This window comes from Rhineura floridana, chromosome 7 (assembly GCF_030035675.1).
Source record: "Rhineura floridana isolate rRhiFlo1 chromosome 7, rRhiFlo1.hap2, whole genome shotgun sequence".
Taxonomy (NCBI): Eukaryota; Metazoa; Chordata; class Lepidosauria; order Squamata; family Rhineuridae; genus Rhineura; species Rhineura floridana.
In genome coordinates, this window is record NC_084486.1 from 77,707,624 (window position 1) to 77,951,416 (window position 243,793).

General features: G+C 41.8%; 2 protein-coding genes and 1 pseudogene across 6 annotated transcripts; 1 reads left to right on the plus strand and 2 right to left on the minus strand.

Annotated features, from left to right (window-relative positions):
* Positions 1–41,575: 41,575 nt before the first annotated feature.
* Positions 41,576–75,097, plus strand: SMNDC1 (survival motor neuron domain containing 1). Its single transcript, XM_061636042.1, has 6 exons — positions 41,576–41,710; positions 51,535–51,654; positions 57,464–57,606; positions 70,757–70,918; positions 72,389–72,542; positions 73,445–75,097. The coding sequence occupies exons 2-6, from the start codon at positions 51,535–51,537 to the stop codon at positions 73,580–73,582; spliced, it is 717 nt and encodes a 238-aa protein (XP_061492026.1). The 5' UTR covers positions 41,576–41,710; the 3' UTR covers positions 73,583–75,097.
* Positions 75,098–76,311: 1,214 nt separating this feature from the next.
* On the minus strand, positions 76,312–241,878 carry MXI1 (MAX interactor 1, dimerization protein). 5 transcript variants are annotated; one of them, XM_061636037.1, is made up of 6 exons: positions 241,556–241,878; positions 206,125–206,257; positions 169,710–169,739; positions 95,770–95,884; positions 93,097–93,268; positions 76,312–84,033 (listed from the first exon to the last, which is right to left on the minus strand). In XM_061636037.1, exons 1-6 carry the CDS (start codon positions 241,788–241,790, stop codon positions 83,870–83,872), a joined length of 849 nt encoding a protein of 282 aa, XP_061492021.1. In that variant the 5' UTR covers positions 241,791–241,878; the 3' UTR covers positions 76,312–83,869. The 5 variants fall into 5 exon arrangements, with proteins under 5 accessions (XP_061492021.1, XP_061492025.1, XP_061492023.1 ...); XM_061636041.1 differs by lacking the exon at positions 241,556–241,878 and adding an exon at positions 207,282–207,400; XM_061636039.1 differs by lacking the exon at positions 241,556–241,878 and adding an exon at positions 206,709–207,185.
* LOC133389823 (5S ribosomal RNA) lies at positions 226,186–226,304 on the minus strand (annotated as a pseudogene).
* Positions 241,879–243,793: the final 1,915 nt, after the last annotated feature.

Consider the following 243,793-nt stretch of genomic DNA (forward strand, 5'->3'; position numbering starts at 1 on the left):
AACCAGAACTGTCACTAGAAGCTAAAATGATGAAACTGAGGTTTGGGCACATAATGAGAAAACATGGTTCACTAGAAAAGACAATAATGCTGGGGAAAACAGAAGGGAGTAGAAACAGAGGAAGACCAAACAAGAGATGGATTGATTCCATAAAGGAAGCCACAGTCCTGAACTTACAAGATCTGAACAGGGTGGTTCATGACAGATGCTATTGGAGGTTGCTGATTCATAGTGTCACCATAAGTCATAATCAATTTGAAGGCACATAACAACAACAACAAATATACCAAAATTCATCCATACTAAAACAAGACAGTTGATTATGCAATTACCAGGTTTCACTATACTAGGCTTTTCTACTCCTAACCAGCTACATCACTTAATATTAAAATAATTCTTACCAACGTTGATGTAAGTTTCCTATCAGGAAAATACATCAAGATGCATAAACAGTGTCAAGTATGAGTAAGTACAACAAGACGCACAGGGCAAATGGTTACCAAACCATTTGATGCCGTCATCATTTCACATAGGATCACAGGTTAGGCATAAAACACCATTTAAGGTCTAAATGTAAACAGGACCTCAATCCACTTAGTAACAAAAGCAAAATGCTTTACTACATTTCAGTGTAAACAGTAGCTATAAACATGCAGGCATGACATTATGGCTATCTTCTTTAAACACAAAAACTGGGAGTCCAAGAGAACATGGCCACAGAGTTGTTTGAAAAAAATCCCTTTGTTTAAGGAATACAACCTGGTGAGATAATCACATAAATCAGTGACATACATCTCATACAGTTATCTAAATGGGAAACATAAACCAAAACTGCATAGTGCAGGCCAGTTTAAAGGGAACAAAACAAGTTAGAGCACAGTAGCTCAAAAGATTTTGGGTGTGGGGCAGGGGTGTAGTCATCCAGAGTCTTGGGGGGTCTAAGACACCTTACTTTTTTGGGAGCAGGGTGCCAGCAGGGTCCCTCTGTCTCCAGGATCTTACGAGCCAATCAGCATGAAAGGGGTGCATGTTAGCCTTTGAGAAGAGTCTTCTAACATGCTTCTTTGTCTTTTCCTGCTGATTGGAGCCAATCAGAGTGAAAGGAGGTGAGTTAATTACTAAGGAGACCCTTCTCAATAGCTAACACTCTCCCCTTTCATGCTTATTGGCTCCTAGAGATGCCTGTTGTGGGAGAGGGTACTAACAAGGATCTCCTTCTCAACACAGCAGCAAAAAAAGGAGGGGGCATGGCTGTGAAAGGAACATGAAAGGACCTTGCACTTCTGAATTTGCCAGTGTGTAGGGAATATCAAAAGTGGGTTCTGCGAGCCGTTTTGGTGGCTAAGAGACTTATACTGCAAGGCTGGAAGAACAAACATCCACCAACTATCACTCAGTAGTCTGAAGATCTCACTGCCCTTTCTACACTTAACCCTATTGCTTATAATCGTCAAATTCGTTTAGATACCTGTATGGACATTTTGACTGCTTGTATTAATATATATGTTTGAAAAAGGATTGATGGAATATTCTTATTGTTAATGTCAGCTGGCATGGATTGTTGTTGTTTAATCATTGCATTATATTATTGTTATTTGTCTTTGTTTTTCTTCTTTTGTCTGCTGCAATTGTAAATATATACATAATATTTTAAAAGAGTGCAGGATTGAGTTTGCCAGTGCATTTGCACCACGGTCACCTCCCCACTGCCTCCCCCTCCCCCTTCTCCTTCCCAGTCAGCAGCAGCAACTCAGCTTTCAGGAGGTCAAGTGAGTGCCACTGCTCCACCATGCCGTCTGCAATTGTCCTGCCTTACTGACTTCAGAGCTCCAACACTGCTAGAAGCAGAAAGGATGGGTGGGCTGGGAGCAGAGATGGTTTGGAACTTAAGGATCCAAAGCTTTCCTATTCCCCCAACATGCCACCAAAACAAGGGATGGGGAATACGCACTAGCTCTGGAGCTGGCATAATATACATTATCCGTCCTATGGGAGGACAAGGGGGGGGGAAGTCTGGAAAGAAGGGAGAATGTAAAATGCCACCTTTTCCTTCTATTTACTCCTCCCTCTTAGACTGCTCTGCATATCACAAAAGTATTACCGATGATAGGCTGAAACAGTCTACTCTCTCTCTCTCTCTCTCTCTCTCTCTCTCTCTCTCTCTCTCTCTCTCAATATTCATTAATAGGCAAAAAAATATTGCTGTTTAAGAATGTACTTATAGCCAACAGATATTTCTATCAAACTTTAAAAAGCAGGGAAATTTGACAGAAATATCTGTGGGCTATAGGTACGTTCTTAAACTGCAAGGTTTTTTTGCCTATTAGTGAATTTCCCTGCTTTTTAGTCCGGGAAGTAAGAAATGGGATCCTATGCAGGTTTGCTGAGAATGGATTGATCATTTGCATGCTTATTGAGTTCAGTGGAATTTACTCTTCTGCAATCATGCTTAGGATAAGTGAAACTGACCATAGGGGAGGAGGAGGGGAGGAGGGGGAGGAGGAGGGTAGGTTTGATCATTTGCATGATTACTGAGTTCAGTGGGATTTACTCCTGTGCAATCATGCTTAGGATAGGTAAAACTGACCGGGGGGGGGAGGGAGGCCTGGAGTGGGCAGAGGAGGAAGAAGGAGGAGGAGCGGAGGGGAGGAAGAAGGGAGGAAGAGAGGGGAAGGAGAGGAAAGGCAGGTCTGATCATTTGCATGCTTATTCAGTTGAATGGGATTTACTCCGGTGCAATCATAGCTAGGATAGGTAAAACTGACAATGGCGAAGGAAGAGCGGGGGGGAGAGTAGAGGGAAGGAAGAAGGGGTAGAGGGGAGCAGAAGGAGTGGGAGGGTGAAGGAGGGGTGAAGGAAGGGGAGGGGTGAAGGAAGGGGGAGGGAAGAGGCAAAAGGGAGGTGATGGGAGGGAAAAGGAGGGGAGGGCAGGTTTAATCATTTGCATACTTACTGAGTTCAGTGGAATTTACTCCCATGCAATCATGCTTGAAAATGAAATGGACAGCCTTCAAGTCGATTGAGACTTATGGTGACCCTATGAATAGGGTTTTCGTGGTAAGCAGTATTCAGAGGTGATTTACCATTGTCTTCCTCTGAGGCTGAGAGGCAGTGACTGGCCCAAGGTCACTCAGTGAGCTTCATGGCTGTGTGGGGATTTGAACCCTGGTCTACCAAGTTGTAGTCCTAGGATAGGTAAAACTGACCATGGGGGAGGAGGAGGGGGAGGAGGAGGGTTGAGGGAAGGGGAAGGAGGGGATTGGGGAGGGGAAGGGAGGGGGAAAAGAGGAGAGAGGGAAGGGGCAAGAGGGAGCGGATAGGAGGGAGGAGGGGAGGGCAGGTTTGATCATTTGCATGCTTTTTGAGTTCAGTGGGATTTATTCCTGTGCAGTCATGCTTAGGATAGGTGAAACTGACCTGGGGGAGGGGTGGGGGAGGAGGAAGGAGGAAGGGAGGGGAGGGGAGGCGATTTGGTGGGTGGGCACTGTCAGAAGGGAAGCCCCTTTCCAAAAGGAAAACATTGTGAACAGTATCATTCTTTTTCAGCATTTCCCCCACCTTTTCATTCTACAGCAGGTACATGTAGCCTCTCACCCAAATTTAAACCAAAGCTATCCCTGGCCACATCCACACCAGACTGTTATTTCACTTTAGACAGTCATGGCTTCTCCCAAAGAATCCTGGGAAGTGTAGTTAGTGAATGGTGCTGAGAATTGCTAGGAGATGCCCTGTTCCCCTCACAGAGCTTCAGTCAGAGCGGCTGACTGTTAAACCAGTCTGGCCACTGGAGCTCTGTCAGGGGACTAGGAGTTTCCTCTCAGCCCCCTTCACAAACTACACTTCCCAGGATTCTTTGGGGGAAACCAAGACTTTCTCGGGTGAAATAAAGGTCTGGTGTGGGTGTGGCCCCCTGATTACCCAAGCCAACCAGCTGTGAGTCTAGCTTTTAGAACACTGACAGTTCGTTCTTACTGAGCATGTCCAACATTATCATTGACTTCAATGTTAAATTTCTTAAATTAATTAAAAATCAGCCAGGCATTTTTTTAACCTTTAAACTGCAGAAGATGAAGGTCAGAGTATGGGGCAAGGTCAGTAACAGGATTACAGGTACTCTGTGAACATCTGTGAACATGGCTGATTTTTAATTAATTTCAACAAATTATGAGAACTCAGAGAAAAAAATTCAAAAGGGGTCTGGTTTTTTCTCTCTCTTGAACTCTTTGAACTTTTGAACTTCTTGAACTTTTCATTCTCTCTGACTGTTTTGTGTATCACCATGAAAATTGAGAGGGTTGTTAAGCAAGCGTTTCTGATTTCAGGACTATAAGTTTTGCAAGGTTTTGTTTTAAAATGAGCTTATGGGAAGGATCAGAATGGCATGGAGGGTATTTTCATTTTAACATTGTGGAATGTGAAAAATCCATGCTGACTATAGTATACAGCCATTCTCATGCTGGTATTGATAAGGGTGGACTGGATGCTGCCCCACATGCTATTCTGACCAAAACATTATCAATAATTTGGGCAGGACAAGTCACTGCTCCTATGACTGTTTATGTATATAACATGATATATAACACAACACAGTTATCACAGACTGGCTTGTGTCAGTGTCAGATAGGTTTGCCCACTTGTGTACTTAGGAGAAGCCATCAATTATGAAGATGAGCTGGGCTGCCTGATAGCCCTGAGAATTAAGTTCCTACCTTGAGGATGACTCCCCCTCCCTCCAAAAACATGAATCTCAGTGCCAAAGCCTGAGACCTAGCAACCTCTCTACATGTGAATGGGTCAACCAGCAAATATGCCAAGTGTGTGCATACACAATAGGGCATGTTTCCATGGGGTGTTGCTTTACCTGAGGTCACTGTCATGCCTTTTTCAGTCCTTAGAAATGAACTGTTAAAACTTCATAGATAAATCAATATTTGTGTTCAGAGGTGACAGATCAAGCTTGGAGTTGAGCTACTAACCAAGTCTGTGCTGTGCACTCAAGGACCTAAATGGCCAAGGGAAAGATGGATCTGGAGGAATTCTGCCCATAATTGAGTCAATCCAGCAAAAGTCCATGGTACATAAAGTATCAAAGACTACCTTCATTCCTTGGCATGCATCTGAACTACCTACTATACAATAAAATTGACTCATATCACAAGATGTTTTTGCCTCTGTGCTGCATGAAGGTGCATAATTGTCACATATAGAATCATAGAATCATAGAGTTGGAAGGGGCCTTGTAGGCCATCGAGTCCAACCTCCTGCTCACAGCAGGAAATCCACAGCTAGAGCATCTCCCGCAGATAGCTGTCCAGCCTCTGCTTGAAGACATCCAGTGAAGGGGATCCCACCACCTCCCTAGGCAGTCGGTTCCATTGCCGAACCGCCCTTACTGTCAAGAAGTTCCTTCTAATGTCCAATCTGAATCTACGCTCCTGCAACTTAAAACCATTAGACCTAGTCCTACCCTCTGGGGCAGCAGTGAACAAATCTGTACCCTCCTCTATGTGACAGCCCTTCAGGTACTTAAAGAGTGCAATCATGTCACCCCTCAGCCTTCTCTTCACCAGACTGAACATGCCAAGTTCCTTCAACCTTTCCTCATAAGACTTGTTCTCCATACCGGCTATCATCCTCGTCGCCCTCTTCTGAACCCGCTCTAACTTGTCTATATCTTTCTTAAAATGAGGTGCCCAGAACTGAACGCAGTATTCCAGATGAGGCCTGACTAATGCAGAATATAGTGGGACTATTACTTCCCTCGACCTGGAAACTATAGCTCTGTTTATGCAGCCCAAAACCGTGTTTGCCTTTTTTGCTGCAGCATCACACTGCTGGGTCATGTTCATCTTGCGATCCACTACAATTCCAAGGTCCTTCTCACATGCACTACTGCTAAGCCGGGTATTTCCCATCCTGTACCCGTGCATTTTGTTTTTGTGGCCTAAATGCAGAATCTTGCATTTGTCTTTATTGAATTTCATTTTATTAATTTCAGCCCAATTTTCTAATCTATCCAGGTCCCTTTGGATTTTATTCCTGTCTTCCATTGTGTTAGCTATCCCTCCCAGTTTTGTATCATCCGCAAACTTCATAAGGCTTCCCTCCACCCCATCATCTAAGTCATTGATAAAAATGTTGAAGAGTATCGGCCCCAGGACAGAACCCTGTGGCACTCCACTCAAAACCTCCTTCCAGTCCGAAGCAGAGCCACTGACGACCACTCTTTGAGTACGGTTTTCCAACCAGTTGTGAATCCACCTGACAGTATGTCCATCTAGTCCGCATTTGACCAGTATGGAGAGAGTGGAACCAAAGCTCCTTTCTCATCCATGTTATGGCTCCTTAGTCCCAAGTGATGACACTGGGGAGAACACAGCTAGTGTGTGATAAGTGGTATATATTTAATAAGAGGAATTTTACATGGTTCTTGTGAGATACATTTTGTTTTTCTCAAAAAAAAAAAAAAAGCCAAAGCAAAGGAGGATGAAGCAGCATAGAGCGAGCTTTTAAAATGGTTGAGAAGTGTTGGATGTGTGACTTCAGAAATGTATATAATATGCAAAAGTTCAAGGGCCAGAGATTTCTGAAGGTTACACTTCTGGAAGGAAGTCCAAAAGCTAATTTCAGTGCTACTTGTATAAGGAATTCCTATGGTTGTGATATATTGTACAGTATATTGCATAGGCCACTCACGCATTTGTTGTGATTACTTTTTTATGTCTCATAATGACTAGGGATGTAGATACTGCTTAAAGCTAATCACATATGGCTTAGAAACCTAAGGTGGGAAAGTGCCCCACTACTCTTCCTGCATCTGACAATGTGAACTATAGTCCACAAAAGCTTGCTATAACTCTTGTTTTAGTCTTTAAGGTACCAGAAGACTCTTTCAGAAGCTTATCTTTTAAAAATTGTTGAAGAGAGATAGCGGAGAGAAGAACCTGAAAAACAGAGATTAACTGAACAATTGAGAGCCAGTGTGGTGTAGTGGTTAAGGTGTTGGACTAAGACCTGGAAGACCAGGGTTCGAATCCCCACACAGCCATGAAGCTCACTGGGTGACCTTGGACCAGTCACTGCCTCTCAGCCTCAGAGGAAGGCAATGGTAAACCCCCTCAGAATACCGCTTACCATGAAAACCCTATTCATAAGTTGGAATCAACTTGGAAGGCAGTCCATTTCCATTTTTCAAACGAAAAATTGTTTTTGGGAGGGGGCACTGTGGGAACAGATATTTTGGGAGGCACTCAATCTCTGCAATGACTGTTCTTTCTTAGGTGTTATTTAAATGTTCCCCTGACAGTGGCAAATTTTTTATACACCACTTAGAGGTCATTACATTCAAGTGGTATAAAAGTTTTGTTAAATGATAAATATATTCCACGTGGCTGGGAAAATATCTGGATGAGCCCAAATGAATGGGTCTTTCCCAAGAAATCAGCAATCTGCCAGGAAGGTGCTGATCCCTTGGGAATCACATACATGATCAGCCCCACTCACATGGTCCCTTATGGATCAGCAGCTCTTATTTACATACTGCAATTTCATAGTAAATAAATAAATAAGCATCGGAGCAGAGCACAGCAAACATAAATACAACAAAAACCACATAAAAATATCACTGGCTAAATGTAGCAGATGTATGGGTGGTGGTGGTAATTGTCTGCATAAATCTGGTGGCATAGAAAAGCTGGAGAACATTTAAAGGTTACCTGAGATTCATCAGGATGAGAAATCCAACCACCACATACATGGCTATGCTATCCTTGTCCATCAGAACTCTCTTCCTTTTAGAATGCATCTACTGTATAATGCTACCATTCCTTTCAGCTATAAAACTCTTCCAATTTTCTCTGTCACCAGGTGTTAGAAAAAGAACCCCTTCCCATCATGCCCCTATACTTTCTTGATTTGAACATTTATTATTCTTTTAAAAAGACAAAAAACCAAATTATTTAAAATGCCAATAATTTCTGGAACACCCAGCAACCTAATTACTAACAGCTTTTCATTTATACTACCATTAAATTCACAGCTGCAGTTGAAAGTGACAGGCTGCTATCTCACACACTCAAATAAAAACATACAAGGGAAAAAAACCCTCCCATTTAATGGGAGCCCATTTAATCCCCAAAAGAATGACAGAGAGCTCAGTACAACCAGATGATGTTATTTTTGCTTGACAGTAGTCAGGATATTCAATAGTAAGATTCAGAATCAGATAGTATTTGGAAAGTTCCAACCCAGAGTTTCCCATATTTTCTCTGAAATACAAAGTCAAGAGGTGAGTGCAAAAGTCCAGTTGCTGTCATGCCACATCCAGCCTTGACTTTCAAATTTGTTACACCACAACTTCCCAGTTCACCTGAATTCTTGGGTGGGAAAAATCATAAGAGCGTCAAGTGAGGTTCAGACAAGGGTAGGATTGACAGCTGCTGAGATCTCTTTGTCACCACAAGGCAGAATCCAGCCCTTCTACCATTTTTTCAACCTGAACCAGCAGAGTGGCTCATGGGGTATATACAGAGCTTGGAAAAGTTACTTTTCCATCTCCCATCAGCCAGCATGGCCACTGGATTGGGCTGATGGGAATTGTAGTTAAAAAAAAAAAACTTTTCCAAGCTCTGGGTATATATATATGTGTGTGTGTGTGTGTGTGTGTGTGTGTGTGTGTGTGTGTGTGTGTGTGTGTGTGCGCGTGCGTGCGTGTGTGCATGTGTGTGTGTGTGCGTGTGCATGTGCATGCAGTACACGTGTGCTCCTTGGACTATCAAAAGTAATCAGTCACATCCCAGGTTGCAAATTAAGATCTATTTAGTTCAGGGATGGAGATTTAAGGGAAGGGGGGAAAACCTAGGCAATGTGAACATTGTGAAAATCATCTAAGCTAAACGGTAGCCCCCTTCTTGCAATAATCATGTTAAGGAGTCTTCATGAGAACAAAGGACTGTGACACTGGCTCCAGGCTTGATGTTGCTCAGCTTTTCCACCCGAGCTTCCCGACTCTGTGGAAGCCAATGTGCATAGAGATCTACATATGAACACTTCTCCTAGGGCCCACTAAGCCTCGGGAAGTGGCCTACCAACCTCTGTAGTTTTATCTCCTGATTTGACTGGGAGATAAAATGTCCTGCCTGCTCTTTAAGCATAAAAGGCAACACTTCTCCCCATCGAGTGCATGTGTGTCTTGTGCATGTGTGTGAGAGTGTATGTATGAGTGTGTGACTGTATGTCTATGTAGTGAATACGCATCTGTGGCAAGTATGCATGTATGTGTGTTGTATATCAGGGGTCCCCAAACTGTGGGCCGTGGACCATCAGTGGTCCATGAGCCTCATTCAGATGGTCTGTGGTGTGTCCACATTAAATGTTCATAATGATTTTTAATTATGTTTTTATTGCTTCTTTTATCTCTTATATTGTATTTTATTGTATTACAATTTAATTTTTTTAAATATAAGAAATAAAAGAAGCAAGAAAAATACAGTTAAAACCATGCAGCATCTAGCATAGTGCACTACAATTGCTACAACAGGAAGATAGATGATTGTCCCGCCAAAACCCTCACCAATTTTCGAATGGTCCTCAGGGAAAAATTTTTGGGAATCCGTTGCATGTGTGTGTGCACATGCACATGGGTGAATGAATGCATGCATATACATGCCACTGCTAGCATGTGGCTCTTGGAGGAGTGGGCAACAGTCAGGTTAAAAACAGTTATCCACCCAGCCATAGGCAGATGTCCACAGTACTCACAGAGACTCCTTCATGCAAGTAACACATAGAAGGATCTTAAATCACAAAAGAGTTTTAAACTTGTGGGAAGTAATGATCACACACAATGATCAGAAGATATTTTTTCAAAGAGAATAGTTCCTATTTTGAACCATGTGAAATTAGGGGAAGGGGTTGATTTGGAATCTGGATCCCCAATCAGATAGGACCCTATGGGCCTTGACATACATCTAGTTTTGACATTTGGGACATGGCAGGTTCAACACATATACAAAGGAGCACCTGGCTGGTGGGGCATTGGCACCTTTCAGCAATTCTGGAAGATGGGAGCAACAGATGGGAACTGGGAGACAGTTCTAATATACTTCTTTGAGACAGAGCCTGTGTGCATGGAGGTTATTTGAAACCTGTATTACAGGGGTGGGAACTGGATCCAACCCATGGGCCATATCTTTATCTCCATCCCTTGTGAGGCAAGTTTAACAGGTGGGTGGCAATGATGTCAGGTGACCATTTTTGCTTGCAGAGATCATCAGAAACCCCTTTCAAACCCCTGGGCAATCAGCTGACTGTAAGGTCTTCAGAAGCCCCTTTTAAAGCAATATTTTGTGCAGCACTTTGAAGGGACTTCTGAAGATTCAAAAATTAGCTGACTGTCGGGTCCTCAGAAGCCCCTTTCAAAGTGCTCTCTTGTCCAGCATTTTGCATAGGGCTTTTCAGGCCCTGTTGATCAGTGGTGCCTGCTAATCCCTTTTTGGCTGATCTAGGATTTTACCTGTCCTACAACTGACATGTAGACCAGACACTCTTGGATAAGACTGATTATCTGGATCCATTTCAGTCGGGTTTTAGGCCTGGTTTTGGCACAGAAACAGCCTTGGTCGCCTTGTATGATGACCTCTGTTGGGAGAGAGACGGGGAGTGTGACTCTGTTGATTCTCCTTGATCTGTCAGTGGCTTTCGATACCATCAACCATGGTATTCTTAGAATCATAGAATAGTAGAGTTGGAAGGGGCCTATAATGCCATCGAGTCCAACCCCCTGCTCAATGCAGGAATCCAAATCAAAGTATTACCGACAGATGGCTGTCCAGCTGCCTCTTGAATGCCTCCAATGTCGGAGAGCCCACTACCTCTCTAAGTAATTGGTTCCATTGTTGTATGGCTCTAACAGTTAGGAAGTTTTTTCTGATGTCCAGTCAAAATCTGGCTTCCTGCAACTTGAGCCCATTATTCTGTGTCCTGCACTCTGGGACGATCGAGAAGAGATCCCGGCCCTGCTCTATGTGACAACCTTTCATGTACTCTTCTGGGAAGACTGGCTGTTGGAGTGGGAGGGACTGCATGGCAGTGGTTCTGCTCCTACTTGGCAGATTGCCTCCAGAAGGTGCTTGGGGAACACTGCTCGGTACCCTGGATTCTCCACTGTGGGGTTCCACAGGGGTCAGTTCTGTGCCCCATGCTGTTCAACATCTACATGAAACCGTTGGGTGCGGTCATCTGGAGTTTTGGAGTGCATTGCCATCAGTATGCTGATGACACACAGCTCTAGTTCTCCTTTTCATCTTCTTCAGGTGAGGCTGTCAATGTGCTTAACCAGTGTCTGGCTGCGACAATGGACTGGATGAGGGCTAATAAACTGAGGCTCAACCCAGACAAGACTGAGATGCTGTTAGTGGGTAGTTCTTCTGACCAGATGGTGGATGTCCAACCTGTCCTGGATGGGGTTGCACTCCCCCTGAAGGAGCAGGTTCCTAGCTTGGGGGTTCTCCTACAACCATCTCTGTCACTTGAGGCTCAGGTAGGCTCGGTGGCATGGAGTGCCTTCTACCAACTTTGATTGGTGGCCCAGCTGTGCGCCTATCTGGACAGGGATAACCTGGCTTCAGTTGTCCATGCTCTGGTAACCTCCAAGTTAGATTACTGCAATGCGCTTTACATGGGGCTGCCTTTCAAGAAGGTTTGGAAACTGCAGCTTGTGCAACATGCAGCGGTCAGATTGGCAACAGGGACCAGACGGTTCAAACATATAAAACCGATTCTGGCCCGCTTGCATTGGTTGCCTATATGTTTCCGAGCTCGATTCAAGGTGCTGGTTTTAACCTATGAAGCCTTCCATGGCTTAGGACCACAATACCTGATGGAACACCTCTCCCGACACGAACCCACCCGTACACTCCACTCCACATCCAAGGCCCTCCTCTGGGTGCCTACTCCAAGGGAAGCTTGGAGTCTGGCAACAAGGGAGAGGGCCTTCTCAGTGGTGGCCCTCAAATTATGGAATGATCTGTTTGATGAGGTGTGCCTGGCGCTGACATTGTTATCTTTTCGGCACCAGGTCAAGACTTTTCATAAGAACATAAGAAGAGCCTGCTGGATCAGGCCAGTGGCCCATCTAGTCCAGCATCCTGTTCTCACAGTGGCCAACCAGGTGCCTGGGGGAAGCCCGCAAGCAGGACCCGAGTGCAAGAACACTCTCCCCTCCTGAGGCTTCTGGCAACTGGTTTTCAGAAGCATGCTGCCTCTGACTAGGGTGGCAGAGCACAGCCATCATGGCTAGTGGCCATTGATAGCCCTGTCCTCCATGAATTTGTCTAATCTTCTTTTAAAGCCATCCAAGCTGGTGGCCATTACTGCATTACTTTTCTCTTCTCCCAAGCATTTTAGCATGTGTTTTTAAATTGCTTTTTAAAATGTGTTTTTAAATTTGTATATTTGTTTTTAATGTTTTTAATTGTTGTAAACCGTCCAGAGAGCTTGGGCTATGGGGTGGTATATAAATGCAATAATAATGCAATAAATAATAATAATAATAGTAATAAGTGGGTGTGGCTTTGCCAAAATAGCCTGATGGACCAAATGGGGGGTGGGGGTGGACCTACTTAGGCCTGCAGTTCAGGGGATCCTTATCCCTGCTGTGTTAAATGAAGGGCAGGGGAGCATGAAATGATGTGCCAAGCCTTTACCGACATTTATATCCTACTTTTTTTCCATTGAACTCAAAGCATCATACACACAGTTCCAGGTATCCTCCCAACCAGTCACTGACCAGACCCAGATCTGCATAGCTTTAGCATGATTTCTGTGTCATGTGCTTTCAGACCATATTTCAGGCCTTCATGATCCCAAGGCAATTATTTGAATAATTCATCTTAATGTACCCCATCACAGATGGGATTTTTAATATGGGGTGGACAGTGGTCTGCAAAAATGCAAACTGTGCTTGTAGGGAATGATTTAGACAATCCCATTGGTCAGAAAACCTTTATGCACCAGCACAAGCAAGAGAAAAACATGAGCTGACTATGAACAAACATGAGAAACAGACCACAATTCCTCCTGCACAAGCTTATCATGGAAGAGACTGTAGTAGAGGATAGCATCCCTCTTGCAATTGTGTCTGAGAGGTTCCTTTGCCTAGACACAAACCTAGTACTTTTTCTAAATGTGTCTAGTTCATACCCTAACCTCCTTCCAACAGCAGCTCCAGCCTCAATGGTTATATGAGCGGACCCCCAAAAACAACACAACAGAAAGGGAAGAGTGGAGATCTGTATGCATCCGAAATCCCAAACAAGACTTAAGTGCTTATTGAAATGACACAGTGTTATTTCTAAAATTTATACAGCTGTGATTTCATCCCAACTGTGAAAAAAGCTTAAAAAGAAAGGAACTCCATTTTGCAGCGTTTGTATAGCAGATGTCGTTGCTGGCTTTGACAAGTGTCAAATGAAATCTTTTCCCCCCGAGATCTGTATGCACAATCCCTAAAGCAGTTTAATGTGCCATAATAATAAGGTAGTTTGATAGATGTTTATCATGTTAGTGGCAAAGTGTTTTCAGCAACTTCCCGACAGATATATTTGAAGCAAAGCAATGTGGGTTGAATAACAAAGGCTTGCACAGTATAGGCTTTAAGTGCATACATCCAGAAAAATGTGATTGCCTTGGACTGTTGGAAATACCTAAAGCATTTGCACTAGAGGAAAATTCTAGAAGTTCTGATGAAACTTCAACTTTCTTAGCTGAGATGATAATAACATACTGCCCTATATATCTTGCACGTTAGAATAGTACAAACAATCAGGTTGAATAAAGGCAACTCACATTGTTTCAATGGTGGCAGTCTTCTTTGCAATTGTAACTGGAGTTGTATATCACTTGTAAGGGAATAAGTCTATTAAATATAGTAGGTCTTATGTCTAAGTAAACATGTATATATAAGACCAGATCTCATATCTTCTGCCATGATTCCATCTACAATTGCCCAGAAAAATCACTTAAGTCTGTGCCTACAGGTGGTACAATTCTGAACAGTACTACTTCAGACTGAAGATGAGGTATGGGCGTTATATTTTTGAATGCTCTGATTTCCGCATAAGAATCTCCCTGTATATAGCACATCAGAGAGAAAGGTTTAGAGTAGCCCTCTTCCTAATAAGCTTGTTTACTACATGCTAGCAGTTTTTCCCCATAAAAAACTTATAAACAGATTATTCCTAGTGGTAATCTCTTTTGATATGTATGTTAGGAAAAATTTTATTGCTAGGCCCCAAAAGTTGTTCAGAGATGCTAAGTGTAGTCGTTTTTTCTTCTTGTAGGAAATAACACCCAGAGGCGCCTGTAAGACTGCAATATTTTGGAAATAGAGATAAAGTGTATTCCCTCTTATTTTGTTGCTATTTTTCTCTGTCTACTTCACTAGGCACATCTTGCAACATTTGTAGCAAACTCAGCACAAGAAAGCAGTATTATCAAAACAACGTGTTAGAAATGTATTCATAAGTTTTACGTCACACTGCTAACTTTCAGAAGCACACTAAGACCCATGTTTATCTTTCACCAAGTGTCAAAGTAACTCAAATACTCGCTTTTCCTCAGTTCTTATCTCACATTAAGTTTCTTAGATTGACAAGTGTATAATGAGTAATGTAACAAAGAGATGAAAATGCGCTTGCTTTATCTATGTAACACTGTATTCCCTTCTTGTTATGATTTTGCAACAATACCTTGTTTTGCTTATGAACCCTATTTAATGAACCTGCAATCAATAAACGTTCTCTGACCTGACAGACTTCTGTCTGTGCAGAGCAGAGATCCCTCTTGATCAAGCAGTAATTGTATGTGTGTCTATTTTATGTTTGGTATCTGGCTGGACCACTAACAGGTAAATTAAATTGCTAAAGCTTGCACTCCTATCCTCTTCTTGGGGAGGGGGCTTAAATTTGAACCCAACATGTACAAGAATTGTACCACTCCAGAGACAGGCTATGTTTTACAGTATCTAAATGAAAGTATCAAGGCTTTGATTGCTGAGCATGTAAAGATGCCTTTCAGATAGTCAAGGATAACTTGGGAGGTGTTTGCACTGATAGCATGCTGAGAGAGAGAGAGAGAGAGAGAGAGAGAGAGAGAGAGAGAGAGAGAGAGAGAGAGAGAGAGAGAGAGAGAGAGAGAGAGAGAGAGAGAGAGAGAGAGAGAGAGAGAGAGAGAGAGAAAATACTTTAGGCTTGTGGACTTATCTCTTGTCTCTCATTCAACTAATTTCTCTTAACAATTAAGAAGCAGGAAAAATAAACCGAGTGGGATGCCAACTGATAAAAGCCAGCAGTAGTTCCTTTGCTTTCAGCATGAGATAGGCAGACACCTCTCAAGGTAAACATTTCTATATTTTCCTTCATTATCAACTAACTGGAGGTCACCTTCAAAATGTTTGAGCCTAGTCGCTTTTTGCATGGTAAATGTAATGCGTAGTCTAATAATCTGTTACCTTATTATTCAGTGTAACATGTAGAATAGCTCTGAGATAGATGAGGTTCCATTGTTATAATCAATTGTCTTCAGTAGAGTTTCAGATATTTCTGAAGAATTCCTTGACCTACAGACTTGTTTTCTCCTTACTGTCTTGGACCCCTGGAACCTATCTATCAACAGCTGGGAGCTGCCCAATTATTTATGGCTAGGATGTGTCTGATATGTGATCAGCAATTGCAGCATGGTTGATAAAAGTTAACAGCATGATCTATCATCTTTAGGTTATCATAGACTTTGGCTGAGATAGATTCCCCAAGACTCGGGTTGTATTCAGAGCTTGGAAGTAACTCGTTATTTTTAACGAGTTACTTGTAATTTGTTACAATTTTAAATAATGAGTGGGTAATTCCATTACATTTGGCAAGTAACAGAATGACTAGTAATTTCCCTACTTTTCAGCTGCAACTTTAATGTTTCCACATTAGGTTGCACATTACTTGGGGGGTGGGAACAAGGGGAAGACAGCTCCTGGCTGTGATTGGTTAACACAAGACATGTGCCTCACACTGATTGGACCTCTGCACAGACTCTCTCTTCCCTCGTGATCTGTGTTAGGATGCACGAGGGAAGAGGTGAATAGGCAGGGCCTGCTAGCGTCTGAGAGGACAAAATGGATGCCAGAGGAAAAAGCCAGGGCAAGAACAATGGAGGAGAAGGCAGCAGCAGAATGGCAAAGAGCTGTGGAGGTGAGTGATGATGATTTGTGTGTGTGTGTGTGCCCCCCCTGTGGCACCGTTCTGCCCCCCCCACCCTGCCCCCCGCAGCACCGTTCTCCCCCCCCCACTGCCTCTCCTTGCCTCTGCCCCCCCCTCCATCAATCACAAGGCACTTCTGAAACTTCGGCTACTTCTCTTCCTTCCCCCCCTTTTTGAACTCTCCCCCTTGTTCCCATGCATACTTGTGTGCTGTATTTATCCAGACAGAGCACTCCTGCCTTTTAAAATGCCGGCTAGCTTTTTATTGTATATTTATTTGAACTCCATCTTTCTTTTTATTTGTATTTTTGTCCTGTTTAATCACAAGACTGAATTGTATGTGGGACAAAAACTGTCTCAGTAATAATAATAATAATAAAAAATAATTAGGCATATAATAAATGGCTTAAGGCTGATTTTTTTGTTCTTGGCAGAGATGAGGTGAGAAGTAGGGTCCTTGCAGCTCCTTCTCTCAGTCCCCCAGCTCTCAAACTCATGTTCTGTGAGAAAGAGAGAGATTCCCAGTCCCGGAGAGAGATAGACTGTTGACAATCTCTGCTAATATCTATACAAATTTACATAACATGCATCACCTGAACTCACATGATCTAGAGTTACCTTAGATCTTGCAAGATTTGCAAATGAGAAGCAATAGGGTTTTATATTAGTTCTGATTGTCTATTGGGCTATCATAGGGTATATGTTTTTTTCATTTTCTATGGCAAAAACTCCAACTTCAGTGGAATTTATGTGATGTGTTCTAATCATTTGAATTTGGCTAATGAATGCTTTATTCTTTCATCAGAACTTTAGCAGTAGTACTAAAATATTAATAAAAAAGAAAAGGGAAAGAAAAAATACTTTACATACATCATTCAGCTGTATTGCTAATTATAGATATAGATATAAAAAATAAATGGCATTTTGTCAAAAGTATTTTTGTCTACATTTTATACCTCATCCTTGGTTTTCCAAGCTTGGCATGGAATGCTTCTCATACAGAATTAATTTGAAATGCTGCATATTTATTATCATAATCATCATATTCAAAATAAAAAATATATGTACCGCCTTCAAGTTGATTCCAACTTATGGTGACCCTATGAATAGGGTTTTCATGAGGCTGAGAGGCAGTGACTGGCCCAAGGTCACCCAGTGAGCTTCATGGCTATGTGGGGATTTGAACCCTAGTCTCATTTTGTTCTCACAACAACCCTGTGAGATAGTAGGTTAGACTGGCCCAGGCAGGGTTATTCAGTGAGCAAAAATGATGCAAATAGGATCTCTTTTAATTGTGCTATCGACCTGCTTACTTCCACTCTGACTGGGGGATCTTGCAGCATGGGGAAGAGATGGGGGCACATCACAGCTGAAGTTCACCCATATAGGAGCATTATCTCTTGTTTATTACAGAGACGCCTGTTGCAGGTTTTGCTGCTGAGAGCAGCAGTCAGTTAGTGCGGCCACTTGAGTCACAGCTTGTTGATCCTGAGGAGGCAAAACTAGAAAGTGAGGTTCGGAAAGGAGGCCCTGTGCACGAGGAGGAGGAGGGCATGAAGCAGTGCCAGTTGCCCACAGCCACATCTGCAGAACAGCAAGTACCATGGTTTGGCTTTGAGAAAGCTTGTACATTTGTGAGCCAGAGTGGGGAAAATGTTGTTGTACGATGCAATTACTGCCTTCCAAGGATCAAAAATCTGAGATCAGCTGTTTCCTCCTCATCCAATGTGAAGAAACATTTTGAGGTAAGCCTTTGTCATGCTGGTCCTCAAAGAGTGTCCATTGTCTATTTATGTTTAAATTGTGAAGTTCCTCTTCCATTTTTTCTTGGATTCATGCTTTGTTCTTCTTCCTCAGAGGGCACACCCTGAGAAGCTGAGAGCAATTGAAGAAGCAATAAAGGCAAGGAGACGTGGCCTTCCTGAACCAATGCATGACACCCCTCCTCCCAAAATGCTGAAGCAGCAGCAGACAACGCTTGAGAGGTGGGGATCTGGCAGGGAGCCTGTCACCCTGAGCAATCTCGACAGGAGAATCATTGATTTCATTGTAGAGGAGACATTACCACTTCAGACTGTGGACAAACCATCATTCATTGATCTGGTTCGCATTGGACTCCCCAAGATCTCACCATCATATGTGCCAAGACTCTGAGAGACAGAATTGAGAAGAGAGCATGCCACATGAGAGAAACTCTTGCAAACCGAATGGGTGCTGTGGCATATATAGCAACCACTGCAGATTGTTGGACCAATGGCAAGAAGAGTTACTTTGGGGTAACAGCCCACTGGATCAACCCAACTACCCTGAAACGTGAGGTCGGGGCCTTGGCTTGTAAGCGTCTGAAGGGGCGCCATACATACGATGTCCTTTCAAAAGCACTGCATGATGTACATGTGCAGTACAGGATCCACAACAAAGTTATGTGCACTACTACAGACAATGGCTCCAACTTTGTGAAAGCGTTCAGTTTTCATGGCCAAAGAACCAGTGGAAGCTGCAGGCACCAGTGACGATGATGGTGATAACCAGGAGGAGGAGGAGGAGGCTGAGGTGGAGTTTGTGCCTATCTGTGAGATCCTGGACACAGGACCTGAGGCAGAGGAAGAAGCTGCAGACTCAGGAGAGGATTTTGTTTTACCACCACACCAGAGATGTGCTAGCCACACCCTCAACCTTGTGGCAACACAAGACATAGAGGCCATGCTTTCTGACTCCTCCAAAAGTAGTCTTCTTGGTCCTTTCAAGAAACAGTTTCGTTCCTTGATGGGAAAGTGCAGCAAGTTGTAGTCCAAGCAGAACCAGTCAGCACAGATTGCTGAGTATATCCGTGCGCAATATGGTGTGTATCTGAAGGTACCGAATAAGACCAGGTGGAATTCCACCTTTGATGCATTGAAGCAACTACATGAGCTCCTATCAACTGTGCCACTAAAAATGCATGCCATAATGGATGGCTGCTCCTTGTCCAGGATCACAGCTGCTGAGATTGAAGTGGTACAGGAATACACAGAGATTATGGAGCCACTAGCCCAGTCCCTAGATATCCTGCAACGGGAGAACGGCATGTTCATGGGGTATTTGCTACCAACGCTCTGCAATCTGGACCGCAAGTTAGAAGGACTGGAAAACAAACCTGAGAGGTACACATACTGTTTTCAGCTGCTGAGAGGTGTGCACGAAGCCCTAAGAAAGCGGTTTGCAGCTATCTGGGAGGACAAGAGGCTTCTTCTGGCAGCCTGCCTACACCCTCGCTTCAAACTAGATTGGCTGGAATCGTGTCAGGCCACCACCCATACCAACAAGTAAGAACATTAGGGAAGCCCTTTGGGTGGATTACTCCAAGGGAAATGTTGTCTCAAGGGAGGCATCAGAGGGCTTAAGGTGGTAGGCAGGGGCTGGTCCTTTTCTTCCTGGGGCTCCTCATCACAACCTTGGGTTGCTGCAGGTAATTCTTAAGGGTCTGCTGTGCTGCCCCATGAGTGTGGTGACTTGGTCACCTTCCTACCTTCCATGTCATCATCCACAGGCTCAGGCTGGACCCTGAACCAGGGGACATGACAAGCATCAGGAAATGAAGAGCAGATGATGGTTTCCTAACATATATGTGTTAACATATCCTCTCTCTTTCTTAGATACACAATGGAAGCCTTGTTGAAAGCTGAAATAAAGATGGGTGTACTTAATGAGGACAGTGATCAGTCTTCAGATAAAGACCAGGAAGGAGATGACTTAGAAGATGACTTCTTTAACTTTCTGCCCCAGGGCAAGAAGTCAGCAGTGGACACTGCTGAGGAGGAACTGGTGAGGTACCTGAGGTCTCCCAGCAGGGAAGTGTCATCACTCCATGGCTTTCCACGTGTGCTGCGGTGTTTTTTGCAGCACAACACAGGCATGCCTTCAAGCGCCGCAGTAGAACGCCTGTTCAGTACTGGTGGCAACGTAATGACTGTAAAAAGACATTCCTTGTCTGACATGCTCTTTGAGCATCTTGTTCTTTTGAGACATAACAGAAACATATTATAAAAGCATTTCAAGTGTAAAATTTGATTTCAAGAGTTGGGGTATCATCATTGCTTGGGGGGATGTGAGATTCTGTTATGCCATTATGTTAATCTTACGGATAATTTTTTTTATTCTACTACCCCCTGTGTGTGTGTGTTTATTTTTAATATTGTTTTAGGCTTCTTAGATGTGCAGCAGCCAAGGCCAGCACCTTGTAGGAGTTTTTTAAAAAAAGTAACTGAAATGTAATTGTAGTGATTACTTTTGAGAAAAAGTAAAGCAATCAGTTGCTTTCAGAGCAATTGTAATTGTAACGGTAATTACTACTTTTTGGGCCACGTAATTGTAACTGTAATTAATTACTTTTTAAAAGTAATCTTCCAAGCTCTGGTTGTATTAGTCAAGGCCAGAGGTAGCTAATGTGGTGCCCTCCAGACGTTGCTGGACTACAACTCCTATCATCCTGATCACTGGCCATGCTGGCAAGGGCTGATGGGAGTTTAGTCAAATAACACCTTGAGGGCACCCTGTTCGCGACTTTTGTATTAGATGAATACTTTTTCTCCCAACAAAATATATGTGTATATATAATGAGCCCGAGGAAAGTGGGTTCAGTGATGGATAGGCCAATTCTAAGCATGCTTACTTGGAAGCAAGTCCCACTTTGTTCAATGTACACTAAATAAGCATGGACAGGATTGCAGCCTTAGTTGTTTCGTATTTTTCTATGAATTGCATATCACCGTGGGTACTTTTCAAGCTGAAAGGCTTATATATATGTCTGTTTGTTTTGTTACTAGCACTAAATCTTTGTGAGTGATGCCCATTCAGCATTTATTAGCAGCCCATCAGTGTTGTATTTATCAGGGATTCCTTAGCTTCAAACATTTTCCAAGCCACCTGAGCTACCTGATCATCTTCCCAATGTCTGCAATGAAATTCTGCCATATTCATGCCAGGATTTGTAAACATTCGCTCTTGAGGGTTAAAAGTCAGGTGGGTGAAAGATTTCCATGCAATGTGTATGAATAGGTTCATGTACCAAAGTGATGGTTTCATTTAGTCCAGGGAGGCTGGAAGGCTAATTGAGTAGGGGGCAATAGATTCTGGGACTCAATTAGCTTGAGAAAATTGATTTTTTAAAAAATACTGGTTTGTTAACTGAAATGATAGAAGTTCTGAGAGGTTTCTGATAATGCATCGCAGGGTGAGTCACAGTGCAGCCGATTAGTCATAGCTGTGAGATAAATACCCCCAAGTTTCCTCTAAAGTGACAGATTTACCTGATCTTGTTCAAGAATTTTTGTCATAGAAGTCAGAATTATCTGAAGTCATGTAGCTCCAAAACCTTTTAGCTATATTAATCCAGTGTCAGGCCATGCCACTTGCCCAGGGATTTTATTTAAATACACTTTCCAACACAGGGATCATGCTAGAGTAGCATGCACTATGGAAGACAACAGCTCAAATACCAGCAAGACATTCATCATGATGGCTTGGTACTATTTCAGACACTGATGAGCAAACAAACTACAATGCTTCCAGCTGATCTGTTCCCTGGGTAACAACCATGTAGTCCCATACTATAGGGCTGTCTAGCAGAAAGGTCTATGTACAATGCCAATGAAAGTCTGAACTTGAGTCTGGAGCATATCCGGGTAGCTTATCCACTGGGTCACAGAGATTGTGACACAATTTTTTTCTGTGAGAAATTAAAACTATGTGGAATCTTAACTCCAGATTCCACGTTATGTGGAGTGTTCCTGCAGAATCAGCTTCTCCTCTTCACCCATTTTGAGCACAATCAGAAAATAAGTCAGAGGCATTCCAGTGTTAGAGGTGCCCTTTGCAGCTGCAGTACACTAGAGTATTATTAATTTATTTAAATTTATTTATTTATTTAAAGCATCCATACCCCACTTTTTAATAAAATATTCTCAAGGTGGTTTTGTTGTATAGTTATAATAGTAAATGCAGTAAAAATGGCATTTGCTAGCAACAGCAATCACTTCTGGGGAGGAGCTAAAAGCCAATCTAAAAACCTGGGGTAACAATGGGCCGTAGCTCAATGGCAGAGCATCTGCTTTGCATGCAGAAGGTCCCGGGTTCAATCCCAGGCATCTCCAGGTAGGGCTAGAAAAGAACTGCATAAAGCAACTGCAGAGCTGCTGCCAGTCAGTGTAAATACTTAGCTAGATGGACCAATGGTCTGACTTCGTGCAAGGCACCTTCCCATGTTCCTAAAGCAGTTTAACCTGGCATCTAAAACAGGTGAGATTTGCTACCAGATAAGCTGATAAGACATGATGGCTTGTTTTTAGGGGTTGGTTTAAGAGGCCTGAGGTCCAAGTCTCTTGTGTTGGGCCCCATGTCTCCTGTCCCTTCCCCCATTTTATTTTATTTTTAAAAAAATATTATAGGCCATCTGGGCATGCTGCAAAGCACAGTGCCAGTGACAGCCCAGTCACCCACCACCTTAAGTTGCTCAGATACCTAACAGCACTACATTCCTCCCCCTTTTTTCATTTTATTGACAGTCGTTGGATAACTGTGCTTAAATGAACCAGTGGTTAAACATTAATTACATCATCCATTTTTAAAAAATATCATTCAAGAATTTTTTTTTAAATGGCTGCACAGGTGGACTGGACCTTCCTTGTTTCCACCCAGAGTGGCTATTAAGCCACACCAACTGATACAGACTGAATACAGTGAGCTGTACACGTCAAAGGGGAGAAATACACACAGTGGTGTGGAAAGTCAGTTGTAGTTCTGCTTGTGGCTTACAGTGAAAGAGAAGTCATCAGATTAGTGCCTGGAGCCCAGGAAAGTAAAGTGAACTGGGAATGTTTGTGAGTGGAGGAAGAAGCACATGAATATGTAAGCTGTTCCTAACTATGACCAGGCCCTGTGATGTTTGTCCAGAATCAGAAAGTTGTAAGCTGGAAATAGAGGAAAACTAAAACTACAGAGGCTTTTTGTTTCTGCACTGGGATCTTGAAAACAGAAGGTCAGCTAGCTCTTTGGAAGGGGACAATGCTGTACTCACAGTATGATCTCAAGTGGAATTCCCAAACACAGGGCTGCCTGGAACCAAAGGCTCCTTCCTGCTTGCAGAAAGCCTGTTCTGCTGATGAAAGAAGTAGTTTCCAGCTTAGCTCTTTCCAAAGAGCAGTTAGTGAGAAGTGTCCCCAAATCCAGAGGAGCTCTTCTGGTTGTGTCCTCTGTTTTTGTGGAAGACTGCACAGTTCATTCTCAAGTCCTGTTTATGGCACACTAGAGTTCATACATAACCACTGGTATTTTCTGAATTCACTGCTTCATATATTGTAACTAGGGTTGCCAGGTTCAGGGCCTGAGACTGATCCTGTATCTTTAGGAGAAGAGACAGTCAGCCAATTGCAGGTGTTCTTGCAACACTGTAATGGGAAAAACCACTAAAGATACAGGATCAGTCTCAGGCCTTGAACCTGGCAACCCTAATTGTTACATAACTCCTGATAACACTATGGCACTGTACTATGGGATATATTCAGCTAACTTTTGAACAAAAAATGGCAGAACATTTCCTCCTACATGCATTCTTGCCTATCGTTCACAGCCAGAGTTATATATTCCTCACATTTGGCCACCCACTCTCCATCCAAAATCTAGTTTTGTGCCAGGATTCAGATCAGAAGTTCAAGCAATACAGAAAGGGGAAAAGGCAAACAATGCAAGTTTAAATAGAAACTTAGTTGAATTGTTGAAAATAAATGTTTTTGGAAAATACTACTACCTATTTGGCTTGATTGACAGAATTCATGGCTTCTGGATCCTGGTTGTCAGTTGGCCTATTGGTCTTTTTAAAAATTATTATTCTCATATACATTTATTTTCTCCTTTCCAGTTATGTTATTTTAACTATTGGAGAATACATTTGCACAGGTGCATTCAAGTACCCACACAAGATAGTGGAAATTGTGTCAATTTAAAAAATGTTTTAAAAAAATCACCACAAAGCGGACAATATAAATGCAGGCTTTCCTTACACGCCATTGTCTTTATATAAACAAGAAAGCAGCTCTGACCATTTCCTTCATTTATTGTAAAATATCATGCACAGTCTCTGACTCATTCCTGGGATTTGCTTGCTTTCTGTTGAGCACGACCTGTATTAGCTTTGTTCCTTTTAGCTGTACAAATTGGTCATCAGTAGCACTGTGGGAAGCATCTCGTTTATTAGTCATAGCCAGCTATGCAATATTAATACCTAAAAGCAGAAATTGTCTCTGTTGATCACCCCAGTCTGCATTGTAATTGCCCCATGGATTAGAATGAAAAAATATTTAGAGGAGCGCTCCAGTGTGTTAAGCATTTCCTAACTGATTGTGTGCGTTGTGTTTGGGTCTTGATGTCTTTGGGAAAAGCAATGCTGGAGTAGACCCCCTATGCCAGCTGGATCAGGCTGCTAATCTACGTCAATGTTCACGGGCCAGGGTGCTTCTAATTGTGGTGCTTCTCCCCCCCCCCACTTTTATTTGTTATAAGCAAGATAATATAGATTTTTCACGTATACAAGACCAAAATTTCTGGATGCAACTAAAGTGCTGGCACTTACTTTTGAAACCCAATATGCTTCACCTTGATTGCTGAGGTCTTCTGAGATTTGTTGGTGGTCCCACGTGCCCCAAGGCTCAACTGGACTTAAGCGGGGAATAGGCCTTTAGTGTGGCTGGCTCTGCCCTATAGAACTCCTTGGCAATAGAGGTTCATCAGGAGTTGCCCCTTCTAGCTTTCAGATGTCTTCTGACAGCTGTATCATTCAGACAGGTCTTTTGAAACTGAGAGTCTTTGCCAACCAGTTTTTGCTGATCATCGCAGAGCAAACTAAAACGGAAGGTACCCACCACTAATGCACTGTTGTTGTGTCAAGACCATGTTTCAGAATATACCTGCAATAAAATGCCGGTTTGGAGAGGCCCTTGAACTGGACAGGTCTTCAAACAGAAGTCCTCCGATATCTCTTCAAAGAGAGCACTCTCAATAGCACTTCATTTTGTGACTCTACCATTGCCTTGGACACTTAACAAAGTGTGTCAGAAAGAGGCAGAGGGCCAAACCAGACATGCATGTGTAGTAGTAGTAATAAAATGTATTAGTTGCTTGATACCCAAAAGTCCCCAAGTGACTTACACAATGTTAAACAAAAACAAAACACACTATAAAAACATAACAAACAACAACAAAACAATAGCAATAGCACCCCCATGTACTCATTTGTTTTTAGTTATAAAGTAGAGGGGGAGCAAAACCTGTCCTCCCTGCCTTACCTGGCTCCCCAAACCCCATGGCTTGAAACCTTCCCCCACAGTCTGCTCACTTCTAGTACTGAAGCCAGGCCGGGAGGGGTGGGACACACAAATAAAGTAGCAGAGTGCTGTGCATTAAGCCAGGGTAGGAAAGTGGGCTTCATTCCCATCCCTGCATTCTCCACTTAGGGCTCAAACTAACTTGATTTTGTGCTGGGCAGGGGAGAGTTGGATGAGGCGGTCCCTCGGCTGAGCTGGCAGGCTCCCGGCTCCACTGGGCTCTGCCAACAGAAGCCCCTCCCGCTTCCTGGCTGAGCCATGCTGCCTCCAGGACCCTCCCGATGTGGCCAGGGGTCCGCCAGGGATGGCCAGCCCAGTGCACAGAGAGCTGGTGGTAGCCCCAAAAATGGGGCATTCTAGGGGCGTGGTGGGGGAGGAGCCATGTGTGTGGGGACTTACCTGAGATCAAAGTCCCCCTCAGAGCACTCTCCCGGGTCCTGATCCATGCAAGAATTCCACCAACAAAAAGGCCGGCGAAGTAAAAAAAAATTACAGTAGTCTATGGGGAGTGCTTACTCTCTGGTAGGCCTATTTGTGGGAGCCGGCTCTTCCCATCCAGCTCACTCATGTAAATGTACTGCCTTCAAGTCGATTCCGACTTATGGCAAACCTGTGGATAGGGTTTTCATGAGGCTGAGAGGCAGCGATTGGCCCAAGGTCACCCAGTGAGCTTCATGGCTATGTGGGGATTTGAACCCTGGTCTCCCAGGTTGTAGTCCAACACCTGAACCACTACACCACACTGGCCCTCAGCTCCTAACAGAGCGTGTACTTAGCAGGACCAGCGGTTCCAAAGCGGCAAGTGGATACCACAGAGCTTCCTGCTGACTCCTTCTCCGTCAGCCCCCCTCTCGCCAGCTACCCATAAGTTGGATTGTGTTGCCCATGATTAAAGTAAACCACCACTCCCACTTTATATAGCAAAACCAAAAAGTGTGTGTTTAATCCAGTGGGGCCCAGCGGGGAGTTGCCACTCCATGGATTGCAATCTGGTAGTGTTTTTGCCTTTGGAGGTAAATAGAAGATGTGGTGACCCATGGCAAATACTTGCCAAGGAGGAAGTGTAGGAGCAGTTCATATGTGTGGGTCAAAGGATGGGTATTCTTTGTATGACTAGCCTACACATTTTTGCTCAGATAATGTTTAATCTGTCCAGACATTCTGGCTTGGCAGACAGTCAGTTTTTCAAAGAGTTACTGGTGCTGCAAAAGCAAACTAAGATATGCCCCCCAAATCATACAATCTTATTTTTCCTTGCAATACTTGCTGTTGAGCTTATGCATGATGATGGCTATTCTAGAAAGAAGTCAAAGAAGTAGCATAATGATAGGAAAACAGGAGCTGCTATGCATACCCCAAGTCAACAAGTATCAGCTGCTTTCCCCTTAAAGGATATATTTCCATTAGGTTAGATTATATATACACAAGTCGCAATCAAGGAACCTGTGTGTGTGTGTGTGTGTGTGTATGGGAAACACCAAGCCACTTTCTTGCTAAGACAAATAGGTGCAGAAAACTGAGCTATTTCCACAAATGCAGCAGAGATGCCATCTAGTGCTTAACGCAAACATTTGCAGGGGAATGGACTGTTGCAAAAACTCTCTGGTGGTTTTCACACTGTGATACTTAAAATAGTATATTGTTTTCAATTTCTGACTATAAACCTGAAAGTGTGTATTTGGTTTAAAATGATCACTCTTTCTCTTTCTGCCCAGCATTAGTAACATTCACAAGTGTTGAGTCTCAGATCAGTAAGTATTCTTAGCATTGTCTAAATATCTGTTACCTCATATGAAGGTTCCTTGCTATTTATTGGGCAATTTTTACTGTGTGTTTTCGTTAAGGAAGATGGGTTGCACCTCACAAGGACTGGAAAGAGTGTGTTTGGCCACAGCATAGAGAACTTCATCAGGAAAGCTTTAAACTGAATCCTAAGGGGGAGGGAGACGTAAACTTGGAGGTAATGATTGACAAAGTCTTATGCACAGTAACAGAACAGAGAGAATGGCTCTAATGGAGCCTTATAACAGTCTTCATAAAAATGTAGGAAGGAAGCCATACTGTAAATCACATGGTCTTTGATGTCTGTATACTAAAGCCCAGAGTATGGGAAACAAACAGGATGAACTTGAACTCTTAATACAGGAGGGTAAATACAACTTGATAGGTATAACTGAAACATGGTGGGATGACTCCCATGGCTGCAATACAGCAATTGAAGGATATAACTTATTAAAAAGGAAAAGAAGTAATAGTAAGGGAGGCAGAGTTGCACTATATGTTAAAAATATATGTCCCTGCTCAGAAATACAGGAGGGTACGCTTGGTAGCCCCACTGAGAGTATCTGGATTAAAATTAATGGGGCAAGGAATAAAAGGAACATGGTGGTTGAAGTCTATCACTGACCACCCAATCAAGGAGAAGATGAGGATGAAACATTTGAAAAGTAAATTGCCAATGTTTCGAGGAGGCATAATGTAGTAGTAATGGGAGACTTCAATTACTCCAACATCTGTTGGGAGACAAATTCTGCCAAACATGGCCCTTCCAAGAAATTCCTGGCTTTTGTTGGAGATAACTTTCTCCTACAGAAAGTGGAGGAAGCAACTAGAGGATCAGCTGTCTTTGATTCTAACCAATAGAAATGACTTCGTGGATGAAGTGGTAGTTATGGGAACTCTGGGGGAAAGTGACCACGCTATACTAGAGTTCTTGATTTTAAAGGAAGCAAAAGCTGAGAGCAGCCATATGCATACCCTAGACTTCAGGAAAGCTGATTTTAATAAACTCAGAAAAACATAAGGAAAAACATCCTAACCGTTAAGAATGGTATGACAATGGAACCAATTACCTAGGGAGGTGGTGGGCTCTCCAACACTGGAGCCATTGAAGAGGCAGCTGGACAGCCACCTGTCAAGTATGCTTTAATTTGGATTCCTGCACTGAGCAGGGGGTTGGACTCGATGGCCTTGTAGGCCCCTTCCAACTCTACTATTCTATGATAAAAGGTGAAAGACTTTATTAATTTTTTTCAAGATCCTTATCGATATCTGATCTAGCAAATAAAACTCGGTTTGAGAATAATAACAATAAATTTTGGATCGTAAGTACCAGAAGCAGAAGGAGGCTCATCTTTTCTATCCTTCCTCCCCTTTCCAAAAGCTTCTGTGGTGAGTTGAGGGACCCTCCTGGGATAAGGTGTGAAAGCTGCTGAATAATGGGAGAATTGCTCCAAATCAGAACAAAGGGAGATAGAATTCAGCTACACTCCATGGGCCATTTTGGCAGGTTGGTGGGGTGCCCAAGTGTCAATCATCCAACGTCAGATGGTTCAAAGTTCAAGTCATGGGAGTAGGCAGCAGAGCTTGGAAGATTACTTTAAAAAAGTAATAAATTACAGATACAATTACTTGGCCAAAAAAAGTAGTAATTACAGTTACAATTACAATTGCTCTGAAAGTAACTGATTACTTTACTTTTTCTCAAAAGTAATCGCTACAATTATATTTCAGTTACTTTTTTAAAAAAATGCCTACAAGGTGCTGGCCTTGGCTGCTTCACATCTAAGTAGCCTAAAACAATATTAAAACTAAACACAGACACACAGGAGGTAGTAGAAGGGTTCGAATCCCCACATAGCCATGAAGCTCACTGGGTGACCTTGGGCCAGTCACTGCCTCTCATTAAAACCCTATTCACAGGGTCACCGTAAGTCTGAATCAACTTGAAGGCAGTACATTTATTTTTTGTTTTGAAGATGATTATGATAATGCAGCATTTCAAATTAATTCTGTATGAGAAGCATTCCATGCCAAGCTTGGAAAACCAAGGAGGAGGTATAAAATGTAGACAAAAATACTTTTGACAAAATACCATTTATCCTTTATATCTATAATTAGCAATACAGCTGAATGATGTATGTAAAGTATTTTTTCTCTTTCCCTTTTTTATTAGTATTTTATTTATTTATTTATTTTATTAAATTTCTATACCGCCCCACAGCCGAAGCTCTCTGGGCGGTGTACAAATTAAAACGTCCATCTACAATTAAAACACATATTTAAACAATTTTAAAACTACATCCAAATTTCAAAATTGTAAACATTTTAAGACGGACAAAACCACATATTAAAATACTAAATACTAAAATACTAAAATGCTAAAATGCCTGGGAGAAGAGGAAAGTTTTAACCTGGTGCCGAAAGGATAGTAATGTTGGCGCCAGGCGTGCCTCGTCAGGAAGATCATTCCACAATTCGGGGGCCACCACTGAGAAGGCCCTCTTTCTTGTTGTCATCCTCCGAGCCTCCCTCTGAGGAGGCACCGGAGGAGGGCCTTCGATGTTGAGCGCAGTGTACGGGTAGGTTCATATCAGGAGAGGCGTTCCATCAGGTAGTGTGGTCCCAAGCCGTATAAGGCTTTATAGGTTAAAACCAGCACTTTGAATCGAGCCCGGAAACTTATAGGCAGCCAATGCAAGCGGGCCAGAATTGGTGTTATATGTTCGGACCGCCTTGTCCGTGTCAATAGTCTGGCCGCTGCATTTTGCACGAGCTGCAATTTCCGAACCGTCTTCAAAGGCAGCCCCACGTAGAGCGCATTGCAGCAATCTAATTTGGAGGTTACCAGAGCATGGACAACTGCAGCGAGATTTTCCCTGTCCAGATAGGGGTGCAGCTGAGCCACCAACCGAAGTTGGTAGAAAGCATTCCGGGCCACTGAGGCTACCTGAGCCTCAAGTGACAGGGATGACTCCCAGGCTGCGAACCTTCTCCTTCAGGGAGAGCGCAACCCCATCCAGAACAGGTTGAACATTTATTTATTTATTTATTTATTTATTTAATTTATAAACCGCCCGTAGCTGGTAGCTCTCTGGGCGGTGTACATAACATCCACCATCCGGTCAGAAGAACCTCCTACTAGCAGCATCTCAGTCTTGTCTGGATTAAGCCTCAGTTTATTAGCTCTCATCCAGTCTATTGTCGCAGCCAGGCAACGGTTCAGCACATTGACAACCTCACCTGAAGAAGATGAAAAGGAGAAATAGAGCTGCGTGTCATCAGCATACTGATGGCAACGCACTCCAAAGCTCCTGATGACCATACCCAACGGCTTCATGTAGATGTTGAAAAGCATAGGGGACAGAACTGACCCCTGCGGCACTCCATACTGGAGAACCCAGGGTGCCGAACAATGTTCCCCAAGCACTACCTTCTGGAGGCGACCCGCCAAGTAGGAGCAGAACCACCGCCAAGCAGTGCCTCCTACTCCCAGATCAGCGAGTCTCCCCAGAAGGATACCATGGTCGATGGTATCAAAAGCCGCTGAGAGATCAAGGAGAATCAGCAGAGTCACACTCCCCCTGTCTTTCTCCCGACAAAGGTCATCATACAGGGCGACCAAGGCTGTCTCCGTGCCAAAACCAGGCCTGAAACCCGACTGAAATGGATCCAGATAATCGGTCTCATCCAAGAGTGTCTGGAGCTGGCTAGCAACCACTCGTTCCAGAACCTTGCCCAGGAATGGGACATTTGCCACCGGTCTATAGTTATTAAGATCTTCTGGGTCTAGGGAAGATTTTTTCAGAAGTGGTCTCACTACCGCCTCTTTTAGGCAGCCAGGGACCACTCCCTCTTGCAGTGAGGCATTAATCACCTCCCTGGCCCAACCGGCTGTTCCATCCCTGCTAGCTTTTATTAGCCATGAGGGGCAAGGGTCCAGAGCAGAAGTGGTCGCGCGCACCTGTCCAAGCACCTTGTCAACGTCCTCGAGCTGCACCAACTGAAACTCATCCAAACAATCAGGACAAGGCTGTGCTCTGGATACCTCCTGTGATTCTACTGCTATAACATTGGAGTCCAAGTCCTGGCGGATGCAAATGATCTTTTTCTGGAAGTGCTTAGCAAATTCGTTACAGCGGGCCTCAGATGGTTCTACCGTGTCCCTAGGGCCAGAGTGTAATAGCCCTCGAACAATTCTGAAAAGCTCCGCTGGACGGCAAATGGATGATTTAATAGTGGTAGCAAAGTATTGTTTTTTTGCCACCCTCACAGCTCCTAAATACCGTTTAGTATAAGCACTTACCAGTGTATGATTGCAGCCATCAGGAGTTCGCCTCCATCTGCACTCAAGCCGTCTCCTATATTGTTTCATCGCTCTCAGCTCTGGAGTATACCATGGAGCTGTATGAGCTCTACACAGGAGAGGGCGCGCAGGAGCGATCATGTCAGCTGCCTGGGTCATTTCTGTATTCCACATTTCGACCAGGGTTTCGACAGGAGCGCCAGCCTTATTTTAGTACTACTGCTAAAGTTCTGATGAAAGAATAAAGCATTCATTAGCCAAATTCAAATGATTAGAACACATCACATAAATTCCACTGAAGTTGGAGTTTTTGCTATAGAAAAGGCAAAAAATACATACCCTATGATAGCCCAATAGACAATCAGAACTAATATAAAACCCTATTGCTTCTCATTTGCAAATCTTGCAAGATCTAAGGTAACTCTAGATCATGTGAGTTCAGGTGATGCATGTTATGTAAATTTGTATAGATATTAGCAGAGATTGTCAACAGTCTGAGATGTGTGTGTGCCAATGTGTGCATTTACCTAAGTGCCAGGCTTTTACCCTGCACTGAGATCACTGAGACTTAAGACTTAGTAAAATAAGAAAAGCTATTTTATTTATAGAAATACATAGTAGATAGGAAAGGCATACCTAGTTCTAACTAACTTGGAGGCGCAACACTCAGGTTTGGGAGTTGCCCTCCTGCCTCAGGAGGGAGAGAGCAGAGACAAAGGTGTCTCCTCTCTCTTGGATTACTTTATTGCTTAACTGCATTCTGTGTTTGCCTCTGTAATTCTCACTTTTTTTTACCCACTGTTTGAATGTCTTTTGGGAATGCCTACTGATTATTTGTTATCATTTTGGGCTGATTACCTTCAGCTATTATCTCACCAAAGTTGCATACACATGACAGATTTAAAGCACATTTCTACCACCACCCCAAAAAAGAATCCTGGGAACTGTAGTTTGTTATGGGTGCTGGGAATTGTAGCTCTGTGAGGAGTAAACTACAGTCCCCAAGATTCTTGGGGGAAAGCCATGTGCTTACATGTATGGTGTCTACTGGGAGACTCTTACGGATTGATTCTATACTCCCAGAAGTAAATCCTATTTACTGCTATGGGAATTACTTCCAAGTAAGTATGCTTGGAATTGCAGCTTTTAGGTCATGCTTAATAGCCACCTTGTATCAAATTGAACAGTTTCCAATCAGATTTAAATACCAACCACTTAAACTGGTCAGAGTGTCATTCCCTCTATTTCTGAAGCTCTGGCTGGAAGTGTTGTTGCTTATGTAGCCATGGTATCACCATCCATATCACACATAATAAGGAGTATTAGTGGGCAAGAGGGAACCCCAAGTGTTGCAGAATACAAAAAAGTGAGAGAGAAAACAGAAAGGGGATGACTCCCAAAACAGCCCAAATGAGTACTGAGCATGCTCTGTTATGGAATGCTCAGTGGCTGTGTGAGGTGAGTGAGTGAGTGAGTGAGTGAGTGAGTGAGTGAGTGAGTGAGTGAGAGAGAGAGACAGAGAGAGAGATGTCTCAGCTAACAGAAAATTATAGAACAGTAGAGTTGGAAGGAACCTTTAAGGTCATCGAGTCCACACCCCTGCTCAATGCAGGAATCCAGGTTAAAGCACACCTGACAGGTGGCTGTCCAGCTGCCTCTTGAATGCTTCCAATGTTGGAGAGCCCACCACTTCCCTAGGTAATTGGTTCCATTGTCATACTGCTCTAATGACTGACAGTCCTTTTTAGAGTGTTGAAAGGTGTTTCAAATAAAATTCTAACTTTTATAATAGTCCAGATTTTTTTAATGTCCATATGATTGATGGGCAGGCTGGAAAGAAAAATGACTCACTAAGGCTACATCCACACCAGACATTTATTCCACTTTAAACAGTCATGATCTCAGAATCCTGGGAAGTGTAATTTGTGAAGGGTCCTGAGAGTTGTTAGGAGACCCCAATTCCCCCCACAGAACTCCAGTCACAGAATTGTCTGAGAAGAGGGGCTGACTGTTAAACCACTCTGGACATTGGAGCTCTGTCAGGAGAATAGGAGTCTCCTAATAACACTCAGCACCCGTCACAAACTACACTTGCCAGGATTCTTTGGGGGAAGTCATGACTGTTTAAGGTGGCCTAAATGTCTGGCGTGGGTGTGGCCAGAAGGTCATCCAGCGAGTTCATGGCTGTGGTAAGATATGAACTCAGAACGTCCCAGCTGCACCTAGCATGGAACTACACTTTCAGCAGCAAATACCAGAAAACCAACTAAATGTGTGCTGTCAATGTGCAAAGCATTTGCTGGGGTGCATTTGGGTAGGTGAAGCAGAAGATAGATGGAAGGGGCTGTTTTCCATGCCTGCCACTTTACCAGTGCAATGCCCCATATTTTTTCTTATTGAACTCCATCAGCTAGGGGAAAGTGGCCAGGGAAGGGGTTGCAGATAAAAAGTTTCAGCAGCAAATTACCCCCTCTCATCACTTCTCCCTAACAAAATGCCCCCCACATCAGTAGCAGACACCAGCAGGGAAGTTCTTTTTTGAGTTGTAATTCAGCTCTCATTCTGTTAATTCCCAAACTACACCAGTTGACATTTTGCCCTACATGCATAGGGAGAAAGACAGTGTAAAGGGTGTGCACAAGGGGGAGGGGATGACAAAGGATTTAGGACTTAAAGATTTAATATTCCATGAGTAGAAAAAAATACCCTATGCAAATGTCTATATTATTGCAGAAAAGTTCAGTTCTACATGTTTGCCATCTTTTCCTCAAGCACAACTGTTTTTGAGATAACATTCTCTCTTGCCCTTCACCAAAAAGCCATGTTAGTTGTCCAGTATGTGAAATGACTGCAAGCAGGTGCAGCCCAAGACATTTTGCTACTTGAAGCAGAAGAGCAAATGGTGCCCTGCCCCCAAGTCAAGGTCATAGTACCATAGCTTGAAAAGTTATGTTGGCATTTGAGGCAGAAAATCTCACAAGTACCTCTTCCTGACAGTAAATATACAACAACCAAAAATTAAAATAGCTAATAATTTGTTGCATGGTGCCCCAAATTAGTTGCTTGGGGTAGTCATCTCTTGCTGCCTAGTGAGAGTTGCTCTATGAGAGGCACATAACTGAAGCAAAACACACAAACAGAAGTATGAGACTGCACCTACCTCCTAGTCTCTTGCCAGTTCCCAATTTTCACCCTCTCTGGAGGGGTGCAAGGACAAGCGGAGGGGATGCAAAGAGGGTGCAAGGACAAGCTGAGGGGATGCAGAGAGGGTGTAAGGACAAGCGGAGGGGATGCAAAGAGAGTACAAGGTCAAGCGGAGGGGATGCAAAGAGAGTGCAAGGACAAGCGGAGGGGATGCAAAGAGGGTGCAAGGACAAGCGGAGGGGATGCAGAGAGGGTGCAAGGACAAGCGGAGGGGATGCAGAGAGGGTGCAAGGACAAGCGGAGGGGATGCAAAGAGGGTGCAAGGACAAGTGGAGGAGATGCAAAGAGGGTGCAAGGACAAGCGGAGAGGATGCAAAGAGGGTGCAAGGACAAGCAGAGGGGGTGCAAAGAGGGTGCAAGGACAAGTGGAGGGGGTGCAGAGAGGGTGCAAGGACAAGCGGAGGGGGTGCAAGGACAAGCAGGGGGTGCCACGAAGAGCAGAGGGGGCGGGCAAGCAGGCTGAGGGAGGCAGGACAAGCGGGGGGGCAGGGAGAGTAGGCTGGAAAGGGTAACACATACACTCACCTCCACAGCTCTTCACTTCCATTCTGCTGCTTCTGCCTTCTACTCCTCCTTGCCCTCCAGCGCTGTCTGACTCTCCACTTCCTCCATCGTGCCTCCATAGAGCACGAGGGAAGAGCTAAACAGTGCAGAAGCCCAGTTTGAGGCACATATCTTTCCTCCACCATTCCACCAATCACAGCAGCAGATGATTTCCCCTACTTTCCCCCCCAGTAACATCCAAATATAACACAAAGAAGTTACATTTGCAGCTCAAAAGTAATGAAATTACCACTCGTTCTGTTACGTACAAAATGTAATGAAGTTACCCACTCGTTATGCAAAATAGTAACAAATTACAAGTAACTCGTTATTTCTAACGAGTTACTTCTAAGCTCTGGTAGGCAGAGGCTTATCTGCAATCTCAGCATTGTGCTTCCTAACGCATGAAGATCAGAGATAAGACTCTGCTTGCTCTTTGATAGTAAAAGGCAACAGCAGAAGCTTGTATCCTGTTTAGTACTGTAGCCATTAAGAGTGGCAATGACTGTCCTGCAGCAGCCGCCTGTGAAACATACAACACTGTTCAGGAGGGTTCTTCAACTCTCCAAAGATGCTTTTTGGGGTGGAGTGCACAGGAGGCTGGAAGAGGAGATAGGAAAGTCTCCTAGGCATAACTTCCTTCTGCTTACAGTATTTTATTTTATTTATTTTTAAAACTTATATACCGCCCGACTAGCAATAGCTCTCTGGGCGGTGAACATAAATACAATAAAATACAATAAAATACAAAAACATCACAATCTAAAATCAAATTTCACAATCTAAAAAATTGGATAAGCTAAGATCAAATTACAAACATTACAATCATTAACAACGAATTAAAATGCCTTGGAGAAGAGAAAGGTTTTAACTTGGCGCCGAAAGGATGATAGTGTTGGCGCCAAGCGCACCTCCTCAGGGAGACTATTCCATAGTTAGTACTTAGTATCCAAGCCAACAATATCAATACAAATAATTTGTGATACACACAACACACCTAAAAAAACTAGGCACTATTCAAAACAAAACAAACAAAAGAGTTAGTCTTTCCAATGGACTTAGAATATAATTTAGACAACAAAAGAGCAAAATACCAAAAATAAACTGGAGGACATTTATTTATTTATTAAATTTATATCCCGCCCTTCCTCCCAGTAGGAGCCCAGGGCGGCAAACAAAAACACTAAAAACACTCTAAAACATCATAACAGACTTTAAAATATATTAAAACAAAACATCTTTAAAAACATCTTTTTAAGAAAGCTTTAAAAACATATTTTTATACAGTTTGGGACCAGGATACCTGAAAGACCGTCTCACCCCAGTCGATCACTGTGCTCTGCAGGTGAGGGCCTCCTGCAGATACCATCTTATCAGGAGGTCCGTTCTGCACAACATAGGAAATGGACCTTTAGTGTGGTGGCACCTACCCTGTGGAATTCCCTCCCCTTAAATATTAGTCAGGCGCCATCTCTGTTATCTTTTTGTCACCTATTGAAGACTTCCTCTTTCAACAAGCCTTTTGAGACCTTATCCCAGTCTGTGTTGGAATTGCTTTTTAATATGTTTTTAATCATTTTTTTTAAAAAACAATATGTTTTTAACTTTTTTTAAAGATGTCTTCAAAGCTTTTTAAAAAATGTTTTAAAAGATGTTTTGTTTTAATGTATTTTAAAGTTTGTTTTTATTATGTTATAATTCCAACACAGATGCAGACTGGGATAAGGTCTCTACTTAAAAGGCTGGTTGAAAGAGGAAGGTCTTGAGTAGGTGCTGAAAAGATAACAGAGATGGCGCCTGTCTAATATTTAAGGGGAGGGAATTCGAAAGGTCCACTTCCTATGCTGTGTGGAACGGACCTCCTGATAAGATGATATCTGCAGGAGGCCCTCACCTGCAGAGCATAGTGATCCACTGTGTAATATAAGGGGTAAGACAATCTTTCAGGTGTCCTGGTCCCAAGCTGTATAGGGCCTTGTACACCAAAACCAGAACCTTGAACTTAGCCCTGTAGCTAATGGCAGGCAGTGCGATTCTTTCAGCAACGGGGTGACATGTTGGCGATGCCCTGCCCGGTCAGCAGTCGCTCCACTGCATTTTGCATCAACTGCAGCTTCCAGGCCAACCTCAAGGGCAGCCCCACATAGAGTGCATTACAGCAATTCAGCCTGGAGGTTACTAGTGCATGGACAACAGTGGTCAGGCTATCCTGGTCCAGAAATGGCCACAGCTGTCTTACCAGTTGAAGCTGGTAAAAGGCACTCCTAGCCATGGAGGTCACCTGGGCCTCCAGCGATAAAGATGGATCCAGGAGCACCCCCAAACTACAGATGTGTTCTTTCAGAGGGAGCATGACCCCTTCCAAAGCAGGCAACTGACCAATTATCCAAAGTCAGGAATCACCAACCGACCTCCGTCTTGCTAGAATTCATACTCAGTTTATTGGCCCTCATCCAGCCCACCACCAAGTGCAGGCACCAGTCCAGGGCTTGCACAGACTCTCCCGATTCAGATGTTACAGAGAAATAGAGCTGGGTAGTATGAGCGTACTGCTGACACCTCACCCCAAATCTCCTGATAACCACTCTGGGCTTCTTATAGATGTTAAACAGCATTGGGGACAAGATAGTACCCTGCGGCACCCCATAGTGCAACTGCCAGGGGGCCGAAAGACAATCACCCAATGCTATTATCTGAAAATGACCCTGGAGATAGGATCCGAACCACTGTAAAACAGTGCCTCCAATACCCGTCTCACCAAGTCGGCCCAAAAGGATACCAAGGTCAATGGTATCAAAAGCTGCTGAGAGATCAAGTAAGAATAACAAGGTTGCACTCCTCTGTCTTTGTCCCAATAAAGGTCATCCAAAGACCAAGGCCGATTCAGTCCCATAATCAGGCCTGAACCCAGATTGGAATGGTCAAGATAATCTGGACATGAAAGCCACAAACAATTGGATGTAGGCTAAATAAAACAAATAATTATTTTAAAAACTTAAAAAAGAGAGAGGAAGAGAATCAAGTACCTTAGTATGAGTTGATGAGAAGTTCCATATATAACAAGCAAAAAGAGAAAAAGCACAAATAAACAAAATAGAGGAAAAACATGGAGTTTGCTAAGCAATAAATAGCCAGGAGAATGCAAATACCATAGTAGACAATAAAGAGAAATCAGAGATTAAAGGTAGTGAAGAACTAGAGAATGAATCTTAAATTGAATGCAGAAAGGAAAATGTTTACTACTGAGATCAGAAGTAGAGAAACAAAGTGTGTATGCAGAAAAAGCAAGCTTAGAAGCAGAAGGCAAAACAGAAGCAAGACATTGGGAAGACAGTTTAATAATCACATTAGGACAAAATAAGAGACCAAACCATATGAGCAAAGTCAAGAGAAAGGAAAGAGCAAAGTAAAAGAAGCAGAAGAATCCAGAGGAAATTCTTTCGTTGAAATATTTAACTTCAAAGAGTAAGCAGACAAAAAAGAAACAGGAAAACAAGATGAAACATTTACCAAAAAAATGATAGATTGCAGGCGGAAAAGAACAATATCATTAGCCCACCTTTTCTTTCACCCAATGACTCTCCACATAATAATAATAATAATAATAATAATAATGGTTTTTAGACCTTGCAGTTGTGAAAATAAGCTTAGAATGAGCAGGCACTACCAAGTGAAATATTGGAAGCTTTTTACAGCTGAATAGGATTTCTGGAGTTTATATTATGGAGTTTCTTTCTTCTGCTGCTGGTGTTTAATGGCGGATCGAGGCCAATGGGGTTTCCTTCTCCTGTGATCAGCAGAAATAGAATCAGTTATGTAAATAAGCAAATACAGAAAAATGTGTTTGCATAAAACAGGCCATAGAATTCAGCACTCATTATTACAACAGAAAAAATATAAAATGTAAATGTACTGCCTTCAAGTGGATTCAGAGTTATGGTGACCCTATGAATAGGGTTTTCATAGTAAGTGGTATTCAGAGGGGGTTTACCATTGCCTTCCTCTAAGGCTGAGAGGCAGTGACTGGCCCAAGGTCACCCAGTAAGCTTCATGGCTGTGTGGGGATTTGAATCCTGGTCTCCCAGGTTGTAGTCCATCACTCTAACCTAGAGTTACCAGATCTCGGGTTTTTGGGGGGCCCTCCGGCTCTCCGGCTAGCACCCCTTAATCTCCAGACTCTCAGCTTCAATTTTTTTTAAAAAAAGTTTCTAAGTGGTCTGGTTCCCAAGATATACACCAAAACGTCAGCCGACCCCCGCAACTGTTTAATCTATTTAACTGATACGACGCTGAAGTTGGTTCCTAGTTCCCAGTTTCTTATTTTCTTGAAAGTTCAAAACACTAAAAAAGAAGAAGAGTTGACAACTACAGCAACTTCAAACCAAACTTAACATGTCTCTGAACCCCAAAATATATGTTGGGGTACCCTGTATGATATATCACTGTGATCGGGGGACTCTCCCCATCAAGAATAACAATACATTTATGCAATCAAAATCATCAGGCTTCTGATATCATAAATACATAATGATGTCATAAAATCATAAAAAATAAGTAACTGGGGGTGCCCACCCCAAACTCTGCACTGGGACAGGACAAATCATATCCCCAGGAAAGGGTAGGGTGTCCTCTACGAGATGCCACTGCGTCCCGCCTGGCCCAGAGCTTCTGCTGGGCACAGGGGAAGGATGAGGGCATCTATGCAATATCAAAGCAGACCAAAACATACAGGAAAAAAATTAATAACTGGGGGTGCCCACCCCAAAATCTGCTCTGGGCCAGGACAAATCATATACCCCAGGAAAGGGGAGGGTGCCCTCCACGAGATGCCAGTGCATCCCATCCGGCCCAGAGCTTCTGCTGGGCACCGGGCACGCACGGGTGCATCAATGCAAAATCAAAATGGACAAAAACACATAGAAAAAAATAAGTAACTGGGGGTACCCACCCCAAAATCTGCTCTGGTACAGCACAAATCATATACCCCAGGAAAGGGGAGGGTGTCCTCTACGAGATGCCACTGCGTCCCGCCTGGCCCAGCGCTTCTGCTGGGCACAGAGGAAGGATGAGGGCATCTATGCAGACAGAAAGGGTAGAGAATCTTCTTACTCTTACTCATTTCTCAGACCTCTTTCTGAAGTGAAGGGTCAAATCTGTAAAGCAGTTTGGAGCAGCCACATTAAAAGATAAGGGCAGGGCATTCCAGGCAGGGGGTTGCCAACCCTGCTTGGATATGGATGTCTTTGCAGAGGAACCCTAGTCAAGCTTTACCAACAGCACAATCCAAACTATATCTACTCAGAAGTAAGTCCTGTTGAGTTCTATGGGGCTTAGTCCCTTAGTACGTGTGTTTAGAATTGCAGCCTTCAGGGACATCCATCTTTATTCCTGAATGCTCCCATCTAACATCTCCACAACACTAGGCTCCTTTGTCCCTACAGTGGCCTTCTGGTGCCTGGCCTGGCCTGAAGGCACTTAAACCCTTCTTGCTGAAAGCAAGTAGCTAGATTAAATGTTCCCTACCCAGGCTCCATCTTTTAGCTAAGATGTCTAACTTAATTTCCAGTCAGATTTTTTTTTTAATGGTACACTCCAAGCAACTGTGATTGATGCTTAATGTATCATGCTTAATGACATCACTCGGGCCCGCCTCATGACATCACTCAGGCTCGCCCCATGACATCACTTGAGCCCGCCCCTAAAATCTCAGGTTTTGGGATGCTTCTGACCTGGCAACCCTACTCTAACCACTACACCACACTGGCTCTAACCCCACTTGTAATCTCCCACATGTCACCATTTTATCCTCACAGCAATAAGAGGCAGTTCTCATACATAGTTATAGACTATAGATTCTTTTTTTTTCTGTAGAAAGCCTGATTTATTTTAAACTGCACTGCAACGAAATGTGGGGCTTCTAAAAAAAATACCTCTTGCACATTTGTGTTGTTTCCGCTATTATTACCCCGTTTTCCTTATACTTCTACAACTCTCGCCCCGCACATGGAGGACACTACTAGCCGCAATTGGGAACCGAAAGTATAGTTTTTAATAAACGGAGACAGCAACCTCTTGGTTCGTCCTCCTAGGTCATGTGATCCAGTCCTTTCTTAGGTTCCGTTTCCCTTGCGCGATCCTCTCGCGAGCGTTCATTTCTGCCGAGCGGGTTTTGTGCGTTGTCGCTAGGAGCGGCAGGAAGGGAAATCGCGCGCGCGCAGACACATTTCCTGGGGCCTCACGGGACCGAGAGAGGCCCTCCGCGCTTGAGGTCCAAGGTGAGAGGCACGGTCCTTCCTTGTTTTTGGTTCCTGTTAGGCGAAGGCAAGGCTTCCTCCGGGTCTGAAGGCGGCCCCGGCGCCCGTGAGCCTTCAGGCCTCTTCAGGACCTTTTCTGTTCCATAGTGCTTCGCTTTTCAGGCCTTAACCTCTTTCTCCTTTGCTTGTGCCTGCTCCCTTCCTCCTCGGGCCCTCTTTGGGCGGGAGTTCCCTACAGCATGGGCCCACTCACATTTTCCCCTCCCCTGTGGTTCCTACGCCCTAGTTTTGTTCGGAGCCAGCCATTGACCTAAGTTTTGTGCGGTTCATACACGTGGGTCTGTTTCGTCGGCTTCGAGGATTTGCTTTCTGTATTTTGAGGATTATGATGTTTTTGGTTGGAGGCCAGTTTTCGCTCCTCCTTTATGTCCTGAAACCTCTTCCTGTCTTTTTTGCAGGGTTTCACTTGTACCCCAGAGTCTTACTCTCTGTGGAGGCGTGATGAATTCTCCCATCCAATCCAGTTTATCTTATTCCCAAACGTCTGGCCCTCCTTTCATACTTGTTAGAAGTTAGCAATTCTCTGGAACTGCTTCCTTTTAACTACAGTATCTGCTTTTCTTCTCTTCTCCCACTGTGTGCTTAGTGAAGCTCACGTTTTTGTTGTTTATTGGTCGTAAATGGTTTATGAACGACTCACTGCTTTTTGGTAGTTCAGCCTTGTTCTGTGAACTTCTTTACATTTGGCAAAGTTCTGTATGATGTTTGCAGAACTGACTGTGGCAATGTATAGTTCGTTAGGGATTTTATAATTTATGGCGTTTATTATTTTATTTATTAAATTTATATCCCACCCTTCCTCCCAGAAGGAGCCCAATTTACTCAACAAACCGCCCCGTATTTAGATTAATGATAGATGTGGCAAGTGTTAATAAGTTTAGGTTGGCTATAATTGTCTCTTGAAATCAAATACTAAACAGCTGGGTTTAATATCACAACTCGTGTTGACTTTATTATGTAGCACTGAGTCCTTACACCCTAATCCTGTGCACTTTTAACTGGATTTAAGTCCTATTTTTTTCTGGTGGAACTTGTATCTGGTATATATATGTTCAGAAGGAGGGTATTCTCTCAAGTGAAAGAGCAATAATATTAGCATACCTGGTTCTGTAGGGTTATAGTGTGCTTCCAAAACTAACAGCTTAGAACCTATCCAGGTGTACTTGGAAATAAAGCCAAATACATATGTTATCAGAGCGGTGTGGGCATATTTGGATGAAGTATGTGCTATCTATACTTTCCACTTGCAGAGAAATTAGGCTGTGTCAACTGAGGTATTATCCAGTCCTCTCACCAGTAGGTAAAACTACTAAATTTGGTTTTCATTGATTCTGTACCAATAGTGTTTCCTAAACTTAATCTCCAGCATTGCTAATATAAAGGACTACCACAGTTTTTGTTCTGTTGTTGTGTTTTATAAAGGATCTGAATTTGGATTGCTGTTCAATTTTTATATTTCCACAGGGAGTGGTTTTCCCTGAAGTGTGATGTTCAAAGTTCCGCCATGGCTCTGCTCCATGCCCTGTTCACCCCAAACACATCTCACTTGCTTATTTACCCTCTTATATCTGCCACCTTTACAGAGACTGAAGGAAAGAGACTTGTTCAAGGCTAGATAGCAAGTCTGTGACAGAAAATCCTTAAACACAATAAATCCATGTATTGCTGAATTCCTTTAAGGGGAATGAATGCTAAGAGAGAATGATTTTGTCAAGGTCAGACAGTGAGTCTGGTTGTGCAATACAGTGCTGAAAATGGCTCTGCTGTCTAGAAGAGTTGATTAAGCATATTGCTCAAGGACTCTGTTCTAGAAATTTGAATACAATAGAGAATCTGTGAATGTAGAATTTTATCAATTTATAAACTACCCTTAAGTAACAGGACTACTGACAACGACAATGGAACCAATTACCTAGAGAGGTAGTGGGCTCTCCGACACTGGAGACATTCAAGAGGCAGCTGGACAGCCATCTGTTGGGAATGCTTTGATTTGGATTCCTGCATTGAGCAGAAGGTTGGACTTGATGGCCTTATAGGCTCCTTTCAACTCTACTCTTCTATGATTCTATGGCTATCAGAGGTGGACAGTTTAACGACAAATATAACTGAATAGTAAAATCAATGAAGTCCATTTGCTTTAAATTTATTTCAGTGTGTAAAATCAGGATAGAAACTATTGAAATAGATAGTAAGTAAATAAAAACAAAAAAGTAAACTCTGGTTGGCCACTGTGAGAACAGGATGCTGGACTAGATGGGCCACTGGCCTGATCCAGCAGGCTCTTCTTATGTTCTTATGTTCTAGAAGCTCCAGCAAAACACTAGCAACAGCTATAAAACACGCTGGAGTGCCTAGGCAAATAGAAAACTCTGCATGTCAGCTAAAAGACATCAGAGCTGGCACCAGATAAGCTTCTCTGGGGAGAGCATTTCATATCCAAGGTGCCATATACAAGAAGGCCCTTTGCCTGGTTTCCTGCCTAACCTCAGATAGGCAGTTCAGATGAAAAATTGAGGGTTTGTGTAGGCTCATGTGGGAGAAGTCAGTCCAAGTATTGAGTTCCAAACTGTATAGAGCTTGTCTCACTGTTACTAGTAAGTAACCTCAATCAGCACATATTTGTCTAAAACTAGAGAGAAAGGGTATTCAGTTTGACCTGTGATTTCCAATCTGGTTAAAACCCAGGCTCTAAATGGGTATTAGGACTGGAAGATGACAGTGGAATAAGCAGTTGGAGAGAGCTGAAACAGGATAGAATAGTCTGGGCTAAAAATGAAATGTTTGGGCAGACTGGGAAGAGGGGCAGTGAACTCCTTTTTGTATTTATGTATTGGATCTGAGGATAAATGGGTGATGTTTAGGAACAAAGGAGATGCAGCTTGTGTGAGTGAAAACTGGAACATGATCAGCAAGCTGGGCATAGTTGAGAAAGATTAAGAGAGCCTGGAAAAAATTTTTTGTAAAAGAGGGAGGCTCTCATCCCAGTTGGTCCCATTTACTATGCACTCTCACAAGCTGTTGATGTATGCTGGGGAGTCTGACAATCAAAATGGACTGCCTTCAAGTTGATCCCGACTTATGGCGATCCTATGAAATAGGGTTTTCATGGTAAGCGGTATTCAGAGGGGATTTACCATTGCCTTCCTCTGAGGCTGAGAGGCAGTGACTGACCCAAGGTCACCGAGTGAGCTTCATGGCTGTGTGGGGACTCGAACCTTGGTCTTCCAGGTCGTAGTCCAGCATCTTAACCACTATACCACACTGGTAAAAATCACCTAATGTTACCTGTTCACAGAGTCTTTACTGCAGCTTTGATAGGAAACACAAAAAGAAGCTGTTGTGCTAGCTAACCTATAATCAACAGCAACAAGGTAGTTGATACCATGGAATTCATTGTACTCTCTGTCCTCAATAGTAAAAGGCAGACAAACCAGCGTCTTTCTACAGGGCTAAAGCCAGAAGAAAAGGCTTACGTGACATGTAATGCCCACTGAACCCACCACTCCTTTCTTATTAATGTTCACTGTGCACTAATGTTCCTCTATGAGCACATCAAAGCTTCTGTAAATCACATAAATGGCACCTCTCTTCCCTGAAAGGCAGCCCTGGATACGTTTCTAGGCAAAACATCTGTGTACATAGAAAGTGTTGAACAAGGGTTTTTGCAGATGCACAGCATGAAGGAAAGAGGTGGCTTCTAAGTTTTGTTTCATTGCATTTTGTCAGAACTGGAAGGAAAGATTTTGTGAACCCCTTGAACTGTAATGGGGGCCTCTTCTCTTTCAGTATCTGTACAAGGCATGGGTCTGAGATAATTAAGGCTGTAGAGGGCTTTCTCAAATAGTATCTTGAGACTGAAATAGTATCTTGAGACTGAAATAAGTTACAACATTCCCTCTGCCACAAGACCTCTCCCCAGTTCCCCTACATTATGTTGTTTTAATATTCATCTAGAGAAGAATTCTGTGCAACTTGAAAACTTGCATATCATGTTGTTTTATATGGACCTACATGACAATTCACTAGAAAAGACAATAATGCTGGGAAAAACAGAAAGGAGTAGAAAAAGAGGAAGGCCAACCAAGAGATGGATTGATTCCATAAAGTATGAACTTACAAGGTCTGAACAGGGTGGTTCATGACATGCTCTTGGAGGTCACTGATTCTTAAGGTCACCATAAGTCGTAATCGACTTGAAGGCACATAACAATAATAAGACAATATTTGATTTAGTTTAGATGAAAGAAGGGTAGACATAGTAAGTCAAGAGTGGAGAACTTCCACCCCATGGGCCCATGAGGCTGTTTTGGGCAAGCCATGCCCACCTGCCCTACATATATGATGTCAGGTGTTGGGCGGGTAATGGTGGAGCTTGGCCAAAATGGGCTTTGTAGGCGCTGTCAATTGACAGCACCTGCAAAGTCCCTTTGCACAGTTTGCAGAGTGTTCAACAACCAGTTGGTGTCAGGAGCTCCTGAAGCTTTGTACAAAACAAGATTGTATTCCCACAGGTTAGCTGATATGCAGAGAAGTCAATCCTGCTTAGTAAAGGTATGCAAGAGAGCTCCCTGCCAGGAACCTTTTTGCACCTGAACCCAGCACTAAGCAGGGCTCACTTCACTGACATCAGATGATGTGTGGGGAGGTCAGTCGGGCTTGATATGGTGGCGCAAGTGAACTCCTTGTAGTTCAACTGCAGTTGATGTGCTAACGTCCTGAGTTTGAGACTTCAAAACACCAAATCACTTGTTGTTATTTGTGATGGCAGGTGATTTACAAGGGGGATCTTGTCCATGGAGCTAAAAAAGTTACCCACCCATGTAATAAGTAATCATATCAGTGTTGCACCTCTTCTGGAGGCCATGGGGGCCAGCAATACTGATATGGGAACTTTCCTCATTGGTTGCTTCCAGACATTGGCTATTTTTCAGCACCCAGTCATTGCTGTTAGGTTTAACCTTTCAATGCAATAGCAAATCTGCTTCCAGACTTGTGGAATTCAAGTGAACATACTGTAGACCAGTGGACAGTCTCTTTTTCTCAGCTCCAAGTGTTGGAAAGGGATGGTTTTTATCCACATACAGTGGTGAAAAGGGGTTAAATGCTCCTTCACATTGTGCAGTGATGTGATTTAGAAAATTTTCCAGTGCTTTATTTTTCCACAGAAAATGTTACGTTTCATAATTTCATTAGTAACAGTGAATAGATGCCAGTTGCAAATCAGTATTATGTAAGTTTGGGAGTTTCAAAGTTTTTAGCTTTGTTTACCTAATACAAGTGAAATAAACATGCTAAATTAGATAAGCCTCTAGAGTAGTGATCTGGAATTGGATCCAGCTTGCTGACTGGATACTTACCTCTCCCATTCCCATGGGCTGTTTTGATAGGTGGGTGGGGCTCCCATCTCGCTTATAGTAAGGAGCAGTGTCTTTACCTACCCCACACAGTATGTAACATATGTCAGGTGTAGGGCAGGTGGCATATTTTGGGAAAACAGCTTGCCAGGTGAATTATATATTAGGTCTAATTATCACTCAGATTCTGATGCCACAGTTACAGCAAGTTCAGTGGAGGTGTCCAGAGAACTCTCTGATCCATCTGTACTGGATCAGTTTTGATTATTGAGGCCTGAGGATGTGGACAAGCTGTAATGGTGCGTTCCCTTCTTAAGAAGACCTCCCTGGACCCAGAAGGGTTAAACCATGGTTAATTCCAGTGGTGAATATTCCCTTTTTAGACAAGGTGCTTTAGAAGGTTGCTGTAGTCCAGGTTCAAGCAATCTCAGAGGATGCTGGTTATTTGGATCCATTCCATGCTGATTTCAGGCCTGGTCATGGTACTGAAACTGCATTGTTTGTCCTGGTTGATGACATTTGTCAGGAGAGATATAGGGGGTTACCACCCTGCTTGTTCTCTTTGATCCCTCAGCAGCTTTTGATACTGTTGACCACAGTATCCTTCTGGAATGTGGGGGTTGGGGACACTGTAGTTGAGTGGGTTCTGCTCCTACCTCCAGGACTGAATGCGAGTCAGCAAATTGAGGCTGAATCCTGAAAAGGCAGAGGTGTTATACCTCCCGAGTTCTTGAGTCCAAGAGGTGGGGAGATGGCCTGGACAGAGTTGCACTCCCCTGGAAGGAGCAGGTCCATAGCTTGTTGGTGCTCTTGGATCCAACCTTGTCATTGGAGGCTTAGAAGGCCTTTGTGGCTAGGAGTGTCATTTTCCAGCTCTGACTGGTTCACCAGCTATGTCCCCTTTTGGACAGAGATAACTTGGCTGCTATACTCCATGCTCTGGTTATTGCAATGTGCTTTTTGTGGGGGTGACCTTGAAAATGACTCAAACTTCAACTGGTCCAAATTTCAGCAGCCAGATTACTGGTTGGTGTTCTATTTGGAACGTGTGTAACCCCTGTTTCACCCCTGTTTTAAAACAGCTGATTTGGTTGCTAGTTAATTTCCCAGCTTGATTTAAGGTGCTTATGCACCAAATTGTGTTTGCATTTTGACAAATTTGTAGGGCAGTACAATACCTCAGAAGGGAGATCAGGTTTCCTGCTGCCCTGGTGCATTCACTATAGCTGCCCAATTTCCCTGCTTTTTAAAGTTTGATAGAAATATCTGTTGGCTATAGGTATGTTTTTAAATCGCACAGGTTTTTGCCTATTAGTGAATTTCTCTGCTTTTTAATCTGGGAGGTAAGAATTGGAATCCTGTGCAAATTTGATAAGAATGGATTGATCATTTGCATGCTTATTGAGTTCAATGGGATTTACTCCCATGCAATCATGGCTAGGATAGGTAAAACTGACCGTGGAGGAGGAGGGGAGGGGAGGGAGGAGGGGAGGGAGGGGAGGGGAGGGGAGAGGGGAGGGGAGAGGGGAGGGGAGAGGGGAGGGGAGAGGGGAGGGGAGAGGGGAGGGGAGCAGAAGGAGGGGATTGGGAGGGGTGAAGGAAGGGCAGGGAAGGGGTGTAAAAGGGAGGTGATGGGAGGAGGAGGGGAGGCAGGTTTGATCGTTTGCATGCTTTTTGAGTTCAGTAGGATTTACTCCTGTTCAATAATGCTTAGGATAGGTGAAACTGACCTGGGGGAGGACCGGGGAGGGGAGGGGAGGGGAGGAGATTGGGTGGGTGGCTGGGCGGGCACTGGGCAAAGGGGAAGCCTCTTTCCTTTCCAGAAGGAAAACATTGTGAACAGTATCATTCTTTTTCAGCACTTCCCCCATCTTTTTGTTCTACAGCTGGCACATGAAGTCTTGCACCCAAATTTAAACCAAAGCTATCCCTGGCCACATCCACACCAGACCTTTATTTTACTTTAGATGGTTATGGCTTCTCTCAAAGAATCCTGGGAAGTGTAGTAAGTGAAGGGTGCTGAGAGTTGCTAGGAGATGCCCTGTTCCCCTCACAGAGCTTCATTCAAAGTTAAACTGCTCTGACCACTGGAGCTGTGTCAGGGGAATAGGAGTGTCCTCTCAGCACCCTTCACAAACTACACTTCCCAGGATTCTTTGGGGAAGTCATGACTGTCTAAAGTGAAATAAAGGTCTGGTGTAGGTGTGGTCCCCTGATTAGGCAAGCCAACCAGCTGTGAGTCTGGCTTTTAGAACACTGACAGTTGGTTCTTACTGTGCATGCCTTGCCTTATCATTGAGTTCAGTGCTAAATTTCTTAAATTAATTAAAAATCAGCCAGGCATTTTTTTAAACTTTTAAACTGCAGAATATGAAGGTCAGAGTATGGGGCAAGGTCAATAATAGGATTACAGGTACTCTGTGAATGTGGCTGATTTTTCAACAAATTATGAGAACTCTGACAGAAAAAGTCCAACAGGGGTCTGTTTTTTCCTCTCTTTTTATACTTTGAACTCTCAGTTCTCTCTGTTTTCTATATTGCCATGAAAATTGAGAGGGTTGTTAAACAAGCACTTCTGAGTTCAGGACTGTAAGGTTTTGTTTTGAAATGAGCTTATGGGAAGCATCAGAATAGAATGGGGGTATTTTCATTTTAACATTGCAGAATGTGAAAAATCCATGCTGACTATAGTGTACAGCCACTCTCATGTGCTATTGATAAGGGTGCATTGGATGCTGGTTTGTATTCAGAAACAATTCAAGGTGCTGCTTTTGACTTCTTCCATGTGAGTTTCCCCAGTCGTACAGGGTGATCTGTTAACAGCTTCTAGTAGGAAGGTTTCAAAGAGAGAGAAAGAGGAGGAGGCAGATGAAGATGACCTCAGCATCTGCTCCAGTGCTTGAATTATTCCCATCTTCACCACTGGCTGCCCTGTGGGAAGAATCCTGATGGTTTTCTAGAATGATGAGATGCTGTTGTGGGGTTTTCTTTAAAAAAAATGTAGTTAAGTGATTCTTGTAAGGGCCATGGAGAGATTTCTGTTCTGAAAAAATGGAAACGGACTGCCTTCAAGTAGATTCCGACTTATGGCGACCCTATGAATAGGGTTTTCATGGTAAGCAGTATTCAGAGGGGGTTTCACCATTGCCTTCCTCTGAGGCTGAGAGGCAGTGACTGGCCCAAGGTCACCCAGTGAGCTTCATGGCTGTGTGGGGATTCGAACCCTGGTCTCCCAGGTTGTAGTCCAACACCTTAACCACTACACCACACTGGCTCTGAAAAGTGGGATATAAATCACTGTAATAAATGAAACAAGTCTGAATGAGTTCTTGCTTTGTGTGCCTTTTATATCAAAGGTGGTTGCTTGCATAAAGCATGACTTTGAACTCCCTTTGTAAGACCCACTCAGGCCAGGAGCCTCCTGACTTTTTAGGGAACTACTCAAGGCATTTATACTTTGCCAGCCTTTTAATTGATGATGGAATGTGTAACTAAAATGTAAATGTACTGCCTTCAAGTCAATTCTGACTTACGGCGACCCTATGAATAGAGTTTTCATGAGGCTGAGGCAGTGACTGGCCCAAGGTCACCCAGTGCGCTTCATGGCTGTGTGGGAATTCGAACCCTGGTCTCCCATGTGTAACTAAACCATGGCTTAATGCTACATGTGTAAGCAGGGAGGAGCTGCTGTGAGCCTTGGATTCATGTACTCCCCTTCCTTTCTCCTCTTGCACAGCCAGAGTTTAGTTTCACTTTCCCGAAACCTGGCTTTGCTAAGTATAAACAAGGGATCATAGTTTGAAACCACCGTTAGTAAGTTTCAAAATAACCAGACTTGAAACAATGGATTATGAAACTGGCTTGTTAAACTAACCAAAAAGCTATGGTTCCTGGTTGATTTTGTAGAAAGTGAACCTAAACTCTGCAGAAGTCCTCCTGGGCGTATGGGATGAGGAAAGGGGAGTGTACAAGGTTCATGGTGGCTTTTTCCTGCACATGTTTTAGTGTTACAGGCTGATGTGGCTGTTGAGTTATAACCTATTTTTAAGGTTAGTTAAGGTTAATGAAAAGCAAAGAAGGACAAGTTTCAATAATGTCTGTTCAGAGTGATTGAGATATTAACAGGTTAAATACTAGAGTTGTATATAGTTGACCTCAGTGATACATATATATATATATATATATATATATATATATATAATTTTATGCTTTCAGGGATGCTTTGATGTCATTTGAAGCTCACCAGCCACCTAGATTTATGTCAACTTCTTGATACTATGTTTCATTTTATTAAAGGAACACAGAAGCACTAGAGACTCATGGTAGAATTTCTAACAGATGAATAAGTTAGCAATTTATGTTCTAAATGCCTATTTTACTTCTACAAGACAAATAAAAAACTTTTATTTTGTAATAACTTTTTTCCCTCAGATGTCAGAAGACCTTGCAAAACAGTTAGCTAGCTATAAAGCTCAGCTCCAACAAGTTGAAGCTGCTTTGACAGGAAATGGAGATAATGAAGATTTACTAAAACTCAAGAAAGACTTACAGGTGAGAATTAGAAAAAGCTTTGCAGCTCAAATGCTTTCTCACATAGATCCTCTACATTGTCCTGAGTGGCAAAGTATTTACCCTGGAGTTATTGACTAGGACTGTGCTGAATGCTGGTCCATAAACAAATATGGGGCAATCAATGTACCTTTTAGGGAACTAAAATAGTTCCCAAAGATCTAAGGCTGTCACCTGATTAAAGACATATGAGTTGTATGAGTTTTAGTCTATTAAATAACCTAAAATGCGTATGTGTAAAAACAATAGTTCTGAAGCAAAAAACCTATATTACTTTGTTTTCGGATGACTTGTGTGTGAATTGTAGGAGGTATTACCTTAGAAAAGGCATTCCCTCATATGTGAGAGACAAGAAGGAAGCCTCTTTAAAGATGCTTGCCATCTGCCATTTTTATAAGGGCTAGTATGTATATTTAACAATTTACTGCTCGATCAATTGGGACACCTTTTTAGTTTATTAAAATTTTAATTGATTCATATTGCTGAATATTAAATATTGATTGCAGATCTACAAAGAACCCTGTGTTTTTACCTTTTGTGTTTACGTGCTCTTTGCACATTCTGCAAACATTTGCAGAATTTGTTTTTCTCACCTATTGCATGATCCACCCCACCCCCCATTTCTAAGTGCTTTTTTTTTATTGGTGGTACTACATATTATGCCTGGTACAAGTACCACCAGTTAAGAAGCATTCTTCTGGAGTGACATCAGCTAATAAGGGATCATTTAGTGTATATATCGCTGTGGCAAAATGGAGTAGAGTTAAAGCGAGGGCAATGATTCCTATTCCTAGACTGATCATATGAGTAATCCTAACAATGCAAGAGTGCACTGCCTCTCTTAAGCAGGGCAATTCCATGAAAATGTCAACCTATAGGTCCATTTTTCATTTTCATATATAGTTAACATCTATATCATTTTAAAGACAGTTCCTCAAAGTTTCATTATCTGACAGCAGTTTTTCAAAATGGTATTTTGCAAATGAGTACAACCAAAATCATGGCATCCAAGATGACTCAGGATTTTTGTTTTTTCCCCAAACTTCAGTTATAGACTTCTCCAATAGATTAATGACCCTTTATTGTATTGATAGTTTTGTTTTCTCATTTTGTATATTGAAAATAAGTTTTATGTTAGGAACAAAATCAGATAAGCTTAGGACAATAAAAGTATGTTGGTTGAGTGTGTTACATTGGTCACAGAAACATATATGTTTATTCCTCCTCAGCAAATGAAAAGAAAAATCTATAAGTTTTAATTTTATTCTCTTCTTTGAGTTTGTAAGCATTAGGAAAATTTGATGAGATGTAAACAGAAATGTATTTTACATGCAAAGGTTCTTGTGACCAATGTAACACCACAATGGGCAAACTACATAGCATAAATGTGTTATGTGTGTCATTTCAATCCATGTCATAATTCTTTCCCTAATAATTTAATACTTTTTAGGCATATTATCTTTATCATACAATAGTACAAATTTGTACCATACTAGTAATGTAGGATACCTTACAGAGTTTTAACAAAAAGAGATAGGTGTCTGCCCTCAAGAAGCTTACAATCTAAAAGACAAGTCAGACAAAGGCAAGAAGGATGTACGTTACTGCATTTAGATAATATATGTTAATGTATTTGGTAATTAGAGAACCTTTTAGGTTAATTATTGGTAAGGTTCAACCTAGTTTGGTTTACAGAAATGTAGAACTGATATTTCTCTACTAGACCCCCACTCACTTTCTTGAAGCATGTAGAAGTTTCTACCAGTTTAGTTTCAGATGTATCAAGGAGGCAGGCCTGTTCTGATTGGCTCTCCTTACCTATGTTGCATAGGTGGGACCAGGGGGCACCAACCTTTCTGGACCAGAGGGCACATCTCAAATTTTGAGAGAGTGCTGGGGATACCAATCACAAAATGGCTGCCATGAGGGTGTGGCATAATACAAAATTAGAGAGTAGTCATGCTGAAGCTTTTACCATAAATATATTCCCATATTAGAAAAGGCTTGATCTGTTGAATTTCTGCCTGCCATACAACTGTTAAAAGTCAAAAGAACCCTGTCTTTCCCAAGTGACAACTCTAATCTTTGCAAAGTTTTCACATTTGCCTATTGGGAGGGAGATTCTTTAACATTCACCCATGCATATTGTGTAGTAGTGTTTGTAGAAAATAATTTCTAAGCGTTACCTGATCTCAGATGAACCCAGCACAGGAAAAATGCATTCTGGGTGCTAGGGGAAAAGGAAGGGCAACTATGAAGATTCCAAGGACTTAAAAAAAAAAAAAAGACAGACACAGGACAACTGCACTAAAAGGGAAGGCAAAACAGCAGCTCTTTAGATCCCAGGGATTCCTATTGCCTGGTGTCCAATCAACTCACTTAATCAGTCACAGCTCTGACTTCATTTAGTGGCTTTAGCCAGGAGCAGCCAGCCTGGCTCATTTCACATAAATTAAATAGAAGGGTACATGCACAATTTGCTTCATAACTTTCTTTCTAGGAAGGCTAGAGACTTCCTTTTAAAAAAAAATTAAAGCTCAGATTCTGGGCTGCCTGCTGGGCAGGCTACTGAAGGCCTTTGCGGGTGCCTGGCACATGTGGGCAATGGGTTGGCAACCCCCAGAAGGGGACAACTAAAGATACAAAAATTCACCTCAGTGTCATGGCCCCATCAGAGGACTCATCAGACGAGGATGACTGAGGAGTAACAGCAGCAGACCCAGAAGCAGCAGACCCAGAAGGAGAAATGGAGGAAACTCCTGAGAACCCAGCTCCTTCTCCCCCTCAGCTGCAGAGCACCCCAGACACAGCTGAAGCCCTTCAGCCAGACACAGACAGTGAACAGGATACCCCCCCTCACCTGCAGAACGTACACAACAGAAGGTCAGGCAGAAGAGAGGCAGGCCTGTCCACTTAAGGTCAAAACGCTGATGGCTCACACCTGCTGACAAACCTGCTCCTTAAAAGTCAAACCTTGGCTTCAGCTTGTTGCTGACTACAACGTCAGGCGTGACCACTGTGTGTCTTCCTATCCCCTGAACCTTGACTTGGACTGATCTCTCGGCAAACTAGACCCGGACCTTCACTGACGTCTCTTCTGGATTTCTGGCTTGGCACGTAAGCTTTGAACGGCCTCTGCCCTTATCTTGCTTTCTCCTTGCTAGCCGGGCAGATTTATAGCCAAACTGCCGGCTGAGGACTTACGGCCTGGCAATTACCAAGGAATCTCCAGCCCTGCCTGCACCCCCACCGACACTGCTGTCTCAGTGAAGAGCTGACACTCAGGTGCTGAAGGTCTCTTGACTTGCATTAGAGAACAGTACAACCCTGTAGAAGGTTGAAGGCAAGTCTTGAACACAAATTAATTTTTCACATAATTTAAAATAAACACCACAAATATAAGGAATAATGCCCTTATGCCCTGCAACTTGTGAATGCACAGTAAAGTGACATATGCACAGGGTCTTGCTTTTAGAGGCATTATTTATGGGTGATTGTCATTGAATTGTCACATGTGAAGTTGGTCACAGGTCATTTGCCAGAAAACCTTTTTTCCACAGTTTCCAATAAACATTACCATAGGTTTGACACTTGTCCATGAAACATTAGCTATTTTATTTTTATTTATTTATTTATTATTTGATTTATATCCCGCCCTTCCTCCCAGCAGGAGCCCAAGGTGGCAAATTATGTATGTTGCTGCCAATGGAATTTATTTTTTGATTCATACTTTTAGAGAACTCAATTGTCTAAGTTAAATATATAATCTTTTGCAAAACTGTTACATTGGTCACATCTTTATAACACAATAAAAAGGAAATATGTAAACTACGTGTAGCATACTTTATGACTTACTTCTGTAGGGCAGATCAACCCAGTTAACCAATAGTTTAATTTTAATTGGAGTTCAAGTAATATTAGCTAAAACACAAAATATTATGTAAAGGAACTTACAAATGTTAGATTGGTCACTGGAATTACCCAGCAGACAAAGGTCTTATAAATTCTAAAGGTAAGCATTCACTAGCATCTTGCTGCTGCATTCTGAACCATTTGAAGTTTCTGAAGACTCTTCAAAGTTAGCCCCATGCACAACACATTGCAATAATCTAATACAGATGTTACCGTTTTGCAAGTTCTAACTAGTACAAACTAGTTAGTCCAAGTGCATGACATTACGACTTCTATTTTTAAAAACAGTTGTATCGCTAATACAACCTTGGGGCTGTTTAAAGAAAACATAGAAATCTGGTGGAAATGCATTTAAGTGCTTCATTCTGAACCCTAAATGTGTGTGTTACTTTTAAAAAACGTATCAAACTAGAGTCTTGTAGGAAATGTATTAATTTCAGAGTGCTGCTTGATAATGCAGTATCATCTGTGCTGTTGTCTTCAGAATCTGGTGTGCCTAGCAAACACTTAACAGAAGTCATCAGTAGTTCTAGTTCTTTGTTCTTTAGACTGCAGTTTGCAAATGATTTTGTCATATGCTTTGTTTGCTCATTCATGTTTTCTTTGCTGTTTCTGCACATAAGGGCAGCCTTTTGCAAGCTTATTGTCCGGCTGCCAATATCTGAGGACAAAAGACAAGTCTTAATCTCGTCAGATATGAAAGGTGCATATGTATTAAATTACTTTTTTTCTTGTTAAAATCTATTCTATTTTATGCCACTTTTCAGGCATATATTGGCCCCCAAAGCAGCTCATCTCAATCAAAAATTCAGTGATGGTGGCACGCTCAGTATTGAAATGAAAAGAGGCACAGGCCCTGCCTTTAGGTTTACAAATTAAAGGAACAAGAGAAGCAGACAATGGGGGAGGGAAAAAGCAAATGAGGGAGATCAGTTAGACAATGCCAATAATGTAGTGTGTTAACTTTACCACCTTCTCTCTCTGCATGCCCCTAAAATCTGCTGTGGAGGTTCCCAACCTTCTGGAGCAGATTTTGAGTGTGTACAGGGAAGAGGAGAGGGAGGTTCTGTTGTGCAAGTGGAACGACAGTGGCGGATACAATCCAGTATATTTAAAATCTCAAATACATTATTTTTTTATAAACGGTATTTATAACCTATAAGTAGTATGAGCTATAAATAGCAAAATACAATTGTAGGAAACTGTTGAGCCTTTGCTCATTCATATTTTATAAAGAAAAGTATCCTTTTTTGTATGTGTGCACCCTTTTCTATCTGGCTTGTGTATTTTATACTGGGTTATTCATACATAAGTACAGTTTTCAATATTCAAACAGGAAAACTGGCTTGCTGAGAAATTTGTTTCTTCTGCTAGCCAGTGCATTCTTTGTATATTTCTTTGTCACATAAATAAGTCATAATTTATAAGTTAATAGTAAAATTAATTTTATTTTTAAAAGGCTCAGTAATCCTTGCTTTATAACTGGAAGGAGAGCAAAAAACCTGAGGAATGCCAGCAATTTAGCCACTTTCATGTAGTAGTTGTCTGCCATTTTCTGCTGTCTACATTTTACTTTTTACAAAGCTTAAGACTACACTTTCCCCTTCTGTTGTTGGAATGCAAAAATAAACATTGTAATTAATGTAACAGGTAAAACCCAGCAATTTCCCTGCTGCTCTCCCCCCAAACTATGCTAAACTAGGTATGAGATACCTGCTAAGGAACCAGACAGATTCTTCAAGTTTATAGAAAAATCTTTAGTGAATTATGAGGAAGAGTTTCATGTGCTGTGGCAGCACTGCCACAATCAGTGAATAGTTTCGTGAATGGGCAGGGGGGAGACTTAAACAGCGTTTGAAGACTTTTTTTCCCCACCCAGGAAGTTATAGAATTAACCAAAGACCTTCTTTCAACACAACCTTCAGAAACGCTTGCAAGTTCTGATAGCTCTGCTTCTACTCTTCCAAGTCACACATGGAAAGTTGGAGACAGATGTATGGCAATATGGAGCGAAGATGGACAGTAAGTGTAGAAAACAAACTTCTGTAACAGTTACATGAAATTATACAGTTCTATGGTAAGATATTTCCCTTTGATTTATATTCTGCTCTCCCAATAAGGACCAGTTCAGTAACAATGATAGTTACGGATCTTGTATTTTGCAAATACAAAACATATCTTAAACCCAAAGAATGTTACTTGAGAGCAAGGTCCATTGATTCAGCTGCATAGTTTGACGGGAGCATTGTAGAATACAGTATGGTCTCTTAATAACTTTTAAATTTGCTACCTTCAAAAAATCTCGTGTGCTGTAATTGAAATGTGATGTATTTACAGTTCGTCACAAATTTGGGGAAAAAATAATTTTTATTTTGCAAATTAACATAGGAAAGAAAAAGAAAAAATAATGAAATAAAGTAAAAATAAAATAAATATATTAATACTATTAACAACAATAAACTGCCATCAGTGTACATTACAGATGCAATAATGTACATGCATCTTGAGTTAAGCATATATGTTAATATAAGCTCTCAGATGTCCAAATAGGTATTCACTCAAAATTGATGTCTATATGAAATATGTTCACATGTAGCCAGTGTATTGAGGTCCTCAATCTGCTGCATAATAGACCATGGGTGTTCTTTCAGGATTCGCTGTTAGCAACCATAAAGACTCGCAGAAGCCACTTTTGTTGTCCTGTTGTTAACCCCCATATTACAGGAACATAATTTAAAAGTGAATGAACATCTGCAAATATCAAGGATTTCTCCTATACAAAATATGGATAACAACTTCTGACTAGAAAGAATATATAACTGGACAAGCCCACATCATATATCTCAGTGAGGCATTCTCAGCATTAAACCTCCAACATCTACCTCTATTAAAAAGTATCTTCCTATACAAACATTGTGGAGTCTAATATACTTGAAATATTAATTTTTGCTGAATCAATCTCAATTTCAGGTCTAAGGAAACATTCTGCATATATTCTAAAACAATTTCCCATTGTTCAGGCTTTATAATATTTTAATTCCCTGTTCTCTGACTTCCTGAACTTCTTCTACCTTACAAAGATCCATTAAACATTTATGAACAACTGTTATGGGCTTAACTTTCTGTAAGGATCCAATAATTCTGTCCAACAATTTAGGAGATGCCAAATTACTTAGAGGAGATGGCCCATAAACAGATATTTAGCAAATGTAATTGAAGATATTGCCATTCTGTACTCATTAGTAAGTGATGCTTAAGCTGTAAAATAGGAAATGACAAAAAATCTACATCTGAACCTATCAGCTGATCTAATGTATATCTCCCACATTCAACCCATTTCTTCCACAAAAAATGCTGCCTCTCTTGTCTTCAAATCTGGATTACCCTGTAAAGTTAATTTAGCGTGGGCATATGGGTCAAATTTTAACTCATGAGCCACTATATGCCATGTCTCTTTTGTTGCTAAAATTGAAGGTGGTATTGGTCCTTTATTTTTATTACATGTAGACCCCCAACACTAGCCATCCAAAGAGGGGGTTAAATAACCCATCTCTAAAATTACCCAAGCTGGGGCATTCATAGAAAGAGAAATCTGAGAATCATTTGTATAAGCTAACAAATATGCCTTATGATATAAGTTAATACCTAGAAAATTAAATCCATCTTCCACAAATGGCAGCTGTATTTTCCACAGGAGGACTGCCATCAAGCGGGTAACATAGCTCCACCTATCGTCCAAAGGCAAGAATGTTTTGAAGTCAAGACTAGGGGCATCAGGCCCCTCCCACTCTCCTGTTCATTCTTGCCTTTCGTCCGTGCAAGTTGGAGTATAAGATAGCGTAGATAAGTTTTGTGTATCTGTTAATTAATTTAGTGTGTCTGGGACTGATTGTTCTTTTTCTGTCTTTGTTTTTTATTGTCCTGGGGAATTTCTTTGGTGGGTTGCTCTTCGCCCTTGTTTCCTCAGTCCCTGCCTGAACGGCGACTTACTGGGAGACCGCGGCTGCGGCTCTCCCTTCCTCAGGCGGCGGATGCAGCCTTAATCCAGGAGCTTGCGGCTGCAGCTTCCTGCTCTGCTCCTCCGCTGTCTCGTGTATTTTATAGATTGCCGCCTACTTTCGCGGTGGCTCCCTTGGTCTTTCCTCCCCAGGAGCCTGCGGCTGTGGCTCTTTTTGCCTTTCCAGTGGCCCTTTATTTAGTTGGGCTGCTCCGTCTCCTTCCCTCCCCGGCTCGTTCTGCGGCATTTTAAATCTCGCCGCGACTGACTTCAGGAGGCTGCGGCTCCTTCCCATTTTGCAGCTTTCTTTGCCGATTGCCCCCCCCCCCCGCTAGCTGCGACTGTCTCAACGACTGTAGGGATTTCGCAGGCCGTTCTGCCTCCTCGGCAGTGATTTTCATGGCTGGCCCTTAAAGCTGCGATAGCGTTCTTCAGCCCTACGGCTGTGGAGCTTATTTTGACGCCACTCTGCTGCAGCAGTGTTTTTGGTCGGCCCTGTTTCAGCTCACTGGTGTTCTTCAGTGACCGCCATTGCTTCTTCCTCGTCCCTGTGCTTTTCTGATTGGCTTATTTTCCCGCTCTTTCAGCGGGCGCCATTTTATTTGTTCCCCCTTTTCCCGCCCTTTCTGTTTAACCCTTACAACAGAAAAGGATTCTTTTCAAGGCCTTTTTTGTCAGTTTCTGTGTGTGTGCTGCAGAGTACAATAATAGAGGATTCTTTTCAAGGCCTTTTTTGTCAGTTTCTGTGTGTGTGCTGCAGAGTAGAACACAGGTCTCTCAACTCAAACTGCTGACTGAGGCTGACTACTGAAGCTGTTTGGAACTGTACATTCTGCCCCATCCGTGGCCGTGTACCAAGCCTGTTTGGAACTGTACATTCTGCCCCATCCGTGGCCGTGTACCAAGCCTGTTTGGAACTGTACATTCTGCCCCATCCGTGGCCGTGTACCAAGCCTGTTTGGAACTGTACATTCTGCCCCATCCGTGGCCGTGTACCAAGGCTGTTCGAAATTATACATTCTGCCCCATCCGTGGCCGTGTACTAAGGCTGTTTGGAACTGTATATTCTCCCCCATCCGCGGGCGTATACTTAGCCATCTGAGCCGGTGCATTCTGCCCCATCCGTGGCCGTGTACTGAGCCTGTTGGGTCTGTACATTCTGCCCCATCCGTGGCCGTGTACTGAACCCCCTCGAAAATATATGATGGCGGAACAGCCAGTGACAGCTCAGGCAACCAAGCCTAAACAATCTAAGGCAACCAAGCACAAGCACACCAAAGCAGTTGCCAAAACCAAGCATATATTCAGCCACAGCACAACCAGCGGGCATGCTATGTCTCTGTCCCGGTTTCTGAGGAGGCAGGCCAAGAACCATTAACAAATCTCTTTAATTCTCCGGCCGCATCCTCCGAGGAGGACTTTGCAGGGTTTCCTGACCAGCCAGCAACCAGCTACCCTCCTCCCATATTACCACCTAGGGCTCATTCATCTTCTCAGCCTGCTGAACCGCCCATATCTTTGCCTCTACAAGTGCAACCATCTCCCACACCGGGGCTGCAGCTGTCTCAGGAGTTCATATCGCAACTACAAGACATGCTGTCGTTCTTCTCTCAAACACAGTCACAGTCACAGGTCACTGCCATGCCTCAGTGCAGTGTTTGCAGACAACCCAATGATATGAGCCACTATGCACGCAATGAGGCAGATCCATCATGCTCTCCAAACCCTTTTGACATTGCCAGGGGCAGGTTTGTTGATGACGTTTCTTGTGGGGAGGATCCATCATTTGCTATGCAAGCCGAAGGAGACGAGTGGAGTGATCAGTCGGAACAAGAGGAGGATACATCTTATCGCCTGTTTGATGCCTCCGATTATCAGCCCCTTGCTCGCAGAGTATTGAACACCCTTGGTCTCCAATCTACACAACCTGCAGCTACCACTTCCGCTATTAAAGGGGCCAGGGTCCTGAAATCCCCCACACCAGCAGAGCACTACCTTCCTGTGCCAGATCCTATTGCCAAACTGGCCAAGGACGAGTGGTCTCACCCATTACAAACACGCCATTTTAACGCCCTTGCGGACAAGCTTTACTCTTTGGCTCCGGATTTTACAAGTAGACTGGCCGTCCCCGGCATAGATGAGCCGATTTCCAGTCTAGTCTCTAGACCCCTTTTGCTGAGGGAAGGGGACTCACATTTAAAGGACGCCACTGAGCGGAGGCTGGACTTTGCCTTACGCAAAAACCATGAGGCCACCGCTTTCTCCATGCGAGCCTTGGCATCAGCCTCCATCTTTTCCAGGGCAGTGATGATGTGGTTGGATGACCTCTTAGATGATCCTAATCCCGATCCTGTCTCTCTGAGGAGGTCACTGGTGAAATTACGCAAGACAGCGGCCTTTGTGGCTGATGCCACCTTGGACGCAAATCAGCTGGGAGCAAGAGCTATGGCAGCTCAGGTAGTCGCTCGGCGGACCCTCTGGCTTCGTCACTGGCAAGCGGACTCTACAGCCAGGGTTAACTTATCAAGGGCACCTTATTCGGGCTCATTACTCTTTGGCGAGGAAGCCCTAAAGGCAGTACTTGTTGACCCCAAGGATGCTTGGAAGCCTGTCTTGGCCACTGTCAGGAACGTTGATCGCAGGCCCGTCAGACGTTTCACCTCATACCGCACGACCCAGCCCTTTCGAGGAGCGCGGCCCGGGGGACGAGGCTGCGATTTCTGAACCAATGATTTCCGTTCCTCCAGGCGAGCCTGGAACATTTTTCCCAGGCAGAGGTCAGTACCAGGGATGCAGAGGTACCTCAACGTCCTCATATCAGGGAGGGTCTCACCAGCACAGACAGTACTGATGTGATACCGGTCGGGGGCAGACTGCTTCTGTTTGGGGACCATTGGCTGCGTCTGACTCAGGTTGCCTGGATCAGAGATCTTCTTTGTTATGGCTATACACTAGAGTTTTGGGCAACCCCTCCAGACAGATTTCATCCCTCTCCTTGTCCCAAGGCACCATCCAGGCACTGCATCATGCAGACAGCCATACATCACCTCTTGGACACAGCGGCAGTAGAGCCAGTCCCTACAACAGAGAGGTCGGAAGGGGTGTACTCCCTCCTATTTACTGTGCCCGAACAAGATCTGTCATGGAGGGCGGTGTTGGACCTCAAGTTCATCAACCGTTTTGTAAAGTATCGCAGGTTCAAAATGGAATCCCTCCACTCCATTACAGAAAGCCTCACGAAGGAGACTTCCTGGCTTCTATCGACCTAAAGGAAGCGTATCTCCATGTGCCTATTTGCATAGCCCACAGAAAATTCCTTCGGTTTGCCTTCGGCCCCCAGCATTTTCAATATCGAGCAATGCCGTTCGGTCTCTCGTCTGCCCCGAGAGTATTTACCAAGGTGCTACTCATCCTAGTGGCTTACCTCCGGCTTCAAGGGGTGCATATCTACCCCTACTTGGACGATCTTTTAATACGGGTGAGTTCCAGGGAGCTGGCTCATCGCCATCTAAAGCTCACGCTCCATGTCTTGCAGACCTACGGCTGGCTAGTCAATTTCGACAAAAGCCATCTCCAACCAACCAAACGCCTACAACATCTAGGGGCGATGTTAGACACCCTGCAGGCAACGGTGTTCCTGTCTCCAGACCGCATTACCACTATCATAGACATCACACGGTCTCTGATGCACCACACAACCGCAGACGTCATGCTTCTAGCAAGGGCTCTCGGAATGCTGGTGTCCACCATCCATATTGTGCCATGGGCTCGAGCTCATACTCGCCAACTTCAGTGGGCTTTGTTACTGTTTCAGCAGGACATTGCCAGGTCCAATCATTGAACAATCCCCTTGAACCCCGCACTGCGTCTTTCATTCCGCTGGTGGACGAGGGTCCAACATCTCACCCAGGGCACTCTGTTCAGAGAACCCCGCAGGACTGTTATCACCACAGATGCCAGTCTCCTCGGCTGGGGAGCCCACTGCAACTCCCAGTTTGTTCAGGGGGGTTGGACCGAAGCAGAGCAGACTCAGAGCATCAATTGGCTGGAACTAAAGGCTGTCCACTTAGCTCTGTTCCATTTTCAGTCTCTGTTCCCCTTGGACCATGTTCTCATTCGAACGGACAACACGTGTGCGAAATCTCATTTAAACAGACAAGGGGGAACCAGGTCCCGTTCTCTGCAGAACCTAGCTTACCTCATATTCGACTGGGCAGAACAACATCTACAATCCTTGAAAGCAGAACATCTCAGAGGAATTTGGAATGTGACTGCAGACTGGCTCAGCAGACAAGAGGTTTTTCCAGGAGAATGGAAACTTCATCCGACCATTTTCCATCTTCTCCAGCGTCGGTTCGGCATCTTCTCAGTCGATCTGTTTGCCTCCAGTTGCAATTGCCAGCTACCCAGGTACTTCGCATGATACCTGGACACGACAGCGGAAGCGGTGGATGCTCTGTCGCTACCGTGGCCGGATGGCCTATTGTACGCCTTCCGTCCAATACCACTGTTAGCCAGAACCTTGAGGAAGGCATGACGCGAGAGGTCCAGGCTGGTTTTGTTAGCAGCATTTTGGCCCCGTCGACCGTGGTTCTCGGATCTCCTTGCCATGTCAGTGACGGACCCTTGGACTCTCCCAGTCAGGCCAGACCTCTTATCCCAGGGCCCAATATGGCATCAGGACCCCAATTGGCTCAACCTAACAGCGTGGCTTTTGAACGGGGACATTTGAGGTATGCTGGCCTGTCTGATGCTGTTATTGACGTTACATTGGCCTCGAGACGACCATCTACCACTCGTATATATCAACATACTTGGGTGGCATTCTCCAGGTGGTGTCAGTCCCAGCACCTCGATCCTTCCCAGGCCACAATACAACAGGTGCTGCAGTTCCTTCATAGGGGCCTCATGATGGGGCTTAGACCCAACACCTTACGTTGACATGTGTCCACTCTGTTGTCCATTCTCTCAGTGTCCTCTGCTGGTGCTACTATTGCCTCGCATCCATTCATCAAACGTTTTCTGAGGGGAACCGCTCTACGCTCACTGGCTGTACTCCACCGCTTTCCCTCATGGAGTTTGTCGAAGGTTCTGCAGGCTTTACAACGCCCTCCGTTCGAACCCCTTAGGACTGTGCCTTTACGTCTGTTGTCATTCAACAATGTTCCTGATCGCGATCACCTCTGTGAGACAAGTTTCGGAACTGGGCGCATTGTCTTCTGCCCGCCATCTCTGTGTTTTTCACAAGGACTCTGTTGTGCTGAAGACTGATCCTTCCGTCCCAAGGTCAATTCAGTTTTCCATTGCAACCAGGACATTGTTCTTCCTTCCTTTTGCCTGAATCCTACCCATCCTCTAGAGAAGGCTTGACATTCGTTGGATGTTTGGACCCAGGATATACGACGAACTGAGTCTTTGTATTCTTTCATCCACGTTCTATGGGGCATAAAGTAGCTAATTCCACCTTATCCCGCTGGTTGCGCGCATTTATTACCTTAGCTTATGAGTCCCTTAAGCTTCCTGTTCCATCTAAAATAACGGCTCATTCCACTAGATCAGCGGCCACTACAGCTGCTTTTGCTACCAATGCTCCTGTTGCTGATATTTGCAGAGCTGCTGTTCGGTCTACTCCACATTCGTTTATAAGGCATTACAAAATAGATCGTTATGCCTCTGCCGATGCCTCTTTTGGCAGGCGAGTTTTGCAACAGGTTCTTAATGATGATTAGGATGTGGATGGTCCCTCCCTGTTATGGGCTGCTTTGGTACATCCCGCTTGATGGCAGTCCTCCTGTGGAAAATGGACCATTGGTCTCACCTGAAGGGTGATTTTCATAGGAGGACTGCCATCACGACCCTCCCTGTTGGAGGATACCTAGATATTTTTGTGGGGTTTTTATATATTCCTGTTACGCTATTATATTTAGATTTACTAATGAAGTCAAGACTGCTATTACTGTTATATCGCTATGTTAGAGTCATATTATTATGAATATTGTTATTGTGTTGTGTTCTTGCTGGTAGCCCGTTGGCCTTTGTCCTGCATTTTTAGATATCTCTCTTTGGACTCACTGCGAATGAACTGGAGAGTGGGAGGGGCCTGATGCCCCTAGTCTTGACTTCAAAACATTCTTGCCTTTGGACAATAGGTGGAGCTATGTTACCCGCTTGATGGCAGTCCTCCTATGAAAATCACCCTTCAGGTGAGACCAGTGGTCCATTCTCTTAAGTGAAAAGCGAAGTGGAGAATTATCCTAAATAAGCGTCCTGAGTATCCCATTAATCTTTTGAAAATATATTTGGGGAATATGTAACAAAATACCACAAAGTATATATATCTGTGGGAAAATTCTTTGGAATGCCACTTGCTGCAAAACCTGGAGCTCTGTTGAGATTATATTAGAACAATTGGGAATAGGGTTGCCAGGTCAGAAGCATCTCAAATCCTGAAATGTCGAGGGGGTGTCCCCTAGTGATATCATAGGGGACAGGCCTTAATGATGTCATTAAGCATGATACATTAAGCATCAACCACAGTGGCTTGGAGCATACCACTTAAAAATTTCTCTGATGGGAAATTAAGATAGAAATCTTAGCTAAATTAGGGTGCTTCCAGGTCCAGCTGAAGTGAAGGGATCATTTCTTCTCACCTGCTTAGGCAGCCTGGGTAAGGAACATTTAATCTAGCCTACTTGCTTCTGACAAGAAGGGTTTAAGTGTTCTCAGGCCAGGCCAGTCACCAGAAGGCTGCTGTAGGAAGAAAGCCTAGTGTTGTGGAGATGGGAGCACTCAGGAGTAAAGATGGATGCCCCTGAAGGCTGCAATTCTAAACACATTAAGAATCTAAGCCCCATAGAACAGGACTTACTTCTGAGTACATATGGTTAGGATTATGCTGTTGGTAAGACTTGACTAGGGACCCTCTGCAATGATATCCATATCAAAGAGAGTTGGCAACCCCCTGCCTGGAATGCCATGCCTGCCTTTTAACTTGGCTTTTCCAAATGTCTTTACATACTTAATCCTTCACTGCAGAGAGAGGTATGAGAAATGAGTAAGAGTTAAGAAGATACTCTACTCTTTCCTGCCTACTCTGTGGGCTGCTATAAGCTCACTTTGACAGCCAACCCAATTCCAGTGAGTAATAACTGGCGGAGAACACACATGGTTTGGTCTACTTTCACAGGCAGTAGATTGGGAACAACAGCAATTGAAGACACACTTCCCATCATGTGAACTCTCTTTTAGCACTATTGGGCAAGAAACAAACCATCATGCAAATAACAAGGTGCATCATCAGTGCATCGAACCGTTGTTGCTGATTCTACGGATATAAGGGAGTAAGGTCAGAGGTAAATGAAATGCAAATAGGAAAAAAAAACAAAAGACAGTGATGACTTCCTCATGCAATACCATACCAACCACAAAAAGATTCCTGTGAGTAAGGCAGAAAACTCAGCATCTCACAACCAGTCAGGATTCCTAACCAAAACTAAAAAAATCCTGGCAGCCAGTCAGCCAAGGTCACAGAAATCCCCATGCAGCACAGCCTGAAATTGGGGCTGCAGTTAGTGCAGAATGCTGCAGCACAATTGCTGACATGAGACCCCATCAGCACATAATACCTCTGCTCTGAAATCTGCACTGGTTGCCGATTTGCTGCCAGGCCAAGTTCAAGGTGTGCTTTTCATATTATGAGTTCCAAATAGTACTTGTTCTGCTGTTGTAAGAAATCAGTCCTTTAGTGTGGCAGTACCTAAGCTTTGGAACTCCCTGCCTATTTACATGAGGCAGGTGCCTTCATTGTACTTATTTTGGCACCTGCTAAAAACATTTTTGTTTAGACAAAAGGCATGTAGAAGCTATTATGTTTTTTATCTGTTTTTAACTCATTGTTGGTTCTTTTATCTAGAATGTTTTAAAATACCTGTCTTTAAATGTTTTTGCCAAGAATTTTATTGTTTTAATTCCTTCTATAAACCGCTTGGAGGTTTTTTATGATAAAGCAGTATATAAATGTTGTAGATAAAATGCATAAATAAATTTTGGAGTCACTGGGCCCTTGGGTCTCTTTTCCCTTTTATACTGAGTCAGGCCATCTGGTATCATCTAGCTCAATACTGATGACATGGACTAGCATTGGCTCTCCAGGATTCCAGTCAGTGTTTACTCAGAAGCAAGTCCCAATGTATTCAATGGGGCTTAGTCAGACAAGGAAGGATGCACAGGACTGCAGTTCACTGATAAGGAACTTCACTCACCCAATCCAAAATTCAGAACATGGCACGTTAAGCTGTTTTGCAAATGTTTTATACTTGTTTTAAACAGCTTTATTTCTTGTTGTGAGCTGCCTTGTTTCCAACCCTACTTCACAGGGTTGTTGGAAATATTCCATATACACACACTCTGGAGATGTAAAATACATACAGCCCATATTATTGTCAAAACTAGTTGGTCATTGCAAACTTTCTTTTGAAAAAAATAAGTTTCCTGCCAAATAAAAGCCGTGACACCTAAGTAAGCCCTGGCTAGCTGCTTGGGGGAAAAAAAGGATTGGAGGGGGAGAGAAAGATTTACAACACAATCCTTTTCTATGTTCACTCAAGTCTCATTAATTTTCAGCACAATCCTAACCATGTCTACTCAAAAGTAAGTCTTGCTGAATTTAATGGGGTTACCTCCCAAGTATGTGGAATTAGCATTGCAGCTTCACTCCCAGAAAAGCTTCATATTGGGAAGATTTTCAAAACAGGTTATGAATAACACAAATAAACTGCCCTCTTCAACAGCCCAGTAAAATTTAAACTTGTTTGGCTCCTTAATTAGAAAAGTATAACACTGCAGCATGTACACTTTTTAAAACTTCTGTTCAAAAATTATTTGAAAGATAAAATGTATAATATGCCATTTTTGCAAGTAATTAAAAAACCTGCATGTACACTTTTATGCCTGCCAAGATCCTGCTGTGATCTTCTGCTGTAGTGCAATCCTGTGCATGTTTACTTGGAAGCAAGTCCCAATTCTGTGCAGAGAAAGTATTTTTTATGCTGCTGAAAGCTATATATTTACTGAATTCCTGATGTGAGACAAGCAGGAAAAAACCTGTGGATTTGGTTGTTGCCTGGGTTCAACAAATCTTGTCAATCACAACCCTGACTTCACTTATTGGCTAAAAACCTGAAAGGACATGGATTAGAGCAGCCTGATCTAACAGAAGATTTGTGGGGGGACTCACATTTTGGTTTATATCTTCTGAACCAGACCACCTAGAAACTTATTTTTTTTAAACATGAAAGCTAAGAGTCCGGAGATTAAGGTGACTCACCTGGAGACCTGGAGAGGACCCCTCAAAACCGGTGGCTCCAGGTGAAAACCAGACACCTGGCAACCCTAACTGGGATCCATTGAGCCAGCAGTAAGGAAAGAAGTATAGGGAAGAGGCAAGAGACTTCTGTATTGCTATCTGTTCCTTTCCTATGCAATTTTTTTTCTTAGAAGTGATGCAAGGACTGGGCCCAGGGAAAGCAGAGATCTTTGCTCTCAGTCATGTTTATATAGAAGGCTACTTCTATGTGGGAGGATTTGTGGTTGGTGCTTTGATTCCAACATTAGTGGTGGTAGAGGAACAAAGAGGAATAAAACAGGGTATCTTTCCCCCCAAAATCCTAAAACTATGCATAGTCAATATATTTTAAGAGGAAAAAAGCAACCCCTTTTTAGCTCCCTTCTTCACAAAAAATGATCAGCCAGCAAGGTTGTGTCTTTTTGCACAATTCCAGAGTTATCAGTGAGCATCTTCTGCCAGCAATCCACCCAGGTCTTTAAGCCCCACCCCTTGACATTGAGGTGTTTTTCCCCCTGGATATTCTTGCCCTTCCTGAAGAGGCCCCACTCCACAGCTTGGAAACCACTAACTTAGATCAAGTTTCCTCCTAACCTCAGTCCCTCTCTTTAGGAACAAAGGGGAAGCTGAGTGCTCCCTTTGCCTCTGAAGAAACTGTTGTGGGGAGGGAACTGGGCCATGTGCTTGGGAACTGAATTTCTCTTCTCAGGGTTCTTTTGCAGGTAAAGTAGAGCTCAGTCTTCTTTGTCCTCAAATGCACTGTTGTGAGGAGGGCACTGGACCCTCTGGAAGTGCTATTGTGAGGAGGGGATTGAATTTGGAGGCAATGCACCAAAGGGTTGACCTGGTCTGAGGCCATTTTTTTCCTTTGATCCAAAATGATTGGGGTGGGACACACACTTCAGATCTCAGCCACAGCAGCAACCTCTCCAGACTCATTTTGACTGGCACCTTTTGCTAAATGGATAGAAGTGAGTATGTGAGCAAACACAATTCCTCCAGGGGCCTAGGCCTATTGCCTTTGAGCTGCCTTCTGCTGATAGGGATATTTTGTAACATCATATGGGAAATGTACACATACTTTCTTCATCCTTGGTAGTTTGTGGAGGAGAATGCAATTTTCTGCAAGGTGAGGGTCTTTCTCTCCCCATGGCCTTCCTCTTCTCCATTTAGGCCCCTGAGATACCTGCGCACAGACATTCTACTTCATTTTTAATTGGCTTGTACTCAAGGGCATTTTCAACTACTTTGAGTATCAGATGATTTGATTGAGAAAAACAGATAATTATCTTGATTATCTCCATTAAAATTTACTACCATAAACCACACTTTTCTTAATACAGCTTCTTACTTTTAGAGTGAGAGATTTTATATGAGGGCAGTGGAGTCTGTCAAATTACAATCTAAAATTGTAATCCTATACATCTCTATTCAGTCCTATTGAACAAGTCAGTGGGGATTGCAGCCCAATGCATCTTGTGTTAGTGAAAATTGGTAAAAATGATGAAACATAAATCCTCAGGATTCTGTTAACTATATTAGTCCTCACAAAAACAACCAAAAACCTGGTTAAATGTTTGAAGGTGAAAATATTACATATAAGGTAACGGTTCAGAACCAAATTTCAAACCACTAATTTGTGTGACAAATATGCCAGGCCCCTGACAATTCTTGAACTGGTCAGAATTTGTTTTAGGAGTTTGACTTGAAATGCTAATCCAAAGTGAAACAGAAATGTCCTGAAGCGTAACATTAATTACTGCAAGTGCAAGTTTTGTAGGGTTGAGTTGTAAACCTTTACTCACATGCTTACAGCCATGATATCTTTACAGGTGTTATGAAGCTGAAATTGAAGAGATAGACGAAGAAAATGGCACAGCTGCTGTTACCTTTTCGGGATATGGTAATGCTGAAGTCACACCCTTGCTCAATCTGAAACCTGTGGAAGAGGGAAGGAAAGCAAAGGAAGACAGTGGCAACAAACCCATGTCCAAGTAAGTGGCTGAAATTCTTTTCAGTTGGTTCAGTGTGTGATATAGCAATAAGAAAAGCTGTAAGGTTGCATTGCAAATGAATTATCTCTCCCAAGGGAAAACCTTAGAAGTCAACGCTATTAAATTTAATTACCACAGATTTGGGAAAGAGGTGGTGCATATTGGCTATTTTTTCTTCCAGTTAGACATTGTCTTAGGATATGGGCTAGGCTATCCAGGTTTTAGAGTTCCAACCGAGGGAAACTTGTAAACATGATCAAAAACAGTCTTGGCCATCTTAGGACTGAATTCATACTGAAAACTAGGGATGGGCAAATCAGTCTGTTTCTGGTCTGTGTCATTTTTGTTTGTGTTTATTCATAGGTCCATTTCAATTTCATATTAATCTTTATTTTAAAAAAAATCTGTATAGCAACTGTATTTAAATTTGGATTGAAGTACATTACATATTTTATCAGAAAACACAAACTTAATATTTTATTTTAATATACAGATTTCTAAATATATTTTATCACGAAATAGGCACTTCTTTATGCATTTTGGTTCATTTACTGAGGTGACAACTGTATACAAAATTTGGAGAAGTGGAGAAGGATAATTAAATTCTGACCTCTGTGCCTGAGAGTTTTGAATTAAGTCAGTTGACTTAAAAATGCAGACCAAACTAAATTCTCCTCAATCCCTACTGTGAATATGTAGCAGCTAAATAGTGGGTTGAAATTATGATGAAAGTGTGTACCATGCTTTGTACTGCTAGCTTTAATGCTTGATCAGCATCTTGCTGTGTTAGTGACAGTCACTCCAAAGTGACTGCTCTGGGCCTGTAAAATAGTGTATCTCCGCTGGGACAAATTCTGAGTTCTAGAATAGCTCTGTGTTTAGCAAGCTAGTTTCAACTGATTTCTGAAAGAGAGCCATTATTCTTAGTAGTGCATGAAAGTAGGATTGCTGTGCTTTATTGAAACTTGCAATGCACAGATTGCTTTACAGAAGGAATGACAGCACTCTCTACAGCTGGAGAATGAAATGGGCCTGGACAGCTGAAGCCCCATTGTACTGAGAGTTTGTCTTTACATTCACCTAGCCCAAGGTGAGACTCTCTTAATCAGTGTATCCTTGCTTTTATCTACATGTTCTGAGAACAAAAGTGAAGCTAAAGCAAAGGTGATGCAGGGCTACTAGTTGGTTGCAATGAAGAAGTAACTGCCCATAAAAAGCCATTACTTTGTACTGCGACTTAACTGCCAGTGTTGTAAAAATAAGGCAGTTCAGGTGGATAAAAATGCAAACATAGGGCAGTATTGATAACTCAAAATTAACTACCTCCAGGCTTAATGCCTTCAAGTTGGATGTTACGTGAAAATTTGCCCTCATTGTATAGCAACCTCCTTGCCATGACACATTACTATCCTTAGATTTTATGAAGAGAAAGCTGAGATACATAAGTAACCTCCAATGCCATTTTTTTAGGAAAGAAATGATTGCTCAACAACGAGAATATAAAAAGAAGAAAGCTTTAAAAAAGGCCCAGAGAATCAAAGAATTGGAGCAAGAGCGAGAGGATCAGAAAGTCAAATGGCAGCAGTTCAACAATAGAGCATACTCAAAAAACAAAAAGGGCCAGGTTTGTATATGATGTGGGTTAGTATCTTGCTGAAAAATATTTCTTGCTGTAGAGTAACTGTATGGCACCATGGGAATACCCCCCCCCAAAAAAAATTATAGGCAAAGTGTATAGGCAAATTATAGGCAAAGACATTTGTGTATTCCAGATATTTATTGTATTTTTAACACATTGTTAAATATTAGTTACTTATTGCAGTTTTTCCAAATAGGGTGGGATAAACTAGTGGAGAGATTGGCAAAGTTGAAAGGTCATGCTGGTAGAGCTTGTGGCATGGCATATCTGTACTATGATGCTTTTATGTTGCCAAAATGTACATGATACAAAATAGTATTTGCATGTCTCCTATTCTCAAAAAGTTGGTATTACCATGTATGACAGAGTTTGTGTGATAAAGCAATCCTGTTATTTTGACCTGTTAATCTCTGACTTGCGTGATTTAGCTTCTTAGTGTGTGGCTTTTAATATTAAATTATTCTGAATAGTGGTAGTTAGGAGAAACAAACAGCTGTGTCTTAAGGATATTCTTAATAGAGCATGCAGAAAGGAGTTTTCAGGCAACTGAGGCTGGCAACACTTTATGAAGTGCATAGGTATCAAAATATAAAGGTTTTGTTATGTTTTCCTTTAGCCCTGCATTGTGCTGTGGAAAGAGCCTTCTAGAATTTTAGCTGGCTTGTAGTTGGTTTACTGAGGGGAAATACTACTTGCTGAGTGCCATGGCCACAGGAAGGTGTTTCACTTCCAATTTCAGATTTGTCATTAAAATTACTGTTTAATCAATAAAATATGGCCATATTTTGCTTTTTGAATTATCCATGTAAACATTTGATATGAATGCTTCTTTGTGACTTGTTGAAATTTGAAAATGTTACAAGCAGTGTTTTTAACTTGTTCCACAGGTAAAGCGAAGCATCTTTGCTTCTCCCGAGAGTGTAACAGGGAAGGTTGGAGTTGGGACATGTGGAATTGCAGACAAACCCATGACGCAGTACCAAGATACATCCAAGTACAATGTCAGACATTTGATGCCGCAGTAATTGAGGGAGAAAATGACTTAACATCACCTCTTCAGGGCTTTACATTTACCTTTTTATTATATTTTTCTAAAAGTAAACTATTGGCGCATAGTGGAATGATTGTTGATTGACATCAGTTGGCTTATGCTGGTACAAGCCCTAAGTAAGATAATAGCTGTTCAGATGATCCCTTTACTGTTATAAAACTTAAGTTGTATAAATGTGCATGTATAACACGCTGTGTTGAGAAAATGTCCTTTGCAGTATCCTGAAGCTTCTGATATCTCAAGTGTCCATACTTGATCATTAATAGGGAATACCATCAAACAAATGATGGTGAAATAAAATAGTTCACCTTTCTTGTGCTGAGTTTGGGAAGGAGCAAGACATCTTAGTCTTCCCAAGACTCATCATGAATAATGCAGATTTCCTTCCCCTTTCCAGAATAGAGAGAAAAGTTGGGGGGAATCTTGGTGACTCACACTATCTCTCTCAATTCAGCACAAGGGTGCTATCCACCTAATTCATAGTGTAGATCCATTGAAATCAGTAGACTTAAGTCAATTAAGTCCTTTGATTTCAGTGGGTCTGCTCTGTGTATGACTTAGTTGGATATCATCCAAGGTCTTGATAGTTGGATATCATCCAAGGTCACCATCTTTTCCCCAGCTCTGGAGAAGGGTGGAGGATTTCACAGAATAAAAAATGTATTTGTGAGTTCCAAGCAGGCAAGTGCGTTTGGACCCCTGAGCATAACATTTTGATTTAAAATTCTACAGAATCTAGCCATGGGCTGTGCAAGATGTATTCATTTGCTTCCCATGTAGATGCACACTTTTTAAGTGTTGGGAGAGTCATTTAGAAGTAATTCTTGTTGAGAATTTATGTTGATAAATGTACAGCAGGTCATCGGGCTGAATCAATTTTGTGGCTTACCCAGCTGGTTAACTGCAACAAGATGTTCCTCTCATAAGAGTGCCTAATTTCAGCTACATTAGCATTGCTGGGCCACCTTGATTTTATTTGGGAAAATGTGTAGAAGTCCAGGTCTATCTGTATCTTGTGGATGCAATTGCTTCCCTTTGCCATATGTATTGCTTAGGGTAGTAGTGCTCTCTCTCAATCTTGAAATGTGTCTGATGCAAAAAGTTAATGTATAGCCCTGTATACAGTGTAGATAATTATTTTTGTAAAATATGGTGTTAAGTTAATGAACAAAACTGGATTTAGTTATTTCTTGTACTAAATAATTCAAGAGTAATTCTTACTCATTAATCTGAACTCCATTCACCATGTACATTATGTTGTAGTTCCCTTTTGTAATTTGTTTTATGAATTAAATAAGATCAGGTACCATCAACATTTGTTGATGCACTGATTAGTGTAAATGTCTGTCAGTTTACTTAAAATCTGTATCTGGTAGGCTAGAATCCATCCATAGCGAGAGGTTCTTCCTGTTAACAGAAGGAGGTAATTTTTATGACTGTTGATTTCAGTTTTGTATGTTTAACTTTTATTAAAATAAAGTGTTCAAAACCTCTTGGCTATGTCCCCAAAAAGTTAAAAATGTGAAATATTTTAAAAGTTCTGGTATGAAATTACATAATTCTGTCAAAAAATGGGAGCTGTAGGAAGCAAGAAATACTAGGGTATGGACTTTAAAGTGTTAAGTGCACTGAAAAGATGTACCTTGGTCAAATCTGGCAATAGGGGTATTTAGTTTTTATCTAGACATATCACAGCTTATACAGATGATGACAGTTTAGCTGTCAGGAGAACGTAATATCAAGAATGGATCTTCAGTTGTACTTGAAGTAGATGTGCTGTTTCTTCATCTCTGGACTGATATAAGAAACTGCCAGGATAATCTTTTAATTCTGTTATATTTTGTGACTGAATAGCTAACTTCCTTGTATGGGAAAGCATTTCACTTCCTTTCAAAGCAGGTAAAACCAGAGTTCCTAATGAAGAGCAAACATGGCCTGAATTCAGTAAAAGGGCCAGGATTCAAAGTGTGTTACGAGTTATACATGCCCAGGGAAAGCTTTGAGTTTCTGTTTCTTCAACAGCAGTTCTGTATTCCACATGGGGAAGCCATAGTTGAAAATGAAGCTAAGCTTCAAAAGCAGACTGTTAGAGATTTGATATTCAAACGGGGAAAGTATATTAAAAAAAAGTTTGGGTGCATATAAGCTTTTGGACTTGTCTAAAATTCCCCCTTGGATCCAGTGCATCCTGGCCAAAGTTGTCATGTGTCCATATTTGTTTTAGAGGTGCAACTCACACAATGCAGGAACATAGGAAACTGCTTTCATGGAGTCAGACCATTGGTCCATCTAGTTCAGTTTTGTCTACACTGACTGGCAGTGGCTTTCCAAGATTTCAGTCAGGTTTCCTCCCAGGCCTCCCTGGAGGTGCCGGAGGACTGAACCTGGGATGCATTTGCGCACACAGCAATATGCTCTACCCTGAGCTATGGCCTTACTGTTCTTTTTGCTCCTGTTCTGTCACTGCAGAAGAGCTATGCACCTACATGGATCACTGGATTACTTTTCTCGGTACAGACTCTATAATCAATATAGATGGAGCCATGCTATTGCAGGACTTGACAAGTGAATCGAGGTAACTAGTGTTTTAAAACTTAGCTAATGCACCAATAGTCTTGTCATATTTGTGGCAATGTCTATTAAATGTTTGTTTTTTACATAAGTAATATGGGAAGAGAGGAAGGTAACAAACCTTACTAGAAATAAAATTTGATAAAATTTATTTGTATATTTTAAACAAGTTAATATAGATGCCCACAAACAAAAGAATGTTTTACAATGATGGAAAATGTAACAACTTTGTCAGCACCATCCCTGCGCCATTATAGATAATGCTGTTTCAGTATTATTTTGGAGACTGGCACTGGTCAATCTAAGCACCAATCAGGGATTGGTTGGGATTTGTTTTTGTATTATTCAGTTCCTCAAGTAGCGGTTGGCTACAGCACCACTATAGTAACTGCACCAAAGTTCAGGAAACCTCTGAGGAAGCAAAAATAGTGATAGCAGAAATCTTAAAACTAAGCTTGCACATAAAAATATTTGTCAGAGGATACATAAACATGGAACTGCATTCCTAGCCCAGTGCAGTATTATTATTATAGAAACACAGCACTGTACATGATTCCCCTTTAATACATAAATTACAAAGGAAACTCATAATTCAATAAATGCTAAAACAGACTTGCTGGTATTTTTTAACAGCTGGGAAAAATTATAACAGCATAAACCTAATTTGCACATCAGACATTGGCTAATGTGATAGAAAATGAAATGTACAGGCGGGCCCCGCTTATACGGCAGGTTCTGTTCCGGACCCCTGCCGTAAAGCGGAACCCCATTGAATATAATGGTGCCGTTGTGCGAAAATGTCGCAAAATGGCAAAATCGGCTTTAAAAAAGTGAAATCAAAGCCGCCGCATTAACGGAACGCCGGGAAGCGGGGCCCGCCTATACTTACTGGGTTTGTATTCATTTTACATCAGAATATAATAGCTGCAAACTTAAATCCTATGCAAGATTACACTGCAGTAACATTTCTTTTAAAATAGCAAAGTAATAGACGCTTCAAAAGACTTAAGGAAAACATTTTGGGATTTTCAAAGTGAGATGTCATGCAAGAATTAGAAGTTCCTTTGCATTCTGCTATAGCTAGAGCTTGAACATCAGCAACAGGATTGTTTATATACTGCAAGACTGTGACATTTTAAAATCCAAGAGCTACGCAGCATGGCAGTGTGATTGATGAAAGAAATGCATTTTTTCTTATGCTAGCTGTTGTGATTTTAAAACACAATACATGTACCATGTCAATATGTACTGTATATGGATATCCACCTTATTCCAACAAAAGCACTATCAGAAATATCTGCAGACATACACATTTTTTTCTGTGAAGGAGCCCAGTCTTATTACTTACTTGAGCTAAATTTGATTACTTTTTACAATGTGTAAGGTATTTTATACGTATAAAAGGTTAACTTGTCTCCAGTTAACATGTTCTTCATTCAGACCAAGGATTAATCTGTCCTAGCGTTTTGAAACAGCCACCAAGCTGCTATGCAAGAAACACATCTGGCTGAACACATCCCCTAGTTACTGCCAACTGGAGTTTCATGTGGTACAATATTCTCCCTCCCTAGGGGCTCAGCTGGAGTCAGTATAGGGAAAAGCATATACTGGCATTCAGCTTCCTGACATGCAATACTTTGCTGTGTGTTAGAGCATTAGTGCGTTGCCTATCTTGTAAAATTTCTAGCAGGACTTGCTGATGGCTTTGTTTTGTCTAGCAAATGTCTGCATTGATGTCACTTGCACATTGGATTGAGTAATTGTCTTTACTGCTGTTCAGCTCTTATTCTTACAGATGTCATTACATTTTTCTATAAGTTCATCTTTGTTGCAGAGCATTGGCAGCGTGATTGTTGCTACAGATTTTAGCCACAATACAGAATTAAGCATGCTTGAGCCAATGACCAACATGTTGAACTCTTGAGTGTTGGTCCCTATTGCTTTGTAACAGAAGTTAAGGGAATTGTGCAGCTGAGGAACTGTACAATTCTAATGTAGCTTGCATGTAGGGGTGGGTGAGTAATGTAGCTCTTTCCTTTAGATTAAGAACTTTGCCTGACCACATAGTTGTTAAACATATAGAATATAGGAAAGGAGCTGAAGGCTGATTGACACACACAGAAGTTTCCTGGTGGTAACTTCTTAGGTTCTTATGTTAGCTACTGGCAAATCCTGAACAGTTTGTTTCTCAGTAACTTGTCTTATACATCCTTTGCCACATGCAGCATTCATCTTTTGAGATGCCATGGTAATCACTATTTTTTGAACACGTGAAGTTGAATCTTCTGCCTGGTAATAGGTTGAAAGTTAGACCACTGTAGAATGCTTGTGCAGTTTTTTCTTAAGCCATTTTGTGTCCAGTGATTAAATGAGCTTGGCCCTGAGCTGTTATCTAGTCCTGTTACCATCATGGAGACAGGCTCCTTCCATATACAATGGTAGTTAATAGAGTAATGTACTAAAACTCAGATTGTATTGTGCTACAAGGAGCAAGGAGGAGCAGGGGCTACATAGATGTTAGAGATATCTGAAGTATGAGGGACGTAGTTGTCATTCATAGCTATTTTGGTATCCTTTAAATCCCCTTTCTTATGACCAAATGTATACAACTTTTCTGTATGTTGATTACAAAACAATCTAGCATTTGTATTAGAATAGGGGTTCTGCCTCATATCCCTAGTTTGATTAGCTGAACAGAGAAATGGTAGATCGGATTTAGTACAGTTAGGAAATTTATCTTTGCAACATGGCTACAGAGGAGAAAAATGAAAATAGAGAGATTGGTGATTCTATTTTTAGTGTTCCTAATCTTGTAAACCAAGTTACGATTTGGAACTTTCCACCAGAGTAGTTTAATGTTGACATGTGTAGTACTAGGCCCATACAAGAGGCCAGTGTTACAAGAGTTGTAAAACGTTTTAAGGAATAGGCCATGGGTGAAGAGTGAATGTACTCTTCACCTATTGCTACTTTCAGTTGGCTCTTAAAATTTGCCAGATTCTCTCTAAGGCTTGATCTGATGCAGACCATCAGTTCCCTCCACTGGGCCTGATGTTCTGCTTCTGGAAGCTGCTGTGATAATTGTTTCACAGTTTCCTTTAACTCACAGATGTAGTGAAGTCCCATTTCCACTGTTGTGCTGTATGAGCAATCAGCCATATACAAACAAAACTGAAGTTTCTAGTTCTTCCTTACATAAAGTCTGAAGAGCAAAAGATGAAGTAACAACGAAATAGGGTTCTACGTTTCTGAGAGGCATGAATCTTAATTAACTGCAAGTTGTTATTGGCCATGTTAGCCTTTTCCATTAGCACTTTACTATCCTTGAACTGACGTACCATAGTATGCCATAACTCAGAGTTGTATCACACTGTGTAAATCTAAAGTTAACTGTAGTCAATGGCTTCGCACAGGACAATGTTTAGGAGAAAATAGCCATGGGTGTGTAGTGGCTTCTATTTTCCATCAAATTCAAAAAGGGGGTCAGGCATGGGCACATGATTTGCATGCAAAATGTTCAATTTCCAGTATCCCTAGGCATTTGGCTCTTCCATAGCAAGGTTTGGAAATATCAGTGCCTAATTCCAGTGAGAAACTAGACACAAACAGTCCACCTCAATATCAAGATTCTTTGGCTCCTAATTTCCTCGATGGTAGAGAAGTAGGGTAAAAGCATTCCTGCATAGACACGGAATATAAACAGCTGCTCTTGGTATTACTTGCATAAGCATTAGCAATGACAAATATCTGAAATAAGAGCTTTTACCAAGACAAAGGACAAACCAGCACTGATTTATTTCTCAGAGTGAGCATCATGAATGTCAACAGTCTTAGTTATGATGAAGTCAGATTAGGAGTTTATGTTCCTTAACTTTTTTTGAACAGAATTTCCCAGACAAGGCCTAGTGATGAACTTACAAGATTGTCATTTCCAAAACTGGTTTAGGTAGATGTCTCCTCTTCTCCCCATCCCACCACCAGCTTCTAAGGAAGGATTTTCCTCAGAACTGCAGCAGAGGATAAGACTTTTCTTCTTCCGTGTCTGCTGTAAGTGGGATAATTCTCAACTCCATCCCTTCAAGCTGATACTACCATTTGTAAAACCTGTGTTAAATTTTACCTTACATTGAGTTTGGGCCTGAGCCTGCAAATCTGTGCACACTTGTCTAGAAATAAAACACTGTTAAACACAATGGGATTTACTTCTGAGTAAGCATGCATAGGATTGCACAACTAAGCGTAAATTGGGTGTGTAAGAGAGTACATAGAAATGTGTTTCAAGTGTTGTAAGGAACGAGGAAATTTCAAAATGTGAAGGGCAGTCTACCAAACAACATGATCTCATCAAAGAGACTTTTCTAGCTGTTACGTAATAGTTTGGTCTATTTTCTGGCAATAATTGTGACTAAGTTACACAGATGTACCCTTTTCCATTTTTATAAGACAGAATGGCTAATGTATCTATATCCACACTCATCCCGTTGTGTCTTGTTGCCATTGCATTGACCCTTGCTCTACGGCACTTTAACATAGGAACTGCTGTATGTGAGTCTAGACAAACACTTCAGAGACTAAGTTTAAAGTGTGATGGGTGTAGAATTTGGTGTAGGTTAAACCCTTTTCATAGGTTACTTATACAAAAAGACTGTGTGTTTAGCCCTAACCCAAAGGTCACACATCTCTTCCTGGCGTCTTACTTGTTGAGGAATAACTTCTGAAGTTGTGAACCTTTTCTATCAATGTTGACTCCCTACACACATTCTAAATCATGCAGGGCACCTATGATAATGGAAAAGACTCCCCACATTATCCTTTAACAAGTGAGGGGGTCAGGAACAGCCATATGCCCTTAAGGCAGAGGCTAAATGCGGAGCCCCTTTGTAATCATATTACCCCTTCAGGCAAGTAATATATGAAGAGGGCTGTAGTCACTCCTTATTCCAGCCCCCTCTTATCTAATTACTGTTACGTAATCTTGACACACCATAGAACTTAATCAGACTAATATTCATTATAGCCTAGTTCTACCTGGACAGCAACTCTCCAGCCTTGTTTTTCCAGCTGGAGAGTTTCGGGTTTGAACTCAGGTTCTTTTACGTACAAATCATGTCCTCTGCTACATGAGCTCATCTCCATACACTCCTGGCAAGAGGCTCCGTGTTGACTTGTTTTTGTGATATGTGAAATTATGAACCATGGCTACCTATACATACACTGCAATTTTGCTCATTTGAGTTCTCATCTGTTTTTTTGACAGCCCCATACAATTGTGCTGTGACACCATAGCTTCAACCCATGCAAATTATGGGCCAAATTAACAGACCTCGGTACTATAAAAACTATTGCTACTGGTTCAGCTGAAAGTTTTTCTCCCATTAACTACAACTAATTGGTTCTTATTCCAGCCACTAGAGGGAGAGATTACCACATGCAGTAAACCGGAATGTTATGTAGTCACCTAGAGGAGATTGATGTACAACAATAACTTGATCCAGGCTTTAACAAATAAAAATTAAACTCCCAGCTCTATAAACACACTATAATTTTGTGGGATTATGCTTCTATTTCATGAGACAGGTTCTAAAGTCGTGTCCTGTATTACATGACACAGTAATAGCTCTGGAGTGCATGGATAACATATGTGGGTTTAAATATACACGCACCATATCAGTATTGAGACAAGATCTACATGAAAAGTCATTTGGGGTCACCTAATCACATGGCCAATAGGTTTAAAAAAACAACTTCCAGGCACAAAGAACATGGATATTCTAAAGTATGATATGTGACCAAAATGGCAGAACACAGTGCATTTCAGATACAGAAATGTTTAATGGTGTTAAAGTGCTACTATTAAGCAGAACCATATGTCAACATTTAAACACAATTCCACTGCACTGCTAAATGAGGTTACCTTGTTTTTTTATTTTAATTTTTATTTTTTTGTCGCCCAGCCCTATCTAAAATAATAAAATTCAAAATCTACAGGACTGAAATTAACAACCCAATAATTATAACCAGCAATAAGTTATGAATTTTATAAAGCCTTTTTTCTTTTCTTTTTTTTCTTTTTTCCCTTAGTAATTAGAGGGTAGGCAAATTACTTATTCTTAAACAAGTGTCTTAAATGAGGTCTCTTTAAGAAAAAAGTTTAAACTTGGTAAAAGAACAATAATCAGAATCCTTATAGTTAAAAACTTAAATGTAAAAGCACAGAAGACCTCAAAGTGCAGGTTAGAAAGCTTATCTCAAAAGAAAAACGATTTTAAAAACGGGATACAATCTTACATTGTTAACAGCAAGACAACTAACTGCTCAGGGAGAATTTGAGGCTTCCCTTGGAGACACGTGCCATGTTAACTATGGACACATGACCATGGTGGGATCCAGGTGGCAAAGTTTGCAAACAAGAGTCCAAAAATGAAATCAAAGGAAGAGCCATAAAACCCAAGGAGAGTACCTGTTCCTTTTGTGCATGGCAGCAGAAAAACGGGTCCCTTTCCATTGGTTATTTACAAAAGACATTTGCCAATCATGCCTATGAGTTCTAAAAAGACATTGTTGCATGTAGGCTCTCTCACCTGAACAACTTTTACAAACGTTTATCAAAATAATCTGCAAAAGAAAAAAGACCATTGTGGCTCAGAATGGAGGCTGTGCCTTTCGTGCACATCATCATTTCTTTTACAGGCTTGTCTGTGTCTCGCTCTCTGTATCAGAAGATTCACTCTAGACAAGGAGTTACTGCTGTAGCCATTGAATCCAGAGAGCAGTTGCACTGTGTGCTGGTATGTTACAGCTCAATACTCTAGTGCTAAATCATGCGGTGCAAGCTCTTGCCTTGAAACAATGTCCAGCTGAAAAGTTGAGCTGAATGAGAATTGCTTCCAGATTTGCAGCACCTCTCTTTCACAGGGCATGAGCAGAGCTTCTCCCTATTACTTCCTAGGTAGCAATGATCAAAACTGACTGGAGAAACCCAGTGGGTAGAAAGTGTTGATTGGACTAGCTCTGCTGGTGAGAGTACACAAGAACTGCCCCTAGTTCTCTTGTTCAGGTTGAGGGGGGGGATTAAAATAAGTGGAACTGTAAGGAACCTGAAAAAGGAGTTTTGTAGTTAAGAATGTGCAAACTCATCAGAAGAGGCTGGTCTAAGAAACTATATCTTGTTGGCTACTTTTGTCCCACAATCTGGGTCTAGTACACAGATATTCCCATCCAAGATAGCTTATCTTCATAGATACTGGACAAACTTTCTTATTTATTGTTAGCACCACAAGAGATCTTAACAAGTTAAGGTTGGAAGATGGTAAAACCTATTTCTCAGGAGGTGTGACAAACTGAGAAAGGAACAGGGCCAGAATTAACAAAGATCCCTTGTTCAAATCAAATACTCTCTGAGCAGAGCTATCCACTATACATGAGCAAATATCAGTCCAGCTATCTGCAACTGGAGTCCTGACTCAGATGTCAAAATAGCTAAGGGTTCAGCACTAAGACAGTATGGAGACAGATTAGCTCCCTTGTTAAGCTCCCACCCTCCTGTGGACCCATGGAGATATTTTAGAGTTGCATCTGTCCAAGCTTAGCTGTGGAAGTGTGGGGTTTGGAGAAGAAAAATACTGTCTCTAACAGCTCTGCTGTGTGAACTACCCCAAAGAAATAATCTGCTCTGCCCTAGCACCATGCTCTAGGAAGTGAAGGAAAGCTTGACACTAGCGCTGGAGTAACCCTCATCACTCCCAATGCTCTGCAAGCTGCTGTGGTCATCAATGTCACTGGTACTGGTTGTGCTGATATCATCCACGTCTCCATGGGAGAACCCTGTGCTTTCCACATCCACTTCGATCTCTTCTGCAAAAGAAGAAAGACCTGGAAGTTAGCATCAGAAAGCAATGGTTCATTTAAGAATGGCAAAAGGTGAAGAACCCAATGTGGTTTTTGCCCCATCATGAGATCTGTTATTGCACCATTGAGAAAAGGAATGGCAGAAGGCAGGAAACTGCCTCATGATAATAAATGTTTCACAGGAGTTCTTATTATAGTCCATTTGGTGTCAACTGACCTGGCTCCCGGTTTAACAGTATTTGGATTAAACATTTAATTGGTGAGTGCTCTGGAGCAAGGGGAGGAATTAATTACTGCTCAACTATAAACTGCTTAGTACATTTTCAATCATTTCAATTAGAAAGTTATTGATTAGATTATCACTTTCAGTTGCTAGCTCAAATTGGAACATTCATATGCAGTACCATAGCCTTGGATTAAACAGTTACCAATACAGTATTGTAAATCTGGAATCCTGTTGCTTTAGAAAACAGATTACCCTTTGTTAAATCAACACCAAGGAGCTTTGCTTCAAACCAGAGAAGGTGTGTTAATCATACCACACAAATTATAAATAGACAAGATCACATTCTATGCTTTGAATTAATAACACAAGTAAACTGGCACACCCTTACTTCATTTGCATCATTCATTCTAAATAGTTGAGCTTTCAAAGATTTAAATTTGCAAGGACAAATGATGTTAAGGAAAGCATGAAGTTGGGTCCTTTGTGGGGGAGAGGCAAGAAAATAAACAGTTTCCTCAGCCGTCTTGATCAATGGATGCTTAGGGTAGAGAACTTGCGGAGTCAGAGCAGAGCTGAGAACACTTAGAAAAGCACACAGTAGCACCTGGAACTCTACCATTTCAAAATGCAGGTAGATCACACGTTGGTATGCTCTGACACATAGAAATACAAAAATCTAGCATACAAAACACTAGCATTTCAGGGTGAAAGACAGGCTAGACATTTTTTTTGAATGGTTGAACTGCCTCAGAGACTAGCAGTGCAAGAGTTTCCATTTGCATGCTCTTCTCTGTAACCATGAAGGATGGATTCATTTTTTTAAAGTGAAAGAATATTAATCCAGTTTATATATCAAACTTTGCATGTACAACATGCCATAAAAATACAGATAATGCTTTGGTTTATCGAGCTAACTGGCTCAACGCCCTTAGAAGATATTCACTAATAGGCAAAAAAACCTTGTGGTTATTCTTGCAAGCTACACAGGAAGTGGATTGGGCTATGAAAGACCAAACTAAATTGTGTTTGCATTTTGCCAATTTTGTAGGGCAGTACAATATCTCAGAGAGGAAGTGAGGTCTCCTGCTCCCCTGGTGCATTTACTATAGCTGCCCAATTTTCCTGCTTTTTAAAGTTTGATAAAAATATCTGTGGGCTATAGGTAGGTTCTTAAACCGCAAGGGGTTTTGCCTGTTAGTGAATTTCTCTGCTTTGTAATCTGGGAGGTAAGAAATGGGATCCTGTGCAAGTTTGCTGAGAATGGATTGATCATTTGCATGCTTATTGAGTTCAGTGGGATTTACTCCCCTGCAATCATGCTTAGGATAGGTGAAACTGACCAAAGGGAGGAGGAGGGAGGGAAAGAAGGACAGAGAAGGAGAGGGATGGAAGCAGGCAGGAGGAAGAGGGGAGGAGTATAGGTTTGATCATTTGCATGTTTATTGAGTTGATGGGATTTACTCCCGTACAATCATGCTTAGGATAGGTAAAACTGACCGGGGGGGGGGGTTTGGGAGGGCTGAAGTGGGCTGGGGAGGAGGAAGAAGGAAGAGGGGAAGGAGGGGAAAGGCAGGTCTGATCATTTGCATGCTTATTGAGTTCAATGTGATTTACTCCTATGCAACCATGGTTAGGATAGGTAAAACTGACCATGGGGGGGGGAGGAGGAGGAGGAAGGAGCAGAATGGAGGGGGCAAAGCAAGGGGGAGGGCAGGTTTGATCATTTGCATGCTTATAGAGTTCAATGGTATTTACTCCTGTGCAATCATGCTTAAGATAAGTAAAACTGACCATGTGGAGGAGGAAGGGGAGGGGGAGGTAGAAAGTATTATTAAAGCTAGATTAACTAAGCACATAGAAGAAGAGGCCTTGCTGAAGCAGAGCCAGCATGGCTTCTGCAAGGGAAAGTCCTGTCTCAGTAACCTATTAGAATTCTTTGAGAGTGTCAACAAGCATATAGATAGAGGTGATCCAGTGGACATAGTGTACTTAGACTTTCAAAAAGCGTTTGACAAGGTACCTCACCAAAGGCTTCTGAGGAAGCTTAGCAGTCATGGAATAAGAGGAGAGGTCCTCTTGTGGATAAGGAATTGGTTAAGAAGCAGAAAGCAGAGAGTAGGAATCAACGGACAGTTCTCCCAATGGAGGGCTGTAGAAAGTGGAGTCCCTCAAGGATCGGTATTGGGACCTGTACTTTTCAACTTGTTCATTAATGACCTAGAATTAGGAGTGAGCAGTGAAGTGGCCAAGTTTGCTGACGACACTAAATTGTTCAGGGTTGTTAAAACAAAAAGGGATTGCCAAGAGCTCCAAAAAGACCTCTCCAAACTGAGTGAATGGGCAGGAAAATGGCAAATGCAATTCAATATAAACAAGTGTAAAATTATGCGTATTGGAGCAAAAAATCTTAATTTCACATATACGCTCATGGGGTCTGAACTGGCGGTGACCGACCAGGAGAGAGACCTCGGGGTTGTAGTGGACAGCACGATGAAAATGTCGACCCAGTGTGCGGCAGCTGTGAAAAAGGCAAATTCCATGCTAGCGATAATTAGGAAAGGTATTGAAAATAAAACAGCCGATATCATAATGCCATTGTATAAATCTATGGTGCGGCCGCATTTGGAATACTGTGTACAGTTCTGGTCGCCTCATCTCAAAAAGGATATTATAGAGTTGGAAAAGGTTCAGAAGAGGGCAACCAGAAGGATCAAGGGGATGGAGCGACTCCCTTACGAGGAAAGGTTGCAGCATTTGGGGCTTTATAGTTTAGAGAAAAGGCGGGTCAGAGGAGACATGATAGAAGTGTATAAAATTATGCATGTCATTGAGAAAGTGGATAGCGAAAAGTTCTTCTCCCTCTCTCATAATACTAGAACTCGTGGACATTCAAAGAAGCTGAATGTTGGAAGATTCAGGACAGACAAAAGGAAGTACTTCTTTACTCAGCGCATAGTTAAACTATGGAATTTGCTCCCACAAGATGCAGTAATGGCCACCAGCTTGGACGGCTTTAAAAGAAGATTAGACAAATTCATGGAGGACAGGGCTATCAATGGCTACTAGCCATGATGGCTGTGCTCTGTCACCCTAGTCAGAGGCAACATGCTTCTGAAAACCAGTTGCCGGAAGCCTCAGGAGGGGAGAGTGTTCTTGCACTCGGGTCCTGCTTGTGGGCTTCCCCCAGGCACCTGGTTGGCCACTGTGAGAACAGGATGCTGGACTAGATGGGCCACTGGCCTGATCCAGCAGGCTCTTCTTATGTTCTTATGTTCTTATGTCTTCTGTATCTTTAAACGTTGTGCAGAGGGAAGGGAGAATTCCACCTTGTGGTTTTTCCCATTACAGAGTTGCAAGAACACCTGCACTTGGCTGACTCTCTCTTCTCCTAAAGATATTGGATCAGTCTCAGGCCCTGAACCTGGCAACCCTAGATAGGAGGGAGGAGACGGGAGGGTGGGTTTGATCATTTGGATACTTTTTGAGTTCAATGGGATTTATCTCTGCAGTCATGTATGAAAATGGAAATGGATTGCCTTCAAGTCGATCCTGACTTATGGCGACACTATGAATAGGGTTTTCATGGTAAATAGTATTCAGAGGTCGCTTTAACATTGCCTTCCTCTGAGGCTGAGAGGCAGCGACTGGCCCAAGGTCACCCAGTGAGCTTCATGGCTGTGTGGGGATTTGAACCCTGGTCTCCCAGGTCGTAGTCCAACACAGACCTGGGGGAGGAGCAAGGAGGGTTGGAGGGGGGAGGGGAGGAGATTGGATGGGTGGGCACTAGGCAGAGGGGAAGCCCCTTTCCTTTCCAAAAGGAAAACACTGCGTACAGTATCATTGCTTTTCAGTGCTTCCCCCACCTTTCTATTCTACAGCAGGCACATGTAGCCTCCCACCCAAATTTAAATCAAAGCTGTCCCTGGCCACATCCACACCAGGGCTTTATTTCATTTTGGACAGTCATGGCTTGTCTCAAAGAATCCTGGGACGTGTAGTTAGTGAAGGATGCTGAGAGCTGTTAGGAGACGCCCTGTTCCCCTCACAGACCTTCAATCAGAGTGGATGACTGTTAAACCAGTCTGGCCACTGGAGCTCTGCCAGTGGAATAGGAGTCTCCTCTCAGCACCCTTCACAAACTACACTTCCTAGGATTCTTTGGGGGAAGCGATGACTGTCTCACGTGAAATCAAAGTCTGGTGTGGGTGTGGTCTCCTGATTAGGCAAGCCAAGCAGCTGTGAGTTTGGCTTTTAGAACACTGACAGTTGGTTCTTACTGAGCATGCCCAACACTACCATTCAGTTCAATACACAATTTCTTAAATTAATTAAAAATCAGCCAGGCGTCTTTAACTTTTAAACTGCAGAAGATGAAGGTCAGAGTATGGGACAAGGTCAGTAATAGGATTACAGGTACTCTGTGAACATGGCTGATTTTTAATTAATTTCAACAGATTATGAGAACTCTGCCAGAAAGAAGTCCAAAAAGGTTCTGGTTTTATTTCCCTCTCTTTTTAGAATTTGAACTCTCTATTCTCTCTGACTTTTGTGTATCACCATGAAAATTTAGAGGGTTGTTAAGCAAGCGTTTCTGAGTTCAGGACTATATGTTTTGTGAGGTTTTGTTTTGAAATGAGCTTATGGAAAGCATCAGAATGGCATGGGGTATTTTCAATTTAACATTGCAGAATGTGAAAAATCCATGCTGGCTATAGTATACAGCCACTCTCATGGCTTTATAAAACAGGGACTTCTTGGGGGGAAAAGTGATGAAAATGTTCTCAATTCAGGAGTCATCTTGGAGGAACATAATCAATTACAACAACAATATGTTTTCCTGATGTACAGGTAGAGATGTACAGAAAGTATAAAGTCCAAAGACAAACACCACAAGAATAGCTATAACAGCATCATTCTAAGAACATATTCACATACTATCAGCAATGTAACAAAAGTTTTCAAAATGTCTTCACTTCTGAGAATTTTTGAAGGTTACTAAGGGCCACAGCAATCAGGCAAAAGTAATAGTTACATTAGATGCAATGTTGTTCCAATCTAGAGCAGCAAGCATGAATTAAGGCACTGCTGCTTACTGAATCTGTACAGACCAATGGCTTAGGGTGCAATAATTTTACTATCCTCTTTCTGCTCCATGTCAACATATATTAATCATTCTAGGCAAAGCTTCTTCTCAATGCTATGTATATTGTTATACAACCACGAGAGTTAGAGTCTGAAACATGAGTAAAAAAATCCAGACCCCTGTTGGACTTTTTTGTCAGTAGTCTCATAATTTGTTGAAATTAATTAAAAATCAGTCATGTTCACAGAGTACCTGTAATCCTGTTACTGACTTTGCCTCATACTCTGACCACCTTCTGCAGTTAAAAAGTTAAAAACATGCCTGGCTGATTTTTAATTAGATTAAGAAAATTAACATCGAAGTCTATGATAGCAGATGCATGCTCAGTAAGAACCAACTGACAGTATTCCAAAAGGCAGACTAGCAGCTGTTTGGCCTGGCTAATCAGGGGGCCACAACCATGCCAGACATTTATTCTACTTTAAACAGCCCTGGTTGCCCCCAAAGAATCCTGGGATATGTAGTTTGTGAAGGGTGATTAGAGTTGTTAGGAGGCTCCTATTCCCCTGACAGGGCTCCAGTGGCCAGAGTGGTTTAACAGTCAGCCCCTCTTCTGGGGATTGTAGTTCTGTGAGGGGAATAGGTCATCTCCTAGCAACTCTCAGTACCCTTCACAAACTACACTTGCCAGGATTCTTTAGGGGAAGCCATGACTGTTTAAAATGGAATAAATGTCTGGTGTGGATGTGGGCAGAGACACCTTTGGTTTAAATTTGGGTGGGAGATTACATATGCCTATTGTAGAATAAAAAAGGTGGGGAAACCCTGAAAAATAATGATACTGTTAACAATGTTTTCCATTTGGAAAGCAAAAGGGCTTTTCCTCTGCCCAGTACACACCTACCCAATCTCTTCCCTCTCCCCCTCCCCCCTCACTTTCTTCCCTCTCCCTGCTCTTCCTCGCCTCCCCCAGGTCCGTTTCACCTCCTAAGCATGATTGCACAGGCGTAAATCCTAGTGAACTCAATAGCCATGGAAATGATCAACCTCCCCTCCTACTTCCCACAGCATCCCCCTCCTTTCTCCTGTTCCCGTGCTCCTCTCCCTCTCCTCCCCCAAGTTTCACCTATCTTAAGCATGATTGCAGAGGAATAAATCCCATTGAACTCAAGAGGTATGCAAATGATCAAACCTCTCATCCCCTCTTCCTCCTTTCCTGCCCACTCTAGACCTCCTTTCCTCCCTCTTCCTCCCCCATGGTCAGTTTTACTTATCCTAAACATGATTGCATGGGAGTAAATCCCACTGAACTCAATAAGCATGCAAATGATCAAACCTGCCCTCCTCCTCCCTTTCCACTCTCCTTCCCCCTCCTCCTCTCCCTTCCTGCTTCTCCTCTCCCCTCCCACTGTTCTCCCTCCTCCTCCCCCCTCCCCTGTGGTAAGTTTCACTTATCCTAAGCATGATTGCAGGGGAGTAAATCCCATTGAACTCAATAAGCATGCAAATGATCAATCCATTCTCAGTAAATTTGCACAGGATCCCATTTCTTGCCTCCTGGATTAAAAAGCAGAGGCATTCACTAACAGGCAACCCCCCCCCCCAAAAAAAACAAAAAACCCTTGTGGGTTAAGAACGTAACTATAGGTAACAGATATTTCTATCAAACTTTAAAAAGCAGCGAAACTGGGCAGCTATAGTGAATGCACCAGGGGAGCAGGAGACCAGACCTCTTCTCTGAGATATTGTGCTGCCCTATGAATTTGTAAAAATGCAAACACAATTTGGTTGGTCTTTCACAGTCCAATCCACTTCCTGTGTAGCTTGGAAGAATTTGGTAACGTGCCACTGAGCATATAATGAGTGCTGGCAACACCTGCAGTCAGAACCGCATCTCCAAAGAAAAATTACATTTTTTGTATGTTTGTTGGTGTTCTGCTTACTTTGGTCTGCCTAAGATGCCTGTGTTGAGATTGCTATGCTTAAACCACTCCATTGCCGCCCTGGGCTCATGCTGGGCGGAAGGGCGGTATATAGTGAACATAATTGTGATTGACAAAACAGAGGTTTTTATTGTATTAACAAAACGTTTCAGCTTCCGCCTTCATCAGCTGCTAACATACAAATGCTGTTACCTATATAAAGTAAGGAAGTTCAATTAAAAACAGAGCACACCTATAAATTTGCCAGAATATATTTCACCTCCCACTGTTTTACCTTGTGCAAACGGAGGCACTCCTCATGCCCACTGGAGACTATTCTGCAGAGTAGTCAGTGCCATTATTCCACAATTGTTTTTGAACTTTTAAAATGTAAAATATGCAAACTGTTGCTGTACTTAACATATTCACAGAAACAGAAACAAAAGAAATAACACAGGAAACTTCACTGAAATTGCAAAGGAAACCAAACATTTATAGTGAATACCTGAACTACCATCAACTGTCTTAAGACTGTTGCTTCCTCCTTGCAAAGACAAGATGAGCACAGCACAGCACACGTCCTGCTTCTGTTATATGGGCTGATTGCAGGTGCTGCCACCACTTACTATATGCTCAGAGGCACATTTTAGGAAATTCTTCTACACAGGAAGTGAATTGAACTGTGAAAGACCAATCCTAATCATTTTTGCATTTTTACAAATTTGTAGGGCAGTATAATATCTCAGAAAAGGTCAGGTGTCCTGCTCCTCTGGTGCATTCACTATAGCAACCCAATTTCCCTGCTTTTTAAAGTCTGATAGAAATATCTCTTGGCTATAGGTACATTCTTAAACAGCAAGGGGCTTTTTGCCTATTAGTGAATTTGGATAAAAACCGTAAATCACCTTGTCACATCTTAGAGATGTCATTCATGTATTCATAGTATGTTCTTTTCAAACCCATTTTAATTAGGGAAACAACACTGGGACCACTTGCATCCAAAGAAGTTTCTGCCTCAAATAAATATGTTTTGTGGTCCCTTATGACTACAAGAGGAAAGTGGGAAATGATACATTTTGACAAGGCAATCTGTTTTCCTCAACTACCAGAGGATCCAACACAGAGGATGCACACAAATGCCCTTTTACCAAGAGGCAACTTACCACAGTGTGCATGTAATCACTTGATAAGCTGGATGTCTCTGTTGTCTTAATGAGGAGAATCTTACCACTGTGTTCCTCTAGATTTCTGATGTGCAGAAGTGTCATTACATTCTCCTCGCTACTTGCCAAAGAAGCACAGGTGACTGGCTTACTCAAAGTGGCTATATACACAATGTGGTACCATTTGTAACCTGTCTGCATGGGCCTGACATATGCAGCAAAAACATACGCAAATTTATGTGGGTACAGATCAATGAAAATTAAGTGACTTTTAAGATCTCTTAGTGGAGAGAATTAAGCACGCAACTTTGGAAAACATCAACGGGGTTTAAAAGCCCGTATCTTTGACTGGATTGTGTCTCGTGCTGCCAGATAGTATCTGTGTTGAGCAGGACCAGGTGAAGTGCCAGGGAGGGGAGAATCAAAAGGTAATATTATACAGGAAAGAATGTTCACTCGTGACTGAGAGCTGCATGGAGTAAAACTTATATCTGGAACCACATCTCATCTGACTCAAGTTGTGAACATTGTTAGGGGAAACTAGCAAAGGTGAATCAAAGCCAGGTGAATCAAATTCAAGCTGTTGATGTGATTATGAAGAGATGAATGGAAAATGAACCTCAGAAACTATGCATCCTTCTCTAAATGCAATTATGTCACAGATCAGATACTGACCCCGCTCCGAATCAGAGCGATCTGAGGAAATGGTTGATCCAGTGCTGTCCATTCGTATTCGCTCAATCTCTTGAGAGCCCTGTAGCTGCTCCAATCTTCGCTTTAAGAATCTTTGCTCTCTTTCCAGGTTCTCAAGCTGGTGTTGGCTTCTCCTATCAGCTTCTTCAAGTTTCTGCCATGATAAGGTAATGATAATGATCAGGAGGTACCAAATCAGCTTGCCAGTGACGGCAACAACAAAAACAATTTGCATCTCTGTGAAGAATTTGGTGAGTAATGAATAGGAGAAAATCAAGGAGGAAAGCACAATGCTTAATTAACACTGGATGCATTGCCAGCTCCCTCCATCAGTGGATTTTAGTCTTCTAACCCAGGAACATTCAGCTCCTGTTCATATTATTGAAGAGGAAAAAGCATTAGAAGTAAAGAGGTTGGTGTACCCGTGTCCATTTGGTTTATTAGGTATTTCTTTGAAGCAGTTTGCCATATGAACTGTGGTTTATGTAATCTGCTGCTGACTCCTTTGATCGCAGCTGGGAAATCTTACCAGGCCAATGCACAGGGTTTCCTGATGGCCAGCATGTTGCATAATTCTAAAGTCATCTCAGGCTAATGCCATCCATTTAAGTAAGCAGGGTTCCCCTCCCTTGTTAATACTGAGCTGTTCCAGAGTGTTTAAACACATCCTGATCCCTGTGAGCTTGGCACTACTCTTTGTTAAAGCAAACCATCAGGAAAAGCAGAAAAGCTGAAGACGGGCACCTGCTGTGTTGTATTAAAACAGTCTGGGTCTTTCTTCTTTGTGTTCTTACCGACTATTGTGCTGGTCTTCCCTTTTCAGTTTCCATATATACTAAGGGCATTTTAAAAAATGGTGTAGATTTAAACAGTTAATACAGACATCACCCTTGGCCATTAGCAGCCTTTCCCTGTAGCATGTGGCCTGGCTTACTCATTTAAGTTGCCTGGAGCTATTTGCTCTGAGTATCTGGCTCTCGGTATGGCACACTTTGGTCTAGATTATGTTGATTGATCTTTCACTGGTCCAGCCTTGCTCCTGGGATTGAGGTTGATTCTTTTAATCCCTTCCAACTCAAATTGTATTATTTCCTCTCTTCTGTCTCTGAGGATCTTAAATCCCAACTTGAAACTGCAGGAGAGGAGAAAGCTGTTGCCCTCAGGTCCTGCTTGTGTGCTTCCCACAGGTATCTAGTTGGCCACTGTGAGAACAGGATGCTGGACTACATAGCAACTGGTCCAATCCAGCAGGCTCTTTGTATAACCAACACTTCTGCTACAATTATTACTAATACTTTTTACAGCAAATTTGTTACTTTTTAAGGTGCTATGGGACACTCTACTATTTTTGTTACAGAGTGTGGTACATCCATTTCAAGAGGACTTTTTGCCAAGTAAATATTCTTAGGATTTTAGCCATATATTATTTACTATCCTGCTTTCATTTCAGTATTTCAGTGGTACTGATATACTCAATATATCTCAGAGAGAATTAATTTACAAAGAATATCACCAGCAGGGCACATCATTGCACATGATACTACTCTGATTTAATTCTGTTTAAAAATCTACATTTTAAAACTATGATTAATGAAATAATGAATCACACCAGTTATGTTAGATTCATGTAGTAGTAATGTGTGATAAATTCCTTGCATATAGCCAAACACCTTTTGAAACCATTCCACCATTAATATCACATATTAGTTTTGAACTCATTCAGAACCCTCTTCTGAATGCTATACTTGAATATGCTATATAGGTGAAGGAGTCGCAGAAAACTTTCCACATCTGATTGTGGCCTGTCCTGCACAGAATCCGTTAGATGCTGGCAACTTTCTGCTATGGTTTTTAATGTGAAGATTAGAGCCACGGTAATGTCTGTGCCATGCACTTTGGGTATTATAAAGATTATTGTTGTTGTTGTTATGTGCCTTCAAGTCAATTACGACTTATGGCGACCCTATGAATCAGTGATCTCCAACAGCATCTGTCGTGAACCACCCTGTTCAGATCTTCTAAGTTCAGGTCTGTGGCTTCCTTTATAGAATCAATCCATCTCTTGTTTGGCCTTCCTCTTTTTCTACTCCCTTCTGTTTTTCCCAGCATTATTGTCTTTTCTAGTGAATCATGTCTTCTCATTACAGTCTATTAATGAAATGAATGGTGTTTGCACAAGTAATATTTTTGTTTGATTGAACCCAATGGCTTCCAAACTGCAGTGTCTTGCACAACTCCTATTTATTTCAATGGCATTAGTGCAAAACAAATTCTCGGTGAGTTTTGTGCTTTATGGAACAATACCATTCTGGAATTTAAAAAGAACATGTTAAAATCAAAGGATAGCATTTAAGCAACTGTATTCTATACCAATCTCTAAAGTTCATCAGATTTCTTTATGCTCCAAACTAAGACTGCAATCTCATGCACACTTCCTGGAACTCAGAAAAGTATTGTTGAATTTAGTGGGACCTTTTCAAATCAACCTGTATAAAACTGTGCTGTAAAATCTTACATTATGTTATGGTACTAATCCTCAAAGACAGGGTGTTATCCTTTCTTAGTGTAATTACGGCTCCTGGAGAATTGAAATTCCATTATCAGATTGAGCATGTTGTAAGGTGCTGGTAAAACACCAAGAGATGCGGTTCTTACCTTGATATGTGCTTTGGCTTTGTTAAGCAGTCCGAGGGTCGTGTGTCTGGTACAGTCGGGTCCTAGTGGTATCAGAACTTTTAAACGTTCTAGACACAGGCGGAGGTGAGCTCGTCTGTAAGGAAGAGATGTGGGAGTCAGAGCTGGATTTCCCCAAATAACAGCACCCCAATGCCCTCAGCTATATGGAAAAATCAGACATTGTTTTACCATTGCCTGACATTCAATAGTCTTCATCTTGTGTGGCAGACCTCTGATATCAAGAGAATGACAAGAGAATTGTATGTTTGATAAGACATATCCAAAGGGATTAATCACTTGATCTGTCCCATACATTGTGGATAAAGTCAATCCATCATCTCTCTCATAGTTATAATCTGTCTGACCTAAGATGAAATCCATTCCTAGTCATAAACAATCAGCTGAAACAAGGAGTAGGCAACACCCATCTTGGAATGTTACTGAAATTTTCAGCTCACATTCAGTAGAGAAACTTTGAAATGCAGTGGCCATACGTGCTAAAGAGAACTCACATCAGAAGGCACATTCAATACTGCCACCATTTTTTTCCATCTCATATAATAATTTTGACATCCAGTCATTGTTTTTAGGGAACCAGTTCAAGTTGTTTCCTATTAAGAGATCAACAACGAGCCTGAGTAAGATTATGCGATAACATCATATAGTGAGCACAAGCTGTACATCAGCTGTGGCTTGGCTCTTTCAGTGTGCATGCAAATTATGCTATTAATTTCTTTCCATGTTAATTTCCACAGGTATTTTTTTTCATTCTGGCCATCAGCACTGAATTATGTGCCCACTGAATTATGTGACCATAAGCCTGATTCTGATAATAATCCAAAGAAAATGAACTGCACAGGTTCATTCATGTTTATTATTTATTTATTATTACATTGATGCCCTACCTTTCCTCCAAGGAGCTGAAGGTAGTATTCTCCTCCTCCTTATTTTACCCTCAAAATAACCCTGTGAGGTAGGTTAGGCTGAAAGACTGTGACTGGCCCAAGGTCACCAAGTGATTCACCCTGTGAGTTTCACAGTCGAGTGGGGATCTGAACTCTGGTCTCCCAGGCCCCAGTCCAACACTCTAACAATTATACCACACTGGCTCTCATGCTTGCACTTACACAACTCATTGACAACACTGAGCCATGTCTTGTATATGTGAAACCACTATTACAGAGCAAAACACCACAAGCCAGAGCTTTTATATCACCTTAAAATACAATGCTTTCTAGTGGAAGCAATTCATAAGATTGGCTACCAGTAACTGAATGAGTGATATACATGCATATATAAATTGGCCTTTTTTCTGTATTCCACCTGAGTGTGCAAGCAAGGCTGCTTCTACCACAACTACTAGTATTGTACACATTTCCAACATACTGCAGTGCACAGCCTTTTGTTCAATCACACAACAACCTTGTGAGATACTTAACAGTTTCTCAACTGTAGAACAATCACTTGCCTAAAGTAACAATGTGCCCACAGAAAAGGTGCAACTTGAAAACAGCTCTCCTCCCAAAAATGCAACATTCTATTCCCTGGACAATAACAGATCCACAAGTCAAGCTCCTGATGAATATTCATCAGGACATCAGTTAGGTCTCAAATACAACTGCATATCAGACTGATAACCTATTGCTTATTTACATTCTATTGCAGGACAAGTATTGGGAGCCTAAATCAAAGTAAATACTGAATTCCAATAACAATTACCAAAACTTCTGCCCTTAACTAGTTCAGCCCCAATCAGCAAATGCCAGTGCAAATAAAAAACTTCTTACACTTGCAACAAGATAAGGCTCAGTGGTTTGTAATCTTCCAAGGAAGAGAACAATACAGATGTGGAAAATTCTGCTTCTCTCCAACCTAGGCAGAGTGGCAGATTCAAGAGGGGATTTTGGTTAGCCACAAAGATTTCAAAGGAACACAGGAGTGTGTTAAGCCTAAACATCTGTAGATCAACACACAAAAAACAACCTTGTGATCAGAAGCAAATGGGGAACCACTGCAAGTGCCAAAGCACGAGTGTCACATATTGTTAGTGACCTACTCCCATCAGAAGACAGGCTGGTATATTTTTGTACCAGCTGGAGCTGCTAAACATTCACTCACAGCCAACCCACTCAGCACACATTTATAATTCCAGACTTAAAATTACAATGACACAACGTTGGTTGTCAGGCTGTCCTTGGATAAAAAGGGCAACAGAAGTGAACAGCTACCACCCAACCCAGTTAGGGATCTGATAGCCAAACTGCTCACAATGGGGCAAGCCAGCTATATGCCTGCCCATTCACATAGAAAGATCACATCCACACCATATATTTAAAGCACATGGCTTCCCCAAAATAGTCCCTGTCACTCACCCCTCACATAGGTACAATTCCCAGCACCCTTTACAAACTACAGTGACCAAGATTCTTTGGGGAAAACCAAAGAAAATGTGAGGGGTTGGGGAGGATCTATTATTTAAGTGCAAAGGAGAGTCCAGGGAGGGGAGCGAAACCTGCCACCGTCCCCTGCGTTACTTTGAGCTCTGTTACTTGAATCTCAGCTTTGAAACTGAAAGTGTACTGGGCTGGGCAAAAAAGATTTAAAAGCCAGGGAGGTAAGGCAAGGAAAGGGATAGGGGCAGATGTTACTCCCTTCTTCTATGCTTTACATTTCATGTAAAAAAGGAGGAGAGTCCTCTCCCCTGCTTTACATGTCAATAGGGCCAACAAGTGAATAAGAAAGAACATGGGGTTTCCCTGGCACATCTAGGATGGCCCTCAGGGGAGCCTGAATTCCATCAGTGATGAACTCCAACAGTTTATTCTGCTAAGAGGGCCTGCAAAGCCCTCTTAGCAGGCTAAGCTACTGGATTTTGATTGCAAATCAACTCCCCACACCACTTTCTACCCAAGGCCAGAGACAGAATAAGATACAGGCTTAAACTGAAACAACAATAGTTTTAAACAGTACTTTATGCCTTCTTGCTACCTTTAATGCCTAGCTCTCCCTTGCTTTTCTCTAGGTCTCATCAATGCCTGCCATTTTTTCATGACCCTTTAACAGGATGCCAAGTACAGGGGCAGATGTGTGCGGGGCATTGTATCTATTTTGCCCTAAAGAAGCCCTAGTCTCAACACAGAAGTGGTTCATATGTCATTCATTCATTTCATTCATTCACTGGCGATCACTCGTGGCCAAGTAAGATTGTCTTCCAAGATAAGGTCTTTAACAGTGGGTCCGTAAGTGACTGTGGAGGCCAATTCTGGATCCACACAGCCTCCCACAGTGAGGAGACAGGTTTCCAGATGGAAGATGGTCACGATGAGGATTTGTTTGATGTGCCTTCCGCTTAGCTCATTTGTCCCGTTCGCCCTGTATTTGTGCTTCTTCAAAGTCCATAGCACCTTCGATAATAGCCGACCTCCATTTGGGATGTTCATGGGCCAAGACTCCCCAGTTCTCGATGCTCATGTTACATTTTTTTAGATTTGCTTTAAGAACATCTTTAAACCTCTTTTGCTGTCCACTGATATTCCGTTTCCATCCTTAAATTGGGAGTAAAGTAGCTGCTTTGGAAGACGGTGATCAGGCATTCAAACAACATGGCCAGTCCAGCGAAGTTGATGTTGAAGGAACATTGTTTCAACACTGGTAGTCTTTGCTTCTTCCAAAATGCTAACATTAGTCCGTCTGTCTTCCCAAGTTATTTGCAGAATTTTCCAGAGGCAGTGTTGGTGGAATCTTTCAAGAAGTTGGGAGTGGCGTTTATAAATGGTCTATGTTTCACAGGTCAGTAGTACAATGGCTTTGTAAATAAGCATTTTGGTCTCCCTGTGAATATCCCGATCCTTGAACACTCTACGCTTCATTTGGGAGAATGCGTCATTCGCAGGGCTCAGACGATGTTGAATTTCAGCATCAATGTCAGCATTTACAGAGAGATGGCTGCTGAGATAGGGGAAGTGATCAACGTTCTCCAGCGTCACACCATTAAGCTGAATTGATGGTGCTGCAGAGGGACTAGTTTGCACCAGTTGATGAAGCACTTTGGTTTTTTTAATATTAAGTGAGAGCCCAAGTTTTCCATATGCTTCTGCAAAGACATTTAGGATAGTTTGAAGATCGTTCTCTGAATATGCAGAGACATTCACATGTAACCCAATGTGGCAGTGGCCAATCCCAGTTATATTGCTCCTACGCCACACACTCAGTCATCACAGTGTGGGTGTCTAGGAAGGTGGCAAGAGGCGGGGGGGGGAGAGAACTACTGCCCTCCTGTATGTGTGATCCATAATCCTGATTCCCAGGTTTCATTAAAAAAGGTCTCTAACCCATATTGAACCCATGATGAGGCAAAATGTATAGGGACTATTCTGCTAATTCATTTGGGGTGAAATGAGATGGCTCCCACTGTCTGGAGATGGAATTTCTTACTTCATTTTTAAGTCTTTTCGTTTGGTCTTCTCTGGTGTAAAAAATGGCAGTTGCTCCACAGAAAACAATCCAGATGTCAAGAACTGTAGTTCACCTCTCATTGGGCAGTAGTAAGTCTAACTAAGAACCAAAGGTAGAAACCAAGACAGGAGTTCCTGGTCTTTATAACTCAGGTCTTATTTGATACCATTAAAATGTGATATTCCCCCCATGCCCCTCAGTATATAAGCACTTAAAGTGTCTATGCAGATAAAGTCCATAGTGTAGTGCAGGAGTTCCCAAACTGTGGTCCGCAATAATTCAGGTGGTCTGTGACATGTTCACATTAAATATTCATATTGACTTTTAACTTTATTTTATTGGTTCTTTTGTTTCTTATATTGCATTTTATTGTATTATTTGAATTCCATGAAATGCAAGTTGTAATACATTAAAATGCAATATAAGAAACAAAAGACGCAATAAAAATACAACTAAAAATCATACAGCATCTACCACAGTGCATTACAATTGCTTACAAAAGGCAGAAAAATCATTAAGTGGCCCGCCAAAACTCTCAGCAATTTTCAAGTTGTCCATGGGGGAAAATGTTTGGGAACCACTGGTGTGGTGGCAGTGTGGTCCAATATTGTCATGCTGGCAGGTCTTGGTCCCCCCCATTTAATTAAGTGAAAGTGGTCAAGGAAGCTGGGGGAAAAATTTGGTTAGGGTTACAGATGTGGAGGGAAAGGTGTCTAGATGCCAAGTCAATCACTGAAAAACAATGAAGGGATAGGCCTGGAATACCAGTTTTGTCAGAAGGCAGGTCTACCCAGGCCTCATTGCTGCTCAGTCACAGATCTACCAGCAGTGATAGACCTGTTCTCAGATGCTAGTTAGGCATATGCTTACTTATTCAGAGCCTTTTATTTCCCCCAAAGTCCTTCAGACACCTGTGTACCACATGGCAGCACTGAGCAGGCTACAGACACGCCAATAGCTCATTAAAGTTAGGAAAGATAAACAGTGCACACACCATGAGAATATCTGGGGACAGCTACTATATGCCCCAGATGAGGAGGTGAGTAGTAACAACACAAGGCAATGCTCATGAATTTTTTGCTTCCTATAACAGGACTTCACTTGCAAGGACAGTTGCCTGGACTGGTGAGATCATGCATGCAAGAGCTGACTACATAGGCTTCCTGTGGAAAAGTTCCCTTAACCCTACCAAGCTACCCTGCTCCAACCAGCATTCATTACATCTCCACTTGTGGCTGTCCTCAGTGCCTCAGTACATCTGTATAATAAAAAACATATCTGTACAATCTTAGGTCAAAATAAATACCTTCTTGACCCCAGTAGGACAATAAAGAGGTGCTATGCTGAAGTATAAAAGGCGCTGAACACAAATTAAGCTGTAGCTCATTTTGAATTAAATAAGTTAATTGTTTTATTAAACACTGTCATTAAAATATTTAATACAGTTCCATCAACATGCGTGGTGCTTAGAGTCATGTAAGCAAAACAGCCGTTCGTGTTTTGAGCTTACAATCTGAATTTCAACAGGGGCGGGCTCAAGAAGTAAAATATATATATTTTTCCCCAGAGCACTTGTTAATGTAGCTACTGTTCCTAGGTCTCATTCTGCTCATCTACAATGGCCAAAACCTACCTTCTGAACTAAACTGATTAATCTAAGTTTATATCCATTTGTTTCTGTGTCCCTAGCCTGAACAAATCTCTCCGATGCTCATTCACAACCTGTGACTGAAAGTGAAATCCCCAAATCGGTAACACAATGACGTCATCCTCTCTGTTTATACTGAAGGCCTCCGAGTTCCTGAAAGCCTTCATCAGTCATGTTCACAGACAAAGGGGGAGCATGTGAGCTTGATCTATCTAAATGAAGGCCAAAAAATTAGTCTGGGTGCTTCATTCACATTTTGTATTTTAAATCCACTATTGTTATTCATTTGAAAGGAGTTGGGGGGCAGGGAAGAGCTGATAATCTCACAATTATATCACTGACAAGCAAGGATGATTAAGGGTGGTAGGGTCAGGGGTTTGGCTGATGAACTGTCAAGAGGAAGAGCAGCACCCACTAGAGAGGGCAGCCTGTTAGTGCTTATATTCCGAAACCTCCCTTTACAAAACGCCATAATTCACTTGGAAAAATAGTCCCAAAGCTCTGACTTGGCAAACAAGGCTTTTTGCTAAGAAATGGTTTTGCTAGATTTTTTTAAAAATGCACATTTAAAAAAAAATCCTTTCAAAACTCGGAAAGAGAACAATGCATACAAACCTCTTTCCATTTCCTGCCCCAACTTTAGGATTTTTCATAAATTAAGAGACTTATAGTGCTTAATCCACATTGCCAATCAAGAGACCAACATAACTCAGATAAATTCAAATTGATAACTGTTGAAGTCAGGGAATTTACACAAATTAATGGTGCCTACCCCAGCAACAGGTGCACTTGCAAATGCCTCAGAAAGGACTTTGCTGGGTTTAGAGGATGGCAGCCCTAGTTCAAGTTAGTGGTGGTCCATCTAGGACTATTTACACAAACACACTCTGGATAGTCCAGCCATCCACTGTAGTGATAAGGACATCATATGATTTGAGACCACAGTTTAACTAAGGGTAATCTAGTCACATCATTTTAATGATTATTAAGTTTCCATATCTGGCATCATTGCAGAGAAGTGACATGAAACTGAGGATTATGAAGACATATTGACAGAGGCTATAACCCACATCATAATGGCATCCTGGACTCCTTTTTTGGGGGAAGGGCGGGATATAAAACAAACAAATCTTCAACACCAAAAGGATGCACTCAGTGGGTGCACAATTTTATTTATTTATTGTTTGATTTATATCCCACCCTTCCTCCCAGCAGGAGCCCAGGACGGCATTTTAAAAAATGCCACAGAAATTATAAAAATAGCAGATGACATAGAATATAAAGCACCAGATAAGGTTCACACTGTGGTTTCCAAATATTTAGAAAGGTTTTGAAGAATAAAAGGTCTTTGCATGCTGCTCAAATACCATCAATGTAGGCCCCTTGGCGAAACTCCCTTGGAAAAGAGTTCCAGAGATGACTGTCTCTAGGTAACTGCCTTACCTCCAAAGTCGGGGGCACCCAGAGGAGGGCCTGAAAACAGCAAACTCAGTGACCAGGTAGACTGGTATGGAGAAAGATGGTTTAACACCTGCCTGGGTCCTAGGCCATGTAGAACTTTTTTAAAAAAGGTATGCACTAGCATTTTGAGTTGAGCTTGGAAGCTGTGGATTGCAAGCTAGTAATGTGTAACATATATTCCCAATGTGTGGTCCTGGTTAGTAGCCTAGCATCTGTACTGTGAACTAACGGAGGTTTCCAAACCATCTTCAAAGGCAGTCTCACATACAATGCATTGCAGTAGTCTAACCTGGCAGGAGACGAGGGCAGAGCAGGAAGGAAAGAGGATTGGGGTGTGAGTGTGTGTTTGTGTGAAGAAGGGACAAAAGGGTGGGCAGCAGCTTCTGAGGCTCCCCCACCCTGCCATCACTCTGTCCAACTTTGAATACTACAGCCTTGCTCTCACCTCACACATTCATCGACTTTCACTCCCTCCTGCACATGCCTATGCATTCTGCACGCAGGTAACTGTTGCTAGCCTCCAACCAAAAGACTACTGCATGACTAGGGGGTGGCTGCAGTGCAAAGGCCCACCTGAAAATGGGCCAAGATTCCTGGTGGTCCTCAGCATACTGTTTGAGAAATGGTGGTGTAGAGTGCTTGCTTGAAATAAAGCCCTTGCAAACCCAGGGCTGTATCATATCAAACTGGCCAATGGGTGCACACATATCCAGGGGTCTTTTCTGGTGCCCATGTGGTCTCTTCCCTCCCTCTGCTGAAATTATAATTGGAAAAAAACAATCATTACAGCCAATGATTATAATTACTATAATAATTACTATAGCCAATAGAATAGGTTGTGGTTTGTTCTTGGTTGTGACTACAATGGTTTCTCCATGATAATTTCTCCAGTTTTCAAATGTGCCTATGGAAACCCAAAAAGGTTAGAATGGGGTGATAGATATTAATATAATCTTTTTTTAAAAAAAAAACATACATATCACATCAGCTACAAAACGAAGATGTGGGCATTTGTCACATTTCCCTTTTTAACATGCTTGCCAGCAGGAGTCTGATCTTTTACAGGTAGCTGCTAAACAATATTTTAAAGGGGAAAATCACAATTAATGTATACATATGTTCTTCATACCTGAGATGACATGTGCATATTCTTCATAAATACAAAATGTCTACTCAGAAGCAGTTCTGATTCATGTTCTAGGATGAGGAATGTGTGCAGTTTTTCAGGATTGTAGCTCAGTAGAAGAGTACATGCGTTGCACATCACAGGACCAAGGCTCAATTCCCAACATCTCCAGGAAGTGCTGGGAAAAGCTCTAGAGAGTTTGTGCCAGTCAGCATAGAGCAGGGGTTGCCAAACCTATTGAATCGGAGGGCACATTTCAAATTTTGAGAGAGTGCTGGGAGCACCAGTAAAAAAAATGGCTGCCATGGAGGCATGGCATAACACAAAATTAAAGAATAGTTACAGAGTTTTCCCCATAATTGCATTTCCATACTAGAAAAGGCTTGACCAGTTGAATTTCTGCCTGCCATACAACTGTTAAAGGCACAAGAATCCTGTTTTTCCTCCAGTGCCAACCCTAATCCAAACTCTAGGCTGCCATCCTGTACCTATTTACCTGGAAGGAAGCCCCATTAAACATAAACAGATTTACTTCTCAATAGACATGCATACCATGGTAATTCTTAATGTCCCTGGTTTTTAGCTCCTGTAGAGTAGGAGGCATGCCTAAGCCTCTTAGCAACATTTTCATTTTTGCGAGAGGGATATTCTTTAACATTCATTCACCCACACTTTTTGTGTAGTTGTAGTTGCAGGAAAAAAATTCTGGGCACTACCTGAGCTTAGGTGAACCCAGCACAGGAAAGATGCATCCTTTGCTAGGGGAAAAAGAAGGGCAAGCAATGGACATTCCAAAGACTAGGGAAAAAAAGACAGAAGCAAGAAAACTGCACTGAAGGGAGAGCAAAGCAGCAGCTCTTTTAAGACCCCAGAGATTCCTATTGCCTAGTGTTCAAACAACTCACTTATCAATCACAGCTCTGACTTCACACGTTGGTTAATAATACTGACAGGCAGGAGAAGCTAGGCTGGCTCATTTCACAGAAATCGCTTAGATGGGTACCTGTGCATTTTGCTCCATAACTTACTTTCTATGAGGGCTAGAAACTTACTTTTAAAAAAAATTAAAACTCAGATTCTCCCCTACCCATTGGGGCACCACTGATGGCCTTCACAGATGTCATGACACCCACAGGAAACAGGTTAACAACCCCTCGTGTAGAGTATATTGAGGTAGATGGACTAATGCTTTGACTCCGTATAAGGTAGTTTGCTGTTTTCCTTCAAAGATAACCATCCTTGTGTTTCATTTTGGGTATTAGGTAACAGATTTCATCATATCTCAATATTAGTCATTTTGCTGGGTAATTTACCTGCAGTGTTAGGTAGGAACATTACCAGCTCTGAATACAGGTTACTATGATGTAATGCAAGATCTCACCCAGACATTAAAGGCAAAAATCTTTCCTCATATCTAAAGCAATGCCTTTAGATTCAGAAAAGCTTTCTGTGCATAATAAGAGGTGGGTTCTTACCCCTATTTTTTATCACTTGCAAATTTAGACAATTTGGGCAGCCATTACATTTTAAGCAATTATTTCCAAGTGGCAGATATGGGCAAATCAGCGGGTTGCAGAAGGTGTGTGGATGAATTTTTAAATGGTAAGTAATGTGAGTTGGGAGCAGTACAAAAGACTGGTGAGTTTCATATTCAGGTAGGAGGCTGAAACTGATAGGTTGAGTGAGAATGAAAACACCTTCTGCAGATAATGTCCTCCTTCTTTGCAACATGTTTGAGAATCATTGCCTTGCTGCATCTACACTGTGCAATCTATGTACGTATTTCCTGAAATGTTCCTAAATGGGCATGCAAAGTATACTGAGCAGATTTCAGGCATCCTGGAATCCAGGCAGGATAGGAGTTGATCATGTACTTCTTCATACCACAAAGAAATCTTGCAGAACAGGATGCTTTACAAGCAGATGACCCATCAGGTCAAACTTTTCTATCAAAGTTGTTAGCTTCCCCGCCCATCAAATGTTCTTCATTCAATGAGTACTGACATCCAGAAAGAGCACTTACACCCTTGGAACATAAATCCTTCTCCTTAGTCTATCTGGGTCTCTCTCAGGATGACATAAAGTCTTACTGAATATAGATACGCAACTGCCAGGCAAATATTTGATGCACTGGATAATTCAATTTATGCTATGAAGGAAAGCAGATCTAAGTTAGGGACAGCTTTGTTGACAGCCTCCTGAGAGAGGAAGCAGAAGCTGTAAAGCCCTATTTTTTGTCAAGAGAACCTGGTTTCAGTTTAAAACACATGCACAGGAACAAATTGTCCCACCAGAAGTAGAAGAGAGGAGAAATTTGACAACTTCCCATATTTTCTTTTGAAGTGGGGAGCATCAAAGCAGCCATACTGCTCCCAATGATTACAACTTTCATACATAGTTTACTGTAACATGCTCTATGTGAGGCTGCCCTTCCACTTGGTTCAGAAGCTGCATTTTGCATAGAATGGTGCAGTTAGAGTACTGAGTGGCACGTCTAGCTATGCACATATTACACCAGTGCTCAAGGATCTGTACTGGCAGCCTATTTGCTACTCAGCCAGTTTCAAGGTTTTACTACTGACATAAAAAGCCCTAAACAACTTGAGATCAGAATACCCAGCAGACTGCCTTTCCTACCATAGGCCAAACTGATCTTTACAATCTTTACAGGAGCCCTGCTGGCTGTACCATGGCTGGCAGACTGCCTTCTGGAAACCTTTTCAATTGTAGCTGCATCACTCTTTAATACTTCCTAAAGAGATGCAGGAAGCCCCATATGTTGGATAATTCAAATGTCCCCTAAAACCTCAGTTGCTTTACTCAGGCCTCTTTTTATGCTTGAGAGTGTTATCCTGTTCAGTTGCTGATTGGTTGATTTAATAATGCATTTATTGTACCCTGACATTTATTTATACATTTTACTGTACAGTATTTTGATTTTAAATTCTACAGACTTGTAAACCACCTAGAGAGTTTTACCAAAAATTCTAAGTGGTATACACATTCTGTTAAACAAATCTTCCAGGTCATATTTGTCTGGCAGCAGATTCACACACCTTTTCTACTGGTTTGAACAAACAAGTATCTAGATTTACCTGGCAGCTTATCAACCTCACTCTTGGCCTTTATTAAGCAAGAATGGCTGAGGTAAGGCCCTTTCAGTACAGGTTTGCAGAGACAGGAAGTACCAGTTCCTAAATACACAATTCTTTGTAGCACTGAAATATATTATTATGAAGGAGAACAGTGTGGGAGGAATGCAAGAGGCCTACCTCCATTTTCATATAGTCCTTCTAAAAGAAGCTGCTTTGTACTCCGAAAAGAGGCTGCAAGTAGTTTTAGATGTTAGAACACAGAGAAGACTTCAACAACATGCACCAAACCTTGATGTTAAACCACAGAGGCCACATCTGCACCTTAGGTTTAAAGCTGTATTATACCACTTTCAGAGTGGTTTCACAATAAATCTTCCTTCCCAGGGAACTCTGGGAATTGCGACTCAGTGAGGGGAATAGGGGTCTCCTAACAACTCTCAGCACCCTTAACAAACTACAGCTCCCAGGACTCTTTGGGGGAAGCCATGATTGTTTAAAGTGGTATAATACTGCTTTAAATGTAAGGTGCAGATGTGCCCAAAGTCTAGAGTTCTGCAACTTCTGTATTTCCCAAAAGAAAACTATTCATCACCATACGTTCTCAGTACAATCCTTAAGAGGAAAGAGGGTACAGGTACAAGATCCATTTGCAATGAAAGAGATGAGGGATCCTGGCTGTATTGACTGATCTGGTGCAAAGGTGGATGACATCCTGTACATTTAATAGTTGTGTACAAGACAGAGTTTTGGAAGGCTTACCTTGCTAGGCAAGGATGAGACAAGCTACACCCACTAACATTCCCTATGTGGGTGTACATGGAATGTCATTTTATATTTTCCTTGAACAAAGTGACTTGAGCGTGGCATGTTGAAAGAGAGATTGTTCACCCTGCCAATCTGTTTTCTTCTTTGGTCAAGGTATAAAACCCCACACTGCAATTTGTAACCACAATTGGGCAGGGCTCCTCCTTTTACTTGGCGAGCAGTCACCCAACTGCGGAAGGCTGCAGTGTTGGAGATACTCTCCACAGTAATAAATGACATCACTCCCTCTGATTATATAACGCTCTGGGAGGAAGCCTCTTTTTATGATCATTTACTGCATAGCTCTGTAGTCCTACTGTACCATGCACACTCAGGGCCAGACACAGCTGCCTCTGACTCTTGCGCACAGTGAAGGCAGAACTTTGTTAAAACTCAAAGTTTATGAATGATAACAGTTGATTCCCTGTAGATCAGGACTGGAACATTTGGGTGGCAATTCAGTGAGCACATTTACTGTCAAAAGATTTAAGCAAGGCTACACCTGAATATGTCTTTGTGCTTTGCCAAACATAGGTAGGAATTCTCATATTATAGCTACCACATCAGTGCTGGTGAATACAGTATATTTACTCATGGTGATAGTTACACAAGGAGCCATATCCCACAAGAAGCCGTCACAACATGGTCCCCACCCACACCATATTCCCAGGAGTGGTTGATGCTGGTGTGGAGACTCTACTGATTCAGATTTATTTATTTATTTATTTAGCATATTTAAGGCATTCACATTTCTAAGTAACGTACATTAAAATGAACCATACATAAAATAAAAAAATAAAATCACAATAAAACCAAACACAACCTCAAAATGCCTGCTGGAACAAGAAAATTATACAGCCAAGAGTGCGGCTGTATACTATAGCCAGCATGGATTTTTCACATTCCACCATGTTAAATTGAAAATATCCCCCCATTAGGGTTCCAGGTCAGAAGCATACCAAACCCCGAGATTTCAGGAGTGGGCCCTAGTGATGTCATTAAGCATCAACCACAGTTGCTTGGGGCATACAATTCAAACAAAAGCATTCCTCTGATTGGAAATTAAGATAGCCATCTTAGCTAAAGGATGGTGTTCCTAGGTCCACCTGAAGTGATGGAATAATTCCTTCTCACCTGCTTAGGAAACTTGGGTAGGGAACATTTAATCTAGCCTACTTGCTTCTGGTAAGAAGGGTTTAAGTGCCCTCTGGCCAGGCCAGCCAACAGAAGCCCATTGTAGGAAGAAGGGAGCCTATGGTTGTGGAGGTGTTAGATAGGAACACTCAGGAGTAAAGATGGATGCCCCTGAAGATTGTGATTCTAAACACACTCACTAAGGGGCTAAGCCCCGTAGAACTCAATAAGACTTACTTCTGAGTAGATAGGATTGTGCTGTTGGTAAGGCTTGACTAGGGATCCTCTGCAAAGATATCCATATCCAAGCAGTGTTGGCAACCCCCTCCCTAGAATGCTCTGCCCCTGCCTTTTAACATGGCTGCACCAAACCTCTTTACATACTTGACTGTTCACTTCAGAAAGAGGTTTGAGAAATTAGTAAGAGTAAGAAGATTCTCTACCCTTTTCTGTCTATCCTGTGGACTGTTATAAACTCGCTTTGACAGCCAAATTTGGGTGAGTAATAATTGACAAAGAGAAAACACACATGGTTTGGTCTACCTTCATAGGCTGTAACTTGGGAACAAAAGCAATTGCAGCCACATTTCCCAGTATATGAATTCTCCAGTCAGAGTTCCTAACAAAAAACCAAAACTAAAAAAATCCTGGCAGCCAGTCAGCCAAGGTCACAGAAATCCCCATGCAGCACAACCTGACCCGGGGGCTGCAGTTAGTGCAGAATGCTGTGGAACGATTGCTGACATGAGGGAGACCCTGTTAGCACATCTGCTCTGAAATCTGCACCGGCTGTCGATTTGCTACCAGGCTGTTCAAGGTGTGCTTTCCATGTTACGGGTGCCACATACTACTTGTTCTGGTGTTATAAGAAATTGATCTTTTGGTGTGGCAACATCTACCTTTTGAAACTCCCTGCCTATTGACATTAGGCATGTACTCTTTTTGAGACCTGCTAAAAACATTTTTTGTTTAGATAAGCCTACCCCCCTCTAGGATGCACACCTTAATATGGTGAGGGAGTTTGAGAGTACTGAAGAAGCTGACAGCAATGCTGTCAGGAGTCTAGACCAAGAGGTTAGACTCCTAGCAGGGGCACCCAAGGCAAAATGGTCAAAGCTGAGACACCAGACTAAGATGCATCCAGACTCAGAGGAAGGCAATGGTAAACCACCTCTGAATACCTCTTACCATGAAAACTCTATGAATAGACTATCCAAAATGCAACACAAGATGGTGCTGGAAGATGAGACCCACAGGTCAGATCACACTCATCGAGTTACTGGGGTAGAACAACGGACGACTAATGACACAACTGGGTTAAAGCCGAAAGGAAACCCAGAGGCTGAAGAACACAGATGTGAAAGGAGAGTCCGGAGTTGTACAACATACACAATAGGAACATGGAATGTAAGAAGCATGAACCAGGGAAAGTTAGAAATTGTCAAGAAAGAAATGGAACATACCAATATTACAATACTTGGTGTGAGTGAATTAAAATGGACTGAATGGGACATTTTCAATCAGGCAACTACAAAATATTTTATGCAGGAAATGAGAAATTAAGAAGAAACGGGGTTGCTCTAATAGTAAGAAGTGATATAGCAAAATCAATTAGGAGCTATAACACAAGATCTGAGAGAGTAGTATCAATGAGTCTTAACGGGAAACCTATCAACATAACCATCATCCAAGTCTATGCTCCAACGGTAAACACAGAAGAAGAGAAAATGGAGAGATTTTACACAGAAGTAAAGGAAGGAATTCATCACACACCAAAACAGAATGCTCTGATAATCATGGGGGACTAGAATGTAAAAAGAGGGAACAGAGAAGAACTAGAAATTGTGGGAAAATGGGGCTTAGTTGACAGAAATGAAGCAGGAGAAAGACTTATTGAATTCTATGAAGCCAATAATTTATTTCTTGCAAACACATGTTTTGAGCAACCAAAAAGACGACTATACACGTGGTCAATACAGGAATCAAATCGATTATATAATTGAAAGCAGAAGATGGAGAAGTCCCATACTTTCTGCGAAAACAAGACCAGGAGCAGACTGCGGTACAGATCATGAACTGGTAATTTTGAAAATCAGAGTAAAGCTAAAGAACAACAAAGTGATCATAATGCTAAAATACAATTTAAATAACATAAGAACATAAGAAGAGCCTGCTGGATCAGGCCAGTGGCCCATCTAGTCCAGCATCCTGTTCTCACAGCGGCCAACCAGGTGCCTGGGGGAAGCCCGCAAGCAGGACCCGAGTGCAAGAACACTCTCCCCTCCTGAGGCTTCCGGCAACTGGTTTTCAGAAGCATGCTGCCTCTGACTAGGGTGGCACAGCACAGCCATCATGGCTAGTAGCCATTGATAGCCCTGTCCTCCATGAATTTGTCTAATCTTCTTTTAAAGCCATCCAAGCTGGTGGCCATTACTGCATCTTGTGGGAGCAAATTCCAGAGTTTAACTATGCGCTGAGTAAAGAAGTACTTCCTTTTGTTTGTCCTGAATCTTCCAACATTCAGCTTCTTTGAATGTCCACGAGTTCTAGTATTATGAGAGAGGGAGAAGAACTTTTCTCTATCCACTTTCTCAATGCCATGCATAATTTTATACACTTCTATCATGTCTCCTCTGACCCGCCTTTTCTCTAAACTAAAAAGCCCCAAATGCTGCAACCTTTCCTCGTAAGGGAGTCGCTCCATCCCCTTGATCATTCTGGTTGCCCTCTTCTGAACCTTTTCCAACTCTAGAATATCCTTTTTGAGATGAGGCGACCAGAACTGTACACAGTATTCCAAATGCGGCCGCACCATAGATTTATACAATGGCATTATGATATCGGCTGTTTTATTTTCAATACCTTTCCTAATTATTGCTAGCATGGAATTTGCCTTTTTCACAGCTGCCGCACACTGGGTCGACATTTTCATCGTGCTGTCCACTACAACCCCGAGGTCTCTCTCCTGGTCGGTCACCGCCAGTTCAGACCCCATGAGCGTATATGTGAAATTAAGATCTTTTGCTCCAATATGCATAATTTTACACTTGTTTATATTGAATTGCATTTGCCATTTTTCCGCCCATTCACTCAGTTTGGAGAGGTCTTTTTGGAGTTCTTCGCAATCCCTTTTTGTTTTAACAACCCTGAACAATTTAGTGTCGTCAGCAAACTTGGCCACCTCACTGCTCACTCCTAATTCTAGGTCATTAATGAACAAGTTGAAAAGTACAGGTCCCAATACCGATCCTTGAGGGACTCCACTTTCTACAGCCCTCCATTGGGAGAACTGTCCGTTTATTCCTACTCTCTGCTTTCTGCTTCTTAACCAATTCCTTATCCACAAGAGGACCTCTCCTCTTATTCCATGACTGCTAAGCTTCCTCAGAAGCCTTTGGTGAGGTACCTTGTCAAACGCTTTTTGAAAGTCTAAGTACACTATGTCCACTGGATCACCTCTATCTATATGCTTGTTGACACTCTCAAAGAATTCTAATAGGTTACTGAGACAGGACTTTCCCTTGCAGAAGCCATGCTGGCTCTGCTTCAGCAAGGCTTGTTCTTCTATGTGCTTAGTTAATCTAGCTTTAATCATACTTTCTACCAGTTTTCCAGGGACAGGAGTTAAGCTAACTGGCCTGTAATTTCCGGGATCCCCTCTGGATCCCTTTTTGAAGATTGGCGTTACATTTGCCACTTTCCAGTCCTCAGGCACGGAGGATGGCCCGAGGGACAAGTTACATATTTTAGTTAGCAGATCAGCAATTTCACCTTTGAGTTCTTTGAGAACTCTCGGGTGGATGCCATCCGGGCCCGGTGATTTGTCAGTTTTTATATTGTCCATTAAGCTTAGAACTTCCTCTCTCGTTACCACTATTTGTCTCAGTTCCTCAGAATCCCTTCCTGCAAATGTTAGTTCAGGTTCAGGGATCTGCCCTATATCTTCCACTGTGAAGACAGATGCAAAGAATTCATTTAGCTTCTCTGCAATCTCCTTATCGTTCTTTAGTACACCTTTGACTCCCTTATCATCCAAGGGTCCAATTGTCTCCCTAGATGGTCTCCTGCTTTGAATGTATTTATAGATTTTTTTGTTGTTGGTTTTTATGTTCTTAGCAATGTGCTCCTCAAATTCTTTTTTAGCATCCCTTATTGTCTTCTTGCATTTCTTTTGCCAGAGTTTGTGTTCTTTTTTATTTTCTTCATTCGGACAAGACTTCCATTTTCTGAAGGAAGACTTTTTGCCTTTAAAAGCTTCCTTGACTTTGCTCGTTAACCATGCTGGCATCTTCTTGGCCCTGGCGGTACCTTTTCTGATCTGCGGTATGCACTCCAGTTGAGCTTCTAATATAGTGTTTTTAAACAACTTCCAAGCATTTTCGAGTGATGTGACCCTCTGGACTTTGTTTTCCAGCTTTCTTTTTACCAATCCCCTCATTTTTGTGAAGTTTCCTCTTTTGAAGTCAAATGTGACCGTGTTGGATTTTCTTGGCAATTGGCCAGTTACATGTATGTTTAATTTAATAGCACTGTGGTCACTGCTCCCAATCGGTTCAACAACACTTACATCTTGCACCAGGTCCCAGTCCCCACTGAGGATTAAGTCCAGGGTTGCCGTCCCTCTGGTCGGTTCCATGACCAACTGATCTAGGGAATAGTCATTTAGAATATCTAGAAACTTTACTTCTTTGTCATGACTGGAACACATATGCAGCCAGTCTATGTCCGGGTAGTTGAAGTCACCCATTACTACCACATTTCCTAGTTTGGATGCTTCCTCAATTTCATCTCTCATCTCAAGGTCTCCCTGAGCATTTTGATCAGGGGGACGATAGATCGTTCCCAGTATTAAGTCCCTCCTGGGGCACGGTATCACCACCCACAACGATTCTGTGGAGGAGTCTGCCTCTTTTGGGGTTTCGAGCTTGCTGGATTCAATGCCTTCTTTCACGTATAGAGCGACTCCGCCACCAATACGTCCCCTGTCCTTCCGATACAGTTTATATCCAGGGATAACCGTATCCCACTGGTTTTCTCCATTCCACCAGGTCTCGGTTATGCTCACTATATCAATGCTCTTCTCTAAGACCAAGCACTCCAGTTCTCCCATCTTGGTTCGGAGGCTCCTAGCATTAGCGTACAGGCACTTGTAAGCAGTGTCTCTCTTCAAGTGTCTTTGGCACTTGTGGTTAGGCCTGTGGTAATTTTGCTCTTCTGAATTTATATCCTGTGCCCCTGCTCTCACAATGCCTACTTCTAGGCCTACCACTTTTAAAATTTCATCATTTCTTTGGTTTTTATCCCAGGGGGGAGGTTTATTCCGAACCGGACCTTTCTCAGCTCCTGTCGGGTTTCCCCCCTCAGTCAGTTTAAAAGCTGCTCTGCTACCTTTTTAATTTTAAGTGCCAGCAGTCTGGTTCCATTCTGGTTCAAGTGGAGCCCGTCCCTTTTGTACAGGCCCGGCTTGTCCCAAAATGTTCCCCAGTGCCTAACAAATCCGAACCCTTCCACCCAACACCATCGTCTCATCCACGCATTGAGACTGCGAAGCTGGGCCTGTCTGGCTGGTCCTGCGCGTGGAACTGGTAGCATTTCAGAGAAAGCCACCTTGGAGGTCCTGGCTTTCAGCATCCTACCTAGCAACCTAAATTTTGCTTCCAGGACCTCACGGCTGCATTTCCCCATGTCGTTGGTGCCAACGTGCACCACGACCACTGACTCCTTCCCAGCACTGTCTACCAAACTATCTAAACGATGGGCGATAACATCCCAGAAGAATTTAAAGATCAAATAAGGAACAGATTTGAGGCTTTAAACCTAGCTGATAGAGGATCAGACGAACTATGTAGTGAAGTCAGAGACATCACGGAAGAACACAAAAAGACAATACCTCTAATTAAGAAGAGAGAAAGACCTCAATGGATGACTGATGAAACTCTTAAAATGGTTAAAGACAGAAGGAAAACACAAGCAAAAGGAGAAACATGGTTAGAACCATAAATGCAATAATACAACAACTAGTACGTATGGACAAAGAGAACTATTACAATAATTACTGTACAGAAATAGAACAGGATAATAAAAAAGGTAGAACAAGAACTCTATTCCAAAAGATTAGAGAAATCAAAGGGGAATTTACACCAAGAATAAGGATGTTGAATAATCAACAGGGGAACACACTGACTGACCGAGATAAAATAAAAGGAAGATGGAAGCAATACACTGAAGAACTCTATAAAAGAGATGCAAGGATGACAGATTCCTTCGTGGAGGAACCGTATGAAGAACCACCAGAAATTTTAGAATGTGAGGTGAAAGCTGCACTTAAAATACTTGGAAGAAACAAATCACCAGGAATAGATGGCATACCAATAGAGTTGTTACAAGTTATTGAGACTGAATCTGTCAACAAATATGGACAAAAACCAACAACAATGGCCCACTGAAGTGCTCAATATACATCCCAGTTCAAAAGAAAGGGGATCCAAGGGAATGCAGTAATTATCGAATTATTGCCTTAATATCCCATGCAAGTAAGGCAAAGCTTCAGATTCTACAACAAAGGCTCTTACTATATATGGAGTGAGAAATGCCAGATGTCCAAGCTGGATTTAGAAAGGAAAGAGATCATGTTGCAAACATACATTGGATAATGGACCGAACCAAGGAATTTCAGAAGAAAATCACCCTGTTTTATACATTACAGCAAATCCTTTGAAATATCAATAATTTAAGATATGTAGACAATACCATACTACTAGCAGAAACCAGTAATGATTTGAAACAAATGCAGATGACAGTTAAAGAGGAAAGCACAAAGCAGGACTACAGCGGAATGTCAAAAAAGTAATGACAACAGAAGATTTATATAACTTCAAAGTTGATTCACTAACAGGCAAAAAACCTTGCGGTTTAAGAACATACCTATAGCCAACAAATATTTCTATCCAACTTTAAAAAGCAGGGAAATTGGGCAGCTATAGTGAATGCACCAGGGGAGCAGGAGACCTGACCTCCTCTCTGAGATATTGTACTGCCCTACACATTTGTCAAAATGCAAACACAATTTGGGCTGGTCTTTCACAGTCCAATCCACTTCCTGTGTAGCTTGCAAGAATAACAGCTTCTGACTAACAGCGTGGAGGCTGAGCGGCAATGGTTAGCAGAATTGGGGTTTTCCAGCTCAGTTCTGAATACCCTACTGGCATCACGAAAGGCGTCAACCGATAGAATTTATGGCTGTACCTGGAAGGTATACGTAGACTGATGCTGAGCCCAGGGGCAAGATCCAGCTTCTAGACAGATCGCAGATGTCCTGGGCTTCCTGCATGCTGGGATGGATAAGGGGCTTAGTACAAATACACTTAAGTGCCAGGCATCAGCTATTGGTAGCATTCTGAGCTGTAGGGGTGATCCCTCTTTGTCATCACATCCCTTATGTTGGTGGTTCCTTAAGCGGGTGGGATTATGGAATCCCCAAGTCATCCATCGGTTCCCCACATGGAACTTAAATTGAGTGCTATCAGCCCTTTTGGGTCCGCCTTTTGAACCCCTGGCCACATGCGAGATAAAGCTCTTGACTCTTAAAACAGCGTTTCTGGTAGCTATTACATCAGCTCGAAGGGTATCAGAGTTAGGGGCCCTGTCCTCGGACTTGCAACTTTGCATATTTCATCAGGACAAGGTGGTCCTGAGGCCAGACACATCATTTATTCCTAAAATAAATTCAGTTTTTCACAGATGTCAGGAGGTGATCCTTCCCTCATTTTGCCCCAATCTGTCCTCCTCTAAGGAACGGGCCTGGCACATTCTGGATGTGCATAGGGCACTCAAGTTTTACCTGGAAAGGACTGCTAGCTTTAGGAAGTCAGAGGCGCTATTCATTTCCTTTGGTGGGGTAACAATGGGCAGGAAGGTTTCCCCCTCTTCCATCTCATGGTGGCTTAAGGAGGCTATTATCCAGGCCTATCAGGCTTTGGGGAAACCTCCACCAGGAGGGCTCATGGCCCACTCCTTGCGGGGGGCATCTACCTTGGCTGCTGCTAAAGGAGGCTTCCCAGTCATATAAATCTGTAGACGGCCATGTGGGCATCACTGCATACCTTTGCCAAGCATTGCAAAATTGACTTCTGGGCCTCAGCAGATCCTGCATTTGGGAGGAAGGTTTTCCAAGGGATGGTCCAGGCATGACCTTCCCTCAACCAGAATCCCACCCAGGAGGTTGTTATTGCTCTGTTATACCCCAAGCTGCAGAATGCCCACCAGGAACCACTGGGGAATAAACGGAAATTCTTATTGTGAATTTCTCTTCCCAGGGGTTCCTGGAGGGCATTCCCGCACCTCTTCATTCCGGTGCTGGGGGTTTGAGTCATGCTGGTTTCCAGTGGCTTCTGCCAGCGCAGTACATGAGGGGGAGGTAGTCAGGGACTCCAGGGGATTTCATGGATTACCTTTTTTTCTTCTGTCTGTTGCCCTGGAAGATTTTACATTTTATCTTCCAGGTTTTTTCCTTTCAGAAGTCAGTTTCTTAGCATGCTAGTCTCCACATGTTGCAGTGGGTTCTCATGGATATGACAGGCCAGTTGGGCCAGGAGTACAGTTCCATCGAGGGACCCCTTTAGGGGGTTGAGGGGTCATCCGTGCTCTGCCAGTGGGTCTGGGAGGGAGCGGGATGGCACCTCCCCCTGGGTGAGATAATCTGAAGATTGGATCCTACCTATCGCGCACCAGGGGGAGGTGCCTCCCAAGCTGCAGAATGCCCTCCAGGAACTCCTGGTAAGGGAAATTCACTGTAAGAATTTTCACTTATTTCACACTATGAAGTGTTATTATTTCCTCTACATCTGAAATATGTCCTTCTTGCTTGGAGTGGTCATGGACCCCTCTTTTGTTTTAACCCTGAGGGGCAGATTAGACTGAGAGATGGTGAGTAAACCATGGTCACCCAGTAAACTTTGTAGCTGATTTTCATTTTAAAAATGAATTAAAATGATTTATACACAGGCAAAGTTTATGAAGTAATGCGGATCCACATAATAAATTTAAAGCATACATTTTGCTGCCCTGGTCTCCTACTGGGAGAAAGGGTGGGATATAGTTAGTTAGTTAGTTAGTTAATAAAAAGCACAACCAACTCACATTTAAAGCACATGACTTTCCTCAAAGAATCCTGGGAAGTGTAGTTTCTCTCTCACAGTTATAGTTCCCACCACCCTTAACCAACTACATTTCCCATGATTCTGTGGTGAGATTCATGTGCTTCAAATGTCTGTTGAATGTGCTTTAAATGCATGGTGTGGATCTGCCGTAGGTGTGCTGTGAAAAGAACAATTTTAAAAGATACTATTTTAAACAGGTAAAGGGCTGTGACTCAGTGGTAGGGCACATGCTTCCCATGCAAAGGTTCAGAATTCAATCTCTGGAAAAGACAATTGCCTAGAATCCTGGAGAGCCAATTGCTAGTCCATGTCATCAGTACTGAGCTAGATTGTACCAAATGGCCTGAGTCAGTATAAGGCAGATTCCTTTGTTCCTAAAAGAGGAAAGAGACCTAAGGGCCACAGTGAGTCTGAAATTCATTTATGTATCTTTCTTACAACATCTGTATACCACTATTTTTACTGGCAAAAATAATTTAAAAACAGGTATTTAAAAACATTCAAAATAATAAAACCAACGAGTTAAAAAAGATAAAAAGTATAATAACTTCTACATGACTCTGTGTGTGTGTGTGTTATGTGTCTTCAAATCGATTACGACTTACGGCGACCCTATGAATTTGGAACTGCCAATAGCATCTGTTACAAACCACCCTGTTCAGATATTGCAAGTTCAGGTCTGTGGCTTTCTTTATGGAATCGATCTGTCTCTTGTTTGGTCTTCCTCTTTTTCTACGCCGTTCTGTTTTTCCAGGTATTATTGTCTTTTCTAGTGAATTACGTCTTCTCATTATGTGTCCAAAGTATGATAACCTCAGTTTCATCATTTTAGCTTCTAGTGATAGTTCTGGTTTAATTTGTTTTAACATCCAGTTATTTGTCTTTCTTGCTGTCCATGATATCCACAAAACACTCCTCCAACATCACATTTTAAATAAGCTGATTTTTCTCTTACCCACTTATTTCACTATCCAACTTTCACATCTATACATAGAGATCAGGAACACCATGGTCTGAATGATCCTGACTTTTAGTGCTCAGTGATACATCTTTGCATTTGAGAATCTTTTCTAGTTCTCTTTTTTTTTTTTACAATAATTTTTATTCAAATTTTCATAAAACATACAAAACAAAATCATAAAACATTCAAAGACAAAAAACAAAACAAAACAAAAATGATTAAACAAAAAAATAAAATGTTGACTTCCCATTTGTCGCAGATCAAATCAGTTATAGGTCTACAATATATAACAATCCTGTCTCTTAAATTATATTATAAAATCACTTTCCTCCAGTAGTTATCTTAATTAATCATCAAATCTCATAAACATTACTTTATTCTTTCCACAAAAAGTCAAAGAGAGGTTTCAATTCTTTAAGAAATATATCTATCAATTTTTCTCCAAATAAACATGTCGATTAATCCATCTCGTTAATAATTATAATAATCTTGTTGTCATAGCCATAGTCCAAATAAACATATAGATTCATCCATCTCATCAAACCTGTTAGATCCAATAATTTCAATAGCCATTATTCCATTATCAATATTAATTCCATCTTCCATCTTCAATAGTCCTGTTAAGTCCAGTAATTTCAGTGTCCAATCTTCCATTATCAGTATTCCATAATAATCTTGCTGTCATAGCCATAGTCATATAATAAGAGTCTGATGGGAATTTCCTCTATCCCAAATATTTTCTTGCCATCAATTCTGAATAAATTGCTGAAATATTGTTGTAAAGTCATATCTCTGTTCTTCTTTTTTACAAAATGCACTGGCTCATCTCTTGAGAGTTTTTCCATTGTCACATGGCTGCAGTTAATTCCATAGATTTTCTCTATATCAAGCTCCATCACATCATTCCAGTCCAGAAGATTATCCAAGCCATTGATAACTTTATCTCTAATATCTTCATTAATTTCTTCAGAGATAACGTTAAATTCCAAACAGTAGATTTTATTTCTAATATCCATAAACTCCAGATCTTTTTCCAATTCCACATTTGTTCCAATCTCCAGGGCTTGTATCTTCCCTTTATTTTTTCTTTTCTCATCTCTGATCTCATTCTCCTCTCTCACAGGATCCCCTATTTCTTTAAGCTCCTGCGTCATTTTGCTCAGTTCAATTTTCAGCTCCTTACTGCCCTGTCGCAGGGTTTGTTTCGTTATCTCAATCTCATCCATTATTTTCTGAAACATAATTACTTCCAGATTCTCAGCCACTTTCTTGATTGCCATTTTTAAAACCACGAAAACAAAACAAAACAAAAATAAAGAAGAACCACTTCTTATTTCAGCAACAATTGGGTTAATATTCCAGGCTTGATGACATCACAGTATAAACAGAGCAGCCTGCCTTATCTCTCTATGTTCAAGAATACAAAACAAATTTAGTTCCCAGCATCAAAACAGTTAGTGGCGTCGTGAAGAAGCAGATTCGTCAAAATAAAATAGACCAAAAAGAGAATAGTCCCAGACAATATAATGTTCCTCGGAATAGAAATCCCTCTTCTGTTTATATCTTTAGAATGCACTTCCAGGACAGCTTTTTGCAATAGAAACAGAGATAAGCTGTTAATTTCGTGAATAACAGAGAAGAGTTATAGCTCACCCAGAAGTTCTTTAAAGCTGATTCATTTGACAAATCTCTTTTTGCTGCAACAATTTAAACCAAGTAAAAAAAATAATAGAAAGAAGGGTGCTTGCCTGTTAGTCCGTTTTCTCTTTGAAGAAAAGATAAACATATCGCATTAATCAGATAGAGCTTGTTCGGAAGTCCGTCCGGCATTGCTGGCTGGACCTTTTCTCATAAATTAATGAAATCCAGTCCTCCCAACAAAAACAGGCTTTTGAGGTTGATCTCTACGTTTCTCCCTGCCCGGGAGAAATTTCATCAGTCAAAAAAAAAATGTTCTGACTGATTTATATCTGAATAAGCTTCTTTTGAGGCGGGAGCCCGTCTCAAAAGCAGGCACAAGCGAAGTCACCCTTCCCGGAAGTCGAGAATCTTTTCTAGTTCTCTCATAGCCGCCCTCCCCAGTCCTAGCCTTCTACTGATTTCTTGACTATTGTCTCCATTTTGGTTAATGACTGCTCCAAGCAGGGCTGTGGAGTCGGAGTCGGAGTCGTGGAGTCGGAAGCAATTTTGGGTGGAGTCGGAGTCAGTAGAAATGTACCGACTCTGACTTCAAAATAAACTTTGATTGACAAATTTTTTAAAATATAAATTCAAAATGTCAAAGAAGCTTCCCATGAAGTCAGCTGTAGTTGAGTATTTCACCATAACTCAAGATGGAAAACATTTTGGACTTCCGGGAAGGGTGACTTAGCCTGTGCCTGCTTTTGAGACGGGCTCCTGCCTCAAAAGAAGCTTATTCAGATATATCAGTCAGTTTTTTCTTTTTTTTTGACTGATTAAACTTCTCCCGGGTAGGGAGAAACGAAGAGATTAACCTCAAAGCCTATTTTTGTTGGGACGACCAGATCTCATTAATTTATGGGACGAGGTCCAGCCGACGAAGGTGGGACGGATTTTCAACAGCAAGCTCTATCTGTTAAAGCGAACGTTCATCTTATCTTTTAAGAGAGAACGCACTAACAGGCAAGCACCCTTCTTTCTATATTTTTCTTTTACTTGACTTAAATTGTTGCTGTTTAAAAGAGATTTGCCAGATTGATCGGTTTTTGACATCTCACTGGGGAGCCATAACTTCTCTCTGCTACGCACTAATTAATAGCTTATCTCTGTTTTTGTTGCAAAAAGCTGTCCTGGATTTGCATTCTAAAGATATACACAGAAGAGGGATTTCTATTCCAGATTTTTATTTTGAAGAATATTATATTGTCTGAGACTACTCTCTTTTTGGTCTATTTTATTTTGACGAATCTGTTTTCTGACGACTGCCATTAATTGTTTCGATCCTGGGAACTGCATTTTGTTTACTTAACTATGGAGAGATAAGGCTGTCTGCTCTGTTTATACTGTGATGTCACCAAGTTTGGAGTATTAACCCAATTGTTGCTGAAATAAGAAGTGGTTTTCTTATATTTTTCTTTTAAAATGGCAATTAAGAAAGTGGCTGAGAATCTGGAAATAACTATGTTTCAGAAAATAATGGATGAGATTGAGATAACGAAACAAAACCTGCGACAGGGTTGTAAGGAGCTGAAAATTGAATTGAGTAAAATGACGCAGGAGATTAAAGATATAGGGGTCCCTGTGAGAGAGGTGACCCTGGAAGGGGTCCCTGTGAGAGAGGAGACCCCGGAGATTGGAACAAACGTGGAACAGGAAAAAGATTTGGAGTCTATGGACTTTAGAAATAAAATCTATTGTTTGGAGACACAGGAGATTAAAGACATAGGGGTCCTTGTGAGAGAGGAGACCCTGGAGACTGGAACAGGGGTCCCTGTGAGAGAGGAGACCCTGGAGACTGGAACAGGGGTCCCTGTGAGAGAGGAGACCCCGGAGATTGGAACAAACGTGGAACAGGAAAAAGATTTGGAGTCTATGGACTTTAGAAATAAAATCTATTGTTTGGAACTCAATGTTATCTCTGAAGAAATTAATGAAGATTCTAGAGATAAAGTTATCAATGGCATGGATAATCTTCTGGACTGGAATGATGTGATGGAGCCCAATATAGAGGAAATCTATGGAATTAACTGCAGCCATGTGACAATGGAAAAACTTTCAAGAGATGACCCAGTGTATTTTGAAAAAAAGAACAGAGATATGATTTTACAGCAGTATTTCAGCAACCTATTCAGAATGGATGGCAAGAAAATATTTGGGATAGAGGTAATTCCCATCAGACTCTTACTATATGACTATGGCTTTGACAGCAAGATTATTATGGAATACTGATAATGGAAGATTGGATACTGAAATTACTGGACTTAACAAGACTACTGAAGATGGAAGATGGAAAATGGAACTAATAGGGATAATAGAACAATGGCTACTGAAATTACTGAACCTAACAGATTCTGATGTGATGGATTAATTGAAATGCTTATTTTGACTATGGTTATGACAATAAGATTATCATAATTAGTAATGAGATGGATTAATCGATATGCTTATCTGGAAAAAAAAAATTGATAGATATATTTCTTAAAGAATTGAAACCTCTCTTTGACTTTTTGTGGAAAGAATAAAGTAATGTTTATGAGATTTGATGATTAAGTAAGATAACTATTGGAGGAAAGTGATTTTATAATATGACTTAAGAGACAGGATTGTTATATATTATAGACTTATAACTGATCTGATCTTTGACAAATGGGAAGTCAATATTTTACTCTTTATTTTTTATTTTTATTTTTATTTTTATTTTTTGTTTAACTATTTTTGATTTTGTTTTTTGTCTTTGAATGTTTTATGATTTTGTCTTGTATGTTTTATGAAAATTTGAATAAAAATTATTGAAAAAAAAAAAAAGATGGAAAACATTTTGTGTGTCAGTGTATGACACAGGACCCAGATGAAGACAAATGCTGTGATGCCAAGATCAGCGCATATTCAGGCAGCGATAAAAATGCTCCTATGAGAGCTTCCAATTTAAAAGCACATTTACAGCCCTTTCCAGGGCTGTGGAGGTTGGAAGCAATTTTGGGTGGAGTCATAGTTGGACAGTAGAAAAATAGAGGAGTCGGAGTTGAAGGTTTGGCGTACCGACTCCACAGCCGTGGCTCCAAGGTATTGCTAATCCTTGACAAGTTCAATGTCCTCATTATTATACAGCCACAAGAGTGGCTGTATACTATAGCCAGTGTGGATTTTTCACATTCTGCAATGTTAAATTGAAAATACCCCCCATGCCATCCTGATGCTTCCCATAAGCTCATTTCAAAACAAAACGTATAGAAAACGTATAGTCCTGAACTCAGAAACGCTTGCTTAACAACCCTCTCAATTTTCATATCGATAAACAAGACAGTCAGAAAGAATCGAGAGTTCAAAATCTAAAGAGAGAGAGAGAAAAAACAGACCCCTTTTGGACTTTCTTCTGTCAGAGTTCTCATCATCTGTTGAAATTCATTAAAAATCAGCCATGTTCAAAGAGTACCTGTAATCCTGTTACTGACCTTGCCCCATACTCTGACCTTCATCTTCTGCAGTTTAAAAGTTAAACAAATGCCCGGATGATTTTTAATTGATTAAATAAATTTTGCATTGAACATAATAATAATGTTAGGCATGCTCAGTAAGAACCAACTGTCAGTATTCTAAAAGCCAGACTCATAGCTGCTTGGCTTGGCTAATCAGGGGACCACACCCACACCAGACTTTGATTTCATGTGAGAAAGTCATGGCTTCCCTCAGAGAATCCTGGGAAGTGTAGTTTCTGAAGGGTGCTGAGAGGAGACTCCTATTCCCCTGAGAGCTCCAGTGGCCAGACTGGTCTAACAACCACTCTGATTGAAGGTCTGTGAGGGGAACAGAGCATCTCCTAGCAACTCTCAGCACCCTTCATTAACTATGCTTCCCAGGATACTTTGAGCAAAGCCATGACTGTCCAAAATGAAATAAAGGCCTGCTGTGGATGTGGCCAGTGACAGCTTTGGTTTAAATTTGGGTGGGAACCTACATGTTCCTGCTGTAGAATAAAAAGGTGGGGGAAACGCTGAAAAGCAATGATACTGTTCACAATGTTTTCCTTTTGAAAAGGAAAGGGGCTTCCTCTCTGCCCAATGCCCGCCCACCCACCCAATCTCCTCCCCTCCCCCTCCTCCAACCCTCCCTGCTCCTCCACCAGGTCTGTGTTGGACTACGACCTGGGAGACCAGGGTTCAAATCCCCACACAGCCATGAAGCTCACTGGGTGACCATGGGCCAATCACTGCCTCAGCCTCAGAGGAAGGAAATGGTAAAACGACCTCTGAATACCGTTTGCCATGAAAACCCTTTACCATGAGAACCCTATTCATAGGGTTGCCATAAGTCGGGATCGACTTAAAGGCGGTCCATTTCTATTTTCAAACATGATTGCACAGAAATAAATCCCACTGAACTCAAAAAGTATGGAAATGATCAAATCCGCCCTCCCTTCTCCTCCCTCCTATCCCCTCCCTCTTCCCCTTCCCTCCCCTTTCTTTGTCCCTCCCTACCCATCCCTATCCCCTTCCAATCCCCTCCTCCCCCTCCCCTTCCTCCTCCCCATGGTCTTAAGCACGATTGCATGGCAGTAAATACCATTGAACTCTATAAGCATGCAAATGATCAAACCTGCCCTTCCCCTTCCTTTCCTACCTCCAATCCTCTCCTTCCCCTTACCCCTCCTCCTTCCCTATGGTCAGTTTTACCTATCCTAACCATGATTGCACAGAAGTAAATCTCACTGAACTCAATAAGCATGCAAATGATCAGACTTGCCTCTCCCCTCCTTCCCCTCTCCTCTCTTCCTCCTCCCATCCCCTCTTCCTTCTTCCTCCTCCCCTGCCCACTCCAGCCCTCCGTCCCTCCCCCCCAGTTAGTTTTACCTATCCTAAGCATGATTGCATGGAAGTAAATCCCACTGAACTCAATAAATATGCAAATGATGAAACCTGTCATTCTCCTCCCCTTCCCCTCCTGCCTGCTCCCATCCCCCTCCTCCCCTCTGCCCTTTCTCCCCTACCTCCTCCTCCCCTCCCCATCCCCAGTGGTCAGTTTCACCTATACTAAGAATGATTGCAGGGGAGTAAATCCCACTGAACTCAATTAGCATGGAAATGATCAATCCATTCTCAGCAAACCTGCACAGGATCCCATTTCTTACCTTCCGGATTAAAAAGCAGGGAAATTCACTAACAGGCAAAAAAACCTCTTGCGGTTTAAGAACATACTTATAGCCAACAGATATTTCTATTAAATTTTAAAAAGCAGGGAAATTGGGCAGCTACAGTGAATCCACCAGGGGAGCAGGAGAGCTGAACTCCTCTCTGAGATATTGTAATGCCCTACAAATTTGGCAAAATGCAAACACAATTTAGGTTGGTCTTTCACAGTTCAATCCACTTCCTGTGTAGCTTAGAAGAATTTGGTAACGTGCCTCTGCGCATATGGAGAGTGGTGGCAACACCTGCAATCAGCCCAAATAACAGAATCAAGACATGTGCTGTGCTGGAAGAAGCAACAATATTAAGACACTTGATATAGTTCAGATAGTAACTTTAAATATGTTTGATTTACTTTGCAATTTTAGTGAAGTTTCCTATAGAAAATCATTTTCTTTGGTTCTGTTTCTGTGAATAGGTGAAGTACAGCAACACATTGCAACACTAAAAAAAACTCCAAAAGCATTTGTGGAATAATGGCACTGAGTATTCTGCAGAATAGTCTCCCATGGCTACGAGGAATGTCTGGGTTTGCACAAGATAAAACAGTGGGAGTGGTTTAAGCATAGTAGGCTGAACACATGCATCTTGGGCAGGCCAAGTTTGTTTTTTCCAACAGCTAGATTCATTGCTTAAGTAGTAACATATCGTAATCAGTCTGAATTTACATCAAACTACAGTTTCAGATTCCACTGTTAGTGCACTCAAAAGAGAAATACAACACAATCTCCAGTTTGAAACACCAAAGGCTATCTTCACCATCATATGACATTGACTAATAAAAAGGCTTTGAAATTAATAAAAATAAATTTGACAGAGATTTCTAGGATGAATAATGAGAAAAATATAATTTTCTAGGTTAGATTCTCTGTAGAAACATTAGTAACACAGAAAAGAAGCAAAGTAAGAACAACAACAAACAAAAAATAAAAAAAATTAATTCTCCATCTTTGGAGATGCGGTTCTGATTGCAGGTGTTGCCACCACTCACCAGGTTACCTGAAAGACCATCTTACCCCTTATATACCCAGTCAATCACTGCGCTCTGCAGGTGAGGGCCTCCTGCAGATACCATCTTATCAGGAGGTTCGTTCTGTACAATATAGGAAACGGACCTTTAGTGTGGCAGCACCTACCCTGTGGAATTCCCTCCCTTTGAATATTAGGCAGGCGCCATCTCTGCTATCTTTTCGGCACCTTTTGAGGACTTTCCTCTTTCAACAAGCCTTTTAGGTTGAGACCTATCCCAGTCTGCGTCTGTGTTAGAATTGCTTAATATGTTTTTTAATATTGTTTTAACCCTTTTTTAAAGTTTTTTTTAATGTTTTTAACGCTGTTTTGTTTTAATGTATTTTAAGATCTGTTTTTATGATGTTTTAAAGTGTTTTTAGCGCTTTGTTTGCCGCCCTGGGCTCCTGCTGGGAGGGGCAGGATACAAATTAAATAAATAAATAATAAATAAATAAAATAAAATATGCTCAGAGGCACATGTTACCAAATTCTTTCAAGCTACACAGGAAGTGGATTGGACTGTGAAAGACCAACCCAAATTGTGTTTGCATTTTGACAAATTTGTAGAGCACTACAATATCTCAGAGAGGAGGTCAGGTCTTCTGCGCCACGGTGCATTCACTATACCTGTCCAATTTCCCTGCTTTTTCAAGTTTCATAGAAATATCTGTTGGCTATAGGTAGGCTCTTAAACCACAAAGTTTTTTTGCCTATTAGTGAATATACATAGAAACATAGGAAGTTGCCTTATACTGAGTCAGATCTACTGGTCCATCTAGCTCAGTATTTTCTACACTGAATGGCAACGACTTTCCAGGATTTCAGACACGGAGTCTCTCCCAACCCTATCTGAAGATGCTGCGGATTGAACTTGTGACCTTCTGCATGCTAGGCAGATGTTCTACCACCAAGTTATGTTCCTTCTCCAACCTTTGGAACAATTCAATTAGTGCAAAGTAATGGGGCTCTTTCCAGGATAATTTGCTGCTATTTATTATTATTATTATAATTATTGATAATGATGATAATTATGATTAGTAGTAGTAGTAGCAGCAGCAGCATTTTTTAAAGATAATCCAAAGGCTCAATGACGTATACACAAAAGGTGAAGGGACCCTCTTATACTTTCTTGAAGCTAAAGATATGTCCAGGGCTTTATTGCTAAATTCCACATGCAGGAAGCAGTAGGACCAGAAAAAGTGACATGTTTGGCAGAGTTTAGAACATCCATTGTCCACAGTGACTGGGCCAGCTATGCAGAACACACATTGTCACTGATATGGCATATGGAATCTTAGAAAATCCACTTGCATTATGCAAGGATGCCATGTGGCTCAACACCAGCTGTGTCTTGTGAGGATACATTTAAGTCTTACTCTTTTAGATGGGGAGAAATATCCCTCGAGAGAACAAACTACTTTTTTTCTTCCAATCATGGCCAAGCCTAATTTAATCCTCAAATCATATTGCTTGAATATGGGGAGAGACGAGACAAAGGAAAGAAAAGGGTGGCTGTCTGGATTTGTTACACAATGGTTATGGAATAAAAACAGCAATAACATCATCAACAACACAAATAATCAGTATTAAAAATAAAGAGATAAATTGTACAAAAATGCAAACCAGGGAGGTACTATTTAGGAGAAAATAACATTTGAAGACAAGCAGCCAAGCCTGTATTAATAAATCATTGCAAGAGTATCATTTTGAGGCCAAGTAATAAGAGGCATCTGTATAAATTGTGCATGCTCACAGACAGTGCAGGAAAGCAAGCATGGGCTTCCTTCCATAAACAATTCCCAGATCATATTCTTGTCTTGTAAAGCCATCATAAGACTTGAAGGGTTTGCTTCATCGCTAACCCAAAAGACAATCAAATCTTTCTTTCTCTCTCCCCCACAGCCACCCTTTTATTGGCTGCTGCTGTTTCGATGCAGCATCCTATTGGGTGATTTGTTCTCTAGCAAAGAAAGGATGAAACCCAAGATTTTGCTAAGTAACAAAACCAGAAATGGAAAGCCAATGAAGGGCTGGGGACGGATGAAGTCTGTATTTCCTTTGCTATAGTGTTACGTAAGTGCTCTAAACCCTTGAGCCAGGCACAGTAATTCTGCACATAGGTGAATGCTCTCAAATAGAAACTCACAAAATTGCTGTCCCTGAAACATGACTTTACTCTCAGAAAATACACAGTTGGCAAAGACAATTCAGAAACAGACTCAGCTACCTCAACTGAAAATATGGGTTTTTTAAAAGCCTTTCATACTTTTGCCAAATATTTAGAGCCAAAAGGGAAGCACCATTTTCTTCAAATATACTATCATTTAATTTTCTTCCCCATTCAATAGTTTCAAGGTGATTAATAGATAAGCTGCACTGAAATACTTTATTTGAAAGACTACGCCACCTTTCAGCTAAAGCTTCTAAGGCAACATAAAGCAAGTCAGTAAAATAAAATATGTGAAAATTGAAATACAATAACTAACGCCAACATTTGGTTGAATACCAACGAAGAGTAAAAACAAGCAAAACTGCAGCTAAAAATAGATGCAGCAATAACACCGAAAGGGAAGTCTCTGTCCCATTTTCCTGAGTGACTTACTTGGATTCAAAACGTTTGTACCAATATTGCTACTGGCATAATCAAGAGTTATTTTGAGATGAAGTTTAGTCCTAGAATATATGAAATAAAGAAAGAAATGCCCTCGAGCTCCTGCCCTTTCACTTTCAATCTTTGTGGTGAGAAAACACCCTCAAAATTCTTTTTCCAGAGACTGGCAATATAACCAATACAAGGGCCAAACAAGGGAAGAGCAGGCCTGAGGGAATTCTCTTGCCCTCCAGCGACTAATGTATGAACAGTTTGTATCCCTTTCTCTCTAGACATGTCCAGTCACACCTTTAAAAACAAAGCTGTTTACCCCTTTCCAGTACTTCTCTCCCAATGCACACTCCAAATATACCTACACATCCCAAAACGCAATTGCCAATTCTTAAGATCTGCTGATGCTACACCTGATCATTTGCTGGACACTGCCTTTGCTCCAGCCCTATTACTATGGCTACCATATCCCCCCCCACACTTTTGGTCTTCATTGAGCAGGGTGTTTTGCATTCCACTAGAGTCACAAAAGTAGAAGAGGAGAGAGGGAATTCCATGCTATTTTCCTCATCCTTTTACATGTCTCTCCAGCTGTAACAATTCTGCTGGCTGCGTTATTCTCCTCAAAAAGGGGGGAGAGGGGGGGGATGGATTTCAACAATGCCAGTGAATTGGGCCTTGATGTTCACTGCTTAAAGTGAGTTCAACCCTCCTGCCAAAAGAAATCCCCACAAATGAGAAGATACTTCTTTCATGGTGTCACAGACATTCACTGCCAAACACTTGATTTTTCTGAATGCTGACATCCATTAACACTCAGACTAACATACATTGTTCGATCTACACTGGCTTCCAGTTGTTTTCCGGGCCCAATTCAAGGTGTTGGTATTAACCTTTAAATCCCTACACGGTCTCGGCCCAGTTTATCTAAAGGAGCGCCTACAACGCCGCCAATCATGCCGCCTGACAAGATCGGCCACACAAGGCCTTCTCTCAGTCCCGCCAACCAAAGCAGCTAGGTTGGCGGGCACTAGAGAGAGAGCCTTTTCAGTGGCGGCCCCCACCCTCTGGAACTCCCTCCCACAAGATCTTCGGCACATCTCTTCCCTGAATATGTTCTGCAAGGCCTTAAAGACCTGGCTTTTTCAACAGGCTTTCGGGATTTTTGGGGAGGCTTAATATTCTTCTGTTTAAATGCCTCCTATTATGTATTGTTTGTTCTTATAATTTATATTATTTCACTGTATTTTTGTATTGTTTTTTGCCATATTTATTGTATGTACGTCGCCTAGAGTGGCCATCGGCCAGATAGGCGACACATAAATTAAATTTTATTATTATTATTATTATACTTCTGAGATCAGCCTTAAATTGCTAATGCATGTTGTTAATCATTTGGTGGACATGCGAGATAGCTATTGACAGGTCTATGCCTTGTTTGTATACTGTTGGGCTTCAAAAACACGGAGCAACAAAAGTGCTCAAAATGGATTACACCTAAATACTATGCCGCACTGCCCTTGTAGTACACAGCACTGCTGTGAAAATACAACTTGTCTATTCAGGCATTCCAAGTTGACTGTAGCCCCTGCACGGAGGAGGCAGTAACCACTGGAAAGAAGGTGCTGCTAGTGGCATCAATGCACTCTATCCTAAGGGGCATGAGAGTAGCCCTGTCCATCTACCACCAATGAAGTTATGGGAACTTTGAGGAGAATCAAATGAGGCAAAGCAACATAGGTCTTCATCTGCTTAGAATAACACAAAAGCAGGCTTGTGCTACAGAGGGTAACCACACAATTAGACTGGGATGAGAAATCTGGGGTCCTCCAGAAGTTGCGGAACTAAAGCTCCCATCATTCCTAACCACTGGCTATGCTGATTGGGGCAAATGAGAGTTGGAAGTCCAGCATCTAACAATTACGTATGTTTGCTTAAATAAATAAATTTTACAACTTAAAACTAAAGAGTGATACCCAGCATTGGTCATACTCAGCATAGACCACTCTGCGTTGATCACAGGATTAGATCCAACAGAGCCTCCTCCAATGAAGAAGTTTCTTCTTTCAGTGATGAGGGACACTTCTCTGGATTCAGCTAGCTATTTGTCAGCCTAACCTACTTTCATACAGTTGTTGTGAGATAAAAGTAGGAGAAATCCTTGCACTTCTTGGAGTAACAATGGAAAATAAAATATACACAACACTGATGGTAGTAAGGCCCACAGTTCAGCTGTGTGCTACGTGAAAAGACAGATATTTTGGTTTGCTCTAAAAAGTTTCTGCCTGTTTTTCTCATGGTGTTTTCCATCGCTCCAGTTCTTTGGGAAAATGCACAGCAAGAATTAAAACACGATGTAGAATGCAACCATGCTAATTATAAAGCCAAGATTAATCTAATGAAGTTTTGTCTTAAAGTTAAAAATAAAGTACTGCTCTGGAAATAGTTGACCATATATCCTATGCCCTCATTCTCATTAATCTTATATTTACTCCCTGTTAAAAGCCATTCAACACATGTCATTTTTTAAAGAAAAACCATCTTGGCCTTAAAAATGTATTAGAATTGTTAAAATGTTGACAAAGAGTACTGAATCAAAATTGTGCTTACATTTGGAATTAATTTTCCATTTTAGAAAATGCCAAATTCAGAGATTCTAAAAAACCTCAAAAATTTGCTCACCCTGAATTTCAGCAGCCACAATCTCTTAAATCCTCTAAACGTCACTTCTTTCCCATCCAATGTCAGTTCTTTGAAAATCAGTTCCTGGTAATTACTGGGATTTCTTGGGGCAATTAAATAATGTGCAAGGATGTTATTGCTTTGGATCCTTGAGCTCAGAGGAAAAATTCTACACGCAGTGCTTTGGAGTCACTCTTAAAATGATCAGAACACCCTTTCTAGTGAATCCCTTGATCAACTTGCATAAGGTTACAGAGAACCCTTGCTTAGCCACTGGTATTATACAGCTACTATAGCCAGCGTGGATTTTTCACATTCCGTAATGTTAAATTGAAAATACCCCCCATGCCATTTCTGATGCTTCCCATAAGCTCATTTCAAAATAAAACCTTACCAAACCTACAGTCCTGAACTCAGAAACGCTTGCTTAACAACCCTCTCAATTTTCATGGTGATAAACAAAACAGAGAGAATAGAGGGTTCAAAGTCTAAAAAGAGCGAAAAAAACTCCAGAGCCCTTTTGGACTTTTTTCTCTGAGAGTTCTCATAATCTGTTAAAATTCATTAAAAATCAGCCATGTTCACAGAGTACCTGTAATCCTAATACTGACCTTGCCCCATACTCTGACCTTCATCTTCTACAGTTTAAATGTTAAAAAAATGCCTGGCTGATTTGTAATTAATTTAATAAATTTTGCTTGAAGCCAATGATAAGGGCGGGCATGCTCAGTAAGAACCAACTGTCAGTGTTCTAAAAGCCTCAAAGCTGCTGAGCTTGGCTACTCAGGGGGCCACACCCACACCAGACTTTGATTTCACTTGAGACATTCATGGCTTCCCTCAAAGAATCCTGGGAAGCGTAGTTTGTGAAGGGTGCTGAGAGGAGACTCCCATTCCCCTGAGAGAATGGTTTAACAGTCAGCCACTCTGATTGAAGGTATGTGAGAGGAACAGGGCATCTCCTAGCAACTCTCAGTACTCTTCACTAACTACACTTCCCAGGATTCTTTGAGAGAAGCCATGATTGGCTTTGAGCCATGGCTTTGTGAGAAGCCATGATAAATTGTTTTAAATTGTGTTTTAAAAGATGTGTTTTTAAATTTGTATATTTGCTTTTAATGTTGTTAGTTATTGTAAACCGCCCAGAGAGCTTCGGCTATGGGGCGGTATATAAATACAATAAATGAATAAATAATGATTGTCCAAAGTGTAATAGAGGCCTGTTGTGGATGTGGCCAGGGAAAGCTTTGTTTTAAATTTGGGTGGGAGGTAGGGTTGCCAGGTTCAAGGCCTGAGACTGATCCTGTATCTTTAAGAGAAGAGAAAGTCAGCCAAGTGCAGGTGTTCTTGCAACACTGTAATGGGAAAAACCACAAGGTGGAATTCTCCCTTCCCCCTGCACAACTTTTAAAGATACAGAAGACCTATTGGTTGCCAGGCCCAGCCCTAGTGGGAGGCTACATGTGCCTTCTGTAGAATAAAAAGGTGGGGGAAATGCTGAAAAGCAATGATACTGTTCATAATGTTTTCCTTTTGAAAAGGAAAGGGGCTTCCCTTCTGCCCAGTGCCCACGCACCCAATCTCCTCCCCTCCCCCTCCCTGCCCCTCCCCCAGGTCAGTGTTGGACTACAACCTGGGAGACCAGGGTTTGAATCTCCACACAGCCATGAAGCTCACTGGGTGACCTTGGGCCAGTCACTACCTCTGAGCCCCAGAGGAAGGCAATGGTAAAACCACATTTGAATACCATTTACCATGAAAACCCTATTCAAAGGGTCACAATAAGTCTGGTTGACTTAAAAGCAGTCCATTTCCATTTTCAAACATGATTGCATAGAAATAAATCCAATTGAACTCAAAAAGTATACAAATGACCAAACCCACCCTTCCTTCTCCTCCTTCCTATCCCCTCCCTCTTGTCCCTTCCCTCCCCTTCCTTTGCCCCTTCCCTCCCCTCCCCTCCCCTTCCAATCCCCTCCTCCGCCTTCCCCCTCCTCCCCCTTCCCCCTCCTCCCCCTTCCCCTTCCCTTCCTCCTCCCCAAGTTCAGTTTTACCTATCTTAATCAGGATTGCACGGAAATAAATACCATTGAACTCTATAAGCATGCAAATGATCAGACCTGCCTTTCCCTTCCTTCCCCTCTTCCTTTTTCCTCCTCCCCTGCCCACTTCAGCCCTTCCTCCCTCCCCCCTGGTCAGTTTTACCTATCCTAAGCCTGATTGCACGGGAGTAAATCCCACTGAACTCAATAAACATGAAAATGATCACATCTGTCCTTCTCCCCTCCCCCTCCTACCTGCTCCCATACCAGTCCTCCCCTCTGCCTTTCCACCCCTCCCTCCTCCTCCCTTCCCCATCCCCTGTGGTCAGTTTCACCTATCCTAAGCATGATTGCAGGGGAGTAAATCCCACTGAACTCAATAAGCATGCAAAGGATCACGCCTGTGCTTCTCCCCTCCCCTTTCGGCTTGCTCCTATCCCAGTCCTCTCCTCTGCCTTTCCACACCTCCCTCATCTCCTCCTCCCCTTCCCCATCCCCTGTGGTCAATTTCACCTATTCTAAGCATGATTGCAGGGGAATAAATCCCACTGAACTCAATAAGCATGCAAATGATCAATCCATTCTCAGCAAACTTGCACAGGATCCCATTTCTTACCTCCCAGATTAAAAAGCAGGGAAATTAACTAATAGGCAAAAAACCTTGTGATTTCCTATAGAAAATGTCACTAAAATTGCAAAGTAAATCAGACATATTTAGAGTGACCATCTGAACTATGTAATCTGTCTTAATAATGTTGCTTCCTCCCTGTTAAAACAAGATCAGCACAGCACATGTCTTGTTTCTATTATTTGGGCTCATTGCAGGTGTTGCCACCACTCACCATATGCTCAGAGGCATGTGTTACCAAATTCTTCCAAGCTACACAGGAAGTGGATTGGACTGTGAAAGACCAACCCAAATTGTGTTTGCATTTTGACAAATTTGTAGGGCAGTCCAATATCTCAGAGAGGGGGTCAGGTCTCCTGCTCCCCTGGTGCATTCACTATAGCTGCCCAATTCCCCTGCTTTTTAAAGTTTGATAGAAATATCTGTGGGCTATAGGTACGTTCTTAAACCGCAATGTTTTTTGCCTTTTAGTGAATGATGAAAAGGCTCAAAATTCAGAAAGCAAGGTTAGCTACAGACATCTAAGAGACCAGGTCTTACTGTTAATCACACACTCAGTTGCAAGGAAAGCCTGCAAGGAATGAAAGAATACTCAAAGAGCAAGAAGGGGAAAAGCAGTCTGGAACATAAAGTTCATGCAATAGAAATAAAGTACAAAACAATATCTCCTGGGAGGAAGTCAGAATGTACAGTGACTTGTGAATAAGACCAAAATAATTAAGATTTCACCTGACATCAAACAAATTCTGTTGCCCTATTACATGGTGAAGAACTAAATGCCACAAGGCCACCGAAGGAATTTCAGAAAGAAGGTAGGATAGATGTCTCACCACTTGACAGGGATCCCCCCCCCAAAATATTTGGACCATACTGGAACTCCAGTTAACACAGACTGGTATCAAACTTATTTATAGTCACTAATACGCAAAAAACCTTGCAGTTTAAGAACATACCTATAGCCCACAGATATTTCTATGAAACTTTAAAAAGCAGGGAAATTGGGCAGGTTAGTGAATGCACCTGGGAGCAGGAGACCTGATCTCCTCTCTGAGATATTGTAGTCCAATTCACTTCCAAATATCTGTTGGCTATAGGTTCGTTCTTAAACCACAAGGTTTTTTTTCCCTATGAGTGAATTTCTCTGCTTTTTAATCCGGAAGGTAAGAAATGGGATCCTTGCTGAGAATGGATTGATCGCTTGCATGCTTATTGAGTTCAGTGAGAATTACTCCCCTGCAATCATGCTTAGGTTAGGTGAAAAAGACCACAGGGGATGGGGAGGGGAGGAGGAGGAGGGAGGGGAGGAAGGGCAGAGGGGAGGAGGGGGAGGGGAGCAGGAAGGAGGGGGAGGGGAGGAGAAGGACAAGTTTGATCATTTGCATAGTTATTGAGTTCAGTGGGATTTACTCCTATACTTAGCAAAGGTAAAACTGACTGGGGGGAGGGACGGTTGGAGTGGGCAGGGAAGGAGGAAGGAAGAGGGAAGGGGACGAGGAAGGGAGAGGAGAGGGGAAGGAGGGGAAAGCCAGGTCTGATCATTTGCATGCTTATTGAGTTCAATGGGATTTACTCCTATGTAATCATGGTTAGGACAGGTAAAACTGACCATGGGGGAGGAGCAGGGGGAGGGGACAGGAGAGGGAAGGAGAAAGGAAGGGGAGAGTGGAGCAGAAGGGGGGAGAGTGGAGCAGAAGGGGGGAGAGTGGAGCAGAAGGGGGGAGAGTGGAGCAGAAGGGGGGAGGGGAAGCAGGGGATTGGAGGGGCAAAGGAAGCGGCAAGGGAGGGCAGGTTTGATCATTTGCATGCTTATAGAGTTCAATGGTATTTAATCCCATGCAATCATGGTTAAGATACGTAAAACTGACCATGGGTAGGAGGAGTAGGAGCGGAGGGAAGGATCAAGAGGGAGGGGATAGGAGGGAGGAGAAGGGAGGGTGGGTTTGATCAGTTGCATACTTTTTGAGTTCAACGGGATTTATTTCTGTGCAATCATGTTTGAAAATGGAAATGGATTGCCTTCAAGTGGATCCCGACTTATGGCGACTCTATGAATAGGGTTTTCATGGTAAACGGTATTCAGAGGTCATTTTACCATTTCCTTCCTCTGAGGCTGAGAGGCCATGACTGGCCTACTGTCACCCAGGGAGCTTCATGGCTGTGTGAGGATTTGAACCCTGGTCGCCCAGGTCGTAGTCCAACACTGACCTGGGGGATAGGCAGGGAGGGTGGGAGGGGCAGGGAGGAGAGGAGATTGAGTGGGTGGGCACTGAGCAGAGGGGAAGCCCCTTTCCTTTCCAAAAGGAAAACATTGTGAACAGTATCATTGCTTTTCAGAGTTTAACCGACCTTTTTATTCTACAGCAGACACACGTAGCCTCCCACCCAAATTTAAAACAAAGCTGTCCCTGGCCACATCCACATCAGGCCTTTATTTCACTTTGGCCACTGGAGCTCTCAGGGGAATAGGAGTCTCCTCTCAGCACCCTTCAGAAACTACACTTCCCAGGATTCTCTGAGAGAAGCCATGACTGTCTCATGTGAAATCAAAGTCTGGTGTGGGTGTGGTCCCCTGATTAGCCAAGCTAAGCAGCTGTGAGTCTGGCTTTTAGAATAATGACAGTTGGTTCTTACTGAGCATGCCCAACATTATCGTTCAGTTCAATGCAAAATTTATTTAATCAATTAAAAATCATCCGGGCATTTTTTTAACTTTTAAACTGCAGAAGATGAAGGTCAGAGTATGGGGCAAGGTCACTAACAGGATTACAGGTACTCTTTGAGTATGGCTGATTTTTAATGAATTTCAACAGATGATGAGAACTCTGACAGAAAAAAGTCCAAAAGGGGCCTGTTTTTTTTTTCTCTCTCTCTCTCTTTAGATTTTGAACTCTCAATTCTTTTCTGACTGTTTTGTTTATTGGCATGAAAATTGAGAGGGTTGTTAAGCAAGCATTTCTGAGTTCAGGACTTTTAAGTTTTGTAAGGTTTTGTTTTGAAATGAGTTTATGAGAAGCATCAGGATGGCATGGGGGTATTTCCAATATAATATTGCGGAATGTGAAAAATCCACACTGGCTATAGTATACAGCCACTCGTGGCTGTATAATTAAAGTGGACAAATGGGTCACGGTATGGCAGTGATCATGTGAAACAAGTGATATCTTTCCATGAAGATTGGTGTTAATGCCCTCTTGATATGAATTTCCAAAAAAAACCCACCATCTAATAGATACTAAAAATACTAAGACTGCACAATTCAATCAGTCTGACCCAGTGCATTCCTGAATACAGTTGCATTTTTCTTTCAGCTATCATTCTCATGTTAATCACTGCTATAAAGTACCAGTGCTCCCAGGATGCAGTGGCTGCATCCAGAGATGTGTGGCTCAGGTGTTATTCCTCCACATGGCTCTTTCCTTGGATCAATCTGGCTACTCTATGAATATAATTTTGTAGAACTTCTCAACCAGCCCTTTGAAAACTAAATATAGCTATAAATATCTTAATATGTGCTATTTTTCAGTGTTTCATACAAGCATAGCACACAAACTTAGTAGACTCTGAAGATCAATCAACTTACAAAAGTTAGTTAATTGTATACCAAAGTAAAGAAAACAAAGATTCCAAGGATGCTGACTTCTTTAGCTATGTTTGCATGGTGCAATAGTGGGACTGGAGTATACATATAGCCCAGCCTATAATATGCGACTTGTCTCATTCACTAAACCAGGGGTCATCAACCTTTTTGGACCAAAGGGCACATTTCACATTTTGAGAGAGTACTGGGAGCACCAGTCACAAAATAGCTGCCATGGGGTGTGGCATAACACAAAATGAGAGAGTAGTTATGGAGAAGCTTTTCCCATAATTGTATTTCCATACTAGAAAAGGCTTGACCTGTTGAATTTCTGCCTCCATACAGCTGTTAAAGGGACAAAAATCCTGTTTTTCCCCCAATGGCAACCCTAAACTAAAGCCTATGCTGCCATCCTGTACCTATTTACCTGGAAGTAAGCCCCATTAAACACAAAGACTTACTTCTGAGTAGACATGTATACAATTGTACTGTAAGTTAACTATATAGTGAATTCTTACTGAGTCCCTGATCTTTAGATCCTGTTTCTATATAGGGAGAAGTTTGCCGACTTCTCCATCATTATATTACAGCAGTGACAGAAGCTGCATTTGGCAAAAATGCTTCATTTTTTGCAGCTACGAACGACACAGGAATCCTTTTCCATCTGACAACTTGAACAGTAGATTGGAGTACACTATATCATCATAAATTCAGACGATCTGCTATTATATGAAAGTAGCTTCTGCTTCTTCAAAAAGCTAACACAGAACAACAAAAATAAGAGGCTATTAAAAAATTAGCTTACTGAGAAAATCTGCTGGTCTATCTATACTAGGAGTGTGAAATCTGTGGCCCTCCAGATGTTGTTGGATTACAATTCCCATAATCCCTGAGCACTGGACATGCTGGCTTGGTCTGATGTGAGTTGAAGTAAATTAAGGCCTACAATTATCCCACACCCAGATCTACACAATACATGTTCCCAAATAAAGTCCTATAGGCATCGGCTGAAGACTATGTATTTTTCCTGAAACTTCTCCCTTTGAAAATGTCTGTTTTCAGCTCAAACCCTTCCCCCCATATTTTAATGTTTTTACTCAGATTGCTGGGGGTAAACACACATTCCATCAAAGCAACACACAATTTTTCCCGGAGAAGCATGATTACGAAGGCCGCTATTGCAGCTCTGCTGTGTGGACACATTGCAGCTACTTAAGTTCTTGTCTTTTGGGTCTACTCAGATGTGTCCTCAGATGTGTTTTATTGAGAAAGTGTGTAGCCTATAAACTAATTCATAGAATCATAGAGTTGGAAGGGGCCTTGTAGGCCATCGAGTCCAACCCCCTGCTCACAGCAGGAAATCCACAGCTAGAGCATCTCCCGCAGATAGCTGTCCAGCCTCTGCTTGAAGACATCCAGTGAAGGGGATCCCACCACCTCCCTAGGCAGTCGGTTCCATTGCCGAACCGCCCTTACTGTCAAGAAGTTCCTTCTAATATCCAATCTGAATCTACGCTCCTGCAACTTAAAACCATTAGACCTAGTCCTACCCTCTGGGGCAGCAGTGAACAAATCTGTACCCTCCTCTATGTGACAGCCCTTCAGGTACTTAAAGAGTGCAATCATATCACCCCTCAGCCTTCTCTTCACCAGACTGAACATGCCAAGTTCCTTCAACCTTTCCTCATAAGACTTGTTCTCCATACTGGCTATCATCCTCGTCGCCCTCTTCTGAACCAGCTCTAACTTGTCTATATCTTTCTTAAAATGAGGCGCCCAGAACTGAACGCAGTATTCCAGATGAGGCCTGACCAATGCAGAATATAGTGGGACTATTACTTCCCTTGACCTGGAAACTATAGCTCTGTTTATGCAGCCCAAAACCGCATTTGCCTTTTTTGCCACAGCATCACACTGCTGGGTCATGTTCAACTTGCGATCCACTACAATTCCAAGGTCCTTCTCACACGCACTACTGCTAAGCCGGGTATTTCCCATCCTGTACCCGTGCATTTTGTTTTTGTGGCCTAAATGCAGAATCCTGCATTTGTCTTTATTGAATGTCATTTTTCTAGTCAACAACAGTTTAGAAAGGGTCAGCTAGAGAACACTGCACATTTCCTAAGAGAGTAATATTACCTAGAATATCCTACAGGGATATACTGTTCTTCAGATCTGCTTTCCTACTTCTCCAGGCATCAAGGGAACAAAGTTGTTTGCTTTGGGAGGAGTAGCATGTGTGCGCTCACTTGCCAAAACCAGTGTTTTTGTCTCATTATCATAGACCTAAGCCAGAGCGTTATGCAGTTTTAACAAAGCCTTCTTACTAGAAGCTTTTATCCTATATTATGGTTTTCCAGGGACCTTTAGTTCACCAGCTATTCTGAACCTGTAAACACAGGCTATCTTCCCATGTGCAGTCACCTCTATTGTGTTCAACGGGGCACACTGGAATTAACATAAGAAAGGATGAATATACAGTATTATTCATTACATTTATAGCTCGTTTTTATTCTAAGGAGAAGGTGGTGGCTCCCCATCTCCCTGTCATTTCATCAACACAACAATCTGATGAAACAGGTTAGACTGAGATATAATAACTGGCCCAAGGTCACCTAGTGAGCTTCATGATTAAGTGGAGATTTGAAACTGGGTTTTCCTACTTTAGTTCAATGTTCTAACATCTACACTACTGGGTATCTGTTCAAGCTTCCAGATGGAAAACCAGACCAGTTCAGGATCCATTCCTAGACCTAGATGCCCATGTTTTGGCTGTAGCAAGGAATGCTTTTACTCACCAGGAGCTCATGCACCAAGTATGCCCATTTCTGGTGGTGCTGGATCTGATCACGGTGACACGTGCCTTATAGCACAATCCTATGCATATCTACTAAGAAATAAATCTTATGAAATTCAGTAGGATTTACTCCCTGGTAAGTGTGTACAAAACTGAAACTTGGGTTACAGCTCACGTGGATTATTGCAATGTGCTCTACATGGGGCTGCCTTCCGAGACTGTTTGGAAACTTCAACTAGTTTATAATGCTTCAGGCAGGCTGTTGAATGGGGCCAACTACAGTAAGCATGTGATTCCAATGTTACAACAGCTTCATTGCCCGCTAAGCCATTTCTGGACACAATTCAAAGTGCTTAAAAAAAGAAGACGCAAACCCTACAATGCCCTAAAGAGCTTGAGATTAGTATGAGCCTGCTCAGGTGTTTAAACCTTCCAGATAGGCCCTCCTCTCTGTCAAGCTAACAGTAGTGTAGTGGCAGGTTCAGAAGTTCAGGGTCTCTTTGTGTTAGTCAAAGCCACCCCTCTCCCTTTTTTGCTGCTGGGTTGGGAATGCCTTCTCCCACAATGACATCCCTAGGAGCCAATAAGCATGAAAGGAGAGTTAGCTACTGAGAACTGGCAACAATCAGCAGGAAAGGACAAGTAAGTTAGAAGACTCTTCTCAGAGGCTAACACATTCTCCTTTCATGCTTATTGGCTTGCAGGATGCTGGAGACATAGTGATTCTGCTGGGACCCTGCTCCCAACAAAATTAAAGGGTCTAAGACCCCCTGAGACCCTGGATGACTATAATCCTGCCGCCTAATATCTGATGCATTTTTGGTGGAAACTCTAAAAAGGGAATTCTGATTAGCTGCACTCATGCTTTGGAACACCCTACCAAATTAGGCTCATCTAGCCCCCTTGTTGATGGCCTTCCATTGGCAGGCAAGCCCCCTTTTTAAAAACAAAAAACAAACAGGCTTTATTAAAAATAATTAGGTGAATTTGTTCTTTTTTGCTGATCTTTTCGATCTGTATTTTTAATATTTTTATGTTTTTAACAGGCTGCTCTTCATCTGCTCTTATCGTGATATTGTTTATTATGTTACCTGGCCTGGTTATTTTGTTGTGGATTTTATGGTTGATATCTGTGCTGGGCGTTTTTGATAGAAAGGAAGAGTATAAATGTAACAAAACACAACAAATAGTGATTAGATCCCCTGTGCAGTTCAGAAAGAGCAGAGGTAAGCACACGGCAAGTAACTCCAGCAAGTGAGCCAAACCACGTACTACTTGGACACAAGGGGGAAAAATCGCTTACCTCCTGACAACCTCATCAGGGTAATTGTCTGTCCCATCTCAAATATAATGACTCTCAGGAGCCTGCATATTCTACCAGCAGCCAACTTCTTCCCATGCATTAAGATTATTTTAATTAAGATGATTTTATTTAAGTTGCTGCTGTTTTCAGGGCATCTGGTTTTACTCTTCTGGTGGTTATCTGGATTATTTTGGCTATTTTTATACTAGGCTGTACATTGTTTTAAAGGTTTGATTAATCTGTAGTTATTACTTGCTGGCTGTTGTAATTTGTGTTTTATGTCATACTATTAGAATCGTGTTTTTATTTTTGTATATCACCTTTGCGACACACTTTAGGGACAAAATCATTCAGATTCAGACACAGTTGGATGCCACAGTTACAGCAAGTCCAATAGAGGCGTCCAGAGCACTGTCTGTTCCATCTGTATTGGATCAGTTTCAATTATTGCAGCCTAAAGTTAATGGACAAACTGCTTGAAGAAGTGCAGCCGACCAACCTGCTCCCTTGACCCTTGCCCATCTTGACTTCTTACACTTAGCCTCAGGGGGTTGACTGGGTGGGTCCAGGAAGTGATTAATGCTTCATTGGAGGATTGGGGGGGGGATACCATCTGCCTTGAAGGAGGCGGCATTGTGTCCCCTTCTTAAAAGGATGTCCCTTGACCCAGAAGAGGATAACTATTGCAAATATCCCCTTTTGGGGCAAGGTGTTCAAGAAGGTGGTGGCGGTTCAGCTTCAAGCATGCTTTGAAATTACTTGGATTCATTCCAGTCTGGCTTCAGGCCTGGCTATGGCACTGAAACTGCCTTGGTTGCCATGGTTGATGACATCTTGTTGGGAAAGAGTTAGGGGGAGTACAACCCTACTCATTCTCCTCGATCTCACAGCGGCTTTTGATACTGTGGACCATAGTATCCTTTTGGAGGTGGAGATTGGGGGCACTGTGCTTTAGTGGTTCTGCTCATACCTCCATGGCTACTTCCAAAAAGTAGTTATGGAGAGAGAGGACTAAGGTTCAGCATCATGGGAGATGTTCCTGATTATATTGTAAATATGGTAAGTGCTGTTTATATAGAAGACATATGGTAAGTGGAGTGAAAGAGGAGGGGGGAGTACATGAGCAGTAGAATGCTGGATGATTGGCTGAGTGTTTGAATGGCTGGGAGTATAAATGGAAGAATAACAGTTGAATCAGAGAGGTGGTGTTTAGAGGGTGTTTAGGAGGTGGTGTTTGAGAGGTTGAGAGAGAGGTTGGAGGTTTTGAGGTTTGGTGGTGTGGAGAGTGAGTTGGAGTTCTGAGGCAATTAGTAAGAAGTTAAGTACCTAACAGAATATAGATGAAACCATACACTTGTGAAACATTCCTTAAGTAATCTTGTTATTTCTGATATTAAATAAATACTTGTTTGGTTTACCAAAGGCCTGATCCTTGGCTGGGGGAATATACAGACCAGAAGGCAGGGCAAGGTAATTACCAAGGCTGAACAGAAGCAGTATCTAATGGTGGCAGCGGTGAAGGGAGAGATTGTAACAAGTCACGTATCCAGAGCAACCCAGAGTTGTATGCTTTAAATATAAAGATACAAGGGGGTTGGGAACAGCATAGGCACACAGTCACAAAGTAACAAGCTATAGAGAGACTGAGGCAAAGTCTCTGGGAGTTTGAGTTACAGAAAGTGACTGGTGGTGCTGCCTAGTAGTGGGATCCAGGGAGATCTGTGCTAGAGCTGTAAAGGGTAAGAATAAACCTGACGTTCCTGTCTGCTGTTAGCCCCAAGTGAGAGCTTCACAAGTGGTGCTGGGGAAGGACGTCACAGAGATTTGGGTAACTGTGCTTCAGTGGTTCTGCTCATACCTCCATGGCTACTTCCAAAAAGTAGTTATGGAGAGAGAGGACTAAGGTTCAGCATCATGGGAGCTGTCCAGTGGTGATCTGCAGGGTTCCATCTTGTCCCCAATGCTATTTAACTTCTATATGAGGCCACTGGGAGCTGTCATCAGGAGATTTGGAGTGAGGTGTCATCAATATGCAGATGACACCCAAGTCTATCTTTCTGTTCCATCTAATTCAGAAGAGACAGTTGAGATGCTGGACTGGTATTGGAGGCAGTGATGGGCTGGATATGGGCCAATACATTGAGGCTGAATCCTGAAAAGACAGTGGTGTTATGTGTCCAGAGTTCTTATGTCCGGGTGGTGGACAGACAGCCTGTTCTGGATGGGGTTGCACTCTGCTGGAAAGAGCAGGTCTGCAGCTTGGGGGTACTCCTGTTCCAACATTGTCACTGGAGGCTCAGGTAGCCTCAGAGTCTAGGAGTGCCTTTTTCTGGCTCTGGTTGTTTCGCCATCTTTGCCCCCTTTTGAACAGAGATGACTTGGCCACAGTACTCCATGTTCTGGTAACTTTCAGATCGGATTATTGCAATGTGCTCTACCTGAGGCTGCCCTTGAAGACAACTCAGAAACTTCCTAATCCACAATGCAGCAGCCAGGTTACTGGCTGTAGTTGCTTTTAGATCTCATATAACTCCCGGTTTAAAACAGCAACATTGGTTGCCAATTTGTTTCTGGGCCTATATCAAGGTGCTCACACTAGTGTTTAAAGTCATACACAACTTAGGTCTCAAATATTTGAAAGACCACCTCCTTCCCTACAGACCCTCTCAAGTATTGAAATAGCAGAGGGGGCCTTTTTGGAAGTTCCACCACCCTCAGAAGCTTGGGGTGGTGGCGGCCCGGGAGAGAGCATTCTCTGTGGCAACCCCTAAGTTGTGGAACTCGTTCCCCACTGAAATGTATCAGGCAACCTCACTGTACAGCTGAAGATGCACTTCTTTACCACTCAACACCTGAGGTGTATATTTTAGGACCCAACCTATTTTGTGATTCTAGTTGTTTTTAATTGTTTTTAACACTTGTTGTTGTAACCTGTCCTGGGACCTTTTAGTGAAGGGCAGGTAATAAATGCTAATAATAATAGTAATAGGGGAAAAATGTCCTGTAAGACAGCCTAAAATTCTATTTAGGGGAGACTGGCTGAAAAAACTTTGGTATAGAAAACAACTATTTATTTATTTATTAGATTATATCCCATCCTTCCTCCCAGATTTTATCAAATGTTAAAGGCAAGTCTGGATACTTTTGAAAGGGAATGCTTGCACTTTCTTTTCAGTGGCAGAATAAGAAAATGTAGGCTGTAATCCTAAAACTCACTTACTGAGTACTATGTCCCATTGAAATTAGCAGGACTTAGTTCAGAGTATAGCACTGTACTATTATGATGAAAAACAATAAACATCATAACTCATCAGTTCTATGCTGTCCTGAGTCTATTCTCTTGTAAGTTATTTACAAAAATGTAAGAAATGTTAAACAAATAACTGGAATTCCCTTCTTGACAGTTTGAAATCTTGCAATTCTTAACTTGTTCTGTTTTCTAGGAACCCAGTAACCTATTTCTATCAGAAGATTTGGGTTTGTGAAGCAGTTCAAGTAGTTCATGGAATATCATTATATATTTTTCTGTAACATTTTCCAAATATGTTTTTGCATGTCTCTTTGTACTCACAGCATGAGATCCAGGTGCCAATGTGGAGTAGTGGTTAGAGTGTCAGACTAGGACCTTGGAGACCCAGGTTCAAATTCTTACTCAGCCATGGAACTCATTGGGGTGATCCACGGCCCATCATTCTTTCTCAGTATAACTTATCTCACTGGGTTGCTGTGAGAATAAAATGGTGGAATAACCACTGACCCCATCCTGAGGCCCTTGCAGGAAAGGCAAACTAAAAATGTACTCACAAATAATAAATGAGTTTTTAGACTTTAAGAATCATGGGCACCAAATAACTTGGAATGCTGAATAAGCCTTGAGGCAAAAAAAGGTATCATGGATTCAGTGGCTGGTGGCTCCATGTCAGTGGAGCAGTAGAATCTGCTCCAGGCTTTAGGCTGAACTTTAAAGGGGGTGTCCAAGGTGCTTAAATTACCTTACTATTTAAGCACCTTGGACAGCTCTTTGAAAGTTCAGCCTAAAGCCTGGAGCAGATTCCACTGCCCCACTGACATGGTGCCATCAGCCACCACTGATGGATGAGAACATTTTGAACTGAAGAGTTTTTAAAGAAAATGTGATGGGAAGACAGGTATTGCAAGCACACAGAACATGCACTTGCTGGACCATGAAGGAAGTTATGAAACTTCCTGAACCTTTTACAGTGATTTGGAATAGCTCTGTTTTTTTTTAAAGCACAACATCAAAGCCAGCAATAAAACACAAAAGTAAACAGGTGAAGGTTTTCACTGCAGAAAACCTTCACCAGCTAAATTTCAGACCTATCACAAGTACAGGAGCAAGGCCAGTTAAAAAGGTGGAAAACTTAGTTTTAAGAGGAGCATTTGAGAAGGCTGCTAGAAATGTTCAGCAGAATTCAAGGTTGCTAGAGTTTTCATATTTATTGGAAATTTTGCTATTTGTGAATGTCAGTGGCAGCACTAATACTGTCTAAACATAATCAGATTATACTTTCCAGTCCTCAAATAGTATGTGTTGCTTGATCCTGGATGCAGACTACCTAATACAGAAGCAAAACATTGCAGAATGGGGGCCTTGCCATAGCCAAACTACCATTATATAAACTGCTGGAGACTTCCAAGATTGTGGAAGTAGCTCAGGCCCATGAAGGGAAAAGAAATCTTGCCCCAAAGCACCAAAACCCAGCCTGAATAAAGGGTCAGCATACATTCTGTGTCACCAAAGGGAAATGCTCAAATGATATAACAAGCCTTTATAAATAATCTCTCTCAAAAGCAGTTTTGATTTCCTCCATTTCCTTCCCCAGGCTGCCTCAAAATAGCTCCTATTAAAAGCTGCCTCCTTTGTGAAGCATAGTTACAGCACTGTTTCTTCACACCCACAACAATTATTTAGTGGTTTGACCACACAGACTATAAACGACACACTATGGATAAGTCAGGGGAAATGGTACCACTGGCAGGATACTGATGTATCATAGGAAAAGTTCCATCCAATGATAGAAAATGGAACCGAGCTCAGCATCCATGCAGCTCCAGTTCACAATCCATTTCATCAGACATCTGAAGGCAAGTTCATACATGCATGTTCATCATTCAGTGACTGCAACATCAAGAGATAATTTGCATATGTGAAGCAGCTACAGCAGATGAGACACCCGAGGCAGAGATATCATATCACCCAACATCCCCTCAAAATAATATGTTTCCATGAGGGCAGTTTAGTGAACAGCCATAGATTAAGGCAATATTGAGCAGCTTATAGAGAAGCTCTAACATGGGGAGTGACAGGCAGCTGGGGTACACACAGACAGCCAACATTTTGATCCTCAGTTGGGATGCGAGTGTAGATTGCACCATCTAGATCTTTTATTTGAGTGATGACAAGCCCTGAACCCTTAAAGCACTGTGGTGTGGAGAGGGTAAGTGAAGGAGACTATGAACAACAATATCAGACTGGATCATAAACAACAAAGGGCTGATGGTCATTGCAATGCGTTTTTTTATGTGTTCTTTTTGTTTTTATGCTCTGCCTTTTATTTATTTATTTATTCTTTGATTTATATCCTGCCCTTCCTCCTAGCAGGAGCCCAGAGCGGCAAACAAAAGCGCTAAAAACACTTTAAAACATAATAAAAACAGACCTTATAATACATTAAAACAAAACCATTAAAAAAAAAAAGCTTTAAAGACATCTTTAAAAAAAGGGTTAAAGAACATTTTGTTAAAAGAAAAGGTTTACAAAAAACATATTAAAAAGCAATTCCAACACAGATGCAGACTGGGGTAGGTCTCAACTTAAAAGGCTTGTTGAAAGAGGAAAGTCTTCAAAAGGTGCTGAAAAGATAGCAGAGATGGCACCTGCCTAATATTTAAGGGGAGAGAATTCCACAGGGTAGGTGTTGCCACACTAAAGGTCCGTTTCCTATGTTGTGCAGAACGGACCTCCTGATAAGATGGTATCTGCAGAAGGCCTTCACCTGCAGAGCGCAGTGATCGACTGAGTATATAAGGAGTAAGATGGTCTTTCAGGTATCCTGGTCCCGAGCTGTGTAGGGTTTTGTACACCAAAACTAGAACCTTGAACTTGGCCCGGTAGCAAATGGGCAGCCAGTGCAATTCTTTCAGCAGTGCGGTGACATGTTGGCGATACCCTGCCCGAGTGACCAGTCTCGCTGCTGCATTTTGCACCAGCTGCAACTTCCGGACCAACCTCAAGGGCAGCCCCACATAGAGCACATTACAATTATCCAGCCTGGAGGTTACCGTGTGTGGACAACAGTGGTCAGGCTATCCCAGTCCATAAACAACTGCACTCCTAGCCACAGAGGTCACCTGGGCCTCTAGCGACAAAGATGGTTCCAGGAGCACCCCCAGACTACGGACCTGCTCTTTCAGAGGGTGTACGACCCCATCCAAAGCAGACAACTGACCAATTATCTGAACTCAGGAACCACCAACCCACAGTGCCTCCACCTTGCTAGGATTCAGGCTCAGTTTACTGGCCCTCATCCAGCCCACCACTGAGTCCAGGCAGAGGCCAAGGCTTGCACGGCCTCTCCCAATTCAAATGTTACAGAGAAATAGAGCTGGGTATCGTCAGCATACTGCTGACACCTCGCCCCAAATCTCCTGATGACCGTTCCCAAGGGCTTCATATAGATGTTAAACAGCATGGGGGACAAGATGGTACCCTGCAGCACCCCACAGCACAACTGCCAGAAGATCAAAAGACAGTCACCCACTGCTATTCTCTGAGAGCGACCTTGAAGATAGGATTGGAACCACTGTAAAACAGTGCCTCCAATACCCATCTCACCAACTTGGCTCAGAAGGATACTGTGGTCAATGGTATCAAAAGTCGCTGAGAGATCAAGAAGAATAACAGGGTTGCACTCCCCCATCTTTCTCCTGATAAAGGTCATCCATCAGGGTGACCAAAGCCGATTCAGTCCCATAACCAGGCCTGAACCCACACTGGGATGGGTCAAGATAATCAGTTTCATCCAAGAGTACTTGCAATTGCTGCTCCACAACCAGAGCTTGGAAAAGTTACTTTTTTGAACTACAGCTCCCATCAGCCTAATCCAGTGGCCATGTTGCCTAGGGCTGATGGGAGTTGTAGTTCAAAAAAGTAACTTTTCCAAGCTCTGTCCACAACCCTCTCAATCACCTTCCCTAAAAAGTGAGTATTCGCAACCGGTCAGCAGTTGTCACAAACCAATGGGTCCAGGGTGGGCTTTTTCAGGAGTGGTCGGATCACTGCCTCTTTCAAGGCGGCTGGAACCATTCCCTCCCACAATGATGCATTGACCACACTCTGGATCCACTCGGTCAAACCCCTTCAGCAAGCTTTAATAAGCGAAGAAGGGCAAGGGTCAAGAGGACACAATCCTGGCTGCATCATCGCAAGCACCTTGTCTACGTCATCAGGCCGCATCAATTGAAACTGTTCCCAAGAAGTTGCAGCAGATGTTGCACTGGACACCTCACTGGGGACTACAGTAAATGTGGAGGGGGCATCAAGACTGGTACGGAGGTGAGCAACTTTGCCCTCTAAGTGCCTTGCAGACAATTCACAGTGGGCCTCCAAAGGGTCTAAAACTCCATTTCCTGGACCTGATGTCAACATATCCCTGACAATACAGAAAAGCTCCACTGGACGGCTACTTGAGGCAGAGAAGTGGGCCTTCTTCGCCACCCTCACTGCCATACAGTAGGCACAGTTATGTTTTACTCGTGCCTGATCAGCCTCACAGCATGTCTTTCACCACTTGCGCTCTAGCCGTCGTCCAGCCTGTTTCATTGCCCTTAGCTAACTGGTGTACCAAGGTGCAAACCAGGCTCCACAATGCTGAAGAGGACACTCAGGGGCAACTGTGTTCAGAGCTCAATGCATCTCATTGTTCCACAGCGTGACAAGGGCTTCAGCAGGGTCATGTGCTCTATCTACTGGGAACTCCCCCGGGGCATTCAGGAATCCAGTGGATTCCATTAGGCTCCGGGGGTGAACCATCTTAATCTGTCCACCACACCTGCAGGGAACAATCGGAGCCATAAGTCTAAACTTCACCAAGAAGTGATCTGACCATGAGAATGGGGTGACATCTACCCCCCCCATCTCCAGACCACCCCTTCCTCCATCTGGAGCAAAAACCAAGTCAAGGATGTGCCCTGCCCTATGTGTTGGGCCAGTGCCAACTTGAGACAGCCCCACAGTCTTCATGGAGGCCATGAAGTCCCGAGCCAGAACACTAGAGCCTTTGGCTCTTGTTTTTGTAAGTCGCTTAGAGACTCTTTTCTAGTAAGTGACTAATATGTAAAAAAATAAGAAATACTGCTAGGAGTTTCCATTACACAATTCAAATTCTGCAGTCAAATTATATTGTGGAAATTAAATGTTGTAACTTTGCTTCATTGTGAATGGCTCCTTTCCCTTGATATGAAAATGGATACTTTGGCAGAAAGAAGGTGATGGGGCTGAACAAAAGGAACATCAGGCAGTGGAGTTGAAGGATAAAAGGGAGTGGAAAGAAGAAGAGATCCTGGACAGCTGGGGAAAGAAAAGTATTTATGCTCCTGGTGCACATACCTAAATATATAAATCCCAATGCATCGTTGGCTGTGTTTGTAAGAGACGCAGGATAGGGAAGGGACTATACATAAACCTTCATTAAGAAAGCACAACATGTGAATTGATTTTCAGACATAAAGTTCACTGCATGGCTTTGATTAAGCAGCTATGCCAGTGTGACAAACCTCACAACATTATTGCAAGACAGGATGGGGATGGGGATAAGTTGTAACCGGCTTTGACAAAGGACAGAAAACAAATAGTACAATTAGCAATAGGCCCTAATATGGGTTTGATCCAGACTTAGTCATGCTCACAGTAACCAACTGAAATCAGTGGGTCTATTTTAAGTATGATTCAGTACAGGTTCACACCGTATGACGCTGTTTTCCATAGTAACAAATTAATTCTTTTAAAAGTGTTGAGAATACAGAAAGTAATTTCTCAAGATTGGCTCCAGTGTCTGTACTCCTATCAAATGTCACACAAAGCTGAAGTCTGTTGCTCAAAGTCTTCATAATATGACAATTATTGGAATCATGCTGTAAAATATAGAAGTACACTTAGTGATTAGTTTGGTACATAGTGATTTTTTGGATGTCATAAAAACACTTTAGATGTAATGCAATAATCAGGCTCTTTAGAAATGGCTGTTCTAAGAAGTATCTCTGTCTATTATGAGTCTCTGTCCTGGTTCTTTGAATACATCATTTCTGACATATCATCTACTCAGTACCTGTACATCCTTCAGACCTGCCTTAAGAGGCAGGAATTCTACATCAAGAGTCCAGACACAAACAAATCCCATTCAGCCTAGCTAATCTTTCTAAATTCAAGCTTTTATAAATAAATAAATGCCCACTTGCATATACATGGAGTGGTGCAAATATTCTCACAATACTGAAATTGGCAATGCTGGTGCTGATTAATACTTCAGAAAGAGCTCAGAAGTGAAAGATGAGTGCTTATGAGACAATTCATGACAAACAAGCATGCTCAATCTTTGGAGTTAACAATATATAGTGTATTCCCTTAATTTGATTCAGATTTTTAAAAATGGGCATTATCTGCCGCTATCTAGAAGCATCACCATACTTTTTGTTTTTTTGCTAAATCGTTGCTTTGGAAAAAAATATTGCATATAATCTGCACTGTTCGCTCAAAGCTGCACTTCTGTTGTGAGTGATTCTCATTTTCCTAGCACAATATTAATATTTTAAACGGGTCACTGCACAGAAATAGCAATTATATATTAGGCTTATCACCTGCATGTATATATCAGAATTTATGCATATTTGTGAATGGGTGAATATTTGCAGCTGTATCATGTTCACAAGCATTCACTATTTTATTTTTTCAGGAAACCTATATTGGTTGGGTTATCTTCCCCCTATGCGAGAGAAAATCAAATAGTTAAGGCACAGAAGTTGTTTATGTTCTAAAGCGCTCCTGATAGGTTGGAAAAATTGTGTTATTACCTCATCTTCTCTTTACCAGAACTCCCCAAGTGGCTTCTACCTAGTGATGCTCATGGGTCTATGGAGCAATGCAGTGTGCTTTTACAAACAAGTTGCTGAATCATGATCTCCAACTTGCACAAAATTAAACATGAGCTAAAAAAAACTAGACCCAATGGTTGACTCAGTTGGTGTCCCCAAGAACTGGATAATTCACAGATTCACTGGCATTAAAACTTATATGCATTACCTATCACTGATCCAGTGTCTTATAAAAAGAATAAAGCCCTACGCTGAAGAAATGCAGCATCCTCAGCCCTAATTATGTAAAGTAAGTAAACATGCACAATTCCTGAATGGCTAAAATACATTCTTGTTGTAGAATGTGGTTATTCAGTTCATAGGTGCTGGACTTACATTGCCTACATATTAATAGCTTCTTATAAATCTATAATTCTTTCCCTGTAACCAAATTGTTGGCTCATTGCCCCCTTTACCTTGCCATCGGCAATGACACAAACCCAAGTTATGAAGAAAAGAGAAAATCTGAACTGTCAACATTTTCAGTATCAGATCTGAATGCAAGAGCATGCACACTTACATACACATTAAGAGAATGCAGAAGTTTTAGGGGACTAAAGATAACTACCATTCTTACTGCAAAAAAACCATTAAACATGCCACAAACTCATTAAACGCTCACGTACCATTATTTCAAGGATGTTTTTGCTTTGTGCTTGCAATAATTTTGGGAATTACAGTACTGCAACCTCTTTGTGATTTTACGTTTCTTGACGCTTGGCAGGGCTCTCTCCACCCCAAAACTAGTTCCCCAGACTTGGAGTTGTTTTTGAAGCACCTAAATGGAGTATGCATATCCTGTTTTATCATTCAAACCTAAGTGCAAAATTACCTATGCCACAAAGCAATATTAAAGCAGTTCATGAATATTTTCTTGTTTTTAAAATTCATTTTCTTCATAGAGTGTGCTTTCCCACCACATTTTTAAAGCTTATCTTGAGAGGGAAATTAAGTAGACCCGAAGCTCCTTCAGATTCAGATAATTTCAAAATTCCATTGGTTTGTATTGCACATACTTCCAGTCCAGAGCTTGGAAAAGTTACTTTTTTGAACTACAACTTCCATCAGCCCAATCCAGTGGCCATGCTGGCTGGGGCTGATGGGAGTTGTAGTTCAAAAAAGTAACTTTTCCAAGCTCTGTTCCAGTCAGGAAGTGGGAAGGGAGGGAACTTTTGTTCCTTTCTATTGTATTTGCAGTTATCAGGCTGCCACTGCTGTATCAGTCTCACTGCCATTGTAGTAATGGGGAAACAACTCTTGCCCTACAGAAATGTCCTATGTGCAGTCTAAATTTTAAGGCAGGTACAGCAGCCATGTGGTTAAAGCACCAGATCATTCTCAAAACTGTGGGAAAGATTCCTTTTCACACTGGATGTTCACGTTCAGTCTAACAGGTTATAAATGGAACCTGATCTATGGCTAACGCTTGGCCAGTTTTAAAAGGAACTCGCAGTAGCGAATGGTGTGTCATAGTGGCAGCATTCACGTGACATCTGATTGGCTGCATTACTGCTGCTTAGCAGGATGGGGAGCAGAAGGGGTGGTGGGCACACTAGATTGACAAGAAATCCATTTCCCTTTTTGGGGCCAAATGCAGGTATAGTAATGTGTAATCCTTTCACCTGTTCAAGTGCCCAACTTTGGGCTCATCCAGACGACTGTATAATGTGCGATATGATCGCTTTGCGTATTCATTAATTTTCAGTGGTCCATATGATGTCGTCCATTTTTGCGCGGTTAAATCCGCTTTTGCAGTACTGCAAAAAATGCGATATGCTTTTTAAAATCGGGAATCATCTGCTGTACCTTAAGGCGCTCAGATGCAATACCACAGACTTTAGAGCTGTGAGCAGTCCATGGGCGTTTCCCCATATGCCTTCCCTCGTTCCCAGCCAATCATGTATTTCCATTTTTGCTCATGTGCGCAAATGTCCGGGGAAAGCCTGGGAAATCTGAACCAATCAGAGCAATGGTGTGGTGTTGGGGGGCTCTGCAATTTCTACTTCACAGCTACAGCCGTTTATTTTTAGCCGGCCTGCGAACTAGGCGGCCGCTCCGGGTGAGATCTGCAATTGTGGTTGTTTGTAAAGCCCCCCTTTTCCTGGCTGGTCTCGCTCAAGTGCAGCTGGTTGGTGCAGGGAGCTCGCTTTGCTCTTTCCTCCTCACTCGGAGACAGACAGACACACACAGTGGAGAAAAGTGAGAGCCTGGTGCTTTGCAAACGGCCATGGGAAGGAAAGGGAGAAGGAGGGAGGTGAAGGCAATGGAGCATCAAGTTTTGCCCGAAGTTGTTGGAAAGCTGCTGAGAAGCCTCTCTTGGTGGCTCTTCCCTGCTGCTGCCACCGCCACTGCCGCCTACGCAGAGAGCGAGAGGCAGGCAGAGCGAGAGTGAGAGAGAGAGTGGGGAGGAGCTGGGAGCTGCTACCGAGCACTGCACTCTAGAAAAGCTTGGGGGTCAGGAACCTTGCAGTGGAACCAGAGGTCTCAGCTGGCATTCCTGCATGGTATTTGATTTATTGGACATTTGGGGGGGGAATGAAAGGTACAAGGACAACTTGAATCGAGAAGGTGCCTGGGCGGGTGTGCGCAAATAGCTGCCGTGCCACCCCAGGAAAAGTTGGTTCTGCAAAAAGGGGAGTGCTCCCCATTAAACACTCAGCTTTTCTGCCATTCTTTACAAAAGAAGTAAGTAGTAGCAGCTCCTCAGTGTGCCAATACCTTCCCTTTCCGTTCTGGAGAAATAAGTGGAATTGCCAGCCGTGTGTATCTCCAGAAACTGCAATATGCATAAAGGCGGAAAAGCAAACGGTAGGTTTTGCGAAATATCGCAAACACAAGCAAACAAAAACACAGGAATTATTGGCATATAAGTGGTTTGCTGGAGTGTCTCGGATGCCTGCAACCATAGAGACTGGTGGTCTACCTTCCTAGACAAGACACGTTGTTACTTGCAGTTCTGGAGAAATAAGTGGAATTGCCAGCAGTGTGTATCTCCAGAAACTGTAATATGCATAAAGGCAGAAAAGCATACAGTCGGTTTTGCGAAATATTGCAAACACAAGCAAACAAAAGCACAGGAATTATTGGCATATAAGTGGTTTGCTAGAGCGTCTCAGATGCCCGCAACCATAGAGACTGGTGGTCTACCTTCCTAGACAAGACACGTTGTTACTTGCTTGCAGTTCCATGAGAAATAAGTGGAATTGCCAGGCATGTTTACCCCCAGAAAATTTGATATGCAAAAAGGCAAAAATACATACATTTGGTTTAGCGAAATATTGCAAATGCAAGCAAACAACAATACAGCAATTATTGTCAGATAAGTGGTTTACAGTTCTCTTTTATCAGAGGGAACACTTCAAAACAGAGAAAGAGGAAAGGATGTTTCGCAGCTCTAACCTCATTCCCCCTGCATGCATTCCTATTAGAAATTGTTCCTGGAGAATATGTCCAGCGCACGTGTGTGTGTGCAAAAGGGGGGAGGGGAGGCCCTGCACTCAGCACCATCACCAGCAGCCCCCAAGAATCGAGGGATCCAGCAACGGCGTGGGGTTCCTTAGCTAGGAAAGGCTGCTGTGGGCTGGGTGAGAGGGGGTGTGAGGGGGGGAGATGGAGATCCCCTTCCCCCAAGCCCTGGCTTGTGAACAATGTTGCCAGAAGGGAGGAAAATGTAGCTGCCGCCGCCACTGCCACCTCCCGCCGCGCTGAGCTCGCTACATCGTGGTGCTTCCTATCCCAAAGCTTTGCCGGTGCAGCTGCTGTGAAGTAGCCTCCTCCACCACCACCCCGCATGAGCCGAGGAAGCTCAGCATGGCTCCGGCACTGCTGGGGCTTCTGCTGTTCCTGGGCTCCGGGGTGGCACACAATCCTGTCCAGGCGCCCATTGGGCTCCAGCTGCCCTCAACTGCACAAGACAGAAATTTAACAGCTGTAAGTGGAGCTGTACAAGAGCCAAAAACTCAGTGAACTCCATTACAGCCACTACTACCAAACCAACAGGAAATTCAAACTTTCGCGCTCTTACATTCAAGCGCATGCACATTATTGTGCTTCGGTGCAAAGAGGGAGAGGAGCATATGTCATATTTTGCAGACCAATTGGCTGATAGGGGGTGGTGTTATAGGCAGAGCTGGGAAAAAGTGAAAAGAATGTACGGGTCTTCCTGCTGCGTGTGCGGGCGCAAAAAAAGCATATTTTTCAGATCGGAAAAGAGCGAATTTCAGGCAAAGTGGGGACTTTCAGATGACAAAGCGAATATGGAAAACGTGGATTATCTGGGTCACTTTGGACGAGCCCTTTCAGTATTATAATCCTACCAGTTCTCCGACAGCCCACTAACTAGCCTTCATGGAAAACACAGACAAGAGTTCAGATCTGTAATATAAACCTGCATAAAGCACATAGCCCCTTCAATTTCATCAAATACAGTAGGGCCCCGTTTTACGGCGCTTTGCTTTACGGCGCTTCGCTAATGCGGCGGTCTCAATTAGACGCAATTACACTAAAGCCCCACTCATACAGCACTTGTTCCGCTTTTACGGCAGTTTTCGGGCATTGCACACCATTCTATTCAATGAGTTCCGCTTTTCAGCGGGGGTCCAGAACGTAACCTGCCATATGAGTGGGGCTCTACTGTAACAAAAAACATAAAGGCTTTTCTTTCTTTTTTCCTTTCTTTCCACCTCACCTTTGAGTATTCCTCTGAAACCATTTGTTCTAGCATTTAGAAATATTCAAGGTGCCTGCAAACATAAATGCAAATCAGGACTTTGCATTCCCCCCCCCCTCCCACTGCTTATGCCTGGCTTTCTTCCATGGACCTTTGCAGCACATTTGACAGATATACTGGCCAGTGACTCAAATTCAGTTATCTTCCTTGCCTCTCCCCTCATGCTTCAGGTGGGATCTCTAACTTTATCTCAAGTTGCTGGTGGACATTTAATTGAATACATGTACATTTTGCCCCCTTAAAAAAGCAGAATCAATTTAAAAACAACTAAATAATGCTTCAGGGAAGAAGGAGGGGGTGGGCTTGTGACATCACCAGTGTCTAGACAAATCATACATACAGAACTAGTCTCCACAAAACCAGAATGGGGAGGAAAAAAAGATGGTGTATTTAAATAAAGTGTGCTTTGTGCATTCCCACGGCAGGCTTACCACTTAAATTATTTACCTTTGTATGCACACTTCCTTTACAAAAGGAGATTCACCTCTTAAAAGTACTATGATTCATTTCCAAAATGAAACATTCATCGCAGCTAGTCAAATATGTAAGCATAAAAATTGTTTGCTCCTGCATTATCAATAATTTATATTGTAATATTTCATTTTCAAAGTGTTTTACAATAATTATTGTGCTTATCAACCCAGCAAATGTCTGAACAAGGTCACCACGATTCCCTTTCACACATGGGGGCTTGGGACTGAGATGCAGGTGGTCCCCAAAGCAATCCAGAATGTATAAAGCTGAGTGGACTTGAATCTAGATTTCCCAGAATATACACTTAAACTCTCTAACAACAGAGCTGATGATAATGCGTACCTAAAACTACTACTTTCATAAAAGTGGCTTTGCTGTGTATGCAGCTCTTCCAAGTGATAAATGACACCACACACAGATTTACCAAAACTGCTACTTTACATAGAAGCAAGGAAGAAATTACTCTGAATTTTCCATTATGGAACTACATTTCCTCCAGTGAAGTTACAAGCTGAGTCAATACATACGGACAAAGAGGAACTGTTATTAAAGGAAACAAACTTGTGCACAGCAAATCCTAGAACCTGAAATCCAATCACATACATTCTTGTTTTTAAAAGTGCACTTTGTAGTATGGATAAATATGCATACATCTGCTTAATGTATATAATTAATTCTCATTGCAAAATTTGTTCATGTGGCAGACTTTGTTGATTTTAAATAAGGGGTAATAAATTGGGAGTAGCCATGCCAGCCTCCAAGAGTTTTGCACTATGGCTCCCATCATTCTGGACCACTGGCCATTCTGGCTGGAGCTGATGGTAGCTGGAGTCCAACAACATAGGAGAGCATCAGGTTGGGGAAGGCAGAAGTAGGGAAATAATGGGTGGGTCATTGTTAGATGGCAAGGTATAGGGAAAGCTTGAAAATCCACCTGATTCTCTTGTGATTTCTGAATGTCAACAGAATGTCTGAATATTTCAAAGCTTTCTCCACAACCATGAATAGTATGGTGCAAATTTTTAAAGATACCAACTGACATTTTTCTGGAGGAGCAGATATGCTGGTTGTTTTTGCTGCAACTGACTAAGGTGGGTGGATCTTAGTGCTAATAATCATTCCTTGCTTAAACGATGAGCACAATATTCACAACTGACTTTCTGTTACAGATGGGGGAGAAATTCAATTCAGTTCACATTTAAAGGCAAACCTACCTAATTCACACTTTCCAAAACAATACACAAACCAAAACATAGCCATCTTTTGAAATTCACACTTGTCCAAATTTTGCAATGCAGTTTCCTAGTCAAGTATTTTGTACAAAAATACATATATTAGGATATAGGTCACATCCACAGCATACATTGAAAGCACTCTTATTCTACTTTAATAGACAAGGAGAATCCCAGGAACGATAGTTTGTTAAGGGTCCTGGGAATTTAGCTCTGTGAGGTCAGCACCCTTAACAAACTACAGCCCCCAATATTCCTTGGGGGAAGTCATGACTGCTATAAGTGATGAAAGAGTGCTTTAAATGTATGGTGTGGAGGTGACCAAACTATATATTAGGAAAATAACATGCAAAAATGTATTACGTTAGAGAAAATGGTTTGCAATAATGTGTATATTAGACAAAAGTATAAACAAAAATATTTATATTAGGAGAAATTCACACTAAAATGCTGATGAATTTTCATGAAAACTAAAAAAAAATTCACAAACTGATGTGGAAATGTGAAGAGCTGAATTTAAGATTGGAAAAATGAGAAACTGAGAGATACCAAAAGTGATAAATTCACTTTGTAGTATTGTAGTTTTTCTGTATGTTCATCCTGCTATTCTTATCTACAGCAGTGTGACATGGAAGAGAAAGGTCCAATTCACCTTAGTGGCCATTTGAAGCTCAGCACACACTCCTTATAACCTTTGTGGTCAGCACCATTTTGGTCACATTCACACCATAAATGTATTCCATTATTATTCTATTTTAAACAGTCATGACTTCCCCAAAGAATCCTGGGAAGGGTAGTTTGTAAAGAGTGCTTACAGTTGTTAGGAGACCCAGGGCTGGCACCAAAGGGCGGCCAGGTCGGGTCCTGGCTGAGGGCCACAGGGGCCCCTGAGGGGCCCCTCAATAGGGTGGGGGAGGAGTAGCGCTCCTGTTCCGCAATCTGCGGCAGGGTACCTGCCACGGATCGCATGGAGTGAGCTTGCAAGCAGCTAGCCCGTTTACTGGTTCCACCTACCTGTCTTTCCTGACTTTTGAGGGTGCACGCGCTGCATGCGCAGGGCTGCCATCAACCAAGATGGCAGTCCAGGTTTCCCTAAGGTACTGATGTCCCTGCCACCATCTTGGTTGATGGCAGGGATGCACACGCGTAGCTGCAGAAGACAGGTAGGACAGACAGGTAGGTGGGCCGTGCGTGTGTATGTGCGTGTGCACACCGGGGCCTAGGGCAGGCTGGTGCTTAAGGGCCCCAGCATGCCTGGTGCTGGCCCTGAGGAGACCCCTATTCCCTTCATAGTGCTACAATTCCCAGAGTTCTGTGTGAAGGACTGGTTGTTAAACCACTCTGGGAAGGTCCAAACTGCTAAATTAAATTCAAGATCTTGAAGACCTCTTCTAAAAGAAGACTGCTACATGTCTATTAAGATCTGAACATAATGGAGGAGAAAAAGGCTTGCATCTAGCATTAAGTCTTACAACATATCAGTATGAAGTATCGTAAATAAAAGTGTGCAGATATTACCATGCATTTAAGAATACAATACAAATGAATGCTAAATACTGTACTGGATCTAGCTTTACTGGGTTTATTTACAAAACAAGTCAGAAAGGTTTAAGGTCAGCATCATTCGGCTGGGTATTCACAGCACATAAATTAAGTGATGGTGATAGCAATAGTGAATTATTAGTGAATAATTATAGTAATGCCTGGGTCCAAATGGACAGGGCCGGTTCCAAAGGGCACAAGCTGCGCCGCGAATAGCAAGACAAGAGCTTCTGAGCCACCCGCCGCCGCCCGCCACCTGCCACCATCCCCCCCGCTTCACCTACCTTTCTCTGCTGTTCTTTGCAGCTGCTCGCACTGCGCGCGCAGGGTTGCCATCAATCAAGCTGGCAGCCAAGGTTTCCGTAAGGGACTGAAGCCTCTGCCGCCATCTTGGTTGATGGCAGCAATGCGCGCGCTGTGTGCCATCAACCAAGATGGCGGCAGAGGCTTCAGTCCCTTATGGAAACCTCAGCCGCCATCTTGATGACAACGCTGCAGCCCAGTGCGCACAGCCGCAAATAATAGCAGAGAAAGGTAGGTGAAGCGGGGGGATGGCGGCGGGCAGCGGCTTGGAAGCTCTTGTCTTGAGATCCGTGGCGCAGCTCGTGCCACGGATCGCAGAAGAGGAGCGAAGGGGCCTGGGGCAGGCTGATGCCCAAGGGCCCCGGCATTCCTGGAGCCGGCCATGCAAATGGGCAGTTTCATTCAGTTATTCCCTCATTGTTCTCATACTTATTTTGTGTTTTTAATATATATGTCCCATCTCCAGCTACAATTATAGATTTTTTTCTTTAAAAATGCCAAATATGCATAACTTCAGTTATGAATGCCCCCAATACATTGGATTTGAGTTTCTTTCTTAAAAAAGGAAATAAAAAATAAAAAATAATGACTTTGGGGCAAAATTCCTGGGTGCTAGAATAGCCAGATTTTTATACATATAGACATACTTGCCCTTCCTCCCAGTAGCAGCCCAGGGCAGCAACGGCTTAAAAAAATTAGCAGAGAGCATTACCAAGGTCTCTATAATGAATTGGTGCAAGGGTACAAAAACACAATTCAATTCAAGAACTGTCCTTAATGCCCTAATAATAATAAGGATTTGTGGGGGAACAGCCAGCAACAGGGACATCGGAAGATTTCTGTTCAGACCGATCATGTCAAAGCTTGTATCTTTAATTAGATATAAGATTTTGAGCAACAAACAAAAACAAAACAAAAAACAGGAAGTAGAGTGCGAACAAACTGACAAATCAATAACCTATTATTTTCTGTAGAAGATTGCTTTAAAAATGCCAGTCTGACTACATGACTAGTCTGATGGCATTTTCATAAGATTGTACTTTTAGGGCTGCAATGTTTGTCTGAATAATAAGTTCATCAGGCCTAACTTTTTCCATGGCAAACATTATGCTTTGTGTCCTAATTGTACTGCAGATAAATTTCATGGACTAGAAGGGTGGAGAATGTAACTTCCCTCATCTAACTGGCTAAACATTTCTATCCATCCAGTCTAGGTGTTTGAAAAGTGGAATATAAATATTTTAATGCATTCAAACATTTCCAAGTTGTGGGTAGAGAAAACATTAAAACACACTGAGGCCTCACAGACTTGACCCAAGGTTAAATAAATTTGCACACTTTGCAAAGGTACATAAAGGAAGTGTTGGGTAAAATCTTGGTCCCAGAATTTACAAAAAGTTCATCCAACTGATGTAGTCCCAGCTTCAATTTACTGAAGTGAGTATGCCCAGATTCTGTGCATGGCCACTTGAAGTAATCTTGTAGAATTTCAAGGAGAGGGAGGAGATTAAGAAATGATTTAGTAAGGTCACCGTAAAAAATGCCAGCTGGTTTCGAGCCAGATACCAGCAACAGCAGCTAGTTGGTGTAAAGGGGGGGCATTCTACACACCCCAAAGCTAGCTGCCCATCCCTGCAACATAAAAACAGGAATATAAACAAAACTGAATCTAAGCTAGCAGAGCAAAAGTGAGATGCTAAAGATGGTTTACAAACCCTGATTCAAGCAAAGCATGGTTTTGAATGTTTTTAAATGCCTGCTTTTAACAGTCTTTTATTGATTATTTTATTTTATTTTATTTTTATTTTTTGGTAAACCACTTAGTGGTATATAAATTTTTGTTAAATAAACTAAATAAAAAGGTTAGCATTTGCCTCACTGTAGACAAAATGCTACACAATGGTAAAAAGCAAACAATTGAAGTGGGGAATGTTAGCAAGGCCTAATCATGGTTACAATATTGGAAACGTGTGTTTCCAAAACCAAATGCAAAGAGATCGCTTTTACCCGAATACTGTTCCTATATTTTTGAAAGCTATACCTGCCTGACCTGAATGGGTTAAAATAACATTTAAAGGTCACATCAGACAAGCAACTGCTTGCAGACAAAGGAAGAAGAAACTGAGTCAGGGACCTAATAGTGGACAATTTTGAAAATCACAAGGTATGTCAATAATAGAGATAACAGTGGGATTCAAAAAGGAAATAATCTCTAAAAGGAAAAAAAAAAGCAGCAGCAAAAAAACTGCCTGCACAAAGCCATTAGATTTAGGGCTTTTATCTTTGCCAATGTTAAGTCTGCAGACAGTAGCAGACTTGAAGACGCTACAGATAGAGAGCAATGAAAATCAGAAGGTGAAGCAATCCTTTTGTTTGCCTTGGAGCTCTGAAGGAGATTTCTCTAGTAGTGTGAAAATGTACTGTCTGGTTCTCAGGTGACTGTTTTAGCTACATCTGCTTTTAACAGTACCAGAAGGACATCCATGAAATTTTATTTACAGAAATAGTCTGAGAAAAGAGAGGGAAGCCATGGAACCCCACTGCATCCTGACTGCAATGATACCTCACCACTTGTCTGCTTTCACTGCAAACTCCATGATCAGCAAATGGTTCTTTTACATCCTTGGTAAGTATCCAATATACAAAGAGAGGCAACTCATTTCAAGTGAAGGCAGAAGTTACTGCTCAAACTAAATGCCACCAAACCAAAAGCAGCACAGGGTCTAAACTTTGCTCCAGTGATGTAGCTGTGGGAACTTACCGTGAACCCAGCCTGCTTTCCCATTGTCTGAACACAACTGAAGCAGGGCAGCAAGTATTGCTCTGAAAGGATAGGGCAATGCTGGACACCAATAATTAGGACTAGGATGAAGGTAATCATTCAATGAAAGTAAAGTGGGAGATAAGCAGACAAGTCCAAGTCCTGAACTTTAGAATGGCCATCTCCAAACCTGCTCTGAGCAGTTGTTTTCAGGGTGGAAGATCTTGAGGCTGAAAGCCCAGATCTGAATTCTTAAATAGGCGGCCCCCTTCATGTACACAGAGCAGTACAGGAACCATTTCCACATTATGTGATCCTGTGCTGCCATGGAGGATGTGTGTGTTTCTGTCATGGCCACATAGATGTGGGGGCACCTGCATGGAACTTTCCTTGATCCAGCACTCACTGAGAGGGAACCAAGAGGTAGGAAGATCAAAGAGACAAGACCCAACCATGTGGTTACAATATTCACACAGAAACATGGAATCATACCCTAGGGAACTGCTCCCATTTTACTGTGTTTGCATCTTCCCTCCCTCCTTCTCTTTCACACGCATGCACATAATTAATGGAGAAATAGATTAACTGACAAAACTAATTTAAAAAGTGTCCAAAGTTCAATGTTGCTGACATATTAACACAAAAGAGAATTAAGAACATAATCTGGGGATTTTTAACTTTTGTTGTGAATGGTGAAGCAAAGGAAATAAAACAAGAAGAGTAGAATTCAAGAAATTAAACAACAGAGGTGGCATGAAGAGTTGCATGCTCATCTTTGTAGCTTTTGGGCTGTGCTACAACAATAGAGGCTTGAGACTCCCACTACCACAGTTGGGTATGAAGCCTGCTGTTGCCTTTACTACACTACAAAATCCTCTCCTCATATAGAATCATAGAATAGCAGAGTTGGGAGGGGCCTATAACATTGTGTATTTCAGTCTCCCTTCCCTCACCTGCTCACCTTATTGACAGGAAACTGAAACATAACATGCAACAACTTGGTTCATAATACAGATCTATAAATTGTATTCCACTCTGACTACATATTTCTGAAATGCATTAATTAGCTGTGGACAGTTTTCATTTCCTCCTCTCTCAGGAAGGAGGTCCAAAGTTTAACAAGGCTACCATATTCTTCATGATGAAACTAAATTCTATACTATGTGATTTCACAGCTATCTAGACTCTTAGAGGTCCCTTGGGGCAAGAAAGGTACTGACAAAGGCCATTATTTAAGTATATCTGCTAGAGCTAAATTTCCCCCAATAATGTTTAGGAATACCTTGTGCAGTCCAAATCTCATTTATTTATTATTTATTTATTATTTCAATTTATATACCGCCCTTAGCAGAATAGCTCTCAGGGCGGTGAACAAACAAGATAAAATACAATATATCATAGTAAAAATTAAAAAAACATGTACAAACAAACAACAGAAAGCACAACAAAAATGAAATACAACACAAATTAAGGATACATGTTAAAAGTAGAAAGATTAAGAAAATTAAAAGATTAAAATGCCTGGGAGCATAAAAAGGTCTTTACCTGGCGCCGGAAAGATAGAAGTGTAGGCGCCAGGCGTACCTCTTCGGGGAGGCTGTTCCACAACTCAGGGGCCACCACAGAAAAGGCCCTAGATCTAGTAACCACCCTCCGGGCTTCCCGATGAGCTGGTACCCGGAGGAGGGCCTTAGATTCTGAACAAAGTGAACGGGTAGGTTCATAGCGAGAGAGGCGTTCCACAAGGTATTGAGGTCCCACGCCGTGTAAGGCTTTATAGGTCAAAACCAGCACCTTGAATCTCGCCCGGAAGCAAATAGGGAGCCAGTGCAGACGCTCCAGAATAGGTGTTATATGCAAAGACCGACTGGTCCTTGTCAATAGTCTGGCAGCCGCGTTCTGCACCAGCTAAAGCTTCCGAACTGTCTTCAAGGGCAGCCCTACGTAGAGCGCATTACAGTAATCCAATCTTGAAGTTACCAGAGCATGAACAACATAAATGCCCTGTGCCTGTTTAGCACCCTTATATCACTTTAACAGTGAGAACTTGCTCCCATGAATCCTGGAAACTGTAGTTTGTTAAGGATGCCCAGAGTTATTGGGAGACCCCTCACAGAACTACAATTCCCAGCACATTTAACAAATTACAGTTCCCAGGATTCTTTGGGAGAAGCCACCAGGGACGGCATCACAGGGCTGCCAGGTTGGGCCCTGGCCAAGGGCCCCTGTGGCCCAGAGGGGCCCATGAAGCTCCCCTCCTTAGGGGGGTAGCGCTCCCGTTCCGCAATCCGTGGCAGCGTAGGGTCCGAACTCTGCCACGGATTGCAGAAAGGGAGCTCCCAGGCACCCCCCCAATACAGTCAGCATGGTCTTCAATAAGCACACATGCACACCCCACCTACCTCTCCTGTCCCTGAGAATGCCAGGCATGCTGTGTGCGCAGGCCTGCCATCAACTAAGATGGTGGCAGGGGCTTTCCTAAGGGGCTGATGTCCCCACTGCCATCTTGGTTGATGGCAGGCACGTGCGCTATGCACACGTCAATCACATGACAATGCGAGATGAGGTACATAGGACACATGGGTGGGTGCCACAGGCCCGGGACAAGCTGGTGCCCAAGGGACCAGTCATGCATGTAGCCAGCCCTGGGAACCATGACTGTTAAAGTAAGAGTGCTTCAAAACTATGGTGTGGATGTGAATTTTCTTAACATGAATATCAGCACTTTGTAGCTGGGGTATTTCCTTTCCTCCTCCCTGTTACGATGTTTATGTTTGGTGAGCAACTGTTTTAATAATATCCCTTCTCTCAATCAGTACCCTATTGCACCTCTTTGTTTATGACAGTTATCAGCATCCTTCCTGGATACAAATACTTCCAAGGCTGCTTACTAGTAAGAAAGATTAATTAATCTCAGTAACAAAAACATAACAATTCATCAGGATTCTTCCTACAGGGCAATTGGTAGTAAACGGGCCTGGCTGGGGATTAGGGAGAGAGACAGAGTCCAACTGAAACAGGCCTAATATATCTTCTTTACCTGCCTCTCTCTTTCTTAAGTCCTCTTCAGGAATTCAAAAGGCGGCATAAAAGCTAAAACTGTATAGGGGGAACAGAGATGTGTGTACACACACCCAGTGTCCCCATGGGCACTGACCTCCCCAGTCTCCTTTCTCAACCTTTTTATACACTGAACACAAAAGACTACAGCAGGGGTGAGGAACCATTTTCAGCTCAAGGGCCACACTGCTTCATGGGAACCTTCCAAGGACCACATGTCAGTGATGGTCAGGGCCACAAACAAAAGTGGGTGGAGCAATAAATCTTTACATTCAACAGCAAGCTACATTCAAGCCAAGCAAAAACAAACATCTCCCAAACCAAGAAGCAAGAGGCATTAATACAGTTCAAGGACACAGTGAAGACAGGAAAAAGCACTCAAGTGGGTCAAGTTCCCCCACCACTAGATTACACAGAGATTCTAACCTCATTCAACTAAACACACTTGAATCCTACAGGATTCCCAATCACAGGGAAGATTCTAATCATGTTCAACTGAAAATGTTTATAACCCCCTTTAACACATAAAGGTGGGGCTTGCACACACACTCCTTTCCCACTTTAAACCTCTGCAATCCTTGCCACAGGGCAAGGGAAGAAGAGAAAGCCCAGCTTCTCCCATCTGATTTTCTGTCTATGCATCCATTTTATTTCTCTCTCTTGTTTCTTTCAGAACTTGACCTCCTTTGCATTTTCACAGACATATTAGTGTCCCTTAGTTTTTTTTCAAAATCCCCCTCCCTCACAAAATGACTGGTGCCTCAAAAGCATGCATATTTAGCATTAACATTAATTGAAATTGTAAGCCCAGCTCAAAAGAACAACTAGACCAGCCCCCAATTCTTCTCAGAAGACAATAAAACAGATATAGGAAACCCACAAAGAACAGTCTTGCAATGTCAAGGGACAAACCAGAACACCAAAACAAAAACTCAGAGCATTGTGATAGAGGGGTGCTGGTGCATACAAACCTTTTGATTATGTGGAGACATGTAACTTCTAATGTTCTGGCCAGAGAGGCATGGGTCTGGCTTTAAGCCAGTGACCCCTGCCACGGGCATGGGAAATACTTTTCAGACCAAGGATCAAGCTCCAGTCTGGACAACCTTCCAGGAGCCTCATGCAAGTGGTGGGTGGGGCCAGAGGCAAAAGTGAGCAAAGCAACAAATGTGAATTTTACCTCTGTACAGTAGGCTAGTTTCTACACACATTCACACACCCCTCTCTATCCTGCATCCTGATAAGCAAGAGGCATTATCAGACTCCAAAGACACATTCCAGCCAGGCAAAAACACTCAAGGAGGATATGGAGTATGAATGGTGAGAAGTATGGCTGGGGAAAAGGGGGTGTGGTTGAGAAGGGAGTGTGGCCTGGGGAGAGTTTCAAGGGCCAGATAAGGAGGCCTGGAGGGCCACATTTGTCCCTTGGGTTGAGGTTCCCCACATCTGCCCTACAGGGTATCCTCATGATCAATGCATTCTGAGTACATTCTGAGTAAATCTTCCCTTCCCACGCAAGAGGTTTTCCCTTCCACGAGCCCACATTAGTGAGCCTAGGATTGTCGATTCAACCTCCCTGCACCACCACCCCCAATCCTGAAGATATTTTTATAAATGGGAAGCCCAGGGACAACGATAGCATCCTGAAAGCAATGCTATAACCTGATCTCCGTGTGAACTGGCTCCTTGTTGTCTCAGTAGTATTTATATTACTCTACCTCCTATTACAAAGGAGATGAGTCATAGAGTAGAACTAGCCAAGCAACAAAACTGCAGGGCTTGCTGAAACTTGGGCTGAAGGATAAGCAGGCTGTGTCCTAAACCAGGTTATGAGAGCACCACTCCAGAGGAGCAACGGCCTGCTAGACTTCAGAACTTTTAGACAATGCTATTTTCGGCAGGGATTATGACCAGCCTGACAGGCAGAGCAAAAAAGAGAGGGAGGGCAAAACACACACACAGCTCTTTGGTTAACATGTAATGCCTGAGAAATCTGATACCCTAGCAACCTCATGTATGGACACTGACCCAATCAGATTTCAGTTTGCAAGGAGAAGGGAAACAGTATTTCCTCTGCATACAGATGAGCTGCAAAAATGGGTCACTTCTTTGCATTTCAGGGAGGGTAGGAGAAGTGTTTCTTCCCCTCCCCATCTCTGCATGGATTTGTATGTGTGTGCGTTGTTGTTGTTTAACACTCACCTGGTGCAAAGTGGCATTTCCAAGCTACCAGAACAAACCAAAGGAAAATGGAAGGGTTTAACATTTCAACACACTGATACAAGTTTGCATTTCTTGGAAGCCAATTTATTAGTAACTTACCGATTTTTTTCTAGTTCGTTGTGCGTAGATCTGGAAAATAAACCGGGGGGGGGGGAAATGGATTAGCCATTTCTAGTCTTATAACTCAAGAGGCTATTCTCTTAAAGTGTGAACTGTTTTTCTTTCCTAGTTACAATGGATAAGAACAACACATTCAACAGCACACACAAATAATTATTTTGACCCTTCATGTAAGAGCTCTATTATTGTTTAAATATTTAGAACTGTAGCTCCTACTGTTCTGAAAGTTTTCAAGCTTTGGGATTTTCAACCAGGTACAACAACGTGCTCATCGTTTCAGTCACCATCAGTGTCGAATATGAAGCAACTTGGCCAAAATAATTTTATAGCTATGATGCAGCTTACATGGCTCAGTTACTCCAAGATGAAAACAGAGATAAGGGAGAAAGCCCCTAAATATCTAGGGATTCCTTATCTCATATTTAAGCTACCACTGATCTTTTCTTCACTTCTTGTTCACGTAAGCCGATCAGATGTTGAAACAATTGAAGAGGGTTGAAACTCAGGATAACTCATGCTGAACAAGCCAATTTACCAAACTTTTAATTATTCTGAGCAATTTCCAAAGCCATTTATATTAATGAGATTGCACAGTTTGTTTTTTATTGGCCTGCATCATGGGTAACATAACGGAAGTGGGAGACACTGAATGTATGGATCCCGTCAAACTTTGTAATTTAAGGTAGCAACCATAACCAAAAAGATCCTATCACTTTAAAAAAAATGCATAGAATAATTTGAGACCAGCGTGCCTATTTTATGTTAGACCAACTTAAAAATGAGAAGTTAGTGGCTTAGAAAATGAAAGAAATATCCATTTGTTTGTGAATTGACATCACACTTGTTTGAATGCCAACCATCTCTTTTTTATTTATTAAAAATATTTATAACCCACCCTTCATACAGATACTAGGGCAGGGTACAAAACATAAAACCACCATGAAACAAAATACATCAAAACAAGTAGAGGCAGATGAAACTAACAGGCTGATCAAATACCTGGGCAAATTAATACATTTTGGCATAGCGCCACAATGAAAGTGTCAACACCAGAAATACTTCTAAGGGGAGAACATTCCATAAACAAGGAGCAATTATAGTGAAGGCTCCATCCAGCGGTGCCACTGCAGAAAAGGCTCTCTTCCATCTCACTACATACCAAATTTCCCCCACCAGTGGGACATATAGAAGAGTCTCCTTTGATCTTAGGACAGGGACTGGCAGATTATACAGCCACAAGAGTGGCTGTATACTATAGCCAGCGTGCATTTTTCACATTCCACAATGTTAAATTGAAAATACCCCCATGCAATTCTGATGCTTCCCATAAGCTCATTTCAAAACAAAACCTTACAAAACTTATAGTCCTGAATTCAGAAACGCCTGCTTAACAACCCTGTAAATTTTCATGGCGATACACAAAACAGTCAGAGAGAATAGAGAGTTCAAAGTCTAAAAAGAGAGGGAAAAAACCCAGAACCCTTTTGGACTTTTTTCTGTCAGAGTTCTCATAATCTGCTGAAATTCATTAAAAATCATTCATGTTCACAGAGTACCTGTAATCCTATTACTGACCTTGCCCCATACTCTGACCTTCATCTTCTGCACTTTAAAAGTTAAAAAAAATGCCTGGCTGATTTTTAATTAATTTAAGAAATTTTGGCAAGAACCCAATTATAACGTTGGGTAACCTCAGTAAGAACCAATTGTCAGTGTTCTAAAAGCCAGACTCACAGCTGTTTGGCTTGGCTAATCAGGGGGCCACACCCACACCAGACTTGGATTTCACTTGAGACAGTCATGGCTTCCCCCAAAGAATCCTGGGAAGTGTAGTTTGTGAAGGGTGCTGAGAGGAGACTCCTATTCCACTGGCAGAGCTTCAGTGGCCAGACTGGTTTCACAGCCAGCCACTCTGATTGAAGGTCTGTGAGGGGAACAGAGTGTCTCCTAGGAACTCTCAGCACCCTTCACTAACTACACTTCCCAGGATTCTTTGAGACAAGCCATGACTGTCCAACGTTAAATAAAGGCCTGGTGTGGATGTGGCCAGCGACAGCTTTCGTTTAAATTTATGTTGGAGGCTACATGTGCCTGCTGTAGAATAGAAAGGTGGGGGAAATGCTGAAAAGCAATGATACTGTTCTCAATGTTTTCCTTTTGGAAAGGAAATGGGGTTGCCCTCTGCCCACTGCCCACCCACTCAATCTCCTTGCCCTCCCCCTCCTCCTCCCCTCCCTGCCCCTCCCCTAGGTCAGTGTTAGACTATGACCTGGGAGACCAGGATTCAAATTCCCACACAGCCATGAAGCTCACTGGGTGACCTTGGGCCAGTCACTGCCTCTCAGTCTCAGAGGAAGGCAGTGGTAAAACCACCCCTGAATACCATTTATCATGAAAACCCTATTCAAAGGGTCGCCATAAGTCCGGGCAATGTGAAGGCAGTCCATTTCTATTTTCAAACATGATTGCACACAAATAAATCCCATTGAACTCAAAAAATATGCAAATGATCAAACCCACCCTCCTATCCCCTCCCTCTTGCCCCTTCCCTCTCCCTTCCTTTGCCCCTCCCCTTCTCCCCCTCCCCTTTCTCCTCCCCATGGTCAGTTTTACCTATCTTAAGTATGATTGCACGGAAATAAATACCATTGAACTCTATTAAGCATGCAAATGATCAAACCTGCCCTCCCCCTTCCTTTGCCTCCCCAATACACTCCTCCCTCCAATGGTCAGTTTTTCCTATCCTAACCATGACTGCATAGGAGTAAATCCCATTGAACTCAATAAGCATGCAAATGATCAGACCTGCTCTTCCCCTTCTTCCCCTCTCCTCTCCTCCTCCCCTCCCCTTTTCCTTCTTCCTCCTCCCCTGCCCACTCCAGCACTCCCTCCCTCCCCCCTGGTCAGTTTTACCTATCCTAAGCATGACTGCATGGAAGTAAATCGCACTGAATTCAATAAACATGCAAATTATTAAACCTGTCCTTTTGCTCCCCTTCCCCTCCTGCCTGCTCCCTTCCCAGTAATCCCCTCTGCCTTTCCTCCCCTACCTCCTCCTCCTTCTCCCCTCCCCATCCCCTGTGGTCAGTTTCACCTATCCTAAGCATGATTGCAGGGGAGTAAATCCCACTGAACTCAATTAGCATGGAAATGATCAATCCATTCTCAGCAAACCTGCACAGGATCCCATTTCTTACCTCCCGGATTAAAAAGCAGGGAAATTCACTAACAGGCAAAAAAACTCTTGCAGTTTAAGAACGTACCTATAGCCAACAGATATTTCTATGAAACTTTAAAAAGCAGGGAAATTGGGCAGCTATAGTGAATGCACCAGGGGAGCAGGAGACCTGACCTCCTCTCTCAGATATTGTACTGCCCTACAAATTTGTCAAAATGCAAACACAATTTGGGTTGGTTTTTCACAATCCAATCCACATCCTGTGTAGCATGAAAGAATTTGGTAACATGTGCCTCTGAGCATGTGGTGAGTGGTGGCAACACCTGCAATTAGCCCAAATAATAGAAAGAAGACATGCGCTGTGCTGATCTTGTTTTAGCAGGGAGGAAGCAACATTATTAAGACAGTTGATGTCATTCAGATGGTCACTTTAAATATGTCTGATTTACTTTGCAATTTTAGTGAAGTTTCCTATAGGAAATCATTTTCTTTTGTTTCTGTTTCTGTGAATATGTGAAATACAGCAACGCTTTGCAAAATTTACACTAAAAAAACTCCAAACACAATTGTGGAATAATGGCACTGACTTCTGCAGAATAATCTCCAGTGGACCTCAGGAGTGTCTCAATTTACACAAGATAAAACAGTGGGAGATGATGAAATATATTCTAGCAAATTTCTAGGCGTGCTCTATGTTTTTAATTGACTGTGCCCATCTTGCCTTAAATGAAGTGGTTTGAACATAGCAGGCTGAAAACATGCACCCTCTTTTTTCCAACAGCTAGAGTCATTGCTGAAGTAGCAACATATTGTAATCAGTCTGATTTTACATCAAACTGCAGTTTCAGATTCAGCTGTTAATGGATTCAAAATAGAAATAGAACATAACCTCCAATTTTAAACACAAAAGGCTGTCTTCACCATCATATGACATGGACCAATAAAAATGCTTTGAAATTAATAAAAATAAATTTGACACAGATTTCTAGGATGAATGATGAGGGAAATAAAATTTTCTAGGTTAGATTCTCTGTAGAAACATTAGTAACACTGGAAAGAAGCAAAGTAAGAAGAACACCAACAAACATACAAAAATGTAATTCTCCATCTTTGGAGATGGCAGGTGTTGCCACCTCTCACCACATGCGCAGAGGTACATGTTACCAAATTCTTCCAAGCTACACAGGAAGTGGATTGGACTGTGAAAGACCAACCCAAATTGTGTTTGCATTTTGTCAAATTTGTAGGGCAGTATATCTCAGAGAGGAGGTTGGGTCTCCTGCTCCTCTGGTGCATTCACTATTGCTGCCCAATTTTCCTGCTTTTTAAAGTTTGATAGAAATATCTGTTGGCTATAGGTATGTTTTTAAACTGCAAGGTTTTTTGCCTATTAGTGAATATATGGAGAGGCACTCCTATAATCTGTTCCTCTTGGGAATCCTAATGATTCTCCTAATGGGCTCCTGCTAGGAGGAAGGGCGGGGTATAAATCAAATAATAAATAAATAATGATTATAGAACTGAACTCAAGGCCATAAGCACTATGATACAACTTTAACATTCATGTCTTTTCTCCAAAGAATCCTGGGAACTGTAATTTGTCAATGGTGCGATTTCCCTCACAGAGCTACAATTTCCAAAGTTCCATGGGAAGAGGGACTGACTGTTTTTAAACCACTCTGGGAATTGTAGCTCTGTGAGGGAAACGAACATGGAAATGGACTGCCTTCGAGTCGATTCCAACTTATGGCGACTCTATGAATAGGGTCTTCATGGTAAGCAGTATTCAGAGAGGGTTTACCATTGCCTTCCTCTGAGGCTGAGAGGCAGTGACTGGCCCAAGGTCACCCAGTGAGCTTCATGGCTGTGTGGGGATTTGAACCTTGGTCTCCCAGGTCGTAGTCCAATACTCCAACCACTATGCCACACAGGCTCTCATGAGGAAATGAAGGTCTCCAAACAGCTCTAAGCACCCTTCATATGGGGGATGCCATGGCTGTTTAAAGTAGTAGTTTAGTGCTTTAAATAAGGAAGCCACAGACCTGAACTTACAAGATCTGAACAGAGTGGTTCATGACAGATGCTCTTGGAGGTCACTGATTCATAGGGTCGCCATAAGTTGTTGGTTGACTTGGAAGCACATAACAACAACAACAAAGTGCTTTAAATATATAGTGTGGATGTGGCCCAATACTAGTTCCAAGTTCAATTGGGATTCCTCTATCAAATCAGAAGCTTCTCAAGAAATAAGGGTAGGGGAAGTGGTAAACAGGGGCTAATAACCTTTGTTGCATGCATTGGGCAAGTAGAATACACAAGAAAATCTCTAAAGAGTAATCTGAATTACTCATACATCCAGCCTAAAGCTGAATGACTGGCTAGGTGCATAAGCCACCAACTGTAATATTGTCAGTGGGGAATTTGGAAGGTGGTTCTAAGAAGCACAGGTTCCTCTGCGCTGATGGACAGGCATCTGGCAACTCTCCCACTGTGCAAATTATTACAAAGCCCAAAGCAGAGTATCAATGTGTAAAAAGAAAAGCAGTTACATTCCTTGAATGTAACATTCCTTTTTTTAAAAAGTGTATAGATATGAACATTTGGAAAAGAGTAAAATCAAATGTAAAAACAATGGCTCCTCTGTCACATGGTATGCAATAATTTTGGATTAAAAACAAACAAGAAGAGAACAGAACACTAACATCCTTCAGGAGTTCACATAACTGAAGGGAAATGGGAATTCTTCTTCACCATTTTGAGATATTGTTTGTTGAGTGATCCATAAAATGGCTGTCTGAACTTGTTGGTATCTCACAGCTGCACCCCTACCCACTTCTTGGGCTGACCCCACAACAGGCATTAGTCATCACAATATCAGACACAGCCTTTTATTCTTTATTTGGGAATATGCTATTATTCATAGATTTTATTCTTTAGATCGTGCACTGTGTTAAAATACATTCATTTCAACTATTAAATGAGGAAGGGAAAGGGGGAGACTGTAGTTTTCCCATGTCTAGAGAAACCCAAATAAAATTCCTTAGGACTGTATGTCAAACAGCAGTATTTAAAGGTTAGAAATAAAATCTCACACTGTTGTGAACGTATGCATTCGGAGTAATCTGTGTGTAAATTTCACTAGTGTATTATTGGTTTTATTTACTGTTATGATTCTGCAGGAGATATCTCCCTCTTCCTGGAGACTCCATTAATGGCGACAAACCCAAAGATATGCAAGGGACTGAATTCCTACATTATAATCAAGCCAGTCATCAAGGTTGGCGCTGAAAGAACAAAGTTCGGCGCACTGCTGGGAACAAAATTAAAACAGCAGGCCCTCCATATTTCTCACACACAGGAGACTCTTTATTACTTATCTTTCTTCTGTCAGACACCAAAGCTGAGGAGGGTCACAATTTTTTTCACAAAGCTGGCAAGTTTACTCTGTGATTTACAACCGTATTCGCATAAAATAAAATAGCATGAATTTTCCCAGACAAGAAAGGGGGGGGGGCTTCTGCAGCTGCTAAATATATCCTGTCAAACTATTAAAAGGAACAATCCTTAAAATAGAAAGCATTTTGAAATAACGTTCTCCTTGGTAACTTTCTCCTCAGAAATCTTGCCGTTTCTTCCATGGCATCCCTGTGATAGTCATGACAGATTCTAGTAGAAACTAAGATTTATAATAATTCAAATGAAGTAACATTCAGACTTTTTGTTAGAGATTAGATAGCATATGCTCATGTATGAAGTACTGCTGAAGCTTGTGACTAACTGTATGGTTGCATAGCCATTGCTCAGTTGTGTCCTAGACAGAATTTGGCTTCCTAACAGTGCAATCCTATGCATGTTTCCTGAAAAGGAAGCCCCACTGAGTTCAATGAAGAGCTTGGAAGTAATTCCTTACAAGTAACGAATTACTTGTAATTCATTACTTTTTTGAGGAACAAGTGAGTAATTCCTTTACATTTTGATTGTAATAGAACTAGGAGTAATTCTATTACTTTTGTGGAGTAATTGTAATGTTTCAAGCATTACTTTTGGGCATTACTTGGGGGGTAAGCCTTCTGCTCCTCTGATTTGTGGATGAAAATCATGTGCCTCAAACTGGGCTTCTGTGCAGTGTCACTCTTCCCTCATGCTTTGTGGGTGGGTAGGAGGCGACGAGGCAGGAGGTGGGAGAGTGAGATGGGGTGGAGTGGAGAAAACAATTGTTTTAAAAAATGGATGATGGTGATGAAGAATGGAGTGGAGGGAAAAAGGAGCCGGAGGGAAAGAACATGGATATGAATGGACATAAATAACTGTGGAGGTGAAAGATGACTCTGTGTGTGTGTGTGTGTGTGTGTGTGTGCATGCGTGTGTGTGTGCGTGTGTGCATGCGCACGCCTTAGTTGGTGGTGGGCAGGGTCCGGGAGGTGGTTAAGTGAAAGAGATTATGCTTGTTGGCTGAGGGGGGTGGTGCACTTGGTTTGACATGCAAAGATCTGAGTAGTGGCCTCTGCCTCCCTCCCCACCTCCCTTACCAGCAGAGAGACCACCATTGCTATCTTATGGATAAAAAGAATTATTCTACTACCTCTCTCTGTGTGTATTTTTAATGTTGTTTTAGTCGACTTAGATGTGCAGCAGTCAAGGCCAGCACCTTGTAGGCAGTTTTTCAAAAAAGTAATTGAAATGTAATTGTAGTGATTACTTTTGAGAAAAAGTAATCAGTTACTTTCGGAGCAATTGTAATTGTAATGGTAATTTATTGCTTTTTAAAAGTAATCTTCCAAGCTTTTGGGGCCATGTAATTGTAACTGTAATTTGTTACTTTTTAAAAGTAATCTTCTAAGCTCTGGTTCAATTAACGTATTCTCAGGTAAGTGAATACAAGATTGCAGTCTGAGAATCTCAGTTTGCATTTAGTTTTTTTTAGCAGATTTTTATTCTTCATAGATGCCCACATCACCATCCCTTACCCCTTTTTTTTACTTAAGAGAGTCAGGGAAAAGACAAAGAAAAGAGCCTTTGTAACGGTGGTAGAGAGGAGCAGAATTTCTATCAGGTTGAAGGGACTACATCAGGGCTAAGACACCTTTGGCTCTCCAGACATTGCTGAACTACATTTCCCATCCTCCCTGGCCATGCTGTCTGGGGCTGATGGGAGCTGTAGTTCAGTAAAATATGGAAAGCCAAAGGTTCCTCAGCCCTGGACTACATCTTTGTCCAAATGACCATTCATTCCAGTAGGGGACATCACACCAGTTTTTAAAGTACCAACTTTATTACACATACCAACCAGAAGTAGAGCTAAAATCTCATGAGGAAAAGCAATTCTGATTTTTATGTTTATTTTACTCCTGTTTGTCCAGACTGGGCCTTATATCGCAAATGAGCCATTCAGATTCAATTTTTCTGCTTATTTAGCTTGCACACATTCCAATTTTTTCAATCATGGGTATTCATCGCTATTCTATCACTTGCTGTCCACACTACTAGGCAAAGCTTGATGGAACATATACGGGTGTGTGGCAGAGGTTTTGTTGTTGTCACATCTCTCAATCAATCCTCCCCTGCCCTCCACTATCTTCTTATATGTCCATACACAGACCTTTTTAAAAAATTCCCAGGCAGTGCACAAGAGCAACTGCTCCCATCCTTAGTTATGTTTCATAAGGGGAAAATGGAGTCTTGCAGGTGAGTTGATTTACTTTTTTTTTTGAGGGGGGAGGGAAGACAACCTTTATTTCAATTTCTTTGTTTCAAATTTTTAATACTGAGGTCTTGCACAAGAAATTAACATTTTTTAAATTTATTTTTAAAGACTAACATATGTGCTGCAATTATAGTCTCAGAGATAGCCCCACATCCCACATGTATGTTGTGGGGGATCTCAGGAACAGCGTCTCTTAATCAGGTTCTTGAAATTCAAACATTCCTTCAGCATGTGGCAATTGGTGGAAATAAAGAAAGCATAATCATATCATTTGGGCCACTGGAAAAAAATTGCTCGGTTGTACTCAGGTGGTGAGCAAATGGAAAATTGATTGATTGATTGATTTGATTGTTTTCTACACAAGCATCTCCAGGCAATGAAAAATAAAAACAGGTGAAAAACAGTTTAAAACAATACAAAAAAGCAGATATATTTAAAAACAAAACAAAAAATACAAAATAGATATCCAAGGCAAAACAGATCATCCAGCTAGGAAAGTCTGTTGGAAAAGTAGGGCTACGGTGTTGGTAGCCACCCAGCGCATCACTACCATATGTAACAAATCACCTACCAACTTAAAAAAAAAAAAGCACTAATGAACTTTCTCACCAGAAATGACTAAGGATATATTAAGGGTTATTTTTTACTTATCAGATTTTCACCATCAAGAGGAAAGTGGGATTAATTACTTAAGTATGGGGTAGAACTCGAAGACAACAATGTTACATGGACCTGAAAAACAAGTGTGTGCATTAGCAGCACCAATTCCACAATAAACACCCACCTGGAAGCACCCTTAGTCACAATACACCATAATACTTAAGTGCCCCTCAGCACTGATAGAGCAAAGCAAGTTTTATTTCATCATTTTGTGTTTGCTGAATTTATTGTACTGCTTTACAGTCTGATACTTCCGTTTCACAAGGCCATACTGTTTTTCAGTGCTGCTGACCCCTTACTTTGGAGCACAGGTGGGAGACCTCTGTCCCCACCCCAGACTTCATTTTATGTGCCTATAACACCTTTTGAACTTGCTTCATTCTTCCATTCATCCCAGCTGAGTTCCTCCCTTCATGTTTGCCGCCTTATTTTTTCTGGTTTTTAGAAATGTTTTCTCCTTTCTATGTGGTTTCATAACATATGGAAAGGGCACCATTTTATCTGAAACATATATATTGATGTTTCTTTTTTTAAAAAAACTGGTTGTATTACTTTTGGAAAATGCATTTTCCCCCAGCTAATGATAATAAACTAGTTGGCTTCTGTCATCTACACCATGCACATGGGTTCCTCCCAAAGAACCCTGGTATCTGTAGTTTGTTAACAGTGCTGGGAAATGTAGTTCTGTGGGGGGTAAATTGCAGCTCCCAGGGTTCTTAGGAGGAGCCATGTACTTTAAATGGATGGTACAGATGTGACACTCTTTCTTTCTTGCACATAGAAGGGAAAGAGGAATTATTTTCTCTTGCTTTCCAGAACAGCAGCTGCAGTGGACTGTTGTACTAAAAGAAACCCCACACTCCCCTACTTATTTGAGAGTAATCCCTTTAATCCCAATGCGGCTTGCTTCTGAGTAGACCTGTGTAACAAAATCAGAATTACTTATATGTTTAAAACTGTTCTGAAATTGTATTCAGGTAAGAAAGTATTAATAGACTATTACTGGTGCAGATAATATTCTATTAATACTTTCTTACCTGAACACAATTTCAGAACAGTTTTAAACATAAATAATTCCAATTTTGTTACACAGGTCTACTCAGAAGCAAGCCCCATTGGGATTAAAGGGATTACTCTCAAATAAGTAGGTAGAGATAGAGCCAGTGTGGTATAGTGGTTAAGGTGTTGGACTACGACCTAGGAGACCAGGGTTCAAATCCCCACACAGCCACGAACCTCACTGGGTGACCTTGGACCAGTCACTGCCTCTCAGCCTCAGAGGAAGGCAATGGTAAAACCACCTCTGAATACCGCTTACCATGAAAACCCTATTCACAGGGTCGCCATAAGTCGGAATCGACTTGAAGGCATTCAATTTCCATTTCAGTAGGTGCAGATGAGGTATGACTGACAGATGAGAGGGTGTGTGAGAGTGAGAATTCCAAGGGGAGTTTTAAAGAGAAAAACAGTTGTTTGACCAAGTTAGATAGGATTAGGGATCAAGAACAGAACATCTAGTTAGAAGGGCTGTGGTTTTGGGGGAGGATTTCATTGGGACTGGTGGAGTAGGATAAGTAGGTAGTTTAGCTGTTTGATTCAAAATCCCATGTGTCAGCTTGGTCAAGAGTGCTACCAAACTAAGGTCCTGTTTGGTACCTATACTTATACAGATTTTACAGACAGATTACACCAGTTGTCACTTTTTGAGGAAAAGGTGGTGGGGCTGAAGCTTGTGCTTCAGAGGGCATATCTGACCCAGGCTGAGGTGGACTTCCTGGAGATTTCCTGATCCAGGTGTGTGGGAATCCCAGAGACACAGGAACGTCACAACCTGCATAGGGATGGCAATTCTAATTTGAAGTAACCATGAGGAAAACTAAGTAGGTTGGTCTTTATTGTGGATTAGATAGCGTGGGCGCCTCTTATAATCAATTCTACTTCTGCCACTGGCATGTACACACACACACCAACAGATTACTCCCAAAAGGATGCAGCCCTCAACAGAAAACAAGCTTGTCCAGCATTTGTAGTTCCTTACTGCAATGCATCAGGCAGCTACAAATTCAGTTAGCATAAGTCTTAATAAAGGAAGTAAGTGAACAACCTTGCACCACAAACATATCTCTCCAGTAAGCCACTCCCCACCAGCCTGACATAACCTTAACAGTTGGGTGTAGCTTTAAAATGCCTCAACTTAAAGACAAGGGCCCAGTGAATGGGCTAAAAACACCTGATGTTGCAAAGTTGCCAAAAGGAAGCAGGTGAGTATCTAATGAGCAACCTGAAGATTACAGGGACTCCCATGTAAAAGTATAATGTAACAATCTGCAATAAGACCATGCTCATCCACAACCAGCAACTGGTATTTAGAAGCATAGTACCTCTGACTATGGAAGCAGAGCAGAGCCATCATGGTTAGTAGCCATTGATAACCTTATCCTCCATGAATTTGTCTAAACCTCTTTTAAAACCATCCAAGCTGGTGGTCATCACCGCCTCTTCTGGAAGTGAATTCCATAATTTAACTTTGTGCTGTGAGAAGTATTTTCTTTTGTCTGTCCTGAATCTTCCAACGTTCAGCTTCATTGGATGTCCATAAGTTCTAGTATTATGAGATAGGGAGAAAAAAATTTCTCTAACCACTTTGTCCATGCTACCTCTTACTCACCTTTTCGCAAAACTAAAAAGCCCCAAATGCTGCAACCTTTCCTCATAGGGGAGTCGCTTCACCCATCCACCCCTGATCATTTTGGTTGTACCTGGTGTTTGGCCAAAGAGACAGATTTGGGATGCTGCTGGTCTATCAATCACCCTGTTGTCCAGCAGCATCCCTGATTGAGCAGGCCATGGTGATCTCTGGTGTGGTGTTAGAGAACCCCAGGACAGTATCCACATGGAAGATGCCATTGGGTCAGCTTGTGATTTAATGTCTTCCATGACAACCATGGGGCTAATTCAACTCATTAGGGAGGGCACACCCTTGAGGTAGTCTTTACCCCAAGTGACCTGAGAAATGGACCAAAAGCTGGGGGCAGTGCAATGAATTCCCTTGTTATCTGATGAAGTTTGGTAGCAGCAATTCCCTCTTGTAATATTGGTGGGCCCATTCAAATGGCCCTCCATCAGAGAATTATGGAACCTTGGTATTCCAGGGAGCTACAAGTTATAAAACAAGTCTGATAAAAGCTAGGGCACAAGTCTCACTCCAAAGCTAATGTAACAGCAGTTAGTACACACAATTGTGCTTACCACATGGCAGCATGGACTGTGATGGCCCATTTCGTAGTTTACACTGCACACTCTAGTAGCCAGCTGGAGTTATTTTGAACAGGCCAGAAGTTACTGACTCCAACTGTGGGGAAGGGACATCTGGAGCATTCGAGGACCTGCTATGACCAACTGGCTGCACATTTTGAGGATAAAGTAGCTTAACTCTGGAGTGAGCTTGACTCTGCAGTTGTTGCAGTTCTATATGAAGTACAGAATGCCAGAGTCAGTAATGTGTTGTAGGATTGGTTTCAGCTTAGCAGTGAACTGATGTGGACAAGTTGTTGGCAGCTATATGCCCAACCACGTGCCCTCCTGATCCCTGCTCTTGGCTGTAGAGTCCAGAGCATGGTTACTGCTTCACTGCATTGAGGGGGTGGTCCTTGCTGCCTTGAAAGCGGTGGTGGCACGGCCAGTCCTAAAGAATGGAATAACTATCAGCCAGTCACAAATATCCCCTCCTTGGGGAAGGTGGAGGAGAGGGTTGTTGCGGGACAGCTGCAAGCATTCTTGGATGACAGATTATTTAGTTCCATTCCATTCTGGGTTCAGACCTGGCCATGGCACTTCAAGATCGGATTACTGCAACACGTTCTGTGTGGGGCTTACCTTGCACTTGATCCGGAAACTACAGTTAGTGCAAAATGCTGCAACATGGCTGTGAGACCCTGTCAGCAGCATACAACACCTCTGCTCAGAGATCTGCACTGGTTGCCAGTTTGTTACCAGACTAATTCAAGAAATTACTGTCAACATACAAATCCTTAACAGCTTGGAACCTTTCCTTGAGGGATCGCCTCATCACATATATGCCCATTTGACCAATGTGATCTGGGGAACTGGCATTGCTACAGGTGCCATGTATTTATTCTGCACTTGTAAGAAATCAATCTTTTAGCGTGGCAGTACCCGCATTTTGGAACTCCTTGTCTGTTGACATTGAGCAGGCACCTTCGCTGTATTCTTTTTGGCACCTGCTAAGACAAGCCTATTCAGACATGTAGAAGATGACATGTATTTAATTTGTTTTTCGGCTATCTGCTGATTTTAATTCTACTCTGATTTTAAAAAAACCTGTTCTTAACTTTGCCTTTTATTGACAATTTGAATATTTGTTTTATTTTCTGTAGACTGCTTAGAGATTCCATTTACAATTATTATTATTTATTACATTTGTATACTGCCCCATAGCCGAAGCTCTCTGGGCAGTTTACAACAACTAAAAACATTAAAAACAAATACACAAATATACAAATTTAAAAACACATTTGTAAAAAACAATTTAAAAACACATGCTAAAATCAGGTGATATATATACATAAATTTTGTTAAATAAAATTTAATAAATAATTTTTAAAAGAAGAAGTAGGCGTTATTCAAGAACATTTGTAAAATTAAGGCCACAGTCCATCCCATTGCAGGTACAGCACGGCCTAGGAGTGGTAGGGAAGAAGGAAGATTCCTATGCTGATCCCCTCCTGCATATACAGCTGTGTCTCTGGCTGTGCCATAAGCCTTTCTTTTCTTCTTAAACTTTAAATCGAGCGGTTTGAATGCAAAGATGCCCTTTGCCTCACAGCAGGATTGTATGCGACTTAGCAGAAGAGGGATAGAGGTGAAAAATTAAGTAAAACCCAGAGATGTTCTTCCATTTGCACAAGATAAAATTATTATTAATTTATTAGTCACTTGCTATCCAAAAGTCTGCAAGTGATTTATGACATAATTAAACACCAAAATAATATATCATAAACAAAACAAAAATAAAATAAAACATTAACCACCCCATACAGCCACAGAAAGTTTGGCAGCACACTAATACACAACATCATCTCAGTCTATCAAATGGCTAGGAAAAAGGATAAGTCTTTGGCACTGAAAAGATGTCAAAGAAGATGCCAGGCAGACCTCACTGGCGAGTGAATTCTACTTGCTATATTTGCCCTCTAGATTTCATACCTTGAACTGTTTGTAGCATAGATCTTTTTCCCGTGCCCAAAGTAATCTCTAATGTAGGGATGGGGAACTTCATGCTTCTAGATGAGGTTGGACTCCAAATCCCATCATCCCCAACAATTGGGCATGCTGGCTGGGGCTGATGGGAGTTGGAATCCAACTACCATCTGGAGGGCCACAAGTTCCCCATCCTTATTCCGATGGCTGGGGTATATGCAGTTCCTCACTGAGAAACACTGGCAGCTGCTGCTTGCAAGCAGGCAGCTTTAAATCCCCAAGGCCCTCATACACAGCAAGCTTTGCAACAGAGAAATATTTACTTTACACTAGAGAGCTTCATGCACCCAGTGTACAGACATGCAGTCACACAATGCCTTTGCAACTACAGATATTTTTACACACTCTCCTCTAGCAGTTGCACAACAGTTCTCAGAACAGCACTTGTGAACAAACTCATTCTACTCACCCTTCTTTTTAACCTAATCTACCACTGTATTTTTCAATTTGGGTATTAAGAAAGAATGTATTATTTCTAAAACAGTTCATGCATCAAGTGGGAAGCAGCGTAAGAATTTTCACATCAAGATAGTTTGCAGAAATATATGAGCAAAACAACTGAACAGTGAGGCACTTTCTCTCCCTTCTCTCCATATAAAACATTGTGCTGCTAATGATTTTCCTCATAAACCACAAAACCCAAGATGGAGAATAATGTTAACAGCCTTCTTGGTACATTCATAGCAGAGCTTGGAAGATTACTTTTAAAAAGTAATAAATTATAGTTACAGTTACATGGCCCAAAAAAGTAGTAATTACTGTTACAATTGCAATTGCTCTGAAAGTAACTGATTCCTTTTTCTCAAAAATAATCACTGCAGTTACATTTCAGTTACTTTAAAAAAAAAACACCTACAAGGTGCTGGCCTTGGCTGCTGCACCTCTAAGTAGCCTAAAACAACATTAAAAATAAACACACACACACAGAAGGTAGCAGAATAATACTTTTACAAATTCTTCAAAACTCAATTTCATGGTATCCTAGAACATTTGCAGCTTCCATTTTATTCTAAACCAGGCCCAAAGTATTAGTGCTGGCAAGTCTGAGCTTAAGCTGACAATTAATGAAGGTAACTTTTTCACAATCTAACAGAACTGTATGTCCTTGTGCAAAGGTTATATTCAGAAAGAAGATGACTCTAAACTCTTATTTAAAGTTTTTAGGCAGCCAAACTCAGAACAAAGCCTATTAATTCCAACAGTGTCCTATATTAACTTGTCAGTAGTTCAGGGATAATAACTAAGATGCTAAGCAAAAAATAGCGAATTAATCTCAGCTATGGAATCCATTCCTGACCTAACTTCAGAGCTCTATACTATACACATATGAATTTGCATTGCTCAGTGTGCTCTTACAATTAATTCAAAATGTTACAAAGAATGTGGAGGCACACACAACTTTAGTTAGGATCAAACCTCTTTAAACACAAGCTAAAACAAAAGAAATATTTACTTTCAGAACATTATTTTCATTATAATTGCTTTTATATACAGCTCATCAATCAGAAAATTAGAAGAGTAGTGTATGTGATCCCTGCAGCACTTCACAGTAATATGTTCCCCTCTTACTACAGGCAGCTAGAAGTCAGCATGACCATAAAACCACTTCTACATATCATCAATGATTTACAGCCTATTCTGGACACCAATACACCCCTCCCGCAGGCCCTGGGTGCTACACCTGTCCTTGCTTAGAAACAGCCCTGTAACCTTAAACAGCTACTTACCAGCAACAGGCCATAAAACAGAGATACAAATGGAGGGACCAGATCCTGTGGCAGACCCAGATGCCAGTTCTGACCTTAGTGCTATTTTATCTAGCAACACTATTGCAGGACCTAACAATGTCACCCACAACATAAACATCAATAGGACTATTGCTGGCTGGGAGATAGACACCAACCATAACTTCCCTAACCTTTTTCTGCTGCACCTCAAGAACAGCAACCTGTTGCCACAGCTATAGCTGGTTTCCAAGGGGCAAGCCTATTTGGCAGTAGCCAGCAGGTCAGCCCCAGCCCAGGGAAAAACCAAAGGAGAGTGTCACACCTTTGATTTGTTCCTTGAGGGTGTGATGAGAGTGAGGGAACCTCATGTGGATCATTGGCTGTGGATGAATTTGCTTCTAGCTGAGAGATTGGAGAGGGGCAGCGGAATGTGAATTAGCCAGACTTACCAGTAAAAGATGGAATGTTGGCTTCTCCAACAGGCTACTGCTCTTGAGGTGCAGCAGATGTTGATTACCACAATCATTACCAGCCCAGAGAAAGGTGGTTGAACTATAAGAAAACTATTACAATAGTTATTATATAGAAATAGAAAAGGACAACAAAATGGGAAGAACAAGAGCCCTATTCCAAAAGATTAGAGAAATGAAAGGGAAATTTAAACCACGAGTAGGGATGTTGAATAATCAACAGGGAAACACAGTGACTGACTGAGATGAAATAAAAGGAAGTTGGAAGCAATACACTGAAGAACTCTATAAAAGACATGACAGGATGACAGATTCATTCACGGAGGAACCATATGATGAAGAACCAGAAATTTTAGAATGTGAGGTGAAAGCTGCTCTTAAGATTCTTGGGAGAAACGAATCACCAGGAATAGATGGCAGACCAATAGAGTTGCTACAAGCTACTGAGACTGAATCTGTCCAAATTTTGAGAAAAATTTGTCAAGAAATATGGAAAACTAAACAATGGCTCACAGACTGGAAGCGTTCAATATATATCCCAATTCTAAAGAAAGGGGATCCCAGAGAATGCAGTAATTACCGAACTATTGCCTTAATACCCCATGCAAGTAAAGTAATGCTCAAGATTCTACAACAAAGGCTCTTACCATATATGGAGCGAGAAATGCCAGACGTCCAAGCTGGATTTAGAAAGGGAAGAGGCACCAGAGATCATATCGCAAACATACGCTGGATAATGGAACGGAGCAAAGAATTTCAGAAGAAAATCACCCTGTGCTTTATAGACTGCAGCAAAGCCTTTGACTGTGTAGATCATGAAAAACTATGGAATGTTTTAAAAGAAATGGGGGTGCCACAGCATCTGATTGTCCTGATGTGCAACTTATACTCTGGACAAGAGGCTACTGTAAGGACAGAATATGGAGAAACCGATTGGTTCCCCATCAGAAAGGCTGTGAGACAGGGGTGTACTTTATCACCCTATTTGTTTAATCTGTACGCGGAACATATCATACGGAAAGCGGGGTTGGACCAAGATGAAGGAGGTGTGAAAATTGGAGGGAGAAATATCAATAATTTAAGATATGCAGACAATACCATACTCTTAGCAGAAACCAGTAATGATTTGAAACGAATGCTGATGAAAGTTCAAGAGGAAAGCACAAAAGCAGGACTACAGCTGAACTTCAAAAACACTAAAGTAATGACAACAGAAGATTTATGTAACTTTAAAGTTGACAATGAGGACATTGAACTTGTCAAGGATTATCAGTACCTCGGCACAGTCATTAACCAAAATGGAGACAATAGTCAAGAAATCAGAAGAAGACTAGGACTAAGGAGGGCAGCTGTGAGAGAACTAGAAAAGGTCCTCAAATGCGAAGATGTATCACTGAACACCAAAGTCAGGATCATACAGACCATGGTATTCCCGATCTCTATGTATGAATGTGAAAGTTGGACAGTGAAAAAGGCGGGTAAGAGAAAAATCAACTCATCTGAAATGTGGTGTTGGAGGAGAGCTTTACGCATACCATGGCTTGCGAAAAAGACAAATAATTGGGTGTTAGAACAAATTAAACCAGAACTGTCACTAGAAGCTAAAATGATGAAACTGAGGTTATCATACTTTGGACACGTCATGAGAAAACATGATTCACTAGAAAAGACAATAATGCTGGGAAAAACAGCAGGGAGTAGAAAAAGAGGAAGGCCAAACAAGAGATGGATTGATTCCATAAAGGAAGCCACAGACCTGAACTTACAAGATCTGAACAGATCTTGGTTCATGACAGATGCTCGTGGAGGTCGCTGATTCATAGGGTCGCCATAACTCGTAATTGACTTGAAGGCATATAACAAACAATTCAAATGTGACACAGACAGAATATGTTCTTTGTACTTAGGAACTGTTTTGTCTGTTAAATCTTGAGTAATCTGAAGATCTCTAACAAGAGCACTGTCTGGGCTATAGCTCAGTGGTCAAGCACATGTTTTGCATATGAAAGGTCCTAGGTTCAATACTTAACATCTCCAGGTAGGATTAAGAAAGACCCCTGCCTAAGATCCTGGAAATACGTTGATAGTCAATGTGGTATGATAGCTGACTAATAGCCTGACTTATTATAAGGCAGCATCCCCTGAAGATCTGGATCTGTGTTACTACCTACAGGCCCATGCTGCCAGCTTAAACCTTGAAAAGTTTCATTGATGAGTACATCTGTTCATGCTCTGCCTATGACAGTTACTATTTAGTGATAGCCTAGCTATGTGAAGTAACCTTATGCCTATCTAATAGTAAACTAATAAGCTATATGAACAAAATTTAATAATTTCATGTTAAATATTTCAGATCAGAAAACACTTTAAATTAATGTTAGATAAAAGTAATCCTGTTTAAACTGAACTGTGTTTCCAAAAACTTGAAATTAGTACATCATCTGTTATTTTTGTCCATTTAACATAATTATTAAAGCATTCACCACAGGTCTCTGAAGAGGGATGGATATAAAGGAGAACAAAAGGAAACATGCAGTCTTTCAGGAGTTATTGTTTCTCATGTTACATGAACATAAAAAAATCCAGAAAAAGTCATTTCAAGGCCTACAATCTAAGAATGTTTTGCCAGGGAGATTTTATGCCACCATGTTATAAAAACAGAGAGAAAAAAAACCCCTGTCTCTGTCATTTGGGCTAGAAGGGCAGGATATAAATCAAATAATAAATAAATAAATAAGTAAAATTTCTGTAATTCAAGAGTTTGCTGCCAAGGACAAATTATGGTTTGGGGTATGATGCTACCTTTCATTCCTCTACAACAAGACTGATAAATGCCCAGTTATTCTACACGCACACAAAATCTTTCCTTCTTAAAGGGAGCAAGACAGCTTATACAGCATCATTACATCCTTGTAGAACAAAACAAAAAATGTTCAAAAAATGTGCAGAAAACCAACACAGAAGCATCAATACTTTTCAAGAAGGGAAAGAAATGATTAGAGAAGAAAGTGAAAATTAAAGCAAAAGAAGCCAGCTCTCTCAAGATCAAGCCAACTAAATCTAAAACTGACCTGCTATGGCTACAGTTCTCTCACTTTGTTAAGTGGTCAGCTTCGCTTCTGATGCAAGATCAAACAAAGCTCTTTGTAATTACAGTTTCTCAAAGAGATCTAACCCTTCAAATTAGTACCATAAAGGGTACTGTTCCTCTCGTTCCGTTTCCAGCCCCCCCATCTCTACTGCAGCCAAATAAATACTGACATACATTTGACGATCTATGCAACACACTAAAAAGGGTGAGATAGATATGAAAATTACTTCCTGGAGTTTGCAACAGCAGCCCTCTTTACTCCTGCAATGCAACCACAACTAAAGACCACATATATTTTTAAAAATATATATAAAGTGAGCAAGCGGGGGGGGGGGAGAGGTGGTGGTAGAGTGAGGGAGTGAGCAGGGGGGTGAGAGTGGGGGCGAGAGAGTAGGGCAAGAGAGTGGGGGTAGGGACGTTACCGTAACTCTCACACACACAGAGCTCCTCACCTCCATTCTGCTGCTGCCTCCTCCATCCTTGCCCTCAGGCGTTCTCCCTCCGCTCCTTTCTTCTCCACCACCATCCATTCGTGAAGCATTTTTTTTCTCTTTCTCTCCACTTCCTCCCTCGTGCCTCTAACACAGAGCACGAGGGAAGAGCAGCTCTGCGCAGAAGCCCAGTATAAGGCACATGTCTTTCGTCCACCAATCACAGCAGAAGACTTCCCCTGTTCCCCCCATAACATCCAAATGTAACACGTATAATTACAGCTAAAAATAATAAAATTACCACTCGTTCTGTTACAAGCAAAATGTAACGAAGTTACCCACTCGTTACGCAAAAAAGAAGTGAATTACAAGTAACTCGTTATTTCTAACGAGTTACTTCCAAGCTCTGATTCATAGTGATGAATTTTAGTAGTATAGAGAAAGGGGCATAATCCATGTTTCTGCTGCTGTACTAGACTTGCTGAAATAAATGAGTATTCAAGAGAAATCATGTTTTGGAATTACATATGTAAATATATGTACCCAACATCACCTGGTGCACAGCAGACTTACAACACATTGGCCCAGTTCACACATCACATTAAACGATAACTTGAAAACAAACTATGATTTAATGTGAATGAGTAGATTGCTGTTGCACGCTGCTCAAAAGTTCCCGTGGTGCTCCTCCTACACTCCTGCCAGAGTCTGGCTTGTCATTATATCTGGACTTGAGCTCATGGTTTCTTTCTTCCAAACATACCACAACCAGTAACCAAGGGTTTGCCTGAAGGAAACAAACTATGAGCCTTGGTTTGGCCAATAAACTAGGCTTGGGCTTGTTTTGTTTGCTGCTGCTGCTGCTGCTGCTGCTGCTGCAGCAGCAGCAGCAGCAGCAGCAGCAGCAGCAGCAGCAGCAGCAGCAGCAGCAGCAGCAGCAGCAGCAGCAGCAGCAGCAGCAGCAGCAGCAGCAGCAGCAGCAGCAGCAGCAGCAGCAGCAGCAGCAGCAGCAGCAGCAGCAGCAGCAGCAGCAGCAGCAGCAGCAGCAGCAGCAGCAGCAGCAGCAGCAGCAGCAGGAGGAAAGGACCGTAAAGGGAACCTTTGAGCAGCATGCACCAGCACATTGCTTGCTCACAATAAACCTAATTTGTTTTAAACAGTGGCTTAATGCAACGTGCTAACCAGTCCAGTGGCTGTAATACATCCACTACAGTCCAAGGCCCAATGTGCCACTCAGTTTGTAAGACAGCTATTTAGATTCTTTGAGCAGATCAGCCAGCCCAGGCCTTGCTAATAATACATTATTGAAATATTAAGCAACATCAAGTTCTTGGCACAACCAAGGCAATGTAAATAATAAATCTGCTTAAACCAGTTTCTTTATTTAAACAAAATATGTTGATCCTAGGGTTGGAAAAATGACCTTTAGAAATACAGCCTCATAAAAACCCAAAGTTAACCCCTACAGAGGCATAGAATGTAATGTTTGGAGGAGGAGCAAGCAATCCTGGATTCACTTTACATATATTTAAATTCACTTGGAGTGTCACTACATGTGTCTTGTATTTTAGATCTTAAAAATACTTCTGAGATTTAGATGTGAGGGTCGTGCCTGTGTCTTTATTTTTATTCCTGTACAGTACTTAGATAATATTGCCACTCTAGAATAATAATTATAGTATACTTGGGACCTAATTCATATGGCCATTTTTTATTTTTACATATGCAAGAGTCACCACCAGATGATTATGTAATACTTTCAATTATATATTAAACAGTGACTATATTACATAGGGGTACATTTAAAAGACATCCGCACTACATAAAGTTACAAGGATGCTATCTAGTAATGACTTTTCCATGTCAACATTAGCCATTTAAAATCAAGTCTATCACTGAAAATAACCAACCCTGTTTTCAGGTTTGCATGTTTAGTTAGAAGGAATAAAAGAAACTTGTCTTGAAATAAAAATAATCTACTAATCTGAAAAATTAATGTAAATTACTTGCAGTTTGATCAGCTGTGCTTCTATCTTCCATTGTGTTTCTTGACTTGGTTTTGAGGTGCCAAGACCTTTGGGATTAGTTGAATGTGTCACTGATTTTAAATAGGTATATTCATAATTTGCTATTTCCCTAAGATTTATTTTACAATTAGCTTTATATTCTGGCTTTCTTTCCATGATGGAGCTCAATATATTGGGTCCCCAGGTGGTCCCCCATCTCAGCACTATCCAGACCCAGACCAGTTAGCTTCAGCAAGAGTGTTGCATCATATGCCTTCAGACCACACCCTGGGAGGAATGATGTTAAGCTAAAACCCAGAATGGCAGAAGAAACAATTGGGCAGGTCTAAGCTTGGGCAAAGTTGTACCTTTAGGCCTTGGTCAAGTCATGCGATTGTATCTAGAACCTAGATAGAATTTGCATGCATCCTGCTCGAGTCACTTGCTTCCTCACCATCCTCCCTTCACTAGAAAAAAATGCCCTAGGAAAAAAAACGTTTCCAATTAATGTAGGAGGAGATAGATCAGGCAGAATGTGTAATCAGCCCAAGGTCACCTAATGAGCTTCATCGCAGAGTTGGGATTTGGACCCAGGTCTTCCAGCTCTGAGTTCTACCTTGTAACCACATACCACACTGCTGAAAGCTGGTACCAAGCCCCAAGCCAGACATGATCGTTCTGTGTATTTAAACACAGACTGCCTCAATCACTGGAAAGGGGTGTGTGTGTGTGTGTGTGTGTGTGTGTGCATGCGTGCGTGCGTGCGTGCGTGAGAGAGAGGGGGGGAGAGAGGGGAGGGAGAGACAGAGAGAGAGAGAGAGAGAGAGAGATCTGGTTTTCACAGCAGCAAAAGGAATTAGAAGAGAAGACCGCGGGGAAATATGATAGCACTGTTCAAGTACTTGAAAGGTTGTCACACAGAGGAGGGCCAGGATCTCTTCTTGGTCATCCCACAGTGCAAGACACGGAATAATGGGCTCAAGTTACAGAAAACCAGATTTCAACTGAACATCAGGAAAAACTTCCTAACTGTTAGAGCATTACTACAATAGAAACAATTACCTAGGGAGGTGGTGGGCTCTCCAACACTGGAGGCCTTCAAAAGACAGCTGGACAGCCACCTGTCAGGTATGCTTTAAGTTAGATTCCTGCAATGAGCAGGGGGTTGGACTTGATGGCCTTACAGGCTTGGAAGAGGCCTATAGAGTTGCAACTCTACTAGATTCTACGTGTGTAATTGGACACTGAACCCTTCCTGCACCTGCAGCTTCCTCAAACTCCTGGCAAATCCTTCCCAAGTTCTTTTTATCCTACCAAGGTTACTCTTGGGATTAGCATTCATCTGAGTAAAAAGGTGCTCAGGGAGAGAAGTTAGAGATGGGGCAAAGATTCTGTACTCCTCACTGGCACTCCTCTATTCTGCACCATGTGATTCTTCCATGTGATTCCATTCTTCTTTCCGTGTGATTGGGGCAGTTCCATGTTTAAATGCATGGAATTGCTACAGACACTTCTAGTTTGGCCCCAAGTTCAACATTTCAGAGGGATAAACTAATCTTTTCTACAGTGATATCCTGTACAAGATTTCTTCTCATCTTCCTGAGAACTCAGAAAGTACCAAAGAGCGAAGGCTGTAATATTGCAGAATTCAACCAACCAGTAAAATGTTTTGTCATAGCTGTTAGGAATCTGTACAACATATGAGCAGAAAGACAATACCTCAAATGCCTCAGCAAACAGAAAGAGAATACCCCAAAGACTTCAGCACCCAGAAACCAACAAAGCTGCAAGATTACAGATGGGCAATACAAATGGTCTGGCATTGAAAACTACCCGTGAGAACTATAAGTAATTTACATTTTTTATCCAGCACAGTGGATACCAGGCTATGTTCCCTGTGATGCCATTTGAACAGCTTTGGGCAAAATATACCAAATAACAGTATTAACACCCATACATTTAGGATCCAGGTTTGGAGAGGTCTGAGCAATATTTTAGATTTCTATGCTGTAGTGGTAGCTTGACCTCAAAGTTTGCTTTTATGCTCAGGATCAAAACATTACCATATGAGGTTGATTTTCTTCAGGGTCAGACCAGAGATGATGAACAAAACTCCCTTGGAACGTGTGTTTTGAATGTTAAAAGCTTGTATTCTTTAGCATACAAGGCACATCTTTAATTTTGCATCTTGGTTCCTGCTGTTCTCATCCAGAGTATTCTTATAATATCTATTAGGAGAGGGATGGTCAACATGGTGACCTCCAGATGTTTTGGACTACAATTTCCATCAGTCTCAGCCAGCATGGCCAATGTTCAAGGATTATGGGAGGGCACCACTCTATTGGCAGCATTTGGTTATGGAGGACAGTTCTTGGACTAGATGACCTGTATTTCCTTTCCAGCAAAGAGATCACATGGCATTAAGGCCACAGAAAAATCCAGGTTTCCAGTATAGTAGGCACAAGGCTAAACCATTAAAATCTTATTGTCAACTCTGCCCTGGAAGCCTAGCAACAGTAGTGTTCAGTTTCTAAGAAATACACAGTCCAGTTTCTGATAAGTATGGGGTGGCTCCCACAGCTGGCCTCCTATGATCAGCCTGAAAGGAATATCAGACAGTCTACAGACAGGACAGCTGTGATGTCTGCAGTTACAAAACCTTAAAGGAGGTAATTTTGGACCACTTGGAGTTAAATATATCATTATCATCATCATCTCACCCTACCTCAGGGCAATTGTACATGGTCTCTTGTCCCCCCCCCCTTCTTCTCTTACAGCAATACTGCGAGGTATGCTGGGTTAAATACTAGTAAGTGGCCCAACACCACCCAGTATGCTTTGTGGCAGAATGAGAATCTGAACCTGAAACTTCCTAGTTCTAGTCTGATATTTGAACCACTGCACCACACTGGCTGCAGTAGTGATCTTTCCAAAGCATTGATTTCAGCCACCAAGACAGCTTTGGTATGCTGGCAATGCTCAACAGTTCTCCAGAACCCCCCAGTTTAAAAGTACTCCCTAAGCTTAAAGAGTGTTGGAATAACAGAAGATTAAATAATCTTGCTGCACAACCAAAATATTCAGTCCATCTGGTTAGGCAGCAGACAAAATCCAAGTGCTTTCACACTGGCTTTTATTTGTATTAGAATCCAGTGACATGAGCCAAGATATATTTCCACAATATACATAAGGTTGCCATATTGCCCGGTTAGCCAGATTCAGTGCCCGCTTAGCCCATTAGGTGACCTGGATCCCCTGCTTCCATTTTTTAGAAAGCAAGTCTCCAGCCCTTGTGGATCCAGAGATACAAGGCAAAATGTGGAGGCAGTTTTCTGCCCATTTTGTGATAAATCAATCTACTCCCACCTTCCATTCTTCTTTGCCAATGAGGGACACCACAGCTGTCCTGGGAAAATCAAGAATTTTAGTTTGCCTGCCTACAGAAACCGCACATGCTCAACACATGCAGCTCTGCCCCTTATCCATAGACTTTCTGGGTCAGTCAGCAAGGAGAAGCAGCCTTCACCTCAATCGCCTCTGTGTCTGAGGGTATGTGTCTTAAATGGTGAATGCAATGGGAGTGTCTGCCTACCATGATGGAGGATGGAATAAAGGGATTTGAATCTACCAAATGCTTCCCCCCCCCGAGATATAAAAGCAAACCTGTCTATAGTAAAGGCTGAGGTATTAGCATTTGCTTTTTTCAGCCTTGCCCCCACCCTGTTAAATGGTGATTTCTCTCAAGTAAAGTTGCACTGGAATCCTGCCTTACTCACCCTGTTGCCCAGGACAGCCTCTGTTCAGCAATTTAGAAAAAGGCTAAAAAGTATTTTTTAATACATATCCTTCTTCAAAATGACTGGCAGGCATTTCTCCACCAAAGATCACCCAACTTCATTTCCTCCCCAGGTATGGAGGTGTGTATGTATACATTGGGGTGTAATCCTTTCCCCCTTAAGACCAATAGGAATGGAACAGCTGCCCTATCTAATGCGAGCACAGCTTGCCAAGTCTCTAGAATTCACTAAATAAATAAAAAAAGGGGGGGGGAAGGCTGGCACTCAAATCTTCATCAAGTTCCAGCCTGTATCAGACTGCATTTCCCTGATCTGGTTTGTGAGAATCAGTATACTAAATACACTTCTCACATGCTCAAACACTACTCTCTTTAGAAAAGATGATTGACTGAACTGATAATATTGAAATCTTGATTTCTATCTGTGTTACAAGTTGTAATGGTGTTTTTATTTCACATTTCCTAATTGTTGGTACAGACAACCTCTCAGTCACAATATTGCTTTTAATTGATGCTTTGCTAGCTTTTTGTTTTATGCTGGATTTTTATACTGCTGCTTTGACTTGTTTTATGTTTGTTTATATTTTGTTTTTATTATGTTTTTGTATTGATTGTGCATTTTCATTATTTTTAATATGTTTGTAAGCTGCCCTGAGCTCTGTTTTTAACAGTATACATCCTCTTAATAAATAAATATACTTAAGGCTGAAAATGTAAGGGTTTTTAAAAAAAGAAGATTCCTCATATCCTCTCCCAGCTTTTGATGGTAATTACTAGGCACAAAAACAAAACAACTGGATAATGCAACCATTAATATGCTTAAGTCGCATAAATAGCAAACAATTTGCATAATATACAGATTAGCCTGCCCAGATTTGTGGAACTGGAATATGGCAACCTAAATATACACTACTCCTATTCTCTTGGCCAACAGGAGGAACAATGTACATGCAGACGTAAGCAGCCCAGTTCTGTCAAAAATCATTGCTTATTGTAAGCCTCTCCTTTGCCATAGGGTTCTGGAAAAAGAGTGCAGGCAAAACAGGTATTCTGTATTGCATGAACCTGGCACTCATAATTAAGATTGTCTCTATCCCCAAGTATTTGCACTTGCTAGATATTACTAGACAATGGACAATAACCATGTGTGTTGTGTGCATATAGTAAAGATTTTGGTCTTGCCAGAGTTTAAGAGGCCTACATCCTTAACAAGTTGTCTTAGTTCCAATACATTAGGAAGAATCAGAAGGTATATTTCTAAATCTTGGAAATCAGGAATTGCCCAGCACAGTTGACATTCCACCTGACCTCACATAGCTGCTGGAGTCTCAATGCCACCTGCAATCATGTTGGCCTAATATGGAGATACTGAGGTTCAGTTACCTATCAGCACTCAACCATATATAATGAACTCAGAACATGTTGAGCATGACAGTTACACATTTGGTGCACTACATATAAAACACATCTGCAAATATACATTAGCAAACACAGTTTCAGAGGCATTCACGCTTTACTTTTTAAATGAGAACACAAGTTAATTTTTTAAAAACACCAAGATAGGAATAAACGGACAGTTCTCCCAATGGAGGGCTGTAGAAAGTGGAGTCCCTCAAGGATCGGTATTGGGACCTGTACTTTTCAACTTGTTCATTAATGACCTAGAATTAGGAGTGAGCAGTGAGGTGGCCAAGACCTCTCCAAACTGAGTGAATGGGCAGAAAAATGGCAAATGCAATTCAATATAAACAAGTGTAAAATTATGCATATTGGAGCAAAAAATCTTAATTTCACATATACGCTCATGGGGTCTGAACTGGCGGTGACCGACCAGGAGAGAGACCTCGGGGTTGTAGTGGACAGCACGATGAAAATGTCGACCCAGTGTGCGGCAGCTGTGAAAAAGGCAAATTCCATGCTAGCAATAATTAGGAAAGGTATTGAAAATAAAACAGCCGATATCATAATGCCGTTGTATAAATCTATGGTGCGGCCGCATTTGGAATACTGTGTACAGTTCTGGTCGCCTCATCTCAAAAAGGATATTATAGAGTTGGAAAAGGTTCAGAAGAGGGCAACCAGAATGATCAAGGGGATGGAGCGACTCCCTTACAAGGAAAGGTTGCAGCATTTGGGCTTTTTAGTTTAGAGAAAAGGCAGGTCAGAGGAGACATGATAGAAGTGTATAAAATTATGCATGGCATTGAGAAAGTGGATAGAGAAAAGTTCTTCTCCCTCTCTCATAATACTAGAACTCGTGGACATTCAAAGAAGCTGAATGTTGGAAGATTCAGGACAGACAAAAGGAAGTACTTCTTTACTCAGCGCATAGTTAAACTATGGAATTTGCTCCCACAAGATGCAGTAATGGCCACCAGCTTGGATGGCTTTAAAAGAAGATTAGACAAATTCATGGAGGACAGGGCTATCAATGGCTACTAGCCATGATGGCTGTGCTGTGCCACCCTAGTCAGAGGCAGCATGCTTCTGAAAACCAGTTGCTGGAAGCCTCAGGAGGGGAGAGTGTTCTTGCACTCGGGTCCTGCTTGCGGGCTTCCCCCAGGCACCTGGTTGGCCACTGTGAGAACAGGATGCTGGACTAGATGGGCCACTGGCCTGATCCAGCAGGCTCTTCTTGTGTTCTTATGTTCTAAGATACATTTGCAATGCTATCAGTTCTGAATAGTACCTGCACATTTAAATGGTCAGGCTTCTCTGCATTGTGCACAGAAGTGGTGAGTGAAAAAGGATTGGACTCTACTCCTTCTATATGTTGCAGGGAAGCCCAGCTACTTAAAATGTGCATGAATCATCCACAACTGATAGTACCACAATTCTGGGAGTTTGAGTACCAGAGGTTTTTTTTAAAAAAAAAACATGAATAAGCCCTTACAGAATTCAAAATGATTCAGTAACATTCTTATTAATTTAATTTAACAGAAATAAAAAACTAATACAGAAAAAAAGACAGAAGACAAACTGAAGGAACAGAGATTAAATCAGAATTCACGCTTGAAATAGACACATAAGTGGGTTGCTTCTGGGCAATAAAAAACAAAAACAAAAAAACACCAATCGATCACAAATAACAAGTACAGAGCTAATATTCTGGGAGGACCTTTCCACGATGACAATTCTTATGAATACATTTCAGAACAATCAGGAGAGTTCTTTTTGATACTCAGCGTCCATATGACTCAATTCATACAGACAAAAATATCCTATCAGGTAAGTAGTGCAAACCTTTAACACTTCAGCTACCTAATTCATGAAAATATTTGCAGGATCAGAACCTTGTGGACAACTGATTTCTTTTTTTATAACAAGCCAAAACAGATTTAGTCATTCAGGCTTCTAATGAACAATGAGGATGCTAACGTTTTATGCTGCTATTTTATATTACTATTTTTATTGATTATGTAATTATTTCATGACATTTTGTGATTGTGTAAGCTCCTTGATTAATCTATTGGAATGAAAGGTGGGATATAAATGACTACAATAAATCAAACCAATTAAAATTGGAATCCATTGGGTTATTTACATGGTAGTTAGCACTTCTGAAATCAGCAAGACTTCTGACTAAACTTGCAGAAGATAATGCTACTTATAGGTTTTCATATGTCCCTGTGGTACTAGCAACAATAAGGAAGTAACTTTATTTGGATAACAATATCACTATGCTCTATGTAGCCACTCCACAGTAGGTACTTAAGGAAATGCCAGCAGTCTTGCCAATTTCCTTTCTTTGAACTGAACCCAAATTGAAACTACTACATTGTATACTGACAGCCTAAACACAGCAAAAGAGGCAATGGATTTCTCTGACTGGGTGTAGATTTTGCTAAGAGTTTCATGGCTTACTGGGGAAATATGACACTTAAAACAGTGCTATACCAAATTTTCATCTTTTTTTATTTCAGACACAAACACAGCCCTTTAGGAGGGGGCAAACACAGTTTGCAAGAAAACCCCCCCCCACCTTCCAGTGTGTCATGCCAGTTGTTCACAGCCACTGTTCCTACTGTTTCCCTGCCATTTAAAAAACAAACAAATCTTGAAAGGGCTTCATCAGTATGCATTTCTAGCTAACCAGGCACACGTAGTGAGCAGAATGATGTCACAGCACCACATACCCAGATTTGAATACATAATAACACCAGTAAAGGCAAAGGAAGCCCTTCAACTGCCCTTATTCTGAAGGAGCAGAAGGAAAGAGAGAATGCAGGCCTAAAGCCCAGACAACTCGGCTGATGGTCTCCAGTTTTGCTCCACTAGGCAAATTGCCTGCCTGCCGGTGATGCACAACTAATATTGCCCCCAGTCCACTTCTTGCTGCACTACATATGACTAGCTGGGACAGACAGCACTTGGGACTATGGATTCAGATGGAGACACTACCCATCCCCACAGGATGCATATTCAGGACAGCATCCCTATTTTGCCCTAACAAAATCAACTACATGTAATTGAATGGGCACAAGGGAATATCAGCCCAGTTGCCTCAGCAACAAAAATTGCATTTCCTCTACTGCACCTCCCCCACCTCAAATACCTAACCCCTTGCAAATAGTTTCATACCCCTTTCAAAAAGGAGTGTGCAAAACTGACGAAAAAAATGGAGGCACGTTTCACAAAGGAAGAAAATGTTCACGAAACTCACTGCTCACCTCCCACTTGGGCTCAGCACTACTTAAAAGTACTCAGAAGCATACCCTGAAAATCTAACAGTATCCCTGAAAGTATAGGAATCTGGGTGAACTTTACGTGTACAATTAAATACAGATAAGTCTTCAGGGCTTACAAAAAATATTTCAAAATAAATATGTTTTTCAGATGTATTCTTTGAAAGAGAAGAACAGCATGATGCCAAAACACTGCCCTCAGTGGCTGTTTCATAAATAAGTATGGAAGGATTTATTTTTGTCAGTGTTTAACGCTTCCTCCACCCCTCCATTTTAGGACCATTTGTCCTTGAAAATAGTTACACACAGTTTTATTTCTCAATATTGGTAAGTACTTACTTACACACAATATACAGCAAAATCTCTCAATTCTGTGTATTGTTGGATGAAGCCTTTTTTCTTTTTTTTTTTGAAAAAGTACTTTATGCCTTTATTGAGCCACTCACTCTTTCAGTATTTTATGTTTCTCTGTTTCTCATTATAGGCCAATGCAATGCCCTCTAGAATGTGGGTTACATATCCATTTAACTAAAAATATCGATGTTTGCAAAGGAGATCTAGCTTCTTAAAAGAACAGTCTTTACGCATGTCTTCTCGGAAGTCAGTCCCATACAGTTCAACAAGGGTTACTCCCACTTAAATCAACAAGACCCAAATTCTTTGCTCAGAAATACCATGTATCTAGAAATATGCTTAATATTGTACCTTGGTTCTGAAGGCAACATTTGCACTTCCATACAGTTCAGAATAATTTGGTATAGCCTGGACTGGTAAAGGATGATAGGAGGCATGGCCTTCGCAGAGTAGTAGAGGGAGAGGAAAGATGCCACGGAGAGTAGAAAGAGGGCACTGTCGAACATGTGAGGTCCCTCCACAGACTTTAGCAAAGTGAAATCCTACCAAGTCCCACTTTGCTTTCTGGTCCTTTAACAAACATCTTTCCTCAATGATAACTAAACTCGGATCTGTTAAAAATAAAAACGTATTGGATTGGAACTTGAATAGTCAAGCCTTTGGACCAAAATACCATAGCTTTTTACTCTAACCAACTCAGCATCCTGTCACTGAAAATGGCCTTTATCAGATATTTCAGAGATATCACAAGTTTGTTACAGGGCAATTCACTCTGAGCTGTTTGTTTCCACTTTCCTACATAAGCTGGGTGTCAAGCTGCACCTCCTGACAGTGCCTACAAATAGCCACCAGTGCTCTTAGCCTCAGTTTGCTGTAGCCTTTTATGAACCCACTTAGACTGTAGGATTACACAACAGAACATTTTAACTTCATTAACATGATTATATGTTGGAAAAAGCATCGGTCTGCATACATGTGGTTTTCTTGATTTCCTGCTCATGCAGTAATGCTTTGGCTACTGAAGAGCCACCGAGGCTGCAATCTACCAGACTCTACTCCTACACAGGTTCTATTGAAACAATTAAGGGCTGGGCAGGAGCAGCACTAGGTGAAGCACAGCATTGGTATACATGGCCAAAATGAGCAACTGCTAGGCAAGCAGACTATTTAACCACCCCTTCAGTTATAAGGCAAAATGGCATCTATTTAGAAAACTGAAAATCCAGTCCCAACCCCCAGTTCACAATGAATAAGCATAAAAATATTGAGTGTCCAGAAGAAGTAACAGAGTATATGTGTATTTCACAGGGCCTAGAAACATGCAGAGGTTTTGCTCAATAAAGCAAAGATCATGTTTGTAAGCAATGCTAAGGATAGGTTGGTAAACTACACTGTCCATGAACTGCATACTTGAGCATTCTTGCTTCACTTCGCCCTTCCTCCAGGACAGAAACAAATGATAGAAACAAACCATGGCCATCTGGCTTAGCATTACATCTGCACCCGCAGTTGTGGTTTGTTTGACCTATTTCTAACAAACCATGGCTTCCTGATCATGGAAGATATAAACTACAATCTCAGGTGCAGACATAACACTAAGTCAGATGATTTGTAGCTTGCTTCCCCACTGGATTAAGGGAGAAGTGAAAGCAGGAACCCTTGGGTTGTGCTCATGAACCCATAACTTGTGCATAGTATGATTTTACAAACCATTCTTCATAGTTCAGCATTGCATGTGAATGTGGCTAAGAGTCTAGTTGTCTGGCCTTGGAACCTAGCTGCACATGTAGCACCCAAAGAATATCAGTATTCCTTTTGTAAATGGAACCAAACTTTCTTTTAACCATTGCCACTTTAGCTATGCAGAGAACTCCCATCTTCTACAGGCATTATATGATATGAAGTTTGACACGTTCACATATCCCCTATGAAGAACACTGGCAAACAATTGTTCCCTCTGTGATTTTCAAGGCACCATCAGTTATCTGTTTTAGGTACCTCCTGAAAACATATTTTTGCCCAGCCCTCTGCTGACCCCTAAAGTTAAGATTTTCTTTTCTTTTTACTTCTGTATCTTTGCACCTCTGGTGTTATATTTTACTGTAAAAAATTAATGATGTGTTTAATAATCTGATATCTTCTTGTGTTATATTTTATAGTATATTATACACAGCTTGGATTTTTTTATGTTAAAGCAATCTAGAATTTTTTTTAAAAGGTGAAAATGTCACAGCAAACATACATCACAAGTTTAGCCTTGTGGAGAAAGCACTCCATGAGGTTACAAAATACTGCCTCCATCTCACAGACACCTGCAGATTTTTCACCAGCCTGCTCATTCACAATCTTATTCTTGCCCTGTCAGTTACCATGTGAGTCTGGTATAAATACAGCATAGCATATACTATATGAAGAACTGTACACACAATTCTGCATGACTCTACTAAGGGAAGACTAAGGCCCAAACTAGATGCGATCATGGGGACAGCCACACTTGCTCATTCACATGAACACATCATGTGCATCTAAATAGTGTATGTGTTTGTATGTAGGGTCTAACTTTTACAACAAAAGATGCACATTCACAGAACTAAATCTTCTTTGCCCCCTGCCTTAACTACCTGTTTGTTGTCCATTGTCAGGCTCCCTGCCCCCAGTCCAGCTCAGTTTTGGTATTGGAAGCAGACTGGTGAAAAATAATGTTATTTTTATGTCTATCCAGCCTATGGCTCTTTTATGAAGTTCCTGAGAGAATAAATGCTTCAGTGGTGGGAATGCTGATGCTTAGTAGTTGATCAGCAGAGAAACAAGGAAGGGGAAATAAACCAAACAGTGTTGACAATACTATATATAGTATCTCTCTCTCCCCCTACCCCTCCCTCCCTCCATCCCCAGTAGTCCTAATGCTGACACAAACTCCCTTCATGACAAATGATCTAAAGGTGTCAAATGCTACATTTACCCCCCAAGCAAGGGAAGTTGTGAAGTAATAGTTACTCCAGCTCTCGTACAGTGAAAGTCCTCTTCCTGAAACAACAACACTCCCTGTACATTTTTTTTATGATTCTAGCCTTATGAGAGATTCAGAAAATATAAATGAAGGGCACAAAAGTTAACAAAACAGTTATTGTAAACTCAGCCCTCCTTACCCATTAATACACTTTTGTATCAACCATACACACCCACACATATGCAGGTATGTTGAAGTGCTCTTCTAACTTGAACTGTTTGCGTTTCCCCCACCCCCTAAAGTCAGTACTAGGAGGCAATTCAAATGCCCTCAAGAAAGCAGAAAGCATGGAAATACAGCCCTTCTTGCCAACAGTACAGAATTGACCGTGTCCATAAATTCTGCTCAAGATTTTACTTCAGAACATTCTATGACACCAGAACAGCTCAGTCAGTCCTCTGGCAAGGGGGACTAAGATTGCATCCCTACAATCACTTACTTGAGAGTACATTCCACTGAATTCACAGGACTTGCCTGTGATTAAACGTGCAAAAGGCTGGGCTGATAGATTTTCAACCATCTATACTTCTGTCTCTTCAGTCTTTACCCTATGATACAGCCCTCCCCACTTCCCTTACACCTTGCTTCCCTTTAGTCCTTTCTTCTCAGGTCCCCTTCCTCCTCTTGTCATCATTCCTAACTTTCACTTCCCTCTATCTGCTACCTTTTACATGCCCTTTCCCTGCCTGCCCATACTATTCATGGCAAGGTCCAGAGTCTGCCCACTTGCAACCCTTTTATGTCTGATGTCTTCTTTGTTTTTTGTTAAAATCAAAACTGGAGACAAAATCCCTGAATCTTTTACTGGACACATTGGCAAAGCTAGTTTTAGGCAAATCTGTATGTTGTTTAGTGCAACACATCATGCAACTAAAAGGGCATTTATGTGGGAATTCCATGTGTAGTATTATGACCTCAGATATTCTGAAGGTCTTTAATATATTTTGGCTTTAATAAAATCATGTTTCTACAACAGGGATTCTAAATGAACCTCAATGTGCACACAGACAGTTTTAAAGAAATGAATGAATGAATGCCCTGCTCTCTATGATACTTTTGGATAAGGTGGTTCAAACAATACAGAGAATTAGCATAAATTTATTTCAGAAAAATATAGCCACCAAAATCAAATTGCAAGTGGGGCTTTCCGTCTAAAAGCATTCCATGAAGACTGCAAAATATTATCATTGTTGCATAGAACAGTGCATTTAAAAAAAATGCATGAAAGTTGTTCTCAACTCCATTCATGTTCCACACGTTAGTACATTAATAGTACATACTACTGCACAGTAACACATGAGGCACAAAAAACAGGGTTTCTATTAGCAAGTCATTCACAAAGTGGTAGGCAGTTTAGGGTTTTGTGGCATATCAGCACCTAAACTACACTGTACCAAACAAGTTTGAGCAAATATGGCTAGACCTAGAACCGCAGGTTCTGTATGCACTCTCCAGCTAAATATATTTAGGCTGCAATCCTAACAACCCTACAGAGGAGTAAGCTCCACTGAACACAGGGTGACTCATTTCAGAGAAAACATGCATAAGATCAGGTGCAAAATCAACATTACTCTGAAGTAAGCTCCATTTGGTTCAATGGGACTTACTCCCAGGTAAGTGTGCACTGGATTACATCCCAAGTTTCCCTAAAATAAAATCAGTCTTGCTTAGAAAAGCTTTCAGTGAGAATGAAGGAAGGATAGGAGTTACATAAAAAGAGTGTGGTACAACCTGCAGAAGCCAAGTCATTTCATAGCCAGCGAGGAAGCTGGCTCTGCTAGATTTATAGAGTCAACTACCACAACATTTTGGGAATTTTTCTGCTAAAAGGCACAAGCCAACAGATCATCAAGGGCTGAGAGGAAATGAGACTGCAAAGAAAAAGAAACAATTTCCAAACGTTCCAAGCAAAATACAGCTTATCACTCCTGATGGGCTTAAGAAGGGTTATTCTCTGCTTTGCAGCCTAGCAACCCACTTTTTCACTCCCTGCAGATTGTACCTGTTAGCGATGCCCGTACTGCTACCTCCGCTACTATGCTTTCTTGCCCGGCTCAGTCTCTGCGGTGGCTTTGGGTCTTGCAGTCCAAGGCTCGGCATGGAAGGGAAGGTCGAGGCATACCCATGTTCACACTCTGCACAAATCATCAGCAAAGGGGAAGAGAAGGATCAGTCAATAGGAAACAAAACAGGAGGTTCCAAGGACAATTAGGGAGGCAGCTTAGAGAGCTCTGAAACAACCCTCAGGGAGCGCTCATGGCTTCAAATAACCCAGGGAACTGAAGCAAGACCTCCAGTGGGGCATGGGGACTACGGCCAAGCCACCTGTCAGAGGGACAGCCTACCAGTTTCAGATTAAGAGACAAATGCTTGGAATTGTGCACCAACAGTTCCCAGTTCAGTTTCCCAGAACAACGGAAAGAGACTGCCATTCAGGGGGCATCTCTCCACCCTATTTATCTACAGCATGTGAACTTGTTCACCCCACCCTCTCCCCAAATATCCCATCCTTTTCAAAAAGAGTAGCCCCACCCCGTATTGGAAATGTGTCTCTTCAATCCCCACCCCCTTCCTCAATCCAGTTACCTCTCTCTCTGCGCTCCAGGTATTCAGCTGCCTCCAGAAGGCGCTGGATGTTAATCACCTCCACCCGTTCCATACCCCTTGGGATGGATGAGGCCGCCTGCCAGCCCCTCAGCACTCTAGATCTTCTCCTAAACCGTTGAGAGGAAGGACTTTCCCCTTCCCCCTCCTCTCTTGTAGCTAGCCCTTTTAAAAGAAGAGTGGCAACTCCAAGTCCTCCGTTTTCCTTCAGGGAGAGTGAACGAGCAAGGGTACAGGCAAGGAAGTACGGGGGGGGGGGAATCTAACAACTCCTGCAGTAGCTGCCCCTGAATCCTGGCTACATCCTCCCTCGAGAGTCTGGTTCTAAATCTCCTGCCCCTCTTTTCTATCCCCTTGTCAAGAAATCACTGGTCCTGCCCACAAAGCCGCGTCCAGACTCTTTCCCCTCTCTGTTCTCTTCCCTCTTAACCCTCAAGCTGTCCCCCACCAATCTAGCCCCACACCCTTCCCCCTATACACCAAGTCCCAACATCTATTCTCCTTCAATAGAGCCCCGCTAGACCTGCCCCCTGCCCTTCTTCCCTGACCCTACACCTTTCCTCTCCACCTCGATGCTGCCCCCGCATCCATGGTCCAAGCCCTCTTCCCTTGGATCTAGACGTTTTCTCCACCTCCTGCAGCAGATACTGTAGGTCCCTGCCTCTTCCACAGTTTGTTTACCTCTGCTTAGAAATCATGGGAGGGGGAAGAGAGCACACATGAGACTCTGCCCCGACGCCACTTGGGAAATGTAGTTCTTTGCTTCCGCTCCCTTCAAGGACGGCGCGCGTGCAGTTGCATTGTGGGAAGTCTCCCTCTTCCACTTTATACACTGTTTCGTGGCCGGTTGAAAGCGGCTGTAGCAAAACATTCATCGCCTTAGCAGGCTCCCTCCTGCTGCACTCCTGTGGTACTTGCGGACACAAAACGGGGAAAAATCCCTTCCTTGTTCAAACTGAAGCACAGGGCATGGATACTGATCAATTTGTAACAAAATCCGAGTTCCAGGCGGGTGCAGGCAGGTTTTATGGACAGATTAAGTGTCACACCGCTAATTGCACAGACAACTAAGAGCCAGAGCCTACCTAGGTCTACTCAGAAGTAAGCGTCACTGATTTCAGTAGGACTTGCTCGCAAATAAGGGTGCACAGAATTGTGGAAAAATAAATACCACAATTCTGCTTTTGTTGTGTATTGCTACACACTATATTTTAAAGTCTGCCATTAAAACCACAAAACCTACTCTTGCAACTCTTCAACACACCCTGGAAGTAAATTCCACGGAGATCAGTGGGGCTTACTTCCAAGTTGTAAGTAAGCTTTTTTCTTTTTGTAATAAATGTTTTACTGAAGGTTTTTTGTTCAGAAAGGGATAGGGATATGGGACTAAACTCCTTTATTTTGTGTTTCCTCTGCCGCAGAGCTGTCAAATGCAACACAGTAGCAGGAGGGCTAGTCTGGATGGGGACCTTGTTGTTAATCTACCCCAGGATGTGTAACGGCACAAGGGCAAATCAAATGTATTCACAATCAGCACTGCCCAATTTCAGCTTCCAGAGTCTTATCAGGACGAGAATATTTCAGACTAGAACTGCCTGCTCTGTTTGCATGGAAGGCTCCCACTGTGAGGGCTGATTTGTCTCCTTGTCAGTTAATGGGTCTCATTTCTGGTTTCTTGCTGCTTGTCAGTGTCATCTGAAACACTGTCAAATACTGTATTTTAATTTTTGACTGGTGATCAATATCACTGTTATTTCATTGGTGATGCCAGAAGGACAGTTGGGGGGAAGGCAACCTATGAGGTAGTGCTTTCCTCGCCCCCCTGCCCCCAATTTGCTAGATCCCTGTAATTATTTAATGGAAAGGCACTTTTCATATATAAATTACAGCCAAATAATCAACTGGAAATTAAAATAAGGCTGAAACCCTAAGCAGGCTTACTTGAAACTAATTCTACCACAAGCAGTTTGGACTAACAGCACAATCCTAAAAGTATCTACTCAGACATGTCCTACTGAATTCAATGGGATTTACTCCGAGGTTAAGTGGGGTTAGAACTGCAGCTTTACTTAAGAGAAAACAGGCTTACAATGAAAGTTGAAATGTGAAAAAGATTGTAATTTCTCTTTCAGAAATACAATGTGGAGAGAAAGCTCACCCCCTCCTCCAAAATCAATCCTTCGGTATAGCAGCACCTACACTTTGGAATTCCCTGCCCATTGCTATTAGGCAGGGACCTTTTCTATACTGTTTTTGACACTGCTAAAACCTTTTTTTGTTTAAGCAAGTTTACCCAGATATGTAAATTTGACATGTATTTTAATACGTCATTTTATTTTATAATGTATATTTTAAAACCTGCTGATTTTATTTATATTTTGAACACTTTTAACTGAACTTGTTTTTAACATCTGATTTTATTGGTAATGCATATTTGTAAAACTGCTAATCATATTTATATTTTAAAACTCTGAGGTTAACTTGATTTTAACATCTGATTTTATTGGTAATGTTAACGTATATTTTAAGTAAACTACTTAGAGATTTTGATGATTAAGTATTAAATAATAAATCCTGTTAAATAAATAAATGCACTTTGCCCCTACTATGCCCCCCTCCCTCGCACCCATCCTTAATGCTGATGTTGTTGCAGTTTCTACTTGGCAATTGCCACAATAGGCCACAGAAACTTTGCAGAAGCAGAGATGATTGAACTAACCTGTTGTGCAGGTTGATTAACATTAAGCTAATCAAACATAAGCAAAAGAAGTTTTGGAAAAGAAAAGACAAAAAAAATAGTTACAAACCTAGCAGAACTTGTTAGCCTTAGCCTTACAAAAATGGCAATATAAACTATCATGCAAAAGTAAGAGTAGCATCATACTTTTATTAGGAACAAAAAAAACCACAAAAGGGATGGGGCGGAGGACAGAAATGCTGGGCACATGATGGAAAGGCAAAATCTGCAATTGAGGAGGAGGAACTATGCAGACATACGGGGCAATCCTATGTATGTTTTCTCAGAGAGGTAAGGACTCACTGTGTTCAGTGTGTCTTATTCTCAGGTGAGTGTGCAATTTAGGGTTGCCAGGTCAGAAGCATCCCAAACCCTGAGATTTCAAGGGCAGGCCCTAGTGATGTCATAGTGGGTGGCCCTAATAATGCCATTAAGCATGATACATTAAGCATCAACCACAGTGTCTTGGAGCATACCACTCAAACAAAAAAATTCTTTGATTGGAAATTAAGATAGAAATCTTAGCTAAATGAGGATGTTTCCAGGTCCAGCTGAAATGACAGAATCATTCCTTCTCACCTCCTTAGAGATCCTGGGTAAGGAACTTTTAATCTAGCCTACTTGCTTCTGGAAAAAAAGGTTTAAGTTTCCTCAGGCCCAGCCAGTCAGTAGAAAGCCACTTCAGGAAGAAGGGAACCTAATGTTGTGGAGATGTTAGATGGGAGCACTCAGGAATCAAAATAGATGCCCCTGAAGGCTTCAATTCTAAACACACTTACTAAGGGACTAAGCCCCATAGAACTCAACAGGACCTACTTCTGAGTACATATGGTTAGAATTGTGCTGTTGGCAGGGCCGTTGCTATCATCAGGCCAACTAGGCAGCTGCCTAGGGCGCAGACCTCAGAGGGGTGCAGTACTGACCTTTGAGGGGCACAGTTTTATACAGAATAGTTTTTTAACCCTTGTTAAATTGCAACTGACAATTTATATTTTTTATTTTAAAATAAATACCACAACAGTGCTATGGAATATAATTAATTATAAATTCTTATGAAAAATGTCTATATTCTATTTTTTATTTATCCTTTTTATACTCGAGTGAGTAACAGCGTGTTTGTGCAATGGAATACTGACCATTTAGAAAACTATCAGACCTGGAGAGAACTTGAATTGCGCTTATCTAAAGGAAAAACAATTGATGATATTGACCAGCAGAAAATCAGGCAAGAAGAACAATATTGGCGACAAATCTTGGAACGCTTGATTGCTTTGGTCATAGTTCTTGGCATACAAAACTTGGCATTCCGTGTTACAACTGAAAAGTTGTACAGTGCTAGCAATGGAAATTTTTTGAAGTTTGTAGAATATCTAGCCCTTTTTGATCCTATCATGAATGAACATTTGTGCAGAGTTAAAGATCAAGAAACAATGGTTCATTACCTAGGAAAAGATATCCAAAATGAGCTTATACAGCTTCTAGCAGGTGCTATAAAGCAGAAACTTTTAGCACATGCAAACTCAGCCAAATACTACTGAATTATTCTGGACTCCACACCTGATATTAGTCATATTCAGACCTTGGAAAAGTTACTTTTTTGAACTACAACTCCCAACAGCCCCAGCCAGCATGGCCACTGGATTGGGCTGATGGGAGTTGTAGTTCAAAAAAGTAACTTTTCCAAGCTCTGGGACTCATATTGAACAAGTGACAATGATTATACGTTATGTTGATGTAATCAAACCATCAGTTAATGAGATGTCTGAGCCTGAGGTTATCATAAGAGAACATTTCTTGGGATTTGTTCCGCTAAAGGAGACTACAAGTGCCTTTATGACAGAAACTCTTCTTGAACAGCTTGAGCAAATGGGATTACCAATTGAGAGTCTGCGTGGTCAAGGTTATGATAATGGGAGTAACATGAAAGGCAAAGAAAATGGCGTACAAAAGAGAGTCCTGGACATAAACCCACGTGCCTTTTTTGTGCCCTGCAATGCACACTCTTTAAACTTGGTAGTCAATGATGCCGCTAAGTGTTGTCTGGAAGTAACTAGTTTCTTCCGTTTGGTTCAACAGATCTATAATTATTTCTCTGCATTGACTCAGCATTGGCAAATTCTAACTAACCATGTATCAGACTTAGGCATAACTGTTAAGCCATTGAGCAAAACAAGATGGGAGAGTCGTATCGATGCTTTGAAACCTCTGAGATATCATCTTGGTAGTATATATGATGCTTTAATAGAGATCTTGGATGACACAAGCCTAAAAGATTTATCTGGAAATACTTCCTGAATTGAAGCTAAGGCCCTTGCTGATGCAATTTGTAAGTTCAAGTTTGTGGTATCCCTTGTTACATGGTACAACATCCTTTTTGAAGTCAATCTTACAAGCAAGCTACTACAAAATAAGGAAACTGATTTAAATTCAGCTACAAGCCAATTGCAAGTGACCAAGAATTACCTTGTGGGCTGCAGGTGTGATGAGGGTTTTCAACAAGTTTTGATAGATGCTACTGAGATTGCAAAGGAGCTAGAAATACTACCAAACTTTGAGACAGAGCAGGTTAGAAAAAGGAGAAAGAAACAGCAGTTTGAGTATGAGGCCCAAGAAGAGGCACCGCAAGATCCAAAGCAGAAATTCAAAGTAGGTTTCTACTATGCTGTCTTAGACATGGCCATACAATATGTTGAAGAGAGATTCCAACAGTTACAACAATATAATTCCCTATTTGGCTTCCTGTATGATATATACAGTATCAACAAAAAATCTACTAAAGATGTACTTAAGGCCTGCAAGAATTTGGAAAAATCATTGATGCACAATGGAAACAAAGATATTGTTATGAGTATGGGGGTTGGTATGGATGATTCCTGTGGGTCCCATTTCCAGCCTCTGATTCGGAATGCTATGCCTGGGGGCTCGCTCTGCTAGCCAGATGAATCTCCTTTGTTAATCAAATAGAGTGGCCAGGTAAGATAATGGGATTATCGGTTGCCCAGCAACTGGTGAATGGGCCAGGAAGACCCTTTTTCTCATTGAAACTCTTCTGGAGAGGAGCCTCCCTCCCCACTCCTGGCAGCTAGCAGAAGTTGTGCTTGTAGTTTTTAGTTGTGTCTAGAGAAAGGCTGGTAGCTGGAGGGAGGCAGAGAGACTGGCTCTCTGCACCATGGCATTTGGGGGGCCTCCTATAACATTGATGGGAAAGCTGAATATCGGACTGCTGATGCATTGAACCCCTCCATCCTTGAGCTCAGGTTGGAATGTGTGTAAATAAATAAACCATATTTCATAAAGACACCGCGGTCTCCGCTGACCTTCCCAAAGGAAACCAAATCCTGGAGAAGCGCAGGGACCCCCGAAATCTCACCGCTCAGAGATTGGGGGAGGCGCGCAACATTATTGATGCTGAAGATCTGTGCTGTGAACTTATAGCAATAGCTCAAAGACTTCCAAAGTCTATGCCACCACAAGGAGCACTTCTCTTCATACTACAACAAAAACTCCTGGATAATGTGCTTAATGTTTCTGTTGCTCTAAGGATGCTTCTCATACTTCCAGTGTCAGTGGCAAATGGTGAACGCAGTTTCTCAAAGCTCAAACTTATAAAAACTTACATACGCTCAACAATGTTGCAAAAGACACTAGTTGGCTTGGCAACTATATCAATTGAACATGCCCAAGCATCAGCACTTCACCTGAAGGAATTGGTGACAAAATTTGCAAAGGAAAAGGCACGCAAAGTGATATTTTGATGTACCTGAAATTGAAACTTTTAAGAGACTTAAATTTTAACATCACAATTCACAAGATTATTCAAAATGATTTGTGTGCTAAAACATTTTCTTTTGTATTTGAGAAAGATAATCAAAGATTGTTGTATTACTTATTCTTGCAATTTAAAATAAATTTAGCAGTTTCAAGTTTTGTGCTTTTCATTTTTTCTACAAGACATCTGTTTTTGAAAATTGAAGTTAGCAATTGGGGGGGTGCAGGTAGCCTTGCCTAGGGCGCAAAATAGCCTGGCACCAGCACTGGCTGTTGGTAAGGCTTGACTAGGGATCCTCTGCAATGATATCCATATCAAAGCAGGGTTGGCAATCTCCAGCCTGGAATGCCCTGCCTGCCTTATAACATGGCTGCTCCAAACGTCTTTATAGACTTGACCCTTCAGTGCAAAGAGAAGTTTGAGAAATGAGTAAGAGTCAAGAAGATACTCTACTCTTTCCTGCCTACTCTGTGGGCTGCTATAAACTCACTTTGACAGCCAACCCAATTCCAGTGAGTAATAACTGACAGAGAGAGAACACACATGGTTTGTTCTACCTTCACAGGTAGTAGATTGGGAACAACAGCAATTGAAGCCACGCTTCCCAGTATGTGAATTCTCTTTTACCACTATTGGGCAAGAAACAAATCATCATACAAACAACCAGGTGCATCATCAGTGGGTTTAAGTGGGTTAAGGTGACCACATGTAACCACTGTTGTTGCTTCTATGGATGTAAGGGAGTAAGGTCAGAGGTAAATGAAATGCAAATAGAAAAAGATAAGGCAGTGATGATCCTAAATGCAATATCATACCAACCATAACAAGATTCCTATGAGTAAGGCAGAAAACTCAGCATCCCACAACCAGTCAGGGTTCCTAACCAAAACTAAAAAATTCCTGGCAGCCAGTTGGCTAAGGTCACAGAAATCCTCATGCAGCATAACCTGACATTGGGGCTGCAGTTAGTGCAGAATGCTGCGGCATGACTGCTGACATGAGTGAGACCCTATCAGCACATAACACCTCTGCTCTGAAATCTGCACTGGTTGCCAGCCCAAGTTCAAGGTGTGCTTTCCATGTTATGGGTGCCACATAGTACTTGTTCTGGTCTTGTAAGAAATCGATAGTGGTAGTACCTACGCTTTGGAACTCCCTGACTATTTACATTAGGCAGGTGCCCTCATTGTACTCATTTTGGCACCTGCTAAAAACGTTTTTGTTTAGGCAAGCCTACCCAGGCACGTAAAAGCTATTGTGTTTTCTATATCTGTTTTTAATTCATTGTTGGTTTTATTATTTTGAATGTTTTAAAATACCTGTCTTTAACTGTTTTTGCCAAGAATTTTATTGTTTTAATTCCTGCTACAAACCACTTAGAATTTTTTGTCAATAAAGCAGTATATAAATGTTGTAAATAAAACAAATAAATTTTGGAGTCACTGTGGCCCTTGGGTCTCTTTCCTCTTGTACCAAGTCAGGCCATTTGGTACCATCTAGCTCAGTACTGATGAAATGGGCTAGCATTGGCTCTCCAGGATTCCAGGCAATAGTCTCTTCCAGAGATTGAATTTTGGACCTTTGCATGCAAAGCATGTGCCCTCCCACTGAGCTACAGCTGTTTAAAAGTGTATCTTTTAAAATTGTTCTTTTCTATTCACTAAGGAATGCACAGCATACCAGGGCAGATCCACACCATGCATTTAAAGCACTTTCAACATATATTTGAAGCACGTGAGTCCCACTACAGAATCCTGGGAACTGTAGTTTGTTAAGGGTGGTGGGAACTATAACTGTGAGGGGGAAACTACACTTCCCAGGATTCTTTAGGGGAAGTCATATGCTTTAAATGCGAGTTGGATGTGCTTTAAATGTATTATGTGGATCTGCATTACCTCATAAATTTTGCCTACGCATAAATCATTTAAATTAAATTTTAAAATGGAAATAAGCTATAAAGTTTACTTGGTGACCATGCGCTACTTACCATCTCTCAGCCTAATCTGCACCTTAAGGTGAAAAGAACAGAGGGGGACCATGACCACCCTAAGGAAGAAGGGCACACTTAAAATGTAGATGAAATAATCATTTGTAAATAATAATTTACAACCATAGTGCAAAATCAGATACATATGAAGACAGAGTGTGAAGAAATTGCCTAGAGAGGTGGTGGGCTCTCCAACACTAGAGGCATTCAAGAGGCAGCTGGACAGCCATCTGTCGGGAATGCTTTGATTTGGATTCCTGCATTGAGCAGGGGGTTGGACTTGATGGCCTTAGAGGCTCCTTCCAACTCTACTATTCTATAATTCTATGAAATACATATGCATGAATGTCAAAGAGATTTATTATTTACACAATCTGCAAAGATATTTATAGTGCAATCCTATGCATGTTTACTCAGAAGGAAGGCCTAAGGTATTCAATGGGGCTTACTCAGATAGGGAAGCATGCAAGGGACTGCAATTCAGTGATAAGGAACTTCACTCACCCAATCCAAAATTCAGAATCATGCCACTTTAAGTTGTTTTGCAACTGTTTTATATTTGTTTTACGGTTATTGGATTTTAAATGGCTTTATGTCTTGTGAGCTGCCTTGGTTTCCAACCCTACCTCACAGGGTTGTTGGAAATATTCTATATACACACACACTGGAGATGTAAAATTACATACACCCCATATAATAGTTTACTGTCAAATCCAGTTGGCCATTGCAGAATATTAAAAATAAAAATATTAGTTTCCTCCGAAATAAAAGCAGTGACACCTAAGTAAGCCCTGCCTAACTGCTTAAAAAAAAGGTTTGGAGGGGGAGAGAAAGATTTACAACACAATCCTTTTCTATGTTCACTCAAAAGTTCCATTGATTTTCAGCACAATCCTAACCATGTCTACTCAAAAGTAAGTCCTACTGAATTCAGTGGGGTTAGCTACCAGGTATGGGGAATTAGCATTGCAGCTTTACTCCCACTAAAATTTCATATTGGAAAGGTTTTCAGAACAGGTTATAAGACAAATTTATTTATTTATTTATTATTTGATGTATATCCCGTCCTTCCTCCCAGCAGAAGCCCAGGGTGGCAAACAGAAATGCTAAAAACACTTTAAAACATCATCAAAACAGACCTTAAAATACATTAAAACAAAACAACGTTAAAAACATTTTTTTAAAAAGTTTTAAAAACATCTTTAAAAAAAGGGATAAAAATATATTAAAAAGCAATTCTAACACAGACGCAGACTGGGAAAGGTCTCAAAAGTCTTGTTGAAAGAGGAAAGTCTTCAAAAGGCGTTGAAAAGATAGAGATAGATGGTGCCTGCCTAATATTTAAGGGGAGGGAATTCCATAGGGTAGGTGCCGCCACACTAAGGGTCTATTTCCTATATTGTGCAGAATGAACCTCCTAATAAGCTTCCCTCTTCCACAGTTCTGTAAAATTTAAACTTTGACTCTTTAATTAGAAAAGTATAACACTGCAGCATGTACACTTTTTGAAACTTGTTCAAAATTTATTTGAAAAATAAAAAGTATAATATACCATTTTTCAAGTAATTTAAAAAAGCTTGCATGTACACTATTATGCCTACCAAGATCCTGCTGTGATCTTCTGTTGTAGTGCAATCCTATGCATGTTTACTCAGAAACAAGTCCTAATCCTGTACAGAGAAAGTATTTTTTATGCTGCTGAAAGCTATATATTTACTGAATTCCTGATGTGAGAGAAGCAGGAAAAGGAAACAGTTCACAGAACTTGAAATGAGGTTTAGCTCTTGCTATTGTGAACCCTGACTTCACTTACTGGCTAAAAACATGAAAGAGCAGGAATTAGAGCAGAAATTAGAGCAACTAACAGAAGTTGGGGGGGCTGACATTTTGGTTTATATCTTTTGAACCAGACCACCTAGGAACTTAGTTTTTTAAAAATGAAAGCTAAAAGTCCAAACATTAAGGTGACTCACCCAAAGACCCAGAGAACACCCCCAAAAATCAGAGTCTCTGGTTGAAAATCAGACACCTGGCAACCCTAATGTGCATAGGATTGCAGCCTTAATTAGGTTAGGCCAGGTTTGATGCAAAAGGCTCTCAGGTTGTACCAAAAGCTGCAGGGACAGAAAAAATATGTAAGTCAGCAGTTCTTCTTACATGCCTGTAGCTGTAATGATAAAACAGAAGGTATAAATAAGGGGACATGCAGTAATTAGAGTTACCAGGTCTCCGGTTTTCGGCCGGAGTCTCTGCTTTTTGGGGGACCCTCTGGCTCTCCAGCTAGCACCCCTTAATCTCCAGACTCTCCACTTCAATTAAAAGAAAATAAGTTTCTAGGTGGTCTGGTTCCCAAGATATACACCAAAACGTCAACCACCACCCTGCACAACTGTTTTTTACAGATCTCTAGAACAATTCCTTGCTCTAGCTACAACTCCCATCAGCCCAATCCAGTGGCCATGCTGACTGGTGCTGATGGGAGTTGTAGTTTAAAAAAGTAACTTTTCAAAGCTCTGGCTGTAACCCCGCCCTTTCAGGATTGTAGCCAATGAAGCTAGGTTTGTGACTTGTTGATCCAGGCATGCCTAGGCTTAATTTCAATGTCAGAAAATGGTGGCTTTAAGATTTTTGCAGTTTGCGTAAGTAATATGGCTTAACGTTGTTTTTTCTAGAGTGAGACACTGGGCTATGAAATATGAAAGTATTTAATCCAATACTTGCTTTTCTGGGAGTAAAGCAATTATAATCCCATGTACCTGGAGTAAACCCCATTGAACTCCATTAGGATTTACTTTTGAGTAGACATAGGATTGTGCTGTAAATTAATGGGACTTTTGAGTAAACATAGCGCAGACTTGTGTTTGTGTTGTAAATCTTTATCTCCCCCCTCCAACCCTATTTTTAAAGAAATTAGGCAGGGTTTATCATAGTTTTTATTATGTAGGAAACTAATAGTGATTTTTTAAAAAAAATGTTCCTCAATGACCAACTGGTTTGACAATAAACTATTATATGGGGTGTATTTTTACACCTGCATATATATGTGTGTGTGTAGGGTTGGTGATTGGAAACCAAGGCAGCTCACAATAAGAAATAAATCACTTTAAAAACCAATAACCATAAAAAGTATAAACAGTTGGAAAACAGCTTAAAGTGGCATGATTCCAAATTTTGGGTTGGGTGAATGAAGTTTATTTATTTATTTTTATTTATTTATTATTTGATTTATATTCCGCCCTTCCTCGCAGTAGGAGCCCAGGGCAGCAAACAAAAGCACTAAAAACACTTTTAAAATCATAAAAACAGACTTTAAAATATATTAAAACAAAACATATTTAAAAACATTTTTAAAAGCTTTAAAAACTTTTTTTTTAAGGAAAAGGTTTAAAAACATATTAAAAAGCAATTCCAACACAGACTGGGATAAGGTCTCAACTTAAAAGGCTTGCTAAAAGAACAGGTCCCTTATCACTTCAGGGTACAGTTTTCCCTGGTTGAGTAAGCCCCATTGAATACATTGGGACTTGCTTCTGAGTAAACAAACATAGGATTGCTCTATAAATATCTTTACAGGTTGTATAAATAATAAACATATTTGATAGTCATGCTTATATAAATATTTTCATAGAATAATAGAACAGTAGAGTTGGAATGGGCCTATAAGGCCATCAAGTCCAACCCCTTGCTCAATGCAGGAGTCCAAATCAAAGCATTCCCAAGAGATGGCTGTCCAGCTGCCTCTTGAATGCCTCCAGTGTTGGAGAGCCCACTACCTCTCTAGTAATTGGTTCCATTGTCATATGGCTCTAACAGTTAGGAAGTTTTTCCTGATGTCCAGTCAAAATCTGGCTTCTTGCAACTTGAGCCCATTATTCTGTGTCCTGCACTCTGGGACAATCGAGAAGAGATCCTGGCCCTCCTCTGTGTGGCAACCTTTCAAGTACTTGAACAGTGGTATCATATCTCCCCTCAGTCTTCTCTTCTCCAGTTCTTTCAGTCTCTCCTCATAGGGCTTTGTTTCCAGTCCCCTGATCATCCTTGTTGCCCTCCTCTGAACCTGTTCCAGTTTGTCTGCATCCTTCTTGAAGTGCGGAGACCAGAACTGGATGCAGCACTCAAGATGAGGCCTAACCAGTGCTGAATAGAGGGGAACTAATATCAGAGCTTGGAAAAGTTACTTTTTTGAACTATAACTCCCATCAGCCCCAGCCAGCATGGCCACTGGATTGGGCTGATGGGAGTTGTAGTTCAAAAAAGTAACTTTTCCAAGCTCTGCTAATACTTCACTTGATTTGGAAACTATACTTCTGTTAATGCAGCCTAATATAGCATTTGCCTTTTTTGCAGCCACATCACACTGTTGGCTCATATTCAGCTTGTGATCAACGACAATTCCAAGATCCTTCTCACATGTTGTATTGCTGAGCCAAGTATCTCCCATCTTATAACTGTTCATTTGGTTTCTTTTTCCTAAGTGTAGAACTTTGCATTTATCCCTGTTGAATTTCATTCTGTTGTTTTCAGCCCAATGCTCCAGCCTATCAAGGTCCCTTTGAATTTTCTTTCTGTCTTCCACGATATTAGCTATGCCCCCCAATTTTGTATCATCTGCAAATTTGATAAGCATGCTCTGTACCTCCTCATCCAAGTCGTTAATAAAAATGTTGAAGAGCACTGGGCTCAGGACCAAGCCCTGTGGTACCCCACTCATTACTTCCGCCCTGTTTTGTCATACTGTGTCCCTATAAGTATCCGATTTCATACTATGGTTGTACAATACTTCCTTTACATTTTAAGTATGCCTTGGGGTAGTCATGGTTCTCCATTGTTTTCATCCTGAGGGGCAGATAGGCTGAGAGATGGTGAGTAACCCATGGTCACGCACTACAGTTTATAGCTCATTTCCATTTTGAAAAATTAATTAAAACAATTTACATGCAGGCAAAATCTATTAAGTGGATTCACACAATACATTTAAACTACATCCAACTCACATTTAAAGAGCATGACTTCCCCTAAAGAATTCTGGGAAGTGTCATTTCCCCCTCACAGTTATAGTTCTCACCACTCTTAACAAACCGCAGTTCCCATGATTCTGTGGTGGGATTCATGTGCTTCAAATGGGTGTTGAATGTGAGTTAAATGAATGGTGTGGATTTGCCCTAGGGATGATGTGCATTCAAGAGTGAATTGAAAAGAACAATTTTAAAAGATACTTCTTACTCTTACTCATTACTCAGACCTCTTTCTGAACTAAAGGGTCAAATCTGTAAAAAAGTTTGGAGCAGCCACATTAAAAGGGCAGGGTATTCCAGGCAGGGGGTTGCCAACCCTGCTTGGATATGGATCCCTTTGCAGAAGAACCCTAGTCAAGGTTTACCAACAGCACAATCCAAACTATATCTACTTGGAAGTCAGTCCTGTTGAGTTCTATGGGGCTTAATCCCTTAGTAAGTGTGTTTAGAATTGCAGCCTTCAGGAGCATCTATCTTTACTCCCCAGAGCTCCCATCTAACATCTCCACAACTCTAAGCTACAGTGACCTTCTGGTGACTTGCCTGGCCTGAAGGCACTTCACTCTTCTTGCTGAAAGCAAGTAGGCTAGATTAAATGTTCGCTACCCAGGCTCCACCTTTTAGCTAAGATTTCTATCTTAATTTCCAATCACATATTTTTTTTAATTGTATGCTCCAAGCAACTGTGATTGATGCTTAATGTATCATGCTTAATGACATCACTGGGGCCCACCCCATGACATCACTTGAGCCCACCCCATGACATCACTCGGGCCCGCCCCATGACGTCACTTGGGCCCAAAAATCTCAGGTTTTGGGATGCTTCTGACCTGGCAACCCTAGCAGTAATCCTTTCACTGGCAAAGCTGAAGATTAATTTTAGATCTAATGTCAACAGAAACCAAATTGGCAATATGGCATAGTGGTTTAAGAGCACGCTGATTTAGAGGGAGGAATCACAGGTGGATCCTGTGATTCTAGGATCTCAGACAGGTGAATAGGACATTTATTTGGTATTTCATAAAAGGCCATTATGAATTACCACATTGTTCCTCCTGACATACCATGGGAATATGGAATGGCCAAACCCAAATACAGCCTAATAGTATTATTGGCTTCATCCTGCATTGATTAGGGGATTGGACGAGATGACCTACAAGGGCTGGAAATCTCAAGCCTAGAGCCGAATGAGACTCTCCAGGCCTATCAATCCAGCCACACCCCTCACAGACTGCTGTGCATCATCTTCATCATCATCTTGCCTGGCTGGAATGCATCCATAAACTATGATAGTGCCACTTGCTTGATTGGATGGAGGATAGAGATGTGAGTGAGAGAGTGTGTGTAGAAACCTGGAGGAATGACTGCCTGGGAACCTCATGTATACTGACTTGTATTTCATTGTGGAAGAAAGACTGGACATAAATATAATAAAATAAATGTGCATGGCTGGTATGCAGCCTACCATACAAAGGGATTTTTTTTTTGCTTCTGGCCCTGTCCTGCCTACTACTGGCATGCAATTCCTGGAACACTGCCCATGAAGGCATACAGCACTTGGGCTGAGAAAGGTTTATTTATTTAAAACATTCATATACCACCTGCTCTTCAAAACATTTTAAGGCAGTTAACAACATTCTAAAATGCAAAGCCATTTCAGTCAGTTCAAAATAAGTATGACACTATCCAAAGAACCAAACTAAAAAATAGCAAGTTAATACTAATTATCCTCAAAGGCCTAGGAAAACAAGTGAGTTTTCAATAAGGGCCAATAGCACATCACTGTTGGTGCTTGTCTTATTGCCTATCCCTGATCCACAAGGGCCCTTCCAACTCTTAAACAGCCACAATTTCAGGTTGCATCAAGGGAGGAATCAACTATATCTTTGGTTTGGATTTTCAAATGTTGGCATATATTTCTTAGCCTAGAAAATGTTCTGAAGGCCTGTGAACAGTTCTAGTGCTCAAACTGGGAAGCTTTGGACCGGAGCACTGCTCATATGGAAAAGCACTTGGGGAAAATCCCAGTACCCTTGTATAGGTTATATTTTCTTTGTGTGGAGGGGGGAAAAGGAAATTGTGCCATCTGGTCCTGCCCCTCAGCATACCAGATCACCACACATTGATGTGCATGTAAACTCCAACTTCATGATCCATGCACCCTACTGCCAGTGTACAGATCATGTGGCATGAACTTATGTGTGCTGGGTTCTATGCACATATGCCCATATACATATATTTATTGCAATGCACAGAAGTTGAGCCCATCAAGAGAGCAAGGCCAATTATCACAATGCCCACCACAATGCATAGAAAAATGTCATCTGCAGAGAGCTTTTGTTTGATTTTGTTTTGTTTAAAGCGTGGGTTACAAATAAGTTGACATTTATAACCATGTAGCATAGACAATAGGTGATTGATATTCAATTTCATGACTATCTTCTAGGACTGCACTGAACTACAGAAATTCATTTTGTTATTGAATGAGCAACACAATTTTTATTAAAAGTATCTATTCATGGTTTACAAGCTTCTGCCTTTCCTTTCAGTTTTTAGATTACAGAGATAAGACCCTACCCATGGACTTTCAGTAACAGTGCACAAGGATTGGGTGCAAGGGTTCTCCTATGGCAGGGGTGACCATTGGCCATGCTCTCTGGAGCTGACGGTAGCTTGAGTCCAACAACATCTGAAGGGCCACAAGCGCCTCATCCCTGTTCTACAGGAAAATCTCATCCTGGTGTAGCTGTAAGATTTTCAATTACGATACAAGGAGATGGCGGCCCACTTGCAGCCCTTTATATCCCATTCTACAGAATCCTGGTGCTCTTCAGTGACAGTCTCAACAATTCTGGGAAAGTTATTTACTCCCATAATAGTGACTTTTGTGGAAAGGCAGAAGTTCATTTAGCCTCATGATGTCACAGTTTGGAAGGAAGCAGGTTGAGGAAGAAAAATAAACTCAAATGGTCAGTTTGTGTTTATTTATTTATTTATTGCACTTGTATACCGCCCCATAGCCGAAGCTCTCTGGGCGGTTTACAGCAATCAAAAACAATAAAACAAATATACAATTTAAAACACATATTTTAAAAACAATTTAAAACACAATTTTAAAATTTAAAACAATATAAAAACAATTTAAAACACATGCTAAAATACCTGGGAGAAGAGGAAAGTATTGACCTGGTGCCAAAAAGATAACAGGGTTGGCGCCAGGCGCACCTCGTCATACACATTATTCCATAATCTGGGGGCCACCACTGAGAAGGCCCTCTCCCTTGTTGCCACCCTCCGAGCTTCCCTTGGAGTAGGCACCCAGAGGAGGGCCTTTGATCTTGACCGTAGTGTACGGGTGGGTTCGTGTCGGGAAAGGCGTTCCATCAGGTATTGTGGTCCCAAGCCGTGTAAGGCTTTATAGGTCAAAACCAGCACCTTGAATTGAGCTCGGAAACATACAGGCAGCCAATGCAAGCGGGCCAGAATAGGTTTTATATGTTCGGACCGTCTGGTCCCTGTTACCAATCTGGCCACTGCATTTTGCACAAGCTGCAGTTTCTGAACCGTCTTCAAAGGCAGCCCCATGTAGAGTGCATTGCAGTAATCTAATTTGGAGGTTACCAGAGCATGGACAACTGAAGCCAGGTTATCCCTGTCCAGATAGGGACGTAGTTGGGCCACCAACCGAAGTTAGTAGAAGGCACTCCGTGCCACCGAGGCTACCTGAGCCTCAAGTGACCGAGATGGTTGTAGGAGAACCCCCAAGCTAGGAACCTGCTCCTTCAGGGGGAGTGCAACCCCATCCAGAACAGGTTGGACATCCACCATCTGATCAGAAGAACCACCCACTAGCAGCATCTCAGTCTTGTCTGGATTGAGCCTCAGTTTATTAGCCCTCATCCAGTCCATTGTCGCAGCCAGGCACCGGTTCAGCACATTGACAACCTCACCTGAAGAAGATGAAAAGGAGAAATAGAGCTGCGTGTCATCAGCATACTGATGGCAATGAACTCCAAAGCTCCAGATGACCGCACCCAACGTTTTCATGTACATGTTGAACAGCATGGGGGACAGAACTGACCCCTGTGGAACCCCATACTGGAGAGTCCAGGGTGCCGAGCAATGTTCCCCAAGCACCATCTTCTGGAGGCGACCTGCCAAGTAGGAGTGGAACCACTGCAATGCAGTCCCTCCCACTCCCAATTCAGCTAGTCTCCCCAGAAGGATACCATGGTCGATGGTATCGAAAACCGCTGAGAGATCAAGGAGAATCAACAGAGTCACACTCCCCCTGTCTCCCGACAAAGGTCATCATACAGGGCGACCAAGGCTGTTTCTGTGCCAAAACCAGGCCTGAAACCCGACTGAAATGGATCCAGATAATCAGTCTCATCCAAGAGTGTCTGGAGCTGGCCTGCAACCACTTGTTCCAGGACCTTGCCCAGGAATGGAACATTTGCTACCGGCCTATAGTTATTAAGATTTTCTGGGTCCAGGGAGGGTATCTTCAGGAGTGGTCTCACTACCACCTGTTTCAGGCAGCCAGGGACCACCCTCTCTCGCAGAGAGGCATTAATCACTTCCCTGGCCCAGCCGGCTGTTCCATCCTTGCTAGCTTTTATTAGCCAAGAAGGGCAAGGATCCAGCACAGAAGTGTTTGCACGAACCTGTCCAAGCACCTTGTCAACGTCCTCAAGCTGCACCAACTGAAACTCATCCAAGAAATTGGGACAAGGCTGTGCTCTAGATACCTCGCTTGATTCACCTGCTATAACACTGGAGTCTAAGTCGTGGCGGATGCTAAAGATTTTATCCTGGAAGTGCCTTGCAAATTCATTACAGCGGGCCTCAGATGGTTCTACCATGTCCCTGGGGCCAGAGTGTAATAGCCCCCGGACAATTCTGAAGAGCTCTGCTGGGCGGCAGATTGATGATTTGATAGTGGCAGCAAAATATTGTTTTTTTGCTGCCCTCACTGCCCCTAATACAGCTTACCATAGGCACTTACCAGTGTATAATTGCATCCACTAGGAGTTCGCCTCCATCTGCACTGTGTTGAAGATTTAGATCTATTACAAAGGACAGTGAAGTTCAAGGAATACTTTTTCTGGTTTAAATGAGCTGGAAACAGTCACCAGAATGTTAGTGGCATCAGTGAAAGGTTCAAAGCTACATCATGATAAACTCAATAGGAATTATATGCAAATCATTGTCCTTCAAGCTCGGCTCCTCTTCTGAAAAATGGGACCATGTTAGGAGCTTGCTGAGAATGAAGGAAATCAGGATTGTAAAGAAGTTTGCATGCATTTGGTTTTGGGATTTGCTTGGAGGTATTTTGGAATTTCACTTCTCTTATAAAGTCTTCAGACAAGCCTTCCCCTGTAAACATCAACCATAGCAATACAGGTTTCTTTTTCTTTTAAACAATGAATTTCTCATCATTTCATAGGAAAATCTTGTGATAATTTGCCTGAGAGACCTCTTGTATCACAAGACACACAGCATAGCAAAATATTATAGCTAGTAACCCTCAAATGCAGAGTCAAATTAGAGTGCCCTCAAGAAGTACAGATCAGGTCCCAGGCAGGGAGAAGAAGAAAGCAGAGTCTCTGGGCCAGGATGCCAGGTAAATCCATCCTTTGGGTTTAAATATGTGCAGATTGGCAGGTTTGACACCAATGAGCTGTCTCCTTCCACTTGACCTTTTAAGAAGGGGACTGTTTACATCTTATTAACTGTCACTTCTGCAACTCAGCCTCTTTCATCTCTAACAACATCTTGAATCCAAAAAAGGACCTGCATGGCATAAAACTATAAGCACAAATCCAAATTGCCGACATGCCAAACAGAATAACTTGGCTCTGGTTTATCTTAAGAAGTAATGCTCCCTCTCTGTTATGAAAACACAAATGCCGAGGTATTCAGAGGTGGTTTACCATTGCCTTCCTCTAAGCCTATGGCACCCGGTATTCCCAGCCGGTCTCCCATTCAAGTACTAACCAGGCCTGACACTGCTTAGCTTCTGAGATCAGACAAGATCATTTGTGTTAAAGGTAGCATGGCTGTAGGCTATACTCAGAGCAAACCCACTGAAATTAATGAATGGAAATGGACTACCTTCAAGTCGATTCCGACTTATGGCAACCCTATGAATAGGGTTTTCACGGTAAGTGGTATTCATTTTTTTTTTTACAATAATTTTTATTCAAATTTTCATAAAACATAGAAAACAAAATCATAAAACATTCAAAGACAAAAAACAAAACAAAACAAAAATGATTAAACAAAAAAAAATAAAATGTTGACTTCCCATTTGTCACATATCAAATCAGTTATAGGTCTACAATATATAACAATCCTCTCTCTTAAATCATATTATAAAATCACTTTCCTCCAGTAGTTATCTTAATTAATCATCAAATCTCATAAACATTACTTTATTCTTTCCACAAAAAGTCAAAGAGAGGTTTCAATTCTTTAAGAAATATATCTATCAATTTTTCTCCAAATAAACATGTCAATTAATCCATCTCGTTAATAATTATAATAATCTTATTGTCATAATCATAGTCCAAATAAACATTTCGATTAATCCATCTCATCAGAATCTGTTAGGTCCAATAATTTCAATAGCCATTATTCCATTATCCCTATTAGTTCCATCTTCCATCTTCAATAGTCCTGTTAAGTCCAGTAATTTCAGTGTCCAATCTTCCATTATCAGTATTCCATAATAATCTTGCTGTTGTAGCCATAGTCATATAATAAGAGTCTGATGGGAATTTCCTCTATCCCAAATATTTTCTTGCCATCCATTCTGAATAAGTTGCTGAAACATTGTTGTAAATTCATATCTGTGTTCTTCTTTTTTAGAAAATGCACTGGCTCATCTCTTAAGAGTTTTTCCATTGTCACATGACTGCAGTTAATTCCATAGATTTTCTCTATATCAAGCTCCATCACATCATTCCAGTCCAGAAGATTATCCAAGCCATTGATAACTTTATCTCTAATATCTTCATTAATTTCTTCAGAGATAACGTTAAATTCCAAACAGTAGATTTTATTTCTAAAATCCATAAACTCCAGATCTTTTTCCAATTCCACATTTGTTCCAATCTCCAGGGCTTGTATCTTCCCTTTATTTTTTCTTTTCTCATCTCTGATCTCATTCTCCTCTCTCACAGGGTCCCCTATTTCTTTAAACTCCTGCGTCATTTTGCTCAGTTCAATTTTCAGCTCCTTACTACCCTGTTGCAGGGTTTGTTTCGTTATCTCAATCTCATCCATTATTTTCTGAAACATAATTACTTCCAGATTCTCAGCCACTTTCTTGATTGCCATTTTTAAAACCACGAAAACAAAGCAAAACAAAAATAAAGAAGAACCACTTCTTATTTCAGCAACAATTGGGTTAATATTCCAGGCTTGATGACATCACAGTATAAACAGAGCAACCTGCCTTATCTCTCTATGTTCAAGAATGCAAAATAAATTTAGTTCCCAGCATCAAAACAGTTAGTGGCGTCGTGAAGAAGCAGATTCGTCAAAATAAAATAGACCAAAAAGAGAATAGTCCCAGACAATATAATATTCCTCGGAATAGAAATCAGGAATAGAAATCCCTCTTCTGTTTATTATCTTTAGAATGCACTTCCAGGACAGCTTTTTGCGACAGAAACAGAGATAAGCTGTTAATTTCGTGAATAACAGAGAAGAGCTATATCTCACCCAGAAGTTGTCCAAAGCCGATCAATCTGACAAATCTCCTTTGGCTGCAACAATTTAAACCAAGTAAAAAAAATAATAGAAAGAAGGGTGCTTGCCTGTTAGTCCGTTCTCTCTTTCAAGAAAAGATAAACGTATCGCTTAAGCAGATAGAGCTTGTTAGGAAGTCCGTCCGGCATTGTTGGCTGGACCTTATCTCATAAATTAATGAAATCCAGTCCTCCCAACAAAAACAGGCTTTGAGGTTGATCTCTACGTTTCTCCCTGCCTGGGAGAAATTTCATCAGTCAAAAAAAAAAATGTTCTGACTGATTTATATCTGAATAAGCTTCTTTTGAGGCGGGAGCCCGTCCCAAAAGCAGGCACAAGCGAAGTCACCCTTCCCGGAAGTCACGGTAAGTGGTATTCAGAGGGGGTTTACCATTGCCTTCCTCTGAGGCTGAGAGGCAGTGACTGGCCTAAGGTCACCCAGTGAGCTTCATGGCTGTGTGGGGATTCGAACGCTGGTCTCCCAAGTCGTAGTCCAACAGAAACATAAGTAATTCAAGTATGTTGATTCCAATGGGTTTACTCTGAGTATAACTTAGTTGGATATCCACTCTTTCTGGAGTAAAGCTTGTGAAAATGTGTCACTAACATGTATCTTAATATACTTAATAATAACGTGGATCTTTTAGCCTTAAGAATTCTACTTCCATGAATGTCAGTGCAAACTTCCCACTAATTGCAATGATTTCACCTCCAACTTTGTTGCTTTGGGCCAATAATACATATGCTTCTGCTTCCAACGTAAGCCTTTGTGGCTATAACAGAAGGAGGCCTCAAAGTCCGCATAAATCCATAATAATGTTTCAGACACATCAATCTACCCTGGGAATAATATTGCAGTATTTTCCATAGGGATGCTTCACCCACGCACACATTGCTCAGTGATATTAAGGAATGTACATGGTAGTCTGCTGAGACCAGAGGGAAAGAAGAGAAGCCATTACAGTTTTTAAACTATCTATTCTCAGTCGCTTGGACAAGCAGAAATATGATGAAAGCAGATTGCCTGGCTTTTTACGGGTCTTGAGTAATGTGCCTGGGAGAGAGGATTCAGAGCCAAGTGAGAAGACTTGAGTGGGCCCCAAATAGTGTAGTGATGGGTAGAGGGAGATATGGCGTTGTGAGGACTTGCCAGGTAAGGGGAATGCGGCGCAGGCAGTTAACGACTGTGCCTTGTTCTGGTCCTCCCCATACCCACAGGTTTGTTGGTTGCTCTATTAGCCAGCTTGAGGATGTTGACAAAGTGCTTAGACAGGTTCGTGCAACCACTTCTGTGCTGGATCCTTGCCCTTCTTGGCTAATAAAAGCTAGCCGAGATGAAACAGCCGGCTAGGCCAGGGAAGTGATTAATGCCTCTCTGCAAGAGGGGGTGGTCCCTGGCTGCCTGAAACAGGCGGCAGTGAGACCACTCCTGAAGAGACCCACCTTGGACCCAGAAAATCTTAATAACTAGGTTGGTAGCAAATGTTCCATTCCTGGGCAAGGTCCTTGAACGAGTGGTAGCAGGTCAGCTCCAGACACTCTTGGATGAGACCGATTATCTGGATCCATTTCAGTCGGGTTTCAGGCCTGGTTTTGGCACGGAAACAGCCTTGGTTGCCCTGTATGATGACCTCCGTTGGGAGAGAGACAGGGGGAGTGTGACTCTGTTGATTCTCCTTGATCTCTCAGTACCATCGACCATGGTATCCTTCTGGGAAGACTGGCTGAGTTGGGAGTGGGAGGGACTGCATTGCAGTGGTTCCACTCCTACTTGGCAGGTTGCCTCCAGGAGGTGGTGCTTGGGGAACATTGCTCAGCACCCTGGACTCTCCAGTATGGGGTTCCACAGGGGTCAGTTCTGTCCCCCATGCTGTTCAACATGTACATGAAAACGTTGGGTTCGGTCATCTGGAGCTTCGGAGTTCATTGCCATCAGTATGTTGATGACACACAGCTCTATTTCTCCTTTTCATCTTCTTCAGGTGAGGTTGTCAATGTGATGAACTAGTGCCTGGCTGTGACAATGGACTGGATGAGGGCAAATAAACTGAGGCTCAATCCAGACAAGACTGAGATGCTGCTAATGGGTGGTTCTTCTGACCAGATGGTGGATGTCCAACCTATCCTGGATGGGGTTGCACTCCCCCTGAAGTAGCAGGTTCCTAGCTTGGGGGTTCTCCTACAACCATCTCTGGCACTTGAGGCTCACGTAGCCTCGGTGGCACGGAGTGCCTTCTACCAACTTCGGTTGGTGGCCCAACTATGCCCCTATCTGGACAGGGATAACCTGTCTTCAGTTGTCCATGCTCTGGTAATCTCCAAGTTAGATTACTGCAATGCACTCTATGTGGGGATGCCTTTGAAGAAGGTTCAGAAGCTGCAGCTTGTGCAAAATGCAGTGGCCAGATTGGTAACAGGGACCAGACGATTCAAACATATAAAACCAATTCTGGCCTGCTTGTATTAGCTGCATCTGTGTTTCCGAGCTTGATTCAAGGTGCTGGTTTTAACCTATAAAGCCTTCCATGGCTTAGGACCACAATACCTGATGGAACGCCTCTCCCGACACGAACCCACCCATACACTATGCTCAACATCCAAGGCCCTCCTTCAGGTGCCTACTCGGAGGGAAGCCCTGAGGCTGGCAACAAGGGAGAGGGCCTTCTCAGTGGTGGCCCCCAAATTATGGAATGATCTCGACAAGGTGCGCCTGGCACCAACCCTGTTATTTTTTCGGTGCCAGGTCAAGACTTTCCTCTTCTCCCAGGTATTTTAGCAAGTTTTTTTAAAATTGGTTTTTAAATATGTATTTTTAAAATTTGTATATTTGTTTTTAATTTTTGTAAACTGCTGAGAGAGCTTTGGCTATGAGGCGGTATAAAAATGCAACAAATAAATAAATAATTTAAAAACCTTCCAGTGTACTTGGTACTAGTGATTCCCATGGGTAGAAAGAAACACGAATGAGACTCGAATGGTTTCCTGGGAGCATGTAGAACAGCAAAGTGTTTAGATGCAAAGTGGTTGACACCTTTGTAAGCATCAAGTTTATTTCATGTTGGTCAACTATGCAAGCTAAGCATGACATCTGGATTCTGGTAGCAAAATAATTTTGCCCCTCCCTACTCTGCCTGCCTTTCCACTGTGTCAGACATATTCCTGCCGTCTTTCACTCAAACCCTTCATTTATCTGCCTCCTTAATCAGGTTTGACAACTCCTGATGTCTAGAAAAGCAAGTCAACTCTCATCCTCATCCAAATTGCAAGAGAGGCTTATATGTTATGCGATTTAAAATAATACATTTTAGACTGCTTTTTATTTGCCATCTGGTTTCTGAGCCTTTAGGCTAAACTAAGGTCAAACATTTATTTTATTTTATTTCATTTAATTTTATTATTTTATTACTGCAGATATATATAATGAAGAAAAGAAGGAAAGGGCGAAATAACGGATGAGATTGTCAAGATTTTAGCCACTCAAGATTTAAGGAAAAGCAATAACAAGAGTAAACTCAAATTGCAGTTTTATGTGCAACTAATAACTTCCAACTAAAATAGTATTTTTATTTGTGCATACAGATTCTGGTACTTTAGGGCCACATACAAGAATAACTACAATGAAGCCTAAGAGAATAATATTTATTTCCTATTTGTTGCTGAAATATTTGACCAAGAAACACACCACCCTATCCATCCTTTGCTATGATATATGAGAGAAGCAAGTAGTATCAACCTCAATTGCTAGCTTTGTGATCTCATCCACAAATTCTTTTGCAGCTCCTTCCTGATAATATACCTACTGAAGTGAAATGCATGAAAATAGATAACAGACCAAAAAATGTTTTGGTGACTACATACTGTATACCACTGACACTCAGCCTTACTCCCTATGTGTGTCTGTATTTTTCGATTCTACTTTTGTTACAGTATAGAAAATCTTAAAATAGTTAATATTGGGAGCACACAATCATGAACATGAAAAATACCCATGGGGCACTTGATAATGGCAATGAGATGTCACCTTCAGAATGCCCATGGCTGAGCACTCTTCAAAGAGGGTTGTTTGGAACTCCTTGAAAAATATAGACCAGCCTTGCCCAACCTGATGCACAGCTGTGTTGAATGAGGCTGGCAGGAGTTGTACCTAGCAATTAAGATCAATCATAAATAGACAGACCTCACCCAGCCCCCTCACACCACCACACAGAACCATTTATCAGATATTACCATGCTTTCTCGTTATGAAAAACCCCATAAACTCCTGTAAATATTTTCTTTTAAAAAACCTCAGAAACTACAAATATTTAAATCTTTCAAAATATATAAAAAGCACTTTGAATAGAAAACAAATTTAAGACCTGAACATTATGATGAAAAAAGCAGAAAAGAGAAGATGCCCCTTGAAGGACAACTCTGGGTATGGGAGTCTGTACTTAGGGAAAAACCTTTTCCACTCATTGTCATCTGCCACAGATTATTACTACAGATCTGGAAGCATCTCCACACTATGAAGCCAAACTAAGACAGTGTTCAAACATTACAGCTACCCAGGGTTACCAGATCAGAAGCATCCCAAACCCTGAGATTTCAGAGGCAGGCCCTAATGATGTCACACAGGCGAGCCCTAGTAATGTCATTAAGCATGATACATTAAGCATCAACCACAGTTGCTTGGAGCATACCACTCAAACAAAAACATTTATCTGATTGGAAATTAAGATAGAAGTCTTAGCTAAAAGATGAAGCCTGGACAGGGAACATTTAATCTAGTCTACTTATTTCTGACAAGAAGGGTTTAAGTGCCCTCAGGCCAGGCTAGTCACCAGAAGGCCACTGTAGGAAGGAAGGAGCCTAGTGTTATGGAGATGTTAGATGGGACTCAGGAGTAAAGAAGGAGGGCCCCGAAGGGCTGCAATTCTAAACACACCTACTAAGGGACTAAGCCCCATAGAATCTGCCCCTCAGGACGAAAAGAACAGAGTGGAACCATGACCACCCCAAGCAAGAAGGGCACACTTAAAATGTGAAAGAAATAATGATGTACAACCAAAGTGTGAAATCAGATACTTATCGGGACATAGTATGGAGAAATATTTATATAAGCATAAATGTCAAAGAAGTTTGTTATTTACACAACCTGTAAAGATATTTATAGTGCAATCCTATGTTTGTTTACTCAAAAGCAAGTCTCAATGTATTCAATGGAGCTTACTCGAATAAGGAAGCGTGCACAGAACTGCAACCTCAAGTGATAAGGAACTTCACTCACCCAACCCAAAATTCAGAATCCTGCCACTTTAAGCTGTTTTGCAACTGTTTATACTTGTTTTTATGGTTATTGGATTTTAAAGGGATTTGTATCTTATTGTGAGTTGCCTTGGTTTCCATTTGGCAACCCTACCTCACAGAGTTGTTGGAAAGACTCCATATATATACACACACTGGAGATGTAAAAATACATACACCCCATATAATAGTTTATTGTCAAAACCAGTTGGTCATTGCAGAACATTTTAAAAAATCAGTATTAGTTTCCTACATAATAAGAGCAGTGACACCTAGGGTTACCAGGTCTCCGATTTTCAGCCAGAGTCTCTGGTTTTTGGGGGTCCCCTCCAGTTCTCCAGCTAGCACCCCTTAATCTCCAGACTCTCAGCTTCAATTAAAAAAAAAATAAGTTTCTAGGTGGTCTGGTTCCCGAGATATACACCAAAACGTCAACCGCTCCCCCGCGCGACTGTTAAATCTGTTTTACAGATCTTTATAACAGCTCCTAGCTCAAACTACAACTCCCATCAGCCGAATCCAGTGGCCATGCTGGCTGGGGCTGATGGGAGTTGTAGTTTAAAAAAGTAACTTTTCCAAGCTCTGGCTCTAACCCCGCCCTTTCAGGATTGTAGCCAATAAATGAAGCCAGGGTTGTGACTTGTTGATCCAGACATGCCTAGGCTTAATTTCAACATCAGAAAATGTTGGCTTTGAGATTTTGCAGTTTGCATAAGTAATATGGCTTAAAGGTTTTTTTCCTCTTGTCTGCAAGAGTCAGACCCTGGGCTATGAAATATGAAAGCATTTGATCCAATCCTTGCTTTTCTGGGAGTAATTGAACTCCATTGGGAATGGTTTAAAAACATATTAAAAAGCAATTCCAACACAGACTAGGATAAGGTCTCAACTTAAAAGGCTTGTTAAAAGAACAGGTTCCTTATCACTTCAGGGTACAGTTTTCCCTGGTTGAGTAAGCCCCATTGAATACGTTGGGACTTGTTTCTGAGTAAACAAACATAGGATTGCACTATAAATATCTTTACAGGTTGTATAAATAATAAACATATTTGATAGTCATGCTTATATAAATATTTTGTCATACTGTGTCCCAATAAGTATCCAATTTCACACTATGGTTGTACAGTACTTCCTCTACATTTTAAGTATGCCTTGGGGTAGTCATGGTTCTCCATTGTTTTCATCCTGAGGGGCAGATAGGCTGAGAGATGGTGAGTAGCCCATGGTCACCCACTACAGTTTATAGCTCATTTCCATTTTGAAAAATTAATTAAAAAAAGTTACATGCAGGCAAAATTTATTAAGTGGATTCACACAATACGTTTAAAGCACATCCAACTCACATTTAAAGCACACGACTTCCCCTAAAGAATCCTGGGAAGTGTTGTTTCCGCCTCATAGTTATAGTTCTCACCACTCTTAACAAACTGCAGTTCCCATGATTCTGTGGTGGGATTCATGTGCTTCAAATGGGTGTTGAATGTGCTTTAAATGAATGGTGTGGGGCCCTAGGTATGATGTGCATTCAAGAGTGAATTGAAAAGAACAATTTTAAAAGATACTTCTTACTCTTACTCATTTTTGAGACCTCTTTCTGAAGTGAAGGGTCAAATCTGTAAAGAAGTTTGGAGCAGCCATGTTAAAAGATAAAGGCAGGGCATTCCAGACAGGGGGTTGCCAACCCTGCTTGGATATGGATGTCTTTGCAGAGGAACCCTAGTCAAGGTTTAGCAACAGCACAATCCAAACTATATCTATTCAGAAGTCAGTCCTGTTGAGTTCTATGGGGCTTAATCCCTTAGTAAGTGTGTTTAGAATTGTAGCCTTCAGGAGCATCCATCTTTACTTCCCAATGCTCCCATCTAATATCTCCACAACACTAGACTCCTTTGTTCCTACAGTGGCCTTCTGGTGACTGGCGTGGCCTGAAGGCACTTAAACCCTTCTTGCAGAAAGCAAGTAGGCTAGATTAAATGTTCGCTACCCAGGCTCCATCTTTTAGCTAAGATTTCTATTTTAATTTCCAATCAGATATTTTTTTTAATTGTATGCTCCAAACAGCTGCGATTGATGCTTAATATATCATGCTTAATGACATCATTCGGGCCTGCCCCATGACATCACTCAGGCCCACCTCCATGACATCACTAGGGCCTGCCCCTCAAATCTCAGGTTTTGGGATGCTTCTGACCCGGCAACCCTAGTGACACCTAAGTAAGCCCGGCCTGACTGCTTTAAAAATAGGATTGGAGGGGGAAAGATGTAGAACACAAATACAATTCTCTGCTATGTTAACTCAAATGTCTCATTAATTTACAGCACAATCGTAACCATGTCTACTCAAAGGTAAGTCCTATTGAATTCAATGGGGTTTACTCTGGGTTTGTCGGATTAGTATTACAGCTTTACTCCCAGAAAAGTGATAGATTAAAACGTCACATTCGGAAGGTTTTCAAAACACTGCCCTGTTCAACAGCCCAGGAAAATTTGTTTGACTCTGGCACACAAGAGAGAAGAAGACTGAAAGCTATACACTTAATTTATGAGATTTTCAGATAAGCAGGAAAAATAACAGTTTTCTGGCCTTGCAATGGGGTCTAGCTACTGCCTTGTCAATCACAACCCTGCTTCAGTAATTGGCTACAAACCTGAAAGGGCAGGGTTAAAGCAGCCAGCTACAAGCTCAATTAACAGAAGTTGTGGGGGGATTATATTTTGGTGTATATCTCCTGAGCCAGACCACCTAGAAGCTTAAGTTTTTTAAAAAATGAAATCTGAGTGTCTGGTGATTAAGGTGACTCACCCAGAGACTCAGAGAAGACCCCAAAAATCTGGAGTCTCCAGGTGAAAACTGGAGACCTAGTAACCCTACAGCTACCACATGGACTGCCACCAGGCCACAATGTATGAAGTGTATCTTAATCTTGGTTTATTGCCATTTGGGAATGGTGAAACAAAACCCTGTCTTTTTAAGTAGCTGTTCAACAATTGAGTTGATAACAATCATTGGGTTTTTAATGTTTTGTTTTCTCTGTATTCCTTATGGCTTTTGTATGAATTATATTACTTGCATGCTTTATGTACACATACTCAGGAGCTTCCATGGTTCACTTGTCCTACATAAGGATACCAGTGGTGATAAGGATGCCCGTGAAAGGAACTTTGTGTCATTTTATTTGTCAACTGGCAGGTCATATGGCTTGCATTTAGGGGGTACAGGAAATGTTCCACTTCCATGATCCTATCTCACAGGGAACCCCCCAAACACTTTTCATTATATAGGTGGGGTGTTGTCAATACCATTGATTTTAAGCAAAATACTCCTGCTGCAGAAATCAGATGTAAAAACATATATCCAGACTTTAGGGAAGAAAAAAGAGAAGTAGAAGGCATGGTAAACTAATGTGGCCCCACTTTTATCATGGAAGCCACAAAGCTCAAAGACTACCCTTGATGTGCCACTGACACCATAGCAGTGGTTCTCACAATGCCATATTTTTAGAAAAATCCCTGAGCCTTGTGGCACCTTAAAGACTAACAAATTTGTTTTTACAGTAGCTGTTGTGCACTATAGACTATATGATCCACAAAAGCTTATGCCATAATAAATGTTACTCTTTTAAGATGTCACAAGACTCCTTGCTGTTTTTGCTATAACAGACTAACATGGCTACCCTTCTGGAAATTATTAAGATCATATAAACATTGTCTTTATCATAATGTCCCAAGAGGATGAGAAGACCTTACTGATACTAAGAAAGCAGGAAGGGGAGTAATTATTCTTGCACTGCTAACCTAAAAAAAAATTATTTTGTGTTTGAGCAATTGTCCCATAATGAACATAAGGACGTACTCTTATATGTTTGTATTTGCAGCCAACAATGCCAAGGCCTCTTTCAATCATAGCTTTTTATTTGTTTGAGACAGATATCCTTCTCTCTCCAGCAAAGCTGCTTTGTATTGTTCCCATTTTGATCTATAACACACACTTTCATATGTTAAAGTTAAAATGAATAGAGCTGTGTTGCAGTTGGGGATTCCTTTTTAGAAATGTTTAGGCCTCCTGAAACTGAAAAGATTTTTTTTATGTATGCACAAGTATTAAACTAGTTGCAAAATGTATTTGTGCTAGTATGATCATACCTATTATTGTGATTTATGCCATAGTAGTGGGCTATATAAAATTAATGCAGATAGTGTCCTTAAGCAGTAGCTTGCATATGAAGGCAATGACATATGGTCCATGGGAACCAGAGAATGAAACTGAACTAAGCTCTCCTGTTCCAATGTGAGTGATAAACAGGCATTTGAAAAGTAAGAATGATAAATGTTATACATGGAGAGAGAGTGGGGGAAAGAGGCATTGCACAAGCCAATTGCAACGTGTCATAAAAAATAAAATGATAATACTGGTGTTAAGTCTGGATTTCTTTCTTTCTTTCTTAGCTCCCTTTATTTATTTATGCATTTTTTTTATTTTGCAAAGTAATTGTTCACGTTATTTTCCTCAACTCAAACACAATCTGGAATTTCTAGATTGGAAAGTTTACTCTCTGTGTAGATATATTACAAAGAAACAAAAGGTAACTAATTTAATTTAAATGTTTTAAAAATATTATCCTAAAGAAGCTGCCCCTTAAACTCTCCTTGTATAGTCGTCTTTTTTATGGGGAAAAATGGCACCACCGATGTGCAGCTAAGTAAACAAGAGACAACTACGAATCAGAGTCTTCCCTCCGCACGAAGGTTTACGGTAGAGCACTGTATTTACAAGACTTTGATGTGCCAATAAAGTGCAAGCAAAGAAAAGTGCGACAGAAGACTGCAGACATCCTGGAAACTTCCATCTTTAGAGAGCTATATTAGTTTCTGATAACTTTAATGGCACAAACCCTGCTTAAGGAAAAATAAATACAGTGAAAAATAGGTCCGCCTTTCAGACATAACTTTTACAGCTCAGCAAACCAGGACCCCCCTCCCCGTATCTGAATGCCCAAATATATAAACCCGCCAAACACGAACATTTTTTGAACAGCCTGAGCCTATTCTGGGTCATGAAGAAGTACACCACAGATAAAGCATTTCATAATTTGCTTTGCAATTTAGCAGGAATTTACAAGAGGTTCTGCTATTCCCTATCTCACTGCAACAACAAGAAAGGGCTGGATTTCACGGCACCCATTCATGCCCTTACTGTTTTTGCAATTGTTTAACTTGGCGAAAGCTATGCGCGCGAGCCAGTGCCCTGTAGCTTTAAGCGGAGGGTATGACATAATCTCACAACTCCCAACAAGGACACTCGGTTGCAGGAACCTCCCATTGATCTCCAGGCTCAGCAACGCGTGACATCATAGGGATAAGTGAGCGTTCCATTGGTGGAAAGGGTTGAGATAGCCACGCCTTCCGAGTTAGATCAGGACCAATCGAAAGAGAGGAGTTTGTCTCCATGTGGAAACCATGTGGTTCTAAGAAGGGGGAGGAGCTGAGGCTGATTATACTGTAACTCAGCCAGGCGGATCAGAGTGCAACCGAGGCAGCACCAGCGTTATGTTGTGGCCTCGCTGAAACTTTGAAGATGTGGGGGCTGGGAATAGACGCTGCACAACTGTTCACGTCTTGTTTAGGGTTTTTTTAAAAGTTTTAAAAATCGTACGATATAGTCGCATTTTAAAAGTGTAAGAGAAGGTTCAAACGCGGGGGAAGAGGATTGCCCTGAAATAGTGACGTCGCAGCGCTGTACCTGCAAATGCAGGTGTAGAAAAGATAAGCCAGCATCTGCTTGCAGTGTTGTTTAGTTGTGCAAAACGGGTAGAAAATCCAAAGTAAACCGAGATTTCTGTTCCCCGAGGAGGAGAAAGGAGGGACCCACGCCTGCACACACAATTCTCTAGAGAAGCGGAGATTACAACTCGCAAACCAACAGTCCCACAGACTTCAAAATGGGGACTGCAGTGTTACTCCATTGAGGCGTTATTAATATTTGTATTGCTTTCTAAACGCAATACAGAGCCACCTCCTCCCCGTTTATCCAACTGGCTTGGAGAATGTCCAAAAATATAGGATGATTAGAAAGTTCGAATTAATTAGAGTGCTGCTATTTACATCAGGTGACAGATTTATATAGGCCTTTCTATTGGAGACACCTGGTGAATTCAAATAAATAAGGCTGTAGAGGAGGAGATAATGGAGGGGAGGAGTGTCCTACACCATATTCCTTGCTGATTCAAAGAGAATATAAAAATAAACTTAAACTGAGAGCATCATTGAGCAACACACAGATCTTCCAGTCAGCAAAACTACTGTTGAGTTCAACTACTGTTAGCACCGACTCCCCATGTAAGATAACTGGAGGGGCTATTTCATACTGCAACTATATAGCTTGTAGACCATGCGTAGGTTTGTGGGGTTTGGTTTAGTCAGTGTGATGGATCACAATTACTTGATATAATCCCCCCTTTTTTGCATTGGGGTTTGATTTTTTTTTTAAATGCAGCAGTAAAGAAAAAAAGCGCCGAAAAGATTAAAAAACAACCTAAAGATGGAATTAAAAAATTTAAAATTCTCTTAATGGAAATTGATACGTTGGGGCAGGTTTTTTTAAAAAAACTAAGAGCAAGAGAGAGGGAAACTGGCAAGGCTGACCCAGTTATATACACCCCCGTCACCTGTACGAATGAAATGTGGTGACCACTATATACTGATTAGTCCCACTCCAGCTAACTTGCTTAGAAGAGAATACAGACGCCACCATCCCTCCGTCTCTATCTACTCGTACCCCCGCCCCATCGGCTACCTGGCTAGTTTGCTCTTTGCCTACGTGACTTCCTATGAGGAAGGGGGAGGAATCCTACTCCATTAATTTAGCTCATCTGCTAAATTCATCTGCCATGTGTGATCGTGTAGCGTTTTAACGAATGTCCCTCCATCCCAGTCTTCAAAAGTCTGGCTGGGCGACTCAGAAGGAACAGGATTACAAGGAAACAAGCTGCCTTCTAAAAATATTTCCAGTGATGACAGCAAGGCCTTTGCCATCGCAAAGCTCGCTGCAGGAGGAGGGAAGGCTTTGTGGAGTCTTCGGCCTCTACCATCCTCCTGGAAACAATACCCATATCCACTTATTCATTAAAAGAGAGAGAGAGGCGATCAACAAAGGCTAAGCTAGTTAACTGCAATGGAAATTTACACGGGGGGGCGACAAAAGGGGGAGCGCTCTATCTGTAAGACCCACTTTGTCCGATGGGCCAAAACGTCACACGCATACACAGACTGCTCGAAAGATACAAATAATAAACTTAAACCCAAGGGGAGCTAGTTACACACACAACACACACACACACATACTGCAGGGGCTGACGCGATGCATTGCTTTATTTTCCTCCTTCCTCCTGACCTTCGTGGTTGTTATACTGGATTAAACGCCAGCAAGGCTGGTTAAAACCATTCCCTACTTGTTATTGTTCGAGGAGTCCGCTCAAAGACGTTGGAAACGAGCGTTTCCCGATGGATTATTTTCGCTGACAGCAACGTTAGCAAAGGGGGAGGGGTGTTTTGGTAAATCCTTTTCCACAAGGGAGAAAAATACATCTATCTGTTTGTATTTCCCCCTTTTGTTCCTTTCACTTATTATCCGGCTTGGTTTCCTTTATGAAGAAGGGAATCGCATTCTCTCGGGCTCAGGGGGGAGGAGCGCAAGAGTTTAAAAATATAAACAAGCTCCCTCCTCCCTTTTCTTTTTTGTTTAAATCTTCGAAGTATTTTCGGTTTCCCTGCTAGCCGATAATAAAGTTTTGTTTTGCACTGTCTCCCCTCCCCCCCAAAATCCCCTAGTTTCTTCAGTTTTCTCCCCCCCCCCTTTGACAGGAGGGGGACAGGAGATCTCACTAAAACATGTCACAAAAATGCAAATATAACATGATGACATTGTTCTGAGTCACTTTACGGATAACACGGTTGTGGGTTTGCTTTGTGTGTTTTTTTTAAAGAAAACTAAACAAAAACAATGTTTTTCTAAATCGGTCGGTTTTGTTTTTAATCGAGATCTCTTGGTGCATTTCAAGAAAAAAAAAGAATTCTTGCTGGGATGTGGTTGTAATGGTGAAACTAACCACAGTTTAGTCTGATCTGGCAGCCCCAGCTCTCTGTCTTGTTGCATCTTCATAAAGATTTTCTTCATTTTTTGTTGTCATCGCACATGCCTGGCTCTCTTGATTTTTTAATTTTTTTATTTTTTTAGGAGCAGAAGAAGAAGGAACCAAACATAACCAAAACTCCACTTACTTTTGTTTTCCTTCTCGATTTGCTCCAGGTAACTGGCTGCTTCCAGCAAAATCTGCACGTTCTGTAGGAAAGTGTTGATCTTCTCCATGGAGTCCTCACTGCTGGTGTTGAAAATGTCACTGAACGGGCACCTGGACATATAATCTGCCACTGGCAGTTGCTGCTGCCCTAGAGGAGGCTCCACAGCATCGTCTTCGCATCTGAATTCCTTTCTTGGCCTGCCACGTTTCCCCATTGCTTCTGCAAATGGAAACTTTGAAATTTTTAAAGCCCTTTTGGCCGACTTTCCTCCTCTTGTTGCAGTTTGTGTGTGTATGTGTGTGTATGTCTAGGGGAGATTGAATGAATCAAGGGACCTCTTGATTCAAAGACTCCGGGCAGGTCCTAGTGCTCGTTTCTTTCCTTGTTTATTGAAAATGGGAGTTTCTTTCTTTCTTTCTTTCTTTCTTTCTTTCTTTCTTTCTTTCTTTCTTTCTTTCTTTCTTTCTTTCTTTCTTTCTTTCTCTCAAAGGACTGAGTAGAGGTTGTATCACTTTTAGAAAACATTTTTTTAAAAAAGCATTCCCCAAAACATAACAAAAAACCACTATTGGGATAAAATGCATAAAATCACAAATGATGATGATTATGACATTGTAATCAGTGTACATTGCTCTGCATAGAGTTATATAGGCAAAAATGGATCCCTGCCCTCAATGAGCTAACAGTCTGATTCTGTTTTAACAACAGAAGGAAGGAAGGGAAGAACAAGGGTTAGAGAGGGGGAAAGCGGGCAAATAAAATGATGTGTATGTAAAACTGGGTAACAGTTGAGAATAAAGCTTAAGAGAATAAGTCAAAGGGCATCTAGAAAGAGTGGAGTAGATTATAATTTTGTATGTTTCATTTTCTAATGAACAACATATGAGCTTGGATTGACAAAAATATAAAAAAATCAATCACATAAACATTACCAAACTTATATCCGGCTAAGCTGGTATCATGTATTGCGTTTTCTCAAATTCTAAAAATGGCAACCGTAGGAGGGCTGACATTTTTCAAAAAATTAAACAGTAAAATACAAATTCATTTGCTGGTGGACATGGCCCACAGAGTAGAACTGGGGGGAAATGGAAAAGATTTATATAATGTCGTAGATGGCTAGAGGATAGAAATAAACGCTTGATCAAGCATAGCCGTCGCCGGGATCACATCACTCCGGTGTTAGTAGACCTACACTGGTTACCAGTTGTTTACCGGGCCCAATTCAAGGTGTTGGTGTTGACCTTTAAAACCCTATACGGTTTCAGCCCAGTTTATCTGAAGGAACGCCTCCAGTATCACCAATTATGCCGCCTGACAAGATCAGCCTCACAAGACCTTCTCTCGGTCCCACCAGTCAAAACAGTTAGGCTGGTGCGGACCAGAGAGAGGGCATTCTCGATTGTGGCCCCCACCCTCTGGAATTCCCTTCCTTTTGACATTTGACATGCCTCCTCCCTGATGGGGTTTTGCCGAGCCTTAAAGACCTGGCTATTCAGGCAGGCCTATAGGATTGCTGGGGTGGATTAGTTTTTATGATGTATTAATTGAAGGCTGGTTTTAGATTAACTGATGAGTATGGCTTTTTGATTTGTATATTGTATTTTACTATGCTATTGTATGTCGCCTAGAGTGTCCGTTAATTCGGACAGATAGGTGACTCACAAATAAAATTTTATTATTATTATTATTATATCTTTTCCCTCTAAACTTCAAAAAGTTTACATTGGCGTCTAAAAGGTAGAAAGATAAATATTAAATGTTTTTTAAAAACTTGACATGGGCATAAGATGCGGCCTTATACTGAATTGGAACATTGCCCATCCACCTCAATATTGTCTACACTTACTGGCAGTGACTCTCCAGGGCTTCCCAGATGCCGGGACTGAACCTGAAATTTTTGTATGCAAAGCATGGGAGGGAGGAACTTAATGCTTGTGCTCAGTGACGTCACAGGCATTTGCCAATAGGTGCTTATTGACACTTGCATTAACACAGTAGAAAAAGCATGACAAACAGTCACAGTATCTGTGTGAGGTGTGTGCAAATTTTTACATTTTCCACCTGATAGGATCTTGTAGCTTGAGGACTAAGGAAATGCTGTTTTCCCACAATAGATAAACTTGCTGTGGAAAAGACACCTAGTTCCCCTGGACAACTGAGTGACAACTGGGTCTTTACTAAAGACCCTTACAGATCCGTCGCACAAAAGACTGA

What these genes read in the sequence shown, in the direction of transcription:
- SMNDC1 (XM_061636042.1), top strand. Translation starts at nt 51,535, where the DNA reads ATGTCAGAAGACCTTGCAAAACAGTTAGCTAGCTATAAAGCTCAGCTC. An exon ending in AACTCAAGAAAGACTTACAG is followed by an intron (nt 51,655 to 57,463) that starts GTGAGAATTAGA and finishes TTCCCCACCCAG; the next exon opens with GAAGTTATAGAATTAACCAA. An exon ending in GGCAACAAACCCATGTCCAA is followed by an intron (nt 70,919 to 72,388) that starts GTAAGTGGCTGA and finishes CCATTTTTTTAG; the next exon opens with GAAAGAAATGATTGCTCAAC.
- MXI1 (XM_061636037.1), bottom strand. Translation starts at nt 241,790, where the DNA reads ATGGGGAAACGTGGCAGGCCAAGAAAGGAATTCAGATGCGAAGACGAT. An exon ending in AAGCCAAAGCACATATCAAG is followed by an intron (nt 93,269 to 95,769) that starts GTAAGAACCGCA and finishes TTATCATGGCAG; the next exon opens with AAACTTGAAGAAGCTGATAG. An exon ending in TCGCTCTGATTCGGAGCGGG is followed by an intron (nt 84,034 to 93,096) that starts GTCAGTATCTGA and finishes CTTCTTTTGCAG; the next exon opens with AAGAGATCGAAGTGGATGTG.